The sequence below is a fragment of the Canis lupus genome, chromosome 11, assembly GCF_003254725.2.
Source record: "Canis lupus dingo isolate Sandy chromosome 11, ASM325472v2, whole genome shotgun sequence".
Classification (NCBI taxonomy): Eukaryota; Metazoa; Chordata; class Mammalia; order Carnivora; family Canidae; genus Canis; species Canis lupus.
The window spans coordinates 5649131-5871202 of record NC_064253.1 but is presented as its reverse complement, the minus strand read 5'-3'; the positions used below and the strand labels follow the sequence as shown (position 1 = coordinate 5871202).

At 39.0% G+C, this 222072-nt stretch overlaps 3 protein-coding genes, 2 long non-coding RNA genes and 1 pseudogene across 16 annotated transcripts; 3 read left to right on the top strand and 3 right to left on the bottom strand.

Annotated features, from left to right (window-relative positions):
- Positions 1 to 12030: 12030 nt before the first annotated feature.
- Positions 12031 to 14095, bottom strand: LOC118350281 (uncharacterized). Its single transcript, XR_004803760.2, has 3 exons — positions 13851 to 14095; positions 12707 to 12891; positions 12031 to 12440 (listed from the first exon to the last, which is right to left on the bottom strand). It is a non-coding gene; the product is annotated as an uncharacterized LOC118350281 (long non-coding RNA).
- A 54149-nt stretch (positions 14096 to 68244) lies between these two features.
- On the bottom strand, positions 68245 to 136654 carry AP3S1 (adaptor related protein complex 3 subunit sigma 1). Of its 8 annotated transcripts, XR_007413885.1 has the most exons (8): positions 136462 to 136646; positions 111404 to 111495; positions 108131 to 108242; positions 90462 to 90533; positions 77995 to 78102; positions 74805 to 74845; positions 70264 to 70311; positions 68819 to 68963 (listed from the first exon to the last, which is right to left on the bottom strand). XR_007413885.1 is itself a non-coding variant. In XM_049115966.1 (7 exons), exons 1-7 carry the CDS (start codon positions 136528 to 136530, stop codon positions 68835 to 68837), a joined length of 630 nt encoding a protein of 209 aa, XP_048971923.1. In that variant the 5' UTR covers positions 136531 to 136647; the 3' UTR covers positions 68245 to 68834. The 8 variants fall into 8 exon arrangements, 7 of the variants coding, with proteins under 7 accessions (XP_048971923.1, XP_048971924.1, XP_025302456.1 ...); XM_049115966.1 differs by lacking the exon at positions 74805 to 74845 and having other exon boundaries at positions 68245 to 68963; positions 136462 to 136647; XM_025446674.3 differs by lacking the exon at positions 70264 to 70311.
- Positions 119398 to 119910, bottom strand: LOC112659620 (non-histone chromosomal protein HMG-17-like; annotated as a pseudogene).
- A 72-nt stretch (positions 136655 to 136726) lies between the features above and the next one.
- Positions 136727 to 148692, top strand: ATG12 (autophagy related 12). 3 transcript variants are annotated; one of them, XM_025446688.3, is made up of 4 exons: positions 136727 to 137198; positions 140939 to 141075; positions 146867 to 146929; positions 147538 to 148692. In XM_025446688.3, the coding sequence occupies exons 1-4, from the start codon at positions 137036 to 137038 to the stop codon at positions 147595 to 147597; spliced, it is 423 nt and encodes a 140-aa protein (XP_025302473.1). In that variant the 5' UTR covers positions 136727 to 137035; the 3' UTR covers positions 147598 to 148692. The 3 variants fall into 3 exon arrangements, 2 of the variants coding, with proteins under 2 accessions (XP_025302473.1, XP_025302474.1); XR_007413886.1 differs by lacking the exon at positions 147538 to 148692 and adding an exon at positions 143426 to 143530 and having other exon boundaries at positions 136754 to 137198; positions 146867 to 146930; XM_025446689.3 differs by lacking the exons at positions 140939 to 141075; positions 147538 to 148692 and having other exon boundaries at positions 136731 to 137198; positions 146867 to 146928.
- Positions 148693 to 155254: 6562 nt separating this feature from the next.
- On the top strand, positions 155255 to 166755 carry CDO1 (cysteine dioxygenase type 1). Its single transcript, XM_025446693.3, has 5 exons — positions 155255 to 155514; positions 158379 to 158456; positions 159970 to 160124; positions 164866 to 165035; positions 165984 to 166755. The coding sequence occupies exons 1-5, from the start codon at positions 155345 to 155347 to the stop codon at positions 166011 to 166013; spliced, it is 603 nt and encodes a 200-aa protein (XP_025302478.1). The 5' UTR covers positions 155255 to 155344; the 3' UTR covers positions 166014 to 166755.
- A 20836-nt stretch (positions 166756 to 187591) lies between these two features.
- LOC112659699 (uncharacterized) lies at positions 187592 to 208113 on the top strand. 3 transcript variants are annotated; one of them, XR_003136446.3, is made up of 4 exons: positions 187592 to 189177; positions 190336 to 191791; positions 196588 to 196654; positions 207395 to 208113. It is a non-coding gene; the product is annotated as an uncharacterized LOC112659699 (long non-coding RNA). The 3 variants fall into 3 exon arrangements; XR_007413884.1 differs by lacking the exons at positions 196588 to 196654; positions 207395 to 208113 and adding an exon at positions 192629 to 193090 and having other exon boundaries at positions 187594 to 189177; XR_003136447.3 differs by lacking the exon at positions 196588 to 196654 and having other exon boundaries at positions 187595 to 189177.
- The last annotated feature ends 13959 nt before the right edge of the window (positions 208114 to 222072 follow it).

Below are 222072 nucleotides of genomic sequence, written 5' to 3'. Positions count from 1 at the left end.
TATTTTAAATATATTAAGTGAACCAAAGGAAACCATGTCTAAAGAGCTAAGGGAAGGTATGGGAATAATATCTCATCAAATACAAAATATTAATAAAAAGATTAAGTTCTAAAAAATAATCAAATAGGAATTCTGAAGTTGAAAGTATATTAACTGAAATTTAAAAATCAATAAAGGGACTTGACACCAGTTTTTATCAAGAAGGAGAAATAATTAATGAAATTGAAGGTAGGCTAAATAAGATTATTCAGTCTACTCAGAATGAAGAAAAATGAACAGGGCTTAAGAGTACTGTTGGACACCATCAAGCAGACCAATATACAGATTGTAGAAATTCCAGAAGAAGAGGAGCAAGAGAAGAGGGCGGAGAAATTACTTGAAGAAATAATGGCCAAAAATTCTCCCAAGTTTTTGCAAGATACAAATCTACAAATCTAACAAGCTCAACAAATTGCAAGTAGGATAAACTGAAAGAAATCCATACCAAGACACATTAAAATCCTACTGTCAATAGCCAGCCAGATTAAGAAAACAGAGAACAGAAAAATAGTACAGAAAATCAATGGAGGCAAATTCAGTCCTTGGAGATCAACAAAATTGACAAATCATTAGTCACACTGACAAAGAAAAAAAGAAAGAAGGTGCAAATAAATAAAATCAGAAATGAAAGTGGGGACATTATTATCAGCTTTACAGAATTGAAAAGGAATATAACAGAAAATGTAAGCAATTATATTCCAACAAATTAGTTAACCCAGAGAAATGGACAAATTTTCTGAAACACACAAATTACTTAAACTGACCTAAGAAGAGATAGAAAATCTCAACAGACTGTAACAAGAGATTGAATATATATTTAAAAGTTCCCCACAAAGCAAAAGTCCTGGATGACACAGCTTCACCAGAGTTCTACGAATATTTAAAGAGTTAAAATTAATCTTACTTAACTCTTCAAAAAATTTGAAGAGGAATAAGAACTAAGAAGAGGAATCAGAACTAATATAACAGATATCAGATATATATCAGAACACCATATAACAGCATTACTCTGATTAAGAAGCCAGATAAAGACATCATAAGAAAAGAAAATTAAAAACCAATATCTTTATGAAAAAGATATGCAAAATCCTCAAGAAAATATAAGCAAATAAAATCCAACAGAGTATTAAAAGGATTATTCATCATAACCAGGTGGAATTTATCCCAAGAATGGAAGGGTGGGTGGTGTCTGTGTGGCATAGTTGGTTAAGTGATAACTCTTGGCTTCAGCTCAGGTCATGATCTCATTAATGGAACAAGAGGGGAAAAAATGACATGATCATCTCAACTGATACAATTTATACAGAAAAAGGCACTTGACAGAATGCAACCTTTTATTTATAAAAACTTTTATTGATAAAACCTCTCAGAACACTAGGAATAGAAGGAAAGTTACAATATGATAAAGAATAGTTATGTATTCAACCATGAAAGACTCACTGCTTTCCCCCCTGAGATCAGGATGTTTGCTTTTATTGCTGCTATTTAACATTGTACTGCAAGTTCTAGCCAGAGCTATTATACGAGAAAAAGAAATAAAAATAACCTAAATTGGAAAAAAAATAAATAAAATTATCTCTATTTGCAGAAGACATGATCCTATATGTAAAAAATCCCAAAGAATTCACATGAAAGGTACTAGAGCTAAAAAATGAACTCAGCAAAGTTGTAGGATACGAGATCAACACACAAAAATCACTTGTGTTTCTATATGCCAGCAATGAACGATCTGAAAAGGAAATTAGTAAAGCAGTCCCATTTTCAATAGCATCTAGAAGAATGAATACTTAGCAATAAATCTAACCAAAGAAGTGAAAGACTTGTATGATGAAAACTATGAAACATTGCTGAAAGGAATTAAAGAAAAGCTAAATAAATGGGAAGACATTCTATGTTCATGATTAGGAAGACTTAACATGGTTAAGATGTCAATGTCACTCAAAGTGACATAAGATTTGACACAATCCCTGTCAAAAATACCAACAGCCTATTCCACAGAAATAGAAAAGCCACTTTTAAAATTCATATGAATTTGTGAATGGCCCCAAATAGTCAACATAACCTTGAGAAAGTTGATGGGCACACACTTCTAGACTTCAAAACTTACTACAATGCTAAATTAAAACAGTGTGGTACTGGCATAGGAATAAATATATAGACCAATTAATGAAATAGAAAGCCCATATATAGTCACTTGATTTTTGACAAGAGTGCCAAGACTATTCAATGGGGAAAGGACAGTCTTTTCAACAAATGGTGCTGGGAAAACTGGATACCCATGTACAAAAGAATGACATCAGAACCTTACTTTACACCATATACAAACATAAACTCTAAGTGGATTGTAAAAGCTAAAAACATAAAACTTGTAGAAGAAAACCCTGGAGAAAGTATTTATGACTGGGATTTCATGATTATTTCACGGATGTGACATCAAAAACACAGATGACCGGGGATCCCTGGGTGGCGCAGCGGTTTAGCGCCTGCCTTTGGCCCAGGGTGTGATCCTGGACACCCGGGATCGAATCCCATGTCGGGCTCCTGGCATGGAGACTGCTTCTCCCTCCTCCTGTGTCTTTGCCTCTCTCTCTCTCTCCCTCTCTCTGTCTATCATAAATAAATAAATAAATCTTTTTTTAAAAAAACACAGATGACAAAGAAACATAAGTTGGACATTATCAAAATTAAGTACTTTTCTGCACCAAAGAAGAATACTATCAAGAAAACAAAAGACAACTTATATAATGAGAATATTTGCCTTTCTGCCCCTGGACGCCGCCAAGTAAGCATCGTTAAAGTCTCCCCTCCCACCACCATCATGTCTAAGTCAGAGTCTCCCAAAGAGCCTGAGCAGCTGCGGAAGCTCTTCATCGGAGGTTTGAGCTTTGAAACAACTGATGAGAGTCTGAGGACCCATTTTGAGCAATGGGGAATGCTTATGGACTGTGTGGTAAGGAGAGATCCAAATCTACAGGGAATCTACAGGTTACAATAGATTTGTGAGCTCAGCCACGCACAGTGGTGGCAAGGGCCTAGCTGCTACACAGAAGACATGTTTTAGACAATACTCATGTGTATGGGCAAAAAACTCAAGGACTATATTTGTGACTAATTGTATAACAGGTTATTTTAGTTTCTGTTCTGTGGAAAGTGGAAAGCATTCCAGCAAAGGGTTTTTTTGTTTTTGTTTTTTTTTTCCCAACAAAGGGTTTTAATGTAGATTTTTTTTTTTGCACCCATGCTATTGATTGCTAAATGTAATAATCTGACCATGACACTGAATAAATGTGTCTTTAAAAAAAAATACTTGTAAGTTATATATCTGATAAGATATCAATATCCCTCATATATATTTACACATTAATAATTATATTATTTTGATAATTTGTTATGAAAATATAACTATTTATAATAATATTAATAAAGCATGTTTCTATATAATATTAACATGTAAGATAGTAATAATACATTATACTTATTAATAATTAATGTAATATTGATATGATATAAGATTAATATGTATTTATGTTATTTTATTTATGAAAAGAGCTCCTACAACAAAAAACAAATAACCCAATTCAAAACTGGGGAAATGACTTGAATAGACATTTCTCCAAAGAAGACAGAGAAATGGTCAAATAAGCACAAAAAAGATGCCTAATATCATTACTCATTAGAGAATGCAAATTAAAACCACAATGAGATACCATTTCATACTTACTAGGATGGCTATAATTTTTTAAACAAGTGTTGGCAAGAATGTGGAAAAACCAGAACCTTCACCAGCATTGCTGGTGGAAATGATGCAGCTTCTGTGGAAAACAGGTGGTTTCTCAAAAGATTAAACATAGAACTTAGTGAATCCCACTCCTACGTATATATCCATAATGAAACAGGGAATCAAAACGACATTTGTATACCAATGTTCACAGCAACATTTCTCATAACAGCCAAAAGGTAGAAACAAGCCAAATGTCTATCAACAGATGACTATATAAACCAAATGTAGTATATTTGTAAAATGAAATATTATTCAGCCACAAAAAGGATTGAAATTTTGGCATATGCTACAACATGGATGAAATTTGAAAACATGCTTAGTGAAATCAGCTGACCTAGAAAGGTAAGGACTGTGTGACAGTATGAGCTTCTATGAAGTACCTAGAAGAGGCCAACACACAGGGACAGAGAGGGACAGAGGTAGGTTAGAGATTACCAGGGACTGGGGTGAGGGGGAAAGGGAAAATGGGTAAAAAAGGTTTTGTTAGAAATGCTGAAAAAGCTTTAGGCATAGATAGTGGTATGATTACACAACAGTGCCAATGTATTTAACATCATTGACTTAAATACTTAGAAATGGTTAAAATGATAGAGTATTTACATGTATATATCTCACCATAATAAAAAAAAATACACCGTAAGCCTCAGCATAATAGTAACATTTTCTTATTAGTAGTGATCAAGATCTATCACTTATTAAAATCCAGGAATATGCAGGCCTACCTGGGTGGCTCAGTCAATTAAGTGTCCAACTCTTGATTTCAGCTCAGATAGTGATCTCAGAGACCTGGAATGGAGCCCCACCACAGGCTCTGTGCTCCGTGAGGAATCAGCTTGTGATTCTCTCCCTCTCCTTCTGCTCTCTCTCTCTCTCTCTCTCTCTCTCAAATAAATAATAAATTTTCAAAAAAAAATCCAGGAACATACAGATAATATTAGGTTAAAAGTTATCAGCATTCTCTGGGTATTTTAGTCCAATTTGGAAATTTAACAGTTGATCTGCTAGGGAAAAAATATGATCTTTTTGAAAAAAAAAATATTGTGTTGGGATAAAAGACTAGAAGAAATAAGAAAAAAAGAAAAAATTATTCCCAGTACCGCCCTCCCCATCCTGAAACCTTGCTACAATTCCCTCTTGATAGTACTCCTCTTCCCTCCAAAACCACTGTCCTCCAGTTTTATGACATTCACTGCCTTTGTCTTCTTTGTTATCTTGCCACCTATACATACATCCCTAATCTTTATATATTAGCTTTTAATATTTTTGGACTTTATGTAGAAAAGAACCTTAATATTTATTCTTTAATGTCTGGCTTTTTAAGTTCAGCATTATGTTTCTAAGATTTATACATGATGCTGCATTTAACTTTTGATTTATTCTTACCGATTTATAAATATTCCATTAAATACATATTCCATGATTTATCCATTCCATTATTGGTAGGTATTTGAGTTATTTCTAATGTGTGAGTGTTATGAAAAATGATACCATAAACACTCTTGTATATATGTCTTCTGGCATACATTTTTGCTGAATATATATCTAGGAATGAAATTATTAAACATAGAATATGTGTGTACCTTAGACTAAAGTGTATGATACAAAGCTACTAGTGGTACCAGTTTACTCTCTTAACAGCTGTGTGTAAGAGTTCCTGCTGTTCCAAGACTTGACTAATTCTCAATATTATCAGTCTTGTAAATTGTAGCTATTTTGGTATGTGTGTGGCTTTAATTTGCGCTTCTTTGATTTACAATGAAGCTAGGGACTTTTTCACATAATCATTAGGTCTTTGGATTTCCTCATTTATGAAGTGCTTATTCACACAGGTTTACACATTTTTCTGCTGGTCCTCCATCTTTTTCTTCTTAACCAGATATTTTTTAGACACGAGTCCTTTGTCAGATATATATGTCACGAACAGCTTTCCTGATATTAAGGCAGGATAGAGATAGCTGTAGAGAGAATAGTGGCCTTCCAGGAAGAGAGAAATTTCCTTTCAAATATTTTCTTTGAGAATTCCCAATTGTAGCATTTTCTTTTCTTTTCTTTCTTTCTTTTTCTTTTCTTTTCTTTTCTTTTCTTTTTTTTTTTTTTTTTTTTTTTTTTTTTTGTAGCATTTTCTTAATAGAGCCTGGTTGGGGAATCAGTTCTAGACTACTTTTGCTGTCACTTAGTAAGTCCCGCTTGTATGTGTCTACAAACTTTTAAAGTGAGTCAATATCGACTATCTGTTGTCCTCAGGTTTACGGTTTTGCCTGATTTATGGGCGGTGATCCTGAAAATGAATCATTCAGATCTCCTGCTAGATGGAGACAGCTCCAGTGGCTGCTGTGGGTCTCCCCTCCCCTCCCCCGACCTGTGTCACCCTGAGGCCACGCCTACCTGGGTTCCTCTGGATCAATGAATGATGGGGCATGACAGGGATGTTAATGAAGGTCCTGTGAAGGTCTGGGCACCTCTGGCAGAAAAACTTACCTTTGATCTGCAAGAAGGTCTTAACCCTGAAGAGTCTGAGACTCTTCTTGCCCTGCCCTCCTCTTCCTTTCCTCCAGTGTAGAAAGCCTGAAGCCTGACCCAACTCCCCTGGCTCACTGTCCTTTGCCTCTCAGTGATTTCTCCTAGCAGATCCTTTCCACATCAAATCCCATCTTGGAGGTTGCTTCTTGGAAGATGCACACTAACACAGGATAGAAAAAAGTCCTGTTGGGGTGCCTGGGTGGCTTGGTGGTTGAGTGTCTGCCTTGGGCTCAGGTCATGGTCCCAGGGTCCTGGGATTGAGTCCTGCATCAGGCTTCCTGCTCAGCGAGGAGCCTGCTTCTCCCTCTCCCTCTACCCCTGCTTGTGTTCTCTCTCTCTCTGTCAAATGAATAAATAAAGTCTTAAAAAAAAGTCTCGGGATCCCTGGGTGGCGCAGCGGTTTAGCGCCTGCCTTTGGCCCAGGGCGCGATCCTGGAGACCCAGGATCGAATCCCACGTCGGGCTCCCGGTGCATGGAGCCTGCTTCTCCCTCTGCCTGTGTCTCTGTCTCTCTCTCTCTCTCTCTCTCTGTGACTATCATAAATAAATAAATAAATAAATAAATAAATAAATAAATAAATAAATAAATAAATAAAAATTATAGGAGACAGCCGTGCAAATAGTTCTCTTCCCTTCCCTACATGAAAGGCATTGGTCACAGAAACCTTGGACTGAGTGTTAATGAAACACTCAGCATGGCCCCCTCATGGCATAATGTGTTCAATAAACATTTGGTGAATGAATGATAGGATTCAAACAATTAGTTCCCAAGGATTTAATTTCTACTACTCCGTCATATGGCATATATTTTCATTACATTCACTAAGTTAATGTGCTTAAAATAAAGATCAACTGTGTGTAAATCAACCCTCTTTTCTAAATTAGAAAACATGCTGCCTGCCTTTGGCAGTTCACATACAATAATTGAGAGCAAACTGTAAAGAAGAGAAGGGTGAAGACATGAATGTGTTTTTCTCTGTAGTGTCTTGCACACAGTCTGGTGTGGGAATTATAAGTACGGAAAACCGTCAGTAAGAAAAAGAAATGGAGAGGAAGAAAAACACATGAAGAAGAAAACCCATCAACTGAACAAAACATATATCAAAAATTAGGCTCGTTTCTTTCTTTTTTTCCAGCTACCCATTTAATTACATAAAATCAAGTAAACATGCTTTTCAACAAAATATTGTGCATGGGCCCCTGTTTATTTAGACATGAAGTTAGAGATTACAGGAGAACTTCTTGAACACATTTGCACAAAATGGCCAGTTGTCATACGTGTTACTTCCCAGTGAGCCATGCGTGTTAGCTAAGGGTTAGCTATAAGTTGCTATAACAGAAGTCTCCAAAAAAGCATGGGCTCCAGCAAAATAGAAGTTTACTTTTTCACAGGGTAGTCCAGAGGTAAGTGTGGGATCCAAGATGGGCAGGTGGCTCTCTTCCATGATGTCATCCATTCCCCAAGCGGGTGGTCTTTGCGTGCTCAGCACTGGCTCGCCAGCACCACATCTGCAGCCTGGCCCCATGAAGCAAAGAGACGGAAAGTGGAGGGCAAATGTTCTCTTCTAGCATACAGATGTGTTGCATGTGTCTTTTTTGTTCACATTCCAACAATGAGGAAATCCTATGGTTTATCTAGCACTAAAAAAAACTAGATTTGTCTCTAAAATTCTATAGAAGGATTTCTGTTATAAAAGGAGGAAGGAACGAACAGATATAGGAAGACAATTAGCAGTCTTTGTGAAACTTGGGGGGGGGGAAACAGTTTAGTACAGTCATTCTTGCAGCTGGATTTACATAAAAAACTTCCAAAGAGGAAGCTACCACAGAGCTAAACTTCAGGAAAAAAAAAATGTTGCGTAGTGCCAAACATTATTTTTATCTAGGGATGCATGGAAATCACTCTCAGTGTGGTTATCATTTGTCTCACAGCTTATGAGCCAAAGGAAAGCAATGATGTGCAACCAAAAATGAGACTCAGATTTGCCAACCACATCTTCAATTAATTCTCCAGTGTTCTCTCTAGAATTAGCACCCCACCCCATTTCTTCTGCCTTGAGAAGGCAGGAGTTTTACTGAACACGGCCCTATAATTGGCATCTCACTTAGCCTGCTCAGAGGCCAGAAGACTCTTGGCAAGCATCAAGTGAAGCTTCAGCATTATAAATCAGGATCACTATACAAAAGCAAAACATAGAATGTTCTGGAATTAAGACAGAGGACTCAAGAGTCAGCTAAGAATTGGATAATTTCATTTTCCTTCCTGGTTCTATTACTACCTCACTATGGAGCTTTCCCATGGACTGACATTATCAAAACAAGATAGAGTATAAGAAAACATTTAAAAAAAATTCCCAGATCCTGGGAGCGTCCCATCAGTGGCCAAAGATAAATTCATAGGTAGCAAAGGCTAACATCAGCAGGGATTTCATAATGGTCTGTTTTGCTCCTGTAGCAGCTTTTTGGACAGAGATTGTTATCTTGGGCAAATTATTCTCAATTCTCCATCACCTAAATCAATCTTTGCTTGTTATCTGCTCTAGGAGGCTGATCTCTGAGAATTGCATCAGCCATCCTCTATTGACTTCTGAGTCCAGAAGTCAATTTGACCAATGGGAGGTATCATCAAAAGATCAAAAGGCAAAGAAGGGTTGAGGCACTTTCTCTCCTTGGCTCCTTCTAGATCTCAGCACTATTAATTCTGATAGGGCCTGAGCTTGTCTGTGGCCACAGCTCCTGTGGAGTGGTTCTCTTGCATAGGCCAGCTCTCTCTGGGACTGGTGGAGCCATTCATTGCCTCTTGCCCCTTTGGGTCCAAGTGTGGTAATGACTTCTCACTGTCACTAGTCCCTGGGTGTGCTGGGTGTGTGATGATTCCTTTTTGCTTTCCTTAATCATGTTCATACTTCCAGAAACAGCCACTTTGTTAAATTTTCTCTAGTTAAATCATGGATTGTACAACGTGTTTTCTCTTGGGACCGGATACGATAATTTTATCCAGAATATATGTCTCAGCAAATAGACTCTCAAAATGTGACTATGAGATTGGGAAGCTCACATATTTGAAGGGCACATGAATATCCTCCTTTCTGGGACAGTGCTTACTCAGATTTTCACCAACGGCAGCATAGGATGGATTACAGATGGAAAGTAAGGCACTGAGAGATGGAGTGGCTGTAGGATTTAGCTCTTAAGGTGCCAGTGGTGATTACGAGGGTTATGGATTATTATGGCTTCTTCCTAAAGCCCTGGAGAGAGCCGAAAAGCAAAAGATAAATCCAAGGCTTTAAATTCCTATTTCACAGTATAAGTGGACAATCAGAAAACTTCTCTGGTTCTCTTAAAGAAGTCCCTTATCTCATCTAGCTGCAAGACCAACATAGTTTGGATTAAGACCAGAGTAGCAACATCAGTTAAATGTGCAGTCCCCACGGGTCTGTAAAACTAAGGTATGGGCACTGTTTGGAAAGGAGTGGATTGCTGAGACTGTGGATGGGGATATTTGGACAGAGAAGGACAATGCTGAGGATTTCAAACCATCTGTTCCCTCTGATCTTTCTTTACCAGTGGAAGCAGCCCTCCATTCTCTTACTCTTCTTGCAGAAATACTTCTCTGCCTTCTCTGGGGCAGTTGCCTCTAGAGGGATATTTATTCTCCAGACTTTACCCACCCAATGAGAATTGCCTCCAGGTTTCAAATGAGATCCTAAAATGGCCCAAAGAAGTGCTCTATTGCTCTATTCCTTCTCTAGGGAGACAGCCTACCTAGGATTTTTCTGTTTTGTACCAGTAGAAGCCTGGGGAGCATATACAGGAATAGATTCTAAGGGTGTTACACCAAATGTAAGATGGAATCAGGTCACATTTATTGATATTGGTGCTCTCATTAAAGATTCTATATTTAATGTTAGCTCAAAGATCTGGAATTGGAATTAATTGGCTCCTAAACTCAGCAGTAGCCTATGGCCAGTGAGCCGGATGTGCCAGAATTGGAGCAGCAGTTTCAACCCTGGCTGCACATTAAAATCCTTTCAAAATTTTCAAAATAATGATGCTGAGGCCCCCAATGTCCAGAAATATTTTCATAACTAATCTGAGGTGGGACCCAAGCATTGGTATTTTTTAAAGTCCCCAATTGGTCCCCATGCTGAGAACCACTGCTGCAGTAGAAGGAAGCAAAAAGCTCTTGATTATAGAAATAATGCAATGGATATGTGTGACCCACACTTCTACCTCCTAAACATACTAATAAAAGTGTTCACTGGCATTATAGAGCAATGGTCTCAAAAGTTCTCAGAGAAAACAGGTGCCGGCCACCATTGGAAGACTACTTGACACATGGCCCAGAGTCTGTTGAGGGGTGGTGAGGAGATTGCCCTGGGTGCCCAATGACAGAGGCACAAAGAATGCAGGACATGCCCCTTTTGGTGTCTTGGACCAGTTGGAATATGAACATGAGAGATGGTGCATGGGCCCACATACACGGATAAAGGCCAAGGGTCAGTGGTGGTAGGACAGTGATAGACCAGAAAATGGAACTGACGCTGTGCCCCACATGAGGGAGAGCCATCCAAATTCAGCATGTCAGCCCTTCCTTGCAGCCCCTTGTCACAACATCTTGCAAAAGGAGCAGCACATGGTGCACAGGAAGCAATGTACTCATCAAGCCATCACTTCTGTGTCGGAGTTCCTCAGGACTTCTGGTCAAACCCATGTGCAGGGTGCAGGTTAGAGAGCACCAAGAAGGAGAGAAATGGGAACCAGGGTCTAGCCTGGATGGAGGACACCCCAACAGATGGTGCTGGTGGCCCCAACTGGTCTCTGGCACCAGGGGCAGAGGGGACTTGAAGACTTCAAATAAATTATTCTGAAACACAGCATCTTCTGAAGCATAAGCCAGCATGGAAGCTCCACCTGCTACGGTGGAAGGTGGTGCTGGTGCTGGGACTCCACTTCCAGCCATGCTGAAGCAACCGGAACCAGACTTGCCCTCTGGCGGGAACCAGCACCCATCACCCCCACCCTCCGGCCGCTGCTGCCGATAATCAATTAGAAAACTGGGCTGCATTATGAAGCAACTCTTTCGAGATATTGAACTGCAACCAGTCAGTACAAGATGTGATTCCTCCCCGAGAGAAGGGACACAAATGAAGTATTGCCTGTGATTATGCTGCCTTCCTATATATAAGCGTTTTCTAGACTGGAATTCAGGGAGACTGAGGTACTTCGCACGACCAGAGTCTCAGATAGGAGGGAGCTCTGCAAGAGAAACTTGCACAGGGGTCCCTTGAGCCAACTGTTGCATCCTTAGCTGTACATTCATAGAATAAAATGCCACAAAGCCAGGCAAAGAACAATCAGGAGGCTCAAAGATGAACAATTCCAGAGCTCATGAAAGGTGGGGAGATACCTGTGTTCCGACCAGCCAAACTGGAGAGTCCTTGGTGAACTTTGGGGCATTGTGTCAAAAAACCCCAAAGGGAAACCCCTTAGCTTTCAGGCTGAATTAAGCCTTGGGGAGAAGCTGTGTTAGATCTGGCCTACCCGAAGCCTCCAGACATGCCTCAGAAGCACCCAGCTGATTCACGATGAGCTAACTGTCCGGCAGAACAAAGTCACAGCCCACTGTAAGTCTGGGTGTTCCCCGAAACAGATGCCAAGCACCAAGATGAGACTAAACATGCAAGGACTTTATAAAGGGAAATGCCCAGGGGGAAGGAAATACGCAGAAGGCCAGGGAAGAATGGAGCGTCATCAGATGTCAGTGTAGACCTAACCTCAAGTAAGGAGAGAGAGAGAGAGGCTTGGTGGGAGCTCCCTAGAGTGCCCTGAAGTCTTTGGCAGGGTTGATGAAGCTGCTGGGGAATCCTTGAGTCCAGAGACTGCCACCAGAGAGCTCTTCGTCTCCCTCCCTTGCTCAGCGAGGGTCAGCCCAGAGAAGGCATGGCCGGATGTAGTGATGGCTGGTAAGTACAGCAGCTTGGGCCTTCCTTCACGTATATGCCCTGAAGGTCAGCGAGGTGCCTCCTTCTGTGCAGATCTCCTTCTCTACACAGGCTTGGGGAGCAGCTTCCCTGTCATTTTACATGGGCTCCTCTTCCTGAAACTCAGAAAAGGGAGGTTAGTGGCAGGGACTATGACCCCAATAACAGCTAATCCATCTCAGGGCACAAGTGGTGGTCATCTCCCCCTCCTCCACTCTGTTCTAAATCCCCTTCCCCCTGAGCAGACCTAGTGGCTTCTCTGAGGGTATGACCCACACCTTCACTCATACAGGAGCCCACCCGGTCACTTCAGAGTCGCACGTTCCTCAGTTTAGGATTGGTGCACTCGTCTGCTCCCAGGTACAGCAGGGCAAGGAAGTACCTGAAGGTGGATCCCATCATCACCGCCATCGTGTAAGGGCAGTCCTACTCTTCCTGCGGACCAGGATCAGTGAGTGAGACCAAAATGCTTGCTCCTCTATTTGCCTGCTTGTCCGTGAGCACAGAAGTCCAAAGTGCCCCATGGCAGCCATAACTCATAATTCCGTGGCCTCGTTGCTGTGTCCCCTAGAGAGAGCAGATCCTTAGGGCACCAGGACTTCTAACCACACTGAACCCAAAGTGGCTGAGAGGAGAAAGACATTTCCCTGTGAGTCACTGGAAGGGATAGTAGGCAGAGCCGTTCATGTCTACCTCTGGTACCCTTGCAAATGGAGAGGGAGTAGCACATTAGTGGTATCTGATTTAATAAACACACTGTCTTCTAAAAGACAACACCCCATCCTCTCTTACTATTCCTTCAACCTGGCAATTAAGATGCCTGTAGTAGGCCTTTCCAGCATTCTAAAGGTCAGCTGCCTCCAGATGTTGTGCTATGTGCTACAACCAGTGAACCCCATAATCAGAGGTCTTCTGCTACAACTTTGTCACTGTGAAGTGGGTCCCCAAGTCTGATGCTATGCTGTGTGGGATCCCATGTCTATGGATCAAGCATTTTAAAAGCCTCCATGTAATGATGCTGGCTGAAGCTCTGTGGGCAGTAAAGGCAAACCCACATCTCACATAGGTCATCTATCCTCCTAAGAATGGACCGCCGGCCCAGTCGAAATAACCAGTCATTCACAAATGCAACTGGGGCTACATGGGTCAAATCCTCAATAGTCTCTAAGCCGTTCTCTGGGATTTCTCTGGTTTCTGCAGAAGCCAGACTGGAATTAAAGGGAAATATGATAGGAACCACCATCCCTGCCTCTTTTAGATTTTTAATGTAGGCATTGATCTCTGGCATCCTCCTGGGGTCCAGTATTGTTTTTGATTAACTCTCTAACTGGGGAAAGAAATTCTGGATTCAGAGGTTTCCATTTGGCTTTCCCTTCTATGATGTTTTACTTCACAGGCAAGGAACTTGGTACTGGGGTTACTCCAACTACCAAGCATATTGATTCCCATTGTACAATCAGGGACTGTGATCCAGACTTTAGCCAGGACTCTACTTATCCCCTGGCCTCAAATGCCCCAAGTCTTACAAGGAAAGGTCCATGATGACATTTTGGTGACATTCTGTGCATCATGTCTGCTCAGATCCTGTGTCCAACACTCTTCAACATACTTGGTCACTCTCCTTTCTGCAGTTTGAAATCACCCAAGCAAATGCTTACAGATTACTTTGTGGAAACACTAGCAATAGCATCTCAGCCTGTGGTGTTGAAGTATTTCCTCTTAGGGACCTTTCACTTCTTCAGTGCTTGAGTTCCAGATCTGAAAACTTGGCTGGAACCTGGAAACACAAAAAGGGATCATGACTTTTTTTTTTTTTTTAAGATTTATTTATTTATTTATTTATTCATGAGACACACAGAGAGAGGCAGAGGCACAGGCAGGGGGGAAGCAGGCTTCATGCAGGGAGCCCGATGTGGGACTCGATCCCAGGACCCCAAGATCAAGCCGTGAGCCAAAGACAGATGCTCAACCACTGAGCCACCCAGGTGTCCTGGATTATGACTTTTTAATGGGATGACCAACCTCAGCCTCCTGCTCTTCCATTCTTGCTTTTTGTTTCTTGTTTTTTTTTATTTTTTATTTTTTTATTTCATTGTAATAAATGTTACGAGGCAACTTTACTGGCTGCTGGTATATTTTGTTCCTAGAGACATCATGTTCTAATAACTACCTCCACAACTCCTAGTGAGTTAATCCCCCTCATTTACAAACATGTTATAGCCCCCTACAGCTGGAGTTATCAGGAGTAAGGTTTACAGAAGAACTCTCCTTAGACGAGATAAAAGGGTAAATGGAACTCAGAAGGGTGGTTGCAGGGTTGGCTCTGATCTCCATGCAGTTTCTGTGTGGTCAAGCTTCCATCCGCATTCCAGAAAAGCGACTCATGAAGTCAAACAACATATAAAGGACAAAGAACAAGAGAAAAAATCTAAAAGTTAACAGGAGGAAAACGTTTAAGAATTGATCAAAAATTCAGAATAAAAATAAGTTTAAAAGAAAAAGGACATAAGATAGAGTTATAATCAAAGAAAAGAATCCTGTCCGTTTAAATCAAGAATAATGGAAACTTAGAATATATATACAAATGATAAAGTTCCTGACAACAGAAAGTTTTACAAGTAAAAAGAGTTTACAAAGTAAAGAATGAAAATCACAAAATAAACGTTTAAAATAATCATTAACAAGATGGAAGTAAAAATAGATTTAAGAATACAAGAATAGGGACGCCTGGGTGGCTCAGCAATTGAGTGTTTGCCTTCGGCTCAGGGCGTGATCCCGGGTCCCAGGATGGAGTCCCACGTCGGGCTTCCTGCAGGGATCCTGCTTCTCCCTCTGCCTGTGGCTCTGCCTCTCTCTCTCTCTGTGTCTCTCACGAATAAATAAACAAATCTTAAAAAAAAAATAGAATACAAGGAGAACATTTTAAAAACATTTTAACAGTAAAGAATAAGCAATCAAGAATACGCATAGAAAAATTAAGGCAAACAAGGCAGAAGCAAGACAGAGATCACAAAGGGACATGAGTAGGTGGAGGGGAGTGAGTGACCTGTATAAACCACCACAAATCCTCCAGGGGCGAGATAGACATGGTTTCCCCCAGTTTGAACAGCAAGAAATCTCTCAGCTCCATGAAATCAAGCACTCTTCTACCTGGAGCTCTCACATGGGCCCCCACTGCTGAAGAATGCAGGAACTCTTTTGGAATTTATCCAATCGAAGGGCACTTTATTTTTAAAACTCTTTCAAATGGCCATATCTCCAGTCAGTTTCTTCTGAAAGCTCGCGATGCTGGAAGGTAGGTGAGGAAAACATACTTTAAAGTGCAGAGAGAGGGCAGCCCCGGTGGTGCAGCCGTTTAGCGCAGCCTTCCGCCCAGGTCGTGATTCTGGAGACCTGGGATCGAGTCCCAGTCGGACTCCCTGCGTGGGGCCTGCTTCAGTGTCTGCCTATCTCTGTGTTCTCATGAATAAATAAATTAAAATTTAAAAAAATAAAGTGGAGAGAGAACAGAATAAATAAAGTGGAGAGAGAACAGAATCTAATCAACTAATCAACAATCTAATCAACTCTACCAGTGGCGTTGTTTTTTGTTGTCCTATGGGGTTGCTGCTAAAAATTGGTCCTCATGTATTGCTCTCCATTCTCCAGCAACGCCTAATTTACCCAAATCCTTGCATGGGTCACTCTGGTTCTTTGAGAGTAGAGGAGCTCAACCAGGCTCCACGCTGGGGACCCCAAGTGACAATTTTTAGAGGTCAGCTTTTTAGTTCCCATACAAGGCACCTCCAAATGCACCACACAGACTCCAGGAGCACTGGGTCCAGCACAGCCAGGGACTCCAAGGAGCTATACCTCAAATGTATAGGAGTCCACCCTGCTTGATTCCCAAATGTCACCCTATCCTTCCAGAGGGGCTACCCGCATGACTAGGTTAATGTTCTGGCACTTCTCTCTCTGGAGAGAGAAAACTAAATCACAAACTGAATCCACAGGCAGATGCTTTGATAGAATATCCATCCCTCTAATATTGTGGAATAAGTTCTTAAGATATAGAAACAAACAACAGGTAAGTCCTTGATATGAGAAGAAAATAAAAGCAGAATGGAAAAAGAAAACCTAAAACAAAATTAACAAAACCTGGCTGTTTCAAGCCAGGAGTCTAGTCTCTTCTGGAATCCCTGCTTTACTACTTTTCCCTGGGTCCTTCCAGCCCAAGAAGCCCTGCTTCTGAAGAGCCAGAAGCAGAAAGCCATTTTTCACTGGAGCAGATGTTGAGGGTCATAGTCCTGTCAAAATGAGTCACTGCTCTTCAGAATCAGGATTCCTATAACTGGTGCTGTGGGGCCATGTCCTGCCTACACACAACTCAGTGTCATTAGACACATATCCTCACATCACGTATTCCAAAGTGAGGAAATAATCCACCAACGGAATTATTTGCTGATGTGATAATCACAAACCAACTAACTGGTAGAAAATCAATGTCCTGTTCTGTGCCTCACAAGGGGGTGCTGTATTCCACTCACTGTGCTTTGAGACACTAAGATTTTGAAGAAACCACTAATGGGTTCTTCCTCCCATATGTGTAGAGAGTAATAGAACTATTTTTGTATCTTCACAATATATTTCAAGAAGAATAAAATGAACTATTTCCTTCAATAATTAAGCATGCAGAGTGCCAGCTGGGGGCTCAATCGGTTGAGTGTCTGACTCTTGGTTTCAGCTCAGGTCATGATCTCAGGATTCCAGAATTGGCCTCAGGTCAGGCTCTATGCTCAGCACAGTCAGCTTGTCCCTCTCTCTCTCCCCCTCCATTCCTCTCCCCACTTGTGCATGCACCCTCTCTCCTCTCCGCCTCCCTCAAATAGATAAATAAAATCCTTTAAAAAATAATTACGCATGCAGAGTTTGCTGGAAATGCTGTTTACTTGTCATTTTGGATTCTGTAAAGAGGTATGGGAAGAACTGATTTAAAGATAGCCTATTTTTCTTTTATAACTTTTCTATGTTATTAAAATTAGAAAACAAAACCGGAAAAAATGTCTATCATACAAATATAAATCACTATAAACATTTTGTGACATTTCCTTCCAACTATGTTCCTATCCATCCATTAAAAAAAAAACCCAACTATGAACATAATCATAGTATATACAAGATATAGGGCCCCTTTTTTTTCATTCAAATCATATCCTGAGCATTTCCTCATGTTTTGCTACCTATTTTCACAAGGATTATTTTATGTTTAATATCAGTATAACAGATTTGTTTGTTCACTTAATCATTATGTTACTATTGCACATTTACATTATTTCTAAATGTTTGCTATTACAATTAAAGCTTAAAGAGTGTTACATGGGATAAAACTCTAGTTCCAAAATTATTTTACTTCCTGGGGAATGATAGTAGAATTACAGAGGACTACAATGTGATCATTTGTATGTTTCTAAGTAAATATCACTAAATCATTTTCCAGCTGGGGTTGGAATTCAAAATATTTAACACCTGGTATGGATATAAGCCAATCAGAGCAGACCTCTGCAGACAATAACCTGTAAAAGAGCCTTGGGAAACACCTAATATTAGCCTGCTTGGGCTTATTTACAGGACCACCAAATTGCATCTTTTAAAGCATTATCACCATTCCTTTTTAAAAAAAATCTTTAACGGAAAAGGAGAGAAGTCCATCTTTTTTTTTTTCCACTGCTACTTATTTATTTATTTATTTATTTATTTATTTATTTATTTATTTATTTATTTTTCTCCCTGCCCTGCTCTGCCACTACTATTTTAATGTTTCATGCTCAACATTACTAAGCTGAAGTTGTTTGTTTTTTTCTTATACTCATTGGATTCTTTTAGAACTGAGCTTTTTTGAAATCCTTTGTACATTTACTTATTGAAGCTCTAATGCTTCATTTATATATCACAGAGGCCATCTTGCACAGTAAAGACAGCACGAGTTGAAATTAGAATGGATGGAGTTTTGATCCTCAGACTATGGTTTTCTAGCTCAGTTGACATCAGGCTTGGGTCTAAATCATCTCAAGCTGCTACAACAAAATACCACCAATCTGGTGGCTTAAACAACAGAAATTTATTTCTCACAGGTCTGGGGGCTGGAAGGCCAAGATCAAGATGTTCACATGGCCTTTCCTCCAGGGTATAAAAGCGTTAAAATGATGCCTGGCCAATAACAAATATTATTAGTTATATACTTCCTTTATACGAACTCTAGCTATTTAAAGAGTGTGGATGCTAAATGAATTGATTCTCTCTGGAAGAATTAGGTAGTAGGAGAAAAGCTGAAGATTCAACCTGGTGAAATTGGTTGACAGGTCCTTCTAAGGGAACTCACAAAGAGGAACTGACATCTCCTCCATCCTGCTTTCCTGCTTTGCCTTACCCATCACCCCCTCTTCCCCATGTCAATCTTAGGCTGCAAATTTACTGGAAAGAGTAGGCAGTGAACTGAGTTTTTTTTTTTTTCCTTTCAGGCTACTCCATCAGTTGGGCACATTTATGTCTGGCAGGAAGGAGACTGAGGGTTTTTCTTTTTCTTTTTTAGATTTTTATTTTTATTTATTCATGAGAGACACAGAGAGAGAGGCAGAGACACAGGTAGAGGGAGAAGCAGGCTCCATGCGGGGACCCTGATGTGAGACTCAATCCCGGCACTCCAGGATCACAACCTGAGCCAAAGGCAGACGCGCAACCACTGAGCCACCCAGGCGTCTCTGAAGGGTTTTTCTCTAGACAAACTGAATGACACAGAAAACAGATCTCCAGAGATGGATTTTGGGAGACCCCATCCTCAAAAAGGACAGCTCAGCCCCCATGTCACCTGACAGTGAAAACCATCAGGTAGCAAGCTGGCCAAGGACCACTAGATGTTTGAGGAAAAAAACCATAATATGAAAAAGAGAGCAAATTTTCTTCTTGTTGGTATTGAAACCAGATGTATAAACATATTCTCAATAAGCAAGCATCACTATCAAATGATTATGAAATGCAAATGGAATTTAAACAACCCATAAGACCATTGCTCACTCACATATATGGACCAACTCATGGCTTTTACTTGGCTATAAGGTCATATTCTTTTTTTTTGTTTTTTTTTTTTAAACTTTTATTTATTTATGATAGGCACACAGTGAGAGAGAGAGAGAGGCAGAGACACAGGCAGAGGGAGAAGCAGGCTCCATGCACCGGGAGCCCGACGTGGGATTCGATCCCAGGTCTCCAGGACCGTGCCCCGGGCCAAAGGCAGGCGCCAAACCGCTGCGCCACCCAGGGATCCCTATAAGGTCATATTCTAACCTTCTCTTCCACCGAAAAAATATTAAAGTACACTTGTTAACTTTTTCCTGAAAAAATGAAGTTCACTATCAGATGAAGTTATGACTGTGCCCTTTGGAAGATTAAATAGTTCTGGCAGAACTACGGATGTTATTCCCTTTGGCAGACTGGGGTGGAACAGGCCATCTTCAAAGGTGCTCAGAATAAATGTTTTGTGGATGGAACAGAGCGGGATGTTTGTACCAACTGATCCAAGATGTCAAGTACTGGATTCTAATTAGATAAACAGAAAACCCAGGAGCACCTGTACAGATGGTCTCTTATAATAATTTAATCCATGAAGAATAAGGGTTGTGGGAACCAAAAACAGGAAGACATTTTCAGTTTTTCATAATTCATTATTTATAACCCAAACCACAGGAGTATGGCTTGGTTTCCTTTTGCCGGAATGGAATATACTGGAAATGTTGTTTTACGTTATCTGTTCTGGATAATGCAGTCTCAGAACTTAATATGATTACCCCTTTCTTAACTTTGCCATGCTTTATTTTCAAACTCCAAACCAGAGCTTGGCCTCTCCCTGAGAGACCTTGCCCAAGAATGCCAGAGGTCCTGGAAGTGATAGTTTCTCCAGTCCGTTACCATGGCCAAAAGCCAGAGTTTTGAACCGTGGAGTCTCAATGGGTTGTGAGATCTCTTGCAAGTAATGTATCACCGCATTACTAATGGAGATCATTACAATACCAAGGTGAGATTAGGGAGAAAATGAGATGATACGAAATCATGTAGACTTTTTTTAAAAGGGTGGGTTTTTCCCCCTAATGCACATTTCCAGTTCAACATCACAGACTGATCACAAGCATTATACCCACTTGTTCTCTAAACACACGTGCAAGTGCATGCAGGAGCGCACATGCACGTTCCCCACCCCACCCCACCCCCGCGCCCCGTGGCCTCCCCCACACACACTCAAAGATGAGAGCCAGCAAGGATGACTAAGAAATTTCAAAAATTTTTGGAACACTCCAAAAACCTGAAGCAGTTAAAGCCCAGATGTCTGCAGAGGTGAATAGCAATGAGAAACAAGGGAATCCACTTCCACAGAACTGCAGGAAGGCTGAGGACTTGGAGGTATCTATTTTCATGGAAGGAAGCAACATGTGGGAATCAAAACAGGGGGTGCTTGACTGAACACATACGGAACAGTTCAACTCTGCACACATATTTTTGCTCACTTGTTACTGCTCCCATTCCATCTCTACACATACAGGTGCCGAACTGATGTTCTTTGGAAGAACTGAACTGCACCCAGCAGAGGGCAAGGGCAAGCCACAGGAAGGAAAAGAGGAAGACAACACACACAGCTGAACTCCAGATTTACCTCTCATCTTGACACATGGCACTTTCTTCCTTCCTGCACAGCCCACAAACTTTGACACCTCTCTTTCATCCACCGGACATCAATTTTATTAGGAAATCCTGCTGACTCTACTTTGAAAATACATCCAGAATTCAATTACTTTTCACCACCTTTATTGCTGCCACCCTGGTCCAAGTTACCATCTCTGCCACCCTGGTGCAAGTTACCGTCTCTCTCTACTGGAATAGCCTCCTAATTCATCTCCTCTCTTTGATGCTGCTCCCTACAATCTACTCCCTCAAGTGCCAGAGTGATTCTTTGAAACTCAAAGTTGGGTCCTATCACTCTGGCTCACACTTTGTAACAATGCCCTTCTGTACTCAGTAGAAGCTTCCCATCATCCACAAAGTCCTCCTCTCAGCCCTGTAACCTTTCCTTTTCCTGTGTCTTCCTCAATTACTCTCTTGCTGCTGTACTAACCTTGCCATTCCTCTAATGTGACAGACTTGCTTCTACCTCAGGGCCTTTGCACTGCCTGTTCCTTTCAACTAACTTATTCCATCCTTGCCCCTGATATCCTATGATAAATATATATCTGGTCTTTGTCCCTGGTTCCTGGCATAAAGCTCCTAAAACCCTTGAACCCTCTGCAATGATAAGAGTATCTTTCATACGTTAATGAATGACTAGTGGCTGGGCCCTCCCTTCCCATAGCATTGACATGGAAGCTGGTTGCCAGAGGAACCAACCATGTGATTAGAGGGTTGGACTTTCAATACCATCCCTCAACCTCTGGGGAGGGGAGAGGGACTAGAGACTGAGTTAATCACTAATGGCCAATGATTTAACCAATTATGCCTACCTAGTGGAACCTCCATAATAACCCCTAAATGATGGGGTTGGGAGAGCTTCCGGGTTGGTGAATACATCCACATGCCAAGAGGGTGGTGTACCCCAACTCCACAAAGACAGAAGCTCCTCTGCTCAGACCCCTTCCACAGGTACCTGGCTGTTCATTTGTATCCTTTATAATAAGCTGGTAATAGCAAATAACCTGTTTTCCCTGAGTTTTGCGAGCCATTCTAGCAAATAATCAAACCTGAGGAGGGGATTATGGGAAACTCTGATTGATAGCTGGCCGTCAGAGGTACAGAAGGCCCAGGACTCTTAGTGTTTCCTGAAACAGGGCCGTCTCACTGAGGCTGGAGCTGAGTCCTTAATCTGTGGGGTCTGTGCTAACTCTGGGCAGTCAGTGTCAGAATTGAACAGAATTGGAGAACACCCAGTTGGTGTCCTGAGGATTGGAGACCTGATTGGTGTGAGGACACGTTTTGTGTCAGAAGTATTATAGATAAAAATAGACCAGATAATCATTTCCACCAAGATTTTTTTTTGTTTAAAAACCAATTTCTACCCTGACCACCTTTTTAAAACAGCAACTATATAATATTCCTAATCCCCCTTAACCTGCTCTATCATTTTTCTTTTTCTAAAAGCACTTACCATCTCCCAAGATGGTACATAGGTTTTTTATTGTTTTTTTTTTTAATTATTTCTTATATCTGTTGTTTATGTGCTGTCTTTATGGACTGCAAGTTCCATGAGGACAAGGATCCTTTTCTGTTTTGTTTGCTTACTAATTCCCAAGTGCCTAATAAAGTGTCTGTCACATAATAGGCAGGCAACAAGTGTTTGCTAAATGAACTAATGAATGGCTTAGTGACATTCTACACACTGAAGGGAAGGACTGCCCCTCACACTGTCTTGTTTTCAGAATTCTAACAGAGTGCCATATATCCCAGACAAGTGATGCATTTTCTCTTGACAAACAAAATAGCTCCACAGAAAAGACTTCAGGCAAGAGACACTGGAGAGAAAGCAGCCCATGTCCTGTGATCCCTCAATGAAGGGCCTCATGAACAGTCTCTCCAGAACTTCATTGGCAATGTAGAGCCTGGTGCTCACACATGAGTGAGTAGCTAAGGATCAGTGGTAATTTGAGGAAAATCTCCAACATGAATGAAAAACAAAACAAAACAAAACAGATTGAATAGCATAGGGAAAACTATGAGGACACAGAAAAAACAAGAAGCAGATTTTTTTTTTTTACTTCTGCAGTTAAACTGTGAGATATTGTGACCACAAAATAAGACTGAAAATAGAAACAAGAAAAAACCAAGGTGAAGCTCCTGCAAATTAAACATATAGTAGCTGCACACACAGAAATAAATGAATAGAAGCAAATGAAAAAAAAAAAAAAAACCCAAGGCAATTGTTAATTCTAGGAAGAGGGGAAAATTATCTAAGAACAGAAATAGATCCGTGATTACACTGAAATCTTGCTCTCTTAAATCAATCAATCAATCAAATCTTGGGACACTTGGGTGGCTCAGCAGTTTGAGCATCTATCTTTGGCTCAAGGTGTGATCCCAGATTCCCAGGTTCAAGTCCCACATCGGGCTCCTTGCATGGAGCCTGCTTCTCCCTCTGCCTCTGTCTCTGCCTTTCTCTCTGTCTCTGTGTCTCTCATGAGTAAATAAATAAAATCTTTAAAAAATAAATAGATAAATAAAATCTTAAAAAAAAAAAGAAAGCTATGTGCTTTTGCTCTATTTTCTCACCTGTCACTTACTCTTCAAATTGCCCCAACTGAAACTGCAGCCATATCATCTCCTAGAACAGCGCTATTCTGTGCGTAGGGGTGAACTTAAGGTTCTTGCCCTATTTGACCTCCCTATAGGGTTCAGCGTTCATGACAATTGACCACTCTCTTCTGCTGGTCCTCTGGGACCCAGCTCTCTCTGGTGTCTTCCTCTCTGACCCATATTTTCAGATACCTTTGCTAGATCGTCTCTACTAAACACCTGCTATTCATATAGCTGCTGGGCATGCAGCAGTGAACAAAACAGCCCAAGTCTCGGCCTCTAGGAAGATGACATTCCAGTCAAGGGAGACAAGCAGCAAGCAAACAAATCCATAATATTGAGTAGAAATAAATGTATTAAATAGATATGAAGCCAGTAGAAGAAGAAAATGGTGGAAGTAGGGTAGGTAGCTGCAATTTTAGACAGAATGACTACAGAAGAGCTCTCTGGAGAAATGACATTTGAAACAAGTGAGGGAGCAAATCATCATGTACATATCTAGGGGAAAAGCATTACTGGCAGAATGAAAAGCAAGGACCCTCGGGCAAGAGTGTACTTACTGAATTTAAGAAACAGCAGGGAGGTGAGAGTGGCAGGAGGCCAATGAGAGGTGGGTTTGGAAGAGAGCACTGCCAGGGTAAGGTAAGAATTTGACAGTCTTTTCTCTTTCTGCCAGGAAGTCATTGGAAAGTTGATGAGTGGGGAAGGAGATAGTCACATTGTATTTCAAAAGGATTGTTCCAGTTAGGAGACAGTATCAAGGCAAACACACAATGGTGTCTCAACTAGGGTGGTATTGGTGAAGGTTTTGATAAGTGGTTGGATTTGGAATACACTTTTTTAAAATATTTTATTTATTTATTCATGAGACACAGAGAGAGAGAGAGAGGCAAAGGGAGAAGCAGACTCCCTGTGAGGAGCCCAATACAGGACTCTATCCCAGGACCTGAGCTGAAGGCAGTCATTCAACCACTGAGCCACCCAGGTGTCGAGGATTTGGGATATGTTTTGAAAGTGGAGGTGAGACAATCTGCTAAGAGAGGACATGTGGCACGTGAGTGAAAGAGAAGAGCCAAGACTGACTCCAAAGCTTTGACTTGACAAACAAGATACATAGACGTGCCATTTAGTGACAATCAGAATTCTTGCCAAGGACTAGGCATGTGGGGGGAAATCAGGAGTTCTGTGTAGATCACACCTATTAGATATTCAAATGGAGACACACTGAGTAGATTTTTTTGGAATTCAGGGGAGACACTAGGACTCTACATATAAACCTGGGAGTTGTCAAAGTTGGGGTATTTTTATGGCTTTAGTCATAGAACTGGGTGAAGTAATCAGGGAAAGCCATATGCATGGACAGGAGATGGTGCATTCCAAGTTTTAGTCTTTGGGAAAATGAGGAGGATTCACTGAAGGACATAGTAGAGGGGAAGCCAGTGAAGTAAGTGGAAAACCGGAGTCCTGGGACCCAAATGAAGGCGGTATTTTCAGGTGATTGTGTTAAATGCTGCTCCAGGGGTTAAGTAAGATGAGGACATGGTTTAGCTACCACATATGGCCTCAGAGCATAAGCCCATAACTGATCTCAGAACTTGAGAATTTCAGGGATAGCTGGATGGCTCAGCGATTGAGCATCTGCCTTTGGCTCAGGGTGTGATCTGGGAGTCCTGGGATTGAGTCCCACATCAGGCTCCCTGCAAGGAGCCTGCTTCTCCCTCTGCCTATGTCTCTGCCTCTCTCTGTGTGTCTCTCATGAATAAATGAATAAAATCTTTAAAAAAAAGAAGCAAAGTTCTTGAAGAACCTTACCCATCAACCCCTAATTTGAAATATGAAAAAAATGAGATCCAGAGGATGTGATTTGTCCAAGCTTGCATAGCTAGTTAGTTATAACTAGCTTTCCTGATCCTCTGCTTTTCCTAATGTTTCCAGAAATTCAAAATCGTGACCTTGACTGTCATTATCATTCAAGTTAAAGTCGACAAAGATTGGGTTGTATGTTGTCCATGCTGCTTTAGGAGGCTGAAAATATGACCAATTTCTTCACAGAAAAGGTTAGATTTGAAGGAAAAGAAAATTGTTTTGGTTCTTGCAAAGGAAACTGGTTTAGGTAGAGTGGTGACTTCTCTGGCAATATGTGATAAATTAAAAGTTAGTGTTTAAAGACAAAAGTTGTAAATGCGATGAACAACCTTAAACAGTTCTGCTTTTTACTCTCTGTCCCAACTCTATTTTCATGGAAGTTACACCCACTAGCACTAGAATCAGCTTCCAAAACAGTATTAAGGCCAGGAGTCATTTCCAAAAACCAGTATGCTGGGGAAGATGCAATTATTGCATATAACTTAAATGTTCAAATCCAAATAAAATCTATCTTTCAAGATAAGAACTAATAGTCTGTGACTGCTTGTGCTTTTTGGTTATAAGTAACCTGTTTTCCAGCTATTACTCGGTGGCTTTATAACTCATTATAAGGCTGATTGTTGATTTCTATTACAGGTTATTAAAGCTCTTCGGTTCAGAGAGTAAGGTTCATTCTATGCTGAAACTTTTATTTTCAGGATAATATAAACTCGCCATTGCTTCAAACATTCTTTCTTCCTGGGACCCAAACTGGCTTTTCCTGAGTTTTAGATGAGCTTGAATTAGCAAGCTTTAAAATTGTTAAAACCGAACTGAGGTCACGAAGTGCCTCCAAGCCTCCTCTTGTCTGGATATACTTGGTCTGCAGTTTTGTTTGAACATTGCAGCTACCTCGATTCTTAACAAAAGAGACACTCAGGTCCTTTTGCAGCACCATGCACACTTTATATCAGAGAACTATATTGTCTTTTACAAAAAGATCATCTTTGTCATAGAAGCCTTTCTACTGATTCTTTCAACTTCCTTCACCATCTCTTTGAATGGGACAAGTAACTCCATCAGGTTCACTTCACAGATCATGAAGAAGAGGCTGGCAATCAGGTCAGTATGTTGGTGGTAGGAGAGCACATATACTGCTTTCATATGTTGAGCAACTACTATGAGTTACTCATGAAGTACATACTTTTTATGCATGCATCTCACTCCTTATGGCCCAGTGGGCCTTTGTTTTTATCTCCCTTATATAAATATGGAAGCCAAGGCTCAGTGAGCTTCAGCAATCTGCTCAGGGAGCACAGAGCAAAGAAGTGGCAGAGACAGGATTAAAATCCAGGTCTGTGTGCCCTAAAGTCCATGATATTTCAGAGAGCAGGGCTCTCTTAAGAACCATTTGGCAAAAAAAAAAAAAAAAAAAAAAAAAGAACCATTTGGCTTGTGGGGCGCCTGGGTGTCTCAGTCAGTTAAGCCTCTGAATCTTGCTTTTGGCCCAGGTTGTGATCTCAGGATAGTGGAATCAAGCCCAGAGTAGGGCTCTGTGCTTAGCATGGACTCTGCTTGAGATTCTCTCTCTCTCTCTCTCTCTCCCTTTCCCTCTGCCTCTCACCTTGCTCTCTCCCTGTCTCCCTCAAATAAATAAGTAAATAATTTTTTAAAAAGATTTTATTTATTTATTTGACAGAAAGAGAAAGAGAGCATGAGCAGAGGAAGTGGCAGGCAGAGGGAGAGGGAGAAGCAGGCTCCCCGCTGAGCAGGGAGCCTGATATGGGGCTCTATCCCAGGACCCTGAGGTCATGACCTGAGCTGAAGGCAGGGACACTTAATCAACTGAGCCACCCAGGTGCCCCATAAATAAATTTTTTAAAAAAAGAGCACAATTCTGCTTATTTATTAATGTTAGGAAAGAACATTTAAATGAAATATAAATATAGAATATATTCACTTTTTGAAATGAAGGAAACTCCCTCTCTCTTCAATCCTTTCATTCTCCTTATCAATTTTCTGTAACTGATCTCCTATCTGCAGAGTTCTGCATACTTAAAGAGTTAAAGAGTTCACATAGTTAATCTGACAGAGGCAGCTTACCACATTATATATTTCCAAAGTGGACAGGAAACATACAAATGTGTTCCATGTCCTTTATAATGGGGACAGAAATCTTAAACCACTGACGCCTGCAGAGTAAACTGTAGCAGTTGGGGATATTTAAAAGGAAAAGTTCAATTTTGCGTCTTTCTATGAAAGTATAAATAAAATTGCCTCAATTAGGCAACTCATCTGGTTTGTGGGAACATGACAATGTTATTACTGACGTCATTTGTGCTGGCCTGTGCTACCCTGTCTAATCCAACCGGGACCAGCCAGCTAGTCTGGCATCTGCCCACCCCATCAGTGCTGTTCCCCTTCCTCCATCCTCATCCTTACCAGTAGTAAGGGAAAACTTGGGAAATTGTTTCTCCTCCAATTCCTTCCAAGTTATAATGTCAAGATTAGAAGGAGAAAGGCAACTGGTTCAGCTGTGCCATAATGAAAGTCTTGGAGAAGTAAGATGAAAAGGAAAAAAAAAATGTTAAAAAAAAACATGAAGGAGAAAATATATCAGCAGAAAGACCCTGATAAAGAGCAGTTTGTTTCACTGTCCAGTGATAGAACTTGGGATAATTTTTGTCACAAGTATTTGCTAACTACTGAATTTAATTAAAATAACTTTTGTGACTGAAACCACAATCCACTATTAAAGGTTTGTGTGCAAAGCACTGGAAAGGAAATCAGTAGTTTGTAATAACATGACAAGCTTTGTAAAGAAGGAGTTATAAATGTGTTCATGAGAAAAGGATAGCTGCCACTATCTTGCCATGGAGAGGCCCCTCTACTTGCTTGGCTAGCATGGTTTATTTCTTCAATTAGAACTGGAAATTTCATTTGGTCTTCTTTAGATCCAAATATACATTTACTTATCCATACAGAAATGTTTACTGATTACCTCTTATATATACTAGATTCTGGGCTAAGGAAGTCTAGGCATGTACACAAAGAGTTCTAATGCAGGATGGAAGTGTCATCAGATAAATGTGAACTATCCTCAATACCAAAGAACAAGACACTCAGAGGAGAACAGTCCTAACTGGCTGCCAGACAGATGCCAAGGAGGCCTACCTGAATATTAGCTAAAGGCACGGTAATTAGGAATTGAACATCAACCTTTTGCCTCCATTAATCAGCTGTGTCACCCTGGACAGGTTTCTTGTCTCCTCAAAGATACAGTTACCTCATCCATAAAAGGGAGACAAAATGCTACTTGCTTTAGAGGGTGACCATAAAGATGAACTGAAATATTCTAGATGAAGAGCTTTGGAGCACCGGGTTCATGGCAAGTGCTAAAGAATCATTCACACTAGTATCACTGTGCTTGATGTACGTCTTAGGACGATCAAAGTTGATCAGTAAAGGTTGACTTTCACTAATAGAAGCAAGTAAAGAAATAAACAGGAATGTACTGGTAGTTTAAGGAGATAGCTTACAGATTCAAGACAAGAATTTAAAGAATCAGGTCATGAAAGAAACAGGAGACCAAGACCAAATCAAGGTTTCATGTAATAGGAATGAATGAAAAAAAAAAAGCCTTTTGAGGAGAACATTGTCACTGGTTTTCAATCCCAGTATAACTTGGCTCAGATTTACATTCTAGAGAGAAAGTAGAAGATTGGCCAACATCTTGGACACATGATTGGCCACACTCATCTCCTGGACAGGGAAAGGAATGGGTACACAGTCAGAGAAGTCTTCTTGGAAGCTGTAGTGTTTGTTGGTCAAGAAGAAGAGAAAAAGGGGGCATTCAGAGTGGAAAGCCTGAAGCTGAGGAGCCACTGCTACAGCAGCAGCACTTCCGATGACAGGGTCAGAACTGCCTGAATCTTTAGTCAGGGATAAGGAGTACTGTGGTGAGGAGAATGGGCAGGGCTCAATCTTCCAGGGCTGCCTGGATACCAAGAGAGGAGTTCAGAGTTGGTGTGATAGAAACTGAGAAGTCACTGAAGGGATCTGAGAAAGATTAAACAGAGACAAACGAACATTTCACATTTCATAGTTTTGCACCCCTTGTAGAGTTTGGCAGGGCTGAGCAATGTGATTTGGAAAGGGGAGAAATAAAAACCAGTTTAGACTCCAGGAGTCTGTATAAGGTGATGAAGGGCTAAAATAGGGTGGCAACGTTGGGAAAGGACAAAAAGTTCTAGGTGAGGGAGATGCTGTCTTTTTCTTTTAGAGAAAAAGAATTTTTCAAAAGTCAGTAGGATAGCTAGAATCAAAATGGCAGACAATAACAAGTGTTGGAGAGGATGTAGAGAATGTATATTGCTGGTAGGAATGGAAAATGGTACAGCCACTTTGGAAAACTGTCTGGCAGTTCCTCAAACGATTAAACTTAGAGTTACCATATGACCCAAAAGCTCTACTCCTAGGCATATACCTAATAAAAATGAAAACATATGTTCATACAAAAACTTAGACACAAAGGTAAGAGCATTATCCATAATAGCCAAAAAGTGGAAACAAGCCAAAGGTCCATCAACGCACAAAGGTCCACAAATGGAGAAACAAAATGTGACATATCCATACAATGAAATATTTGGCCATAAAAAAAGGAGTAAAGTATTGATACATGCTACAACATGGATGAATCTGGAAAACGTCAGGCCAAATGAAGAAGCCTGTCCCCCAAAACACACATTGTATAGTTTTATTCAAGCAGAATTCCAGAATAGGCAAATCTATAGAGCCACAATGCAAAGTAGTTTGCTTGAGATTGGTGGGCAATGGGAGATCACAGGGGTGACAGCTAAAGGGGAGAATGTTTGTTTAGGGGGTGATGAAAATGTTTTAAAATTGACTCTGGGGGTGACTGCACATGTCCATGACTTAGAAACCATTGAATTGTACACCTGGAATGGACAAAGTATAAAATGTATATTATATCTCAATAAAAATATTGTGGTTTTTTAAAGATTTTTTTAAATCTATTTCAGAGAGAGAGCATGAAAGAGAGAGAGAGAGAGAGCATGAGCAGGGGGGAGGGGCAGAAAGAGAAGCAGACTCCCTGCTGAGCAAGCCCCGATGTGGGGCTTGATCCTAGGACCCTTGCTTAATTGCTTAACCCTAACTGAGCCATCCAAGTGCCCCAAAAAAGTGTTGTTGTTTTTTTTTAAGTCAACAGGATGTGGCGATTTAGTATAATGGGAGATGGGAGATGAATTCAGAAGACTGAGTTCAAGGTAGTTCCAAGGCAATCTACTTGGGTGAGCAGGAGAGGGTAGCATCACAACAAAGAGAAGGAAGGCAGGAAAAGGAACCTGGCTGGATGGAAATAAGGAAATAGTGCGTTGCCTGTGACACATGTCAAGTCTGCAGCGGCTGGGAAGGAAGGATGTAGGTTATTAATGTAACCATGAAAAAAAGGATATGAGAATGCTCTTGGGCCAGCTATGTATGGTTCTTCTTCCTGGGGACCCAGGCTTCTTTTAGAATGACAGAGTGGGACCAGATTCCAAAAAGGCAGCCAACCTCACACAGGTTTAGAAGTAGAAGTAAGATTTTCATTGGCAGGTTATTCATAATATAATGTAGTTGTTATTACAGTACTTTCTTGAATTCTGCTATCAATTACAGGTCTTGGCTGGCCCATCCTGAAGTCTGTGTTCCTCCATCTCAGTTAGTTTGCCATCCTGCACCTAAGGGCTGCTCAGTAATTTTTCTAGTAACTTCAAATTTCAATGTAGATTTTCACTAATCTACCAAACATTTGAAATACAAAGATAGTCCATAGATGATTGTTTAATTAGATCACTGGCCAATCTCTACACATTAAAACTTGTAAAACTTGGAAACACATACCCGGGTCAGAGTGGATCTGACACAAGAAAGGCTTGAATCCTTCTTCCTGCTACAATGACAAAAACTCATTCTTCTCTCTATTGAAGAGTTGAGTAAATCTGCATAGTAGTGGATGTTTCAGGGTCTGAACCTGGCATTTTATGTACGTTGTCTTATTTAATGCTCATGCTGATGAGAACATAGGCCACAAAAGCAAAGGGCATTGCCGAAGATCACTTAGCAAGGATTTGAAACCAGACCACTCTGTTTAGAAAGACTGGATTGGTAGCTAATATATTACAATGGCTTCAAGGGTATAATATCCCCCTTAGTGTTATGTCTTACATTTATGAACCACTTATTTATATGAGTGTTAAATGCATTTGAATGATCAACTGTCACTCACTCAATAATGCTTTTGGACAGTGGTGGTTTCCCAACCAAAGCCAATAATTATACTGCGCAACAAGCCTCACAGCTGGGGAATGGCCCCAACAGAACCAAGGATGGTGGCTCCCTGCCACTCAAGGATGGGGAATTCTGAAAGCCAGCCTGGTGCTCTGTCTTACCTTTCAAACACTTGAATATTGATCACCTCTAAACTGGGTCTTGCCAAATCATTCATTCACTCCCTTGATTTTGAAGACCATGCATATTTAAAAGGAAATGTAATCCATAGGTCTCTGGTTCTTTTACACTTAAATCACCAACAGTATGTTCTTTTGCAGCTACTACATGTCCAAAGGTCTTTGGAAACAGTTTTTGTTGTTGTTGTTGTTGTTGTTTTGTTTGTTTGTTTTGTTTTGTTTTGCTTTTTTTCATGAGGGCAGGAAGCTGATTTGGACAAGAGTAATCACCAAAAGGTTTAAGTTCACAACTTGAAAGTTCAAACTCCTACGGTTTAAATTGTAAACTTGCCCACTCCTTATTCTGAAAGGGCCCCAAAGAGCAATAATAGCAAGGATCTGGCAAGTATTAATACATGAACATCTGGAAAAGGGGGTGGGAGGTGGGATGAGAGGAGAGGACAATGACCAATATGGATGCCATCAGGATAGCAGGCCAGGGCAGGGTCCCTTGACAGATTCAGGAGACACAGTGTCCTTGGAATCCTGATGTTCTTGTTGTGAAGTCAATAATGGCAGCAGCTGCCAGAGGAACACACCAGGAGCCATGAGGGAATTCATGGCTGAAAACAGAGCAAAGACTTAGATTCATATTTTATATAAAACTTAAAATCTGTGGCTGGGCCCAGAGGCTCCAATTTGTTCAAAGGCATATGTAAAGGTCTCTCCTTCTGCTGGGTTATGGCAAAATCTCAGACTGGGATGCAAGTAGAAGAGTACAGAAAGCTAATTTTTCAGATTCAGTAGATCAAACAATAACTTTCTTGATGAGACCTATATAACACAGTGCCTTATTATATGTTTATTTTTATCTTTATTTATAAGGGACTGAGAATTTTCTCAGTTGTAATAAATACCACAAAATGAAAATAAATTTTGACAGCTTGAAAAAAAAGTAAAAACATATGTTCATAACATTGTTGAAATGTAAAATTTTTTATCGTTAATTATAGATAATGGAGAACAAAGACTGAGTACTATACAAAATCAAAATACATGTGCATTCTCTGAGAGAAAAATTTAAATTACAGGATTCCTAGTTGTAGAAAAAATAATAAAAAATGCACAATGAGTTTCCTCTGTGACATCATGGACTTCATAGAGACATAGGCAATACTGGGGAACAGAAAATTATCATCCCATAGACAAATTTCATGGTAGTTGGGATATATTCCATATTACTGAGTTCCATATTACTGACATATATATCTCTGTCAAGTGCTTCTAGCCTCATTACCAGAGAAAGAAGTAATCTGAAGAATGGGGGCAGGAGGGCAGAAAGAAGAGAAAACCCAGGGAGGCTCAAGGAATACAGGGAGAGAAAAGATGCCTATTGTGGCTTGAGTGGTATTTATCCATTTTGTTGCTTCACCACTTGGAAGCTGTAGAGCAGGATAAAGAGATTACAAGGGAGACCCACAAGTGCCATACAAGACTTCTGTCCATGTGCTGTTGGCCAGAACGAGTCACATGCCCGGACTTAACTGTAAGGGACACTGGGAAATGTGGGAAGTCATGGATACTTGGTGAGCCCCAAATGTTTCTGCCGTAAATACCGACCTGACTTGTACCTGTACTTGGACTTCCTTTGGGTCTCTTTAACATACTTTTTTTTGTGTGAATTCACTGAGTTACATCAGCAATCTCCCAACAATTTCCAACTCCACAGGATGAATCAACAGTTACAGTGGGACATAGAAGGAATTTCTAGTATGAAAGTATTTATACCACATCAGGCCTGACCTATAACATGGAGCAAACAGGGAGCTTCCTATCAATATCTATGCATCAGTTACACTATGTCTGAATCAAGTAACATGGAAATTGAGAGAAGATGGTCCCAGCAGATGTGCAGTTCTCAATTAATTTTTCCATTTCTCTCTAAGAAGTATATATTATTTTCACTGGGAGAGAGGACTTGCAAAGAGGTTCCAGGTACAACTTGATGGAAAGAAGGGTGAACCTCCTAGGGAGGGTGTGCTGGAGTGCATGGGTGTAGGAGCGCATAAGCATGTATTACATGCTCTGTGTGAGTCTCATTCATGGAATAACGGAGGCTGTGATGCTGCACAGGGCATGTCCCCTATGATGCCACCCCATCATTTACAACATGAGCAAGCAGAAAGTTATTGTAATGCTGAATGGGGCCACCCTGGAAGAGCAGAAAGGGGGCAGAAAAAAAGAATATAGGGTTCTCTACCTCCCCTATGGACCAATAAATATGGAAGCCAGTGGCAGTGTTAAGTAACCTAGAGAGCAAGAGCTCAGGCAGTCTACAACCACCAAGTACTGAACATTAATGTATTTAAACGTCTCAGCCTTTGGATAAGTCATGAGGTCACATGTATGGTAATGCTCCCAGAACACTGCTTTGTGCACTTAGTAGCAGAAATTTCAGTGCTTTCTGTCCAGGGTCCTCTGGCCCCACGTATCTTTGTGTGGTGTTAACATGAATCAGAAATTTACTGCTGCTGCTGACACCACAGCTCCTGGAATAGATTCAAGACTAGGTCCCTTGAGGCTAGTGGGGGCCAAGGGTAGAAGAGAAACTGTACATTCTTGAATGGCCTAACTTTTCCAATTCATTACACATACTTGACACATGCTGGGCATGGGATATTGTCAGCTGATGGTGGCAAGGTGATTGCTGTCTGCTGATTACACTTCCTACTGCCGATCAGCAAATCATCCCTTGAAGAGGGATCTCTCCATGATGTATATCAGTGTCTACCATGCGGATGGGTTAGCCCAAATCAGGAAGGAGGGGAAGGAGATGAGAAGATGAAAAGATGTGACTGGGACAAGGGGTCAGGAAGCTGGAGCTACCTGGAGTGTGAGGTCAAATCCCGCGCTTGGTCCTTGAGCCTGGGAAGACATTGGCATCAGGGTTCCCTTGTTCCCATCCAGTCTCCACCACAACGTCCATCTCCATGGAGCCTCCAACAGCCTGACAGACCTCTTGCAATGTAAACTCCTTAGTCTGTCCTCAAAGTTGATGAGGCATGAGACCACTCCATGCCCACACTTATACAAGCCAGAATGGGGAGAGGTGGGCAAGGTCTTATTTAACAACCCAAATATAAATTCTTCTGCCCTTCTTTCAGAAGACATACTGGCTCTCCTACCTCCCCTTCTTAGCTCTTTCCTCCACACCTTCTATTGAACTCTCTAATAAAGCTGTAGTATAGAAGCTTCTGCCTCAGGATCTGCTCTTTGAGGAACCCAGGCCAAGATGATTTGTTTCTTAGGTTAGGACAATATATGTCAGGACCAAATTTTCCCATGCAGCAAAACAGCCAGTCATGTCCAAATGCTATGGCTAGTCCAAGATCTTGAGACTGTTGCTGTATAGAAGGAAACCCCCCACCCATTAGGGGAATATCTAGATTCTGATCTTTCCCCTTCCCAACTCTCTCTTGTAATTGGAGGTTTAATGCATACAAATCTGCCCTAAGCCTTTGCCTTTCGTTATGACCAAACGATTAAAAATTCCGGGAAGAAACTTACATCATTATCTTCCCAACTCAGAATGCTGGAACTATTAAGCATGCTTGTGCTTCTTCTTAGAATATGAGGAACTCAGGAAGATAGAGATCAAGAAGCGTTCCTATGTCCCCAGCCTTCATCTGGTATCTCCTGTCCGATATATATTGCTCCTGTAGTTCATTCAGACATCCGACCTCCAACACATCTACAAGAGCACTTTCAGATGTGCCTTGGTGAGGAATTCCTTGGGGCTCTGGTGGAGCTGGGCCAAATGAAAACTGAAAACTATTATACCAAGCAGTACAGTTCACAACTCCAAATAGATTATTACCAGACCTGTGTGATGCACTCAATGGAGTCTCTTGGCAACAGGGCTTATTTTCAAGCCTCACTCATAGTTCAGCAGTTGATGGGCACCTACATATATGATAATGTAGCTGAATCACCTGCTAGAGATGAAATGTATCTTTTCTCCCCCTTTTAACTTTAAGACACTGAAAGCCATTCCATCTGAAGAGAGTGCTGGAGTAGCTAACTTTGGAATTGGACTAGGGTTCTGGCAACCTAAAATTGTCAGGAGACAAAAACTAAACAAAAGCTTTTTTTTTTTTTTTTTTAAGATCAAAGAATTGCAAATCAGGGCACATGGATTTGGGCAGCAACCCAAATAGAGTCCCACTAGGGAGCAAAAGTCAAGGGTTTTTAAAGACAAAAGGAAAAGGAATGTTTGTATAAGTTGTTTACAAAGAATTTTGATTGGTGTTAGCAGAAGAAAACTAATTGTGGCTAAACAGAATTGGTTGCTAGGTCTCTCCCTACACAAAAGTCTGTCACTGTAGCCACCTGCAGGTGGGCTTATGGAGTCCTTGGAGTATTTGTGGTTTGGCCCAGTTCAAAAGTTCAAGGTTCCACCTGGTGAGGGCATGTGGAAGGCCTACGTCCTTAGTGGCCTCCTGGCTTCATTTTAAAGCCCCCTGACATAAGTGACTGACTCCATTTTATTTCACCTTTTCATGGTCCTGTTAGAAAGGAGAGCAGGATCACCCATTGGGTGTCCAACGTTGTTACACTACAGAACACCCCGATCCCAACCCCAGATACCATGAGCCCTGATGCACCAGGACAACTGGGGTTGGTTAGAACCTGTGGCTACCTCCAGCCAGAAGGTGAAGAGGAGCCCATCCTCCAGGGAGGAGCTGGGACCCAAGAGAAAGAGGGCAGCACTCATGAGGACAGCCTGAAGCTACGGAAGCCATAAGCTCTGCTATGTCCTTGTCTCCTTCTGCTTTCCCCTCCAATCCTCCAACATGACAGAAACAGCAGCTTTGTCACAGAGGCAAAGAGGAAGTAGTAAGAGATCAAGAGAGCTTGTCAAAACCTCAGGCTGCCATTGCACCAAGGCCAAGCCCAAGATAGCTGTCCAGATGTTTGCACTCAGATTGTCTCCTGACTTGGGGCTCCATGTGCTCTCTCCTTCTGTGGCCATAACTCCTTTCAGGATTCTGTGAACAAGGACCTTATTTTGAAAGGACATTTTTTTTCCTCCCTATGGGCAGGAGAAGTAAAACAGGACGATGACCAGCTTCGTTTGAATCGAACATCTGATGTGCGGGAACAAGAGCTCTGGGCTGAGCAAGAGGCCACTTGAATCCAGGCTGTCCTAGCCAAGGAGAGACATCTGTGGGCACCCCAGTAAGGTCCCAGCCTCTCAGACTGTGGAGTTCTCAGCTGCGAGAACAAGGGTGCTTGCCTATATCAGAGATTTTCATATTTGTTTATTGTACAGCATAGCACTCTTTATTCAAAACAGATTAAAAAAAAAGAAGAAGAAGTAGAAGGAAAGAAACTGCTGTTGTTGAACTTGGAAAGGAGACAACTGAAAACTGATGGCCTGAAGGATTGCTGAAGGCCGGGACTGAAAAGGCCCAAGGGTACCCCTCTCTTCTGCCCTGCCCCCTTCCCCACCCACACAGCTGGTATTTTGTCCACCATGCAGCAGAGAGCCAATCCCAGTGAATGCTGAAGTTGCAGTCTGCTGTGGCAGGAGAGAAGAAAGATGAAAAATGATGTGTGACACACTTTGTAACAGCTGGTTGTAAATGTGGCCACAATGGGAAAGCCCTCCATCAACAGAAGGAGGAAATGTGTGGAAGAATTTTAGACCAGGGTTTATCCTGAATTTGCACAGAAATGAGAACCCTATATATATGGCTCTTTGGTTGAGATCCTCAGTTTGCTCAAGATTTAGAGAGTTGCCAAGGACTCCTCTGTTCTTCAAGATAAGTCTTCAGTCCCTTGCTGATCTTCCTGCTACCATTAAAGACACCTTCATTTCACCTTGGCTCATCCCAATGACTCACGAATTCAGAGACCCCCATGGCTGGGTGTCAAAGGTCTCTGGCCTCTAAGAATCTCCTTCAGCAGGCTGTCAATATCCCCCAAGGGTCTGGTTTTCTCTAGACACTGGAGACGAGGACTAGGTAGATTCATTTGGTGAATCCCCTGCTTCACCAGCCTGCAAAAATAAGGGAGGAGTTCTAAGCAGCCAGCTGGCTCAGAACCACTAACATACAAATCTGTAGCATTCCTATTATCCAAAGGTGGAAAAAAAAGGTTCTACATTTATACCTCTTGAGAATCAGTCAACGCATTAGCACTGGATGCACTTCATGGGAACAAGGTAATATTCAAAATATTTACCAAGTGCTAAGTCACATGAATGTGATCAGAATGGATGAAGGGCTGGAGGGAATCCTGGAGACTTCCTGGTTGGCCAAGTTTGGTAGACAATCTTATGCTTAGAATTACTTATGCTCCTCCCTCCAACCCATTTGTTGAAATCCTAACTCCTAGTACTTCAGAATAAGGTCTCTTCAGAGACCTTATTTGGGATAGGATCACTGTGGATGTACTTATGACAGATCATACTGCGCTAGGGCGGGCCCCCAATCCAAATGACTGTTGTGCTTATAAAAGGGGGAATTTGGACCCACTCACACAGGAAGAACACCATGCAAACGTGAAGGCAGAGATCAGGGTGATGATCTCTGATCCGCCGACAAACTAACAAACACCGAAGATTGTCAGCAAACTACCAGGAGCTAGGGAAGAGACCTGGAATAGACCTTCCCTAAGAGCAACTTCAGAGGGAACACCTGGATCTCAGACTTCTAGCCTCAGAATCTTAAGACATTTCTGTTGTATAAGCCACGCAGCTTGTGGCACTTTGTTATCACAGTCCTGGCAAACTAGTCTGGATGGTGAGGAGGTCTGGAAGTCCCAGGGATGGAATGTGGATGGCAGAGAGAGAATATTTGGTGGCTTGGGACAGTGCCTATTGGCCAATTGGTATGAAACCATTTCAGTATGTTCCCAATCAGTTTGACCACACCATTGCACACGAGGGGATTGTCAGGCCTGACTGGAAGATCATGGGGTGCTCACAGTCTCTCACTTCCTGGGATGTGTAAAATAGGGAGAGAAAAACATCTTTTCTGGAGAGTAAAGGAGTGCACCTGCTTTAATAAGGAGTTGGAGAAGGTTTTTTCTTAGGGTAAGGGATTTGAGCATTGTGGATAACCAGCCCCATTCTGTATCTGACTACCAGCTGCTCAGGTGGGCTTTAGGCCCTGAGAAAGGGAGCAGAAGCCCAAGACATAGCCTCTGATTTCTGGAACTTACAATCTACTTGCAAAGACAGGATTATGTCACCTGAAAGAGGAGTTCATATAAAGCAATGGAAACATAAGTGCAATATGGTCCATACAAGTTGTTATTTTTAAGAACCAGCTCAGGTGACCAACCTTGGACTGAAGATTCCTATCAGCCCAGAGGCTCTTTTGTGAGATGGACAGCCATGAAATGCTCAGGCTGACAGTTCAACATCTTTTGTTCCTCCTTCTCCTGCTCTAGTTTGCAAGTTGCTCAGAATATTCGGATGTGAGCAGCTCTCTCAGACTGTGGGCTCTTTCTAAAAGAACTGAAACAAATCTCTATGCTTTCCACTTGTGATGTCAATGTTCTTCTCACAGTTTTTTTTTTTTCTTTCAAGTCTCTTTCTGGACATTTTAATTCAGTTTACATTTTAATTTCATTTTCTGTGAGCCCTTCCTGGTTGTGGAATGTCAGGGTGATTAGTTTGTGTTTCGTTAACTTCTATTCAAGCCTGTTGGGGTTTCTCTTTTGCTGAGGGTGCACGGATGTTGGCCAGACACATGAATGTTGGCTGTGCCCTGACCGTTTCTAGCAAACACTGGTGGGGAGTTCTCTGTGTGGTGAGGAAAGCAGATCTGGCTGACAGGATGGGGAGGGAATGGGCGAGGCCGAACCATAGGCAGCAAGTGTCTTCCCAGAAGCAGCCGAATGTACCAGGGAACAGACGGGGGCACAGGGTCTGCCGGGAATGCAGTGCACTTGTTAGCTCCATTCACCACAGGGCGGAGGGCAGGCTCAATGTTCCCTCCTCTGAACACGAACGTGCGTGAACTGGGAGCACACGGACAGGTGCCCATCCCTCAGAGTGGACACTTGACTTGCTTTCATCATACTGTGGGCTCTTGGCCTGGCACCCAGGAAAGCAACAAGGGAGAAGAACCTGCAGGCACCAGAATGTGGCAGTCCTCCTGGTTTTTGCTGCTTGGGGCTAGACCCTGATGATTTCTGAAAATCCTTACAACCTGTTTTGACTGTTTTCCCCGAGGAGCATCTATTTCCAGGATAAATGAAGTTTTTCTTCAAGGTCATGCATCATTTCACAGTTTGACCTGGGGTCCGTTTCGACCATGCCCAGTGGTGCCTCACACACACATCAGACATTCTAGGAATGTGTTACTTGCTAAATTAGACTAGACCTAAAGGTCGTGTCTGCAACTTCCATTTTTATAAGTTGGATCACACTGTAAAACCATATGGGGAGCACATTTCAAGGAATACTGCACTGGCTCATTTTGCAAAATTAATTTCCACTGACTTAGTTGTTTTATAAGCAGAACTGGGTTTGAGTGGTTTCCTTAAAACGAAGTACACAGAACCTCTGCTCCTCATCTGCAACATGATGGGGTAGGACTCAGTGATTTTGGATATTCCTTCCAGAGCAAAAATGTTAAAGTTTTAGAATCTACTTCCAGTTAACATAAAATTTTAGAAACTGAGAGATCTGGCCACCTTTTCTGCTTTGAGAGGCAGGGAGAAAAAGAGTAGAGTGGTTCTTAATTTCTGTCACCTTTCATGTATTCATAAGTAAGCCCATACTGCAGTTACATTCGCTTGAAATACCAAGTATTTGTAGTAAGCCACAACCACCTCCCACAGAGGCAGCACTCTACTCTGGACTAGATTCATGGCTTGCATTTTGATCTGCTTTCTTGGCGACAAAGAAGCAAGCTCTGCTACTGGATCATGGTGGGAACCACTGAGTATTCCTCCTCCCTGTAGTGGTTTGTAAAAGATGTTATATATCTTAACAGCAAAATCACACAATCAGTCAAGATCTTGGGTGCAGGAAAAGAGTTCTCACAAAAAACAAATAAACAAATAAATAAAATAAGTCCAGAAAAAAATTAAGAATGTGCTTTTTTGTTTCAGTGGTTTTTAGGATTTTATTTATTTATTTGAGAGAGAGAGAGAGAGAGAAGGGGGGAGGAGCAGAAGGAGAGGGAGATGTAGACTCTCCACTGAGCAGGGAGCCCGACAGGGCTCCATCCCAGGACCTGAGCCAAAGGCAGACAGAAGCTTACTGACTGAGCCACCCAGGCGCCCTTGTTTTTGTTTTTAATTATGTGACTAGCTCTATTTAAATATACAGATGGGTTATGATAATTTACAAGTCCTCTTTCTGGCCAAATATCCTGTAAATCCTTATGAAATGAAACAGTATGTTGGTCTCAATCATAACTGCACTCATTTAAAAAATATAGTGACCTCCATGCTTTGATATATTAAAATAACATGATTATTAACAATTCAAGCAGCTCAGAAATTCACCACCAATTCCACTCATCAGATTCTGTAGTCTGTATGTGTTGGACAGCAGTATAGGCATCTCTAAACATGTGTATACTGAGACAAGAATTGCAGGAAGGACAAATGGTAGATGGAAACAAAATCATACTATACTTGCTTTTGGATTTTTAAAATGTGCTTTTAAATATTTTTAAATTTTAGAATAGTTTTAGGTTCACAGAAAAGTAAAATATTGATTTAAGAGTATAGGACCTATGGAAATCATGTGAATTTATTTTGTACAGGAGAATTCTCTATTCTTATTTATTTATTTACGCACTCATTTGTGTTGGAGTGGACTCAGAGATATTTATTTTATACTTTGGGTTATAATCAAATACTCTGTTGTTTATTTTCTTGCTCAAGTTGTTTCAGGTCTGCCTGAAACAGTGTGAGTTCTTTCAGTTGGCTCTTGAGTCCCCTTGACATATACCCACCATCTTGCCCATTGTGAGTTTTCAGTTGGCTCTTGAGTCCCTTGACATATATCCACCATCTTGTTTTCTGAGCATTTCCTTACTTCCTGGCACCACAAGATGCTCTGGAATCATCTTGTATATTCCTGGCCTCAGCCCTAGAACCAGCCATTTCTCCAAAGGCCTATCTCCCCTTACTGAAGAATGGTGTTTAGAATCCAAGATATGGGTGCTGAGTGTGCTCACTGCCACGAAGGTGTGACACTTCTTTCCTTTTACTTCCTCTGGACCCTTTCAGCTAGTAAAGTAAAGAAGTAGGTGGGTATGCCAACCAGTGTATACATACACATCTATAAATAGTATTGTATACATCCATCTATATTAAGCTAAATTTTTGAAATTCAGTAAATTCACCAGGCCATATATTGGAGTTCATCATTTTCACTGGGCCCTGACTCCATGAGAGGGATGGATGTGTTTAGGGGGTAAGCCTAGGAAACCACCTTCTCTACAACTCCCAGGTAAGTCTAACAGTGGTGGCTGCAATCCTGGGGCTAGGAGTTCTTGAGTTCAGTCTCTCCTACTACCCAGCTAGGGGAAAACCTTAGGGCAAGGAAGTCTAAGTAAAAGAGTCTATAATTCTTACAAAGTCACTTCATATTATACTTGATGTTTAAATTTGTACAGAGTAGAAGTCACTATCTGTGATGCATAGTTCCAGCCTTTGACAAATGTATAGAGGTGTGTATCTACTACCACAGTCATCATACAGAACAGGTCACTTGCCTCCCAGATTCTGTCCTTTTGCCCTTTGTAGTCAACACCCTCCCCTAACCTTTGTTTTGTTTTGTTTTTAATATTTTTATTTTTTAATTTTTTCCCCCAACCTTTGTTAACCACTGACCTATTCTTCATCCCTATAGTTTTGTCTTCTCCAAAATGTCATGTAAATGGAATCCCATAGCATGCAGCCTTTCAGGTCTGGCTTTTGTCACTTAGTAAAAGAACATTTGAGATTCCTCCATGTTATTGCACCAAATCACTTCTGCTATGACTATTGACTATCAGGGTACTACACCAGCATAATTTAGATTTCTGCATTCATGATTCCCTTGAATGCCTATTATTAGTTTCCCACGGCTGTGATAATAAGTCACCACAATCTTAGAGTCTCAAGACAGCATCGATTTATGAACTCATAGTTTCCAAGGGTCTGGAGTCCAGGCACATCTTGACCAAGTCTTCTTTCTAGAGTCTCACATGGCTGCAATCAACATCTCATCTGCTATCTCCTCTGAGGCTTATGATCTACTTGTAAGCTTATGGGTTGTTGGCAGAATTCAGTTCCTTGCAGCTAGTTATAGGACCAAGGTCCTGCCCTGGCAACATTTTAACTTCAGGGCAGTGAAACTGATTTTGGATTTCTTGACTCCAGAGCTGTAAGAGAATAAAATGGTGTGCTTTAAGTCACTATGTTTGGGGTAATTTATTACAGCAGCAATGAAAAATGAATACATTGCACATTTGGAGTGAAGTAAATGTTCATAGGCTATGTTAAAATAGAATAGGGATTCTCAAACTCTTTCAATTGCCAACTCTTGGTAAGAAAAACATTTTATATCATCATCCAATAGGAACAAGCATACATGGTTGTATGCACAGGAATACATAATAGAAAGGTTTGCAAATAATTTATTTTACAAAGTATACTGTGATATTTTTTTGTAATGTTTTATTCCATTCCATTCTTTCTTTAGAAAAAAATGATGGTTAGGACCCACTAAATTGATTTCATACAACCTCCTAATGAGTATTTTGAAAAACACCAGAGCTCAGGGAAGAGTCTAGGCCCAAATGTGGATAGATGGGGATCAAACTGAGATGGAATTTAAATGTCAAACCCTTTAAAGATTCATTTATTTAAATGAGAGACAAAGCAAGAGAGCATGAGGGGCAGGGGCGGGGAGAGGTGCAGAAAGAAACTTAAACAGACTCCATGCTGAGTGCCCAACCCAAAGTGGGGCTCAATCTCATGACCCGAGCCAAAACTGAGAGTCAGATGCACAACGGATTGCACCACCAAGGCTCCCCCAGATGTCAGATCTTGACAGCATATGACAAATGCTTCTTAGTTGCTCATAGCTGGGGCACTGCCATCAGGGGCCTAATGAACAGACAGTGCAAAGTGTTTCTCCGAAATTCTGAATTCTCTACTTCAGTGGTTCTCAACTGAGGGTGATTTTGCAGCCTAGGGGCTGCAACGTGAAGCAATATGTGGAAACATTTTTGCTGTTACAACCAGGACATAGGCTACTACTGGCACCAAATGTGTAGAGGCCAGAGATATATTCTACGATGCAAAGGACAGTCCTTAAACAGTGAATTATCCAGCCCCAAATGTCGATAGTGCCAAGGTGGACAAAACCAAGCTCTAGCTGTATCTTTTCTTAGTCAGCTGTTCGACTGTATCAGGCTCTCTGGCTGTCCCAGGCTTGTCCTTGACAACAATGGTTCCGATTTATGCTTTTCCTATGTAGCATAAAACATTCACAGGCTCTTGTGAATTAGGTCTATGTTAGAGTTCATTCAGGCTTCTCTAACAAATAGCACAGACTGGATGGCTTGAAATTTATTTCTCATAGTTCTGGAGGCTGGAAGTCCAAGATCAGGATGTTGGCCAGCCCAGGCAAGTGGACGCCTTCTTCTCTGTAGACTCCTCATGCCCTCCCACAGAGGAAGAGGCTAGCAAGCTCTCTGGGGTCTCTTATATAAAAGCACTCATCCCATTCGTCCCATTCCTCTACCCTCCTGACCTTGTCACTCATCACCTTCTCACTCATCCTAATGACATCACCGTTGGGGTTAGATTTCAACGTATGAATTTGGGGAGGATACAAACATTCAGACTACAGCTGCTTGTGATAAGTGACAGCTGCATTTCAAAAAGTCTACTAATGGATCTGAGAGCTGTGGCTGGTGATGCATGCAAGAGATCTTCCCTGCACAGAGTGGCTCATTTCGGGCTACTGCTTTCAGTGAACTAACTAACCAGATCTGCAGACTGTTTTCAAACTTCCAAACCTACCAAGTACCCTCTTTAGAATCTCCTGCTTTAGGTTAGGAGATTTTACTCCAGTCAGAGCTGAAGTACATTTGGGAATAACTTGAATAGGACACAGGGAGCTCTAGTCCCTTTGAAAACTGAAAAAATGTTGACCCCCACATTATAAAGCTATTCAGGAGCTTTCTTCATATTCAAAGTAATTTTACCAGTGACCCTGATTCTATATGTTCCCTTGCAGGGCACCAAAAACCTGCTTAAGGGTAGAAGGAATAGTTGGTAATCAGCTTCTACTGTTTCTACAAATAACTGGGATAAAACGTATACCATATATTTAGGAAATAACATCTAATTAAAGCCAACATGGGACAAAATTCTGAGAGAAGCCCAGGCCACATTCACAGGGCCAGCTGACTAGGGTATGGGTGGGCAGTGATACATATGGAGGATGGAGTCGTGGTGCTCAGGGTCCAGGGATGGAGTGTGAAAATAATCTACTTTAGGCTTCATATTTGGTGGTGGTGGGCAGTGTGTGTGGGGGGGAATCTTTGGAAAAGAAAAGTTACATGTATTGTTAATTCCAGAATGAATGGTTTTGTGGTTTGGGTATTATTGTCTCTTCCAGTTTCACAGGAACATGAAAGCACCTATAAATAAACCCCAGGAAGTGGAAGATACATTACAAAGAGGGTTTTAAACATAATAATTAGAATTCCTGCCTTCTGAAACTAAGATAGCTTTACAGTGGAAAGTACTCTGATCTTCATTTCTGTGTTGCAATGTGTAGCCCCTCCCCCAGTCCAAGATGGGGGGTTGGTTGGGGTAATGGTGAGAAGAGGTCTTAGCAAAATCAAAATTCAGGAGCTTGAATAGTGAAGGAAGGTTGTCTGAGAGAGAGGATTCCAGAAGGGCAATGTTCCAAGCAGAGCAAATCTTTGCAAGTGAAAAACATTCTTTACTAAAACCAATCAGGCTTCTTCTGTATTTGTATGAAGTTCCCTCTGGAGCAAAGCCACATAAATTAAAAAAAAAAAAAAAAGTGCAATGATTTCATTAAATGTCGACCTTGTGTTTCACATGGTGTTAGGCACGTCTCATGGAATAGTTCATGTAGTCATCACAGTAATTCAATGAAGTAAGTACTACTGCTACTCCCACTTACACACACGAAAACTGAGGTTTAGAGGGATTATTTAGATTAACAAGGGGCCATGCTAGAATTAGAAATCAGATCATTTGATTCTAGAGGCCACACAGTGGAACATGCAGTTCATGGAATTCTTTTGAGCACTGGCAGAAGTTTATTTTACAATAAACTCAAAGGGAAGGCAATGGCTGGTTGCAATAATGGACAATTGAAAATAGAAGAGGTCTGTGAGTTTCTTTTTCCTTTGCCCAGCCCTATTTTGTTTAATTAAAATATATTTGACATACACTATTGTGCAAATTTAAAGTGTACTTGTTGACTTCACACATTTACATAATGCAGTATGATTGCCGTGGTTGTTAGCACCTCTGTCACATTACATACCATTTTCTTCTTGTGGTGGGAGTAACTAAAATCTTGTCCCTTAGAAAGTTTAATTTTTATAATACAATCTTGTTATCTATAATCATTACACTGTACATTTTATCTCTAGGACTTTTTTTCTATGTTTTTCCTTCACCACCCAAGAGTCCTTCTTTTTATTTATTTATTTCATTTTCAAATTTAAGTAAAGTTGACACAATGTTATATTAGTTTGGGTACATGACAGTGGTTCAACATCTCTATACATTAAGCTGTGTTCACCCCAAGTGTAGCTACCACCTGTCACCATGCAATGCCATTACAAGATCATTGACTATATTCCCTATGGTGTGCCTTTATTTTTATGCCTTATTCATTCCATAACTAGAAGCCTGGATCTCCCACTCCCCTTCACCCCTTTTGTCCATTCCCCCACACCCTTCCCCTCTGGCAACTGTCAGCTTGATCTCTATATTTATGGGTGTGAGTCTGCTTTGGGTTTATCCATTTGTTCTGCTTTTTGGATTCCACAAGTCAAGTCATATGGTAGCTTTCTTTCTCAGTCTGAATTTTTATTTAGCATAATACCCTGTCCATCCATGTAGTCACATATGACAAGAATCTCATCCATTTTTACAGCTGTGTAATATTTCAGTATCTGTGTGTATACATACATATATAGATATACAAATATGTATGATCTTTTTTGTAGCTATACACTTATATACACACATACCTCATCTTCATCCACTTATCTAATGATGGACAATTGGGTTGTTTTCATATCTCAGTTACTATAAATAATGCTGTAATAAATAGGGGTGCATATATCTTTACAAATTAGTGTTTCATTCCTTTGGCTAAATACACTAGTGGAATTATTAGATCATATGGTATTACGATTTTTAATTTTTTTAGGAACGCTATATTGCTTTCCACAGTGGCTACACCAATTTACAATCCAACAGCATACCCGGGTTCCTTTTGCTCCACATCTCACCAGCACTTGTTATTTCTTTTCTTTTTTATTTTGGCCATTCTGACAAGTGTGAGGTGATATCTCACTACAGTTTGGATTTGCATTTCCATGATAAGTGATGTTGAGCATCTTTTCATGTGTATGTTGGCCATCTGTATGTCTTCTTTAGAAAAATGTCTACTTGTATCCACTGCACATTTTTAATTGAATTATTTGGTTTTCTTGGTGTTGTGTTGTATAACTTCTCTATATATTTTAGGTATTAACCCCATATTGGACAGATCATTTGCAAACATCTTTTCCCATTTGGTAGGTTACTTTTTGGTTTTGTTGATGATTTCCTTCACTGTGCAAAAGCACTTTTAATTTTGATGTAGTACCAATGGTTAATTTTTGCTTTGCTTTCTTGCCGGAGGAAATGTTGCTACTGCCAATGATGAAGAAATTACTACCTGTGCTCTCTTCTAGGATTTTTAGGGTTTCAGGTCTCACATTTAGGTCTTCAATCCATTTTATTTTTGTGTGTGGTGTTAGAAAGTGGTCCAGTTTCATTCTTTTGTAGGTAGCTGTCCAGGTTTTCCCAGCACCATCTATTGAAGAGACTGTTTTTTGCCCATTGTATACTCTTGACACCTTTTTCATAGATTAATTGACCATCAAGCATGGGTTTATTTCTGGGCTCTGTTCAGTTGCATTGATCTATGGGACTATTTTTGTGGTAATACCATTACTGTTTTGGTTACTATGGCTTTGTGGTATATCTTAAAATCTCAATTTGTGATACCTCCAATTTTGTATTTCTTTTTCAAGATTGCTTTGGCTATTTGAGGTTTGATTCCATACAAATTTTAGTGCTATTTGTTCTGGGTCTGTGAAAGATGCTGTTGGTACTTTGATAGGGATATCACTGAATTTGTAGATAGCTTTAAGTAGTACGGACATCTTAATGATATAAATTCTTCCAATCCATGAGCATAGACTATCTTTCCATTTCTTTGTGTTGTCTTCAATTTCCTTCATCAATGTTTTATAGTTTTTGGGGTATAGATCTTTCACTTCCTTGGTGTATTCCTAAGAATTTTATTATTTTTGGTGCAACTGTAAATGGAATTATTTAAATTTTTCTTTCTGCTACTTCATTATTAGTGTATAGAAACTCCACTGACTTCTGGGTAGTAATTTTGTACAGGACTTATTTTTATTTTTCTACTAGTTTCAAGTCTCTACCTTTAAACATCTCTCCTGTTCCCTCACCCTTCAGCTCCTTTTAACTACCACTCCACTCTCTTTTTAAGAGTTCAGCTCTTTTAAATTACATATGTAAGTGATATCATAGAGAATTATTCTTTCTCTGTCTGACTTATTATATTTAGCATATGTCCTCAAGGACCATCCATATTGTCACAAATGGTAGGATTTCCTTTTTCCCATGGCTGAACAATATTTCACATATGTATATATATATATATACACACACACATATACATCATATATATGTGTATACATATATATATATGTCTTCTATGGGCACTTAGGTTGTTTCCATCTTTTGGCTGTTGTGCATAATACAGCAATAAACATGGGAGTGCATATGATTCTTGAATATTCTGTTTTCATTTACTTTAGGTATATACCAGGAAGTGGAATTGCTAGATTATATAACAGATTTGTTTTTAATTTTTTTGAGGAACCTCCATATTGTTTTCTGTAGTGGTGGGACAAATGTATATTCCCAAGAGTGCACACGGTTCCTTTTTCTCTATATCCTCAGCAACACTTGTTATCTCCTGTCTTCTTGATGATAGCTATTTTAACAAGTGTAAGGTGATATCTCATTGTGGCTTTGATTTGCATTTCCCTCACAATTAATGATGTTGAGTGTCTTTTCATGTTGGCCATTTGGATATCTTCTTTAGAAAAATGTCTATTTAGTACCAATGCCAATTTTTAAATCTTTATTTTTATTTTTTTGCTATTCAGTTGTGAGTTCTTTATATAGTTTGGATATTAACCCCTTGTCTGACATACGGTTTGCAAATATTTTCTCTGGTTTGCAAATATTTCTCACCCTGTAGGTTGCCTTTTTCATTTTGTTGATTGTTTCTTTTATTATGGAGAAGACTTTAAGTTTCATGTAGTTCTATTTGTTGATTTTTTTTTTTTTATTGGTGTTCAATTTACTAACATACAGAATACCCAGTGCCCGTCACCCATTCACTTCCACCCCCCGCCCTCTTCCCCTTCTACCACCCCTAGTTCGTTTCCCAGAGTTAGCAGTCTTTACGTTCTGTCTCCCTTTCTGATATTTCCCACACATTTCTTCTCCCTTCCCTTATTTTCCCTTTCACTATTATTTATATTCCCCAAATGAATGAGAACATATAATGTTTGTCCTTCTCTGACTGACTTACTTCACTCAGCATAATACCCTCCAGTTCCATCCACGTTGAAGCAAATGGTGGGTATTTGTCATTTCTAATAGCTGAGTAATATTCCATTGTATACATAAACCACATCTTCTTTATCCATTCATCTTTCGTTGGACACCGAGGCTCCTTCCACAGTTTGGCTATAGTGGCCATTGCTGCTAGAAACATCGGGGTGCAGGTGTCCCGGCGTTTCATTGCATTTGTATCTTTGGGGTAAATCCCCAACAGTGCAATTGCTGGGTCGTAGGGCAGGTATATTTTTAACTGTTTGAGGAACCTCCACACAGTTTTCCAGAGTGGCTGCACCAGTTCACATTCCCACCAACAGTGTAAGAGGGTTCCCTTTTCTCCGCATCCTCTCCAACATTTGTTGTTTCCTGCCTTGTTAATTTTCCCCATTCTCACTGGTGTGAGGTGGTATCTCATTGTAGTTTTGATTTGTATTTCCCTGATGGCAAGTGATGCAGAGCATTTTCTCATATGCATGTTGGCCATGTCTATGTCTTCCTCTGTGAGATTTCTCTTCATGTCTTTTGCCCATTTCATGATTGGATTGTTTGTTTCTTTGGTGTTGAGTTTAATAAGTTCTTTATAGATCTTGGAAACTAGCCCTTTATCTGATGTGTCATTTGCAAATATATTCTCCCATTCTGTAGGTTGTCTTTGAGTTTTGTTGACTGTATCCTTTGCTGTGCAAAAGCTTCTTATCTTGATGAAGTCCCAATAGTTCATTTTTGCTTTTGTTTCTTTTGCCTTCGTGGATGTATCTTGCAAGAAGTTACTATGGCCGAGTTCAAAAAGGGTGTTGCCTGTGTTCTTCTCTAGGATTTTGATGGAATCTTGTCTCACATTTAGATCTTTCATCCATTTTGAGTTTATCTTTGTGTATGGTGAAAGAGAGTGGTCTAGTTTCATTCTTCTGCATGTGGATGTCCAATTTTCCCAGCACCATTTATTGAAGAGACTGTCTTTCTTCCAATGGATAGTCTTTCCTCCTTTATCGAATATTAGTTGCCCATAAAGTTCAGGGTCCACTTCTGGATTCTCTATTCTGTTCCACTGATCTATGTGTCTGTTTTTGTGCCAGTACCACACTGTCTTGATGACCACAGCTTTGTAGTACAACCTGAAATCTGGCATTGTGATGCCCCCAGATATGGTTTTCTTTTTTAAAATTCCCCTGGCTATTCGGGGTCTTTTCTGATTCCACACAAATCTTAAAATAATTTGTTCTAACTCTCTGAAGAAAGTCCATGGTATTTTGATAGGGATTGCATTAAACGTGTATATTGCCCTGGGTAACATTGACATTTTCACAATATTAATTCTGCCAATCCATGAGCATGGAATATTTTTCCATCTCTTTGTGTCTTCCTCAATTTCTTTCAGAAGTGTTCTATAGTTTTGAGGGTATAGATCCTTTACATCTTTGGTGAGGTTTATTCCTAGGTATCTTATGCTTTTGGGTGCAATTGTAAATGGGATTGACTCCTTAATTTCTCTTTCTTCAGTCTCATTGTTAGTGTATAGAAATGCCACTGACTTCTGGGCATTGATTTTGTATCCTGCCACGCTACCGAATTGCTGTATGAGTTCTAGCAATCTTGGGGTGGAGACTTTTGGGTTTTCTATGTAGAGTATCATGTCATCGGCGAAGAGAGAGAGTTTGACTTCTTCTTTGCCAATTTGAATGCCTTTAATGTCTTTTTGTTGTCTGATTGCTGAGGCTAGGACTTCCAGTACTATGTTGAATAGCAGTGGTGAGAGTGGACATCCCTGTCTTGTTCCTGATCTTAGGGGAAAGACTCCCAGTGCTTCCCCATTGAGAATGATATTTGCTGTGGGCTTTTCATAGATGGCTTTTAAGATGTCGAGGAATGTTCCCTCTATCCCTACACTCTGAAGAGTTTTGATCAGGAATGGATACTGTATTTTGTCAAATGCTTTCTCTGCATCCAATGAGAGGATCATATGGTTCTTGGTTTTTCTCTTGCTGATATGATGAATCACATTGATTGTTTTACGGGTGTTGAACCAGCCTTGTGTCCCAGGGATAAATCCTACTTGGTCATGGTGAATAATTTTCTTAATGTACTGTTGGATCCTATTGGCCAGTATCTTGTTGAGAATTTTTGCATCCATGTTCATCAGGGATATTGGTCTGTAATTCTCCTTTTTGGCGGGGTCTTTGTCTGGCTTTGGAATTAAGGTGATGCTGGCTTCATAGAACGAATTTGGAAGTACTCCATCTCTTTCTATCTTTCCAAACAGCTTTAGGAGAATAGGTATGATTTCTTCTTTAAACGTTTGATAAAATTCTCCTGGGAAGCCATCTGGCCCTGGACTCTTGTGTCTTGGGAGGTTTTTGATGACTGCTTCAATTTCCTCCCTGGTTATTGGCCTGTTCAGGTTTTCTATTTCTTCCTGTTCCAGTTTTGGTAGTTTGTGGCTTTCCAGGAATGCGTCCATTTCTTCTAGATTGCCTAATTTATTGGCGTAGAGCTGTTCATAATATGTTTTTAAAATCGTTTGTATTTCCTTGGTGTTGGTAGTGATCTCTCCTTTCTCATTCATGATTTTATTAATTTGAGTCTTCTCTCTCTTCTTTTTAATAAGGCTGGCTAATGGTTTATCTATCTTATTAATTCTTTCAAAGAACCAACTCCTGGTTCTGTTGATCTGTTCCACAGTTCTTCTGGTCTCGATTTCGTTGAGTTCTGCTCGAATCTTTATTAACTCCCTTCTTCTCTTGGGTGTAGGATCTATTTGCTGTTTTTTCTCTAGCTCCTTTATGTGTAAGGTTAGCTTTTGTATTTGAGTTCTTTCCAGTTTTTGAATGGATGCTTGTATTGCGATGTATTTCCCCCTTAGGACTGCTTTTGCTGCATCCCAAAGATTTTGAACGGTTGTATCTTCATTCTCATTAGTTTCCATGAATCTTTTTAATTCTTCCTTAATTTCCTGGTTGACCCTTTTATCTTTTAGCAGGATGGTCCTTAACCTCCATGTGTTTGAGGTCCTTCCAAACTTCTTGTTGTGATTTAGTTCTAATTTCAAGGCATTATGGTCCGAGAATATGCAGGGGACAATCCCAATCTTTTGGTATCGGTTCAGACCCGATTTGTGACCCAATATGTGGTCTATTCTGGAGAAAGTTCCGTGTGCGCTTGAGAAGAATGTATATTCAGTTGAGTTTGGATGTAAAGTTCTGTAGATATCTGTGAAATCCATCTGGTCCAGTGTATCATTTAAAGCTCTCGTTTCTTTGGAGATGTTTTGCTTAGAAGACCTATCGAGTATAGAAAGAGCTAGATTGAAGTCACCAAGTATAAGTGTATTATTATCTAAGTATTTCTTCACTTTGGTTAATAATTGATTTATATATTTGGCAGCTCCCACATTCGGAGCATATATATTGAGGATTGTTAAGTCCTCTTGTTGAATAGATCCTTTAAGTATGATATAGTGTCCCTCTTCATCTCTCACTACAGTCTTTGGGGTAAATTTTAGTTTATCTGATATAAGGATGGCTACCCCTGCTTTCTTTTGAGGACCATTCGAATGGTAAATGGTTCTCCAACCTTTTATTTTCAGGCTGTAGGTGTCCTTCTGTCTAAAATGAGTCTCTTGTAGACAGCAAATAGATGGGTCCTGCTTTTTTATCCAGTCTGAAACCCTGCGCCTTTTGATGGGGTCATTAAGCCCGTTCACATTCAGAGTTACTATTGACAGATATGAGTTTAGTGTCATCATGATATCTATTCAGTCTTTGTTTTTGTGGACTGTTCCACTGAACTTCTTCTTAAAGGGGAATTTTAAGAGGCCCCCTTAAAATTTCTTGCAGAGCTGGTTTGGAGGTCACATATTCTTTTAGTTGCTGCCTGTCTTGGAAGCTCTTTATCTCTCCTTCCATTTTGAATGAGAGCCTTGCTGGATAAAGTATTCTTGGTTGCATGTTCTTCTCATTTAGGACCCTGAATATATCCTGCCAGCCCTTTCTGGCCTGCCAGGTCTCTGTGGAGAGGTCTGCTGTTACCCTAATACTCCTCCCCATAAAAGTCAGGGATTTCTTGTCTCTTGCTGCTTTAAGGATCTTCTCCTTATCTTTGGAATTTGCAAGCTTCACAATTAAATGTCGAGGTGTTGAACGGTTTTTATTGATTTTAGGGGGGGATCTCTCTATTTCCTGGATCTGAATGCCTGTTTCCCTTCCCAGATTAGGAAAGTTTTCAGCTAGAATTTGTTCAAATACATATTCTGGCCCTCTGTCCCTTTCGGCGCCCTCGGGAACCCCAATTAAACGTAGGTTTTTCTTCCTCAGGCTGTCGTTTATTTCCCTTAATCTATCTTCATGGTCTTTTAATTGTTTGTCTCTTTTTTCCTCAGTTTCCCTCTTTGCTATCAACTTGTCTTCTAGGTCACTCACTCGTTCTTCCACCTCGTTAACCCTCGTCGTTAGGACTTCTAGTTTGGATTGCATCTCATTCAATTGATTTTTAATTTCTGCCTGATTAGCTCTAAATTCTGCAGTCATGAAGTCTCTTGAGTCCTTTATACTTTTTTCTAGAGCCACCAGTAGCTGTATAATAGTGCTTCTGAATTGGCTTTCTGACATTGAATTGTAATCCAGATTTTGTAACTCTGTGGGAGAGAGGACTGTTTCTGATTCTTTCTTTTGAGGTGAGGTTTTCCTTCTAGTCATTTTGCTCAGTGCAGAGTGGCCAAAAGCAAGTTGTATTGGGAAAAAGAGAAAAAGAGAGGAGAGAAAGAAGGAAAGAAAAGAGAAAGAGAAAAAAAGGGAAAAAAAAACGAAAAAAAAAAAAAAAGAAAAGAAAAAGAGAAAGAAAAAGAAAGGAGAAAAAAAGGGGGTGGGGGAAGGAAACAAATCAAAAAGCAAAACAAAACAAAACAAAACAAAACAAAACAAAACAAAAGAACCACCGGGGAGTATCTTCTGATTCTGTGTACTTTAAGTCCCTTGGCTTCTCCTGGAAGTTGTCCGTCTAGCTGATCTTCTGGGGGAGGGGCCTGTTGTGCTGATTTTTCAGGTGTTAGCAGTTGGGGGAGCTGCTGTGCCCCTGCCTGGTGCAGGGCTCGGTGGGGGTTGTTTACCCCGTGAGGCCGCAGGAGGAACAGCCCCAGTGGCGGGGCAGCTCTGGAAACCTGGATTCAGCTCCGGCAGGAACCACGGAGCTCTCCGTCTGCAGGGCCTGGAGGCTCCGGGCGGGGCCGCTGATCTGCTCAGCTGGGGCAGGAGCGTCCTCGCTGTCCTGGGCCCTCCCGGCCTCTGCCTGTCCCGGGGGAGGCGGGATCCTGGGCTGTGTCCCGGCGCCCTGTGCTCCGGAGCCTGCGCTGGTGGATTCGCGCTCCCGGGCCGCGCAGCCCCCTCCGCGGAGCCGCCGCCCGAGCCCCTCCGAGCTGCTCCTGGAACCGCGCAGCCCCCTCTGCACGGAGCCTCTTCCTCTGCCCGAGCCCCTTCGCGCTGCTCCCGGGGCCGCGCAGCCCCCTCCGCGGAGCCGCCGCCCGAGCCCCTTCAGCTGCTCCGGGTCCCGCCGGGTCCCGCCGGGTCCCGCCGTGTGCGCTGCAGCCCTTAGGGAGCTCGGCGCACTCTCCTGGGCGCGCAGTTGCTGTTAGTGTCCCCGGGAGCCCGAGGGCATCCCCGCCCTCCTGGGTCCTGCTCCAACTCCCCGCGAGCCCCTTTCCGCCCGGGAAGGTCGGTGCAGCTCCTGCTCCTCCGGGACGGGGCTCTCCTGTCCTGGGGACACTCGCCCCGGCCTCAGCCCGGCTCCTCGCGGGGCCCCTCCCCCTTGGAGGCCTTTGTTCCTTTATTTCTTTTTCCCCGTCTTCCTACCTTGATAGAAGCGCGAACTCTTCTCTCTGCAGCATTCCAGCTGGTCTCTCTTTAAATCTCAGGCCGAATTCATAGATTTTCAGGATAATTTGAAGGTTTTCTAGGTAGTTTGGTGGAGACAGGTGATTTGGAGACCCTGCTCTTCCGCCATCTTGCTCTATTTGTTGATTTTTACTTTTGTTGTTTGTGCTTTTGGTATCAAAAGCAACCCAAAAAATAATTGCCAATAAACTTCAAGGAGCTAATCCCTCTGGATTATTATTTTTGTATAACTAGTAGTGCAATTGCTGGATCATAGGGTAGTTCTATTTTTACATTTTTAGGGAACCTCCATACTGTTTTCCAGAATCACTTCAAGTTGATTTTTGTGGATGGTATAAGCTACGGTCCAATTTCATTTTTCTGCATGTGTTTATCCAGTTTTTCAAGCACCATTTGTTGAAAAGATAATCCTATCCCCATTAGGTGTTCTTTGCTCCTAGTCAAATATTAGTTGACTATATATGCAGGGGTTTAGTTCTGAGCTCTCTATTCTGTTCCATTGGTCCATGTGTCTATTTTTATGTCAGTACTGTACTGTTTTAATTACTATAGTTTATAGTATAGTTTGAAACCTGAAAGTGTGATGCTTCTGGCTTTGTTTTCTTTCTCATGATTGCTTTGGTTATTTGGAGCCTTTTGTGGTTCTATACAAATTTTAGGGTTTTTTTTTCTCTTTCTGTGAAAAATGCCACTGGAATATTGCCAGGGATTGTGTTGAATCTACAGATAGCTTTGGGGGGGGAAGGTGTCAGCACCATGGAAGCATGAGTTATTCCTTTTTCCTTTCCTCTTTTATTTGCAACTAATTGGTCATTCAAAATGCAACAGAAGTGCCTCTGCACATTACACCAGAGCACCCAGGAGATTTCTACCAACTGTGATTCAGAAAGTAGGAGCACTGAAACCTGAAAGGCACTATAGATTTAAGGGAGTCCATGAGTCTACCCCATCCTCACTTGACACAATAAAGGGGGAGTGGGGCAGGAAGCAAAAACAGAGAGTTTTTGCCCCAAACAGGGCAGACACCTACCTAAGGAACATAGAAAATTGTGGAAATCTAGCCAGCCCGATGGAAAAGCAGGCATCCCATCGGAGCAGGATGGAAATGAGTTTGGAGAGAGAGGAGAAGGAGGACCTCGAGGAGTCAGTCCCATTCCTTAGGGTGACACTGTAGTGCCCTCAGTTTTTGCCAGCAGCAACAACAGTGACCTCCCACACAGAGCAGGTAGAAAGCAGAACAGGTGGGAGTGACTGACCACTTGGCTGGGCAGGTCACAGGTGGAGGAACCTGTTTCTTTTCAGCAGTGTGGCTTTCTGAGGATGAATCTCCATTACTGGGTAGAAGGAGAGGAGAGAGAAGGGAAAGAGGCAGACAAGAATAACTAAGGTCTGCTTCAAGATTTCAGCAGAAGGTCAGCTCATAAAACTCCAAGAGTATCTGTACTGGAGGAGCTCTCTTTCAGGCAGTGGGCACCCATGAAGCCCCAGATGCTAAGTCCACACCCTTCCCCTCAATCACCTTTCTCTATATCAGCTTTTTATTTTTATTTTTTAAGGATTTAATTTATTTATTCATGGGAGACAGAGAAAGAGAGAAGCAGAGACACAGGCAGAGGGAGAAGCAGGCTCCCTTCAGGGAGCCTGATGTGGGACTTGATCCTGGGATGCCAAGATCATGACCTGAGCTGAAGCCAGACATTCAATCACTAAGCCACCCATCTATACCAGCTTTTCAAAATCTGCCCTCCTCTGAGCAACCCCGGAACCAGTTTAGATAGAGAGATAGAAAACTTGAGATATACTGCCACCTTGTGGAAGATAAAATTTTCTAACCACTAGTCTGTTGAACTGTACAGACTAAAGTGTGGACTAAAGTCAAAGTGGACTAAAGTGTGTTAAACTTTAGCTGCAACAGCAGAGGCATATTTCATCAAACACTATGAAAAGTCATGGCAGTATGGTATCACAAAAAGAAAATGATAATTCTCCAGCAGCCAAACCCAAAGATCAGAATATTGTGCTCTAACTGATGAAGAATTCAAAATAGCTGTTAGGAAGAGATCCAATTAGTTACTAGAAAAGTCACAAAGGCAATGAAATAAACTCAGGAATAAAATCAGTGAGTTCTTCACCAAATTGAAAATTTAAAAAGTACCAGACAGAAATTCTGGAGCTGAAGAATTTAATGAATCCAGTGAAGAATGTGTTACACTTTAAGAAATAAGGCAGATCAGATTGAAGAAAGAATTAGTAATCTGGAGGGCAAAAATTTAGAAAGAATTCAGTTAAAAGAGAAAAGAGAACTAAGAACTTAAGAAGGTGAAGACACCCTATGATAGCTATTGGGTATGACAAGAAATACATATATAACAATAACTGGTCTACCAGATAGAGAAGAGAGAGAAAAGGGAACAGAAGGCACATTTAGAGAAATAATAGCTGAGAACTTCCCAACCCTGGGGAAGGAATTGGACAAACATGTCCAAGAACCTACAAGAACACCTATCTCAATGAAAAAGACCTTCTCCAAGACACACTATAATGAAATGGTCAAAAATCAGTTATAAAGATTCATAAATGCAGCCAGAGGTAAAAAGAAAGCATCCTACAAAGAAACCCCCCATTAGACTGTCAGCAAATTTCTCAGCAGAAATGCTACAAGCCAGGAGAGAATAAAATGATATTCTAAATGTGCTGAAAAATAAAAATTGCCAGCCAAGAATACTTTTATGGCAAAGTTATCCTTCAGACATGAAGGAGAAATAAAGGTTTTCCCAGACAAAAACTGAGAGAGTTCACCATCACTAGACCTGCCTTGCTTAAAGATGCTTAAAGATGTTCCTCAAGCTGAAATGAAAAGATGCTACTTATTTACATAAAAGTAAATGAAAGTGCATAATACTCTGGCAAAGGTGAAAATAAACAATAGGGTAGTATGGGTAGTGGGACTTGGAGTAGTTTGGACATTTTAACTATAGTAATTCTTCCAATCCATGAACACAAAATGTCTTTCCATTTGCTTGAATCTTCTTTGATTTCTTTCAACAAAGTCCTATGGTTTTCATTACATAGATCTTTTACTTTCTTGGTTAAATTTATTCTTAGGTATTTTGTCAGTTTTGAGGGGATATCCCCATTCCATACTGTGAATGAGATATTTTTCTTTGTTGTTTTTCCACATTTCAGTTGTCAGCATCTAGAAATGCAACTGATTTCTGTATGTTGATTTTACATCCTTCAACCTTACTAAATTTGTTGATGAGTGCCAGTAGTATTTTGGTTGAGTCTTTGAGATGTTCTCTATGTAAAATCATATTATCTGCAAATAATGTCAATTTTACTTCTTCCTTTTCAATTGGATGTTATTTATTTATTTATTGGTTGATTGATTTAGTCTTGCCTAATTACCCTGGCTAGGACTTCCAGTATTACGTTGAACAAGAATGGTGAGAGTGGGCATCTTTGTCTAGATCTTGATCTTAGGGGAACAGCTTTCACTTTTTCTCCATTGAGTCTAATGTTAGCTATGAGTTTGTCATATGTGGTCTTCATGTAAGTTACTTCTATACCCAATCTATTGAAGGTGTTTATCATGAAAGAATATTGTATTTTGTCAAATGCTTTTTCTGCATCTATTGAGATGATCTTGTGATTTTTATCTTTCCTTCTATTAATGTGGTATAAAACACTTATTGATTTGTGTATGTTGAACTCTCCTCACATCCTATGGATAAATCCCACTTGATCATGATGCATAATGTTCTTGAATTCAGTTTGCTAATATTTTGTTGAGAATTTTTGCATCTATATTCATCAGGGATACTGATCTATAGTTTGTATAGTTCTCTTTCCTTGCAGTGTCCTTATCTGACTTGGTATCAGGGTAATACTCACCTTACCTAACAGGTTTATAAGTGTTCTCTTCTCTTCGGTTCTTGGGAAGATTTTGAGAAGGCCTAGCATTAATTTCTTCTTTAAATGTTTGGTGTTACTCACCAGGAAAGCCAGTTAGTCCTCTGTGTTAGAGAGTTTTTGATTACTTGATTCCACCTCTTTTAGTTTTTGGTCTCTTCATACTTTCTATTTCTTCCTGATTCAGTTTTGTGTGTTTCTAGGAATTTATCTAGGTTGTCTAATTTGTTGGCATGTAATTGTTCATAGCAGTCTCTTATGATTCTGTATGTTTTTGCAGCATCAGTTGTAATGTGCCTTCTTTTTGTTTCTGATTTGAGTGTTCTATTTGTTTCCTTGGTTAGTCTAACTAAAGATTTGGACATTTTATCTTTTCAGAAAACCAACTCAGTTATGTTGGTCTTCTCTATTATTTTTCTTTTATCTATTTCACTTATTTCTTCTCTGGTCTTTTTTTTTTTTTTAAAGATTCTATTTATTTGAGAGAGAGAGAGAGAGAGAGAGAGTGCGCGCACAAGCGAGGGAAGTGGCCAGCAGAGGGAGAAGGAGAAGTAGACTCCCCACTGGGTAGGGAGCCTGACATAGGGCTCAGTCCCAGGACTCCAGAATCATGACCTGAGCTGAAGACAGATGTTTAACCAACTGAGCCATGCAGGCATTCCTTCTCTGGTCTTTATCATTTCCTTCTTTCTACTAATTTTGGGCTTATTTCTTTTTCTTGTTCCTTGAGATGTAAATTAAGTTGTTTGAAATCTAATGTTTTAATGGATGCATTTAACACTGCGAACTTCCCTCTTAGAACTGCTTTTGCAAAATCTCATAAGTTTTGATATGTTGTGTTTCCATTTCCATTTGTTTCAAGATATTTTATTTCCCTTTCAATTTCTTCTTTGACCCACTGGCTGTTTAGAAGTGTGTTTAGTTTATACATATTTGTAGATTTTCCAGCTTTCTTCTGGTTATTTACTGGTTTCTAATTTCATATTATTGTGGTTAGAAAAGATAGCTAGTATGATTTCAATCTTCTTAAATTTGCTTAGACTTGTCTTTTGCCTTATCATATGACCTATGATAAATTTTCCACGTGCCCTTGAGAAGAATATGTATTCTTCTGCCAGTATTGGATAGAATGTTCTACATAGGACTGTTAGGTCCATTTGATCTAAAGTATGAATCAACTCCAATGTTTCCTTGTTGATTTTCCATCTGAATGATCTATCCATTGAGGAAAGTGGGGTATTGAAGTCCCCTACTTTTATTATATTGTCTATTTCTCCCTTCAGATCTAGTAGTATTTGCACCTATATACTTAGGTGCACCAATGTTGAGTATGTACATATTTATGATTGTTAGATCTTGGTGTATTGACACTTTTATCATTATATAATGACCTTCTTCATTTCTTATTTCCAGTTTGTTTTAAAGTCTGTTTTGTCTGACATAAGTATAGTTATCCCACTTTCTTTTGGTTTCTATTTACATGTATGTCTTCTAGAAAAAGTACATATACTTCACTTTGAGCCTTCATGTGTCCTTAAAGCTGAAGTGAATCTTCTGTAGGCATCATATAGTTGGGTCTTGTTTTTTTATGCACCCATTCATTCTGTGCCTTTTGATTGTATAAATACAACCTATTTAGAGTAATTATTGATTTGTAAGGATGTACTATTGCCATCTTATTTATTGCTTTCTGGTGCTTTTGTGTATCCATTGTTTATTTTTCCCTCTGCTTATGCCTCCTTTTGTTCATGGATAGATGTTTAATTAGTAATTATGTAAATTGGTGATCTATTAGGTTCATGAACTTGGTTGCCTGAGTCTTTTCCCAGGTTTAGAAAGCTTTCAGCTATTATTTCTTTAAATAAATTCTTTGTCTCCTTTTTTCCCCTCTCTTCTCCTTCTGGCATCCCAATTATTCTAATATTTGTCCTTTTGATTGAGTCCCATAGATCACTGAGGCTTGGTAGGTCCCTGATTCTTCATAGGGCTTATCTATCACCATTGAGAGAATGTGTCTTCAAGGCTTTCAATGTATTTACAACTCCTTTTTCATCCTGCTCAAGTAACACAATGTTATCGATATGTGAACCAATGTGATATTATGTCAGATGAGACCCAGACCCCTTGTGACTGTATTATTATTGAGGGCAGGTGAGTTAACATTTATGGTACACTGTTATGTATTCCGTAACATCAACTTTCTGCTCCACCTAGTAGGGGTGAAAAAGAAGGCATTTACCAGATCAGTAGCCACATTCCATCTACATGAGGCCTTGTTAACCTCCCCTAACAAAGATACCAAATCTGGCACAGCAGCTACAACTGAAGGTACAACTTGGTCAAGTCTGCAGTGGCCCCTGGTCAACCACCAAGATCCATCTGTATGGAACAGACTATTCAGTGGGTATGCAATGGAGACCACCATTCTTGCATGATATAGGTCTTTACGTGTGGCACTTAATCTTTCTCTTCTACCCAAGATGTATGTAATATTACTACTATCTTGGCTGAAAGTGGAGGTAATTTCAAAGCTTACATTTTGTCTTCCTTTCTACAGCAGCTCTTACTCTACAGACTAAGGAACCACTATGAGTATTTTTTTCCCAAACATTGCATCCCTGCCAGTTAAATATATTCAGGGATGCTAGGTAGATTTTTAAAACTGGTAGACTAGGAGTTAGACTCGGGCCAGGACTTAATTTATTACCTAACCTCTATTATGACCCCACTATAATGGGGGCAGGGGTGCATATTTGATCCCTAGTTATTATTGTCACCTTGGAAACTGTGCCCAATTATACTCAGAATATTGGCTATTTTCCATTTCCTGGCATATGGTTACCAACTAAGTCCCATTGGGGAAGCATACTATAGGCACATGCCATAGTAAACAAGGTCCTTCCCTCCTGCGGACTTGGTATTTCTGTAAGTGGGCGGGCTCTGGATCTGAGAAGTGACTCAGGACCAGAATCTGAACAAGAATTCATGACTTTTTCTTGTGGTGGCTGTTCTCGGCCTCCTGATCATCCCTTTTGTATTTCTTTTGACTATGTAGATTGGCCAACGCCCTTATGAGCTGACCATCTTGTACCCACCAAAGCCATGTTCCATTAACCATTTCTATAGAGATAAATGTGCTGTCCACTAATTAAGACCTTTGGCTGCCCCCTTGATCCTGCAGTTCATTAAGATAATTTACCCATGTTGCTCCTGACAGTTAAGTGCCACAGCCTAGAATCTATTATTGCAGGATCTCATCATCCTCTTTGTTATCAGGGCACACAACTCTGTATAACAGCATTTCCTACCATCAGCCCTGGTCTTCAGAAGACAGCTTGTATTGAGCTTCTAAATGATGGTATTCCTTTAAACAGAGCATTCCTTGTTTTGGTAAATGGAGGAACCTCTCTGTACTGTTTTACATTACACAGTATATTCAGTCTAACAGACATACTTCCCTGAGCTTCTTGATCCCTTCTTCCCTTCGTCTGCCTTGGAAGTTCTGTTACTTAGCTAGACTAAGCTAAGTGGCTGAGGCTTTATCCAAGTGTCCTAGAACTACCCTAGCCCTGTATCGACACAAACTCCCAAGGTGTCTGCCAGGGCTAAATCCGGAAAGTGCTTACATGTGAATAAACTCTCATGCAACTTTACGTTCCTTCTCCCTTGACCCAGAATCCTCAGGATCCAGGCTCATCTGCACTATCAGCTCCTCTGAGTTTATTTGAGCAAGGTTCCACAGCAACTTTGGCAGGTCCAGCACTTGAGCCATGTGTTGTGTCTTCTTCATGTGGGACCCAGGAAATTTAACAAAATCCCCTACGCCTGGACAAACAGAGCAGGACTGACTCTATTTTGTGCTGCACCCGCCTTGTGCTGACCTGCTTATTGCTTAGGGCACTGCCCCACCCTAGTCAAGCCCAGGGCACACCCTAACCGGAAATCCGGGTCAGTGATAGGCCAGTTCAAATGGATACTTTAGGGTAACATGTAATTCAATCGGCCACCTGCGAGTGGACCAGCATGACTGTGCAACTTTCTGCATATCCCATTGGCCACTGGTCCCTATAAAGCTGCTATGCCTCTTAGTCTCGGGGTCCAAGTCCCTGCTCCGCTGCGTCAGGTATACTTGGACCCAGCTGGAGCTTGTAAATAAACCCTTGAGTGTTTGCATCGGTGTCGGCTCCTTGGTGGTTTCTCGGATTCGCGATCTTGGGCACAACACTTCACCCTAATTATCAGCTTAGTGTCAGAGCAGGTGAATCACATGTATCCTGAGGAGGGTACATGTGATCCTTAGAGGTAGAAGTTAACGCAACCTCTTCAAGTAAGGGAGAGGAAGGCAGTGAGTGGTAGTTTAACAGGAAGAAATGGGTTACTTCTGCAGGTCCATAGCTAAGATATTCAGGTGCACTAACCGAGATATCCTCATTCCAAGTTTCAGGTCTTACTTCTTTCCAACCGTGTCCCTGACCCTGGCCTAGCAGACATGATGGTGCTGGAATCCAATCTTCTCTTGAGCTCTGCCAATCTTAAAGTCTTGGCCCTGATCCTCAGCATTTTCCATCCTCCAGCCACATGAGATGAGTCTTTCTATACGCTGTCAAGGAGGCCCTCTGGCTTTCATACACAACCTTTAACTAGTGATTAATCACCCTCAGCATTTCTCTAAAGTATTCATTGCCCCCAACAACCAACATCCAATTCCACAGTCTTTTTAATTACTCTTCTCTAGAACTTCTCAAAAGCCTGAGACACTGTCCCTACCAGAGCATTCCCTGTATCCCATTCTGGTTAAGCACCACTGAAAGTTTCAACAGTTACATTGCTGGTGGTGATCCATGCTCCATGTGCCACTGGTAATAGGATCCTCCATTGCCAGCCTGCCAGTGAGTGATCAGCTCCAAAAACAAACAAGGGGTAGTGGAAGGAGAGGTGGGCGGGGGGATGGAGTGACTGGGTGACGGGCACTGAGGAGGGCACTTGACAGGATGAGCACTGGGTGTTACACTATATGTTGGCAAATCGAGCTTCAATTAAAAAAAATACAATAAGTAAATTACTTAATTTAAAAAAAAAAATCTGTTTCCTGAGACCATTCTTGGCTATTGCTGCCTTAGGTGGACTTCCCTGAAAAACAGACTGAGATGGAGACTTACCTGCAGGGTATTCGCTGTGGTATCCATCGGGATCAAAACCTGAGAGTGTCCATAGGAAGTAGGATGAGACAAGAAGAGTTAAAAGAACAATACAGTAACAACAAAGGCCTCTACTGAGCTCAAGGGTATCACTGGAGCTGAGATGGCCTTTCAGAGTTGTACAGCCTCAGGCTAGGGCTGGGCTGGGCTTTCATAACTTGGATGTAGGAGGTCTTCAGAGAAGAGTCAGGACTGAGGTGAATTAACTCTCTTAGGCTGATGGATATTCTAACAGCAACTCTGCTGAGTGGGCTCAGCCACCAACTCTGCTAGCAGCTGAGAGAATGTGTGTTTTGGCCCTAAAGGGTGCACCCTAGAACATTCTGAAAAGTCTAGCTTCTATCCCCAAATTTGTGCTGTTTCCTCCCTCTCCCTATAGATATATTTAAAAATATATATATATTATACCCTTCCACTTAAAAATATAAACAATATGTGCACACACTATATACTCACACACTCATTCTTTTTCTTAGAGAATTGGTAGCCTATTGTACTGGTTAATTTTATGTGTCACCTTGACTGGGCCACAGGGGTGCCCAGACATATCCTTAAGCATTGTGGGTGTGTTTGTGATGGTTTTTGGATGAAATTAACATTTAAATCAGAATGCTGAGTGAAGCAGATGTTCTCCCCAATTTGGATGGGCTTCACCCAATCAGTCAAAGACATCTTACAAATGTCAAATAAAAAGGCTGAGCCTCATCAAAGTAAGGGAGAATATCCTGCCTGTATTCAAACTGGGACACTGGCTTTTTCCTGCTGTCAGGATTGAACTGAGTTTTTTAATAAATCTCTTACATTATTTTAAATATATCACCAACACCATGATTTTACTTAAAGGGATTTATTAAAAGCAATTGGCCCACATTATTATGAAGGCTGACAAGTCCCAAGATCAGAGTGAGACAGCAATCTGAGATTTAAAAGAGCCAAAGGTGAAGTTCCAGTCCAAGTCTGAAGGAAGGCCTGAGAACCAGGAAAGCCAATGGTATGATTCCAATTTGAAGGCTGGCAGTCTTGAGACCCAGGATAAGCTAATGTGTCACTTTTTCTGAAGACAGGAAAAAGTTGATATTCCAAATTGAGGACAGTTGGGTAAACGGAAATCTCTAATTTAGAGGAGAATCAGCCCTTTTAGTCTATTCAGGCCTTCAACTGATTAGATGAGGCCCACCCACATTAGGAAGAACAATTTGCTTTACTCAGCCTATTGGTTTAAATGATGTTAACCTTATTATACACTAAGTCTCCAACTTACAATGACATAACTTGTAACTTTTTGACTTTATGATAGTGCAAAAGCAATATGCATTCAGTAGAAACTACACATTTTGAATGTTTATCTTTCCCTAGGCTAGTGATTTGCAGTACAATACTCTCTTGTGATACTGGGCAGCAGTAGCGAGCCACAGCTTCCACTCAGCCAGCTACTTATTCATGAAGGTAAAACCAACAATACACTTAGGACCATTCTACCCAAATAAGCATTCTGTCTTTCACACTTGGTACAGTGTGAATAATAAACTACATGAGATAATCAACAGTTTATTATAAAATTAGCTTTGTGTAAGCTGGTTTTACCCAACTGTAAACTAATGTAAATATGCTAATGTAAGCAGATTTAAGGTAGGGTAGGCTAAGCTGTGATGTTCAGTAGGTCAGGTTTATTATATGCATTTTTGACTTAGGATATTCTCAACTTACAACCAGTTTATTGAGGAAGATAGATCTATGAATACACAGTCATGCTACTGACTCTATTTCTCTGGAGAACCTTGGTATCTTGGTATCTTTACCAAGGATACTACAGACATAGAGTCCTGAGAGTGGGTCATGGGTATGTATGAAATGTCTATTTTTAATTTTAAAATTTTTTCACAAAGTTGGAGCACCTGGATGGCTCAGTCTGTTGAGCATGTGACTCTTGGTTTTGGTTCAGGTCATGATCTCATGGTTTGTGAGATCAAGCCCCACATCAGTGTCCTGTGGAATCTGCTTGAGATTCTTATTCTCTTTCCCCTCCCTCTGCCTCCCCTCCTGCTCGCATGCTCTCTCTCTAAAATAAATAAATCTAAAAAAAAAAAATTTTCACAAAGCTTGGCATATTCTTTTAAAAAAAATGTTAACAGTACATTACATTCCCACCAGCAATATACGACATTTGTTATTCCTCACATCCTCTTCAGCATGTCACCTCTTCTAAATTTTTGCTCATTATGATTAGTGAAAATAAAATTTAATTGTTCTTTTAACTTGCATTCTCTGGCTACTAGTGAAATTAAGCATCTCTACCTATTCCTTGGCTACTGAGATATAGTTTTCATGACTTGCCTCTTTTGTCATTTGCACAATGCTTTCTTTTTCTTACTCAAATATAATGGGAGATGAGACCCTTTTGATTATTTCTTGAGGTGAAACTATTAACTGGCACAGAAGCTTCCCTAATTTTAGCACATCCTAACCAAACTCAAACTTGATCTTCTTTCAATACCCACCCACCCCACCACCCCAGCCCCAAAACAAAGGGAAAAGAAAAAGAGGGAAAAATACTGCCAGGCACTCTGTGTGGTACTGTTTATAGCTCCATGACAGCTGGCACAGTAGGCATTTAAAGAACATTTGTCAAATGACTGAAGACCAAGGACTGCTCTAAATGTTCTGCTTTGTAGAACTTTTATACATCTCTGAACTGATGGAAATCCTAATAATCACAGACTGAATTTCTATGGCCTCAATGGAAGGAAGCTCAGAGTTAGATAAATATTAGTGATTTTTCTTACATTCCAGAGCCCATGAGGTAAAATTCATACATGCCACAAATCTAAGGAAATGTGTCAAAAAGAACATTTGGAGAGGACTAGAACGGTTAAAAAAACAAAACAAAACAAAACAAAGCAAAAAAACGAAAACACCAACCTTGGTCTAACTGGAAGAGGAACCTCATCCACAGTTCAGAAGATAAGACCAAATACAAAAATGTGGGCCAATAATGAAAAATCAGAATATGAGAATGTTAAAACTTAAGAAAACAATTTAGCTTTGACTTTGGGATGGAATACTCAAGTGAAGCCCAACAGGATTTTGTGTTCAAAAGCAACTAGGTATCTGCCAAAATTAGTTTTCATCATTTGAGCAAGAAGGGACCAGGTGAAAAACTTACACCTATCTTTATAAAAATAGCTTTTGTAATTTCTCAATATAGATTTTAGAAAAAGATTTGTCATCTCCCACCTCAGATTTGTACATAACTACACTACCTGATACATTCATCTTAACTTGTGAAGTAACTGAGTTTTAGAATAATTTAGTGAATTTTTGAATATTCAAAGTAAAATATTAAGTATTAATTAAATAAATCAACATCAACAACTGTTTAACAGTGATAAAATATACTTTTATTTACTTTGTTGAGTCAGAAGGTCGTAAAAAAATTATTGCTAAAGTAGATATCAGGCAAACAGAAAGGTACTTTAGAAGTCCAGTTACCTTGGAGTTTATTTAAACTAAGAGGAAAGGTCATAATGTTTTCATGCAATACATATTTGGTTCTTTAAATAACAACCATGACAAATAACAGAAAGAATTATGGAATGCTGCACTTGTGATCCATACAAAACACCAACATTGTGGATTGTACATAATTTAAAGAAATATCTCAAATACTGTTTGAAATACTGTAGTAGCCAATACATAGAGGCATGCCTTCAGGTGGGCACAGGAATGCAGTTTAGAAAAGAAAGAGAAATATCATACTGGAACTACTCAATTTCTTCAAAATCACTGAGCAAGAAAAGCAACATTGAACTTTCATACTGATTTTACACAACTTTTATACAGTACCTTGACTTAAATCCAAGAGCAAAAATTAAGACTCTCCTCCTCTATTTTTGGTAAACAAGTGCATGGTAAACTTAGATGACTTTTCCCCCTGGATTTTACCTGGGAGTGGCCTTTTAAATTTTTTATTTAAAAGAGGGCAGGTTTGGCACTTTTATACTGATGTCACCAATGTTAATATTTCTTGGGATCTCAGGAAGATTCATATTCTTTACAGCTGATACAGCACGGGCTGGAGCTCCTGCTAAGCCAGCCTGTATACAGAAGCAAATAAAAGAAAAAGAAAATGTACAACTCAGGTGTAGCTCATCAAGAAACACTAAAAATGGAGAACAATGATAAAAGATTCTCATATAACAAGCTCAGAGACCAGATGGTAGTTTGAGTGGTATGGGATGGCTACTTTGAAATTCTAATCTATAAAGAGAAAAACAGTTGACACATTAAAAAATACAGTGAATACATGCAGTGATAAGAACATAAAGATTTAGATACAAATTAACCTGTACTACTTAGATATCATATATAATATTCAAATGACAAAACTAGGTCTTCACCTATATCCTGACTTATGATATAAGCATGAAGCATATTTTACATTAGTTTCCTTTTTAAACATCTTTTGCAATAGTCATGATAGATTTGGGGTTTTGTTTTTGGCTTTTTTGTTTTGTTTTTTTGCTTTTAAAATAGCGTTTTATTATCAAAATATGCTGTGAAATAAAAAATGAAAGTAATAGATCAAACTCATTTAGTTCCTTTTCTTAGGGCCAACCCCTTGAAACATTTCAAAACAACAATTTTTTTTAAATTATTTTAATTATGGAGGGTTTTCTAAACTTTTCTAGGAAAGTTCTGAAACACTGAAAAAAAAATCAGGCTTTTAAAGTAAGCCTCAATCCAGAGAAGAGTTCTTCCTAAAAATGAAACTGTAACGAGGATCTTTCCAACTCTTCCATGCATTAGAAAAAATATTAAAAAAAAATTATAATGATTAAAAGTATTGTGTCATATAAAGTATATCCAACAACATATGTTCAGTTTACAATATACAAATTTGGACAAAGAATAGTATTAAATGCAAAAGGTAGTATTTATATAATTAAATGAATTTTAAAACTTCCAGTAGCATTAGTGTCACAATATTTCACTTTCATCTTAATAGGGAAATTTATCATTTGTGAAATAATTTTGAAAAACATATGCTTAAAAATAAAAGAAAAATGCATATATGTCATCTTTTTCAAATAGCTACAACAGTCTTCATACTTTTAAGGTTTAAGTTAGATTAATATTTCATCAATTTTTATTCAGGTGATATAATAAAGCCAACAAACACATCTGAGTTCAGTGGCATACATCATCTTGACAAAAGCAGAGACAATTAGGTAACAAAAACAAATCTTCCACTTTGCTTAGATCACATATATGAGACAATGTCTGTGTAATTAGAAATACTAGTTTTAATGTCCCTTTTTGAAATTTTAGGGTTTTTTTCTTATGTAATCCTACCTCTTTTGTTAATTAAAATAATAATAATAATAAAGCTGTTACCTGAGAAAAATCTTGACTGATACAAAATAGGCCAGTGTAAACTATTTGCTGAATAAAGGATACAAACATTGTTAAGCAATGAAATAAAAGCCACGGATTATCAAGTCAGAATTGGAAAATAATAGAAAAATCAGTAAAATAGTATTAATAATAGATATGGTCCACACAGACAATAATATAAATGAAACACTCCATATCCAATTAAAGAATGAATAGGGCTGGAGTATTCAGTTTTTATAATTTAATGGAGGAAAGTTGTTTTTGATTGACCTCTACATTTATACCTACCTGAAACAATGCAGTTATTTTTATACCTCCCCAAAAGATACTGGAGATATCAATAAATATTGTTTAGGGTGGCATGTATCATATTCAAAAGGGTCTTTAACCTGATTATTTCAAGTTTAACGTCTAGCTACCAAAATTTAAAATGATTTAGGATCAAAGAAGGATCCAATTCAAAGAAGTTCACCATCTTGTAGGCTCTCTTTTTTTACACAAAAATATGTTTTCTGCCAAAGAACAAAAATTATTATACAAAATTACAGACATCCTGGAGCTAGTATCAGTTCTCCAGGTAGAAGGATTTTGTAATTCTTCTAATTAAAAAAACAATTTGTCACTATTTTTACTTGGATGTGTCTATATAGGATACAAATGATTAGTAGACTATAAAAAAGTATCGATAAGATGTGAATACAAATATTTTAAAGGACACAAATTACTAGAGGATTTTTATTATTGAGACAGGAAGAGAGAGAGAGGGTAGATATGTATGTATATTTTACTGGATACTATGATTTTTACTTTTAAAAATAGTAAAAATAATTTTCTTAGTATTAAATTAAACGTCATTGTCAAGAAGCCTTCTTGAACAGCTAAACTTAACTTAAGCAAAGAAAATGAGAATAAAAATGCATCCTGTTATTAAATTTCTTTAGATTAAGTTGTTTCTTTGTGACCAGAGATGGTGTCGACTGTTGGCTGCTAATGAGAATACATAAAGTCAATATAGCAATTGATTTAAATAGCATAATGTGCCAAGTTCTTATTATGTAAAACCAAAGGAAGTTTCTAAGTACAACAAACTACAATTCCTCTAAACATAAGCAGCAAGCCATAGACATGCAAAGGATGGTAACTATTCAGAACACGCAAATGAATTAAGAGAATCAAATTATTTCTCAAGCATGTTCAATACTTTTGTGTAGTATGTCGTGAATTTAAATGGTAGGAAATAAAAAAAACCTGTAATGCATACTTCATTAAGTTTTAATTAAACTAACATTTTAAGAAGTCAGATTTTGCAGAATATATAAAAAATATTAAAAAGATTGTTGGTCAGTAAGTAGATGCTTAAATGAGCTATCAATATTTATATATAAAAACTTAGGGCTTAGAAATAAGACTTCTCAGGTAGCCAAAACCAGAACTACTATAATTTTATTTTCAGACTTCCATTAAAGTGAAGTCTGAAACATTTTTATTAAAGAATAAAATGTGAAAGAGGTAATTTACTATTAGGAGATCAGTTTACCAACAGAAAGGTATAAAATAATTTCATTTTGTTAAGATTTTTTTTCAGTAAGATATTATATTCAAAGCAACAACTTTTACTAATTAATTTTTTGAACGCTAAAATTTACAGAAAGGAAGCTTACCTGACTTGTTAGTAGTATGTACAATTTAAAAGGTAAAATTAAGATATTTCTGACAGTACACATAACTCCTAAAGATTTAAGATTACACAGTTGATACCAAGCAGAAATAAAAAGAATGAAACCCTACTGGAGAAATAACTTGTTTCCATCTATGTTGTTATACTCGAGCACCACCATGGCAGGTAAACTGCAGCAACTCCACTAACAAAAAAAAATATATGAATCCAAAGCAGTTAAGAGTATGAACTGGATGAAAGAATGAAGTACAGTATATAAAAAAATGGTCATGTTTTCTCTCCCATGAGTTTAAATAAATTAACAGAATTAAGAGAAAGAAAACAAAATGAAGTCTGCAAGTATACCAAAATGAGGCCAAACAGATAGAAGACTTATACAGACATACTCTTGGAAATTTCAAGCACTTGAATCACAAAGATAGTAATGGATGGATATGATTTGTTTTTGATTTTGTTTTTAAATTGCCAGACCCAAAAATAAACAAAATATGTGCAAGCAAAAGTGGAAAAAGCAGCATTACTAAAATATATTTCAAAGAATCGGAAGGCTCCCTTTTCCTCATGCAATAAGCAATTAACTTTCTCGAAGGGAAAAGGAAAGAATCTAGATATTTATTTCATCTAATACATAAAATACTACCTACCATCTTAAAATATTTTTTTCACACTTTACATACAGAGTAAGATGGTAGTGGGAATAATCCATACATACTAAAACCTTTTACCCACCCTTCCTGCTTGAAGTTGCTATATGCACATTCATAATTTTGCCCTAACAGCAAAGTGAAAGAACATCAACATTAATAAACACAGTATTAAATGGTTTCAGACTCAAAATCATTAACAAAATAATGGCAGCTTTTGAATGTATGTTTTGAGCAAAACGGAAAAAGTCAGTATTTTAATTTCTGAATGTAAGGTAGACTAACTCTTAATCTGGGAATTTGTAATAGGTTTGCTCTTTGCTTTTAAAAGCAGTGCTTTAATATTTCAATTATAAACAAACAGGTTAGAAATGCTAATGATAACCCTCTAGTGAGTAAGAACTATAACATTTTATAAAAAATTTTATCAAAATTAGAATATTTAAAAATATTAAAACCTTCTAAATTATATAATCCATTTAATATAATCTTCAATTTAGTTTTAATTTCTACTACAGCTTTGCCTGTGTGAAATAAATATAGCAGACTAATGTCCAGTTCATGGATTTTATTTGCCAACCACTATAAGTGAATTCAAGGGTCCTCATCATAATTTTGTAGAAGAACAGAGTAAACTTCATTGTCAAGGTAAGAAGCAGAACCAACTCACAAGCTGACTTTCCAGCATCATTGTATGTTAGGGCCACTTTTTCTTATTCTCTGTCCTTTGACAATAAGTATTTGATTTAAAAAGAGAAGAAAGCTAATTACTAGTTCCAGTGATGGAAGTTAACAGACCCAAGTGGCTCTTTGCTAGAAAATGACAATTTGACATAAATTAAAGACTAGAACACAGAAATTGGCAGTGACCTGGATCAGTGGAATAAATGAGACCATTATGTATTTTCTATTCTAGGGATGAAGTAATATAGATCTAAGGACCAAAAATGGTACTCTCAGTTTCGTGACAGAGCCTACAATCTTGGGATAAGAAATTAAAAAGCTGCCTGTGTGTTGCTGCTTCTCAAAAACATACAGAAAGTAATAATTAGTGGCTAAAGAGCAATGCCAAATTCTCAGTGGCCTTTTTCTAATTAGTAAAGTGGGCAATCCAACTTGTTGAGTTTATATATATATATATATATATTTTTTTTTTCCGCTTTGGGACTCAATAAAGTATTTTCATTTTGAAATTTTGAAATGGAGTCCTATAAGCATTTTCAGTTTTCATTTTTATACAGCTTTGTACAAAAAAAGCTGCTCACCATTTAGATTCAAAATTTTTAAAAATAATTTACACAGTTAACTTTGGGTATGAAAAATGCATAGGAAATGCCAGAGAAAATTTAGTTTTATAAAGCTAGGAAACTATTAAAAACATTTTCAATATGTGGCAATATGTTTTGTAAAAATATCCAAGGATTACAATATTTTATTGAGTCTTAGTATAAAGTTTGGATGTCAGAAGGTTGCTACCCTGAAAATCCATTTTATTTTGGTCAAAATATTTAATTACAATTTCTAGAACATTTAATTCAATTTTAGAAGATTTGTTATCTTACACTTTTTGTTGGCCACTTTTAACATGCCCATGTTAATTAGTCAAAACCATAAAAGCAATTCTGTTAAGACTTTGGAACTGAAAACCATTATGTGGGGGGAAATATTATTTAAACTGTCACTATTCTATCTAAGCTTTCATTGCTTCTCACTTTGTATGCAAAACTCTAAATGTTCAGTATTTGGTTTTAAAATTCATAGCCTCCAGAATCCAGCAGGCAATTTGATGTTAGACTCCTAATTTAGAAAGATGGAAACAAAAACTATCTGTGAGAGTTAAATTAAGATTAATTCTACCATATGATGTTTGAAATAAACTCTACATTTTTATATACAAAGTAAACTGTCATTTCTACAAATGTAATTTGTCAGTTAAATGACGATGTTTAAAAAAAGAACAAAAAATTTAAACTTTCTTTTTACAATGCAGGCAGACAAAACAGAACAAACATGACATCAATGAAACACTAGTAAAATACAGTAAGTCCAATAAAAGATGAAGAAACTACAAGGAGAAACTAGAATGGAAAATAGGCTACAGGGACTACATGGGTTCATTAACACAAAGAATTTTTGAGTCTGGCCTAAATAATTAATTGCCTTTGACATCATTTTGCTTTCCCTTTGTTAAAGTACAGTTTTCTCAAAGTCAGCAATACCTTGTCTACCTGTCCTGTCTGGGAGATTGAAAGATAAAGGTCTGTAAGAGAGAAGAATGGAAAGAGCTAGAAAGATCAGGATGTTCAGAAAAAAAGAAGACTGACTTTAAAAACGTAGTGACTATTATTCAGACTCATTTATCTCATTTATATTCATCTTAAATATAACATGAAATACATAAAAGCTAATAAGTCTCCCCAACTCCACCCCTCTACCTCCACCCCCAGGGAGTCCTTTATTCCTAAGAAGATTCCTAAGTGCCTCTTATACTTCCCCCAAATCCCACCAACCTCCCAGCTTAAACCCTCCTTTTCCCAGACCCCAGTGTCACAGTAAACCATTTTTCTTGTCAAATCACGATAGACGAAAATACATTCAGAGCATATCTTTGTTTCTCCTCTCTTTAAAGATCTGGGAGGTCTTTGCTTCTACCTTTCTAGGTACTGGGAATTAAACTGGTTCACTTTCGACTATCACCAGAAATACACTACCTTTAAGCCAAAATAATAAAATCTTTGATTTCTGACAGAGTAAAGGCATCTAGCTAAATCCATGTTATAGCTTAAAAACTGTATCTTAATTATATCCAGGCTGATTTTAAAAAGATATATGCTATTCTGAATACCACTTAATCTTAAAAGTATGATAGCATGTTTTTTCATCAATCATGATATTCTGAATCTTAATTATTTCTTGACAAGTTTTTGCTTGCATACTAAATTTTAACTAAAATTTAAGTAAGAGATTAATTAAAGCTTATAGTAGATGACCAAATAATTTTGGATTATTCTGCAATTATATATTTGGTATATATATCCAGTTTAAGTAACATGGAAATGGAACCCATATGAAAAGTCTAACATTTTAATGTGTCTGGAATAAAGGTGGTACTCTTCCAAACATAATATGAAAGTTAATGAAAAATTACACAAAGTCAACATTTTTTGGCATTATCTATTAAAATATGATCAGGACTAAATGGCCTCATTTTGATTCAAAATCCTACTTTGTAACTAAAATATTAGCAGACATCACATATAGAGGAACACTTCATTAAAAAACATAATATTGTGGTTTATTCCCAAACTTTAGACATATTTTCTAGTAAAGGAGAAAAACTAATTTGTAGCAGATAATACCTGACTGTACAAATTAAATTATGATCAGTGGATGAAAAATACTAGTAGCTTTTCCACCAGTATTTTATTTTATTTTTTTTTCCACCAGTATTTTAAATCATTTTAAGCAGAATTATTTCTGTGAAGAGTTCAGTTACAGTATTCTTTGAACTACTTCCATTGAAAATGTAAACTTTGTATTTTACTGCTCCTTACAGATAAGGAAAAACTGCCTCATGAACAAAGTTTTACTGGACAATCAGAAAGTAAATATCCATTTTGCAATTATTATAGGACCTTAATGACTTCTGTCAGTATTGTAAATAGCAAACCAAGGAGAAAAAGAAAAAAAAAAGGATACATCAATAAAAAGAAGTTAGAAACCCAGAATATGAACATTCCAGACAAAAAGGTCAATATAAAAAAAAAAAAAAGGTCAATATATTTTTTACAGATGATTACACAGAAGTCATAAATTACCACATATCCACTCCTTTTTGACAGATTATTAATGGATTGGTCACTGTTTGCCTCTTGGCATTTAGGATCTATATCTATAGGTTTTTGTAAAGCAAGTTTTAACAGATTACATGAAATTTGAGTTATCACTTAAGACTTTATAGCTTAGAGGTCAGAGTAAATCTTTTACTATACTAAATAATAAAAGGCAAGCCAACTCTACTAAATAATATTCTGAGCTCTTTTCCATGTCCTAAAACAAAACTTTTTGTAATCTAGTTTGTTTTCCCTTTTCAAAAACCAGTATTTTAAAAATTGGCTGTAGAACCCATAAAAACTATGTTGGTATTTAAAAGAGTCATAATTATAAGCTCTTCACCATTACAAGCCTCTTCTTTAGGCAACTCATAGGGATGGTAAAGTGAGATAAAGAGAAATGCAGGACTATTTAACTTTAAAATAGAGCACTGGCAAATGTTTTTATACAAAGCTTCAACTGTTTCCAACCCTCAGATTTTCGATATCCATCATCCTATATTTCATTCAATTCCAATGAACATAGCATTATATTAAACCGATCCTTTGAAGTGCCAACAAGATAAAAATTCTTTACAACTTGTCTGCTATAAATTAATGCTAGCATATTTTTAGTATCTTGCTGCTTTTGCAGTATAATTTACTTTAAATTAACCAAACACCTGAACTTGTATTTATAATTATAAATAAAAGTTATTTTTCTGAGTTATGACTATAAATACCAGAAGTAACAAGTATAATGTTGAATGACATATCAAAACTATTCATCTTTCTAAACTTCCATTATAGTAATAAGAAACAACCAAAACAATGTGAACTTCAATGGCTCAATTAAAGTACCTGTTATTGATACTCAGCCTAATATTTGAGGAAAGACTCATGAAAATTCTAAAGTAGGATTTTATATGCTAAAGTGCTGGTTGATCCTCAAGCACCTAATCGAGTAGCACAAAGCTAGACATGTGTAACTAGCTAAACCTTTCTCCTTAGAATGCAGAAAAAGCCATGAATGTATGTATAACTGTATAAAACAGCCAACTTGTCGGTGACCTCCAGGAAGGATCCAGAATTCAAAGATTAAGGCAATTAATTTCTTTTTTTCAGTGTTCACTGAGGCTTGCAAAGCACCAATTGTAACTTGTAACATTACTTCCTCATGAGAAGTAATTTCCTCTCTTATCCTTTTCCAGAAATAGTTCTGCGACACTAAACTCATCTCTAAAATATCAAGTCTAAGATTTCCTTGATGATTACTAAGGTTTTGTAAAGCAAATAATGATTTCATTCTTCAAACAGGCCATTTCTTTTTTAAGCTGTTAAGAATCTAGAATTGTGTTTATTACCCAAGGCAGTTACAACCATAACCAAAAAAGAATACACAAAACTATCAGGTAGATAGTAGTCACAGAACATTTAACATACTAAGATATGTACATTCCATTTTTAAAAAACTGAATAAGCCTATCAGCTGTACTTAAAGGGTGATACTGAAGGACAAACAGTGAAAGCTACACATCATGCATAATTTATGATCATGCTTACTACCTCCATTAACTAAAGCACTTTCCATTCTTACCTCAGATTTCTCCAGTTTATTTTGTGCATCAATTTGTGTAACAATCTCATTCATGTTGGTCTCCAATACCATTCCCCCCATCACCATTTCTGCAAGAATATTGTGAACCTAAAGGGAAAAATAATACACGTCCATAAAAAAAAATTCACTACAAAAACGTTTCATGACTCCAGCAGCTTTTGTTTCAAACACTGCTATGACTATTTCATAAGTATGAAGTGTAAAATAAAAATAATTTAGAGGGCTACTAATATATGTCTGCTACTACTAATCAGCCTGAGACAGTTATAAAACCTCTTTAAGTCTTAGTTTAATAGGCTATAAAACAGATATTAATAGTGCCTTCTTCCTAGATTGTTGAAAGGATTCAATGATTGTTGAAAGGATTCCATTCCATGGAAGAGCTCAGAACAAAGTAAATGATCAATAAACACTACCTAACCTATTACTATAACTAGGTTAATGTTAAAAAAATTATCTACAATGGCCTTTTATGCCATATTCTTAGCCAATAATCATAAAGTTATTTTATGCTCAAGGCATTTAATGAAGTTATGTGGCACTATAACAAGCTCCTGATTGAAATAAAGTAAAATTTCTTTTTTATTGTAGGTACTTTAATAATGTTTTTATCCCAAATACTTTCATACAGGCAATACTTAGATTTTGTTTTGAAAATATCATCAAATATATCTTACAATACTAAAAATAGCATCTTCCACTGGGGAGAAAAAATATAATCCAGCTGTTTTTTCATAGGTATTTACTGAATCAAAAATTACCAACTCAAAGCTAAATTAGGGTTTCACAGAAGAGCATACTTTGCTGTAATTTTTTAAAATAATGTGGTAATAAGAATGGAGACTCTGAAATTAGGTATGAATACTGACTCTACCACATATTAGTTGTATGTCCTTTAGTACACATACAATTGTTACCTTATCTGTAAAATAGAGATAAAAATAATATAGACACCTCATACAGTCATCATAAGAAATTAAATAATTCATGCAAAGTATGTACTATAGTACCTAAAAGATATTATAAAGTAATTTTTTTATTTTAAGATTTTATTTATTTTAGAGAGCAAGCAAGTATGAGCATGAAGGGAGGGGGAGAAAGGGAGAGAGAGAAAGAGAGAAAGAGAGAAAGAGAGACTGAGAGAGAATCCCAAGACGATTCCCTGCTAAGGATGGAGCCAAACATAGAGCTCCATCCCACGACCCTGAGATCATGACCTGAGCCAAATCAAGGGTCAGGTGCTTAACCGACTGAGCCACGCAGGAACCCCAAGTAGTTTTATTTTAAACAAAAACTCGTTTTGGTTAAATACATAATTATATTATTTTATTTTCATTCCTTTATAAGACTGCACGCAAATGTATTCATGATTTTTAAATCCTATCATTATTTACTAATTTTTCATTTTGGAAAGATGGACACCTCATGTACAACTCTTGAAGAAAGGATCACAGAAATTACTTTTCTTGTAAACAAAACCAGAAGCCACAATTGTTTTAAAAACTAGTGCTAAAAAAAATAAATAAAAACGAATCCTAAATACCATCATTACTAACTGCTAACTCTTTAGCAACTAAATACCATTTATTAAAACTATGTTTTGGTGCTACACTCATGGTATTTAATTCAATTCTCACATCAACCTTTGTTACAGTTCAGAGAATAAGCCAGCCCAGTTTGCTCAAGACACAAAAACAAACTAGTATGTAGCAAATGAACAATTAAAACCTAAGTCTGAGTGATCCAAGTCCAATTCCTTGTTTTCTTCTGTTAACAATAATACATGAAATTGATACAGCAAATTAATTTTTAGTCATAATCTATGAAGATTCAATTAAAGATCAAGAAGGTTACTGGATGATAAACTATAACTACCCTACAATAGCTAACATATAATATATGGAGGGAAAGTATTCAAAAAGGAAGGCCATAGGCAGTGGAAGAATTCATTAAAACTTCTGTTTTAGCAGTGGAGCCTCTCTCTCCTTTTTAAAACAAATTCTCGCTGAGTGAAGTAAGTCAGTCGGAGAAGGACAAACATATGTTCTCATTCATTTGGGGAATATAAATAATAGTGAAAGGGAATATAAGGGAAGGGAGAAGAAATGTGTGGGAAATATCAGAAAGGGAGACAGAACGTAAAGACTGCTAACTCTGGGAAACGAACTAGGGGTGGCAGAAGGGGAGGAGGGCGGGGGGTGGGAGTGAATGGGTGACGGGCACTGGGGGTTATTCTGTATGTTGGTAAATTGAACACCAATAAAAAATAAATAAAAAAATAAAATAAAAAAATAAAACAAATTCTCATGAGAAAGCACAATTTGTAATACATGCTGATAAAAGTATAGCAACTCCACCAACCCCACTTTGCTCAGGTTTATGCATTTACTATTGCCTTTTCAAAAATATCTCAGAAACACAATCAGATCAGTGGAAGCCATAGATTTCAGTATTTTAGAAATGTTTACCAAGTTTAGAGGTATTAAAATGAATAGCCCACAAATGTGGGTCATACCCAAGAAATTCTAAGAACATATGTGCCAATACAAGAAGGACTAGGATGTAAATTTGTCCTCAAAATAAATATAACTCCTATGAAAGCAAATTTGGAAATCCAGAGAAGATAAAAAATACAAATGAGACCTGCGAGCTAAATCCTTAAGCATAATCTCATTTATTAGAAATATAATAAATGCCTAAAGAATATATTCTAGATGAGGAGATATATTACTTAGAAGTTCTAGGAGATTAACGGTATGGGATGAGTCATTAATTGGGAGATGAGTCCAAAATTATCAAGGTCATGACGTTCAAATAAGGTATGGAGGGATCATTTAGAAGCTGTCCAGTGACAGAAAACTTCATGTTCCAAGAATTGGGAGGAATTTTTGGCAGACTTCATAAGAGAAAGATGATAAAAGCTTTGCTTTCAGATTTGCCCTAACACATATAGCTGACATATTCTAGTATTTTGTTTTATAAATTTTACCTAAAACAGATTTTTTTTTTTTTAAAGAGAGAAAGAGAGTATGTGAGGGGCAGTGAGGAGAGGGAGAGGGAGAGGGAGAGGGAGAGAGAATCCTAAGCAAGCTCCACACCTAGCAAGTAGCCAAACATGGGGCTGATCTCAGGACCCTGAGATGGTGACCTGGGCTGAAATCAGGAGTGGAACATTTAACCAACTGAGCCACCCAGGGTCCCTTACCTAAAACAGATTTTAGTGGAAATAAAAGGATGACAACTATGCTTGAAATAAAACTCATCTACCAAACCCTTGATGTTTACCTAAGTGTTCAATGGGTTTTTATCCCCTTTTCTTGAATTTTTATAGGTTTTAAGTGTTTTTAAAAATAGCAAATACCACATTAGTAACGTATTTTTGCTTTTTTGTTTGTTTTTACCTATATATGCCCCATCTACCCCACCACATAGCTTCTTATGGACATACACCATAACTGCTAATTTCATTTTTACTTTTAAAAATCATGCTATAAGCAAACAGTTAAAAGTTCAAGCTATATAGAAACTTACACATGAACAAAAAGTCTCCACCACCCTCTACTTGTTACTAGGTCTCTCTATCCAGGGATAATCACAGTTAATTGTATCTTAAACAGGTTTCCACCACTTTCTGAAAGTTCCCACTATGCCCTTCACTTTAAAAAAAGACCTACATCCAGGATCCCTGGGTGGCTCAGCAGTTGAACACCTGCCTTCGGCCCAGGACGTGATCCTGGAGTCCTGGGATCGAGTCCCACGTCGGGCTCCCTGCACGGAGCCTGCTTCTCCCTCTGCCTGTGTCTCTGCCTCTCTCTCTCTCTGTGTCTCTCATGAATAAATAAATAAAATCTTAAAAAAAAAAAAAGACCTACATCCATACCTGTTTCTGCTAACTGAATGAAATCCAAAGAGAATTTTCCAGAGTGGCTGCACTTTCATGTATTTAGGTAGTAAATAGTATGTGTCAATGCAGAACTTGGAGACTTTTGCTTAGTACTACTCTAACTTATTTAAGATTAAATGGTCTCTATTTTATTTTATTACTATTTATAAAAATATTGCACAATTGTAGGTATCTAATGATTATATACAATTTTTTCTTCAAAATTATTTATCTCAATTATCGTGAAATTCAAAAGTTAAAGAACAAGCCATGTGGTTTTTTAAAGCAATTTTCACTATCCCATTAGTGAACCATGTTTATTAAATGTTTTTAAAGTTTTTGTTTAAATTCTAGTTAAATTACAGTGTAATATTAGTTTCAGGTGTACAATAGAGTGATTCAACACTTCCACACATCACCCAGTGCTCATCACACATGTTTATCAAATACTATGTCAGCAGCATTCTGGTTTGAGTAGAGTGTACGTAATTAGTGGAGGGTAAAATGAAGACTAAATCAAACATATTTCACTTTTTAACAGTAACAAGCCTTCTAATAGACTGAAGTAAACATAAAAAAGGATAAGGAAAGGAAAGGAAAGGATGTCAAAGAGTTCACAGACTCCTTTCTACAGTTAGTCACTTGTTTGTAGAGTGTAAAAGTTACTTTGCTATAACTTGTTGGAAATGAAGTCCTCTGCACCAAGTATTTTTTACTTGGACTATATTAATATCTGACTATAGGGATGGTCAAATAAAATATGACATATCATTCTGTTGAATTCTTCACCTGAGAATAAAGCTGATATGTATGTACTGATAGGATTCATTTAAAGACAGATGAAGTTAATAAAGCCAGGCACAGAACACTGTGTGAACTCGAAAAACAAACTCACTCACTCACTAAACCAAAAAAAACTCTGCATATCTTTGAAAAATATACAGGAAAAACGTCTGGAAGCCTACCTACCCAAACAATTACTTCAGCTAAACAGTGTGGGATGGGGCTGAGTGGGTATAAGGAGGAAGACAAGGTAAGAACTTAGTGTTTAATCATATAGCCTTCAGTATTGTTTGACTTTTTTGTTTCTAAAGAAAGATAAGTGGTATTATTGTAATTTTAAAATAAAATATTTTACTATGGATAATGGTATAATGTTCTTTAATGGTTGTACGTCTGTCAGAGACACACAGACAGAAACAGGTATCACATATCCTTCTAAAATAACTACAAACTAAAAAAAAAAAATTAACTACAAACTACTTGAGGAATGGGATAAGGGACTATTCTTCATATAACCCTACAGGGTGTTTAGCACTCAATAAATATTTTGTAAAATGTGTTTTGCAAGGAACACCTCCTTCATCTCTGCTTGCAGCAAAATGAATCTAAGCAGGAATTTTAAATATAAGTGCAGGAGGTGCAAAGCAAAGTTATCAGTCTACTTTAAAAATTGTAATACCAAAAAAAAAATTGTAATACCATATTACTTGATTTTTTAAAAAAGATTTATTTATTTGAGAGAGAGAACACTCGCCAAGCTGAGCATCAGTGGGAAGAGCAGAGGAAGCAGGAGAGAGAATCCCAAGCAGATTTGACACTGAGTGTGGAGCCCCATGCAGGGTTTGATCTTTCACCTTGAGATTACCACCTCAGCCGAAATCAAGAGTAAGATGCTCAACCAACTGTGCCACTCAGGCACCCCAAGACATCATTTTTTAAATTATTAAGACAGAATTGTCCCTTACAATGAAATGATCAACAATTTTTTTTATTAATGTAGGTTCTTGCTAGTTTTTTTTTTTCAATTTATTTATTTGAGAGAACGAGTGAATGAGCAATAAGAGTGGGGAAACAGATAGAGGGAGATGGAGAAACTAAACAGAGCCTATGGGGGGCTCCATCTCATGACCCTGATATCATGACTTGAGCCAAAATCAAGAATTAGATGCTTAACTGACTGAGTCATTCAGGTCCCCCAATAATCAACTAAAGTATGTTAGAACATTTTAATTTATGTATTTCTGTGGGTCATGTTGTTACTAATTTGATAATAAAACATTAATAGATATTTGTTAATAAAAATTTTAAACAATGGACCTAATGTAATCTATTAATACCTGTATTTATAATTCCATCTGTGGTAAATAGATCTCTTTGTATTTTGACATTTCTTCAAATCTAAGCTACAACTGATTATTTGAAAAACTATCACTTTACATACTACTGAAAAGGAAAAACAGTCAATTAAATTATGACAAGCCATAGAATGTAACATTAATCCCAATTTCAAAGTGTTACAATGTGAGAGAAATCTGCAATTTTAGAGTCAGTGAATTATAGTATTTTCTCACCATTTTTAGCCCTACACATGTTGTTAAGTAAAATAAAAGCAATGATAAAAATATTTAAGTAAAAAAATGAATGTTTTGGGGGTTTATTGGTGTCACTGCCAACATTAAAGAAAAATAAAAAGTTTAGCTTCAGTAATATATCCTTTCAAAAGATATTTACCACAATTTCATTAAGTCTAAAAACATTTTTAAATTTTACTATAATCATTCTCCAACAAGACAGCTGATGTATTTAAGTGTTTTATAAATCAAAACTAGTGTTGATAATGTTATTAGCCTTAAGAAAGTGCTAAGAAAATAACCAGTTTTACCGTCATTTGGTTACTATTACCTTGAGACTGAGCCAGTTGAGCAGGTTCTTCTGCTAAAGAGTACTATTCCCCCAAAACTACTGATTTTTTTCTTAATATGCTGTCAAAATGACCTATCATTATAATGACCTATCAATATAGCAATATAATATATATATCATGAAAGAAAATCTTAAACTATGACAATTTTGAAAATAATTCTGAAAGGAATTAGGATTATATTTTGTTAGTCTATCAACATTTTGATACAATTTTCAAGACAAAAATAGAAAGGGAAAATATATAAGATATTAATAATAATGATGACATTTGTTAATTGCTAACCAATGAAAAGCAACAGGGATGTAGTAATTCCAATAGCTAAATCTATTTTGGTGCACAATGCATTTTATATACTAACACTGAATATGAATGTCTCAAAATCTGAAAATTCAAAATATTCAAGTCTGATTTAAAAACTAGAAAGCTGTTCTACTTTCTATTCTATATTCCCGGGTGAGTATCAAGAAATCCTTTTTAAAAACTGCTTATTATAGAAATCAGAGTTGCTCAGTAAAAGATCTTAGAATATTCCAACTCCCTTTTTCCCCTTCGTGGTTTATGTGTTACTTGTGACTTGTACTTTAGTGCTACAAATTCTTTTCATATTAATCCCACAAGTACTTTAACAATGTTCTTTTATCTTTACTCACAAATTTACATCTTTCTTTGTTGTTCTTCCTTATTTAACTCATTCCTTCTTATATTTCACATTTCCCTCTGTGTAATCTTTTCTTTTAGAATTTCCTTTAGTAAAGCCTCACTGGTAGCAAATTCTCTCATTATTTTTCTCTGATAATGTCTATTTTGCCCATATTATTTTAAGATTTTTTTGTTGACTTGAGAATTCCAGTTGGGTAGTTATTTACTCTCAACGCTAGGTCTTCTAACTTCCGTGGTTGCTATTGAGAAATCATTACCTTCATTAAGAGCAGTGGTTAAATTGGGAAATGTTTCTTTTATATCTGGATGATTTTAAAAGCTCTTTCTCTTCAATTGTACTACCATTAATCTAAATGTAGATCTATTTTTATTTATTCTGCTTGTGATTCTTTTATCTGTGGATTGGTATCTTTCTTTAATTCTGGTAAATTCCCAGCCATTAGATACCCAGATATTAAGAGCATGCCTTGTTCCTTCTCTCCTGTTCTTCTGAGACTAATAAATGTTCATTAGATCTTTCTTGCTCTCTTCTCCCTGACGTATAAACCATCTTCCATGTTTTCACTCTTTCTTATCTTTTTAAGCTGCATTATGGACAGTGTTCTATCTTTCCTTTTACTCAGATACATGTAATCGACATTAAAGTACATATTCATTCACTGAATTTTTTTTTTAAGATTTTCTTCATTTATTCATAGAGATGCAGAGAGAGAGAGAGGCAGAGACACAGGCAGAGGGAGAAGCAGGCTCCATGCAGAGAGCCTGACGTGGGACTTGATCCAGGATCTCCAGGATCACGCCCTGGGCTGCAGGCGGCACTAAACTGCTGCGCCACCGGGGCTGCCCCTCATTCACTGAAATTTTTAATTTTGACTTTTTTCTTTTTGCCTCGTCTAGAAATTCTATTGAGGTTGTGTTTGTTTTTTTTTTGTTTTGTTTTGTTTTGTTTTTTTGAGGTTGTTTTCAAATCACCTAGGCTGTTTTCTGTAATACTTGATTCACTCCAAATTTTTATCAGGATCGTCTTTCTAACAACCTGTTCAGTCAATGGGATAGGGGCTGGTGTGTCTGGGGCCAATTTTTGGCTAGTGCTGGCAGGGTAGAGTGGAGACTGGCATGTCTGGGGTTTAGCTTTCCAATGGCCCAGCCAGCAGTCTGGTTAAATAAAGGAAGAAATGAGCAAATAAATAAATGCATCATGAATAATGAGAATAATAGGAAAGAATAATCAGAATAATCTTTCACTGTCAGAGTAGCAAGTTGCAAATATGGAAAAGGAAAATGGTAGAATAAAATCTGTAGTGTTGTACTATACTCTGAGGTATTATGATGAACTCAATGATTTTTGAAATATATACAGATATAGAAATAGATTAGGGGGTGCATGTGCACACATACACATACCTACATCTATTTGCCAGCTTGGTTCAGAGAACCAGGAGTAATATTACCCTTGAACAAACATGGTACCAAGATTGTTGTTTCTAAATATCATTGTCTGTGAAAAGGAATCAGGGTTCCTTTAAGAAACAGCTGACTCAGAATAGAGAATATGTAAGATGCTCTGTCCATAGAAAAAGCCTAGAAACAATAACCAGCCTCATAATTAGGAGCACCTCCACACTGTGGCTTCCATATACCATTTCCCATTATAAAAAGAATCAGGGCTCCTACGAGGAATGGCTGATAGCATGGTTAGAGGAGGATATTTACAATAATGGGTCTGCAGCAACTAGTTGTGACAGAACACAAAACAGCTATCAAAACCTATGAAGGGGGAGGAATGGCAAAAGGCCTCAGAAGACAACCTGAAGGGGCTCCTCCTGGTCAAAGAAAGGCAATGTGAGCACCCAGAAGAGTACTATCTTCAGTTGGTTAAAACAAATCAAGCATATTAAAATTCCTATGTCACAAAAAACTAAAACAAAACAACACAACAATAGTCATTTTTTGGTGGGTATTAGGGAACTGAACTTTTAGGAAAACTGACAATAAGGGGAAATAATTTAGATTTTATCCTGTCCTTCCTATATAAACTGTATCTTTTAAGCCCACATCTCTGTCTTTTAATAAATAGTTTCATTCAATTCACATTTAGTGTACTGAATAATAATAGACCAATTTTAAACTCGTACTTTCACTTTTATCATGAAGTTGATCACATTTTATTTCTACCTTCTTTTAAATCACAGATTCTGTTTATAATCTCATTAATGGTTATAATCTATTTCCTTGCTCTCTTAAGTAAGTATGACTTTACTATTACTTATGAAACCTTTTTATATGAGGGAAAAACCTTTCAGATCAGATTTTCTTGGTGTGTGTGGCACCTTCAGTCTCCACATCCAAACCAATTTTGCATAAAGAGGCTGTCCCACCGCTTCAGGGTGACTTTTGAACTAATCTAGTCCAAAAGCAGGCTAAGGGTTGTGGGCAAAATTCTGTACCTCACCCTAAGGAAAAATGAGCTGAGCCAGTTAAGAGATTCCCAACTGCTGGAAGGTCCAGGGCTGCTAAAGAGTTGAAAATAATCCTACTCTCTCCCAGAAGGGCTTAAAATAAGACTAGCATTGTTTTGGACAGAAAATGTAGGGATTGGAAATGTCTATTTAACCTGTCTCTGACTCTTGCTATCCTGAAGCTTTTTGTCTCACTGCATTGAAAAAAATTAAAACAAATACTTATCCCAGAAAGAAGACATACAGTTAATTTTGGCAGGTTTTAAAATAGTGATACTCTATTGTGTGAAAGGAACAGGCTATAAAAACTACAGACTATCTGATCCCATTTCTGCTCTTAAAAGCATATTTGTTTCTGTACTTATTTGTACAAAAAAAAATCTAGAAATACACATGTTCTAAAATGTTAATACTAATGTTAATTAAACAATTAGACTGAAGTGGTTCTAATACCTTAGCAGCCTAAGTAAGCAAACCAAAACCTAAGCCTGTAAAGGACTAGAGGCTAAGAAATCAACACTTAAAGAAAATCAATCACAGCCAATTAAGCTTTTCCAAATAATACAATTGTGGAAGTTATAATCAATCAGATAATCTCCTTGTTTTGCTTCTGCCTCTTTTCTATAAAAGCCTCTCCCCTAGCTCCCATTGGTGGAGTACTCCTAACTGCTTCTGGCTTGGCACTGCCCAACCTGAATCAATTTTTGTTCAAATAAATTAAAAAATTTTTATAATATGCCTCAGCTTTTCAGCTAACATTAGGAAATCTCTGAAACTGAGAGGACTTCCATCTATTTTCCACTTATGTGTATTTTCTGATTTTTCTAAAATGAATGTATATCAATGTAAAATAGAAATTTTAAAAACACTGCGTCATGTGTGGAAGCTATAGATGAGTGAAACTTAATTTCTCTATTAAAGAAATCTTTTATTCTCTAGTAAAAATATGAGAACTTTAAGTATAACGTTTACAAGAGATTCCTCAATTTTCTGAAGAAATGCTAGATGACATAAGCTAATGATCTTTGAATAGTTGAAAGGTCTTTTTATAAAAAGACCTTTTTAAAGCATTTTAATCATGTACCAAAACATAATTTTGAATACTGCAAACCCTAATGCCTAAAAATAACAGAAGTGTTTGTAAGTGTGAAAAAGCATAAGATAAAGTAATTAGAGAAAATCAGTAGAAAACTAAAAATAGGTTCTTAAAAATATCAAGCTTAAGTTCTCTGTCCAAAATGAGTTAATACATAAAATCAAATCACTTAATAAATGAAAAATATAATCTAGAGGACTGGCTAATAATAAAAGTATGTCTTTTGATGGTTCACAAATAATAGAATACATTCTTTCCTTGTGCAGCTTGACTGTAGTAGCAGTTATATAACTCTATACATCTACCAAGACTTAACTATATGCTTAAAACTGCTGAATTTTAATGTGTGCAAATTACACCTCAATAAAGCTGATTTTTAAAAATCACATTTTCTGCTAAAATTTCCAGCATATTATTTCAGACTATTTTATGCCTTAATCATTCAAAACAATCTATTAAACTTAATAGAAAAAAAAATCTGTATATGGTAAAAGCGGATTCTTTTCTTCCAAAAATTCCTTTTCACTAGTACCCAGTAATACTGGCTAGAAAGTTCAGTCATCCTTCCTTCACCTCACCTCCAGCTTTCAGCAGACCACCATGTCCTGTCAACGCACTTTTTTTCATCCCTACTGTATTGCCTTAGTTCACGTCTTTCTGGACTACTGCAATAGACTCCTTATTAATTTCCCTGCCTTTAATCCTCTACCTACCAATCCAATCTTCATAATGTAGAAAAAAATGATGTGGCAACAAACAAACAAACAAACACAAAACCCACCAATGTTCAACAAAGCAACAATAATATCAATAAACACTTTATTAAAAATATTAAAACGGTTCAATGCTACGATGTCTAAAAGCCATGGCACTGGGCACCTGATTATTAAAATGGTACAATGTCTAAAATCCATGGCATTGGGCACCTGGGTAACTCAGTTGGTTGAGTGTATGACTCTTGATTTCAACTCAGGTCATGATCTCAGGGTCATGGGATTGAGCGCCGCCTCGGGTTCTTCGCTCGGTGAAGAGTCTGCTTGTCCCTCTCTTTCCCTAAGCTTGTGTGCACATGCTCACTCACTCGCATGTATGTGCTGTCTCCCTTTCTTAAATAAATAAATGATAGATAGATAGATAGATAGATAGATAGATAGATAGATAGATAAAGTCTTAAAAAAATTCATGCTACCAAAGGCACTTTAAAATTAGGCTGCCCAATCAAAACCAATCCCCCTCCAAAGCCTGTATTTTTATCTCTGCCTCTAGAGCCAACATCTCCACTTCTGTCAGTGAAATATCTACTAATCCTTAAAAAAATCCAACTTCAATGTAATTTCCTCCATTCACACCCTCTTAGGCAGAGCAGGTGGGTTGGCTGTGTTCCCACTAACACTGAACACAACCGCTTGTACTTGTTAATGCCTCTGTTTCCTCCTCTAGATGTGGATCCTCTGGGCAGGGTCTGAATCTTCACCAAATGCAATGCCTGGCTCACAGTAAAAATTTATGAGTTATACTAAATTAATAAATACATAAAAGAATAAAATAGTATTATTCACTAAATCCAGTTTTACTTTGGCAAATATAAATTAACATATTTCCTCAGATAAAACGTTTAGGAGATTTGACAACATAGAGTACCTTGTCTACATGGAAAATTAAATCCAGTTCACAAACATTTTCAAAACACTTGTCTAATGTTTCCACAAATACCTGAAGAAAAAGAAAAGAAAAAAAAGGTTAAAAGCTCTTGAGAATTGTATAAATTCATTCAAACCTTTCATCTATAAAGGAGACAATCCTTATTGTGAAATAATGCTTTCTAAACTCTATTATCACATTTCTGTATTAAACATTGTAATAAGTGCAACAGGAGTAATTATAGACTATTCTTCATGTAACTACATTTCAATACATTAATATACAAAACAAAATAAACTTTGCTGAAAATAGCTAAGAACAAGAAATTCTTAGCACCATTACTTTAAAAAGCACTGAAAAATATTCAAATCAGTCTCCTTATATTCATGTGAGGAAAAAGGAAAGCTTAGTGGAAATACTTATCTACATAGATGGGCACAGTCCAAGTATCTACCACATCTAATGCAGCCAGAATTTTCAATTAGCAATTCAGTATGAAAGATGACTCAAAATGATTTATGGAAAAAGCAACGACTTTGGAATCAGACGTACCTGGTTCCGACTCTGGCTTCAATAGCTTGCAGGACCTTGTGTGGGAAAGGGTTAACTCAGTAGGCCTGGGATGTTCAAAACTTACACATTCCCCCACAAAGGGCCTCTCAGGACTAGCTCCTGAGAATTGAGCTCCTGGGAACTGAGCTCCGTGCCTTTGCAAAGTTCTGTCTGGTAAGAGTGTCTTGGTATGCCTGAGTCCTTGGGCTTGCACTATATACACCAGTCTGGGCAAATACTTTATGCTAACAATGTGATTTATAATGAACATCTCTTTTTCTCTGAGGTTCTAGAGCTTAAGCAAGCAAGAAAGGTCAGTCACAATGGTGCTACATGCCTATGTGACTGAGCGCCAGCAAAAATCCTGGGCATGCAGACTAGGGTGAGTGTCCCTGATTGTAGAAAACTGCACATCTCACCACATGTCATTTCTGGGGGAGTTAAACATAACTTGCATGACTCCAGTGGGAAGGAACACATTGAAGCTTGCACCTGGTTTTCTCTAGACATTTCCTCACGTGCTTTTGATGATCTTACTGTTTCTCATCACTGTAATAAACCCTAACCATGAGCACAGCAACTTTTGAGCCCTATGAAACCTAATGAATCCGTGAGGTCATCCTGAAGACCCCTGACACAAGGTTTCAAAACTTAATCTCTTAAATTCCACCTTGGAAGAGATGCCTAGGTGGCTCAGTGGTTGAGCGTCTGCCTTTGGCTCAGGGCGTGATCCCAGGGTCCTGGAATCGAGTCCCACATCAGGCTCCCTGCGAGAAGCCTGCTTCTCCCTCTGCCTATGTCTCTGCCTCTGTGGGTCTCTCATGAATAAGTAAATAATATCTTTTAAAAAAAAGTAAAAAAATTTCCACCTTGCACAGGTTGTCACTATTTTTGCTATTCCCACTACCCTTCACAAAGGTAATTCACAGACAGAATGACCACACAATTTATCATACAAACTGGGGGCATGAAGAGTAAAAGGGAGCAGCTAAAATTTTATGATTATTATAATAGTATGCAATGTTATCATAATTTCATAACAGCCTGGAACAAAAGATGCAAAGCAGGACTGTTCCAGCAAACTGAGATGTATGGTTGTAATCCTATAGGACCAAGAGTAAAATGGGAAGAGCAGGCTTCTTGCTAAACTGCTCCTACCACAGGCTAATTTACACAGATCCTCAGTCCAAGGTTCCTTCCACCAGTGTAGATGGGGAAGACAAAGTGAAGCAATGTAGGCCAGGAACTGTATCACTATAATCAATATTGTCTTAGACCATGGGCTGGCAACCTTTCTCTGCAAAGGGCAGAGAATAAGTATTTTAGCTCTGTGGGCCATACAGTGCAGCAAAAAGCAGCTATAGATAAACAATGAGCATGGCTCTATTCCAATAAAACTTAACAAAAAGGTGTAGCAGGCTGGATTTGACCTGCTGTAGTCCATTGGCTCCTGGCTTAGACCAAAGTCAGTAGAAATAAGAGGTCTATAAATAACCAAGAATATATAGTTTTACTCAGGAACTTCATTCATGGGAAGGCAAGTTATTCAGATAACCAACTGTGGAGATAACACAGGTCAGCCTCAATGAGTTTCTAGTTTATTTCAATTTTGAGGTTGGTAGAAAGTAAGTAACACCCACTCAAACTCCCAACTTTATCTATTTTTTCTCAAGGCCTTGGTGACATGGACCCTGGAATGACTCCATTCATTCTGCTGAAAACTAATTCAGATTCATTTTCTTTCTTGTTATAACAGATTCTTGTATTCAGTATTTATACTGAATGGGACAATGCTGTTGGAATACAGAATTGAACATGCTTAACAAACATTAACTTCGTAGGGAAAGAAAGAATGTGAGAAGAAGATAAAAACTTTTCCATTGAAAAAGAAAATGCTTTTGAAACTGCATGTTTAAGTTGGACATGGTGTGATTTCCAACTTATAAATAAGTTACGAAAAGTAAAGCCACTTAAGTTCTGCCCCCCTTCAGAAAATGTTTACTTAAGTACATACATACCTACAAAGCAGTACACTAATCACACAATGTATAATGTCATGAATTTCATAAAGTAAAGACATCTGTGTAACCAACACACAAATCAAGTGTATCAAGTGTTGGAATATTACCAGTGCATGAGAAGCCCCTCATACTTCATTTGCCACTATCACCATCAAAAGTAACCACTACCTTGCTTTCTAACACTACAAGTATGTTCTGCCCATTTCTCAACTATGTTAAATGAGATCATACAATATGCAACCTTTTGTGAGTCTCATCTTTTATTCATCATTATTTTTGTGACATTTTGTGTCATTTATTATACAACAAAAAAGCTGATTTATTCTCATTTACAGCAATGCTATTGCATGAATATATCACAGTGTATTTACCCATGTTCCTGATGACACAAGTTTGGGTGGTTTCCATTACCCTGCCATTACAATTAGCACTGCTAAGAATATTTGCATACATGTCTATTACTGAATGTGTATGCACACATACCTAATAAATGTATGCACAGAGAAGTGCAGGGTCACAGAGTAGCACATAGCTTGAATGAATAGCACAAAATGGATTTTCTCTCTCTTTTTAAAGATCTATTTATTTACCTTAGAGAGAAAGCAAATTGGGGGAGGAAGAGAGGGAGAGAATCCTAGAGCAGACTCCCAGCTGATCAGGGAGCCGGGCACAGGGCTCCATCCCATGACAATGAGATCACGACCCAAGCCAAAACCAAGTCAAATGCCCAACTGACCAAGCCACCAGGCGCCCCTACCATATAGATTTTCAAAGCAATTATAAAACTTTATACTCCACAAACAGCAGTGTATGGGCATTCCCATACTTATATATCCTTTTTAACACTTTATGCTGTCAATCTTCTCATTTAAATCATTCTTATGCATGTGTGGTGGTATGTCATTATAATATCAATTTAATTTTCCCTGATGGCTAAGACTCAGCATTGTTTCAAATTTATCAGCCATTGAGATAGCTTTCTTCAGGATGTCTGCTCAAGATTCGGCTCATTTTTGTACTGGTCTTTTCTTTCTCATGTCTAGAAATTCTTCACATATTCTAGACACAGTCCTGTCATCTATACATATTACAGATATCTTCTCCCATTCTGTGCTTGCCTTTTTATTCTCCTAATAATGAATGTTCTTGGAAGTTTTAATTTTCAGTATTTTCCAATTAATATCATTTTTCTTTAGGATTAATCTTTTTTTTAATGTCCAATTTAAGAAATTGTTGCCTATAGCAATGCTAGGAAGATATTTTTCCAAAAGTAAACAAAAGCTTTACTGTTTTATTTTTCATGTTTGGACTGACTAGTGGAACTTATTTTTGTGTATGGGTAAGTTGGTCTTCTTCAAATTAAAATTATTAGGGGCACTTGGCTGGCTCAGTTGGTAGAGCATGCAACTCTTAATTTCAGGGTCATGAGTTCAAATCCCACGTGGGCATGGAGTCCACTTAAAATAAAAAAAATTAAATTATTATGAGATTTTCTCGTCAGAATAAAGTTTCTAGTATGCCTTTATTTTTCCATGCTTACTTTTTTCAAATCCACTGGTTTGATTATCCATATATTATAGCTACACATTCTTTTTTAACCATCAGAAGATGAGTATCTTGGTGAAAATGTTATCTAAATAGTTTCCCATCACTTATGTATATTTATAAAAAGATCAGTGGAACCCACTGAATCAATGTGCAGACAATGCTGAGCAAAGCAATAAAGAATTTTCTTGGTAGCTTTAAGTGCACCACCAGTGAACCACAGAGTGGCAAAAAAATATGGGCTGCTAAAGAGAAAGTATGGTCTGTGGTGAGGAAACCAAAAAGATCTAGCTTCAAATTCCTACTCTGCTACTACCTATGTGAGTTTGAGCATCACTTCTCCAAATCTCAGAACTATAAAATAGTGATACAACTACCTATCTTTCTAGATTATCTAGAAGATTTAGGTAAATAATTTATGGGTGCCTGGGTGGTTCAGTCGGTTAAGCACCTGCCTTTAGCTCAGATCATGATCTCAGAGTTCCGAGATCAAGCCCTGTGTTGGGCTCCCTGCTCAGCAGGGAGTCTGCTAGTTTCTCTGCACCTCCCTGTTTGTGCTCACATGTTCTCTCTTTCTCTCTCAAATAAAAAAAAAATTAGATAAAGTGCCAAAAACACATCTAATAAAATGGAATCAGTATTGTTCATCTGGCTATTTAAAACATCCAAGGATTACAATTAGAAAATAGAAAATTCTAATTCTGTTAATAAACACTGATATAAAAGCAAGGTAACTACCTGTTGAAGCTGCCAGGCCTTCATGATGTGCTCATTAATACAGAAAGGGGGGCACCTGGGTGGCTCAGTCAGTTAAGCGTCTGACTCTTGGTTTCAGATCAGGTCATGATCTCATGGGTCTTGGAATCAAGCCCTGAAGGACTCTGCGCTCAGCAGAGAGTTGGCTTGAAAGATACTCCCCCAACTCTACCCCTCACCCAACTAATATGCATGTGCACACTCTCTATCTCAAATAAATAACTCAACCCAAATACACACACACACACACACACACACACACACACACACACAGGAATTAAAATGTTGCCTGTATTTAAACTAGAACAAAGCCACCTTTGAAAAAAGTAAATACTTTAAAAAAAAGTGTCCTGCAGCAAAATATCATAAACACCATACATGTTCTAATTTAGGAAAATAATTCTTAAGATTAAGACATTCGGGCAGCCCCGGTGGCTCAGAGGTTTAGCAACGCCTTCGGCCTGGGGCGTGATCCTGGAGTCCCAGGATCAAGTCCCACATCAGGCTCCCTGCAGGGAGCCTGCTTCTCCCTCTGCCTCTCTCTCTCTCTCTCTGTCTCTCTCATGAATGAATAAATAAAATCTAAAAAAAAAAAAGACATTCAAATGCTAAGCTTGGTCTAAAAAAATTAAAAACTCTCTTCAAAAAACAATTCCATTGGGTGTCTGGCTGGTTCAGTCACATAGATGCGACTCTTGATCTCGGAGTCGTGAGTTCAAGCCTCACAACTGGTGTAGAGATTCCTCAAAAAATAGAAAATCTTAAAGAAAGTTTCCATTAGTTTTCTTTTGATTTAGCAAAAATTCTTAATTAGAAATCTAGAGCTTTGTGGGTAGATACACACACTGATGTGGTATATGGACATGGCCAAGGCAAAACTAATGGTCTATAAACTGAAGTAAAGAAATGAAGAAAAACAAATTAATGGGCCTTTGGGGTTCTAGCAAGAACAAATAATAAAGTTGCTATTACATCATATTTCACAAAAGAGAAAGATAAAAATAGCAAAGTACTAAAAGTGACATGGTAAATAGCATTCTCTTATGTTTCAGTTTAAAAATGATATAAAGTTCAGGGGCACCTGGGTGGCTCAGTTGGTTAGGTGTTCAACTCCTGATTTCACTCAGGGCATGATCATGCCCTGAGATCCAATCCCACATTGGGCTCTGAGCTCAGCGAAGAGTCAGCTTAAGATTCTCCCTGTCACACTCTCTCTGCCTACCCCCCATCCTACTCACAAGCATGCACACACTCTAAGATAAATAAAAATTTAAAATAAAGATCTAAAGTTTAAAGTCAATTTCAATATAACAGTTATCTATCTACTAAGTAGTAACTCACTAATCTCTGGCCTCCAGAAATGCAAAGGTTAATGGGAAAAAATCTACTTAAGAAAATTATATTTTGAGTTTTCCTTCATTTCAATGATTATCTAGTTTTCCAGAAAGAAATAAAGAGAGATATTCTGAAAAAAAAAAAAAAAAAAGCCACAACCACATATAAACAAAAAAGCCACATCCACATATAGACAGTCTCCCTTCCCAGCACCCTTCTAACAACAAAACTTTCTTGTGTTTCCTTTATCTTTAATTACAGATTTGTGCATCTGGACCATAATGATAACAGTAATCTATAATGAGGCTGCTTGGTATTTAACAGTGCTGGGTACTTAAGAGCATAGGCTTTTGTAAGCATGTCTCTATTAAAATTTCAGCTTAGCCTCTATGAAATCTAGGGCAAATTGTTTCATTCTAAGCCTCAGTTTCTTCATTTGGGCATAATAATAATGGTACCTATGCCATAGAGTAGTTTTAGTCATTAAATGAATAAATATAAAGGGCTTAGAACAATGTTTCTGCCAAAAATATATATGTTGACTAGTATAATAATATATACCTATGGAGAAATAAAAATATGAACCAAGTAAAACAGATGCCACAAAATATCCTGAAGCAGTATCACTTATATGGCAGACTCACCCCCCACCCCCTTAGAGTTTCTAGGTAAAAATATCATTTTTTTTCCTGATTTGGGGATTTCTACTAAATTTTAGGAGGAAATCTATAATGTTAAATGAAATACGTAAGCCTTAAACTGACATGTTTTAAGAAAGAAAAAGTCTTAAGCCCAAAAATAGAAAGCATAAATTTAAAAACACTAATAATATACCAGGAGATCTAAAAAAAAATGTTTTTAGTCAGCAGTAAGATGTTCTAGAGAGATACTGATTTAACTCAAGCCAAGAATAAAAAAAATACCACTAAAGATGTACCAGAAGAGCTAGGGAAGGCAGACTAAACTTAAAATCAGATCAACTGCCTTTGAGGAGCAGTGATGAATGTAGCATAGGTATGCTCTCCAATATGTACTGTTGAATGTAGTACTCACAATCTTTAAGGTATGGTGCTTAAGGTGTGTGTGTAAACAGCACTCAACTCAGCATATGATTGGGTTCTGGACCAAATTTCCAACAAAATCTGTCCTGGGCACTAACGTGTCAATGATGACAATCTTAATAAAAACAGAGACATTTATTGTGCATTTACCGTGTACCAGGCACTTTACACATATTAAACCTTCAATTTCAGCATGAAGAAACTAAGAGTTGGATGAGAGAACAATCTGTCTTCTGTACTCATGTCAAATGATTCTGAAAGAGTTCACACATCAATGATTCTTTTTATGTAATTTATTTCTATTTTTTTTAGAAAAGGTTAATGATGATAATGCTAGAATCTATTGAATATATATTACTATGGCACTACCATTTCTCTGAGTGCTTTAAATATATTAAATATATTAATTATATTTAATTATTATATTATAAAATAATATATTATATATTATATATTATTATATATAATTATATTAATATATTAAATATATTATTTTATTTAATCCTTAATGATAATCTCATTATTATCAACACCTGCAAAAGGGTAATCAAAAGCAAAAAGTCAACTAACTGCTAACACAGTGAGATAGGAGAAAGTCTCATTGCAGAATCCAAATTCTTATTCACTAGGCATAATGCCTCCAACAACAGAAAATAGTACTTTATTTTTAAAGTGGTTATTTAGAAAATTTGGAAAATATCGAATAATATAAACAAAAATTTTAACTTTCCATACTTCCAACACCCACATGAACACAGTATTGACCAGGGCAGAGACTACTTGCACTATAGGATATTTAATTACATTGGGGCCTCTCCATTAAATGGACTTAGTATCATCCGTATGTTGGATTTAGAAGTCTAAGGAAGAACCAGGGTTTTGAATGCATAAGGCTACTAAATTAAATATTAATTTTGAAAACGAGAGTAACCTCTGAATTATTTGTGCACAAAAGCTACTTGTGAGATTTTTAAAAACTTGTATTGACACAAATTGTTAAAAATTATATTTCAACTTCCAAGCAAAAGCTAATTTTAAAAATCATATTTGGCCTTGAAAAATATTCTTCTATGTATATGGTACAATTAATATTTTGAGTACTGCCTTAACACAAAATAAATGCAAAACCTAGAAAAATATTCCTTACATAATTTCAACTAATCAATACAAAAGGCATAATGGAAAATCACCATTTGGCAAACGCAAAACTAATTCCTTTGGGCAAGAAACATAGAGAGATGCTAAAATTTATGACCAAAAATATGACTAGAAAAAGGATATTTACATGGCCTCAAAATTATACCCCTGAGATACTTTTAAGTACAAAGAGATAATGTACGTTTAGAGTATACAAACCTGGCAGGCACTGTCTTAACCAGGGGATCCAAATGAGTATCACAAATAATAAGACAAAATGCCATCATGTCCCTCCTGCTATGATGCATGTGAAGGATGGAAAAGAGCTACTGTGGTATACTCAAACTGAGGATCATTCTACAGAATAACTGGCTAGTATCCTTCGAAGGATCAGTCTGAAAGACATGGAATGCATGAAAGACAAAAATGAAGAACTAATTACAGAGTAATTAGAGGAGACTCAGGAGGCCTGAAAACTAAATGCAATATGTAACCTGAATTATATCTTCAACAAGAAAAATGACATCCATGGGAGAACTGGAAAATTTTGAATAAGGTCTGCAGATAATAAGGTCTGCAGATTAGATTGATTATTATATCAATGCTGACTTCCTGATTTTAATCATTGTACTGTGGTTACAGAAGTCAAATTTAGGGAATGTGGGTGAAGGTATAAAATGCAAGAATTCTTTGTACTGCCGCTCTTTTTAAAGTCTGACATAATTTCAACATAAGTTTTAAAAAAATTTAAAGAAAATCTTAAACACCAAGCTCCTCTCCTCCTCTAGGACCAATTCCTCCCTGAAAACCTATCATTCTGTACTAGGAAATAAGGAATTCATCTTACATCAAACAATAACACCAACTTGAGTTTTTCTCTCTCTCAAACCTGCTTTAAAAGGAGAAAAAATAGCGGCACCTCGATGGCTCAGGTGGTCAAGCACCCAACTCTTGGTTTTGGCTCAGGTTTGTGGGATCAGGCCCCATGATGGGCTCCACACTCAGTATAGAGTCTACTTAAGATTCTCTCTCTCCCTCTGCCCATCCCCTGCTTTGGCAAGTGTACATGTGTAAAAACTCTTTCCCTCTAAAAATAAATAAATAAAATCTTAAAGGAGAAAAAAAAATAAATTCTAAGTTACTTCCAGCTCTAAAATTCTGACTTGAAGTACCTGACTTTCAAAACACCTCCTTCATTTCACCACTATAAATTAAATAATAATATGTCTACTATATTCTAGGCCCTATGGTAACTATATATATTAGCCCTAATTCTTACGACAATGTTGATAACGTAGGTATATATATCAGCACCTACAGAGAAGAGAACTGAGAAAGATATGGGTAAGTAATTTGCTCAAAGTAACTATTAGATGACACAGCCAGTATTCAAACCCACACCATCTGACTCCAAACACCAACTTGACTCTGTGATGCCTCCCAAAAGGGCAGGTGAGATGTGAACAAATGTGTAGATTAGAACAGTATCATCAAATATGATACAAGGATTTATCATGAAGTAGCAATATCAATACCTGCAAAGTGAATATTATATTTGCAGTTATTGGAAAATAGACTTCTCAAAGAAAGTAAGACAGGAAAAGAATTTCAAGAGTGCTGAATCAGTCTAACAGTGTCTGATTCAAATTGTAGAAATAAAAAAAAAATTTGTAGAAATATTCTTTGGTTTCCCACATATATATAAGAAGTGAATCTTATTGGAAACAGAAATTTTTAATATTCTGGTAACAGTATGGTGTCACAGGTAGAATTTTCCTAAAGTAATCCTCAGCATTCACTCAGAAGCACCTGGAAAATGAACCAAGTGGGCCAGGGCTCCCTCTTTTGCCAGCAAGAGGAACTGCATCAGAACTCACCCTCCCATGTGACCAGGGGGTCTATTTCCCCCAACCCACCCTCCATGGTGGAGCTGGAGCTTCCCATGGTCCCCAAGTGCCAGTCCACTGGTCTTCTCAGATAATTATTAAAAATAACCAATATAGCCCAATTTTTAAGCAGTGTACTAACAAGGCTTTCAAACCCACTCTTATAACAAAAGAAAACAATGATGCAGGGTAGAAAGCAGTGAAGACTCCACTGGCACACCATTCTACATCCAGTAGCACCCACCTACCATAATTTCCTATGCAGTTAAGGAAAGATCATGGGATCTCTCTTAAGAATTCTTGGCTTACAAGTTCCTCCGGTTAGGCCAATTTCTTAGCAGATAACTCTATTAGCACATAAAATTCATCCTAGGCCATTACACAACACAGAGGATAAGAAAAGTAATAAATTCTCATAAAAATGAAGAAGCTAAAAGGCTTCTTTATCCAACTTAGTTTGCATACTAATGAAATATACTTTATACACCTTCCTTATAAAAACTGCTTTAAAGATAATGTCAGCTAAAAACCACTGACAGCTGCATGTCAGTCATTCAGCCCTGAGTTTCGTGTACACTCTTTTTTAAAGCTTGCACCCACTCTATTAGCTGGTATTATTACTATCATTTCCATTTTGCAGATGAGGAAAATGAGTGACAAAGATGTAAAAAAAACTTGCCCAAAGTTACACAGCCGATACAAAGCAGAGACTGAATGGTTTTAACCATGACTAGCTTACTTTGATTCACTGATCTAACAACTCCATGAGGTTTATAGCCATCATAGTGAAAAAGGAATACTTTCTACAGGTGAAAAAATTTAAGGTCTATAAAGATTAAATGACATGCTTAATTTTATACTAAATTAGCATTCGCAGCCAATAAGTAAAATAATTTCCTAACAGCCAGTCTATCGTTCAGGATTATAGTAATAACAAATGCTATATGTGGAGCTCTAGTTTATATACACATGGCAATACCATGGTCAAACATCTTTTTAAACCTCAAGAGAAGTTCAGCTATTAGCTTTCCAGTTTTTTCTGATTTCAACTGAACAAGACTGCTACATGTGCTATAGAAAACTGTAACAGAATTTGGACTTATCCAGTGAATCTCTATGCCTCTCTTTATTATCAGCTTAGCATAATAAATTAATTGAGGACAATATGATTGCTTATAAATAACTCAAAAAACCAATGTTAATATTTAATGAACTTCTCATTCTCACTCTGTAAATATTTTAACACTTCCAATGAAGACATGCTGCAAACAGGAAGACTAAGAAAGCCATCTATCAATTCTGAAATGTGCTTACATGGCAGTCGATATCACACCAACATTGTACATCTCAGAAACAAAAAAGGATCACTTCTTTTCAAACTTACAAAGAATTTTAAAAAGAAACAAAAGAAGAAAACACAAGCTGATTACTCACTTGGGTGACAGTGTGGTACAAATCCCACATGGAATTTACTAATGATGCCTTCTCTCAAATTTCACATAAGATATAAATCTTATCAAATCTGGGACAACATATGCATACCTTAGAAACACAAAACCTTTGCATAAAAATACATGCTTCCAATGATCATTTGAATGGTATCATTCCAACATTCAAAAAAGGTAAAACTTAACATGTTTATTAATTACATATTGATGTTTAAGTTTTATAGATTCATTCTTTCAAGAATATGCAAGACCAAGAGGTTTTCATCTAAACTCTCTTGCTTTATAATTTTCCATTTCAGTTTTTTACTTTCTATTTGCCTTCCTAAAAGCTAGAAGATGGACAAAGCAAGAAAATCAATTCTAAATAAGCTCTATTAGCTGTTTCATGAAACCAAAGCAGAAACAATGAGCTAGTCCCTTCCATCTTTGTTCACTCAACCACTATCTTTTGAGTGACTGACTCAGGCATGCTCAGTACTCCCTCTGAAGTATTTAATCATCTATGGTGATCACAGGGGAAAGACAGCAACTATAGAAATTCCAACATGTTTGTGGTAGTGGTAGAATTAGTCCCTGTAAGGTAAACTACAGAACTTTTTTTTTATGACATGATAGATCAACATGTGATAACTCAATGGGATCTTCTTATAAAAATAGTTCTAGCCTATATTAGTAATGGAAGATGACAAATTCTCCTGAAATCCTCTTTTCTGTGTCTTACCCAATATCAAGACTAATCATCAACATTTGAACAGCAGCAGCTAAAATATTTTACAAGACACAATACCTAATTTCCACATTCCACAAACACATGATAGAATTTACCTCAGATATAATGTAAGGTATTTGTTCTTTGACAATCCCCCACATAATTCTCTTCTGAGATCTAACTAAGCAATGATAACCATTAAGATCAGCCACAGCATCAAAAAATAATCAATGACGATGGCTTAAATCCCAGGATTCAAGCATAAAATACTGCCAATTCATCTCTAGAAAAATTCACATTTGTTTTAGTCTTTCTTAACTGTAATCTTTCTCTTCAACATAGACTGAATTTTAAACAGATTACTTTTCTTCTTTTCCTCTTGTAACATTAGTAGCTAGCTAAGAAAAATAAAGTGTTTTGGAATGTAATGTGTATGCCCACTACTCCCTTCAGCTATGGATAATTGAGAGAGAAACAGAAAGCAGTTTCATATTTAAAAATCATTTTCTAAAAAATACAAAACTTCTATGAAATAATGGTGTAATGAATTAACTACTACCTATATGAGATAAACCATGAAATGTGTTAATGAACAAATGTAAAAGGATGCAATATAGGGTTCTGATCAACCCTTAAATGTTACTAATCCATACTTAAGTAAAAGTTTGCTTCTTTTTCTTTATTAGAAAAGCCTCTGGGAAAACAAAACACAATAAAACTTAGCAGTGTTTCTGATATATATATACACCTATATGCACACACATTCATATACACATATACATGCCAGATATATAAATATACATATATATATTTATCTTAAAGGTATCATTTTCTCATCACTAAATAATGAAAAACATAGCAAGAATGTCTGCTATGATTCCTTAATGGTTTCATGTAACTCAGATACCTACCTCTTTCTCAAAATCTAGTTTAAGAATTATGGATCAAGAGTAATCTGGCATATTAAGAGCTCCATTTATCACTTTTTTCTTTTCATTATTAACAATATTTGATGCCAAAAGCCTTAATCTAGCTAATTTTACTGTTTCTATGCTTCGGTACTCAGAATTACTATCTAAATTTTCTATCTTAATTCCTCATTTATTCTATTATACTAATTAGATCTCAAAGCATGCCCCCTCCGTGCTAAATTCAAAACCACGGAATTTGTTTGGTACAAAAACTTCCTTTTTATGTGCAGCTCTCTACGATCTGCTACAATGTGCTACACCATACACCTATGTTTTTTGCTCTGCCTAGGGTCAAGGAAGGGAAAGAAAACAAGTTCAGAGGGTTCCCTCAGGATAATCTTAACCCAACAGCAGTTATATTTGTAGCACTTATATTTGTTTATTGTGTCAGAGCTTAATTGTCAATTTTTATGGAAATATCAACAACAGAAAGCATACAAATCTCAAGTGTATACAGAGCTTCATGACTTTCACCAATATAACCAGTACTCAAATAAAAACAAAAAACAAAATATTACTAGCATGTATCCAACTATATTTTATTTTTCTGTCTAGCTCTCCTGCTTCTAATCGGCCTTTGGGTTTTGTTGTCAGTTATTTTACACAGAATGCTAAATATTCGGCACTAAATATATTCATTCAATAACTGTATGTTGGGGATCTACCATGTGCCTGGTGCTATTCTATGCCCTAGGGATAAACCAGTGAACAAAATAAAAAAAAAACCAAACCTGGCCCTCACTGAGCTTATACTCTTAAAAGGGTAAATGACAACAAATAAGATAAACTAAGTCAAATATATAATGTGTTAGATGGTGATACTAAGGAAAAGAAATTTAAAAAAGTAAAAAAAGAGTTAGAAAATGTCAAAGAGGGACACCTGGGTGGCTCAGCCAGGTAAGTGTCTGCCTTCAGTTCAAGTCATGATCCCAGACTCCTGGGTTAAAACAGGAAGTCCGCCTCCCAGGTCAGTGGGGAGTCTGCTTCTCCCTCTTCCTCTGTCCCTCTCCTTCTCAAATAAATAAATAAAATCTTTTTAAAATTACAAAAAAAGAAAAAGAAAGGAAGTCAGTCAAAGAGAGGGAAAATTTTTAGAAAGGACCAAAGAAAACCAATTGAAAACTGACATCTGGGTCAAGACCTGAAAGAATGATGGAGCTAGGAAATAATGGGAATACCAAATAGAAGAACAATCTAGGCACAAAGATCAGCAAATACAAAGGCTCTGAGGTAGAAGCATGCCTGCTGTATTTCAGAAACAGCAAGCAGGCCACTGGTCTGAAGCAAAAGGGCAAGGAGTAGATGAAGCAAGATAAGTGGTAGGGTAGTAGGAGGGGGAGTGAGAGCTTGTGGGGCCTCATGGGTCATTTGTAAGGAATTTGGCTTTTACTCTGAGTGAGAAGCAAAGCCACTGAAGAATTCAGAATGTGAGACAGTATCTATTTCAACAGTATCACTGGATGTTTTACTAAGAAAAGATGAAAGGGAAAAGATAGTAGAAGCACAGAGAACAGTCAGGAAACTGTTCTAATAGTCCAGATGAGAGCTGATGGTGGCTTGGACCAGCGTGGTCAGAGCAGTGCAGAGAGCAGCATGTGGTCAGATCCTGTATCTCCTATAGTCTGGGCTGAAGAAGAGGAAGAAAGACTAAGAAACTGAAATGAAGCAACTGAAGAGGTCCACGAAAACCAGTACACTATCCTAGAAGCCCAGGGGAAAAGTATTTCAAAATGTAAATGTAAATAAAGGATCTTAATCAAATAAAACAGGACTGATGAGAACCTCTGGATTCAGCAACAGAGCTGAAAACCTGAATGGAATTTATTTAACAGCAAATGGGACAAGAAAAATTTGAGAGTGTGTACAGAAAACTTTTTAAAGGTATTTTGACATAAAAGGAGGGAAAGAAATGAGGCAGTGGCTTGAGAGGGAAGTCAAGACAGAACTTCTCTTAAGATGGCAGAACATATGACAGCTAGTAGGAATGAGCAGGAAGCGAAGGGGAAAAGGATACAGAAGAATAAGGGAGAAATGCTATAGCCATAAGAGAGTACATAAGTGGGTGAAGTTCTCTTCTGATGGCTTCAATTCTCTCAGTGAAGGAGGAAGCAAAATACTAGAAGTGTCAAAGGTTTGAGAATGGAGAACATATCAGTTGTTTTGGAGTCTGGGAGGGTGATGGACCAGGGGAATAGGATTACTGGGTAGCATTAAGGACTCATCCAGATTAGACATCATAAATATGAGGTGAGACCTGTAGTATGGTTACATTTTTTTCTCTAAGTATATTTAGAAGTATGGGTACAAAGAAGGAGCTGAATGTATACAATTATACAATGTATGACTATTATGATTGATGGAATTTAGGCTGGGTTAAAAAAGTAGAGGACATTAGGAGGACGAGAGAGAGTGAAAAATGCTAGATTCGAAAGACTGAAGGTCCCAACAGACTCAAGGAATTAGTGGAGTAATAGAAATTGTATGATATGAGGGGGATCCCTGGGTGGCTCCGTAGTTTAGCGCCACCTTCAGCCCAGGGCATGATCCTGGAGTCCCGGGATCGAGTCCCATGTCGGGCTCCCTGCATGGAGCCTGCTTCTCCCTCTGCCTGTGTCTCTCCCTCTCTCTCTCTCTGTGTCTCTCATGAATAAATAAATAAAATCTTTTTTAAAAAAAGAAATTGTGATATGAGAAGATAAGACATGGTAGACAGAGGAGAAACTGTGCAATTGAGATTATAGAGTGATGGCAGTTTGGACAAAAACAAGGTCTAGAAATGAGCATCGAGGTGGGGGTAGAGGGCAAAGATTCAATGAAGAACTCCAGTTCTGAAGACACCGGGGTACTAGAAGAATTATCCCCATGAATTTTGAATATTGAAATCACCAAGAATTTTTTTTTTTTAAATGATAGTCAGAGAGAGAGAGAGAGAGAGAGAGAGAGAGAGGCAGAGACACAGGCAGAGGGAGAAGCAGGCTCCATGCACCGGGAGCCCGACGTGGGATTCAATCCCGGGTCTCCAAGATCGCGCCCTGGGCCAAAGGCAGGCGCTAAACCACTGAGCCACCCAGGGATCCCCACCAAGAATTAGAAGATAAGTAATACTGGAGTGAATGCCAATGAACTACAACTAAAATCTGTTAGGAGACAATTCCCCATGAGTCTGCCATTTCTGCATATAATGAGAGCAGAGGTACAGACTGCCATTACTGCAGACTATCTTTGCAAGCAAGCTCATATAAGCAAACACTCCTGGAAAATAGAGTATCTCTCCAAAGCAAAGGGTAGGTTATCCAAACCCATGGAAGATATGCTCTTCCTCCAGGACATGGACAGACATGATTAGTGTCCAATATAAAAGATTCCAGGTCCTCTCCTATAACTCAATCCACTATGTGTACAGGTATCACCTGATCCTCTTAAAGTCACCCTTTGTTGACTTTGGAAATTGGGACTTGGGGAACCAGTTAGTAAGCAAATGCTGTTATTGTGTCTATTGCTTGCACTGTTCAGAATAAGTCCTTTGATTCCAGCCCAGAAGTCTTGAGTCTTCTCAGCATCCATGACACTCTGTAGTTAAATTGTTAGTTTGCAAGTAGGGTAAACCTCAGACCTTTGAAGGTTTTTGATAAAATCCTCAATGAATAGAAGGTGGGGATGTGAGACAAAAACAGGTGGTTAGAAGGTGGTATAGAAATAAAGTTTGGAGGCATTTTAAAAGAGAATGATCTGGAAAAAGCATTGAAAAGCAAAGAAAATACCTCAAGGGTAAGCAATATGAAGAAGGCAGGAGGACTGCTATTACTTGAGATGGTTACAGAAAGTGTCAGTAGGGAAGCAAGATTCAATTTAAAGCAAAAAAGTGCAGGCAATATTAACAAAGAGGTTGAAGATAAAGAGGAATTTGGTTATGACTGACCTTGAGTTCCAGGAGCATTATGAAAGATTTTTGGGAGGCAGGGAGGGATGGGTTTGGGAATCAGATCTGGATGTACACGGTAAAAGATCCACGACTCCTGGACTTGCATGACTCATAAGAACAGGAAAAAAATACATGATGAATTTAGCTGTGATTAGTCTTAATCAGATTAAATTTGCCAACGTGTTTCAGTATCCCTTATCCCTGTTTTACTCATCCACTATCTACTATTTCTTACCAAACAGAACATCATTTTAGAAAATTTATTTAACATACAAGTTCTAAAATATATAAATGCCAAAAGTGTTATTTAGATAGTGTTAACTTACTTGAATTAGATCTAAAATGCCAAGTTCACTTTCTGAAGAATCCACACAGAAGACAAAATATAATGTTGCATAATGTCTATAAATCAGTTTGTTGTCAGATCCTCCAATTAGCCTAAATGACAAAACAAAAATTGGAATGTTATAGGAATAAAATGAAACAAATTTTCGTTAGCTCAAGCAAACTGACAATTTGTGTATAACCTTTTTATAAGATGTTTGGGCATAGAATTTAAAGGTGTAGCATTCAAGTGAACTCAGAGATTTAGCAAATTAACATGGTTGTTTTCTTCAGAAATAACAAGTAAAAGGAGCTGGTCCTTAATCTTAGTTCATTCATTAATTAAACTATCTACTGAGTACCTATCATTTGCCAGGTACTGATAGTGGGTAAGGAACAGTAAAGAAATAAGAAAAAATGATCAGAGTAGAAGGCACTACATAGAGATTCAAAATAGGATGATGCCTAATGATGGATCTACTATCTAAGATGAATCCTTAAGAGTGACATTCAGGCTGAAAGCTAATGATAAGGAGTTAGCCATGAAAACATTCACAGAAGAGTATTTCATAAAAAGGTGACAACTAATAAAAAGGCCAGGTCATCAAGAACAGAATATATATGTTCAAGGAAGAGAGAGAGGGTGCATGGACAAGAAAAGATTACTAAACAAACAAAAGTAGGCAGGAATCAGGTCACAGGGCATTTTAAGTGCTTATTGGATTTAACTCCATGGGTCATAGTAAGTGATACAACTTAAGACTGATTACCAACAGGGGAGGGAAAAAAAAATGACATTTCTTAAGTTTTAGAAAAATTTACCACCAAAATGTCCTCCAAAAATAGTTTATTTTGCAATATAAATATAAAAGACTGAGATAATAAATACTCAACTTTTTCATCAAATATTTTTATTTACACTGACTGGAATTTCAGCATTTTAAAAATAATAATTTCAGACTCATTCCAAACATCTCGTATTTTTCTAGTTTAGCTATTTCATAGTTATATTTACAGTAATTAGTTCACCTTCTTAAAACATCCTTAACACATAATATAGAAAAATCAAGGCCAAATGTAATCAAAGCTAAGTGAAGACTCAAACAAGACATAGAAAAATAGCATCTATTTTTTAACTCAGTAAAAGTAACACTGAATTCACAGGTTCAGAGAAATAGCTTTCTGTCATGTCTTCCTATAGCAAAAGTGGGCAGGATCTTTGACGAGAATTAAAAGTTACTACTTTGCTAGACATATTTCTAGAAAAGATATTCAATTAAAAATACGTATGTGCAATTTAAAGAATACCAGATGATTTTTGCAGACTATGAATGCAATTGTTCCTGGAAAGCCACAAAAAAGAGCACTAACAGCAGGATTCACTTCATCCTGAATCAGCAATTTAGTGATTATCTCAAACTTTTGTTTGGCTCTATTGTAAGAGAAGACCAAACTATTGAAAACTGTAAGTTTCAAAAAGACTATCAATGCCATTAAAAGAAAGCAGAGTTTTAATATATAACATGATAAGTACATACTTTGCCTTTAAAAATGTAATTTTATCTTTAAACTATTTTAGAAATCCTCTTACTTTAAATATTTCGTATTACAGAGGGAAAAATTGAGGTATAAGAAGTTAAATGATCTGACCAAGAATACCAGTTTGTTAGTCACAAAACTAGGACTGAATCAGATGTGTAGCCTCATCTCTGATGCAATGTTTGCTTTCTACTCTACTCTTTTTAAGCTTGGAAAGTAATCATCACAAATTTAAGCCCTAATTTCTAGTTCCCACAATACCCTGGTTGGAAGAGCCAGGTTCTTGCATGACTACCACATACCACTGTGCTGGATGACAAGTTCCCTAAGAGAGATTAAAATATTAAAATAAAGAAAAGTGATAATGGAAAAGGCAGCTCAATTCTTGCACAAGTGTGATAGAAATAAAGTATAATTAAAATAAAAACACAAAGCAGGTATATCTGTTTCAAATATTAAATTGGGCAGTCTGGAGTGAATAGCAAAATTTATAAATTCTAAGTATGTATTTGCAAATTTAATTGCAGCATGATATATTTCTTATAAGAAATGCAAGTAAACTTTCAACATGATAAACAGTAATTTATGGTCAAGTAAGAATGAATTTTCTATTATCCAAACTATTTTTCATAATATTTATCATAGATATTAAAATACAGAAAGGTGTAGGTCTCTCTGACTAATCTGTCATTTTTCATAATGGAGCTTAAAGTTTAGTTTTTGACTCGTCAATGAGGAAATATGTTATTAAGAAATTGATTATATAAACATGAGTAGGAACACTTATAAAACTACTTGAGAGCAAACTGTTTTCATAGAACTCTCTAATTTAAAAGTATTGCTTTATAATAGTTTAAATATAAATAATTGGCAAGCTAATTATAACTAGTTTTTATTTATTCATTCTAAAAATAGAAAATTCTATTAGCTGAATTCTACCTATATACAGATTGCCTATATACATTTGTATATATATACATGCACACAGATATGTATCAGAAAGCAAATTTCATTCTTATTTATAATAATAGAGAATGTAATCTAAATTTTTATGAACAGGGTCCATTTACCCCAAGCAATAACCTCTAGTCATGAAAAAGAAGAGGTTATTCTAAATGTGTTTATATGCAAAACTTTTTAAAAATATTACATGAAAGGGACACCTGGGTGGCTCAGCAGTTGAGGATCTGCCTTCGGCTCAGGGCGTGATCCCAGTCCAGGGATGGAGTCCCGTATCGGGTTCCTGTTCTCCCTCTGCCTGTCTCTCTCTCTCTGTGTATCGCATGAATAAATAAATAAAATCTTTAAGAAAAAAAAAAAGATACTACATGAAAATGACCAACATGTAAACCAGCATTCCTAGTGTGATCCTGTAGGTAATTTTTTAAGGTTATACTTTTATATGTTAGTCAATGAAAAATTAATTTTCTAGAAGGATACACAAGAAAGTAAAAAGTCAGGAGAGGGAGACTGAGTTTATAATTAATTTTACACATCTCTGTAATGTTTGCATTTTTGCCATATGAACTCTATATAAAATGCTTCTGTAACATTTTTTTTAAAAAGGACCATATATATTAAAAATTTCTTTAAGTTAGATTTATAGCTCACATAGATGATAATTAATCTAATTCAAATTCATCAAAATTAGGAAATTTTTACCATAACCAATTAAACAGTATATATTTTAATCATATAGTCAAAGATTTGAAATGTCCATGAAATGCTTTACTTACAATCCTCCTTCTAGGAAATTACAAACATTTTCATCTCTCTTAGATACCAAATGGAATGTCTCCCTGATGATTTGCTGCTGTGTATCTTCACTCTGAGAAAGAATAATTTATATATGTTAGAATTAAATTTCTAGGTTTAACAGTATTTTAAGAATTTTAAAGTACAAGGCAGTAATATCTGTCAGGGAAATTAATCTAAGAGAGAGGTCCGTGAAGAGCTAACATATCACATCTCACAGAAACAAAACCCATCATTTTTTGATGAAAAAACAAAAAGCAAAGCCAAAACTAAACCAACATTTTATAGCTAGCTACAACTAACATTTCTAAGTTTCCAAAACCAAAAAGAAGAATATTAGACAGATGAATAAAAGACACTAGTAAAAGGGACACTAGATATTAACTAGTCAAAGGCCATTGTTTTATAAATGAGTAAGCTGAAACAGAGAAGTAAAGTTATAAATAATTCATGTAGCTAATCCATATTTTATTGGATGGAAAATACAGGAAGTTTAGAGCTTCCAATTAAGTTTAAATGCAAACTAAGAAGAGTGTATCCATATTAGTTGTATAAACATAGCCTAAGACCAAAAATTGGCTCAATAAGTATTAAATTGGGATGCCTGGGTGGCTTAGCGGTTGAGTGTCTGCCTTTGGCTCAGGGCATGATCCCGGAGTCCTGGGATCAAGTTCCGCACTGGGCTCTCTGTAGGGAGCCTGCTTCTCCTACCTCTTCCTATGTCTCTACCTCTCTCTCTGTGTCTCTCATGAATAAATAAAATCTTAAAAAAAAAAGTATTAAATTCACCAAGCAATTCACATCCCATTAAAAACATCTGCTCAAACACTGCAATAGAAAACTGGGTAAAATCACAAATAGGAATTTCATAGGAAAGGAAATATGATTATTCACAAACAAATGGAAAAGACCTGCAGACACCTAGGTGGCTCAATTGGTTAAGCGTCTGACTCTCAGTTTCAGCTCAGGTCATGATCTCAGGGTCATGAAATGGAGCCCCGCTTCTGTGCTGAGCCTGGAACCTGCTTAAGATTCTCTCTCTCCCTCTCCCTCTGCCCCTCCTCCCCTAAAAAAAAAATGAAAAGATGTTAAACCTCAGTGGTAATTAAGTGAAATACAAATTAAAGTAACAATGAAATAACTGCATATGCATCACATTAGCAAAGTGTAAAAATCTGACAATATCAAACACAGATAAAGATGTGGAGCCAAAGAAACTCATCCCACCAAGTATGAGGATAAATGATATAATCATTTCAGTAAATGGTTTTATAATCCAGCATTCCCACTCCTATATACTATACTAAGTGACATGAAACCACGGTTTTTGAAGATTAAAAATAACAGAACATTGGCAATTACATACACATAATAAATTGTTAACCTGTGTACCAGAGACATGTAGAAGAATGTTCATCAAGGCACTGTAACAACAAAAAAACCTGAAATTGCTCAAAAGTCCACCAATCATAAAATGGATAAATTATGGTACATTCACACAATGGTATATCATAAGTAAAAATTAAAGAAGTAAATTACACCCATCAATATGAAGGAGTCTCAAAAACTTAATGTGAAAAAGAGATGGTATCTTAGCTCAGGCTATCCTAACAAAATACCATAGACTAGATGGCTTAACTACCAGAAATTTATGTTGTCATGATTCTGGAAACTAGAGATTCAAGATCCCAAGTGTCAGCATTTAAAAAAAAAATTAAAAATTAAAAATTAAGTGCCAGCATAGTTGGTCTCTGGTGAGTGCTCTCTTCCTGGCTTAAGGACAGTTTCTTCTCATAGTGTCCTCACATGGTAGGGAGAGAGAACAAGAACAAGCTCTCTGGTGTCTCTTCTTAGAAGGGCACTAGTATCATGAGGGCCCCACCCTCAGTAACTTCATCTATACCTAAGTATCTTCCAAAGCCCCAATACAAAACAAATACCATCAAATTGTGGGTTAGGCTTCAACATATGAATTTGGCAGGGGAGGGGGAGACACAACTCAGTCTATAGCAGAGGGAGAAAAGCAAGTAACAAAATGACATGTAATCATTCCACTAACATAAATTTCAAAAACATGCAAAACTAAGTAATATATATATAATGAAAATAAAACATAGAAAATCCAGGGAATGATTAGCAATTTTCAAAGTACTGGTTTCATAAAGACCATATTCTCTAAGCACATTGCAATTAGGTTAAAAAAAATCAATAATTAAAAGGATGTTTTTTACCAGCTTGCATCCCCACCAACAGTGTAAGAGGGCTCCCCTTTCTTCACATCCTCACCAACATTTGTTGTTTGCTGACTTGTTAATTTTAACTATTCTAACTGGTAAAGAGGTGGTACAGCCACTTTAGAAAACAGTATGGAGGTTCCTCAAGAAGCTAAAAATAGAGCTACCTTATGGCCCAGCAATTGCACTACTAGGTATTTACCCCAAAGATATAAATGTAGTAATTCAAAGGAGCACCTGCATCCCAATGTTTATAGCAGCTATGTCCACGACAGCCAAATTATGTAAAAAGCTGAAATGTCCATCAATGGTTGAATGGAAATGATGTGGTGTACATATATGCAATGGAATACTACTCTCCCATCAGAAAGGATGAAATCTTACCATTTACATCCATATGGAGGGAACTGGAGGGTATTATGCTGAGTGAAATAAATCAATCATCATATGGTTTCACTCATATGAGGAATATAAAAAACAGTGCATAGAATCATAGGGGAAGGGAAGGAAAAACAGAATGGGAAGATATCAGAGAGTGAAACAAACCATAAGAGACTCTTAACTATGGGAAAGAAACTGAGAGTTGCTGGAAGGGAGATGGGTGGGAAGATGGGGTGATGTGATGAGCACTGGATGTTACATGCAACTGATGAATTACTGAATTCTATATCTGAAACTAAGTAAGTTCTATATGTTGGCTAATTGAATTTAAATAAAAAAATAATAAAGCTATATTTTTAAAAAATCCCAAACAGGCATTTAAATTGGAAAGAAGTAAAACCACCTGTATTCACAGACGACTTCTGTGACAGATGGATCATATATCCAAAAAAGTCTAAAGAATCCATTAAAAAACTGTTAAAGCTAATAAACAAATCTACCAAAGTTCAAAATACAAAATTAACATTCAAAAATCTGCTGTATTTCTATACGCAACCAACGAACAATCCAAAAGGAGACTTAGTCACAAATGCTGCAGAAATTTAATAGGTAATAAATTAGTATGACAAACATAATAAGCCAGTAAGCTAAAAAAAATCTAAGATGAAGTAGCAAAATTCCTTTAAAAAATTTTTAATAAAATGGTCCTAAGGAGAAAGAGGAAAACTTTAATAATCCTATTACCATAAAGAGAATAAACAGTAATTTTAAATCTCTCCACCAAAAATAAATCAAGCCCTGATGGCTTTAACACTAAGTGTAACCAATGATTCAAGAAAGAGACCACTCCAATCTTACACAACTCTTCCAAAGCACATATAAAGAATTAACATTTTCAATTTATTTTATGAGGCCAATATTGACACGAAATCAGACAAGGAATATATGAGAAATGAACACTGCAGGCCAATCTCACCAAAAAGCATAGATACAAAAATTAAAATAAAAAAATTAATATATCATGTCCCAAATGGGTTTATCCTAGTACTGTCAGGTTGATTCAATATTAGAAAACAGACTGATGTAATTTTAATTTTCTACATTAATAGATTTAAGGAGAAAAAAATAGATCATTTCAGGGATCCCTGGGTGGCGCAGTGGTTTAGCGCCTGCCTTTGGCCCAGGGCGCGATCCTGGAGACCCGGGATCGAATCCCACGTCGGGCTCCCGGTACATGGAGCCTGCTTCTCCCTCTGCCTATGTCTCTGCCTCTCTCCGTCTCTCTCTATCATAAATAAATAAAAAATTAAAAAAAAAAAAGAAAAAATAGATCATTTCAAAAGATGCAGAAAAAAGCATCCGATAAAATTAAACAATTCTTGAATAAAAAGAAAAAAAAAACTCTTGGTAAATTAAAGAGAACTTCCTCTAATTAAGACTACCCAAAAGACATCTTTTGCAAACATATTCACAAACAAAATATGTAAACAGTTTCTTCTTTTTAAGATCAGAAACAAGATAGGTTAACTGTAATGGTTTTCCTATTCAATGCCATATCAGCTGTCATCAATACAAGAAAAACAAGAAAAAGAAATAAAAGATAAAAGAATTTCAAAGAAATAAAACTGTCATTCACAGACCACAAGATTTTCCATGTAGAAAATCTAACACAATTTACACAAAAGTGTTAAAATTAATACAACAAGATAGAGCCAGCACAAAAACTCCATTGCAGTTCTAAACTTCTCCAACTGTCAGGTGTAAGACATAATTTTAAAAAGATACCACATACAATACTCTCAAAAAACAAGCAGTGCTAGGAATAAGTGAAACAAAAACATGCAAGACTTCTGTGAAGAAAATATAAAACTTTATCAAAAAAACTTAAAGAGCTAAGTAAATGGAAAAAATGTATAGTGACTAGATTGAATAATTCAATATTATGAAGATACCAATCTCCTTAAAGTGCTCCAAAGTATCAAAGTAATTCTAATCAAAATCCCAATGGAGGGGCACCTGGGTGGTTCAGTGGGTTAGAGTCTGCCTTCAGCTCAGGTCATGATCCCAGGGTCCTGGAATTAAGCCCTGCATCAGGCTCCCTGCTCAGTGGGGAGCCTGCTTCTCCCTCTCCCTCTGTCACCTCCCCTGCTTGTTCTCATAAATAAATATTTAAAAATATTTTCAAAAATTCCAATACAGATAAACTTGAAAACCTGAATCTGTCTCCAACACATATATATTAAATCAGAAGACAAGAATGACAAGACACTCCTGAGTAGAATGTAAGAGGGTATGCTGAGCAGGTAAAAATTATTATAAAGTCACAGTAATTAAGATAACACGATACTGGTATACAAAAAGTGATACTGGTGCACAAATAGGGAAACTGACTAATGGAACTGAACCATAAACACACCCACACAAATATAAGGTAATTTACTTTAAAACATACAGTAGGCTTTGTAGAACAGAAGGGAAAGGAAGGACATTTCCATGAATGGTGCCAGAATAAAAATTGTTGTTTTCTTTCTGTTTTAGATCTCTTATGTTATACTAAAAAATCACTCCCAGGTTGGTTAAAAATGAATGTCAATGCTTATACTATAAAACTTTAAAAATATAATAGGGAAGTATCTTTATGACCTTGTAATAGTGCTAGACTTTTAAATAAGACACAAAATAAGGCTAACCATAAAGAAAAAGACTGGCAAACTTGATCATATTAAAAGCAAGCATTTCTAATGCTCAAAAGACACCAGAGAAAGAAGTGAAAGCTATGAACGCAAAGAATATAGCTGCAATACATAAAAACTGACAAAGGAATAATACTGTGTATATAAAAAACACTTAGACGTCAGTAAGAAAAAGATAAACATCTCAATATAAAAACGACTGGCAAAACAGAACTTAGGAAATCATCAGGAAAAGGAAATTTGAATGGTAAATAAACTATGGAAGAGGTTCAACTTCACACAGGAGAAAAAGAAAAAGAAAAAAGGAAAAAAAAAAAAACCCTACTAGTTAAAAATTACAATGACAACATTAAGTACCCATACTACCAGCGAAGATATATGTCTAACGATATCAAGTACTGGCAAGAATATGAAGCAACAAAGCACCCATACTAAAAGAACTGTAAATTGGTACAACCACTTCTGGAAACACACCAGCATTACCTAGTAAAAGCTGAACGTAAACATACCCAAGGACAAAGGTATTCAACTCCTAATTACACCCTAAAGAAATTCAAAAAGATGTTTGCAAGAATGCTTATAGCAGCACTGTTTGTAACAGCAAAAAAGTCACAATATAAAATGTCCATCAATGTAAAATGTATAATAAACTGTGTTTCATTCCTGCACGGAATATTACAAAGCAATAAAAAGGACTGTAACTATATAAATACTAGAAATGAGCTTAGAAATGTTGAATTTTTTTAATCAAGTCACAGAAGAATATAAATACTACGATTCTACTTTTTAAAAGTTTAAATATATGTGAAACTAAACAGTAAACTGTTTTTTTGAGGACAAAAATGTGGTAAAAAAATGAAAATGATTTTTAAAAATTCAAGATGGTGCTTATCTCAGGTACAAAGAGAACAGAATATGAGACATTCAGAAAGACTGGTAATTTTTTTTTTAAAGGAGATAGTGAACACACAGCAATTCAAGTATTAGTTCCTACACCTTGCAGATATTCAATACATACATTTATTTTGCATTTATTCAATATTTCATAAAAATATTCAAATGAGCAAAGCAGAGAGGAAGGAAGAAAAAAGCTGCCCTCTTCCTTTGTTAGGTTTGCTTGATCATCTCCATCTCCTCCTAGTCTTCATCTAGAGCTAAAAGGTGTCCCTTGGATTACCTTACTTCCTCTTGTGGCTTCAACCGTGTTATCTCCCTAATCGTTCATTCTCCTATATCCCTAGTGCTTAAAGGAAGCCTATCTTCTTTTCTGAGTTGGTGACAGATATTTCCAGCTTACAGACATCTCCAGTTATATTCCATAAGGTGATATTAAAACTTACATGTGAAAGACTAAAAATTAAAAACATCACATTTCTTCTAAAACTTGTTTTCTCTCCTTTTTAAATTCAAGTATAATTGAACAATCTTATATTAGTTTTAGGTATACAAAAAGTGATTTGACAATTCTATACATTGTTTAACACTCAGCACATTAAGTGTAGTCACCATCTGTCATCATTCAATATCATTACAATGATACTGACCATGTTCCATAGGCTGTACTTTCCATCTCTGTGATGTATTTATTCTATTAGTATGTACCTCTTAACAAAATCCATTTTCATTACTATATTTCTAATCTCAATTAATGGCATTACCATTTACCCCATCTCTTAAGCCAAAAATCTTGATGATTCCTTTTCTTTCACTTCCCATGTCTATTGGGTCACTAAGTCCTATTAATTCAACTGAAGAAACAACAGTAAACTTGGATTCAAAGATAATATCTCAACTCCGATTCCTATTCTAACCCAGAATAATTTAAGAACCACCTAAATACTCTGCCATCTGTTTTTCCACTCCAAATCATCCCACCCATGTCACTAGAATTACTTCCTAAATAACAGTATTTGTTACTTCCTTTCTTTTTTTTTCCAAGCTAAACTGAATCCATCTTTATTAAAGATACTTTTCATAAACAATCATGGTATTTCAGGCAGGGCAGACGATCGATCGTTAACAGTATACAACAACTTTCAAACTCCCTTCTTCAATGGACTACCAAAATCAGAAAGCCATTATAAAACCCAATGAAGTCTTCATGTGATACTCTGAACAGGGAAAGTTTAGAGTGAGGGTTGACAGTTCACATTTAGCATGTTGTTTAACAACTTTTCACAAGCTGACCCTGACTTTCAGGAAATGAAATGAAAATGGCAGAATTATCAATCTGAAGATCCACAAGCTAAAAAAAGGAACTCTTTTGAGGGACACCATCTCAGTGGTGACACTGTAAAGTCCAGATTGCCTGACATACTGGGGTCATACTGACATTTCATGTCATACTGACAAATGTCATACTGACATTTCATGGGGTCAGGTTCCAACAGGTCTCTGGGTTTAAGGGAGTCAAGTCTATGTTGAAGGCAGAGAGGGAGAAGAGGACATAAAAAAATGAATTTTAGTTTTTCCACACCACCAAGGTGGCTCATGTGTGTCAACATCAAGGAATCCCTCCTTCTGGGAGCCAAGAGGAAGTTTCTCAAAACTAGAAGGGGAAGGTGTTTTTCCCTCTTGTTATCAATCTAGCTTCGGAGATATTCTATTAGTGATATATGCCCTTCCCCCAATACAACAATGAAGTGTTCTGTGTGCTAACAACATAGCTTAAAAAAAAAAAAAAGTAAAACAAAATTCTGCATTTTTATAAAACTTGATAAAAATAGTATTTCAAACTGTACAGTCATCAGAAGTACACAGTTATCAAAAATGCACACACTTCACTTGGCATCTACAGCACCTTCAGCTTTCTGTGCCTGGTCTGTTTTGGCATCTCCATTTTCTGCATATTTCCATCCTTGCCAGCATCAGCTTTCCCCTTTTTCCCCTTTGGGTACCTTCTCTCCCTTCTTTGCAGGGGCCTTTTTAGGCTTGGGCTCTGGCTTTGAAGGAGCAGGTTTAGCAGATAACCTTGCAGATCTTCTCTATGGCTCATCCTTCACCTTGGCTTTATCTCCTTTAGCATCCCCTTCAGCCTTTCTCTTGGGCGTGGTGGCGACAGCAGCGGGACGTAAGCGCTGGACGCGGGGATGCAGTGGCATGCGGGCTTTGGCCAGTCCAGGGGTCGTTCTCGCCTCTTCTTCACACTGCTCCTGTTACTTCCTTTCTTAAAGCCCTCTAGTTTCCATCCGACCTAACATCCAAACTCCCTACCAGGCCATAAACAAAACTTTCCAAAACTGAATCCTGATCTACCTCTGGGCTTTCATCATCTATTTCTTTTCCCCTACACAATGTGCTTCAACTGCACTGAACTTCTTACCATGCACTCCCTTCTTATTTTCCTACTTTCTCACCCTATTCTCTAGCAATACTCTTTTAAGACTCAGATCAAAGATGATGGTTTCTGTCAAGTCTTTTCTTACTTTCCTAGGAAAAATGAGTTCCTTGATCCTCTGTGCTTCCTTGGTACTGTTTCTATTCATAACATATACTTTTGACAGTGTGCTCAAATTTCCTTTGTAAATATCTGAATTCTATCAGACTCCAACCCTCTCCAAATCTTCTTTAAATCTGAAATGCTGAACAGAGTGGCTGGCATAGAGTCATCAATATAAGTACACTGAATAAATGAATATTGAATGTAGAAGATGAGATCCATATCCATATATATTATCAAACATCTGGGTTACATGACACACTCGAAAAAAAGGGGACAATAAAGTTAAGGGGCTATGGTGTGGTAGTTAAAGCTATGAGCTCTGTCCTAATTAAGACAGTAGATTAAATGCACAAAAACATCTATTTTTTTTGTGGCCTTCTCAAACCCCAGCTAAGACAATATTAAGATTTTTTTCTTTTTTTTTTTTTTTTTTTAGGGAACACGAGGATAAGGAAAATAAGAAAGACAGGGCAACAAAATTTAGTAAGTGCCTGAATGAGTGGTCAAGTATTAAGTAATCTCAGAAAACTTAATCCAAATTGGTGACAGGGAAACCCAAGAACTAACCCAATTTGTATCACAAAATAGCCAAAGGCTCAAGAATTACCGCTTTTAGGTACTTGTGGAAGAGAAGATGCAAAGAGTGTAAAATAAGGAGGACTGTTTCAGAGGTAGAAGGACCACTAAATTCCCTCTACCATCCCCAAGAAAAGTCTGTAAACATATTTCATGCAGTAGATAAAACAGAGGGTCTTTGGAGAGCATGGGGTACCATGGTGGGTAAAATAATGGCTCGCCAAAAATGACAGCATCCTATGAATATACCCTCTTACATGCCAAAGAGGACTTTACAGGTGTGATTCAAGTAATGACCTTGAGTTGGGAAGATTATTCCAGATTATTCCACTGGACCTAATCTCATCATGAGGCTTGGGCCTTTCCTGGGCTGCGGTCAGAGGAAGATGTGAGAAGAGTCAAAGAGATGCCATGCAGTTGGTTATGATGATGGAGGAAGACGGCCAAGAGCCAAAGAATGTGGGCGGCCTCTGGGAGCTGGAAAAGGCGAAGAAATGAATTCTCTCATAAGAGCCTTCAGAAAGGGCTATAGTTTTGAGATGATACTTGATTTTAGCCCAGTAAATCCCATATCAGACTTGTAACTCACAGAACTGTATGATAACAAGCTTGTACTATTTTAAGCCACTAAGTTTGTGGCTAAGTCTTTTGTCAGAGCACCAATAAAAAGCAAATACAGACACTGTACCAAAAACAGGGAGTTTAGGAAAATGTACACATGCCTGACGCTAGCCCTTTTTTCAATCGGTTCCCAGAATACCTAAGCCAGGCCTTCTTCACCTTCTAGGCAGGAGCCAAACTTCTCTAGGATCTCTACCTAGTCTAAAGATAATGACATTCAAAGTTCCAACAATGGCAGAATCTGTTATCTGTTCACCAGAAAGTAGTTCCTTTACTTCCCAGACACACAATTCAACAATATTTTTCATTCTTCCTTGAATTAACTAACATAGACCCACACAAACCTGTTCTGGCCAGTGGAATACCTCAAAGGCTACAACTGAAAGACAAATGTGCTTATCTCTTCACAACTCAACATTCTGTGAAACCATGTTGAAAGCCTGAAAACTGGCCACTATGAGTGTACTATCACCATGTAGTAAATGCTACAAATTATAGATTTTTCCCTCCCAGGTGAGATGGTTGTGAAAAATATACCATCCAAGCTTCACCCATAACAATTTCTGCACAATTTCCCATGTTAACTAGATGCAGAAATTCTTTTGATCCTTTCCTCAGGAACAACAAATGTCCACGAAGAAGTTTCTAGCTGATCAGGATCACCAAATTGGAATCTATGTGAAAAATAAACTTTTATTGTGGTAAGCCACTAAAATTTAGGGGATTGTTAACAGCAATTGTCATTTTTACACCAGCTAAACTGCCTAGCAATCAAGTACAGTTCATATAGGCAACCGGTGATCATCGATTCAGAGCTTCTAATTAGCTTTTAGAATACAACCCTTAGACAGGAGCAGTCAGTCAAGGATTACTGGACATCTGAAGACAGCTCTCACATAAAAACTAAAGACAAAATATGGAGTGAAAGTAACTCAGAGAAAACCAAGCATGGCAGAGAAACTGTAGAATATTTATCATTAATATCAGAGAAATAATAAAGAAATTGCAACCATGAAACAAGAAGAGCATACTATAAAATAACAACATGCAGAAATTTTCAGAGCTCTTGAAAATTAAAAATTTAAGATTTTTTTTTAATTCAGGGGAAAGACTGGAAAATAAAGTTGAGAAAAAAAATCAACCACACAATAGAGCCAAAGGGCAAAATGACAGAAAACAGAAGAAAAAGAATAAGAAGAACAGAACAGTCCAGAGGAAATGCTGCATAAAAAGAGATTAAAAAAGAAACTAGAAAACAGAATGATTTTTCAAGCAGAGAGAAAAAAAATTTCCAGAATAAAAGAGCTCATCAAGTACTCAGCACAACTGATAAAAACAGCCTCAGAGCTAGGATCTGAGACACTTTAGAAATTGCAGAAAAAACAAGTCTACATATTTTCTTGACAGTAAAAGTAGATCATACACAAAGAAAAAGTATTCAAAATTGCTTCAAGCTTTTTGATAGCAATACTGGAAACTAAAAGATAACGGAGAAATGCCTTCAATATTCTTTTTTTTTTTTAAGATTTTATTTATTTATTCATGAGAGATACAGAGAGAGAGGCAGAGACATAGGCAGAGAGAGAGAAGCAGGCTCCATGCAGGGAGCCTGACGTGGGTCTTGATCCCAGGTCTCCAGGATCACACCCTGGGCCGAAGGCAGGCGCCAAACCACTGAGCCACCCAGGCATCCCTGCCTTCAGTATTCTGAGGAAAAGTTATTTCCAACCCAGAATTCTATAGACAGGCAGTGTAAAGTTATAATAAGACACTGCAGACAAGCAAGCTCTCAAAAAACCTATCTCCTTATATGGCTTTGCTCAGGAAATCACCGGAGGATGTGTTCTACCACAGTAAGGTAATAAACCATGCAAAAAAGCAATAGGAGATCCAACATAAAAACAGGCTAAAGATATTCCAAAGGTAACAGAGACATAAACCATCCAACAGGTCTAAATTGGGCCTACTCAAAAGATTTTAGAAGAGATGTCTTCAGGAACATGAAACTGATGGAAGCAGCATATGATTGAGACAACTGACAAAGACCTGAATTAGTGAGAAGTAAATAAAAAACTAGGTCAAAGAAAAAGGCGATTTTTTTTTTTCCAAGGAAAATAAACTGTCAGGAGAGAAAAAACGAAGCAAAATTTACAACATGGTTCAGGTGAGAAAAGCATTTACATAGTAAATTAGCGAAACCAGATACTGCTCTAACCAGTATTATGAAATAACAATGAGAAGACTGAGAAGGATATAGATGTTGGGTGGGATAGGGTGGAGAGCTAAATAAGCATTTTCAATAGCATAAATCAATAGATTATGCCTGCAACTGAAAAAAATCAGGCAGCAAAATAAGCTCATTATTCAGAGACATGTAAATATTGAGTAATCAGCTAAAAAATACTTACCTGTGGGAAGGGGGAAATGAAAGAATTTTTTCATAATAAGTCTTACAGAAGAACTATTAGATTCTTTTAACCTATGTGCTTGTATAACTTTGTTAAACAAAGGAAAAATAAAGAAGGAAAGGAAGAGAGTATGAAACCTGCAACTGACTATATCAGTCTATTCCTGCATACGTTCTTTATTAAAACTGTGCGACTTTGAACAAGTTGCTTAACCTGAATAACAGTTGAATAACATAACATTTACAGCATAAATAACAATACCTACCTCATACAGTTGTTGGGAGGACTGAGTTAAAATACATAAAACTATTAAAAAATAATACATGCCAGATAATAAGCACGGATTAACAAGGACTTATTTAAAATATCTGTCTCTGGGACTGTCTGTAAAATAAGCTCTAGAGTTCTAATGATAGGTGTAAAGATCTAATAGAAGTTTTCTCCTAAGGAAAGTTATCTTTTTGTACGACGTTATTGTTTATAAACAAGTTACAGATTATGAAAGCTAAACTTTAACTATGTTTTATTATTCTATCAGTGAAAATAATTTCTCGTATAAACTTCAAAACTACCATTTGTAATCATCTTTCTTAAAATGCCAGCAATACTCATCTAAGAAAATCAATATTGAAAAGAATGCCTTAAAATTGTAATCAAACATCCAAAGTCTAAGATTAAACAAATCAAGTCTCTGCTGACATAAGACAATTTCCCTTTTTCTAACAATCAATTTAAATCATTAGCTTTCATAAAGAAGCCTGGAGCTTGCTTCAGGCTGATCAGACTTCCTAACACTGTAGCTCCATCATAGAAGTCAACAGATAATATTTCAATCTAAAGACAACTATAGTTACATAAAGGCAACAATTTTTATTATTTTAAATACTTCTCTTAATGCATTAATGAAAATTAATTTTTGAATATTCAGTAACCCACTAACAAAACTTTCTTTACCTATGTTCCTTTCCTGTTCTTATGTATATGTTATAAACTTTAAAACCAAAATGTCCCTCTAATCAAATAGTAAATATGCCATTTTCTTCCTCCTTCCTTCCCTTCCACATACACTCAGAGAATTTTTTTTTTTTAAGATTTATTTATTCATGAGAGACAAAGAGAGAGAGAGAGGCAGATACACAGGCAGAGGGAGAAGCAGGCTCCTTACAGGAGCCAGATGTGGGACTCAATCCCAGATCCCGGAATCACAACTGGAGCCCAAGGCAGCCAACCAACCGCTGAGCCACCCAGGCGTCCCCAGAGAATTTTTTTCTTACAAAGCATTCAGTGACTCTGCTAGATGCTAGAATATCAAGTATTACCAAGATGAAAGAGAAAGAGACTTTTTTCTCAGAGAGCTTAAAACAGGAAATAAAATGAATATAATCATTTAAAACTTTTATTTAGTGCTCTGTATCTTGCTTTTTAATATTTCCAAAGAGAAACAGATGTCTTTATAATAAAAGAGAATAATTCCTGACATAAGAATGATACAAATAATATACTATAAGAGATAAAGGGGAACACTGATTTTCAATAGCAAGATCATCTTCAAAGAGAGATATCCAGAAAGTGACTTATAGAATAAGCAGAATTTAGAAATTCAGAGAATAGAGAATGTGAAGTTGCATAGCATTCAAAGCAGAAAAAAACAAAATGAACAACAAAAAATCCCTAACAAAACCATGGGATCAGGAGAGCAAGGTGCATATATATATATAAGAAATAATTAGTTCACTTTCATTAAAAGTAAGAGAGGTATGAAGACTAAGCCTCAGAGCACCCCAACATTTAGAAATCATGAAAAAGAAAAGGTCCCAGCAAAAAAAGTTCAGTGAGTCTGTTTTTATTCCCAGATTCCCAAGAAGGAAGTCTGACTAGAGACTTGGTGTTACCTGAGTAGGCCTCATTTTAGCCTGAGTGCATAAAGAAAAAGCAAAGAGAATGGATCTACCCTTATATCCCAAATTTAAGGGTACAGTATTAGTACTTGGCCCAGATCCTTCATTAAATTTCTTTAGAGAAAACCCCTCTAGTATCTTCCCTCACAATGTATAAAAATGTATTAAAGCTGCTTAGCACAACAAAGCAAGTGCTCAATAAATGGTAGCTATTATTAACACTCTAAAACTAGCATCCACTATACTAAGATATTGCCCAGTTTCAGTGGCAGAAGCCCAATATTTTCTTTTTACTTAAATAACATACAGCTGAGAAGTGACAGACTGAGTTTAAAATATTTAAAGAGAGAGTCTGAACCATGGTGGCAGCTGAAAGGTCTGAGAACTCAAGAACAAGGTAAAATTGGGGGCATGGGGGTTGGAGTAAGAGACCAAGACAATGCAATGAGTAAAGAACAGCTGCCTTTTCCACAAACGGTGCTGGAAAAATTAGATAGCCACATGCAAAAGGATGAAGTTAGATCCCTATCTTAGGTCATATATAAAACTAACTCAAAATGGATCATAGACCTAAATGTAAGAACTCCCTGCTCAGGGGTAGTCTGCTTCTCCCTCTCCTTCTGCCCTTCCCCCTGCTCAGGCTTGTGCCCCCTCCCTCGCTCCCTCTAATAAATAAATCTTAAGGGATCCCTGGGTGGCGCAGCGGTTTGGCGCCTGCCTTTGGCCCGGGGCACGATCCTGGAGACCCGGGATCGAATCCCACGTCGGGCTCCCAGTGCATGGAGCCTGCTTCTCCCTCTGCCTGTGTCTCTGCCTCTCTCTCTCTCTGTGACTATCATAAATAAATAAAAGTTAAAAAAAATAAAAATAAATAAATAAATAAATAAATAAATAAATCTTAAAAAAAAAAAAAAGAAAAGAAAAGAAAGAAATTGTCCTAAATTTAGATTAACAGTGAGTCATATGCACAAATGTGAATACAATAAATTGTATTGAACTGTACACTCTTTTTTTTTAAAAAAAGAGTTTATTTATTCGTAAGAGACACAGAGACAGAAACATAGGCAGAGGGAGAAGCAGGCTCCCTACAGGGAGCTTGATGTGGGACTCAATCCCAGGACCCCAGGATCACACCTTGAGCAAAAGGCAGATAGATGTCTGCTCAACTGCTGAGCCACCCAGGCATCCTGAACTGTACACTTTTTTTTTAAATTTATCTATATTATTTTATTTATTTATTATTTTTTTAATAATAAATTTATTTTTTATTGGTGTTCAATTTGCCAACATACAGAATAACACCCAGTACACTTTCAATGGGTAAATTTTATAGCATGTGAATTAAATCTTTTAAAGATTAGGTCATTCTTAAAAAAAAAAATAGCTGGGGCAAGTTTTAGAACTTTCTCCTAAAAACGTCTCCTTATGAAACTGTTCTCTGGAAGAATTTTGGAGGACTTTGTATTCCGTAGTAAGTAAGAAGTTCATTTCAAAACAAAGCCTACAAAGAGATAATTTATTCTGCAGAAACATAAAAAATATCTGACAACAATCTCTGGAATATTCTACAGTTCCTTAGTTACATAATCTTCCAACCAACAGTACAAAGTAACAAGTAGTAGTAATAATAAAAGTAATTGTAATTATCAATTTTGTTATTAGCCTGTATTATCTGCCAGTATTTTCTTATTATTTAATCTTTATCAAAAAGAAACCTTATCCAAAATAAAAGTCCACAGTAGTAGGCTAGCTAGATAAATTATGATACATTAAACAATGAACTATTATGCAGTCATTACAAATTACTTTCTGGATATGACACCAAAAGAACAGGAGACACCCCCTCCCCAACAAAAGATAAACTGGACCTTACCAAAATTAAAAACTCTTGTGCATCAAAGGATGTTGTTATCCTTTGAAAAAAGATGCCATTGCTTAGGTGAAAAGGTAGCCCATGGGTTGGGAGAAAATGTTTGTAAATCCTGTATCTGGTAAGGGACAGCTATCTAGAATATATAAAGGACTCCTAGAACTCATCATCAGCAACAACAATAACAACAAAGGGTTGAAAAATGGACAAAGGACTTAATATACATTCTCTCAAAGATATATAGTCAGTAAGCACATGAAAAGATTCTCAACATCAGGATACCTGAGTGGCTCAGCGGTTGAGTGTTTGCCTTCGGCTTGGGGCATGATCCCAGGATCCGGGATCAAGTCCCACATCAGGATCTGGGCAGGGAGTCTGCCCCTCTCTCTCTGTCTCTTATGAATAAATAAATAAATCTTAAAAAAAAAAAAAAGATTCTCAACATCAATGTCATCACACAAATGTAAAACAAAATCACAATGAGATAGTACTTCACAGCCATTTGGAAAGCCAGGATGAAAAAAAAAACTGAAAATAACAAGTATCAGCAGGATGCAGAAAAATAAGAACCCTTGTGCATTGCTGGAGGGAATGTAAAATGGTGCAGCTACCATGGAAAACAGTACAGCAAATTCTAAAACAAATTGAATACAGAATTATCATATGATCCAGCAATTCCACTTCTGGGTGGAAAAAGAAGTAAAGCAGGGACTCAAACAGATATTTGTACACTCATGTTCCCAAATATATCTAACGACCCATTTTCATAGCAGGATTATTCACAACAGCCAAAAAGTTAAAGCAATCCAAGTAAATAACATGTAGTGTAAACATACATATAATGGATTATCCACTCTTAAAAAAGAAATTATGACACATGCTACATCGGTGAACCTTGAAGACATCATACTAAGTGAAATAAGCCAGTCACAAACGGACAAATAGATTATGATTCCTCTTTTATGATGGTCATAGAGCAGTCAAACTGAGTCAAAAAATAGAATGGTGGTTGCTAGTGCCTGGGAGAAGGGGAGAATGAGGAGTCAGTGTTTAATGTGTAAAAGTTTCAATTTCTAAAGACAAAGGAGTTCTCCAGATAGGGATAGTGGTGTTGGTTGCACAACAATGTGAATATACATAATGCCACAGAACTGTATGCTGAAAATGCTAAATATTATGTATATTTTTCCATCTTAAAAAACTTGGAACCATCACACTAAGATATTAATGACAGGAAGCAGCAGAATATATTTGTTGTGGGATGAGCTGGCAATCTTCCCCATTTAATTAGATAGATAGCACACAAATCAAAACAATTCAGTGGGCCTGGCACATTGAAAAAGAGCCCTTTCCTCCTGCTAACACAGAACAATGACTGACAGCCAGAGATTCTTGAATTACACCAGCCTTCAAACAAGGCAGGAAAGATGTAAATGCTTTTCAGCGCAATAATAGAGGTGGTCTACTGGGCTTCACATCAACTGTGCTCATCTATAATTAAGGTTGTGAGATGTCTGAGAAAAATAAATGCTTTTCTTCATGAGTTCACAAGTGACTTAGGAAATGGAAACAGCTTGATCACAGGTCTCATTAGTATAGAGGCTGCACAGAACTGGGGCAGTCACTTTTACCTTCATTTGTTGAGCTAGCATTCCCACCTCTCTGGAGCTTAAGGATTAGCTGGGGTAGAGAAGAAAATAAGCAGAAGAAAGCATCACTGCCTATCTTGTAGAGGTCAGAGGCATTGCTCAATTGTGCAAACTACAAGTAGGATTCAAGGCAAAAAATACCTCTTCTCATCGAGAGCATGTTGGGGATGATGTCATCAGCCTGAGAGAGGTGAAAAAGGAGCTGTATAATTGGGCATGCAGGCATGATATGGCCGTGTTCTCTCCAGCCTCATCTCTTGCCCCCTCTTCCTTGTGATCACTCAGCAGGACTTCTTGCTATTCCTCAACACCAACTGTGGTCCCATTTGAGGGATCTCGCATCATTTTCTGCCTGAAATATTCTTTCCTCAGCTGTTCTCATACACTCCCTGACCTCATCTCATTCTCTTCTCAAATGTCATGTCCTGAAACAGGAGTTTCTCCCCCATCACTCTAACTCCTTTCACTGTTTCATTTTTCTTTCAACGATCACAATTTTACACAATTTGTTTATTGTCTATTTCCTATCACTAGCATGTGAAACTCTTAATGCAAGGATGATATCTTAGTCATTACACCATTACCTGTGCTTAGAAAAGGGCCACACGAACAGCAAATATTTGTGGAAGAAATATGAGCTTGGCAAGAGAGAGGAGAGTACAATGGACAGGTCAAGGAGTATCCAAGACCACTTCCTGTCAAAGCCTTGTCTAGAAGTGCCTCCCCTTGAAGTCTTAAGAACTTAACTAGGATGGTGGTCTTTACTTCCTCTACTCTGTAATATCCTTCTGAGATTTGCCTGATCTTCTGGTAGAAAAATTTGTTTATCCCCACTTCAGTTCAAAGGATTTGGTAAAGGGAAGACTGATAAGGCAGAATGGGCAAGGAAAGAACAAGTGTAATTTATCCCAATATGAGAGTTTTATGTGACAAGAGGCTGGAAGAAGACTGGCTCCCCTAGGTGGACTACAACTCAAAATCGTGGCTTAGCAGCAACAGAGAAGAAATCCACAACTCACAAGTACAAAGACAACTCCAAGTGATAAAGAAAGAATTTCCCTTCAGGATGAGAAAACAGAAGGGCCTCCATACACTCAGGTATATATATAACTTCAATTTTGTAAAAAGAAAGACATACACAGAGGAAAAAAATGAATGCAAATTACGGAAATGCTATTTACATTAATTTATTTTTAAACACTTTAACAATAGCCAGACATTAACATATTTGGTCATCTTAAAGCCATAAATGTTCTATAAATCTACCAACATTTTCAATGTATTCATTTTATGTTATTAATGTCTTAAAAATGTATATTCTGCACTGGGACATTATAGGAAGAAATACAATAAAGGTTAATAGTTAACTATGTATGGTGAAATAAAGATGACCTTAGTGAACTCAATACTTAAATGTTTTCCACAGAATCACAAAAAAAGGAAATGTATTTAAAAATTGAAATAAATAATTTAACAGTCAACAACTTTACTAAAGAAACACAATACAGCCACTTTATACAAAGCCTTCTGTTTCTTTGAAAGGCATAGGAATGACTTCTAATATTGTCATTTTATAAGCTTTCCACAAAAACTGAACGTCACTGTAACTCTGAACATTTTATTTCCTGGTTTAGAATTTTCAACAGGTTTAATATCAATTTTTTAAAAAGCAAGACTTTAAGGACACTTCCTACAAAAATCATGACTATATTAGAATTTAAATTTTTCAATGATCCTTTAACATAAGGAATTTATCTTGAGCTAAGATCTTTTGTGGTACATGCACAGAATCACATATTAACAATATGTGTTTCCTGATACTGACAACCTTAGAAGCAACGTAAAACTATGGAAGAAAAAATAGTATCTATTCAAAAGAAATAATATGCATTACTCAAGAGGGGATAGTGACACTTGTTTGCCTACTCAACATACATTCCTCTATTACACCTTTCCAACAGAACAGTAAATTCATTCTTGTTTCCACCCTCAGCTCCAAAGGTGGATTCTGATTAGTATTAGCAGTTATTTATCTTGTGTAGAACTAACTATACTGAAGGGGAAGACATACTCCAGGATTGCAGGAACAGATCACAAGCTACTTAGAGACTGAATTGGTTATCACCAATTTCATGAGGAAACCAGCCTCTAGATATCAACTTTGTGAAGAAGACAGAGAAAGAGACAGAAAATGGATGTGATGAGGTCATTAATTTGCTGAATCAAATAATTTTGGAATTAATATTCTGCACTTCCTACTATGTATCCTAATAAGGTTCTTTTCAAGCAGATTTAAGTCAGGCTACACAAAACCCTATTTACGTAGTCAAAAGCATCCTAATTAATATGGAAAGAAATCAAATCGTTTGGAATTCTCTTAACAAAACAGCTCAAATGGTGTATGTTGCAATGTGTTAACACCTTAATCCTTAGAACTGTTGATAATTATTTTCTGATCATATAAAGAAGCTGAACTATCCCATCTGCCAAGAGTCACTAAGATAAGATGTTAGTAAACATGGATACACTGTTCTTAAAATTTTTTAAAGGAAAAAAAAGTATACATACTTGTATTTTTTACTTTTTATGTCAACAAATTCAAAAAAGGAAAGAACAATCTTAAGTTCCTTCTAGGGTGTGCATTTAGTTGACAAGAATAATCAGATTTAGCTTATAAGAAAATTGAGGCAACCCACACATATAACAGTTTGGTAACTCATGTATGAACAGTGCATATTATACATATACAATCTTTTGTATCTATGGAAACAACTACAACTAATTCATATAAAAGAAAAACATGTTCACTTTATTTAAAGTGGCATGTCATGGTTTATTAATAACACAGGAATCAAAACTCAAATTGTTTGATGGCTATGTAAAAAACATATCTGGCTTATGAACTATATGTCTCATTAGTCATTTATAGTAATAGAGAAGTATTGCCAGGCAAATATTAAAAGACTAAAGTTTACTGTGGCCAAGTTGCTGGGGCTAACCATCAACTAAAGAAACAATTAAACCAGGGAAAACAACTGAACTTCTGCAGTCATAGCTCAAGAAAAGAGAGGGCAAAAACACAAGAGGTGATGACATTCTGAGTCCATCCTTGAATTCTCAGTATCTGACTCTAGCAGAATGAACCAAAAATTTCAGTTTAGCAAAATAGATGTGTGACTTCATATATATCAAATCTCACAGCAGCTGGGAGGCACAATCAAATGTAAAAAATCTAAAAATCTATTACAGTGGGAAACAGAAATCTGCACTATTAAAGGGTAAAGATGAACATATAAATTGATCTATCAAGAGGAAGGATAAGGGCACCTGGCTGGCTCAGTCGGAAGATCATCTAAGAAAGACTCTTGATCTCAAGGTTTTGAGTTCAAGCCCCATATTGGGTATAGAGATTAATAAAAAATAAATAAACCTTTCTTTTATTTTTTTTTTAAAAAGGAAGGATAGATGAGGAATAGGAATCCAATGCAATAAAGGAAACTGGTTGGCAAATGGTTCAATAGTTTTCAAACTGCTCAGTGCTAAACCATTATTGCTGGACTCAAATCTCAGGACCTTATCAGGACCATACCACTAGGTGCTCTTAATAAGTTTCAATCAAAACTGTCAATCTTGTTGAATATATACTTCTTAGGAGCTTCAACTTAAAACAGAAACAGCTGAAGTAATAGCTATTCCAACATTGCTTTTATCCTGAAGGCATGAATTCTTAAAACCTCCAGTTAATGAAGGATAAGATTTGGTGGAAAGGTGGAAGGAGCCTTAGGAAGTCACTTCTAATCCAAACTGCCTATTAAGCTAGGAGAATCTAATGACTACATTAAGCAAGGATTTTCGAGAGCTTTCTATATTCAAAATTTAATGTTGATTGCTAGGGGTGACATAAATATATCTAAAATCCAATACCTTCTCTCAAGGAATCTATAGGATGCCCCAAGGAATTTTAGGCTGTGAAACCAAACACTGTACCATAATAAAGATAAAAATAAAATCCTAAGAACCAAGAGGAGTCATCCAGCAGAGACAAAAAGCTTCAGGAAATGTTTAAGTGATGTTTGAGTTAAATGTGGAACAAGAGGTCAAATCTGGACATTTGGCAATGGAAGGGAAGGACATTCCAGGCAATGAGAACAGACTAACTCTGAAGCCCTATACAAACAGACCTCATTTCCAAGTACTCTTTCCTTACATAGTCTGCTTTGGCCATGCCAGTTTTCTTGGTGTTCTTCAAATGGGGCATTCCATCCTCAGAGCCTTTACATCTGCTGCTCCCTCTGCCTGGAATGATCTACCCTCAAGGCTGGCTTTCTTACCTACTTCAAGTCTTTGCTCAAATGTCACCTTCTCAGTGAGAATTTACATGACCGTTCTATTTTAAAGTGTCATCCTCACACTCCCTTATCACCCTACACTGCTTTATTTTTTTCCACAGCACTTACTAGTCTCTGACATGTTATATATTCTACTTATTAGCTTTGTCCATCTCCCTCCAGAAGAGAAGTTATGTTTGTTCATTTCCACTGACTGGACATGATAGGCATGAAATGAATATATGCTGACAAACTAACTGGCTGATGGAATAAAGGAATGGAAAAGAATTCTGCCCTCAAATAGGTTATGTATGACCTAGCAGAAGTAAATATGTTACATTACTCTTGAATAATGAAAATATATGGTTGGCAAAACCCAACTTGATAAAAAGACTAATGCAGAGAAACAGTTTCTGGCATCCTCACTCCTGTATACTCAGTGAACACTAGGTTATTTTTTTTTTTTTACACCTCTTAGGTCCTTGCCCCTGATAACACTGTCATTGATGCAATTGCCGCTGCTGCCAGAACTGCCTTTTCCCACAGTAACCTTCACTGCTGCCTCTAAGTAAGGGTAAAAGGTACTTCTATTCCTGGGGCGCCTGGGTGGCTTAGTCGATTAAGTAGCTGCTTTTGAGTCAGGTCATGACCCCAGGGTCCTGGGACACAGCCCCACAACGGGTTCCCTGCTCAGCAGGGAGTCTGCTTCTCCCTCTTCCCACCCTTCCTCTTGTGCTCTCTGCTCTTTCTCAAATAAATAAAATCTTAAGAAAAAAAATACATTTTTCTGTCAATGCTTAAATTCCACACTGCATGAGTGGTTACACTGATATTATGAACTAGCCAGGAAACTTACTGTTTTGAATACTGATTATTAAGTGAATATATGAGGGGCACCTGGGTGGCTCAAATGTCTGCCTTTGGCTCAGGTCATGATTCCAGGGTCCTGGGATCTGGCTCCCTGGTTAGTGGGGATCCTACTTCTCCATCTCCTCCCAGTTTGTGCTCTCTCTCGCTATCTCTGTCACTATCTCAGTGTCTAATAAAATAAAATATTCTTAAAAAATGTAGATATAAAAAAACACATCTTTGATTTCTGTTTCAGTGTCACAAAATACCTTTTCTTTACCACAAATGGATGACAAGGCAACGAATAAGAAAAAGATTCCTTCAATAATGACCACTACAGTACTTTAGGCAAATGGGTAAGATTGTATAGTGAAGGGCTTTTTTTTTTTTTTTCCCCACTCAGAAGGATCAAATACGATTTTATTCTGGGTTAAAAAAATGATACCAAATTTGTAAACAAGAGCATTAGTATTTGATTCATACTATACTAAAACCAAACAGGAACAGACGAAAATATCTTTATCACCAGCAGAAGCAAAGCTACTTAAGGAAATGAAGAATAAGCTCAAGGTTTCATACTTCAACTAACACCTCCACAGACTGCATTATCGTTTTAAGTGAAGTGACATTTTCACATTTAATTTTTTAAGGGCAGGCATCACTTCCATCTGGGCTTTATCCACAAGAAGTGCTAGCGTTGGCACAATTTCAGTATTTAATTGAATGTTCATTTCTGACTGTAAGCAAAACGCCCCAATTCCAGCCAAGAGTTCTATCTCTACATGAATCCTTATAGTGACAGCTCCACGTTTTACCTAGCGGTGAATTTTGCCCTCAGATAGGCACCTATGTCTGTAACCCTCGCTCAGTCATTAACAAATTACTTATCTTAGGGTATCTGAGTGGTTCAGTGGTTGAGCCTCCACCTTTGGCTCTGGTGGTTATCCCTGGGTCCTGGGACTGAGGTCCGCATCAGGCTCCCCTAGGGAGCCTGCTCCTCTTTCTGCCTATGTCTCTGCCTCTCTCTCTCTCTCTCTCTGTGTGTGTGCCTCTCATGAATAAATAAATAAAATCTTTAAAAAAAAAAAAGATCACGCAAAGTAAAAGCAATGTGTCAATATCATCAATTCATTTTCTCACTTTCTTCAACCCTCTTCTATGAGAGAGAAGGGTACCTGGGTGGCTCAGTGGTTGAGCATCTGCCTTTGGCTCAGGCCTTGAGGAGCCTGCTTCTCCCTCTGCCTCTCTCATGAATAAATAAATAAAATCTTTTTTTAAAAACTACCCATCTTTGCCCCCCCCCCTTAACACCTGCATTTTTTCAGCACTACTTCCACTCCACGGAGTGTCTTTCTAAGTAAAAGAAAAGCTACACACAAGACCCAATTCCCTTAGGTAGAGAACTGCCAAACCAGCAGCTGCCATCGTTAACTTTCAGGTGGAGAGAGTCACAGCTGTCATGGGCCAAACGTCGCCAGTTATTGCAGGACTCCCTTTGCAGCCACCAGGGGAAAAGCCCGAGAAAAAGGTGAGGTCCTCACTTATCTTTTCTTTCTCTACTAAGGAGACACCTGAAAGTCACACCGGGCGGCCGAGGGCCCAACGGCAGTACCCAGGAGAGAGCGTACGGAGGAAGCCCAAGTTCCTGCGCGACGAGCGGATTACCGGGAAAAACAGAAGCCCATCTGTCCACGGGGGAGGGACACCCGTCGGCCCGGAGCGGCTGCGAGTCGGGGAGGTGGGGCTGCGAGCCGCGGGCGGCGCAAGGCCGGGGCGCCCGGGGGGCTCGCGAGGGCAGGTGGGCTGCGGCCGCCCGCCGCCGGGGCCCCCGCCCCGGGAAGTCCCCCGGAGCCTCGCCCGCGCCAGCCGGGAAGCCGCCCAGCCCAGACAGGCGGAGGAGCCGCCCGGGCAGAGCCACGTCGGAGGACGGAGCCGGAGGCTGACAGCCCGGGAGCGCGAAGGGCCGCGGCGCGCCTCAGGGGGTCGCCCTGAGGGCGCTGCCAGCCTGCCAGCGACTCCCCTCACGCGGATCGGCGGCGGCGGCGGCCAGGCGGCCAGGCGGCCAGGCGGCGAGGCGGCGGGATACTCACGTAGGGCTGGTAGAACTTGGAGAGCCGCGGCTTCCCGTGGTTGTTGAAGATGAGGATCGCCTTGATCATGGCTGAGCCGGGCGGACCGGGTGGGCGCTGGGGGCCGGGGCGGGGGCGGGCGCGCGAGCCTCGCCTCGGGATCTCGCCGGCGATCCTTCCCCACCCGCCCCCTCCCGCACGCGCGCGCGCGCGCTCCCGCGTCGCGGGGCGGGGCCGGGGCGGGGCGGGGCCGGGGCGGGGCGGGGCGGGGCCGGCGCGAAGGGAAGCGGAAACATCTCCGGCCCGAGCCCACCTGTCCGGGAGGCGCCTGCGCACTTGGCGGCGCGCTGGGCTCGCAGACTCCCTCCGGAGGGCTGTTCCTCTGGCAAAACCGCACTTGCGGTGTTCACGGTCGGGGCTCTGCGACATGCTCCGCACAGAGGCCCAGCCGGCAGCCCCACCTTTCAGCGTTGGGTTTTCCGCTCCCCCGCCCCCGCGCCGCCCTCCGCCGCCTCCCTAGCGACGCCCCTGGCGTAAAGCCCGCCCCCGGCACGCGCCGAGCCGCCACTTCCGCCCTCGCTCTGCACTGAGCAAGATGGCTGAGGAGTCGGAGTCCGGGCTGCAGCTCCCTCCCTCGACTGCTGCTGAGGGCGAAGGACCTACGGAGGTCTCCCCAGAAACAGCCACTCCGGAGCCCCCTTCTTCCGCCGCCGTCTCCCCGGGAACAGAGGAACCTGCTGGCGACACCAAGAAAAAAAGTAATTTTTTGTGAGCCAATTTCTAGGCGAAGGCGGGAGGTTTGTGTAGATTGCGTCTGACTAGGTCCCTGGCGGCCAATAAAGGAGCAAAATTCAGAGGAGGGCTGGTCCCAGCCTTGGCTTTTGGCCAGTCCGGAGAGAGGAAGTGTAGTTTCCGGCTTTTGAGACCTTTGAGTTGGGGACTCTCAGGCCGGCCGGCTCTGGACCTCCCTGCGCGGCGCGGCGCGGGGCGGGGCCCTGGGCGGGCTCCTGGGCGGGCTCCTGGGCGGGCTCCTAGGGGGGCCCCTAGGTGGGCCCCTAGGTGGGCCCCTGGGGCGCCGCAGTACTTCCCACGCCGCGCTCCTCTCTTCTTCCGAGCGGGTCGGACTGCGGGCTTGTGGAGCGTGGGAGCTGAGGGGCGCCTGGGTGGCGCAGTTGGTTAAGCGTCTGCCCTGGGCTCAGGGCATGATCCCGGGGTCCTGGGATCGAGCCCCAGGTTGGGCTCCCTGCCCGGTAGGGAGCCTGCTTCTCCCACTTCCCCTGCGCGTCCCCTGCTTGTGCGCGCGCGCGCTCTCTCTCTCTCTCTCTCTCTGTCAAATAAAATCTTTTTAAAAAAGAAGAAAGTGGGAGCTGAGTGGGACTTCGGTAGTTCCAGGTACTAAACGTTGGGACATAATTATTTGACTAATGATTTAAGGTCATAGGGATACTCAGTAGCAACTCTGGTTTAGAATCCACGCTTTCCGACGAGTTCGCTGTTTTTTTCTATTAACTGCGTGTGAATTCACTCCTTGTATCAAAAAACCGAAATTTTATCAAGGACGAAGAATGTTGAGAGAAAACCATAGGCATCCTCCTTCCTCCTCTCCCTGCGCCCCCTCCCTCCAGCCATTTTGGAGTTTTTAAGCGAGTCGTTTTCATTGCTTTAATGAGTCCTCAACCTTTCCTTGCTTGAGAATGGGTTAGCCATCGTAAAATACGGAAAATCCGAAGGAAATCACTTGTCCTGGAGCACTCTGTGTACTTGCCTCTGAGAAAAGCCTCAAGCCGGCGATTGCAATTCGGATTGGTTGACCCTGGGCCTCAGATTCTCAATCCAGAGTTTTAAAGTATAGATATGGCATGTTTTCTCCTCCATGATCTCACAGCCTTTCAATAGAATTTGAGTTTTTGCAGCTTTTGGAGAACTGTTTCCTGGCATTTTCTCCCTTTTAAGTCAGACCACCTCTATATTTGGGGGGAAACTCACTCTATCATTTCCACTTGATAGAGTAGTAGAAACCTGTATTGTTTCTGTAGAAAAGCACTAGAGTCTTACTGAAGAATTCCATGATTTTTACAGATTCTTGTTCATTTTTTTTCTCTCATTTTACTACAAACAGAAACAGACTTTCCAAAGATTTTTTGTTGTTTTGTTTGTTTTGTTTTGGGGGTGGGTTTTTTTTGTTTTGTTTTGTTTTCTGTTTTTGTTTTTGTTTGGCTTTGACAGCCTTAGTCAAAAGCTTACTACTTGACCCTGAAGATAGCGGAGTAAAACAGGCAAAAAAATGAATGGCTCATAACCCAGATATGACCACAGGTTATAAGCCATGTTTTCCTTGGTCTGCATAGTTTTCTTTTTCTTTAAACCACCACTGAAAAATAGTATTTTCATTTTCTGGCCCTTGAGAATATTTGACTTTGCCTCTGTGATGAAAAACTTTGTTTCTAGCCATTAAATTTCTACCCTGAAGTAGTTCCTTTTTTGAGGATCTCTTCTGATGAAGGAAGTGCCAATACTTCATATGACCCACCTTTAATTTAAGCTACAAAAGAATAAAGATTCCTTAAGCTGACCAAGGTTGTTGGGCCTTAGGAACTAATTATGATCACTTGGGAGAGTTTTTGACCCTACCAATGCCCTGCTTCCAGAAGACTAATGTAATTGATATGGATACCTGTATTCTTGTAAATGTTGATTCTAAAATATAGCTGTGGTTGAGAACTGGAAGCAGATCACCATTTAGGATTTAAAAAAAAAAAAAAGTTACAGTTGTAACTACAGTAGCTCTAGCTTCTTGCCTTCCTGCTCTTCTGCCTTCAGTAGTACATATAATTCACAATATTTTCTGCTTCACTTTACTGAAATACCCAGTTACAACTAAGTTATTGACAGGTCCAAGGGGATTAGCAGAGGTACCCGAAGATAATTTTCTGTTATCTCCCAGTTCATTCGTATTTAAATAACTGAAGCTATAATTATTAAATGGAGAAAGGAATATAAATTTTAGCAGGAAGATAATTTGTGTCCTGTGTTCTAGGTGCCTTCATTCCAGGGGCAAACTTAAATAAATTGATTGCAGTGACCTGATGGGAATCTCAATTTTTAATACCAAAGAATGAGACAAGAAGGATGTAATAGCATAGAGCTAACTTTAGGGGGCAGCAGTACACTATTTTGCTTTCAGTGTTAATTTGTAGATGTCTGCTCCCCCCCCCCCTTTTTTTTTTCAAAGTAACTTAAAGGAAAAGATTCAGTCTTTGCATTTGTATCCTGTATTTTGGATTATTGAAACTTGATTTCTCTATCTCAAATCTTTTGGTCCCTAGTCATATTTTCCTCTTAATATTTTTATTATTTTCCTTTATTAAGTTTATTGTAGAAAACTTCATAGTTACAGAAAGCACAAGTAAAATCAAATGATCATCTGTAATGTCACTACTGAGAAATAGCATTTTGGCACATATTCCACATTTATGTGAATATATGTTTGTGGTGGTTTAAATGAAATTGGTATCCTATTATACATGCTGTTTTGTTTTTAGTACATTTTTATAACTTAGTCAAGCATATTATTATGCTTTAATAATATGTTTCTCTAGTGGCAGCTTAATAACTTAAGGTTCAGTAAGTATGAGTTATGAGCTGTTACTGTTCTAAGTACTTTACATGTATTAACTAATTTAATTCTCACAACAACCTTGTGAGGTAGATATTATCCTTATTTTACACATGGAGAAACTGACACAGAGAGATTAAAGCTTATCCAGATATATATACCTAGCAAGTCACAGAGTCAGGATTTGGAACCCAGGGAGTGTAGAATGTTTGTGCTTTACTATATTGTATAAATTCTATCATAGAATGTAATATCCTTTAAGCAATCTCTTCTAAATATTCTTGCTGGATATTTAGATTTACCAAGGTGGGTTTTTTCCCCTTGTAAAAATAAATTCTTCAACAAAGATGAAATCCTTCTAAGTGACTCTTTTCACATCTCATATTTTCTTAGACTAGATTTCTAGAAGTGAGTCAAAGTATATCTTGAAGTATTTCAGTATATGTTGCTATAATGCTCACCAGAAAAAGTATACAATTTTACTTTCCCAACAGTAATATTGTCTACACTATTATTATTGTAATTTTATTAGTTTAGTCAATGAAAAGGCCATGACATTATCTTTTTTTTTTTTTTTTTCTTATTTTCTTCTATCTTTTCTTCTTCTATCTTCATTTCTTCTTTTTGGAATTGCCTGTTATGTCCAAATGCATTTTAAAGGTCAGTTTCATGGGGAGACTTTTGTGGGACTGTAGAATCAAGGGAAAAAATTCACAAAAGCATGATGAGAAAGAGTATTACCTAAAATTTCTACATCTTGGACATGTCTCCACTATCATACGTACATAAACTGTATATCAATTTAAGTTTTCTGAAGTCTTTAATATCATGTTTTCTTTGGATGGTTCAGCGTAATAGCCAGTGTTTTTTTTTCTTTGACAGTTGATGTCCTCTTGAAGGCTGTGGGAGACACCCCTATAATGAAAACAAAGAAGTGGGCTGTAGAGCGAACCCGAACCATTCAAGGACTCATTGACTTCATCAAAAAATTCCTTAAGCTTGTGGCCTCTGAACAGTTGGTATGAAAGCAACAGTGATCATTTCCCTACATAAATTCACAGTAGTTTTCTGGGCAACTATGAATAATTGTTGTACATAGAAATGAGTATGGAGCCACATATGTTCCTTTAGTGATGTCTTTTTATTTCCTTTTTTGATGGAATTTCTGTACTTTATTAAATTCTCTGGGGAACTCCAAAATGAAATGATTTTTAGATTTGCTTTTATAGCAAACTGTATTTTACCTACTGTTTTGGTTTTTTTCCTTCAGTCACTGAATGTTCATGCAGAAAGATCTCTCCTAGAACATTAGTACAGAAAAGTTCTGGGTTTTTAAAATTTTGTTTTGCTGTCATTGTTCCTTCCTGGTCTTCCTGAGGTAAGCAATATATATTGCCATATTCATGGAAGAATTAAGAAAGGTACTTATTTCATAATACACCATATATGGTAAGCAGTTTGTGGTAGCAGTTGTAAGGATTAATATTTTAAATGCCACTGGTTTTTAACTTGGTATTTGACTATAGAAATTTAAATGCTTACATGTATTTGGTATTTTTTTGTCATGTGGTATGGTAATGTATCAGGCATCTTTTTTTTTGCAGATCACAGTCTTGGTCAGTATTAACACAGATAGTATTTGAGTGGATAGGGAAGTGAAGAACCACTTAGTATTTTTAAAATACAGACTAAGAGTTTATATGTGTTAGTGCTGGAGAGGGATAAAGTTGCTTGTGAACTTAGAAGTAAGAAGGCATAAAATGAGAGAATTTATTAAAGTGGAATCTGTTGGATTTTATTTTTCTGTCATTGAGGAAGGTACTGATTTAAGAATTTGACTATCAGTGGCTCTCATGAAAGGGTTATAGATACAAAAGTAAGTGGAAGGTAGGTGAATCACTAGAATGTATTTGAGGCAGGAATAGCATAGAGCCAAAGATTCCTCCAGAGGAAATTGCCTTTGTAATCAGAGTGAGAAAAGCATGTTTTATAAGAGTGCCATATAGAATCTAGTTAAATAAATGCCAGCGGTGGGTAGAAGATTATAATGTCATCCACATGCATATGATAGCTAAAACCTCAGGAGCAGAGGACTTGCCCAGCATCCAAATCTAAGTGGCAAAGTTAGAGGACTGAGGGCATAGACTTGAGAGAAATGAGCAGAGGTGTCTCTGCTAAAGGTGCAGCCTCAAGAGATGGTGAAGTAGAAAACCAATATGGCATTACTGTTAGAAATATATGAATAGAAGATGAAACAATGCTACGTTCTATGTTAAAGTCTTGACTCTTTGTGTTGCCTACATTCAGTAATCTGAAAGGACTTGATTGATAGCAGTATATATTAGGTTGAAACATGTAAAATTGCCATCAGTCAACCATCATCACATATAAAAATAGGAATTTCATATGGTTCAACTTAACCTTTGAAATGAATCTAATTCTTCTTGTTTAAGCAATAAGAAATGAGAGTAGATAATTTTATCACTTTTCCTAGACTGAACTAGAATCCACATCTTTCATCTAGCTGTACTCCACAGTATTTTAAGCAAAGTGGGTGTTAAGGAAAATATAATGCTAGGGATTCTGTGAAGATAGCAGTGGTGTCAGAGGCATGATTGGATCTTCACATTCCCAAAAAGACATAGCTGACTAGACAGCAAAACCAAAAAACAGTTGATCAGTATTTATAACAAACCTAGATGAGGGAGCATCCTCATGAACCCTGGAATGCATGGTATCACCAAATGGGCTAAAAGAAGCAACAGGATTGGTAGCTGACAACACTGAGAGAAGGAAAACCTGAATAGCCACCAGGTATTCACTGGGAAGTAGAGCAAGTTAGTTTGATAGCTGAAATTGAGAAATGATTACAATGTATCTCCCCTAAGGAGGACTGAATTGCTGGGGCAGTCTAGCCCCAGAGAGCTCTCTAAATAGACACAGTAGGGCTTCCTTGCAGGACAAGACCCCACACTGAGAAGGAACTTCTGGAAGTGAAACAAAATTGAGCAGGGTTAGAAACATGAGAGAAGGAAACAGAAAGACCAGATCAAAGTGAAGGGGAACAAGGTAGAAAGCTAAGTCAAAGAAAACTAATTACATATAAAAATTAGCAACAGAGGGGCACCTCAGTACCCCCTCCCCCCCCCCCCATTGGTCAAATATCTGACTCTTAGTTTTGCCTCAGGGTCATGAGATCAATCCCCAGGTCAGGCTCTTAACTTGGTGCAATCTGTTTGAGATTATTTCTCCCTCAGCCCCTCCCACCTGTGCTTGCTCTCTCTCAAATAATATAAAGAAATCCTTTTTTGTTTTTTTTTTGTTGTTGTTTTTGTTGTTTTGTTTTTGTTTTTTTTTTTTTTGAATAAGCAACAGAGAAGTATCAAGGTCAAATTCCATACAATGTTGTAAGAAAGAAAAGTAACATTCCTAAAGACAATGAAAGAATGCCAGAAAGATGCGCGTCTGATAAAGGTAACTGTAATTTAGTATTTTAAAACGAGCTAAAAGACATTAAGAAAATGATGTAAGATGTGAAAGAATAACATTAATCAGCATTAGTAAAACTCCATTGAAGTGACAGAACTCAGGAAAAAATTATAAATAAGAGTTATTTTGGAAATGGAGATTCAAGTAGAAAAAAACTAAGAGCAAATAACCAGTAAAGCTTTAGGAAAAATAGAAGGCAAAAAGACCAATTTTATTTTATTTTATTTTTTTTAAGAGGGCACAGAGGGAGAAGGAGAATCTTAAGCAGGCTCCATGCCCAGTGCAGAGCCAGACTCGGGGCCCAACCTCACAACCTGAGATGAAATCAAGAGCCAGATGCTTATTTGACTGAGCCACCCAGGCACCCCATAAAAGCCAAATTTTTTTAATCAGAAAGAAAGGTAAAAAAGATGTCAGAAAAGGTGGCAAATAATTATGAACAAAGAAAAGTGAACGTATGCATTAAAGGAGTCCCTGTGCAGCCCCTGTGACTCAGCCGTTTAGTGCTGCCTTCGGCCCAGGGCGTGATCCTGGAGACCCAGGATCGGTCCGTCGGGCTCCCTGCATGGAGCCTGCTTCTACCTCTGCCTTTGTCTATACCTCTCTCTCTCTTTCTGTGTCTCTCATGAATAAATAAATAAAATCTTTAGAAAAAAAAAAAAAAGGAGTCCTTGAAAAAGCAAAGAATCAAAACAAATATTTAAAAGTATAAATCAAGGGAAATTTCTTAATAAGATTTAAAACTATATACTGAAAAAGTACCTAAGAATATCAACACAAAATAACAAGCATCAATAAATATTCTGGTTAGATTAACTAGGTTTGAAATAGAAAAACTCTTGGACATAGAGGGGGAAAAAAGGACATGACTTTGAAAGAAAATTAAATTATCGTCAAACTTATAGGGAAACCTATAAATTATAAGGAAAAAAGCAAAGTGATGAGGAAAGTGTGAGATGAAAATTTTATATGCCACAAACCTTTTAAAGATTGTATTTATTTATTTGCTTATTTATTTGTTAGTGCATGTTACCTGGAGAGGAGCAGAGGGAGAGAGCTCAAGGAAACTCCACACTGGAGCGCTCCCAAAAACTGACTTTTAATAGGCATAAACAATAGCAATGTCCAGGAATTTGGAATTGTTCCCATGAGCCCTTCCAGAGGAAGCTACTAGAGAAAGAGCTTCATAACAATGAAAGTAAAAACTAGTGATTTAAAAACAAAATCAGGGTGCCCTGGGTGGCTCAGTCATTAAGCATCTGCCTTTAGCTCAGGTCATGATCCTGGGGTCCTGGGATCTAGCCCCCTCATCAGCCTTCCCATTCAGCACAGTTTCTGCTTCTCCCTCTGCACCTACCCCTGCTGGTGCATGCTAGCTCACACACACTCTCCCTTCCACCCCCTTCTCCCCTCCACTTGCAATCAAAATACATAAATAAAATCTTTAAAAATAAATAAAATAACTTTTTAGAATAATTTTATCTTCCCACGTTGCAGGATTTAGCAAGATTGCATAGTGAACCTTTTGCTCTCATCGAATTTTAAATTAGCTATATTGCCTTTTTTTATTAGTCATTCTCAATTGCTAACTCCTGTTACAGAAACCATGTTGAGATCCTGTAGTTCTCTACTATATCTACTGCACCCTCAACTCTGACACTCCTTACTTTCACCCCATTTGCCCCCAAAGCCCTTATTATTCTCTTCACCTAGTTAAATCTTATTGCTCAGGTCTCCTCCAGGAAACTTCCTTGGCCTTTTTGCTAGGCTGAACTAATGCCTCATCTGTGTGTACTGTACACCTTGTCACATGCACTTTTCCCATCTATATTATCTATTTGTGTGTCTGCCTTTCCATTAGATCAAAAACTCATTTGAGAGAAGAGATCATAATAATCTTTATAGTTCCACACTTTGTGCAATTTCTAGCACATAATAAACAGTGACTATTTGCTGAAATTGAGAGGTTATTTGTATTTGGAGCCAAGATTTAAATCTAGATCTATCTCAGTAGAGCTTCTATTTTTAATTACCACACTGTATTGCTTTAAGAAATGGAAGCACCAGCTTGTTGTCACTGGTGACCCATGTAGTATCTCTCAACCAACTATTCCAATATTGGTTTTCTTTTAGTACTATGTTAATTTAAGCCCAGGAAATTTTAGTCTTAGAATTTGATAACAAAGGAAAATTGCATATGTTCCCTGCAAATAAAGTTTCTTTATTTTATGAAAAGAAAATTATCAAAAGCCACTTTGATACTGTGGCCTTTTGTTTCAGTATTGTCAGGAATGTTTTAATAAAAATAGACTAAACTGAAACATTGAACAGTGAATCCTTTTAAAGAACAAGCTACTTTGTTACTTTTTTTAACCTCACTTTGCTGAAAGTGACTTAATAATAGAGGTACTCTACCTGAGGTTCAGTACTTTTGAGAGTTGTCAAAAGTAATAAAGATTTAAAAAAAAAAAATCAACCATATGTGTCATTTACTCCCCACTCCCACCCAGAAAATGCGCAAACAAGTTCAAATATTAGATTTCTTGATTTGAGGCTATTTGTAGAAATTCATTAGGAGAAATCCTATCTTTAAATAGGAGTACATGGGGGATCCCTGGGTGGTGCAGCGGTATGGCGCCTGCCCAGGGCGCAATCCTGGAGACCCGGGATGGAATCCCACGTCGGGCTCCCGGTGCATGGAGCCTGCTTCTCCATCTGCCTGTGTCTCTGCCTCTCTCTCTCTCTGTGACTATCATAAATAAATAAATAAAAATTAAAAAAAAAGAGCTGCTTAAATATGAGTACATGGGAAAATTAATATTTCTAGTACTTTTTTAAGATTTTTTTATTAAAAAAAAGATTTTTTTTTTATTTATTAGAGAATGTATGTGCAGGGAGAGGGAGAAGCAGACTGCCTCTTGAGCAGGGAGCCCTACACAAGGTTCCAATCCCTGGGATCATGACCTGAGCAGACGGCACTTAACTGACTGAGCCACCCAGGTGCCCCTAGTAATTACCTTCAAATGTTTGAGTAAACTTTCGAATGTTATTTGTAAGACAATATTTAAAGATTTCTTATTTATAAAAATTTGGGAACCCCTGTTCTAGGACCAGAAATTCTGTTACTTTTAGTCTTCTAGAGGAAAGACAGGATTGGTCTTAATTGAGATTTCATTAGTTGAGTAACTTATTAGAATTAGGAGTCCAGGGAAGCTTTTTTTCATTTCTGAAAACAACTTGAAATAGCTGACTAAATCCAGAAAAGTGCAAAATAATCAGGATACCATTAAAAATGAATCATTTTTTTCTTCTTTCTTGCAGTTTATTTATGTGAATCAGTCCTTTGCCCCCTCCCCAGACCAGGAAGTTGGAACCCTCTATGAGGTAACACATTAGTGCTTTGTTTTCTTAATGGAGTATGCACATCTGTGTATAATGTGATCTTAAACTCACAGCATTTTTAGAAATGATATGCCATTCTTAGCTGTCATGAAAGAAGAGATTACTTTGTTACATCTAACACTTAGAACATAGCCGGATCTCAAATTATGATGGAAAAATTAAGAAATGAATAATAAAAACAGAAGATGACTTTGAAGTATAATAATCCAGATCTGCCTCCCAAGACATTGAAAAGGAAGGCTACATAAGAATGACTTTATTCAACATTTGAATAGTTTAATGGTCATAATCATTTGAATGTAGTCACTAGCACCACTACTAGAAAACGATACATACCTTATAGTTAAGAGTTGTAGGAAAGGCACAAGATAATATGCAAGCCCATCCATGCATAAAATGCTAGGTTTTTTTTTACGATTACTGATATGTGTCCAAGAGTAACTTAGATCTGTTGAAAGAAATAGTCTTATAGATACTTACATGTATGAGGATATTATGATATATATATATATAACTTTTTTTTTTTAGTTTCATCTAAGAATAACAAAAATTAAATTGAGTTTAACTTACTGCCTTTTATCTTTTTGTAGTGTTTTGGCAGTGATGGTAAACTGGTCCTACATTACTGCAAATCTCAGGCATGGGGATGAAGTGCAGAGAAAAAGCTCTTGCTACCCAAATGAATCTTCACAAAGGAAACAGCTCTGGGAAAAGTTTTCATCCTTGTGACAAGAGACTTGTGTATGTGATCTACTCAGCATGTATCTACTATGAATCGTGTTTATGCATAAAGAAATTCATAGAGTAGATGGACTCACAAAAATGTGATTTGTATTAATACACAAATCATCATAAAAGATTGGCTTTACAGAATACCTGTTACTACAACAATTGCCCCAGATTGGCCACCAAGGTATTGAAAAAGGAGACTAAGACTGTAGAAAGCTTCTTTGTTACCAATTCTTAGTGACTGAAATTGTTTACTTGTAGAAAGAACACTCTGCTGATTTTTTTCCACTGTAAAAGTCAGTTTACTAAAGGATTCTTTTTGTGCATATTCAAGGCAGTTCAGTTTGTTTGAAGAATAGGATATGCCTTTTCTCATGTTAGGAAACAGGCCTTTGACCTGCTGGCTTTGTATCTTAACACAGTCCAGTAGGGGGCAGCCTAGCCGGCAGAAGGAGTTAAGCAGTTTGGTTTTTGCCAGATGATCATGGAGGAAAAAAGTGGTTCTTGCTAATTTCTAGCAAACATCTAGCTAAGAGAGCACACATGTTGATGCACTGGAAAGCTGCTTTAGAGAATATGCGTGATTTAGAGTTATTTTATTGGGAAACAAAGAATTTTAGAAATTCTTGATAATTGAGTCATACAATTCTTTTCAGTCCTATAATCATTTAAAAAACTGTGAGTCCTAATGATTGTAACTATGGTGTTGTTTTGTGTCTTATTTTTACAGTGTCAAAAGAACTCAACTAGTAAACCTGGCAACATCTTTTGAGTTTTTTATAATTTGTTTTCTAACTTGAAAACCCTCAAATAATTGGATTTTCTTAGATTCTATGTGTGTTTCATGCTATGGCTAAAAGTCCCATTTTCCCCTGATGGCTGTTAGTTTGGTAATTGCTTCAAGTGAGATTCTGTATTATATCATTGTGTATTATAATGGTGATGCAGCATTTCAACAGCATTCCAATAAATGGAATGTCCAAACAGGACATCTACATCTAAGATGTATACAAGAATTCTGAGAGTGTTTATTTTCAAAGGTAATAGGAATGGTATGATTTTGTCAAAAGACTTTGAACTACACTTTTGTCCCTTAAATCCCACAATGTACTTTATGGTTAATGATCTGCCCTATATTAGCATTAGGGTTGCTAAGGAACAATTCAGTTTACAGTGACGAAATCACTGTTCAGTTCTCATTTTTCTGCCCAAAAATAAATTGTTAAGTCCCCTAACACTGATTTCCCTGTGTAATAAACTAATATAGCAGGTAATTAGCCCTGGACTAATACAAGTTGAATTCTGCAAATTTATCTTGTAAGACTAGGTAAGAAATTTATATATATGTTCAGAGCTAGGAAGTGGATTATTTTTGAGTCAAATAAGTTAGATATGGAAAAGATCTGTTCTCCAGCTTTGTCCACTTACAGTTTATTGAAGGGCGTGAATAGATTTATATGTGTATTTATATATATTTAACATGTAGCAAAGATGTGTTTATATTAAATTTGGCACTGAGGTTTCAGGTGATAGAATATTTACTGCCTCAGCAACCAAGACTGCTTGAGTTTGAATTTGTGACATCAACTTAGTTCTTTTTTGATCTAAATACATTAAATCTAAGGTTAGCCAAATATGCATACCGGACTTGTTTTCATCTCTAATAACCTTGAAAAATATATAGGGCTTTACTCTTTTTTCAAACTTTATTTATGCTTTTATCTTTTAAATCCTTACCCAAAGGATTTAATCATTCTTTGCTAACTTTGCAGCATTAACTTTTAAGCCTGGATCTCACAAGTACTGAGTGGCTAGAAACAAAAATACACTTCACAAATATTTTTGCAGCTATCTGGTTTAAATTGTCTTAATTTTAATTGAACCTGGGGGGTGCAGTTATATTTCTAAGTTGTCCATGTTTATGAGAAAATTGATGTCCACGATGTCATGCTTTATCCTACTGGACAACGATGACCCACAGCCCATGGAACATACACAATAATAGAATATTGTGCTTCCACTTTTGACGTTACAGTGCCAAGGATTTCATAATGAGTTCTTCATACTTAGGTGTAAGGTAAGCTGAGAATGTTTATCTGTGATCCAAATTAGATTTGATACTTCGTGGAATCTGTGATTTCCTAGTTTTAACCCTCAAGGGACCATAACTACCTATTCTACTCAGATTAGAGAACTCAAAGTGAGGACTATGCCTTGATTATATGGTATTAGTCAACGTGATTTATCTATGTGTAACCCAAAGTGGGCGGGTCTGCAGTGTGCAAGGGGATTGAAAATGAAAATCACCTTTCCTGCAGCTTAAGCTTCGTTTCCTTGGGTAAACTTCTGGCACTGGGGGAGTCAGCTATAGACCACATAATGGAAAGGAAAGTATTCAAAACAGTTCAGCAGGTGTAGTCTTACTCTTTCCCTACAGCATTATCCAACCCATGCTGGACTATTCACTGTTCCCTGAATATGCCTTGTGCTTTGTTTCGGACACCTGCTCATGCAGTCTATTTCTGGAAGTGTACTTAGAACTCCCCACCCCCTTTCAAATCCTACCTCTTTGCCTAATTCCGATTTTAACTTTCCTTAAAGCCTGTCCAAATCATTCGGGATACTCTTTTATAAGAACACTCACAGCAAGCTTCCACTATTACAGTTCTACTGTATACTATATTATAAACATGCATGTAACAACCTTTCATGATTGTAATGTGCCTGAAAATAGGATGCTTTTTGGTTTTTTATTTGGTACCAACACATAATATTTAGTACATTTTTTATACATACATCATCAGTAATTCATTATATATTGAATGAATGAACTTTTTAAATGTGGTTTGCAAAACATTTAAGTTATTAGCAAAGCAACATTAAAGGAAATATTTCAAATTTTTGTATGGCAGAAGATAAAGGAAAATATTTGCAACATATGTATGGCTTAAAATGTGGGTGCGGGGGTGAAATAGGTGATGGGGATTAAGGAAGGCATTTGTGATGAGCACTGGGCATTATATGGGATTGTTGAATCACTATATGGTACACCTGAAACTAACATAACACTTAACTATATGAAATTAAAATTTGAAAAATTTTAAAATACAGATGGCTAAAAAAGTGCAACAAGTGCAGAACCCCATTATACAAATAAAAACTATGAGATGCTAATTGTCACCTATCACAATAGCAGTCATGGAAAGCACTTTACCTGTCAGTATGGGCAGAGTTGTGGGGAATTAAGTCTGTCATATTCGTGGTGCATGGAACGTGAATGGACACTAATCTTCAGGGTACAGTTAGACAAAACCTATCAAAAGCCTTGAAGCAACTTTTATTTGTACCTTCCATTTTTTCATTCACATACTAAGTGCCTATTATGCTCTCAGCTTTGGAATGAGACAAAATTGCTATTCTCAGCACCTTTGTTCTAATTAGGCAGATTTTTGGATTTAAGTTGAAGTTTTGAATTTTTTAACTTGACTTTTAGAAATAATGGAAAGCAAAAAGTTTTGGTACCAGATACTAGAGTTACCTCTGTTTTCTTACATAATATTAGTGAAAAAAAATATATGTATATTTGAGTGTGGGCGGATTCTCAAGTTAGAAGAGTAAATCCACAGTCTGTGTCCTCATAGGGGATTCAGACTGTATATATTGATGACTTGTAGTGCTCTCCATGAAAAAGGCCCTATCCATTTTGAATGGTCTAGTCCTTATACAACTGTCTTCCAGTGGTCTGGTCTTCCTTTTCTCCTTGCTACTTCTAACTATTTACTGTTTGTTCCAGTTCTAGTTATCTCGATCTTTAAAGCTTATCTTTTCCTCATTCCAAACCCCAGACCCTCTAAATCTTCCCTTAGTCAGTGGCAGATCTGTTATTGCAGTTGTTGTGACTCATTCTTGATTCCTCTCTAACAACCCATCTCCAAATCTGCAAATCCTGACGCCTTTACTTTCAAAACATGTTAGGAAAGCAATCCTTTCTCCCCTCTCCTTCCCCTCTTCTGGCCAAAGCCACCATTATCTCTCCCTCAGATTGTTGTTAGTAGCCAACTATTTGGATTCCCTTGATGTGCTTGCTCTCTGGCCAAAATCCCTGAATGATTTCCATTGTTCTGTGAAGTCCTATGTGATTTGTAGTCCCTACCTCCACACCCTGCCGCCCACATCCATATTCACCAAATACTTAATTGTTTCCTCCAAGGGTTTTTGCACTTAAGTGTTTCCTCTACCCGGAAACTTATCCCAGACAGCTACAAGTCATGCTAAGGTCCTTCAGTCCCTGCTGAAATAACATTTCATCAGGGAAGTGTTCCCCTGAACTCCTCTAACATGACAATTCCTCATCACCCCTTGACCCAGCTTCTGCTGTCTACATTATATATTCGTGTACATTACGTGTCCACTTCTCCCCGTATACTGTAATATTTGTTGGCGTGTCTACCTTCCTCCCTGCACCCCACACCTCATTAGAGCATAAGCCCTGCAAGGACAGAGACTTGGTTTTGTGAAGAGTGCTTGGCATATAGCACATGCTTCTTAAAATGTGTGCAATGGATGGATAGACCATTTTTCTAGACCTTCAGTAATTCTTGTTCCCTCCTGTGGATATCTACCCTATGTCAGTGTCTGAAAATGTGATAGTCATTGCCCTGGGCAGTACAGAATAGAGTGGAGCTACTACCTCTGGGTCTAACATAGGTACTCTGCTTATGTTAATAGACTCTGAATTGTCCATCATTTTCCTCTTCTAATTTCTTCTTCCTCTTCCTCTTCCTCCCCCCTTCCTCTTCCTCCTCCTTTTCAGTAGTGCAACTGTTCTGGGAAGAATTCAGGTGTTCTTTGCACAGAAACCAAAAACAATTGAGAGAAGTCTTCTGGATTTGAACTCACTACCCCAGGATCCCTAAAGAAAACCTAGCAATTGGATTACTCTAGCAATTACCTCTGTTTTTCCCAACTTTGCCATTCATGCATACACAAGGCACTGTGTGTCGGACACTGGGAGATATAAAACGTAAGCAGAGCCTGTCCTAAAGGTTCTCTGTGTCAAGATGATTCACACAAGCAATTGCAATACTTGTTCTGACATAGTAAGTGCCCTAAGAAGGATTGATTCCTGCCCCAGTTCAGGGGGAGATACAGCTCATTTGAGAGAAAAACATTTGAGCTAAGACCTTAAAGTAAGATTTGGATGTATGGAAATAGCCTTCTAGAATCTAGTCACAATAAGAAGCTTAAGCAAAAGAATGAATTGGGTAAGGTCAAGATAGGATCATAATCCCATTTCGCTGGAACATAACATTTGTAAAACAAAAATAAAAACCAAGAATGGCAAAAGGTGAAAGATGAAAAAACTAATTTAGAACCCAAAGATGGAGAACTTTGAATGCCAGACTGACAAACCTTGTGTGTTGGAAATAAGAGTTATTGAAAGTTATCTGACTAGGAAACGATATCATTAATTGATGCCTTAGGATAATAAATCTAGTGGTTGTGAATAAAGGGTTCACCTGGGGCGGGGAGGGCGCAGGGGCAGGCACTGCAACCAAGAAATCCAGTTAGGAAGTTTACAGTAATCCACCCAAAATAGAGGCTTGAGCAAGTGTAGTGGCAATAGGTATAGAAAAGCAGGCAATCATAAAAGATATAGAGGTACAAAGTTTGGCATTTGGTAGAAGGGTTTGAGAATGAAGCGATGAAAGGAGTTGGCAGTGGTGGATGTGGTTTTTGAGACTACATAGCCTCACTGCAGAAATAGAACCTCCAGGAGTTGAAAAGAATGCTTGAAGGGAGTTTCAAATATGTTCCAATTTGGGTGCCAAAGGATGTTAGAGATTGCTCTCAGTGTGTAAAATTAGGGAGATGTGGGAGGCATCCACATAGTAATGACCAATGAAATTGTTTCTGGGAAGATTTAGAGAAGAGAGGCAATTAATAGAACTGTGAATATGGGTGTACTAGGTAAGATTCCTCAAGTCTTTGAGAGTCAAGAAGAGCCAGTGAAAGTCTAGATTAGGAGAGCTGAAATGAAATAATTAGGAGACTCAATTAGAAAACACAAGAACAAAAAAAAAAAAAAATTCAAGTAAACAAAAGTGTACAAAGTACTCTGTCCCAGACTAGTACAATTAACCACCTCGCAACAACATATATCACAAAAGGTTGGCTTCTGGAGTGCTTGCTTTCTACCTCCTTCTGGACAATGGTGATTGACTGACCTGTCATTTTTATTCTCTAACAACGTTGTTAGAATACAGTGTGATGTTTAAACGGATGCTTAAAATATGAATTTAGGATTTAAACATATAGACACATTGGGGCGCTTGGGTGGGCTTGGTTAAATATACAGACATACATTGAAGCAAAATGGGCTGAGGGGAGCAGGGAAAGACCCGTCTTTCAAAAATTCAGGCCTTTAATAACCCTGAATTCGAATTATTCCCTGGGTTCATTTACAATAAGAGTGAATCCATACTTGCATTTCTTCTGTCCCTCACACTTATTTTCATTCACAATTTGTGTTGTTCACGAAGCGTTCGTGCTGAGTGCCCTGCTCGGCATAGAAATGCATTTCCTTAACCAATAGGCTCCTTCAAGTACACGCCTCGATTTGATTTCGATAGTCTAATTAAAACGCTTTAAAGTATTGCTTTAGGGGACATGAATGCTACATACATCAGGTCTTTGCACCGAATATACTATTTTAAAGGAAATGTTTGATTTTAAATTCAAAGAGCGGGTACCTGGCCTTCCCTCGTCTCACTAGTCCTGCTCGAGACCCAAGTGTCCTTTGTGAAAATGCATTTTCAGTACAGTACATTTCGTTTTGAAATTCTTTACATTAAAAAAATATATATATTTTCAAGAAAGACTTCCACTTCCCCCCACCCCCCACCCCCAGCCAGGCTGGAGCCTGCTGTGAGTAGTGTCAATCGATGAAACAGTAGCTCTCCAGCCGGGTAGTAGGCTCCATCCCCAACCTCTCCTCTGCAAGCTCTTCACCACTCCTCTGCTCTCTTTGGAAGGAAGCCTCTTTCCTCCCCCGGCTCCCTCCTCAGCGCCCTCCCCCCCAGCCCCGGACTCCTCCGGGCGGCTTCCTCTCGTGGCTAACCGCGGCGGGGGCGGGGGCGGGGGCGGGGGCGGGAGCGGCGCGGGGAGAGGGGCTGGCATGGGCAGACACCACCCGCCGCGGCCAGGTGGGGGAGAGGGGCGCGGAGACCCCGGCAGGCGGGGGCGCGGCCGCAGGCGTTCCCGGGCGCGCCGCGGAGCGGGGGGACCCGGGGCGGCGAGCCTGGACCTTGTCCGCACGCTCCCGCCGCCTCCGCCGCCGTCGCCGGGTCGCTCCCCGCCTCTCCCCACCCTCCGAGGGCCGTTGGTACAGTCCCGCTGCCTCCGAGAGCTTAAAAGGGGCCGGGGCCGCCGAGCCCGGCCGAGTCGGTGCCCGTCCGCGCGCGCGCCTCCTCTCCGCTGGGGGACGGCCGGGGCGCCTCGGGCCTGCGGCACTCGAGCGCTCGGGGCTCCGGTGTGTGCGCGCCTGTCCGCGGGCAGCCGCGACCCCCCGCCGCCCCGCTCCTCTGCGCTCAGCTCCCGCCCGGCAGCCCCGCAGCCCCGCAGCCCCGCAGCCCCGCGCAGAGCCGCGAGCCCGCCAGCGCCGCGGGGATGGAGCAGACCGAGGTGCTGAAGCCGCGGACCCTGGCGGAGCTGATCCGCATCCTGCACCAGCTCTTCGCCGGCGAGGAGGTGAACGTAGAGGAGGTGCAGGCCGTCCTGGAAGCCTACGAGAGCGACCCCGCCGAGTGGGCCGCGTACGCCAAGTTCGACCAGTACAGGTGAGCGCGCCCTCGCCGCGGCCGCCGGAGCCGGGGCGCGGGTCCCCGAAGCCCTGCCGACGGCGCGGGCTCGGGACCGCAGGAGCAGCGGGCGTGGGGAGGAGGAGTCTCCTCCGGGAGCGCCCCCCCACCCCCCGGAGCGCCCGCAGCCCCGGCCCCGCGGCCCCAAGGTGGGTCATGCGTTTCGTGCTCTTCCCTCCCGTCCACCCGAACGCTTCCAGACCCCCGCTCCTCCTCGTGGGCTCCTCTCCCCGGCGCGGTCGGTCTCCGGGGGCCCCGCGCGCTCAGGCTCCCTCCCCCCCGGGCCGCCGCCCCCGGGGCACTGACGAGCGTGCTGCCCGGAGAGAGCTCCATCAGCCCTCCGGAAAAAAGGGGTGGCGGCGGAGGACACAGCCCCCTAGCTCTCCATCCATCGGTCGCCTGCGGCGGGCACCTGCCAGCAGGCATTTTTGCCAATATAAAATAGCATCGTAGGGTTGTCAGCTGCTGGCGTTTTGGGGGTTTTGATTTTTGTCGTTGTTTTCAGCTTAAACTGAGCCTCCCAAACCCATTGAACTTCCTGGACTGCGGGTTTATTCCAACTCGCCGTCAGGGTTGTGAGTTAAAGACCGGGTTCCCTTTCAGCCCCCAAGCAATATGCTTTCTCCTGTCCTCGGTTCTGAGGCTCTGGAATGTAAATTGAAGACCGCTGCTTCCCACATGTGCTGGAGTGAGATGGTCCTTTGAGGCTCTGGCTTGGTGATAAAAGTAAAAAACGAATCTCTCTACCCATCCTCTAGCGACAGAAGTAAAACTTGACCCCCCCCCCCCCCCCAAGGGTGAGGCTGTTTCCTACGAAGGGCAGCTAGCTAATACTCGAAAGATAAGAATAAGCAGAGATTGTTTTCCTTGGGAGCAGTTGGGGTTAGTCACCTCACTTAAACATAGGCGGTGTATTTGTCGACAAGGGCAGTTTCATTTGTGTTTCAAGATTTGAGATTAACAAGTGAAGCCTGCTTAAGATCCCATCTCCCACTGGCAAGTGGGCTCCAGGAAATTCCTTTGGTTCCTGTCCTTCTGGGGCTGCCAATAAAGCTACCAGAGGCCACTTGTTAATGTTGCCACTAGCTTCAAGTGAGGACTTATTAGGGGCCCGGTACCCATCCAGTCACTTTCAGTCACTTTACTGGTGTAGCAACTCATTGACAGTTCTGTGAGATAGGTACAGTTCCTTACCCACCGACCACCGCCAGATGAGGAATGTTAGGCAATGAAAAGGTTGGATTACCTGCACCAGGTCAAACTTCTATCAGGTAGCTGCTCCAGGATTCAAATGAGCATCCTCATTCTAAGCCCTCACTATAAACAACCACTAAACTTCCAGCCGACTCATGGTGTAGAACAGTTTGCTCTTGGCCCAGATACATCATTGTTCAGGTGGACTTCATCAACCATGGTGGGCTATAAGAACAGCGGCATTTCCAGGGGCTTTGAATTCATCTTGAGTGACAAGTTCCAAGTCACTTGACATGGAAGGATTTCTGTTGATCTATTTATACAGGTGTCCGGACATGCAACTAATGCAGATAATGATGCAGTCCTGGGTGTTGGGGGGAATGTGGAGGGAGAGCATAGGAGAGCAGAAATCATCCTGATAGAATTTTTTACATGCAATTGGTGTTCGCGCTGCAGAGGATTCTGATCTCTGACCTTGGGAAAGCCAGTGCAGAAAAACCAAGGCAGAGTATGTTCCAGTGTAAGCCAGACAGTAAATTCGGGGGGGGGGGGTGGGGGGAGGGAGGGGAGGGAACAGAAAGGCAAGAAGGGTGACCCTAAGGCTCTAAGACTGGTAGAGGGAAGAAGAGTATCCTCATACCAGAGTGGAGTTTATGGGGAATTAAAGGCTCTGTGCACACCCCCTCAGAAAGGTCAGAAAGAGCTACAAAGTGATGATGACTGACATCTAAAAAGCACTTATTAATCAACTCTCTCAGGGCTCCTGCTCTGCCAGCACCTGGCCTCCTGCCTGGGGAGGCAAGGGGAGGAAGGGGCACTCAGAACATAAATGACCAGATGACCATGTGATCAAACACTCCCCCAAATATGGGATAAAGATTCCTCGTCCTAAAAAAAACTAAACAGATGTCATAGTTATCAAGCTTTGTTAATTAGGTGGCATGAATAGTACCTCTTTGACTAATAGAAACTTTAAAAGTAGGTTTGTTTTGTTTTCTGTGGTTATTTTGATTTGGGATTTTATTTTATTTTATTTTATTTTATTTTGGCCAATTACTCCTGGAAAAGGTTTAGAGTATTATTTACTTTCCTTAAGACATTTCCTTTGTTTTTACTTAACTCCTACCCTGTTTGTGGAGGAATTTTCAATATGTGTGCTTTCAAATGTAGTTTGTGTCTAGGCTATAGCAAAAACTGAGAATTCTAGAAACAGCTATTTAATGAAACCTTGTTTCTTAAGTTTTGATTTAGCTTTAGCTACAGGGAGGAGGGAAAAAACAACAGTAACATTCTTGCCTAGAGCAGTAGTGAACTTTGCAAATACCTCTGTAAGAAACGTATTCTTTTTATCAGTTTGAGGCTGTCACGTAGAGAATCAAGGAATTTCCTTTTTCTCCTGTTCCCCTTTTTGTGCCACTAATTAAAATGCAGCAGCTATAAACGTGATACAAAATCCAAAAGTGTCCATAATGAACTGTGAAAAATTGTTACCATTTGTGTTGGATTTTTCTAATTAGAAAACCACATTGAAAGTTGTTTAGCGGGAGAAATGTTAACATTTGTAAACGAACCATGCTTTGTGACATACTTATTTTTCCTAATGCATATCTCGTCAACCAGATTCAAATCTCTGAATACCTTCCTTTCAGGTATACTCGAAATCTTGTGGATGAAGGAAATGGAAAATTTAATCTAATGATTCTATGTTGGGGTGAAGGACATGGCAGGTAATACAGTTATTCATTTGCAGATACTTATTAGATGATTTATTCCAGCATAAGGAAAGTTCAGTGCCAGAATGGCTACAGGTCTTGGGAGCATTAACAAATTTCATGTTACAGTTATTTGTTCAAAATGTTCCAACAAAAGTTCTCATGGGAATTAGTTTAAGAGTTTAGGCATATACCATGTACATCAAACCCAGCCCCACAAATGAGTAGTAAATCAAAGGAGGTAAGTAGCCAGTTTAACTTAACTTTTTCTGTCTTCTGTGGAGCTAAATGTATGTGGAATTTTGCTAAAATTTGACCTTTGTGGTGCTTTGAAGTCTGTAAACAATTGCAGGACCAAAGACCAAAGTGTGCTCATTTGGAACCAGAAAAGCAATTCACAAATTCAGAAAATTTCTTGCTATTTCAAGTTTATTGTTAACTGACTTTTACTTTTTTAATTTTCTCTTCAATTTTTTATGTAGAGGATAAGGCAACTTAAACTAATACCAGTTCTTTGAAACTTGGTTCCTTAATTTATCCTAAGTTCACAAACTTGTGAGTATTGTTATCTGTGATCCTTCTCAGGCTTTTGAGAGTGGTAAAAGCAGTACTTGCAGACCCATTTTTGATGGGAGAAAGGAAACCTGAATTTATGAGATTTGGAGGTAGTTAGGTCTATATAGGACTTTATTTACTCATATGGAATGGTGGTGTTTTTGTTCATTTTCAATATTATTTGAGAACAGATAATGTCAAGAGTAAAACTAGGCTCTGTGGATTTAGAAGGTGAGTTCTTAAGGTTTTATGCACTCAACGTAGAAGATAAATGCTAATAACATATACAGGTTCACACCTTTTATACCATTTACTCTAAGATTCCATAAATAAATGTTTTCTGCAAATCCAGTGTACTATCTTTCTCCCACTATTCTTGGGAGTTAATCACAGGTGGAGTACTCTAAATCTGCAAAATGTTAACAAGATTACAATACAACTCTTGGATGCTAACACACATACACCTACCTTTTGTCCCCCAAAGGAAAGAAAAGAGAGAAAAGGCCTGCAGGGGAAAAAAAAAAACCCACTATATGTTAAGCGTGATCTTACATGTGTGATGCAATTATTAGAGATGATTATCTTTATCCTTTCTAAAATTTCTCTGATGTTTTATAATCCAGGTATAGCCCAGCTTAATTGAGCTATCAAAGCTGTGTCTTGCAAAAGACAAGAAGGTTGCTGGTTTTGTGTTTGTTACCAAAGTAGCGTTACAACATGATTTTTTTTTAACCCAATTTTTAAAAATGAACTGTTCTGTATTCCAGTTATGCACCAGAATTGCACCATGTATATGCATTAATATGGAAGACCTGGTATTTTATATGTTGCTCTGAACAATGTTAATTACAAACTGATGACATTTACAAGTCCTCTGGACAGTACGCAGCGGTAGTGAGGTCTGGGCAGAGTGTTACTGAGCTCTGAGTACTGGGCTATCCACTGAGCTGAATTGTCTTTTGTGTATATATAGCAGTATCCATGATCACACGGATTCCCACTGCTTTCTGAAGATGCTGCAGGGAAATCTAAAGGAGACATTATTTGCCTGGCCTGACAAAAAATCCAATGAGATGATCAAGAAGTCTGAAAGAACCTTGAGAGAAAACCAGTGTGCCTACATCAACGGTAACATGGAATACCATTTTCTTAGGGCAAGTGGGAAAAGCCTTGAGCTCCCATTTGAAATACTGCTTGCATATTTATATGTCCAGCAGAATTTGGTTCATGGAGTCATGATTTCAGATACTTGGAAAATGATCTAAAGCAATGGGTTTTGTTTTTTTAAACCTTTGTGTCTGAATTAGAATCACTCAAAATGCATGCACATAGGTTGGCATGCACTGAAAAGTCATTTCCTGCCAAGTCTGAGGACAGTTAGCATTGAATATGAATTTACAAAAGTAGATTATTTTATTTTTATTTCTTTAAAGCTTTTATTTTTGAGTGATCTCTACAGCCAACCTGGGGCTCGAGCCTATAACCCTGAGATCGAGTTGCATACTCTACTGACTGAGCCAGCCAGGCACCCCAAAAGTGGATCCTTTTAATAAGGGAGTGAAGTCAGGTTGGAAATACTAGTCTTTGTGTTAAAAAATGTAAGGAAATGTTCTGGAAGTGGTTAAGAATTGTAACTGGTCCCTGTTTTTATAAAATGTACACAGCATACCTAAAAGAATATTCTCAAGAGAATCTTTAGAGAGCCCATTGTTTAGCAGTGACTTATAGATCCCCTACCAAGAATTCCTTCTTTTTCCTAAATGTAATATGGGAGAGCCAGATGCTTTTCAAAAGAGGCTGTGATTAACATCTGCATTTCTAAAAGGGAGAATAACTTTCCAAAAAGCCTGTTAAAGATTATAGATCATTTTTGATTCCCATTTATAGAAGAGATTGCCAACACACCAGAAGAATAACACATCTGAGGTCACTCAGCCTTTAATTGCCAGTCAGGATTTGAAATCAAGCCATTTGGTTCCAAAGCCCATACCCTTAATTGGGATGCCATCCCTCTGATGTAATATAAAATATTACAGAGAGTTTTTTTTTTTTCTGGTCCTGCAGCTTTCTTCTTAGATCTTAAAGTCCCTTATTAGTTTTGATACTTGTCCTAAATTTGTTTATGAGTTTAAGAATGCAAGGCACTGGGGTACCTGGGTGGCTTATTCAGTTAAGTGTCTGCCTTCCACTTAGGTCATGATCCCAGAGTCCTGAGATGGAGCCCTACATGGGGCTTCCTGCTCAGCGGAGAGTCTGCTTCTCCCTCTCTCTGCCCTCTCCCTGCTTGTGTTCTCTCTCACTTTCTTTCTCTAAACGAAATAAAATAAAACAAAATAAAAGAATGCAAGGCATTTACAAAGGTCAGATAGTATAGCAAGATTTCTTCCTCCATTGACAAAACAAAAAAGTATTTGTTTCTTATGTGGCAGAAAGCATTTATTTGAAGGTTGCTGTATATATGTTAGACACACCAAATTTCTAAGAACAGTTTTGTTGCCTGTATCACTCGCAATAAGGCCAACAAGCCTTCCAGAATAATTGCTTTCTGCTAGAGTCCCAGAATCTTTATGAAACTAAATTGGGTCTTAAAGAATAGGTAGAGTCGTCCACGCAGAGCCTACAGGAGCCAAGCAGGTAAGGCAATTGAGAAATTCAGGCCAGGAATAAGGGTGCAGGGACTGCTGTGTGCAAGCCACACTGTCTAAAGGGCAGCAATGGCCACTCAGTTCCAGCCACAGTGCTCAAATTTCTTTTTTCCATTGAAGTGAAAATTCTGATGGGTGGGGGGAGAGCTGGGGGGGGGGGGGAATGTGGATTTTGCCAATCAGCAAAATGTCGGGTAGGATAAGCTAAATATTTCTGTAGACTAATTGCCTGTAAGATCAAAAGCCTCAAAAGTTCAACCGTAGATTTTTACGGATGCAAGAAGAGTGCAGATGGATAGGGATCAGTAGGAGGGACGTTTCGAGTGCAGGGAAGAGCATGAGGGAAGGGAAGGCACAATCCTTGCAAAGAATGAAAAATGTTCAGTAGTGGTTTGGCTGGAGAGAAGGGAGAATGGGCTTGGACACGAGTTAGTAGAATAGTGAAGTGAGATCAGGGCCTGGGACTCCAAAACCAGCTGAAGGTAAGAGCTTGCTTTGGTCAGTAGAATTTTATTGGGAGCATCTTGATGGATCCCATAGCAGTGTGCAACACAGAGTGGAAGAAAAAAGATAATTGGGACAAGGAGACCAAATTACCTAACGTAAAGGCAAATGGTAGACATGCCTGGACCAAACTGGCATCCATGAGCATCACCAAGAAAGGTCCAAGGTTATTGTGAAAGATGGTACACCATGGGCATAAAAGAAATGGAGGCAAAGACAAATGGACAAATGGCTGCATGGATGGACAGATGGATGGATGCTGGGATTATTAAGAGCAGATTTCAGACAAGAGTTTCAGGGGCTTCTCTAAAGGATGGTGACTAGGTTTTGTGGGGTCTGTGCTGGCAGGATTGTGCAGCATGCATTGGGTAGTGTATGTGCTTGCAATCGGAGAAACAAATAATTTGTATAAAGGCAGTCAGTTCTTAAGGAGGTGGAACTTAGGCTCAAAATTGTGCTTAAGGCCGGTCTATGATGAGCAGTAAGTATAAGCTATGGAATCAGAGTCTGCATAACTGAGATTACGTCCCATTTTTGGAAATGAGGAAAACTGCTAAGGATCCCAGAAGTTGTGACTTGTTGGAAGGTGGTCTAACTATAGCTGAGATAGAACCTGTCTTCTGCTTCTAGGCTTCACTATTCTCTCATGCAAGCTTATGGAGCCAGATCATAAAGCATAAATCCTAATTTGGTGCCTACATTAACTGCACTAATTTCACTGAATTCCTTTCTTGATTATTCCTCAGATTCTCTCCTAACTATAAATTTCTTAACGTAGTTTTGAGTATTTTGTCTTTCCTTCTCCCCCTCCCCCAGGGCCCTTAGACTTGCTTCATTGTGAATTGCTCAGGCTCTCAGTCAGGGCTCACCTGCTATCCTGGGGTCCCCTCACATCATGCAGGCTTTCCCTTTACTCCCTCCCATTGCTGATCTTATTTCCTCATCTCTTGTCTGCTTCCTTCCTGGTTCATACTCTTTTTTGGTGGAAAATATCTTCACTGGCTTTGTGAGACAGGGTTCATGAACAATAAGTTTTTGAGACCTCATATATCTAAAAATCCTGGCACCATGATTGATAAATTAGCTGGATGTGGAATTAGGACCTCAGATCTGCTCTCAGAGCTATGAAGGTAACCCCTTGACTTTTCTTTTCCAATCCTCTTTCTGAAAGCCTGGTACCATTCTGATTCTCAAATCTTTCTATGAAATTATTTTTTCTTTCTTGAAACTTTGGAATGTCCCCTTTTAGTTATCTTTTCCTGCCCTCTGCATTACAGTCCTGTACCTTGATTCATGACTCTCATTCATGGTGCTGGGTAGTCTGTGGGTTCTTTATTCTGGAAATCTGTATCCTTCTATTCAAGAAAATACTCTCAAGGTATTTCTTTGGGATTTTTGTTTTGTTTTGTTTTGTTTGGTTCTGTTTCTGAATCTCTTAGTGCTCAGATATGAAACCACCTGGACTAGTTGTCTGATTTTTTTTTTTCCTTTCCTATTTTCTGTTTTTGTCCCTTTGTTCTTAGAGTCTTTTCCAGCTTCCTCGGTTTTTCTTTCAACCTTTCTATTCAGGGGTTTTGTTTGTTTTTTTTAGTCTCCTCCTGAGAAGTGTCTGTTTCAAGTGTCTGCATTTTGGGGTGTTGCCCCAACCCCCATCTTTAATACTAGAGGCCTTGCCCCAATGTCTAGTGAACTTGGATGTAGGCTAATATTTGAAAACTAGAGACAAAAAAAAGTTAACTGGTGGCTCTGAACATATGGATGGTGTGTGTCAACTGGATTTCACTCTGGGATAATCTGGCAGACATTTTTCCTTGAGGAACAGCCAATGGTGCTATCTTTAAGAGCTTTGTCCTGGAGCTCATCAGATTCCCTGAGAAGCTGTTTCCCATCTCCTGTCTGAGGGGAAAGAAAATCCTGTTTGGTAGTATGCTGGCAGCTAGGTGGAAAGGAAAGCAGGGATCCTACCATTCAATAAGTAAATGTTGACTCATATCACCAGTTTTTCACCTGGTATCTGCCAGTCCTGAGCTCGTGTATTGTACTCTTTCTAGAATATAGATCTCAGACATGTACTCTGGGGAATGAGGGAAAGAAATGGTAAAAGGAATTTGAGCCTGGCTTTCAACCAGTTCTTGGATTTTTAGCCCCATCTTCACCCTCACTTCCAGAAGTAGTTTTACTGCCAATCCCTGAGCTGTTCAGAGCTGTGTGTGTGTGTACACATATGTATCATGTCAAGATAAAAGGTTAATTTTTGGCTTTCCCTTGGGTAGCTAAGGATTTAGCTTTCTATCCTTGGCAAAACTATTCATCTACTTACAAGCTCTCAAACTTTTATTGAAGATTTTATTCACTTATTCATGAAAGACACAGAGAGGGGGAGAGAGATAGGCAGAGGGAGAAGCAGGCTCCCTGCAAGGAGCCTGATGCAAGAGTTGATCCCAGGACACCAGGATCATGACCTGAGCCAAAGGCAGACGCTCAACCACTGAGCTACCCAGGTGCCTGGGTTGATGCCTTTTTAAAATGATTTTACTATAATTGTAGGGTTTGGGAAATAGTCGAGTACATATTGCTTACTATCTTTCACTGGAAAGTCACTCCAAAGTAATTTCTGTCTCTATCCGATTGATTGATGATCTCAGGTGGTTGACAAAATTTTTACCTATACCCATCATCTAAGCCCCTTTCTCCACTTTTCCTTCTTGGGTATTGTCTAGATTCCATTGGCTTACATCGAGTAGAGAACATTAGCCATACAGAACCTGCCGTGAGCCTTCACTTGTACAGCCCACCTTTTGATACATGCCATGCCTTTGATCAAAGAACAGGACATAAAAACAAAGTCACCATGACATTCCATAGCAAATTTGGAATCAGGACTCCATTTGTAAGTATGATTCCCCTCTCCTAGGATTAAGTGCTTTGTGGGTTGGCAACATGACATTATATGCATTGCTTTTTTTGTTCCAGATATTGTTCAAATGTCTCATTGTAAGTATTCTCGAAATGAAGAATGAGAGAAAAACCTTAACATGAGAGAGGGACCCTTATATCCTAATTCTTTAACTTTGGCAATGATAATTTCAATTGACCTTTTTTTAAAAAACGTAAACTAGACACTAAGAATTATTTGAGAAACTTAAAAATGTTATGCTCATCCAAAAGAAAATGTTTCTTCATTTAATAAGAATTAAAACTATATTATTTTATGTAACTGCTGCTGCCGTGACTTAATATTCTTAGGCCTGAGTGACTGGAACAACATAAACCACTTGCATAGTTAACCTTTGCAAAGTCAAGGCCCTTTTCTGAGGATATAAATACACTCGCCTGTTTTGATTGCCAAGTTGCTTTTTCTGGGAGTAGTGATACTGTTTAGACCACAAATCAATGCGAATAGACTCTGATAACATGTTCCCCCACTAGAGGAATAAGAGTTTCCTCCTGAAAATAATTAGGCAGACAACACTGATATGGTAGGGCCAGTCTTCTCCCTCTAGTGAAATAAACTGGCCGTTCAGGGGAACAGTCTCAAATTAATAACGAGAATATCCAGGAATAGACAATGGGTGACCACTGATACTGAAACTATCCTCACAAATCTTAAGAAAGTACTGCCTCAGAGGGAAGCAGGGGCAGAATTTTCTCAGGTGATTGCCCTGCCTCGTTCTCTGCATTCTGATCCCCAAGAGATAGTCTTATCACAGGAACAAAAACACTGGGCTCCTCTGCCAAAGCCAAATTTTCATACACTTCTAGAAAAGCAGGACGCCTTAGGAACCAGCTGAAAGTTCTCATGTAAAGATGCTTACACAACTTTCTTTCTTTCTTACAGACAGCTTCAGGATCACTGGAGAACAACTAAGGAGCATCAGATCCTTTAAGGTTTTAGCTTAATGTCTGCTAAAAAAAAGAATTAAAAAAAAAAGTTTTGCCCTGGACAGGAACAGCCTCTACCATCTGCTGTCCAGTAATAGTTATGAAGCCAATATTTAGATCTCTTGCAAGGCAGATGCTAATTGTAAAGCATTGAGCAAGCAATAGTGCCCCAAGCTATTGCAGAAGAAAAATCCCAGTAAAGGAAAAATGGGCTCAGAATTTTCAAGACCAATTCAAGCACTCTCCTGGTTTTCTCCTCTAAATTCAATGGAACCATATGGGGGAATATCAGTGAAGATTTTTAGAGCTTTTGGAAGCCCTTTGGTCTCTGAATTGTAATTAGCAATAAACCAAAATAAGAAACCCCAGATGTCAGATGCTTGCCTTGTTACTTGGAGGACTAAATGTGGGTGTCACTAGTATCCTTTGTATGTTCTTGATATCTGCAGAGAATTTTGAATCTATGGAATTTATTTTTTCAGTCTTACTTGACAAATTCCTGTCCTATAAGTAGCAGGATACTGTAGGCAGAGAAACTTAAGGCACTTTTGCCACTTGGTAATGAAAGGGAGGGTGGAAGAATTAGAAACAGTACCTGCACCCCTAAACCCATGCCAAACCAAAACCAGAAACTCCTCCTATCTAATATGTCCAGTGGTCATGGTGGAAGACTTTGTACTGCCACTAAAATTGCCAAATTATTTTAATAAAACTGGATTTGAATACAATTCAAAGTTGTCTTGCTGTTTGAGAATTTCATGTAACTCATACTTCCTTAGATTTAGATGGAGCAGCAAAAGCACTGTGAAAGATGCTTTTATGAGGTAAAGTGGTGAGAGAGTAAAAAAAAAAAGGCATTCAAAGCAGCTCACTGTTTTGTGTTTCACGTATGTTCACTAAGTGGCCAGAGGTACCAAGTGAAGGGCCTCTGGCTCTGGTGTGGTTGACCAATGTAAGCAGTTTTGCCTGAAAATTACAGGTGGGGCTGTCTGTGTTTTGATGGGAATCGGCTTCCAGCATTTAAAAACAGGAGATGTCCTAGAACAAGGTGTAGATTTCCAGCTTCTTGAAAGTCTGAAGTCCCTGTCTTGCATTTCCATTGATGTCACTTAGCTGGGATCAGATCTGCCCCTTGGTTGGGGCCACTTTTCCAGTCTGGGCTAATGTCCAACTCCCTTGTCTGTCTTGTTGGTGTTCCCTCAAAGGCCACATAGTATTAGAGTTTGCTGCTCCTACTTCAGGCAATCATTTTAGGAATACCCGGCATAATCTTGGAATTTATGCTCTCAAGAAATTTAATGAGAAAGTCAAGACCTTTGAAGATGGTTCTATGTAGGTCATTGTTTTGTTGTTCACACCATCTGGTAGAATTATTTCTATCTTTACATCTTTGTTTCCTCTCATCTTTGAAAAGGATGTTAACTATTTGAGTGCTTACTATATAGTAGGCATTGTTACAAGTTGTTTTGATGCACTAACTTCTGGAAAAGTTCTTCATGAATTAGGTCCTGTGTTGGTTTTCTGCTGCTGCTTTAACACATGTTACCACAGACATAAGGGCTTAAAGCAACACACTTATTTTCCTATAGCTCCATAGGTCAGAAGTCTGTTTCATGGCATTAATATCAAGATGCGTTTCCTTTCTGTGGAGTTCTGTGTTGGATCTGTTTTATTTGGTGTTTCTGTTGGATCTGTTTTATTTGGTGTTTTTCCCTAGCTTCTGTAGACTGCCAGCATTTCTGGCTCAGAATCCCCTTGTCCATCTTCAAGCCAGCAATGATAGCCTAAGTCCTGAATGTCTGCACTCTGACCCATCCTTGGCTTCAGTTTGCTCCTTGGAAGGACTCAAGCAACTAGAAATTATCTGCATCTCTACACAGTACTCTTAAATCTGTTAAGTCTCTTGGTGTGAGATGATATACCCATAGATTCTGGGGGTCATTCTACCCCCATCTACCCTCTTGCTGCCAGAGAGCCATGTCCATCCCATGCACAAAAGAGATTCACCCCATCCCAGGGTCCCCAAAGTCTTCATCAGTTTCAACGGAAAGTCCCAAATTTTGCCCAAATCTCAATTTGAAAGCCCCAGATCTCATCATGTAAGTTAGGTCTGGGACACCACTCTTCCCCCTATTCAGAACTGTTAAGCATGGTTTAGAAACTTGTCAAATTTATCTGCCCAAGATATTACAGACCTAGGGTTTGACCCCAAGGAACTTCCTTTGGAACTTGGTCACTTTATACTTAAGCCTTTCAGGGTAACAGCAACCTGGGCCATGTCCATTTTTTTGTGTGTTTTCTACTATATTAAAAGAAAAAAGAGACAGTATGTTTTATATATATATATATATGGTATAAGTGGTTAACAGATAGTACTTTTAATACACAAATTGAGTAATACCCTGTTTGTGGCAAGCAATGGCCAAATCTAAATTTGAGGATACTTATAAATCTGACGTTCATTTAAAGACCACTCTGGTGCCTGTGGCTATCCTGGCCATCCTGTCCACCCTATTCTCTGAGATTGGCCATGTTGTCTATCAACCACGACTGTTCAAGAAGGAGCAGACATGCTTCTCCAGGAGCTCAAAGTTCTCTTGGCTCAATGAGGTGTTTGCACAGATGGCAAGGCAGTGAAGCCATCAAAGACCCAGATGGATTTTATAGAAAGTAGGAACATTGAGGACAGGAATTGTACTGGTTGCTGGAAGATGAATGGGATATGATGGATGAGGGTAAGGACTTGAGTGTAGAAAAGGAGGAGGAGGAAGGAGCCCCTGTGTAAGGAGTCCAGGAAAGGCAGGGCTGGCTGTTGGGCCCGCGAACCATCTCAGTGTTCAGGACCTCCCATCTCACCTGCAGCCTGAGGTGCTGCACTGCCTGTCCCCTCTGCCTGGCTTGCCCTCCTCCCCACCCTTCCCATGGCCTTCAGAAGTCAGCTCAAATGTTTCCTCCCCAGAAAGGAATTCCCCAACCACCATATAGAAAAGCAAACACCCGGCTACTCTCAGATTTCACTGAAGCATGTAAGAGTATTTGGAAAGTACTTTCCTTTTTTCGCTCCTTAATTCTCTAAATCTTACCAGTAAGATGGGAGCCCCATAGGGTGGAAGCATTATTTCATCCACAGCCTTATCCTGAGCACTTAGACCTGAACAAAGCAGGTACTCAGTACCCACTGATGAAGTGAATGAAAAAAGCTCTCAGTCTCCTCATAACAATTTTGTATTCAGATACCCTGATGCTACGGTCCTTTCCTTGTGTCACCAAATCACCTGTGTCATACTATTATATATTAAGTATGGAAATTCTGAGGATAGTATTTTTAAGCCAGAGACTTCATTCATCAGGCTCATGTCAATGGCTTACCTTTTGGTGTGGGTTCAGTGATCACATACTTAGGTAAACCAGTTGATGAAGGAGGAGATTTTTTTTTTTTTTTTTTTTTTTGAAGGAGGAGTTTTTAGATGTGTTTACTGGGAGGGGACAGCATTAATGATCCCACTTAGCAATGTGAGCTTAGCCTTTTTTATTTTTTTCCTGACTCACAGAGCATTTTGAAAATCTCTGAATGCTCAAATTCTCTCCAGAAATGCCAGCACACTACACATTTGCATACAGTTTCAGAAAAGACTCCTGGACCCTCCAAAGGTCCCTGGGAACCCTAGTTAAAGAACCCTGTCTTATGTGAGCCAAAATTCATGGGCAGTAGTGGCCATATCAGTTCATTTTTTGAGATGGGAGGGCATTAGCAAGCTCGGCTACTAGTTAACCTTTTAAAAGTTACAAAGAGATTTCCAGGAAACACCAGAAACTAGTGCTACCTTGTCCCAGGTACGTCCATGTATTTCACAAGGTCTGTTCTCTTGTGTGTCTACTGACATGAAGTACACTTTCAGACTTTCACAACTTTATGTATACAGTTGGTAGATGTTTCCTTTAAAAAGTGTACATGGGAAAATCATAACTAAATAAAAATTTTAAGAAATTGAAAATGGATATGGGATAATGAAAGAAGCCAGACACAGAAAAAATAAGTATTATATGATTCCACTGTTATGTAAGGTACCTAGACTAGGCCAATTCATAGGGACACAAAGTAGACTGGAAATTCCCAGGGGGTTGGGGGTGGGGAGGAGGAGGAATTAGTGTTTCATGGGTACAGAATTGAGGGTCTTGAAAATGATTTGGGTGTAGATAGTGGTGATAGGTATACAGCATTGTGAATGGTGTATCTGGTGTCACCAAATTGTATATTTTTCCACAATTTCAAATGTTTTTACTGGTAAAACTTATAAAAAGCTCCATCATGAACAGGAGAAGGGTATTAAGAGTATACTTATCATGAAACAGAACAGATGAATATAGGAGAAGGGGGAAAAACAGAAAAATAGAGGGAGGAAAACTATAGAGAACAAACTCAAGGTAGAAGCGGGGAGGTGGGTGGGAGGATGGACGAGATGAAGGATGGACATTAAGGAGGGCACTTGTGATGAGCACTGGGTAGTTGTATGTAAATGATGAATCACTAAATTCTCCTGAAACCAGTGGTACACTATATATGAACTAACAAGAATTTAAATGGAAACTTGAAACAAACAAGAGAATACTTATCATGGCATACAATGGAGAGGTGGTTGTTGGGGAGAGGACAATAAAGGAGTGAGTTTAAACGAAAGGTTACACTTATCGTGATGAGCACTGAGTAAGGGATAGACTTGTTGTACACCTGAAACTATGTTTATGCTTGAGCTATACTGAACTGTATGTTAATTATACTTGGATTTTTAAATTTTATTATTATTATTAATACTTGAATCTTTAAAAAGATTTTATTTATTTCTTTGTGAAAGAGAGAGAGCAAGAGCTAGGGGAGAGGGAGAAGCAGACTCCCCACTGAGCAGGGAGCCCAATATGGGACTTGATCCCAAGACCCTGAGATCATGACAGAAGCTGAAGGCAGATGCTTAACTGACTGAGCCACCCAGGCACCAACGTGGGGCTCAAACTCACAACACCGAGGTCAAGAGATGCATACTCTACTGAGGATAGCCAGGTGCCCCTATTCTTCAATTTTTATAAAACCATCATTTCAAAGACAGAGGACTTTACAAATACTCATGGGTGTTCCCCAAGGGAAACTGCAATATCTTTTTTTTATTCCACTCAAGATTTCAAGAGTTTAAATAAAATTCAAGTTAGTTCGCATATAGTGGAGTATTACTTTCAGAGGTAAAATTTAGTGATTCATCAGTTGTATGCAAAACCCAGTGATCATTACATAACATGCCCCCCTTAATGTCCATCACCCAATTACCCCATTCCCCACCCACCTCCTCTCTAGCAACCCTCAGTTTGTTTCCTAGAGTTAAGGATCTCTTATGATTTGTCTCCCTCCCTGCTTTATCTAATTTTATTTTTCCTTTCCTTCCCTATGTTAATCTGTTTTGTTTCTTAAATTCCACATATGAGTGAAATCATAGGGATTTGTCTTTCTCTTAAAGCTCCAATATCTTAAAAAAAAAAAAAGTGTGTGTGTGTGGGGGGGAATTGTGTGTGTGTGTGTGTGTGTGTGTGTGTGTGTGTTGGAATAGGTGACACGTACTGTCATAGAAAACACAAGATAAAAAGCATATGATGAAGAGCATCCTTCCCATTCCTATCCCCAGGCTCTCTTTTTCCCCTCTCTAGATGTAATCTATATTACCACTCTCTGTGTTTGCTTATTTATTTTTATTATTTATACAGAGGGTAGCGTTTTGCAGTCCATGCTATGCACCTACGAGGAGAGCTTTCCATATCAGAACACAAACACTTCCTTCTTTCTTTCGTACCGAGGGGGTCATGGTATTCCATTGTATGAACATATCATAGTTTAGTTCATCAGTCCTCTGTTGGTGGACTTTGATACGATTTCCAGACTCTTACAATTACATACAATCCCAATGAATAACCATGTGCATAATGTCATTTCACAAGTATCAGCTGACCCATTTCATTTTTATAAAACAAACAAGATACCTCAGCCCCCGGAAATGAGGCAACAGCACAAGGTCAGGGCAAACCGCCATAGCTGAAGAGCACCCCTCCCAGGGCAGAACCTGTCACCTCGTGTCACCACTTTTCCTTTTAGTGTTTCTGCCCTGCTCGGTGGTCAAATGCACTCAGGTGAAGCCTCCAGCACTTTCAGAAGCTTAACACTCACAGAGATTCCTTATCACAAGCAAGAAAGCCTGCGGAAGCCCACCTGCTCACGAGAAAACTAATGTCTTAGTCACGGTCAGTTTAGAATTCTGTCCATGCTCAGCAGGAGAGCTGGGAAGACAGGAGAAGATGTGGTAGCTTCGAAAACATGCCTCACAGTTGCTTAATGCGGGGCATTTTGTTTTTCAAGTAATTTACAGAAAGACATAAAGGAATTGTGAGAGACTCAGGCCCAGTGAGCATGGTTCTGAACACTGATGTAAACCTAGATCGGTGGTCTGAGGGACATCCTTCCACCAGCTCAGGAAGTGACTGTCTGTTTTAAATATTTATATTTATATATCCATACACTATAGTGATATGTATAACGCTTACCTAAAAGTGCAAACAGAAAAATTCCTTGCGCCAGAGGGGTCGAAATATTATAGAACTAGAAATTAATGCAATTAAGGATTGATTAGCCTTCAATGTCAAGAGCCCTCCTAAGCACGCTCAGATAAGACAAAAAGTGTCATTACAACTACAGATCACCGCGATGTACCTTCCAGCAAGAGCCGTGGTATTATACGTTTACGCAGGACTCATCTCACAGATAAAGATAAAATAATGAGATTGTGCCATCATGAAGATGAAATGTACTTCAGGGAACATTTAGCCAAACAAACTTTATTATAAATGACACTGCAGCAGGTTCACAGGATACCTGAGCAATGTTGCACCTGTACAGGTTCACACACGGGAGCTGAGACTCAGTGATTTTGCAAGCTGATGGGTAGATGAAAAGTGATCACAGTGGGAGTGTTTACACCGTGGGAATCTGTCGAGGCTGTAAATCAGGGTGGTTCTCTTCCCCCAGAGACCCTGTTAAACATTTGCCCGTATCTAAGGCTATTCAGCCAATTCAAAATAAAGACAAGGTTTGCCTGGACTATGCAAGTATGTGTTTTCACCCTTTCATGTTTACTGTGCTTTTAAATTTTTAGGTTGCTTTTGCAGACATAGACTATTTTTCTCACTTCAGAGAAATCCTTTAAGGTAAGGTAGGAATATTATTTCTTCCCCTCTCCCATTTCAGAGATGAGGACATTTAGGTACAACACAGATGAAATATGTTGCCCCAGGACACCCAGCTACGTAATGGAAAAAGCAAAACAGACTGGTTGGTGTTTTGGCTATCTGTCCTGCTCAGGACACGATGGATTGTTGGCAAAAGAGAAAAACGATTGAGCAAGGACAGAAAATCAATGAGGTGCCCCACGCAGCAGTGACCCTATGGCTTTACACTTGTGATGCACGATACTTTAGTACTTTGACATGAAATCTGCCTACTGGTTGTGACATCATAGTTTCAAAAATATATATATACAGGAGGAACTCAGTCTCAATGGGCCAGTGAAGGGTCTTCTTTTTCCTAAGTGGATCCAATTAGTTACTATGTCATAGCAAAGGTTGAGACTGGGCTGTGCATTATTCTTATTTAGGATTACAATCTTTAGAGCTATGTTCATAGTTAGACCCTATGGCACCAGACCAGGATTCCAGGTTGTTTCCATTAAGACTCATTTATTAAAAAAAAAAAAAAAAGAGTTTATTCATTCATGAGAGACACAGAATAAGAGGCAGAGACCCAGGCAGAGGGAGAAGCAGGCTCCCTGTGGGGAGCCTGATGTGGGACTTGATCCCAGGGCCCCGGGATCAGGACCTGAGCTGAAGGCAGATGCTCAACCACTGAGCCACCCAGGTTCCCCTTAAGACTCGTTCAAATGCAATTGCCAAAATGTAAGCCAAGCTGACTTGAAGAAAACAAGCTCATGTAACTGTGAAATCCAGGGGCTTCCCAGGCAAGGGTGGGTCAAGGGATCCAAACTGATTTTTAGGACTTTCTTGCTCTCCATATTTTTTAAGTCTAAAGACTACCCTTGTGGCATTAATATCTCCAGGCTTACAGCTCCAATTTGAATTTTGGTAAGATAAAGGGTTATTTCTCCACAGTCTGTCCATAGAAGTCAAGGGTTCCAGCTACACAGACTTCGGTTGCATCACATGCCCATCCCTGACCCATTTGCCAGGGTAGGATCTCTGCCTGGCCTGAGTCGTGTGTCTGCCTCTGAAGTCAAGGCTGGAGTCAGTTCCACCAAATCAAATGGATTGGTGTGGGGCTTGGGATCATCAAGGAAAATGACAATTCTGTTATAAGAATAAAGAAGAAAGAGGAGACTACATGGTAGGCAGAAAATCAATGGGTTTCCACAACATAGAAGCTCGATAGCTAGATGTTGAATATATGAGTGAAGAAATGAATGAAAGATCACAGCAACTAAATCACCATTACCTTTTACCCCTGATAACACCATTTTATTTTTTTTCAAGATTTATTTATTTATGAGACACACACATACACACACACACAGAGGCACAGACACAGGCAGTGGGAGAAGCAGGCTCCATTCCATGCAGAGAGCCTGACATGAGACTTGATCCTGGGTCTCCAGCACCACACCCTGGGCTGAAGGCAGCGCTAAACCACTGAGCCACCCGAGCTGCCCTGATAACACCATTTTAAAGAATGTAATACTAGTTGTTTTTCGTTCTCTTCTTTTACTGGTGAAACTTATAAAACACTCCATCGCTCCAAAGACAGCGGACTTTACAGATAGACTTATAGGTGTTGTCCAAGAAAATCTCTGATAACTAAATATCCTCCATCAAGCCCATATCAAAATTCTCCCACCAGAATTGCAGCCTTGTGTAATTGGGGGCAAGTGGGCTTTTTTTCATTGTCCCAGAATCTAACCAGGTCTTAAGGCTGAGAACAAAACAGAAGGTATCAAGTACTCTCATATTCAAAAGCGGACAGACAAAAGTCACTAGGAGGTTGGAGTCAGGCATCTCTGTTCAGAGCTTATCAGGAGTTGGCAGATCCTGCTGTCCTAGCAACAACCTATCCCTTTTACTCCCCAGTCTGCATAAAATAGGGTGGAGGAGTTGGGAGTCTTTACATTGTAGTTGTGAGTTGGTCAAATCGCTCTTCAGAATGTTCACTGGGAGTGTTCAATGTTCATTCCCAAGCTAGGACTATAGTAAGTCTGTAAGAACACATTCCAGCTCCTGTTGTGGCCACACTTGGCCCTCACCCACCCGCAACAGAACCAGGTCTTCCATTTAGATCTTAGGCATCCCAGAGCTTTGGCCACATCATACTTCCCTGCCTCACTAGCTTTGTTCTCCTGTCTCTTGCCTGAAATGCGCCCTGTCCCAGGACCCTGCCATCTGGGAGAAATAGCAACTCCTCTCCAAGGTGATACTCCCCTCGGAGTGTCAAGTATGATACTCCCCTCGGAGTATCAAGTATCATGTCTTTCAGAAGCTCCCCCTGTGGGAAGGACTCTCTCTCCATCTCTGGGATTCCATAGAATTTCACTCTCACTTTCTGGCAGCTGTTGCAGGTTCTGCTCTGCTACAGGAATTCCTGTCTGATCTACTCCCAGATAAGGGCCGCCTGAGGGCTGGACAGCCCCTAAGGTAGAGCCTTATTCAGCGGGGCCCAGCTTATTCTTGTACTGAATTGTAGCAAGACAGTTTTGTTTTGTTTTGTTTTGTGAGTATTGTGTCTTGCTTATGCTACTTTAGAGAAATCAGAGAGAATACCAGGTGCTGAGTTTTTGTTTTTGTTTTTTTTAATTCTATTTTCCCTCATTCCAAGAGAGTAGTTGCCTTTGAAAACTCTTGCCTCAAAGACTAAAGAAGTGGCTTCTGAACAACCTCTCCTCCTGGCCTTTTTCTACCCTTAAAGGCTAAACTGATTGAAAGATGATGGTGGGTGTTTGGGGGGTTGAGTAGGGAGGGAAGCAGGCTCTTAGAAGTTCTTTGTGGACAGTAGCTGAATGGAAAGGACATGGTTTCTTTGAGTAGGATCTGCACTTCATTCCCTATAAGTATTTCAAAAAAGAGTAGGTCCATGGTGCACCTAAAAAGGCCAGACTAGGAACTAGTGTCTCCAGCTTTGGCACAAAGCAGGGTCTTTCCAGGGATTTTATAGATTTAAGCAACAAGCGTATCAGTGATAACCAGGATGAACTAGAGATACTTCTATTGTCAGCATTCAAGTTCTCAAATTCTTCTGTAGTCCTCAGAGGGGAAGGAACTCCCTCCAATAAAAGCTAAAACCCTGGTAGGATATTGGCCAAGAGTTGCAATTAATTTGATTTACAGAAAAATAAAATAATACAGCTTTCTATGTTGGCTGTTGAACCAAATGCTGAATCAAAAGGGAGTTTTCTCTAAGCTAGGATCATTATGTGTTGACTTGCACTGCACTGGACCCCAGGGAGAATCTGCTAAGAACACCTGGGTTTCTAATCCAGAAACAGTTCAAGTCTGGAGCAAAAAAGTGCAGGTAAATAGTATAAGAATAGAAGATGATGTCATTCAGGGATCAAGTGAGGCCCTGCAAGCTGTGGAGCTGAGAGACGCACTTTGTTTGGCTTTCCTTCTGCAAATGTGCATTTTGCAATATGGCAGCTCATAAAATAGTCATTCTTGGTCCTTGGCAGGCAACAGGCACTTATCAGAGGTTCTGATCATCATCACCCACAAATAAAATACTGGTTTAGGTACTTCCTATATAAATATGTGTGACACATGGAAGCTTTCAAAGATTTCTCAGGTAGAAGGAGATGAATAAATGTTATGGGATGCCCTGCTATTTCTAGAAACTTTAATAACAAAAACATTGGGGTAAAAGTATGATTTAAAGTTGTGGGCCCTGGGACACCTGCGTGGCTCAGTGGTTAAGTGTCTGCCTTTGGCTCAGGGCATGATCCTGGGGTCCTGGGATCTAGTCCCCCATTGGGCTCCCCGCAGGGACCCTGCTTCTTCCTCTGCTTCTCTCTCTCTCTGTGTCTCTCATGAATAAATAAAATCTTTCAAATGAAAGACAGAAAGAAAGAAAGAAAGAAAGAAAGAAAGAAAGAAAGAAAGAAAGAAAGAGTAAAGCCCAACTTCAGTAAGGTATTGCTATTGAGCTATTTTCTGTTGAGTGTCCTGCTGCAGCCAAAGCGCCAATCATATCAGGAGGCAGGGGGTGGCAGACAAGTAGGCTTTCCTCTTGGTCATTCTGGGAAGAGGCAGATTCTGGCTGAGGGAAGGAGGAGGTGAACGACAGGAAGGGGACAGAAAAATCCCTTCCTTTTCCAGCAGACATTGCAAAATGTGATGCAGTTCTGAGATTTTGGGGAGGAGAGGCAGGGCTGTACCCTCCGGGTAAAGGCAGGAGGTAGCCCCGTGAGGAATCCCAGAGCAGATGTGAGTTCTCAGAGAAGCCACAGCTAGCAGGACTATGAGTCTCTGTCCTAACCCAAGTTCATTTCATTGTACCCAAACCCTCAGAGACATCGTCTTCCTTTCAACTTAGTCTTTGAGGGACTGTAAGGGACCAAGGGAAGGTTTGAGTCAGACTCACAAAAGGGCTTGATTTCTCTCTCTGATCTGAGGCCAGAGTTGGGGATGTAGTGATAAGCCCAAGGACGAGTCATTCCCAAGAATCATGGGCAATAACATTAGGCAAGACAGCAAGGAAGAATGAAGAAGGTGTGTCGCACCTGCATGAGATAGCATCCTACACATTCTTTTTTTATTTTAGATTTATTTATTTATGAGAGAGAGAGAGAGAGAGAGAGACAGCATGAGTGGGACAAGTCGAGGGAGAGAGAGAATCTCAAGCAGACTCTGAGTTGAGCATGGAGGCCAATGAAGGGTTCAATCCCAGGATCCTGGGATCACAACGTGAGCCAAAACCGAGTCAGATGCTTAACTGACTGTACCACCCAGGCACTCTGCATCCCACACCTTCTTCAACATGCCTGGGGGTTGCTTTGCAAAAACTAGGGTCTGAGATCATGCTGGTGGGGTCTGGAATCTCCTTCCTGGGAATATTAATAGAAATGTGATGATCTAAGGTTATAGTCGCAGGCCTTTGAGAGCTTCTGTGGGCTTATTGCCTGAGCAGTATCTCTTGGTGAGGCCACCTGGCCAAGCAGCCGTCATCCCATGTCCTTGGGTCCCACCTTCTTGCAAGACTCTTCCATCCCAATTTCCTGTTGCCACCTTCAAGCCTGGTCCCAAGCAATGCGGCTCTCCCTCTTCTGTTCTTGGGCCTGAGCAAGGATAAAACTACTCTTCTTAAATCTCTTGAGTATGGTATTATCTCAGCACTAAAAGAAGTCAACTCATACTCAAATTAATTTTAAATTTGACTTCAAAGGGGATTTGAAACAAATACTGAACTCTAATTATAAAAAGTTTGAATTACTTTAGGCTATATGTTTTTAATTTTTCATATTGGCAAAATATTTGCCTATTGGCAAAAATACATGATAAAAAAGATATTATAGGCCTGCCTGGGTGGCTCAGTCCATTAAGTACCTGCCTTCAGCTCAGGTCATAATCCCAGGATCGTGGGATCAAATCTCACATTGGGGCCCCTACTCAGTGGGGAGTCTGCTTCTCCCTCTCTCTCTGCTGTTCCTCCTGCTTGTGCTCTCTCTCTCTCTCTCAAATAAATAAATAAAATCTTTAAAAAAAGATATTATAAATAACGCAAAGTTTTTCAATATGCAAATCCAGATCCTACAGTAATTTCACTTCAGCACTGGGGCAATTTTACAGACATCCCTGAATTCTTTTTATATACTGCATCCTGTCTCCATGGGCCAAATGCCATCATATTCTCTGCCATACTGCAGTGGTGTTTTGAATGCCGCATTCTTTAATTATCCCAGTCACCCACATTGGTGGCTTGCCCCATCATGTCCATACTATAGACCTTTTTCAGAGTTGATTAACAGTTCAGAGTAGTAGGGATGTCTGGGTGGCTCAAAGGTTGAGTGACTGCCTTTGGCTCAGGTCATGATCTGGGGGTCCTGGGATTGAGTCCTACATGGAGTCCTGCATCCTCCCGTAGGGAGCCTGCTTCTCCCTCTGCCTGTCTCTGCCTCTCTCTGTGTGTCTCTCATGAATAAATAAATAAAATCTTTAAAAATGCACACACACACACACACACGCACGCACACACCAGTTCAGAGTAGACTGACACAGGAATGGCTATATAGATCCACAATACCACAAGCAACGGCATATATTTTTTAGCTCAGGGCACAGCCTAATGAGGAGCTCAGTCTCATGACTGAGATCTCAACCTGAACTGAAACGAAGAGTCAGACACTAAATGTATTAAGAGGAAGACAGTTTCTCTTATATTCTGCTACTCTGTGTGCTAGATTGTATTTTCCAAAATGGCTAGAGCAATATTTTTGGGCCTACATGCTCTTCCAGAACCTATTCTTATTTCCTCTCCCCAAACCTGGGCAGGGCCTGTGATTGCCTGAATGAATAGAATGTGACAGAAGTGATACCACATGCTATCTAAGGCTAGACTACCACTTTCTACCTGCTTGCTTGTGCTCTTTCTCTCAAAATGCTCACTCTTAGAAACCATCCACCATGATGCATCTAGGAAGCTAAAACCAGCCCATGCAGAGAGACCACATGGAGAAGGCCCATGTGCACAGAAATTGAGCACCCCCCCCCAAACAGTCAGCATAAACAGCAAGCTATATCAGTGATTGAGCTTCCAGATGATTCTAGGTATCATAGAGCAAAGAAAAAGCATCCTCTCTGTGCCCTGTTGGAATTCATGACTGTCATAATTGTGAGCATAACAAATAGTCACTTTACACCTTTACATTTCTGGGGTAATTTGTTACCAAGCCATAATAATTGAAATATGCTGGTAGGTTGGATATACAGATAGTGACTGAATCTATTTTTTTTTTTTCATTGAATTTAGACTCCCCCCATGCACCTGGGTGGCTCAGTCAATTAAGCATCTGCCTTCAGCTCAGGTCATGATCCCAGGGTCCTGGGATCCACCCCCCCCACACACACCTGTCAGGCTCTCTGCTCAGCGAGGAATCTGCTTCTTCCTCTCCTCCCCACTCGTGCTCTCTCTCCAATAAATAAATAAAATCTTAAAAGAAAAAAAAAAGAGAATTTGCACTTCCCTATTTCTGAGATTCCTTTCATGGCTGCACATACTGGGGATGGGGATGGAGCTTCAGAGGCCCTGAATTTGGAACAGTCCAAAGATATCCTTAGGAGTCAGACATACAAAGTTGGAGAATATCAATTTTGTTACTGGTACGTTGATTGGTAAATACGGCTTGAAAACTATGGTCAAGCAGGTTTGCTAATATATCAGTCCTCCATTAGACATGGTCACTCATTTGTGAGCACTGGCCCAGTAGAATAACAAAAAATAAAAAAACAGGGGTGCCTGGGTGGCTGAGTCGGTCAAACATCTGCCTTCAACTCAGGTCGTGATCTCAGGGTTCTGGGATCGAGCCCCAAGTAAGGTTCCCTATTCAGCAAGAAGCCTGCTTCTGGTGTGGTCTATGTATACGATGGAATATTCCTCAGCCATTAGAAACGACAAATACCCACCCATTGGCTTCGACGTGGATGGAACTGGAGGGTATTATGCTGAGTGAAATAAGTCAATCGGAGAAGGACAAACATTATATGGTCTCATTCATTTGGGGAATATAAAAATTAGTGAAAGGGAATAATGGGAAAGGAGAGAAAATGAGTGAAAATATCAGTGAGGGTGACAGAACATGAGAGACACCTAACTCTGGGAAACGAACAAGGGGTAGTGGAAAGGGAGGTGGGTGGGGGTTGGGGTGACTGGGTGATGGGCACTGAGGGGGGCACTTGGCGGGATAAGCACTGGGTGTTATGCTACATGTTGGCAAATTGAACTCCAATAAAAAAATTAAAAAAAAATAAATCTATACATTTGGGCAAATTAAAAAAAAAAAAAAGAAGGCTCCTTCTCCCTCTACCGCTTCTACTCCAGCTCCCCCTGCTTGTAAATGCATGCTCTCACTCTCTCTCTCTCTATTGAATAAATACATAAAACCCTTAAAAAAAAATCTCAGTTTTGAAAAAAAAATGGAGACTCCTGATTCCTCCTATAATGCCAGCAATTGTGGGATGATTCAGAATGTCTTCAGATTATGCTGGATTCTGAACCTCTGTGTGTTTATGTGCCAAAAGCTGTTCTACGAGTCTTTGAGACAAGAATTTGCTGCCTTATATGTGCTCTCGTCATCCTTGGTGACAATAACTGCTGCCCCATTTTTTTTCTCTCCCTTTTTTCTTTTTCTCACTCCCAGAGCCTTCAGGGAAAGATGCCAGACAGGGGGGTGCCCGCCTAGAGTGCAGTCACCAAACCACAGCAGGACGGGGGTTAGAGTGTTCTTGGTTGCTAATCGTGGCCTCTGGGACTATTTCCATATGTGATTGAAATATCAATTTGAGAGAGAAGATAACCTCCTTTCATCCTGACAGCCCACACTGGAATGTCCTTGTCACTTGGTTTCCTGACTCACTGCACAAAGAGGGGGAGCTCTGGAAGCCAGCCAGGCCCTAGAAGTACAAAACAGTGGTGAGAAATGCCCTCTTGTACCACCGACCTTTCTTTGCCAAGAAGGACATACTCGGCTGAGGGTTAGACGATTGTTTCTCACTATTTCTTAGGAACTTTTCTGAACTTCAGAGAATACAGAGCAATGTATTCTGCTCTGCTGGGTAGAGGGGAATACAGCCAGGAGCTGGGTTCTGACTTCGCTCTGCTACCAGCTGCTCCTAGGATATTAGGCTTCCAAGTTCTTTGGGTCTTGGTTTCTATATCTTTTGATGAAAGGAATTTTTTTTCATACTGAGCTTCACAGAACCCTAGGATCCCTGGATTTGCCCCCAGACTTAATTAATTTTTTAATGAATTTATTTATGTTTGTTTGTTTATTTTCAGTGGGTGAGTAGGGAAGGGGCAGAGGGAGAGGGAAAGAGGATCCTAAGCAGACTCAACGCTGAGCAGAGTCCAATGAGGGGCTCAATCCCACAATCCTGAGATCATGACCTGAGCTGAAGTCAAGAGTCAGATGCTCACCCGACTAAGCCACTCAGGTACCCCTTCCCAGACTTAATTTAATGAAGGGCAAAAATTATGAGGGTCAAAGAATAGGCTGGTAGTCTGGGATTAAGCACATCCTCCTTCCCCCTGTAACACCCAACCGCTCCAGCAACCAAACCAGCTTGGCTGTGAATTTCTACTTTATATCTAGGAATTCTAATAACAGTTTTGTTTGATCTAGGGAGAAAACTCACTGCTGATCTTTTCTCTTGCTTTTAATCCACAGAACTTAAAGAGGTCCTTAAAGAGTCCCTTTGATCTCTGGTGCCTATGATTCCAGAAGATTCCAGAAACCCTAGACGGAATCCATGGCACTAATCCTTCTTTGTGGGATTTCTTTTTCTTTTTGGTCCCATGCCATACCTGATTTTATTAAACTGAGTGGGTTTAATGAGTGGGTGACGTGGGCATTGTGATGATCAGTGCTCACCAGGGAATCAACTCAAGAGTCACTTAAGCCTACTTATCAGAGGAAACTGGTCCATCTGATTCTGCTCAGTCTCCACCAGAGTTACTTGAGTTACTTCTTCTCCTCCATGTCTCCTCCTGCGCCCCCCCCCCACTCCCTGTCATAGTGATGTCCCTGATGAACTACTTCAAGTTGCCTTCAAAGGCAACAGATTTTGTGCAGTGGACTGCCAGGGCATTTAAAGGTACAATTCCACTCTAAAAGGCATCATATCATCTCAAAACAAGATAATCCCTCTGACTTCTTTCTCTCTGTTCAAGGACAGTGTGCTGTCACCCTAGTATCAAGGGCAGCAAACAAGGGAGACCTCCTCCCAGGTTGGGCAGCAGTGACCACGTTCAGCCATGGTATCTGCTAACCGGAGAGGTGAGGCTCCTGCAAAGTGCAAGAGCAGACAAAGTTCTTTCTTTGACCAGAGGGAATGAAGGACTGAAGGGATGAGTGACTCCCATTGATTGAAGGATCAGTAGGCATCTTTCTCATCCATGTGGATAAATAATGGCAGTGCGTACAAAGAAAGACTTGCTATCTCTGTACATGTTGGAAAGACACAAATGGCACCTGCCCCAGTTTGTCAGCAGCAGCATCTGCTGGGAAGTGCTGTCCTCCACATCAAACACCTTCTCTACAGAACACAGCCTGGCAGCCACAAGCACTGACCTGAGCCTGGACTAATGGGGTGCCCACACCACTCTAATCACTTCCTGGCCAGTAGGACATATATCATCATATGCAGTCCACAAGTTGGCTGTTTGGATTGCCACCAATAGAAAAAATACATATAGCTACCACCCATATATATATTTTAAAAACTCTGCCTATATATAATTAAAACTTACTTTATAATGCAACAAACGTTGCCTAAATTTCAGGAAACCCTATTAGGAAACTAAAAGTGTGATTCAATAAACTGCAGAAAGAAAGTCTGCTTTGGCAAAACCCAATTCAACAAATGAATTCATTTATTCATTTATTCATTTATTCAACAGATGTCTATCGGCTCCTGTTAGGCGCCAGACATTGTGTGAAGAGTTGCAGGAAATCCAGACAGAACACAGCTCCTATCCTGAATAGGAGTATGTAACTCACACACTTACATACACACAAAAAATATAAAACTAATAAGAATGATGTCATGAAAGATATAAACCAAGCACTGTGGAAATTGAGAATGGGGAAGTCTTCTGTCCAAAGGATGGGTAGGATTTTTACAGGTAGAAATGGAGGATAGTATATTGGGGAGAAGAAAGTTTTCCCAATAGCCAAGGTTCACAACCTTTTGAGTTACATACATTTACTTTCTATTTAGGAAAATTACTTTACTATTTAGAATCCAATTTGACCACAGGGCGGGGTGGGAGTAGAAGGCCAGGGGAAAAAACAGAAGGCAAAGACTGAGGACTTTAGGCTTAATTCTCAAAGCAATGGAAAGTGATCCAAAACGAATAGTTATGTGATCAGAGCTGGGTATTAGGAAATTTGACCTGGTTCTTGGTGTGAGTGGGTTTGGGGAAGGAGAGAAGCAAAGGCAGGAAGGCCATTTTAGAGGACCCTGCAAGAATCTTGACAGGGAGATCTGGATCAGGAGTTGGCCATGGAAACAGACAGGAAGCAAGGGACAGAAGAACTGTTGCTGAGGTTGAATCCTCAGAACTTGGTTGTGGGCTGGCTGCCCGAAGCAAGTAATCAGAGGGATTGAACCCTCTACTCTGTGTCAGATGTATTTAACAGACAAGTCAGGAAGAAACATATCTTGGGAAGCTAAAATTAAGTTTTATTCTGAGAAGTTTCTTAGAGAAATAGAATGTATGAACTGACCTGCCTTCTATTAATTCTCTTATCAAACTGAATTGCACTGCTGCTATCAGTAAAATAAAGCCTGAAGGGAAATGTGATTGGAGTGGGGTAAAGAAAATCCATGTACCCACTGAAGGAATGAAAAATGCTTTATAGGGACAGTCTATTCTGTGTGATTGGCCCAGATAAGAGAGTGCAGATTCACTTAATTAGTTTTTCCTGTTCTATTAATAACTTTTTTCAATTTTTCTGAGGTATAATTGATGAATACAATTGTAATTTATTTAAAGTGTACAATATGGGGGCACCTAGATGGCTCGGTAGGCTAAACATCCAACTCTTGGTTTCAGCTCAGGTTAGGATCTCAGGGTCACGAGATCAAGCCCGGCATGGGGCTCCACACATAGTGGGGAGTATGCTGGAGGTTCTTTCTTCCTCTGTCCCTCCTCCCACTCTCTCTTTCTAAAATAAATAATGAGTCTTTAAAAAAATCTCCATGTGAGTCATTAAAGTTGCTTTTAACGCTGCATGAAAATCTAGTTCCACTTATGTCGTTATGTCTTTTCTTCCTCCAAGATACAAATTTGTCTGCATATTTTATTCAGCCATAATTTGCAATAACTTCAAGATTTTTTCCACCTATAATATTTTAAGATCAATACAATCGAACTACTCTTAATGCTGGTGTGCTCTTTCTTGACCCATACCAGACCACAGGCAGGAATGTGTAGTGGTCTGAACTGGAAGAAAATAATTGCCTTTAATTTATAGGTTCCACTGTTAGTCTTGGAAAGTCAAACTTAACTTCATTTTTTTAAACTTCAAAGTCCAAAATGGCTGGAAATAGAACTCTTTTATTTTTAAAATTTTTAAAAAAATATTGTATTTATTTATTCATCAGTCACCATGGGAAGCCTGATGTTGGACTCCATGTCACAGCCCCAAGATCATGCCTTGAGCTGGAGGCAGATGCTCAACCACTGAGCCACCCAGGTGCCCCTGAACTCTTTTATTTTATGAGTAATTTTCACAGAGTTTTTCCAGAATAGCCATAAAATAATCTTTTTTACTCCCTTTACCCTCCCTCCACAAAATGTAAAGAAACTGATGACTAAATTCATCTATAGATATTTCAGAGATTCAAGTAAACAGAGATTCAGAAGGTCAGTCCAGACTACCTCCAAGACAGGAGGTGAAAGCCCACGGAAGCCTTGGGTCTCAGCATGAGAGGTTGCTGAGCAAAATCCTACAGGAATGAGCTAAAATGAGGGCTTGCAGGGCTGGAACCAAAGCCCCTGGACTCTTGGACTCCAGAGCATCTGCAGGCTGCGATAACCCCAAAAAATAATAAGACCAGTATGAAAAGTCAACCTCGCTGCTGCAGTACAGCGACGGATGCCAGGCACTGTGTATTCACAGTGTGATTTCGCCCTGTGCACAACAGCTCTGGGAGGGTGAGGGTGTGTTTTTCAATCTCATTTTACAGATAAGGACATCAAAGCCTCCCAGAAAGCTGCAAAGTGGCAGATTTATGATCTGGACCATTTGCCTGGCTCTACATTGTGCTGCCCCAGCAAGTTTTTCTCACACACTTCGAGAAGGAGGCCAGCTAGGAATCCAGGCAGCCAGCTGAGCTGTTCAGCTATTGATGGCCAGCAAACCGAGCCCTTGGGCATAAAACTGAGACTCTTTCCAAATTCTTCTGGTGAGGGGTTCTTCATTTTAGAAATTCCTACTTTTCCATGGCACCAGAGATTATTTTCTAATTTCTCCTGCTCACAACAAAATAAATATTTTTCTGCAGTTCAATGAAAATGAGATACACAGTTGTGTTGCCCTTCTGCTAATCCTTGTGTTTTTGCTTCCTTGCACTCTGAAGGCCAGCTTTAGAATGCTCATCCTTCCCTGTCACCCGCTCTCTCCGAATTTGCTTCCTGTTTCGATTCTTTGGTCACTTTACTTCTGAACTATTACATTTGGTCTTGTTATATCTGGCCTCAGCTCTTTAATCCTGAGACTCTTTGACACTTGACTTGTGCGTTTCCAGGCTCTCTGCCGCTGCGTATTTAGATTTAACAATGCCTGCTTTGGGGTGCCTGGGTGGGCTCAGACAGTTAAGCCTCCAACACTCAATTTTGGCTCAGGTCAGGATTTCAGGGTCATGAGATTGGGCTCCATGCTGGATGTGGAGCCTGCTTGAGATTCTCTCTCTCTCCCTCTCCGTCTGCCCCTCCTCCCTAAATAAATAAATAAAATCTTTTAAACAAAATAGACGTAACAGCTTGTGCTTCAGAGTGCGTTGTTCATCACTCTTCCATCTTCTCTTGAGCTTTCCTTAGCTTGAAATGCTCTTAGTATTTTCCTCAGCTAGGACAGATGTGGACTACATCATGTAAATCATCACACATTCATCAGGAGGTTTCTTCTTGCACTGGGAGGCCAAGGGCATCTTGGCTGAGAGCAGGCTTTTGAGATGACCTTCCTTTCTTTCAATGTGTAGTAGATATGATTCCAGCCTCCTACCTTCCCTTGCTGCCATCGAATCCTAGTCTAGGGCCAATCAAATACTTTGTCTTCTGTCCAGAAGCATGTGAAATTTCTCTTTATCCTTGCAACTCAGAAAACTAACCAGGAGATATCTAGGAATAGACACATATTAATTTTTCTAACCCTGCCTGGAACTCACCAAACCTTTTCAAGGTGATAACTTCAGTTTACTTAAACCAAAGCTTTTGTTCTTTGTTTTGAGAAATTTCTTCTGCTTGACCATTGCCCCAGTAATGAGATTCTCAATTTCATCTTTCATCCCTTTTTATGTTTTGACTGAATAATTTAGCCTCAAAATAGTGCTTGTTTGGCCCAGAGAGTGCTTGAGGGAGTGCATATCTATTATTTGTGTGTTTCATATTAAAGTTCTCTTCTGTCTCTTCCAGTAAATGAATGCAGTCAAAGTTAACCCAATTCTAAGTGTTCCCATGGCTCTTTATTGGGTTTTGTTTTGGGGGGTTTTGTTTTGTTTTGGCTGGTGGGTTCCCTAAAATCTTTAAGATTTATTTCTTTATTTCTTTATTTCTTTATTTATTTGACACAGAGAAAGAATGGTAGAGCACAAGCCAAGCAGGAGGAGCTGCAGACAGGAAGAAGCAGAGTCCCTGGGGATCCCCAGGTGGGGCTCAATCCCAGCATCCTAGGATCATGACATGAGCCAAAATCAAGAGTTGACTCAACCAACTGAGACACCTGGGTGCCCTGTTTTCTTTCTTTATTTTTCAAATTCAAGTATAAGGAACATACAGTGTTATGTTAGTGTATACAAAGTATTATAGTGATTCAACAATTCTGTACATTTCGCAGGGCTCATCAAGATTAAGAGAATTTCTTTGTTTACTCTTGGCTCTCTCTTCCCCTGAGGGTTAGTCATGCTATGGAGGTTCATTAGGCAGAGGGAAAGCCACAAAGGATAAGTAGATGCAGGGGTAGAACTGTGATGAACAAGAGGACAAGCCGTGACTCCTTCCTTGGTCAAGGACCAGAGACGAGCTTCCTGCTCCCTTTCTTCTTTCCAGTAAAGGCTGGTGTTCTTCAGAGAGAGAGAGAGAAGGATGTGCTCTGTTCAACTGCCCCAGGGTATCTAGCAGTACTCCCTGGCCTACTTGGAGGCACATTGGCCAGTCTGTCCTCTTGAGTGGAGAGCTACGGATCTTTTCAAGGCAATCTCTCACTCTCAAATCCAATTCTTATCATATGATTCTTCCCCCATACTTCTCAGAAGCTGGTCTGGTTTTTAACAAGGGTGCCAAGACTATTTAATGAGAAAAGAATTGTCAACAAACAGCACTGGACAGCTGGATAGCCATGAGCAAAGGAATGAAATTTAATGGGTACTTCATACAATATATAGAAATTAACTCAAAATGGATCAAAGACCTAAACATCAGAGCTGAAACTATAAAATTCTTAGAAGAAAACTGAGGGGTAAATCTGTAGTACCTTAGATTTGGCAATGCATTTAGATATAATGCCAAAAGCACAATCAATAAATGGAAAAAATGCAAGCATTGGATTTAATCAGAATTAAAGACTTCGATGCTTCTAGGGACATTACCAGGAAAGTGAAAAGACCACATACAGAACGGAAGAAAATATTTGGAAATAATATATCTGTTGAGAGACTTGCAGCTAGACCACATAAAGAGGTGTTAGTACTTCATAATAAACAGACAAAGAATGGAATTTTTAAATGAGTAAGTGATCTGAATGGACATTTCTCCAAAGGAGAAATGACCAATAAACCTGAAACGATGCTGGACATCATTAATCATCAGAAACATGCGAATCAAAACCACAATGAGATACCACTTCACCCTCACTAGAATGGCTAGAATAAAAAAATAATCTAATGATAAGAGCTGGTAAGGAGGTGGAGAAATCAGAACCCTCATACACTACTGGTGGGAATGTGAAACGATGTAGCCACTGGCAGTTCCTCAAATGATACAATTTAGAGTTTCCATTTGATCCAGCAATTCCAGTCCTGAGTAACAGCCTCCGTGGAAGCAACCCAAGTATCCATCAACTGATGAATAGAAAAACAAAATGTGATATATCCATAGGATGGAATATTATTTGACCATACAAAGGACTAAGGTACGAATACTTGCTACAGCATGGATGACCTTAAAAATATAATGCTAAATGAAGGAACCCAGTCCAAAAGATCGCATGTTATATGATTCCACTTATATGAAATGTGCAGAATCGGCAAATCTTATAGAGACAGGATACAGATTAGTGATGCCCAGGGCTGGTTGTAGTTGGGGGTTGGGGACAGTGGTGAGGGAGGATGGGGACAAAAACAATAGCTAAAGGGTTAAAGTTTCTTTTGAAGTGCCGAAAATGTTCTAAAATGGACTGTGGTTGTGGTTGTACATATCTGTAACAATTGTAAAAAGCATAGAACTGTACACTAAAGGGGTAGAATATATGACATGTCAACTATCTCTCAATAAAGCTCTTATTAAAATATCCTATTATGAAAAAAATAATAATATTGCTAATGATATTATGCAAGGACAAAGATTAAAATAACACCAAGCCTGTGTAATCAATAAAAAGAAAAGCAGTGTTCTCAAGTCTTCCAAAATGGGCAAAATTACAATGTACACATTGATATACAAAGTGGTACAATTTGTTATAAACTATAAATATCATACATAAAACTAAAACTCCATGAAAATTTAAATTTGATCTAACTGTGGGGTTTCAAATCTAGCAAATAAGAACTCAGGATGCCCATTTAAATTTGATTTATGTCTAATTGCCTAAATGTATGCATACATTTAAATAAATGAAAAATATTGCATGGGAGACACCTCACTATAAAATTATTTCTTATTTACCTGAAACAAGTTACAACCACCAAAATTATATACCACTTTCTTTAATTTTATATCCCTGGTGACTCGGCTCTCCTTAATAGATCTTTGCTTTGCCAAATTTTCTTATAAAATTCCTGTCTACAGTCTATATTCCACTTACATTGTAACATACCATGTACAGTGGTGGTCACATTCAGCTCATTTTATTCTTTTGTTCATTCACATCCATCAATGAGAAGACATGGTCGGTATTAGCATTATAAGCCAGCGTGCTAAATATATACCAGCATAAAACTAAAATTCTGACCACTGTCCTCAAATTTCTTTTGTTGAAACACATATCATCTTTCATGGCATAGTTTGCTTTTATTCATATTTATATGTATACGTATGTGTATATGTATTTATATTGTATGTTTTTACGTAGGCTCCACATCCCTCATGCGGCCTGAACTTGCGACCCGGAGATCACGAGCTGCATACTCTACCGACTGAGCCAGCCAGATGCCCCCAGAGCTGGTTTTATATTCTTTCAGATTATGTTTCATCTTTTGATCAATGACCTTTAAAAGCATTGTCCACTGATATAAAAGAGAATTGTCCCTTTTTATTTCCTACTTCTTTGACGATACACGGGATTCACTTATTCCCGGGCTAGAAGAATATTTCGTAATGTCCAGTAAACGAATCAAATTCTTCAAAGGATAACACTGACTTCAAAGCCAAGTTATAACAAGTGCCATAATAATTATCTACTTCCAGTTGGAATTTCTTTTCCTCTTCAAAAGTACTGTCGCCTTTTTCAGGAACAGCCTTGGGAACGAAAAGGATAAATCTATCATCGAGTCTCTCCTTAATGCACTCAAATAGTTCCTTCAAACGAGCGATGGAGCACAGTGAAAACATTGTAGCTCTTCTTTCACTTGCCATAATCCTTACTAAAGTGACTGACGGCTACGGACAAGAGGTCGGACAAGAAGTCGGCAGCTTCCACTGAGGACGCCAGTCCCGCCTTCCCGGCGCGCGGCTCCCCACAGCCTTCCTTCCAGGCAGTCAGCCCGCACCGGAAGCAGACGGCCCCCTGACCAGACGGTCGCGAGGTCAGCAGGAGCCTGACCCCGCGTCGGTGACGTCATTTCCCCGCGTCGTCTGCGTCATTTCCCTCATGTCATCATTTCTTACCGCCGTTTTCTCGTCTCCCATCATCGCAAGAAGGTTGAGTACAGTAAGATAGAGAAAGAGGACACGTTTACGTAAATTTTATTATAGTGTATTGCTATAATAGTTCTATTAGTAGCTACTGTTGTTGTTTTAGAGATTTAATATTTATAAGAGACCCACAGAGAGAGGCAGAGACACAGGCAGAGGGAGAAGCCGCCCGATGGGGGACTCGATCCCGGGACCCCGGGATCACGCCCTGAGCCCAAGGCAGGCGCTCAACCGCTGAGCCACCCGGGGGCCCTGGTAGTCACTGTTAATCTCTAACTGTGCCTAATTTACAAATTAAATTTTATCGTCCAGGTGGAAAAACCAAGGATTCGGTACTATTGGAGGTTTCCGACTGAAGTTCTTGCAATGTGTCTAAACCCCGTGGATGAGGGCGGGACTACTGTATAAAAAACCCAAACCAGAATTTGGGGGGCCTTTTCTTCATAATTAAAGTGTGATTGTATACTTTAAGTGATAGACTGAGAATCCCTTCAAATAGGTTTGTTAGGGAGCCTTTTTTTTTTTTTTTTTTTGAGAGAGAGAGAGAGATTTAAATAATTCTGTTTTGAGAGCTGTGTTGAGAGAAGTAAATAATGCCAGCATAGTCATAGTCTCTTCAATGGCCCAGTACAAAGAGTATAATGCTGCGGAACAGCATTGGGATAACTGCTGAGGTAAGAGAACGGTTTCATAACAATATCGTGATAGTTGTCAACAGAAAGAGCATCACGTGCTATTTGAATAGCATTATGCAGAGTGTGGGCAGGACAGCCAGTGCTTTCTATGGAACCTGCCTATGCTCTGAATCAACTTTTTCTGCACCTTTGCCCACACAACTGTCTGGTGTGTGTCAAAAGCAATACAACGTATCTTACTAACTCCAGGCTTATTGGAGAGTCCATGTTAAAATCTGCTAATGTTTATGAATTAGCATCTAGAAGGGATTCTACTCACAAAGGCCTTCTAAGCAAGCCTCTTTCACAAGGAAAATATTGCACAAACAAAAGGAAAATGTTTTCTGGTTGTGGTTGTTTGCATCTGTGGCTGTGCCGCAGAAAGATGAGGCGTTTTGATCTTTGATTACCGGTAGTAATGAATGCAGTTATTACACTTTTGATTATTGCTGTAGATTTTGTCCTGGCAATTGAATATTAGCTTGCAGTTTTGAAATCAGAAAATACTTCCGATAGCAGTACATTTAAAGACTCATTCAAGCTGGATGTCTAATGATACAGATGGTAGAAGGCCATTTTACAACCTCTGCTGTGATTATTTTATCTTCATCTGAATTTCATTAAATCAAAAAAGTGTCATTTTATCATTTTCTTTGGTACTAATTGAGGTAATCATACATGTTTTAAGCTCAGCTGCTAGTATATGCTGCTTTATATTGGGCAGTTTTTATATTGAATGAACAGTTGGGTATCATACAAAAACTTCAAAGGACTTTTAATTTCTCATTTAATAAGTGTCTACCGTTCAGAAATTCATCATAAAACATTGTGTTTTAGGGATCCCTGGGTGGCGCAGCGGTTTGGCGTCTGCCTTTGGCCCAGGGCGCGATCCTGGAGTCCGGGGATCGAATCCCACATCGGGCTCCCGGTGCATGGAGCCTGCTTCTCCCTCTGCCTCTGTCTCTGCCTCTCTCTCTCTCTCTCTCTGTATGACTATCATAAATAAATAAAAAAAAAATTTAAAAAAAAAACATTGTGTTTTGGCATTTGGGGTTTCAAATATACATAAATAAGACATCACCAATTTGCTATTACCAATCACTGCAAAATTTAAAGATTGAATTTGGTAATCTTATGGCCATGTCATTGCCATCAGGTCACTCACAAATCTAAACTCATAATGACCTGTAAACAGGAGCTGAAGGGTTGCAAGCTTGCCAGCTAACAATAAATGGAACCCATTGAACTCTGATGCAGGAAGGGTAAACTTTCTGTTTGCCTACAAGGAAGATCTATACAGTGGACCTTTGAACAACATGGGTTGGAGCTGCATGTGTCCATTTACAGGCAGCTTTTTAAAGATAAATATGGTATAGTACCGTAAATGTATTATCTCTTCCTTGTGGTTTTCTTTTCTTTTCTTTTCTTTTCTTTTCTTTTCTTTTCTTTTCTTTTCTTTTCTTTTCTTTTCTTTTCTTTCTTTTCTTTTCTTTCTTTCTTTTCTTTCTTTCTTTCTTTCTTTTTCTTTCTTTCTTTCTTTCTCTTTCTTTTCTTTTCTTTTCTTTTCTTTTCTTTTCTTTTCCTTTTCTTTTCTTTTCTCTTTCTTCTTTTAAAGATTTTATTTTTAAGTAATCTCTACACCCAACATGGGTTTGAACTCACAGCCCTGAGATCAAGAGTCACTCTTCCAAATGAGCCAGCCAGGCATCCCCTTTATAGTTTTCTTAATATTTTTTCTCTAACTTATTTTATTGTAAGATTGAAGTATACATAACATAAAAATATGTGCTAATCAACTGTTTATGTTAACAGTAAGGCTTCTGGCCAACAGTAGCTGTTAAGTTTTTAGGGAGTCAAAGTCATACAAATTTTTAACTACAGGGTCTAAACCCTGGATTGTTCAAAGGTCAGCTGTGCTTGTAAGACCTGTTTCCCTGAGAAAGCCAGAGTTGGTCTTACATAGGGTTTTGAGAAGCTTGACATTTGGGGATTGGTGGGCTTTCAGAAGTAGGAGTATGTAGAGATGGAAGGATCTTCAGCTGCATTAGTGTGTTCCCTGGAGGAAGGCTGTTGATGGCCAGCTAACCATGACATTTAGGAGCATGGCTACTGGAGTGAGGTCCTTTTTGAATGGCTGTTGTCTAGAAGCATGAGCCGTCACAGGCTGTTGACTTCAGGGACGGGGTTCAGGATGAGTTATCACTGAATGGCTTTCAGAAGCTGGGGGCTGTTACTGATTTGCTCACTTTTAGACACTTGGAGTAATAAGGCTGTTAAATAGCTGCTTGCCAGGAGCAGGGCCACAGGAGTGAGGCTCCAGCTGTTTGGCTGGTTTTCAGGGCATGTGCACTGATATAAAGTTAACTTGAGTTAACAGTGCTTTTTTGTTCACAGGTTGGGAATTTGGTCGAAGAATAGTTTTTTCTTGAGTACAAAAAATAACTACTTTTAATTCTGAGATCCCGCTGTTGGTCTCCCTGGAGCCAAAGCTCAGGAGAGACCATAAGAAATTGTTCAGATGTTGTGGATGGTTTTCAGCTGGTATTGCCATGTAAGTGGTGTAAGCACCAATTACTGTGGCAGAAAAATAGCTCTAACTGCTGAATTTTGTAATTTCTTTTTTTTTTTAAGATTTTATTTATTCATGAGAGACACACAGAGAGAGGTAAAGACACAAGCAAAGGGAAAAGACACAAGCGGGACTCAATTCCAGGACCCTGAGATCACGACTTGAGCCAAAGGCAGACGCTCAACTACTGAGCCACACAGGCATCCCTGAATTTTGTAATTTTTTTTTTAAAGCTGAATATAGGGCACTTAAAGTGTCATGACAAAGTCAATATAGGACACAAGGCAACATAATTAAGTACAGGCCATGTTTTGTATGTACAGGATAAGCGGCAACCACACCTAAATATAATATTCTAGCTGTAACAAACATTAAACATTTTACATAACAGTAAGAAGACTTGCTTTCAAAAATTTAAAAAAAGAATTAAAAATGTCAAATGGCCTGGGTTTCTTTAAAAACATAAATTATATTGAAAATATGCCTTTTTTCTCTATCTCATTTAATCTCCCCAAACTATACAGAGATAATTAAGATCTATTTTGTAAAAGAGGAGGTATTAGGTTTCTTTTTGTTGATGATGGAAATAGTTTCCCACTGAAAGATTCTTAAAATAAGGTCTGACTTTGCCATTAACCCCTTTGCTTCTGCTTAACTCTTTGCTTTACTAAAAACTGTGACTCTACCCTCTCTATTAGATCAATAAATACCACCAGGAGTGTGATTAACAGGTAGTGTTGCCTTTTTAAAACAGTAAGTTGAGAATTTCATATTTCTGTAGAATTTTCTTAAAATTCTATTTAAAATCTTTTTAAAAGAATTTATTTATTTATTTGAGAGAGAGATAGAGATAGAGAATGCAAGCTGGGGGTGGGGCAGAGGGAGAGGGAGAAAAAGGAAGCCTGACTCTAGGCTGGATCCCAGGTTCCTGAGATCATGACCTGAGCCAAAGCAAATACTTAACCAATTGAACCACCCAGGCACTCCAAGCAAAAGCATTTTTAAATGGGCTTCAATAAATCTCTCAAAGATCAAATCATGAAAATACTGACATAAATATGCTTGCTTCATTTTATGCTATATATAAATATTCTAGAATAATAGTTGTGGTCTAATTGAAATCTATTGTGAGACCTAACTATAGTTCCAGGAACCTGCAAGCCCATTCAGCCAGTGCTATAGAGCAGAAAGGATCCTTTTTTTTTCTTTTAAGATTTTATTTATTCATGAGAGACACACAGAGGGAGGCAGAGACATAGGCAGAGGGAGAAGTAGGCTCCCTGTGGGGAGCCTGATGCAGAACTCAATCTCAGGACCCCGGGATCACGACCTGAGCCAAAGGGAGATGCTCAACCACTGAGCCACCCAGGTGTCTGGGAGATCCTAGTTATTAATTAGGGAATCCTGTGCAGAACAGCTGGGCAGATTGGCCCATCTCCTTTCTCCCACTCACACAAAGCAGTGGCAGCAGCTCTTGACCTCCATGATGGACTCTCAGTCTGAAACATCAGAGCAGTACCCCCCACAGCTGCTGACTCATGAGAGAGAGAAAGGACTCTCACACAGAAGACACCGGTTGGGACACCTCCTTCAGCCACATTTCCTGCCCCACCCCTACAAACCCTGAAGGCAAGATGTAGGGAACAGAAGCCAAATCCACAGACGTGTATACACAGAACCGTAACATAGATACAAAGATAAGCCACATAACCAAGATTCATCATTTGAGTAATACTGGGAAAGAAAGCATCAACCCCAACAAAAAAATCAACAGTTGAAGAAAAGATTCCAAGGTAGTTCTAATGAATATCTTTGTATAATTAAAGAGGAACATAGATATATATTCATATATAACAAGATGTGCAATTATGAATAGGAACAATTCTTAGAGATAATCATAGAAAACATAAAAACTCAGTAAATAAGTTCTATAGAAGAATGGACAAAATTGAAGATTAAATGTTGATAAGATCTAGATGAAGAATTTGCTCATAACCTAGCATAGTATGGAAGTTCTGATGTCTGCCTCAGGGGAGGGAAGGTGGGAGGGAAGGTAGGGAGGAGGTGCCAGAGGGAGGAAGGCTCCAGAAAAGTCTTTGAAGAAAGATTTAAGTAAAGAATGGATAAAAATAATTAAATAAGCCTTTAGTAGATACTAGCAAGTATTAACACATTTTATGTATTTATTCACAGACCTTAGTGTAACACAACCTATTATCCTTCTCAGGTAACTAGACAAGTCAAATGACCAGACTTATGAAGGAGTAACAGATAAAACGAAGCATTTTGGAGAGGTATGAGCAGATTCTGTCAAATTGTGCCTCTATGACCTATTGAGAGGCACTGAAGTCTAAGTACATGTGGGGAATGAAGGCTTTATTTGAACAGGGAAAATGCACAGGTCAGATGAGATGAGACAAGGGGTATGTGTTGTGCAAGAACAGATCCTAAACCTTGAGTGTTCACAGATAAAACGGTTATTTCCTAAATTTTGCCCCTTTGTGTTGATGATCTCATTCTGTACTTCTGTTTGATGAGTTCTAGCATATTCTTCTTTCTTTTTTTTCAAGAGGATTTTATTCTTTTTATTTTAAAGATTTATTTATTTAAGAGAAAGAGGGAGAGAGAGAACAAAGGGAGTGGCCAAGGAAGAGGGAGAAGCAGACTCCCTACTGATTGATTCTCTTGCCCACCTTCATGATGGGAGCATTACATTCCATTATTATAGCCTAATAGACCTTCCCTCTACTGTTGTGTCCTCTGCTCTTCTACACTGTCACCCTTCTTACCAATGACTCAATTATATTCAAGTATATTAAAACTTCCAAATATCTGATTAGGTAAAACCATCAGGAAAATACTTTTTAAAAAAGATTTTTAAAATTTATTTTATTTTATTGGAGTTCGATTTGCCAACGTATAGTATAATACCCAGTGCTTATCCTGTCAAGTGCCCCCCTCAGTGTCTGTCACCCAATCACCCCATCCCCCCGCCCACCTCCCCTTCCACTACCCCTTGTTCGTTTCCCAGAGTTAGGAGTCTCTCATGTTTTGTCACCCTCTCAAATTTTTCCCACTCATTTTTTTTATTTTAGAAAGAGAGAGAGAGTATAAGTGGGAAGGGCAGAGGGAGAGAGAGAGAGAATTCCAAGCAGGTTCCATGCTCAGCCCAGAGCCCCACACAGGACTCGATCTCAGGACCCTGAGATCATGACCTGAGCCAAAATCAAGAGTCTGACACTTAGCCACTCAGGTGCCCCAGGAAAATGCAGGGTTTTTTTAAAAAGATTTTATTTATTTATTCATGAGAGACAAAGAGAGAGAGAGGCAGAGACACAGGCAGAGGGAGAAACAGGCTCCGCGCAGGGAGCCTGACGTGGGACTTGATCCTGGGTCCCCAGGACCAGGCCCTGGGCCGAAGGTGGCGCTAAACTGCTGAGCCACCCGGGCTGCCCGAAAATGCAGTTTTTATACGCATCTTAATACTTTGAATTTAGTTCAGTATAGGTATAGGAGTTTACCATTATGTGCTTTACCATTTATAAACCTTAATTTATAAACAATGAAGAAAATAAATGATCAGAAATACTGCAATCCTTATACATAATGTAACTCATCACCTATCAATGACAATATTTGTAAGTTAACAGATATAATCTTCACATTACTGGTGATACATTCACATTTATTGGATAAAGTGGACAGATTAAAACCGGACTCAGCTGTTTTTTAGGAGAAAATAGCTAAAGCTTTGTTTTGTTGTGCTTTTTAATAAGTAAGCAAATACGTAAGCAAATAAAAGCAAAACAAAGAAAAAAATTGAAGAAGAATCCAATTTTGAAAAATCTGATAAGGAGAAAACATAGAAATAAAGTATGGGACTTTACATATGAAGGATATTTTTCTGTTTTGAGGATATTATATAGAATTTTATGACATTGTAATTTTAAATCCAGTGTTTCTTTAAAGAAAATAGTAAAATGGTAGAAAAATAGAACATCTGAGTGGGAGAAATAGAAGAAACATTTCTAGAGCCAAACATTTATCCATGAAAGTGTCACCATGCTACATTATTCTGTGGACAGATTATCCCAAATCTTCAAGGAACAGATAATTCGGGCCAGAGAAAGTGATCCAGACATATACAAAGATGAAAAGTTCCCTGTTTCATTCTTTAAAGCTGGAATAGCATCACCAACAATAAATAACAAACAAACAAAACTATACCCAACTTCAGCTGGGTATCCAGCTGTAAAAAGCACGAATGAAGTATTAGCAAATAACATGCATCAGTGTATTAGCAAATAGAGTTTATCTTAGGAATGCAAGGATGACTCCATATTAAAAGATACATTAATGTTATTTACAACAGTAACAGATCCTAGAGAATGCATTTTATGATCTTGAGGTGAGAAAAATATCACTTGACTAAGACTCAAGAAAGCCATTTTGGCAATGCATGGAGTAAAAGGTATTCTCTCATCCTTTCAAATGGATTTGGTTTGTTGTTGTTATTTCTAAAGATTTTATTTATTTATTTGACAGAGAGAGAGAGAAAGAGAGAGAGAGAAGCACAAGCGTGGGGAGTGGTGCTGCAAAGGGAGAGGGAGAAGCAGACTCCCTGCTGAGCAGGGAGCCTAATGCAGGGACTCCATCCCAGGATCCCAGAATCATGACTGGAGTGAAGGCAGATGCTTAACTGACTGAGCCACTCAAGGCCCCTTCTTTTTCTCTCTCTCTCTTTTTTTTTTTTTTCTTGTTTTTGGGTCAATTTGTCTGAATCTATTAACACATTATATGTGCATACTTTTTGAATCACCGACTGTACTTCTAGGAATCTATCCTAAAGAAATACTCATCGAGGGGAGGGGTTGAGGGGATGGGGTAACTGGGAGAAGGACATTAAGGAGGGCACAAGATGAAATGAGCATTGGGTGTTATATAGGACTCATGAATCGCTGAACTCTACCTTTTTTTTTTTTAAAGGTTTATTTATTTATGATAGACATAGAGAGAGAGAGAGAGAGAGGCAGAGACACAGGAGGAGGGAGAAGCAGGCTCCATGCCAGGAGCCTGACGTGGGACTCGATCCCGGGAGTACAGGATCGCGCCCTGGGTCAAAGGCAGGCGCCAAGCCGCTGAGCCACCCAGAGATCCCCCTGAACTCTACCTTTGAAACTAATGATACACTAATCTTAAAAAGAAAAGAAATTCTAGGGATCCCTGGGTGGCGCAGCGGTTTGGCGCCTGCCTTTGGCCCAGGGCACGATCCTGGAGACTGGGGATCGAATCCCACGTCGGGCTCCCGGTGCATGGAGCCAGCTTCTCTCTCTGCCTGTGTCTCTGCCTCTCTCTCTCTCTGTGACTATCATAAATAAATAAAAATTAAAAAAAAAGAAATTCTAATTACACAAATTCTCAAAGGTGTATAGTTCAATGAGGTAATAGTTTGAAAACTTGGGCACTTTGATTCAGTTTTTGCAATATCCATTCCATCTCTGTATTATTGAAAGCTGCAGAGCAATTTGGGGAACTGACTCAGGGTCACATAGGATGCCTGAATGGTCTAAGAGCAATCCCGACCCCACTGAAATTGATGGGTTCAGAAATGGGCAGGTGGCCCAAATTTAGTCAATCAGATGTGAGGTATCTTTAGTGAAGATTTCTGGGAAAGTTCTTTTTCATTCTGGAGAACTGAGGGCAGCAAATCTCTTTCTCCATTTGACTGTGCAAATAAGAAAGCATGTAGCTGTGTCAGTTATTTCATATGTGCAGAGGTAAGCCAGCCTTGGTATGAAATCGATGCTGAGAATGGAAGGGCAGAGAAATGGAAAGGGCTGGCTTTATGATGGCTTTGTTGAGCCAATACATCAATACATCGGCAAGAAAGCCTGCTTTGTCTCTCAAATTGTGGTTCTGTGAGCTAAAAATGTCTTTATTGTTAAAGCGGTTTGAGTCAGAGTTTCTGTCACTTTCAGCTGAAGGTATCCTTATTGATGTAGTGTACACTGAAGCACTGTTAGGAATAGAGGTAACAGCCAACCAACCTAAATGCTTCTAAGCAGAGGAGTGCTTAAATAAATTCTGGTATATTCCTTATGGTGGAATATTAAGCAGTCACTAAAATAAGGTAGATCTCTGTGTATGGATTTGCAAAAGTCTTCAAGACCTTAATAAGTGATTGAAACAAATCTTGAAACAATACATCTATGTAATCCCATTGATATTTTATAAAATATATATGTGGCCGCCTGAGTGGCTCAAAGGCAGTTAAGTGTCTGCCTTTCGCTCAGGTCAGGATCTGAGGGTCCTGGGATTGAGCCCCACATTGGGCTCCCTGCTCAGCGGGAAGTCTGCTTCTCCCTCTCCCTTTGCAGCTCCCCCCTACTTGTGCTCTCTCGGTCTCTCTCTAATAAATAAATAAAATCTTTAAAAACATAAAAAAATTATATATATGTAAACATTTGTTTTCAAATGCCTACAAATAGAACTGTTAGGACACATAGCTCTGGAGAAGAAAGTGGGAGTATGGGTATGGAAATGCAAGATCCCACTTTTATGTTTTATTTTTCATCATTATGTGTTTTTAAATATTTTACAATGTGATTGAAGCCATACATTAATCTTGTGTTTAAGAAAATGTACAATTCAGGAGTGCCTGGATGGCTCAGTCGGTTAAGCATTTGACTCTTGATTTCAGCTCAGGTCATGATCTCAGGGTCATGAGATCAGCCCTGGGTGGGGCTCTGCACTGGGTGTGGAGACTGCCTGGGATTCTCTCCTTCTCCCTCTGCCCCCTTTCAAAAGAAAATGTACAGTTCATTATACTACACCAAACTGCGTGATTCTTCTAGCAATTCTACATCTTTCATAACTTTCAATAAGACCTCATAAGTTTGTAAAAACATTAATTTTTTCCCCTTTTTTAAAATAAATGATGACAGAGAACACTGGTGATATTCAGCACATTTGACAATCACTGACACTTCTCTCCAGGAAAGATTCCATGCTGGAATTTAAATAAAAGCTTTAAAAAAAATAAAACTCCATGCTTTCTAGAAGTACAAGTGTATAACTACAGGATCTATCTTTTATCTATCTATCTATCATTGGCTTTGATCCTAATGTATAATGCTGTAGGCTAGGGAAGACATGGCTTTTCACATCTATGGGCTGTTTCACTGGTTCATAGTGTAAATAAAACCAGAAAACACTATGAACCAAAATTATCATGTAAAATGTTCCAGGGCAAGTTGGAAGTGTCTAGCTAATTTTAGGAATAAATGATTTCCAACTTTCTCTGACACTAGTGAGTGTTTTTGCTAATCTCATAGCTAATTAAGAACTAGCATTGAGGCCACAGCAAATGTGACTTTTTTGGGTCCCATTTCAGGGTACCATGGCACTAACTGCATCCCTTAGGATGTCATAGTTGCTTTGCTAGTTGTAATAGTTTACATTGCTTGTAATACATCTTACATAAATAAATTCAGCAATAAATCTCATACATACAACATGGAATCTCCTATTGATTCTATTCTCTGGAGGAAACCCAACTAATACACATGTCCATGATGTGATGGGCCCTTTTATTCAACGTTAAGCAAAACAAAGGTAGATTTACAGTTTAGTATTGGGAGAAATGGTAAATAGGTAAGCAGTATGTATTTTCAAGTGGCATGTACTGAGAAGAAAAACGAACAGGTTATTGAGTGGAAATTATAGGAGGGACCTAATTTAAACCAGGTGGTGAGGGATAGCCCCTCTAGGGAAGTGATGTATAAGATGAAGCATGAAATGGCATCGGCATTTAAAAATGCAGACATGGGGCAGCCCCGGTGGTGCAGCGGTTTAGCGCCGCCTGCAGCCCAGGGCATGATCCTGGAGACCCTGGATCGAGTCCCACGTCGGGCTCCCTGCATGGAGACTGCTTCTCCCTCTGCCTGTGTCTCTGCCTCTCTCTCTCTCTGCCTCTATGAATAAATAAATTAAATTTTTAAAAATGCAGACATGGAGATCCCTGGGTGGCTCAGCGGTTGAGCGTCTGCCTTTGGCCCAGGGTGTGATCCTGGAGTCCCAGGATCGAGTCCCACATCGGGCTCCTTGCATGGAGCCTGCTTCTCCCTCTGCCTGTGTCTCTGCCTCTATCTCTCTCTGTGTGTCTCTAATGAATAAGTAAATAAATAATCTTTTTAAAAAATAAGAAAAATGCAGACAGTCCTTGGCAGAAAGAATAGTACATGCAAAGGCCCTGGGAACAGATGAGTGTTTGGCCTCTTCCTGGAATTACCAGAAGACAGGAAAGTAATCAGTATTCTGATATCTCCCCTGGAATTCTGATACTATACCTATCATTCATTCGTTTGACATATTTGCATGTGTTTGTGTAACTGGATTTTTTTGTTTCTCTCCTCACCACTAAATAAAAGTTCCATAAAGGCAGGGATTTTGTCTGTTTCCCAGCTGTGTCTTCAACTATGTTGAAAATTTCCTGGTACTTAGCAGGTATTCATAAATATTGAATGAATGAATGAATGAATGAATGGTTAGTACAGTTAGAACTATTGCAGGAGTTCAGACTTGGTTAAAGTGGAGGTGATGAGGATGGAAAAGAGTCAGTGGGTTTGAGGCAACTTTTGGAGTTTGTCAATAGCACTGAATGACAGGTGGGAAATATGGTATAAAGAAACAGAAGAAGTCCAGTGGTTCACAGATTTCCAGCCTAAACAACCAGGTGGATGGTGATACCAGCGGCAGAAATGGGAGAGCCTACAGGGAAAATATGTTGGTATTTCCAAAACCTGGCCTGAATGCTTTATGATTATTTGATAAGTGAATGGATGAAATGGTGAATTTAATTTCCATCACTGTATTGAGCAAAAGGCAGTTGCCTTAATGTTCACTGATTTTCAAGTCCTTATTTTATGTTTACTTTTTCTTAGTGTGTTTTTTTCTCATAAGTATTCATCTTTAGCTCCCTCTAGAAAAAAAGATTGTTTTTGGTTCTTTCATATTATAAAGTAAATATCTTAGTAGTATGGAGAACTGTGTTTGGATGAGTTTAAGGGATTTTTAGCTACAGTGAAATCTAAGGAACAGGAAAATCCCACATGCCACCTGCTACCAAAAATACTTGTTGTCTGTGCAATAAGCACAGAATGTTATTTGACTATATCATACTTATTCTCCCATGGATGTGCAGTGAAGTTTTCCAGAGGTCAAATGATGAGTAGTATCACAACAACTGAATGCAGCAGATAGGAGGATCCAGCTTTCTCCTGTCAAGCTAGATATTAAAGAGATTTTCAAAATATAAAACAATGCCACTCTCCTCATTATGTAATTTTTGTTTTGAAAAACACAGTTTTCATAAAAATTTTATGTTAACACATAATGCATTTTCTATTGTTACTTTAAAATAAATTCATAAATGTCTTTTTAAAATATTTTAATTTCAAATACAGCAAATGTCAATAAATATAATTCACATACACAAAGGCTGTTTGGGTGTTCAGTTTTTTTAAAGAACAGGGGAGGTGCAGAGGGAGAGGAAGTGAGAGTCTTAAGCAGGCTCTACACTCAGCACAGAGTCCCACCCAGGGCTTCATCTCATGACTCTGAGGTCCTGACCTGACCTGAAATCAAGAGTTGGATGCTTCACTGACTGAGCCACTGAGGCACTTCATGTGTTCAATAATTTTTAAGACAGTTTTCTTGAGCCAAAAAGTTTAAGAACTATTGTCCCAGATTTATTTTTCCTTGATAAAAAATCTTAGGGGATTGTGATGGTTCCTGATCTGCTGTGCATTCCGGATCCCTGTGATTTATAACCAACCAAGCTTGACCAGGTGGAAAAATATACTGTTGAGACTTTGGTGAAGCCCTTTGTCTATTCACAAGTAAACAGTGATGGTTTCCATGAAGATTAAGTAAAAAACTGGAAAAACAAGCTCTCAGAATTCCATTCAAGTAGCCAGTCTAGTCAACACTGAAAAAGGAACAGATGGGGCATTATCAAAACAAAGATGTTTTAGGCATGCATAATATGACACAGTAAAAACAGCATTGTCTTGAAGCGAGCATTCTTGGAGATAAGATTTCTATTTCCTGCTTTCTGTTTCTTCCTGGGAAAAATCAAACCTCTGGGCTGTAAGTTTCTCATCTGAGATTTATATTGGAATCTAACATTCATTCATTCATGCGTGCATGCATATATTTATTCCTTTTTTCTTTTTTTATTCAACAAATATTTCCATATCTCCTTGAGTCAAGACACATTAAGTACTGGAGATTATGGAGGTAAATAATTTAATGTCTGACACTGAGGTTTTCACAAGCTACAAGGAAGATAAATGTATTTAAATTATTTAAGTTACTCTGACTTAAATCAGCTCCCCATGTCCACAACTGTTTATCTCTTCACTAAGTATTTCTTCATAGCCCTTATCATCACATGATATATTATATGTTTCTGTATTTATTTGGGGGGGGATACTTATTATCTTCCTCCTCAATAAACTATTAGTTTTAGGAAGACAGGGACTCTGTCTTGTTGACCAGTCTTCTTCCTGGCACATGGGTGACATCCAGTAACTATTTGTTGAATGAATGAAAGAAAAAAGGTAAAAAAGATGGTACAGGGGAAAGAAAGAGAAAGAAGGAGAATGCATAGGAAAAGAGATCGATATACTTTAAAAAATATTTATTTATTTATTCATGAATGATGCAGAGAGGCAGGGACATAGGCAGATGGAGAAGCAGGCTCTATGCAGGGCGCCTGATGCAGGACTCTATCCTAGGACCCCAGGATCACCACCTGAGCTGAAGGCAGGTGCTAAACCGCTGAGCCATATAGGTGCCCTCAAATCAATATACTTTTGAGAAAAGAAGAGTGAGTTGATATTATTTGAAGTTTTAGAGAGACAGAAATCTAGTGTTCCAGGCAGAGGGAAGAGCAGGTACAAAGGTATAAAATGTGGAATAACATCTAAATGTAAGTTGTTCAATAAAGACAGCCGGAGTTTGTGATCCGTAGGGCAGGGAGAGGTGTGTAGAAGAGATGGGAAGCTCTAACATTCTATGAATCTATTAAGAAATGAGTGGCTTTGTGCCACCCTTCTACATGACTACCAACACAGGGTGGGCTTGTCTGTGAACGGGATTGATAGATATAGTTTTTGTGTGGGAAGGTTGTTAGCCATAAAAGGAAGAAACTATTGTTTCCCTTCTCCACACACTCAATACTTCACTTCTAGTCACTGACTGTATAGTTTTTTCTCACACTGACCAGTTCTCCAACAGATGTTGTTATCCTATAAATTTAACCCCATTCTGGAATGGGGTTACTACATGGAATTACTGTCAGATCCCACAAATAAAGGGATCAGCCCCACAAGACTATCCCTTCACTCCAGACTCCAACTGCAAAGCTTGGTTGTCACCTGTGCTTTGGATTGACTGGCTATAAATTAGAGGTTCCCACAACATCCTCCTCAGGTTTGATAATTTGCTAGAATGGCTCACGGAACTGAGGAAAACAGTTTCACTTATGAGGTTGCTGGTTTACTGTGAAAGGAACCGCTGAGTATAAGAGATACATGCATAGGGCAAGATATCTGGGAAGGAGGCAGAGTTTCCATGTCCTTTTCATTCATACCACCCTCCCAGCACTTCCACGTCTTCACCAACCCAGAAGCGCTCTGAACTCCAAGTTTCATACTTTTGAGGATTTTTATGGTGGCTTCCCTATTTAAGTATGATTGATTAAATCATTAGCCATTGGTGACTAACTCAGCCTCCAGCCCCTCCCCCTCCCTAGTGGTTGGAGGGCAGGCTGAAAGTTCAAACTCTCTATTCACAAGGTTGATTTCCCTGGCAATCAGCCCCCATTCTTGTTATCTAAAGGCTTTCCAAAATTGACGTAAGTCAGTAACGTAAACTGAGACGTGGTTGATAGGGGATCCTCGTGAAAAACAAGACACTCCTTTTTACCTTTATGTTCTGGAGCTGTTTCAGTAACTAGTACAAAAGAACAAAAGGTACTCCCTTTTCTCTGATTACCTAGGAAACTACAAGCAGTTTAGAAGCTGTGTGTAGGAGAGGAAGACCAAATTTCTATTTTTCAGAAATCACAGTATCACAGCCATCATCTAACAGTGTTGATAACACTATTATTATGATTATGGCTAATGTGTACTGGGTTCTTACTAGGGAAAAGCACTTGACGTACATTATCTCATCTTCAAACAACTCGTGAGTTAGAGACTATTATGAATTTCCGTTTTATAGATAAGGACATTAATGCAGAGAGGGTCTATGGGACCTTCTCAGAGTGAGTTTGACACTTTGACAGCTGAACTATGACAGCCGGCTAATGTCTATGAAGGCTCTCAGTGATCTTTACCTCCAGCCATTCCCACCCTTCTTTACTCCCATATTAAAATCAGAGCTGATTTGATTAAAATAAATAGAACATGGTACAAGTGATGGTGTATGACTTCAGAGGCTGAGCTTAAGGAGTTTGCCACCATCATATTGAACGCAATCTGAGAAGTGTTGAAAGCAAAGAATTTTGTATTATTTGTTATGACAAATAAGGAGACAGGGAGATAGCTCTCAAAACAGTGTCCCCATGAAGTAGTACAGGAAGACATATTCAATGTATTAGCTGTGGGGGCAGGGAGCTTGCACAGGCTCTTTGGTTCAATTGTGCATGCTTAGCATATCAACATGCTAGCACACACATCAGGAAAACTCTGCCTATAATACTAAGGTGGAGATCTTAGCATTATAATGAGCTAAAAGTAACTTCAGGACAACTCTGGGGGGCTTCTACACATCCTTTGCTCTAGTCCAGCTCACACTGGTTCACATGAAAGGTTATCAGGTGAAATACCTAGCTGGGTGTCTCATTGACTGGAACTGTTGGTTCTGCAAAACAAAATAGATTCCTTCCCTGCTTTAGTCCCTTGCTTCCTCCTTTCTGCTGATAGCTCTCAACCTTCTTATTTGAGTAACTTCCCATTGCATTCTAGTTAACAACTGTAGCTTCAACCTTGATCTTCTACTCACTTGATGAAACCAGCTGCTATTCTGTGAAGACACTCAAGCATTTCTGTGAAGAAGAACTGAATCTCCCATGAAAAGCCAGCATCAACCAAATTAGTCACCTTAGAAGTGGATTTGCAGCCCTTGGTCAAGCCTTCAGATGACATCAGCCCCAGTGGACATCCAACAGCAACTTCATGAGAGACCCCAAACCAGAACTGCCCAGCCAAGCCACACCTAAATTCCTGACCATAGAAATACATGAGATAATAAATGATTATGGTCGTGTTAAGCTACTAAATTTTAAAATAATTTATTATGTAGAAATAGATCATTTATACAATTGGGATCAGAATGCAGATTTGTCTGACTTAAAAAACAGTTCTCTTTTTTTTTCTCCCTTGCTACTTTTACTAAAAAATAGCTTGTATTACTGAGCATGACTCAAACAGTTGCCCCAGGAGTAAGGTATGGAATCCAGGAGAGTATTTGACTCGAAAATTCTCAGTATGCCCCAGTTAGAAAGCAACTTCCAATAAAAGGCTGTTTTTCTAATTTCTAATTAGGATTACTTTTTTAAAGTTTCAAGGGGCCATCTTGAGTATATAAACTTTTACTGAAGTAGATGATAATTTTAAGTGTTCACTTAAACAATTTCACTTATTAAATCTGCTGTACATATTTTAAGTTGATACTATGTAAAATAATTCACTGACTTAGAAATGTTATTTAACAAATCAATAAACCATTTTATTGACATTCTCCATATGCATCCTTTACATTCTTGCTACTAATATCCATGGATCAACAGCATGGGCATGCTCTGAGAGCTTGTTATAAATGCAGAATCTCAAGCTCTGTCCCAGACTGCCTTGAATCACAATGCATTTTTTTTTAAAAAGAGAAATATATTTATTTTAGAGAGAGAGTAAGCAGGGGATAGGTAGGGGCAAAGGGAGAGGGAGAGAGAGGATCTCAAGCAGACTCCATCCTGAGTGCAGAACCCAATACAGGGCTTGATCTCAGGACCACAAACACATATTCATTTAATAGCAGGCCAGTATTGTTTTGCATTCCTTCAGTAGGGATACTTCTCTGATTGTCAAAATTTAACTACTTACTATACTTCTTTGAAAAGTAATTTTAAAAGACTTGTTTATGAGAATGTTTAATTTAGTCCTGTGGTCATAGCCAGGAATAATGACTAAATCTATGTTAATTTATTTTCTTCCTCTATTTTTTAAGCGAGTGCATCAGGTGACCTCTCTAGGCATCAATATTAGTATTGATGGAACACTTACCAAATAATACTTTATTTTCCAAAATGAAACAACTGAGATAAGACCTTAAAATAGAAAAACTTTGTGAAATTTCCAATTTAAGGCAGTTTCCTCTTTTCTGATAATCCTTAACTTCTATTTAGGCATTGATAAGCATCAGGATAAATCTGTGCATCTGGTATTCTGAATCTACGTACAGTTAACTGTACAGAGTTTGGCCTGAGCAAGGGCTTCTCTTTTTCGAAGCAGGGTGGCTTCCTTGGAGACAGGAATTAAAGGTAGAGTTAAAAATGGAAAAATGCTCTTGGAGTTTGGCATAAATATCTTAATGCAGAGACAGTGTTCTAGAGAAGCAGCTGAATTCAATTTATGGGCACAACAGCCCTATTTTTGTATGTTTTGAGAAATGATGTAAAAGAGGCTGGATCTGATTCATTGCAGTGTAAAGTGAACTGGACAGAAAGTACTAGGATAATGAGAGTTTCCTACTAGAAACTTAGGGCTTTGGGTTTCCAGAGTAGCATGAGATGGGATTGCAATTATTCATTTGAGTATTATTGGCCAAGCTGACCCTAAAACATTGGAGGATTTGGGAAGGACTGGGGTTTCATCTGGAAAATCACCTAGCACATGTGTCTGGCATGGGGTCGATACCCACTGTAGGCGTGTTAATGCGAACACGTTTGTTTGACTATACTCACGGAAGGTTCAGTGTAATAGAACAGCTTACCCAGGGACACCTGGGTGGCTTAGCAGGTGAGCATCTGCCTTCGGCTCAGGTCATGATCCTGGAGTTCTGGGATTGGGTCCCGCATCAGGGTCCCGCATCAGGCTCCCTGCAGGGAACCTGCTTCTCCCTCTGCCTATCTCTGCCTCTCTCTCTGTATCTTTCATGAATAAATCTTAAAAAAAAAAAAAAAAAAAAACTTATCCAGAACATAAGTCAAAACAACAGTCCTGTCAAGGCAAGTGTTCTGTATAAATCTCCAAAATTTGAATTGAGTGATTCAAAATGAACACTTAGGGAGTCTCTTATGCCCAGCACTGTGCTCAGTACTTTCACAGATACATTCACCTGCTTCTTGCAACAGTCCTCACTTTAGGAGTTTCCTCTGCTCAGCAGGCCAAAACAGAAGCCCGTGTGCTGGCAAGGCCTCCTGTGCTGATCAAGCTTGGGATGTTCTATCCCCGCAGAGGAGCTGACCCGCTGGCTCTGAGGGTGTGTTCCTTGTCTCCCTTTCCTCACAAGCCTTCTGGGTAAGAACATATAGTTGCCTTCTCTGTACTGCTGTGCATTGCTACTCAAGAACTACACTTAAGCCTGAAACAATATCCTCTATTAATTCCACATCTTTCCACTGAAAGAGCAATAGCCTATAAACTTCACCTGATTTTATATCTCATTTAAGAGGATGAGATCCCACTGATTTAGTGGAGACACTGAGATAAAGAGAGACTCATCCCAAATTATAATTAGATATTATAATTTTTAAAAATGTTTTTAATATATAAGACTGATGTTTCTCAAATTGAAGAATTATATTAACCTTTTCAAGAGGAAAAAATTGCTCATAAGATCCCAAGAATATGCCCCATTTATTTCAGTGGGAGAAACACTACTTTAAGAAATAAAAGTCATGAGTATCCAAGATATATAAAGAACTTATATGGGGCGCCTGGGTGACTCAGTTGGTTAAGGATCTGCCTTCAGCTCAGGTCATGATCCCAGAGTCCTGAGATGGAGTCCCACATTGGGGGGGGGGGGGTCCCTGCTCAGTGGGGAGTCTGCTTCTCCCTCTGCCTTTCTCCTGCCTTGTGCATACTCTCTCTCTCCCAAATAAATAAACAAAACCTTTTTTTAGAAAAAGAACTTAACTCAGCACCCCAAGGCCTACAGATAATTCAACTAAAAATGTGCAGAAGACACAAACAGACATTTCTAAAGAAGAATTACAGATGGCCTACAGACACAAGAAAATGCTCAACCTCATTCATAATCATGGGAATGCAAATCAAAACTACATTGAGATAACACCTCACACCTGTCAGAATAGCTAAAATCAAAAACTTAAGAAACAAGTGTTGGCAAGGATGTAGACAGAAAGGAACCCTCATGCACAGTTGGTGCAGACACAGCTACTGTGGAAAACAGTATGGAGGCTCCTCAAAAAGCTAAAAATAGAACTACCCTACTATCCAATAATCACATTATTGAGTGTTTAACCAAAGAACACAAAAACACTAATTAGAAAAGATATATGCACCACTATATTTATTGCAGCATTGTTTACAATTGCCAAATTATGGCAGGAGGCCAAATGTCTATTAACTGATGAATGAATAAAGAAGAGGTAGTACATATACACAAGAGAATATTATTCAGCCATAAAAAATGAAATCTTGCCATTTGCAATAACACAGATAGAAGTAGAGAGTATAATACTAAGAGAAATAAGCCAGTCAGAGAAAGACAATTACCATATGATTTGACTTGTGTATGGAATCTAAGAAACAAAACGAAAAAAGAAAAAAGTAAGAAAAGATGAAAAAAGGGACAAAAGTCTTCTACAAAAATAGTTTTTCAGATGTGAATTATCACTACAAATGGATTATCTCTTTATAACCAGTAAGATGATTTCTTAATCCATCTTTAAAGCAGAAACTGAACATTTAAACTTCCTCACAAAACTCCCAAGCCTTTAAGAATACAATTAAGTCCCTCTTACCACCTCCTAGTTTCAGGAAACTTATACAAACCGCAAGGTTATTTCCATACAAAAATCTCCAATTTTCCCTGACAGAGTAAGGCACCACACCTATTTCCTTGTATGTGGACTTAAGGGGAATAAACCCCAGCACAATGCTTCAATTTATTCCTGTAAAATATAGGTAGTCTGCATTCCATTGTCTGGGTTTGCTAGGTATGAGGGAGCCTGATGTCATAGCGACAGGCAAGGTCTTCATCTTTCTTTTGCATGAGGTTTCAAGCCACACTTCCATTTTCAAGTGTCAGTCACCCTCTGGGGTGGACTCTGTCACATGGAGATACCCATTCTGTCAGTTACCAGTGTTACAAGAGCTCCGAGGCCTTAGGAGAGCTTTGTCCTCAGAGACTACTGGCTGCCCAGAAATCTGATTTTGTGATGACAAGAGGTTGCATGGCACGTGTGTCACGATGGGTCTGGGATCCTTTCCTTCAATAATTCTGCAGAATCATGTTACAGTGTCCATGGTCTAAAGAGAGACACTCCGTACTGGTACTGACGTCAGAAAGACATGAATGGATGGCCTTCTGAAGCATATGGAAATGGGGCAAACTATGGGGATGAAGGCTTGGATTCACTCAGTAAGGGGCAAAGCAAAGAAAAAAATGGCTGGGATTCCCAACCAAAATTTGGTGGTTCAAAAGACTCATTGTAGGACTATTCTAAAATGTTGGACAGAGGGGCACCTGGTGGCTCAGTTGGCTAAGCGTCTGCCTTTGGTTCAGGTCATGATCCCGGAGTCCTGGGATGGAGCCTTACATCAGGCTCCCTGCTCTGTGGGGAGCCTGCTTCTTCCTCTGGCCCTCACCCTGCTTGCTCTCTCTTGCTCTCAAATAAATAAATAAAATCTTTAAGAAAATACACAAATAAAATGTTGGACAGAAATTTTAGAGTTATATCTATTAATAGTTCCATTTGTTTCCTATAAAAACCATTGCTTCAAAAATACTGATGATTAAAAATTTCATAGAAAATTTATTGTCATTATTACTGGAAGAAATAGCATCAAATCTGTGATTGTTTTTCAGTGGTAGGATGACTAGTGATTTCTTTTTCCTTCTTCTTTATATTTTCTGTGTTTTCCAAATGAGCTGTAATGACTCAGAGCAGGGATTTATTATTTTTTCTCTTTTTAGATTCTATTTATTTAAGAGAGAGAGAGAGAGACGGAGATAGCGAGAGAGAGCACGGAGAGGAGAGGGAGAAGCAGACGCCCCTCAGAACACTGAGATCATACCTGAGCCAAAGGCAGATGCTTGACCAACTGAGCCACCCAGGCGTCCTCAAGAGCAGGGATTTAGACTCAGACAGTTGGCTCCACTGTCTAACGCCCAGGTGGCCTTGGGCAAGTTACTAATCCCACTCTACTTCATTTCCTTCTGTTAAATGGGGATAACAGCACTAATAGTGTCTGCCTGCCTGAGGCTCTTATGAGGATTAAACAAGATAATACAAGAGTGTAAACAGTGCCTGGCACATAGTAAGCACCCTCAAATCTTACAGCTATTATTACTTTAGCTTTCATTGATTCTAAGACTCACTATTTTCTCTCTTTCTAATTTATAACTTCTGTCTAATTAGGACATATCTTCCACTTGATAACATGCATGGCTTACTTGACTGCTTTTTTTTTTTAAATTTTAGTGATACATAAAACAGAAATGCATCATTAGCTGATGTTATCACTTGGTGTTGGGCAAGTAGTTCTTTCCAATCCTTGTATTTCTCATGAAGGATTTGAAGCATTTAGCCCTGATCGTCTAGCCTCCCAGGATCAGAGTGCCTCCCCGACTACAGAGTATGGCACCAGCTGGGCTGCAGAGACTCACTTCTTTCTTGCCTGGTCCTCATGGGACTGCAGTTTGGAGAGGGCGAGTTGAATGCAGATAGTGTTGGCAGCAGACCTGGAATAATAGATAAGAAGCAGAACTATTTGGGTAGCCAAGTGGCAGCCTTCGATGGAAGCTTTAGGTGAAGCCAGATCACACAGGTTTTGGACCATGGTGGTTTGATGCTGTGCATCTGAAACAACTGAACAATCAACTTTTAACTGCTGCATCCAGGTCAGCATCTCCTTCCCTTGTATGTTGTGTGAACTTGCAGGTTACTGCTGAACTGAGGCTCTACTCACAGACCAGTGATTGTCTTTTACAGAAGGGAGTTCAACAAATGTATGGGGCCTACAGTTGGCCTCAGCAGACAAATGTATGGGGCCTGGTGAGCAGCAAGACACCTGCCCTGTTGTGCTCAGCGAGGGCACTGTCCCCAGATGGAGGCTCTACTGTGCAGGCTGCAGCTGGTGTTGAGATTACAGAAGCATACATGTTCTGGCTTCCTGGGCTTCTCGAAATTTCAGTAGGTCTCAGAGGGATTAATAGCTGGAGTTGGAAAGGCAGTCATCCAATTTTAGGAAAAAAGATTCTTTGGCCATGCTTTTAAAGTAGCATTCTCTTGCCAAAGTGTAATGCAGCTAAGTCACACAAATGCATGCATTTGTGCTGCAGAGGGTCCTGAGTGTGCCAGAACCTTGCAGGGAGTGCTAGCTGAGCTGCCTCATCTCCATTCTGCCTCCAGGACCAAGGAGGCATCTGTGAGGAAGCCAACCTCAGATTCACAGCCCTTGTGCACAGATTTAAGGACCACTCCTTGCTGCCATGTGATATTACTGTGACTCAGATTAGAATTAGAAGGCAAGGTCTTAGGAATAGTGAACCAGCAGCAAGAGGTAGTATAAACAGCCTCTTATGTATATGAGCAGAAAAGCTCTGCTCAGATAGGAATGTGAATGCCGTGGAACTGGGATGGGGCCAACCTTCAATTCAATATTGACATTCTAGTGAAGGAAAATGTATGCTTCAAACTATGAAAACTACGCAACAGTTCTTGTCTACAGTCATGGAAATAATCACCCTTACCCCCTATCTTGTGCAAAAGCCAGTTGTATCCATTTGTACGTTCCTTTCAGCATTCCCTACTCCATAAAAATGTGTACTTCCTTGACTTCTTCTCATTTGAACCCATTGCCTGGCTCTTCCATTTAATCTGGGAGTTAAATAAAATCTTTAAGACCTGTTCATCTTCTATCTGTATGTCAGTCAGGATTCTGCTTCTTTTAAAAATATCTCTTAACACTAGAAACATGGAGTTCACAGGAGAAATGACAAGTTAGGTTTTTAATAGATGGGATGGGGAAGAAAGGTAGCTTAAATAAAACTGGCAGTGCCACCCAGTCAAATTTCTAGACTTTACTCAAAGCAGCAATATCTTAAGTGTTCTTCTCTGACAGAACACGGTTTGCATAAGCAGATTTTTCTCCCAATCTAGAAAATTTGCAGTTGCAAAAATGATCTCTTGCCAAGAGATATTTCCCAATTGATGTGAAGATCCCAGAGCACAGCTTTCGGATAGGTGTACAAAATTTGGCACACTGTTGGAGCTCAACCCGAGGAGCTATACTCCTTTTTCTTTCAAAGTCCCCTGAATTTCTACAGTGATCCTTGCCAACCCCCTCTTTGGTTTAAACTAAGCACTGAGTTACTGAGTTTGAAGAAAATAATTTGGCTCTGGGCTAATGGCAGCCCTAAGGACTGGAGAATTGAGTCATTTTCTAAATTTGGTAGATGTGGGGCCAATGCTATGGTAATCTTATACGTCCTGCTAATAATTTACTCTGGACCTTTTTCAAGGGTGGTTTGTGAAAGATTTAGCACTAAGTGGTACCACTTCTTACAAACTACATTCCTATTTATGGTAGGAAACAGCCAAAACTTAGCCACTGGAAGAGTCCTAACTTTACCCAAGATGGAAAATCACTCTATCAAAACTGAAAAAAATAAGAAATTGAGAGGGGTGCACTGTGTACATTAATGTCTTTGAACTTTAACACTGAAAGGCAAAGAAAATTGATTCTGGACTTTTAATTCCTTTGAAGCGGTAGCTTTCTATTTCCCTTGTAAGCACAGCTTGGTTTGTAGACCTCACTTGCTCCTTGAGAACTGTTAATGGAAGGGAGTTTATATACATATTATTATTTTTACCACTTTCTGTTGGACTATGCTAATGTGGTCATTTACTGTCATTGGGGACTGCTAACAAACTATGTTGGACAACGAGGCTGCTCAGAAATTGTGGTGGGGAACAAAACAGGGAGTTAACTGGTATAATATGATGGAAAGTGGCCTCAGCCTTAATCTATCTAATGTATTATTCCTTTCTTTTAAGATTTTATTTATTTATTCATGACAGACACACACACACACAGAGGCAGAGACATAGGCAGAGGGAGAAGCAGGCTTCCTGCAAGGAGCCAGATGTGGGACTTGATCCCAGGACCCTGGGATCACAACCTGAGCCAAAGGCAGATGCTCAACCACTGAGCCACCAATATGCCCTACCTATTGTATTGTTCTAATGCATTGATGAGCCTTCTGGAGGCTAAATCAAAACTGCCCGTAGGTGGTTCCAGCATGCTATTCAAAGGGCATCCCCTTTGGTATTGAAGCACTTATTTACCACTCATAGGACTTTACAGGTAGAATGCAGATATTTTCCCGCAAAAGGGGTGGTTCCCCCAGCATTAATGGTAATAGAACACAAAAGCAGAGAATACATTTGAGAAACATTCCTGATGTTTCCTTCTCTGTGAAGGATATTCTATCAGATAACTCTCCACTCTCACATATCAGACCCATGAACTTGGAAGGAGAAAATGGGCATGGATAGTGTAGACTATGCATTTTCCCTTCTTGCTGAGAGCGATGTGCCAAGAGAGAACATGCACCTTCCATGTACAGAGGACAGCCCTATCCAGGGCTGTGGGGAGAGGGGCTAACCCTGGTTCTAACATCAGGAAGCTTGCTTCTCCACAGATACAAGCCCCTTTCTCCAGGATCAGTTTTATCAATGACAAAGGTGATGTTAAGATCTCACATCTGAAAAAAAAAAATCTCACATCTGGTGGTGGTTGTTATAATCTTATTTCAAAACTCAAGGAGAAGAAGGGCGTCATTCTTGGACTTTCCTCAGATCCCAGTATTATGCATGACTATTTTTCATGGTAAATATATTGTATTTAAAATGATCTTTTAATTATTCAAAATAAATCAATCACATTCCAAAGAGTAAATGGGTTCTGCTGAAAAATAATAGTTTTCCTGTAAATGCATGACCTTGAGTGAATCTGGGGAGTTTTCATTTGGGGCTCTTGGTTTCAGCTACTCTGATGCCTTTGTGATTTAGCTCTTGGGTAACAGCTCAATTTCTGATGTGTGCCTATACATCCTGATATTTCCATGACAGTCCTGATGTCCTGGAGAAGTATATCAATAGTGTCCTCCTTCATTCTCAAAATTGTTCCAGATAGGATCATAGATTAAATGGTCACCTTACAGATGAGTGATAGCATCAGCCTGACTAAACAGTATATACTAGTTTCTTTTCCAAGTGATCTATGAGATAGGATTATACTCAGGCTCACAAAAAAAATGTTTAAAAATATATAGCCATGTTTCATTCTAAATATTTCTTGATTTGTCTGCTCAATAGAAAACTGAGATGGGAGAAGGCAAACTAAGTAAAAAAAAAAAAAACAGATTTGTTTACTTATTTGAGAGAGAGCAGGAGAGAGTGGGGGAGAGGGGCAAATGGAGAGAGAAGGCCTCTCAAGCTGACTCTGCTGAGCATGGAGCACAATATGAGGTTTAATTTCAAGACCCTGACAGCATGACCTGAGCCAAAACCAAGAGTCGGATGCTTAACTGACTGCATCACCCAGGTGCCCCAGAAGGCAAACTAATATTAATACCCACTGTTTACTTTGCTTTGTTAGATGCATTCACATTTACCAAACTTGTTTAATCCTCAAGATAGATATAATTCCCCTTTATGTGAAACAAGTCTTCAGGAATTAGCTCACAAACCTCAAGGATGACAGAAGAAAAGGAAAGAAAAATTTTGTACTGCAGATGGATTTAGGTCAGATTCTTTCAATGCTTTCCAACCACGATGTACCTCTTCCTGGTAACATTATAACATCTTCCTCACACTTAGTTGAAGGGCAAAGATGGGGTAGAAAAACAAAAACAGCCTTGATTTAATTCTGAAATATTTGGAAAGCCTTGATTTGAGGAAGTGCTGAACATTATATCATAGTTTTAGTTAATTGTAAACCCTACCCGACTAATCATTGCTCTAGTTTCTAAGGCCTGTGGCTTTGAAAAACATTTTCAAGCATATAATAAGGCAAAGGAATGGAAAATTATGGGGAAAAATGTGACTTCAACCATTCTGAGTGTATCAGAGAATGTCAGCCTTCATTTGAACAAAATGAAAGTTTAGAGCACAAAATGATAGGATTCTGAGGAATATGGGATAGTACCCAGTCTATACATAAACATTTACAAAAATGTATTGGTATGCTAGGGCTTAAGCCATTGTGTTTTTGTGTATTGTTTTTTCCCGTGTTTTTTTTTCATTTCCCTGTTTTCTTTTTTCTGCCTTTCTGCAGGTTATTTGAACATTTTTTTGGAATTTCATTTTGATTTATCTAGCATTTTTTAGTGTATATTTCTATTATAGACTTTTTTCCTGGTTGACATTATAGATGCATAAATAGTAGTCTACTGGTGTCAACATTTTACTAATTCTGGTGAGGAATAGTTCTAGTTTTTTTCCATTTGTAATATAATTGCCGTATATTTCCTCTGTAAAGAGTGAAAACCATTATCACCCAATGTCATAATTTTTGCTTCAGCGGTCAAACATAATTAAGGACCTCAAGAGAAGGAAAGTCGATTGTATTTACCCATATTTGTACTCTATTGTTCTTTCTTCCTTCTTGATATTCCAAGATTCTTCTCTTCTTCTCCTTTCTGTGTCAAGAACCTCCCGTATGGGGCACCTGGGATCTCCCTCTGTGATCTCTCTCACTCTCTCAAATAAATTAATAAAATCTCTCAAATAAGTTGGTTGAGCAGTTGGTTGAGCACTTGCCTTCAGCCAAGGTCATGGACTCGAGGTCCTGGGATGGAGCCCCACATTGGACTCGCCATTCAGTAGTGAGTCTGTTTCTTCCTCTCCCTCTGTGATCTCTCTCACTGTCTCTCAAATAAATTAATAAAATCTTTAAAAAAACAAAAAACCTCCTGTAGATATTCATTAAGGGTAGTTTGGCTGGTAACAAACCCTCTTTGTTTTCCTTCATCTGAGAATGTCTTGATTTCCCCGTCATTTCTGAAGGATATTTTTCTGAGTGTAGGATTCTGAGTTGACAGTTCTTTTAGCACTTGGGAAGTATTAGCCACTTTCTTCAGGCCTCCATGTTCTGATGCAAAATCTCATATCAATTAAATCATGTTTATTGGTGAGGTGTTGTTTCTTTCTGGTTGATTTCAAGATTTCCCTATGTCTTCAGGTTTTAGAAGTTTGATTATGATGTCTGGTTCGGGTTTTCTTAGGTTTATCCTATTTGGAATTCATGTAGTTCCTAATGCTATATGTAGATGCTTATCTGTCTTGCCAAATTTGGGGAAATTTTCAGCCATTATTTCTTCATGTGCTTTTTTGTTCCCATCCTCTCTTTCCTCTCCTTCTAGGACTCCAGTGATGCAAAAGTTAGCAATTTTGTTGTGGTTACATAGGTCCCTGAGGCTCTATGTTTCATTCTTCTCTTTCATTTTCCCTTTATTTTCTTTCTGTAGATAACATTGGGTAATTCTATTGTTCTATCTGCAACTTTACTGATTCTTTCCTCTTTCCTCCTGATTGTGCTGTTGAGCCCATGCATTGAGTTTTTTATTTTAGCTATGTATTTGCACTTAAAATGTCTATTTTAAGGGGATGCCTGGGTGGTTCAGTCAGTTAAGTGTCTGCCTTCATCTCAGGCCATGATCTCAGAGTCCTGGGATCGAGCCCTGCCTGGGGCTTCCTGCTCAGCAAAGAGCCTGCTTCTCTCTCTCCCTCTCCCTGTTGCTCTCCCTGCTTGTGCTCTCTCTCTGTGTCAAATAAATTAATGAAAACATCTTAAAATAAAATAACAAAATATCCATTTGTTTCTTCTTTATATCCTTTTTTTCCCGAGACTTTTTCTTTTCTCCATTTATTTCAAATAGAGTTGTAAATCTCATTGATGCAATTTTATGAGAGCTATTTTAAAATCCTTGTCATATAATTCAAACAATATTGATGTCATGTAGTCTTGGTCTCTGTTTATTGCTTTTTCTAATTCAAGTTAAGGTTTTCCTTATTTTGGTATGAAGAGTCATTTTCTTATTGGGTGTTTTGGACATTTTGGTTATTATGAGAGTCTGGATCTTATTTAAATCTTCTGCTCTGGGAGGCCTCCTCTGACATCACACCAGCAGGGGAAGGGAGGGAGTGCTGGGTGGGGTTAGAGATCTAAGTTCTCAATTCAGCCTTTTTTGATATCCTCAGGAGAGGGAGAGGCACCTCATTACAGCTGGGTGAGAGTGGAAGTGTTAGGCTCCCCACTAGGTCTTTGCTGACAGGAGTAGGGTGGGTTTCCAGTTTTCTCCATGGTGTTTGGCTGGAGTTGGGTGATTATTGTAAAAAAAATTTTCCATCTTGCTGGCTTGGCTGTTTCTTGGTCCTTTGGCTAGGGAAAAGAGGATTTCTCTGGGCTTTTACTTTTTTTCTTTCTGTCTGTGCTTGTTGGTGTTTCTGGGTTCCAGGCACTGAATCCAGAATATGTAAGGCAAAGAAAATCCAGATAATTGACTTCCATGTTGTTTCTAAGGTTTCTCGGTCTGTCACTGATCCGTCTTCCCTCAATCTTTCCAAGTATTCTTTTTTTAAGACATTATTTATTTGAGAGAGAGAGAGAGAGAATGTAAGAGAGCAAGAGAGGGAACATGGGCGGGGGGAAGAAGCAGAGAGAAATGCAAATTTCCCACTGAGCAGGGAGCCCAGTGCAGGGCTTGATCCCAGGACTCCAGGATCATGATCCAAGCCGAAGGCAAATGCTTAACTGACTGAGCCACCCAAGTGCCCTTCTTTCCAAGTATTCTTGTTTGTTTTATATACAATGTACAGGTGTTATAGGATTTCTTTTCCTTGGGTGCCTGCAGTTCTTGGTCACACCACTTTGAAGAATGAAGAGGTAGACCAGACAAAGAGCGGTGGGCAGCAAAGTAAAGTTTATTGAGTGATACTAAAGTTTATTGAGTGATAGTACAAAGCTCTTAAAGAAGGAGGTGACCCAAGAGGGTTGCCACTTGAGTTTCTAAGTTTAGGGGTTTTTATGGGCTTGCTGGTGCTATTTTAATCTGATTAACGCTTCATGGCCCACCTATTACATGGGAGAGGGTGGAGGGAGGGCTTCTTCCAAGGGGTGTAAAATCCTTTTAAGGGTGATTTCTTCTTAGGGTGAGGTTGGGGGGTGGGGAGGCTTGTCGCTGCCTGCCTGCCAGCTATCCTTCGTCACAGAAATCTAGCTGTACCTAGAGAAAGGAATAGGAAGTGTGTCCACTCTGTCTTCTAGCCATAATCTTTTAACTCATTTCCTACACCCACAAGGTCCAAAATTTTGAAATAACTCTGAGCTCCACAAAGTTCCAGTACCGTGGTAGGCATGTGAATCCCTATGTCAGCTGGTTCCACCAAATATTCATATACAGTTGAGGTGTCATTGTAAGTAGGGATATTAATTTAGGAGAAAATGTATATTGTCTGACTTACCTTGGTCTAATTTGCCTTTTCTTTTTTTTTTTTAAAGATTTATCTATATATTTATTTATAATAGACATAGAGAGAGAGAGAGAGAGAGAGGCAGAGACACAGGAGGAGAGAGAAGCAGGCTCCATGCCGGGAGCCCCATGCGGGACTCAATCCCCGGACTCCAGGATCGCACCCTGGGCCAAAGGCAGGCGCCAAACCACTGAGCCACCCAGGGATCCCCCTAATTTGCCTTTTCAAATTGCATTCTGCCAGATTATTTTCAGCCATATTTCCCCCCCACCCCCATCATAGACAAATTCTTACCTTGTGAGCAAATATTGACTTTTTTCCTAATTGGTGAAATAATTTCTGAAAAGTTTGCTTTGGATTTAGAAGTGAAACTGAAAGAGGACTTTAGTTGCCTCCATTTTGCTATCAAACTTTCTAGTTGGGTTCTTTTTTCCAGCTTGTCTCTTGGCTCAGGTGGAAGACCCTGAGGGCGAAACATCTGCTGATGGGAAGGAAAACTAGCCCCTTAGGAAATAAGGACCACCCTGAGTCCGCAAGACCCCTGTGACTGACCCCAAGACTGATCAACTTGACTTTCCCTGCCTACTTGCCTATATCCACCCACCTTTGTCCCACGTTTTCCTTAAATCAACCTGGAAGTATTTTCAGCACTTGGGAGATGGTCTTTGGGATGCTACTCCTCTGTCTTCCTGATTTTGGCTTCAACTGAAATAAATCCATTTCTTATTTCATCACCCACTTTATATTTCTGCCATTGGATTTTGTCACTGGCCAGTAGACAAACCTGGTCTTTTTGGGACCCCTGGAGCCTGGCTACAAAACCACTTTCTCTAATCTCAAAGCACATTTCAAATATGGGTTCCATTGAGTTTACCTGTAAAGTGTGTTTTGCTGAGTAAATTTCGGAATGTTGTAAAT

Excerpts from the sequence above, each read along its gene's own strand:
- AP3S1 (XM_049115966.1), bottom strand. The coding sequence starts at position 136,530 with ATGATCAAGGCGATCCTCATCTTCAACAACCACGGGAAGCCGCGGCTC. Across the intron at positions 111,496-136,461 it reads CCAAGTTCTACCAGCCCTAC|AGTGAAGATACACAGCAGCA; the intron begins GTGAGTATCCCG and ends ATTCTTTCTCAG. Across the intron at positions 90,534-108,130 it reads GCATTTTAGATCTAATTCAA|GTATTTGTGGAAACATTAGA; the intron begins GTAAGTTAACAC and ends CTTTTTCTTCAG.
- ATG12 (XM_025446688.3), top strand. The coding sequence starts at position 137,036 with ATGGCTGAGGAGTCGGAGTCCGGGCTGCAGCTCCCTCCCTCGACTGCT. Across the intron at positions 137,199-140,938 it reads TGGCGACACCAAGAAAAAAA|TTGATGTCCTCTTGAAGGCT; the intron begins GTAATTTTTTGT and ends TTTCTTTGACAG. Across the intron at positions 141,076-146,866 it reads TTGTGGCCTCTGAACAGTTG|TTTATTTATGTGAATCAGTC; the intron begins GTATGAAAGCAA and ends TCTTTCTTGCAG.
- CDO1 (XM_025446693.3), top strand. The coding sequence starts at position 155,345 with ATGGAGCAGACCGAGGTGCTGAAGCCGCGGACCCTGGCGGAGCTGATC. Across the intron at positions 160,125-164,865 it reads CCAGTGTGCCTACATCAACG|ATTCCATTGGCTTACATCGA; the intron begins GTAACATGGAAT and ends GGTATTGTCTAG. Across the intron at positions 165,036-165,983 it reads TTGGAATCAGGACTCCATTT|ACAGCTTCAGGATCACTGGA; the intron begins GTAAGTATGATT and ends TCTTTCTTACAG.